General features: G+C 44.3%; 1 protein-coding gene and 2 long non-coding RNA genes across 6 annotated transcripts; all 3 read right to left on the bottom strand.

Annotated features, from left to right (window-relative positions):
* Positions 1–33,224: 33,224 nt before the first annotated feature.
* Positions 33,225–35,121, bottom strand: LOC311590053. 2 transcript variants are annotated; one of them, XR_014776742.1, is made up of 4 exons: positions 34,998–35,121; positions 34,372–34,537; positions 34,137–34,221; positions 33,225–33,648 (listed from the first exon to the last, which is right to left on the bottom strand). It is a non-coding gene; the product is annotated as an uncharacterized lncRNA (long non-coding RNA). The 2 variants fall into 2 exon arrangements; XR_014776743.1 differs by lacking the exon at positions 34,372–34,537 and having other exon boundaries at positions 33,236–33,648; positions 34,998–35,104.
* Positions 35,122–66,059: 30,938 nt separating this feature from the next.
* On the bottom strand, positions 66,060–101,284 carry RAB11FIP2 (RAB11 family interacting protein 2). 3 transcript variants are annotated; one of them, XM_084754432.1, is made up of 6 exons: positions 100,926–101,283; positions 95,419–95,861; positions 93,979–94,447; positions 75,748–75,793; positions 69,964–70,167; positions 66,060–69,374 (listed from the first exon to the last, which is right to left on the bottom strand). In XM_084754432.1, exons 1-6 carry the CDS (start codon positions 101,276–101,278, stop codon positions 69,300–69,302), a joined length of 1,590 nt encoding a protein of 529 aa, XP_084610558.1. In that variant the 5' UTR covers positions 101,279–101,283; the 3' UTR covers positions 66,060–69,299. The 3 variants fall into 3 exon arrangements, with proteins under 3 accessions (XP_084610558.1, XP_084610556.1, XP_084610557.1); XM_084754430.1 differs by having other exon boundaries at positions 66,060–70,167; positions 100,926–101,284; XM_084754431.1 differs by lacking the exon at positions 100,926–101,283 and adding an exon at positions 96,879–96,970 and having other exon boundaries at positions 66,060–70,167.
* Positions 101,285–118,182: 16,898 nt separating this feature from the next.
* Positions 118,183–237,074, bottom strand: LOC311581910. The gene is made up of 5 exons (XR_014773929.1): positions 236,710–237,074; positions 194,705–194,800; positions 120,904–120,974; positions 118,731–118,882; positions 118,183–118,444 (listed from the first exon to the last, which is right to left on the bottom strand). It is a non-coding gene; the product is annotated as an uncharacterized lncRNA (long non-coding RNA).
* Between the last annotated feature and the right edge of the window lie 51,284 nt (positions 237,075–288,358).

Genomic DNA, 288,358 nt, shown 5'->3' with positions numbered 1-288,358 from the left:
AAATGAAGCACTCAAGGAAGGGCAAAGTGCTGCCCTGTGGCCTCCACATGCAGATACATGGACACGCATGCATGCACGCACACACACACACACACACACACATACACACACACACACACAAATCATCTTAAACTGTTAGCCAAAATAAGTATTAATCTACAGTATTTAGACATTCTCTCAGAGCAAAGCAAAAGCAATTGATACAATGGCATTCAGGAAACAGTCACTCTGATGATAGCAAATGTCCTTAGTATAGAAACTCTATGTGGTGCCTCAAATTCTTTTTATTATTAATAATAAGTCAAAATCCATTTACTTTAAAATAGTATGCTGAATGGAATGTGGGTGATAAATTGTATGAAGGGACATTGAAAAGGACCTCAGTATAATATTTATTAAAATTCAAATACAATCTGCAGCTTCCTAAGCGCTGGTAAACTGGGGTTGGTTCCTCAGGTTTGGTGAATGCACCATGGCAACATGTATATTAATATTAGCAGAGCCGGGATGGGGAGGAGATGAGCATGCTGGGTACTATATTTGTAACTTCTCAGTAAGTCTAAAATAATTTCATATAAAAAGCCTCCTAAAATATATTCAGTATGGCCATTTATACTTTTCTCCATCTATTTGTGAAGAATGAAGTCTAGGTAGAATTTATTGAACTTTGACACTGGGCATTTCCTGGCTTCAAGTTGGCTTGGGACTTTTGCTTCATACACTTTTGGTACTGATTAGAGTTAAAAACCCATGATGTTATTCAGAATTTAAAAATAAAGCCAATAAAAGAGTATTGTGTAACATAAAAATGCCTATCATCTAACAGCAACAACAACAACAACAAAAACAAGCAGAGGACAAGAATAGAACAGCTGCTGCGTTTTATTTTATTATTTCACTTCAGGCTGGCCACAAGCTCCTGATTCTCTGCCCGCTGTCTCCTGAGCGCTGAGATGACAGACATGTGTTAGCACGCTTGGCTAGAGTCATCGTAATCTTATTTTTACTTTACTTTTATTTAACTACAGTTATTTATTCCTCTGTGTGTGTGTTTGCCGTGGCACAGATGTGGTGGATAGAAAACAACATGTGGAATCAGCTCCCTCGTTCCACCATGTGGTCCCAGGGCTTGAACTCAGATCCTGAAGCTTCGCAGCAGGTGCCTTTACCAGCTCAGCCGCCTCACCAGCTCCTTAACGTTATTTTTAAAGTGCGTTTATGAACTAAGTGACGATAAGAAGAGGCCTATTACGTTATGGCTTGTGCCTGTTTCGGGATTAGTAATTTTTATTTTCTTATGCATTTAAATGTTTACAGTGGATTCACGGTGAGTACTCACTTGTAATAATGGGGAATAGCCCTTAGAGTTTTACTGTTATCCGGTGATGTTGGGCTGGCAGTTGGCAGGTCCGCTGGAAAAGTTAATTAAGGCAGTGAATCATAAAATGCGATACATACATACCTTAGAGATTTAATTTTAACCTAAAACACATGGATGCTCACTCACTTGCCATGCTTTTGATGTTGTGCCAAGGCCCTTTCTTTGTGTCAGGTTCTGTTGGTCTGACTTCTGAGCTGTTTTTTTCTTCAAAACCACCCATAATGTGACATCCAGAAGGTCCAATCTGGGTTTTTTCAGGCATAATGAACCCTCTAAGACACTGATAAAACAGCTTTTCTCCACTGTCAGTCTTCAGTGTGTGTTCCGAGTACCCTGTCTGTCACACTAGTTTCCTAAGCAATTTGCTATCGTTAAATCTGTTGGTTCACATAGGACTGTATAAGTAAGAAGCATATGATATTAACACAACCAGGTGTCACTAAACTGATAGAGAACACACGTGGCTGGACACCATGGGTGGAGGGGAACAGAAGTGCTTGGCTTAATAAGGAACAGCCTCAGGTGCGAGCATTTGGTGTCGTGAGTGCCAACTGGAAGGATCCATGGAGGAAATAAAGGTCTGTACCTCATCCATCAAGTAGACAATGCTGAGGAAGGACTGATGAGCTCTGGGGCAGAAACTGAGATGGCGGACTTTGACGGGTGGGGTTGTCTGGATCATGCAGGGCCTACCTGGCATCATGGCCTCCGCTTGCTCGTCTCTGCACTGTACACTGCATCGCCAGGATGTCACCTTCCTGGCCCTGAACTGTTCTTTGTACACATGTTACAGATGAGTGGCAAACAGGTCTTTTGGTTCTTTCCTAATCAGCCCTAGAGTGATGGTTCTCAACGCGTGGGTCACGCCCACTTTAGGGCTCCCACATCCCACATCCCATAAATATCAGATATTTGCATTTTCATTCATAACAGAAGCAAAATTATGGCTGTGAAGCAGTAGCAATGAAATGGCCTTATGGTCGGGGGTCACCACAACATGAGGGACTGCATCAAAGCGTCGGGAAGGTTGAGAACCACTGGCCTAGATGGTCTTGGTCTTTCTGTTGGAAGGAACAAAAAAACCTGAGGCACCAAAAACTTCTCAGACCTTAGGCTTAATGATGGATCCAGAACTCCACCTCAAAGGGCTTTTCTTGACCCTGAGATCACTGTTTTGGTGACCTAGCCTGGTGCCTCTGCTTAGCGGTACAGGATTCATAAATCCAGAAATACCTGAAAGCTCGTGCCGAAGAATGTCTTTTGCCTTTAGGTTGGAGCACAGATTTTCTCCCACATCTTAGGGCATTTCCTTATTTCTCTGAGTCGTAAAACCACCAGCTATTCAAAGGTGTGTGTGTGTGTGTGTGTGTGTGTGTGTGTGTGTGTGTGTGTGTGTAACTATTCCCTAGATATGTAGAATGATTCTTATCCATCTTTCTGTTAGCAGGCGTGGTCACAGCATCAATAGCGTCTCTAGTACTAACCCTATTCCATAGTCTGAGATAGTCATTGATCTCAGATGTATCGCCCATGTTTCAGACTCACATGATCCGCCAGAGGATGCATGGTGGGAGAAGGTGATCTTTTGGCCACATACCTCATGAGGTGCCTCGGGCTCTTCCTGCATGTGCAGCGCTGAGCAAGTCTTTGGCATCACAAGTTTCTTTTCTCCAACACTCTTTCCTGTTCAAACTATGGCACCAGCCAAGGACAATACGTGCAGTAAATTTCAAACCCCTACCCAGATCTACCCAATGGACAGGACACTCTCCACCGTTGAGTGAAGAGTGGGGACTGACTTTCACATGAACTCTGGTGCCCCATATTTGACCCCATCCCCTGGATGGGGAGGCCTGGTGGCACTCAGAGGAAGGATAGCAGGCTACCAAGATGAGATTTGATACCCTATGAGCATATACAGGGGGAAGAGGTCCCCCTCAGTCACAGTCATAGGGGAGGGGAGTAGGGGGAAAATGGGAGGGAGGAAGAAATGGGAGGATACAAGGGATGGGATAACAGTTGAGATGTAATATGAATAAATTAATAAAATATATTTTTAGAAAAGCATTCAAGTATCTGCCCCTGTCATTCCTTCTCTTTCCTATCTGTGGATGCAATGTGACTATACGGCTCCTGACTCCATGCTGTCTCTGCAGCTATGAGATCATCACCATCTTGGGCCCAAGCTCCTCAGATATGGGCCTATGGGGACAAGCTACATCCAAAGTACAGCAGTCACCACTCAGGAGAAACCCCAGAGCCCATGCACCGTTCACTCTCTGCCCCATTACTCCACTTTCTTCTTCCTCTTAGCACGATCATATTTCATCCTATACCCATCCCACTAGGTTGCCAGGAGGAACAGTGACTCCCTAGCTCACTACTGTGTTTTCAGGCCTAGGTCCTCCTACATTGGAGGCTTGAAATACATTTTTAAATTACTGATTGTGTCTCATTTGTCACTGATGCCTGTAGTCTCAAGTGACAAGCAATCACAAGCTCAGTCAGTAAAGTGCTTTCCTTGTAACCATAAAGATCTAAAGTCTACCATGCTTTAAAAAAAAAAAAGATCTGGGTGTGGTGGTACAGCCTTGTAGTCCCAGCACTGGGGAGACAGCAACAGGCAGCTCTCAGCCTTCATAGAAGATGCTCAACCTTGCCTAATGGCTGTGCTCCTGGCCATTGATAGACAGACCTTGTCTCAAAAAGAAGCTGGACAGTGCTCAAGGATGCCCTTTGGCCTCCTCCACATGCACATTCAAGGACATGTGTCCTTGCACACACTAACACAAACAAACATGTGCATACATTTACTCTCACATACACATGCCTGCAGACACATGTACCAAACATAAAATATTTTAAGAATCATAGTAACAAAAAACCCGCCTGGGATACACTGTACATGAGACACTGCTCTCAGCTCAGCTCTCAGTCTGGGTTAGCATTTAACTCAATAGCTCTAGAGGATAGGTTCTATGATTTTGTTTGTTTGTTTACTGTGGTGTTGGAGACTGAAAGAAGAGCTGTACACATACAAGGTAAGTGCTCTACTGCTGAACCTGTGTCTGAACCTCACCATAGGTATATTATTATCTATTCACGTAGGAAAGCAATGAACAGAGAGGCTTAGGTAAAAAGGTTACCACTGTGGATAAACAGATGGTACAGGTGGCTCGAAACATTGTTTCCTTGTGACATAATTCTTAGCCCCACTGTATAGTGAGCCACCAAGACAGTAATTATCTTTATTAGCAGCTCTGTTCACTCCTACAGAAAAAGAAAAACCTACCAATATTATATAACATAAAAACTCAACTGGAAACATCGATAAATACAACGCTGGGACTTGAGAACTTTTTAAATGGAATATATAATTTAAATTGTAACCCTGTGGGAAGAAAGGATGGTTCAGTGTCAAGGAAGTTGTCACTAAACCTGGTGGCCTGAGTCTTACCCTGTGCTGGAAAAAGAGACCTGACTCTCACAAGCTGCCCTCCAGCCTCAGTAGTAAACCATGGCAAAGGTAAATGTGCACATGCATGTGCATGGGCATGCACACACACAACACAGACACACATGCACACACACATGAACACATGCACATCCACATATACACACACATGCACATCCATGCAAACACACATGCATGCACACACACACACTAAATTAGTCAATGTAATAAAAAAAAACCTTAAAAAAAATCTTAGTTGCTTACTTAACCTTCAGAAGGGTTAAAAAGCCACTGATTTTCAAAAAGGAAACTTTTGTTTCCTAATTTATGCCTCTGTATCTCTCAGCTGTCAGCAGGAATGCAGCAGGTCAGTGTAAGCTGCACCAATAGGTGTTTCATAAGCTAAATGGTGATAAAGAATTAGATCCGCCCCAAAGCCGAGGCAGAAATAGAAGTGAACGCAGGCTTCCAGCAGGCCGGTCCTCACAGGACGTAAATTACAGCCCCTCCAAGACAGAGGAGGCGTTCACTCACTTCTCTCCGTGGGTTTTCAGAGCCTTTGACTATTGTGTTTGAAGTAAAAGTTAATAAAAGTCCAGAACCAAGTTTGAAAAGGCATGGGTACCAAGAGATTAATTCAGGTTTTTTGTTTTTTGTTGTTTTTTTTTTTTTTGAGGAGGTGCCCTCCTTCGTGACGGGTTGTGGAATGAGAGGAGCCCGGCTCCACATGTGGTCACAGGAATGCCCCCGCTCTGAGTCCAGCCTCAAGCCTTGAGCCCTGTTACCCGCAACCCCCACCTCAGAGGAGGAAACCCTGAGTGGTTATTGGTTCCCAGGGGCAGGTAAAGCCAGCTTCAGCGTCCCTCATAGCACCGCAAGGCGAAGCTCTGTGGCCAGCAGTCCATCTGGAAAACCGATTTCTCAAACTCAGTCGGGCCCACAGGGGAAAGAGGCAAGAGCGACTGTTTTGACCTCCCAGACCTCAAGAATATCAGCATGTTTCATCAACAGAGACCAATTGCAGTGCGGAGTTGAAGTGATTGCCGAGACAGACCGAGCTAAAGGCAACGCATACTTCTTTCGGTTCCGACCAGCACTCCTTCCCTTCCTCCCTGCAAGGGAAGAAATGTTGGCCCAAATAACTCCCTCACCTAAGTCAATTGACCTCAGTAGAGACTCTAGGGGGAACCAGCCTCACGGAGTCAGAGTTCGGGGTCCCCGCCGATTACACGAGTTAGACGCTGAGTGCTTGAGATGAGAAGTTCCTGAGACCCCGCAGGGACCATTGCTGTGCAGAGAGTGACATTAAAATTGAATCAGCCTGCAAGAATCACATTAGGCCCTAGAGCCAAGCAGGTAAACCCTTGCTAACAAAGGAGGCTTGGATGAGAGGCAGACCTCAGCAATTTTCACCTCACTCTTTTCCAAGACAAAGCAAATATATGTCAGCATAGAATGACATTTAAACCTAATCCAATAGGAGGGCAGCACAAATGCAGAACAGCAAGTGTTTTTTCAAAGAGGGCGGCTAAAAGGTTAAGTTCAGAGCCTACACACAGCCGCAGAATGTCAAACAGAAGCCACCAAACATTGGTGCTCCTTGAGCCCCATCTTGCTAGACCCAGTTGGAGAAAACTTACCATGGGGTTCCTTATCAGTGAAGGCCCGTGTCCCACAATACAGGGAGACAAAAGACAGAACCTGGGAGGGCTCTAAGCTCAACGTTAGGCATGACATTCTGAAATTACTGCATATGAATTCACGTGCTGTGTGAACGAACTGTGAACCGCAGCGAGAAGATTCATCAGGTGGCTCCACCCATACCTGCAAGGGTACTGGAGCCCTCTGCAGGACATGAGGAGTCCAGGGCAGAGCACGACTTCGCAGGTCTTCAGGAGGCGTCTCCTCACTTTTCTACAGTCTACACATGGTGAGGACGACAGGGATGGACACTCACATGCTGATGCAGAATCTCACGCTGAATGCATCATGCAGACCCAGGCCAGCCGTGCACATCCCCGGAGCACGGAGGAGGACTTTAGTCACTCACCCTCAGCCAACAGCAGGGAGGGTTTGTGGGTAATAGTTCCAACCTTCTCCATCTACATTTCAGGAGGATTCTCTGGGGAGCCTGAATGCTTTATGCTCGGCAGAGAGCCGCCCAGAACTGAGCCTATGTTGCCCACAGCAGCTTTTAGCACTTCCTCTGGTGCACGTGGGTTTGTCTTTGTCTCTGCCCATCTCTTTCTGTGCCCTGTCTGCTTCCTAATGTCCCACAGCACCTAATAAACATTTATACACAGGTTTGTGTAAAGGTTCTAGATCAAGGGACTGAAAATAGAAAGGCATCCGAAAGAAGTAAAGAAAGGCTGATACATACACATACATGGCACATACCTGAGCCTATAAACTCAGTAGCATCAGTATCCTAACTTTATGTCATTTGAGATTCCAGTGACAATATGTGCAGTTGCTTTTTGGTTGGCAGTACCTTCTGATCCTAGAGCTTATGTGGCATGTCCTCTAACAACACAGAGAAGATACAAACAATATGCACTGAGTAAATGGATCTCGTGTTGTGTGAAAATTTTATTTTTAATTACACAGATGTACATAATTACAAGTATAAGCCCATGGGTACAGGTGCATGCACAAGCCACAAGTATCAAATTTGGAGTTACAGGTAGTTGTGAGCTTCCTGACATGGGTGGTGGGAACTGAACTCAGGTCTTGTCCTGAACTGAACTTGCTCTTGCAAATATGTGCTTTTAACGACTGAGCCACCTTTCTAGCCCAGAATCTCATTATTTATCAGAGGATGAGGGCGCTAACATTTAGATGCACATACTGGTATGGACATACTGACTTTGCTCAATCTTAGACCCTGAGTGCCCCTAACATCCTTAAACACCTAAGCACGTGCACACGACACACACACAGAGCCGCACAGACACACAGACTCACACACACACACACACACACACACACACACACACACACACACACTTTCACTGCACATGCAAGCACGCACTCCTCTCTGTAGTTAGTACCTGGCCCATCAAGGGCCTCCAGGGCAGCATCTATCCTGACTGGTCAGTTCTGACTTGACCCACTGTGTATTTGGAGCATCGCCCCTGCATCAAGCCTAGTATTTTCCCTCACGGCGCTCTTTTAAAATTAATTCCCCAAAGCTCCAAAGTAATGTGACACAAAATCCTCAACACAAAGGAAATGCTTCTTCATCCAGACCTACCATGCTGCTAAAAAATGCAGAGGAAACAGCTCTCTGCATGAATATTAACACCAGCACACCATGCCTGCAGATGTGACTAAGGGTTCTCATCTGGCCACATGATGCACCAAGAAACCAGCTGATCTGCAAAACCCTCTCCCTCCTTCCTCCACACAGCTCCTCCTGTGACTGGAAATGTGTGAGTCTTTTGAATTTTCTTTGCCCCCACATCTGGTACTGCTCAATGGATTTTGAAGGGTAGAATAAGATGGACTCCCATCTGTGTCCAAAGTCCAAAATAACCAAGAGGGTTCTGATACTATTTTTTCATGCATTTCCTCTCCTCGGTCTTATTTCTACTGTGAAATATTTCTTCACCTTTAAAAGCCAAATCTAATTATAAGCTCTCTGGAGGCTGCACGGCAGGCTGTACTGTCTTTACACACAGTCTAGAGGACATCTCACAGAAGGATTCAAGGTTGAGTGGCCCCATTCAGTCAAAACCCAGGTGGGATTCTACAACAGGGGAGTTAAAGGATGGAGAAAAACGTACACATGATTCAGGTGGGTGGCTAGAAAATCTATGGAGTGTCTAGAAATGGTAGACTGTGTCTAAACTTCCTCAGACGAGACCCAGGAAAAAGCAGACAAAGATGGCTTCCTTTTAAACATGCTGGCCAGAGAAGAAACATTGTCTGCCACCACCTGGAGATGTAGCTGTTGACAGACATGAAGGATAGTGCAAGACACTTCAAAAAATGGAGTCATGACGGGAGAATGAATTGAAATAATCCGAATAACGCACTTCAGTTTCCGACGAGATGACGTGTATACCTGCTGACCTCGCTCTCCTCTTTCTACCAACACGCTAGCCATCCTCCTTTCAGAACCCGGCTTTACTCTCCTGTGGCTACAGTGACGAGTTACTTAACACACACAAGTTAGCAAAACCAACAGCAATGTATCGTTCCTGGAGGCTACGAACCCACGTTTGTGGGTACAAGTCAGGTGTCAGCAGGGCTGCACTTCTACCTCCTCAGACACTCCAGAGACCTCTCCACCGCCTCTGCTAGCTTCTGATGGCTATAGCATTCTTTGACATCAAGTCAAACTCCACTTATGAGACTACATGGATGTTACCCTTTCTCTTTGACATCACCTCCACTGGTTACCTGCATGAAGACACCAGTGGTTGCCTTGGGCCTTACCTAGATTATTCAGGATAACATTTTTGAGATCCTTAATGACACTGGCAGAATTGTGCCATGTAAGACAGCATTCAGAGATCTTGGGGCTATATGGACGTCTTCCAGGGCACTGGTTCTCGGCCTCCCTAATGCTGTGGCCCATTAGTACAATTCCCTCATGTTGTGGTGACCCTCAACCGTAAAATTATTTCATTGCTACTTCATAACAGTAGTATTGCTACTATTATAAATTATAATATAAATAGCTGATATACAGGCTGTGTAATATGTGACCCCCAGAGGGTTTACGACCCACAGGCTAAGAACTGCTCCTGTAGAGGGCGTTATTAAGCCTAAAAGGCCCTTTGTGAGAAGAAGTGGGTTCCCTCACTTGTAGCCCCAGACTTAACATTTTTGTCCTTCTCTCCATGTCAATATGTCCTCTGTCCCTAGACTGAGCCAGAGCATGAGGTGGCTTACAGTGTGGCCTTCAGACAAAGCCAGCTGGAACGTAGGAAGAAAATGCCCTCCTCCCTTGTTCCTGGGGCGTGACTCCACTGTCTTGGGGCTCTCTACTGAGCCTGTACTGTGCAGCAGCCTGCTCTCTGCAATGTATTTCTGGGCTGTTTTTCCTTCCATGCATGGCTCTCCTCCCCAACGCTGGCCTGGCTTCGGAGAGTGGCCCACCACGTGAACTTGCCTCGGGGCCCATTCTGAAGCAACCCAAGCTCTAGAGATTTTAACACCAGGATGGACTCTGGACCCCTTGAAAAGCAAGAAGCACATTTTAATTTACATTTCCACAGCAAGGCCTGCTGAAATGAACCGTCATTTTTAGGAACTACAACTCTGAGGATCACATGATCTAAGGCTCTAAAGTCACATGACTTGGTTTCTGAAAGACATATGGGCCCCCCCCCCCAAGGCAGGGACAGAGGATCAAGTTCTTTGCCAGAAAGATCTTAAAAGGGAAATTGTCATATTAATAATTGGGGGGCACTCTCCCCAAATTTCTTTCATGTGGGAGGAATTTAGTGTTCTGTCTGAATGCAGACTATGATAGTGTTAATCTCATATAAATAGAAAACAGCCCCAAACTGTACAATAATTGCACATGCTAACTCCTTTTGTCGACTTTTTGATTTAGTGAGACTTGCTGTGGAGCTAGGCTTTACTGTATTACAATTCAACAGTAATCTTTTCTGAGGCTTTTACTTTATTTGTTACATTTATCTTGCATGCCAGATTCACACTCCCACAGTAACCATATGGGGAAACGCCACAAAAGCTGCTAAGTACATTTAATTACTGTTTTGATGAGCTCATTTTTTAATTATGTTTATTGATTCTGTGTATATTGAAATAGTTTTAGCATTTCCAGAAAAAAAGCAGAATCAATATGCAGCAATTACTGAACATTTGATGATTATGTGTGTAATTAAAACTTTCATAAACTATTTTTGAAGAATGTATCCCCCATAATCCTAGAGCAGAGATTAGCTGGGTCCCTCACCGAGCTTAGGTGAGGTTCGGCTTCCCTTCTATGTAGACAGAAAATAGAGTTCAGTAGAAAATATGTTTACAGTCAAATATTTCTTACTATAAACGTCTCCTTTCCAAGCAGCAGAGAAGCACATATTGTCCCTTACACGATTTGCTAAAACACCGCTAACAATGATTAAACACAAATTTAAACTTCCTAACAGTGCCGCGTTGCCAACTCTGAGATGACTCCAACTGTCAGCCATACATATGTTGTCGCTGACAGATTAGAGAGACACTCAACCTTTTGGCGACTGCCTGTTTCCTCAGCGTGTACCCTCAACTTCTTTTTTCTTTCTTTCTTTCTTGAAATTCTTTTTTCTTTCTTTTTCTTTTCTTTTTTTTCTTTTTTTTACTTTAAAAAGTAAAACTGCGCAAGATCTCACAGAATTAAATTATAATCACTTTCATCTTGTACTTTTCATTATACTCAATCCAGCCGTTAAAAAACAACAACAACAAAACCCACAATAACAAAGAAGCAGAGATAGGGAGTCTGGTCTTTAAAAGGTGATGCCAACGTGTCTGTTCTGGGTCCAGTACGTGTAGTCTCCACCAATGCACTATGTCCTTCAGCCACCATAGGCACCTGACACTTTTGGAAACCTGTAGACTCTTGACTGCCCAGCCCAGGCCTCTACAGAGAGAGCCTCTGGAATCTGAACTGTAAATTCCACCTGGAGGCAACAGTCAGGGTGGGACCAGTTCTCTCACTGCTCATCAGCATCTTTCCATTCTACCTGTGGGCTCCTCATCCCTGCCTCAGAAACAAAGCTAGTGCCTGCAGAAGACTGCTCACTAAGATGGCCAGGATGCGGCACTTTCACTGCGTCATCCACAGATCCGTCAACGGGCTCCCCTATGGCAAATGAATAGAGAGCACTTGTGTTCTAGAAACACGCAAGTTCCAGCATGCCCCGAAGCAGATTAATGTGAATGTATTTGTTTTCTGGGGCTGCCATAATAATGAAGACAATCTGGGTGGCTATAAACATCAGACGTTATTCTCTCATGGCTCTTAAGACAAGATGTCCAAAAACAAGGTTGGCAAGTCTGGCTCCTCCTGATGGGCTCTTAGCCCCAACGTCTCTTTCCTGGTTACTCGTAGCTGCTGACTGTTTGCTTTTCTTTTCTTTTTAATTTTATAGTCTCCACTCCTGTCTCTGCTCTTCAGATTAGCATTCCCAGTGCAACCTTCCTGTTTGCATGTGTCGGGGCCCAGCCAGCCAGAGGTAAGGGTCCACCTCAATCCACTATGATCTTGTATTGGTCAGAATCCTCTAGAGAAACAGAACTAATGTGACAGGCACACGCAGGAATTTATTGTTAGAAATTCACTCACATGGTCCTTTCAGAGGCTGGGCAGTACAAAGACAAAAGTGAAGTTCCTGGACAGAGGAGTAGGGTCAGGTGTGAGACTGGAGGTCCCTTCAGGATTTGAGGACACTCATACTCTTAAGTGCCAAGCCAACTCAACTCAAACAGCCAGACCAAGAGGAAAAACTCAGACTCCCTCTGCTGCCCTCCCAAACTGAGGTAAAGTTACTCATCTGGGCAATTCCACAGCACAAACAAGGTCAAGCTTTTGACCAGGGATATGGCCCTTCCTTCTGAAGTTTCCAGTGCTCTGTTATGTATTTTTAAATGCAGCCAGACCATAAGAAATCTCCCAGATCTTATAGATTCTGTTCCACCTAGAACGCTTTCGTGAGATACGCCTGGTCAGTTTTTATCAACCCTTGCCAAGGACCCTGATGTACAGGGGTATCACTCAATTGTGTAATTCACACATGGATGGCTGTGTTTAAACTTCCCCAAGGATAGATAGATGTGAGAGGTCATCTCCTCCAAAAAGCTGGTGGAGAAATGTGACACAAGTGTCCTGTGCACCTTACTCCCATCCCCGTGGATGGAGCTCCTGGGGCAAAATTCTATCAAGTCCTTCTCAGCTCAGGAACTGAACTGTCTGTTCCGTCCCCAACACTGATCATATCAGCCATTTCTATTTGACTTTGGAAAAACTAATTAGTGTAACAATGGCAGCCAGATAATTAAATGGCACAAGGGTTGGAATAAAGAAGGTTGGACAGGTGGGAAGTATAGTTTCTTTAAAACTAGAAAACACATAATTCATTCATCTAGCTTTTAAAAATGTGTCCATCCTGGAAATTTTGGCATGCACTTAAATATAAAGAGGTGTAATGCACCTCAGATATAAAAACTATCAGTGTTTTGCTAATCTTAATAATGGATTACACTTTGCTTTTTCCTCATTTATCTTAAAGTAAACCTCTTGTGGTTTCACTTATACATGCACATGCCCTTATAATATTTAATAATATCATGCTATCATTTAACACTTAATATAATTAATATAATCCATGTTTAAATTTTCCAAATGTAGGCTAAAGTGGGCTCTAAGGTTTGAACAAAGCAGAGCCCCTATGTTGGTAACTGTGGTTCTCAAAGTGTTTTGTTGCCTTAAACATTGATTCACGAAGCAGCTTCAAGCACTTCTTAGCTATAACATTTGCTGGGTTCATCCAGACAGCTTCCATTATATAGTTCTAGACTGGCTCTCAGCTATGACCACTCAATATTTGTCCTGGGTTTGAATTCCTGTTTTAATTTTGACGTTTTCACTGATTTCTTTAAGAAAAATGTAATTACCACTTCATTATATATATTTGTGTGTGCGTGTGTTTGCAGGTGTATTGCACATATCTGCACATGCATATGAAGGCCAGAGGACAACCTCAGGTGTCATCTTCAGGAACATCACCTACCCCCCTTGAGATAGGTCTCTCTCCTTTTGCCTGGAGCTGAATAATTAGGCTAGGCTAAATGGTTTTTCATGCCCAGCTCCGGAACTGTGAATGAGCATCACCTCACCTGTGCTTTTATGTGGGTTCTGGGGATCAAATCTGGCTCTCCTGCTTATAGGGAAGGGAGAACTCTACTAACTGAGCTGCACCATGAGCACTTGTACTTTACCATAGATGTCCAGAAATTTAATCCCATAGTCTAAGCATCAATGCAGTGTGCAGTCCACCTGGCTATGGGGTGCTGGTCAGATCTAGATGACAGTTCGCCTAGAACAGCAGCTAGCATATGGTAGGGCCGTCAGAATGCTGGCGTACCCCCATGAGGCACAGTGATGAGGTTCCTATGTTTAACATATAGGCATGAATTTACTGGTGTTTGTTTTAAAGTTTCAGTGAAACCAATGAAATTGGGGAGGTAGCCAAAAATCTCACAGAGTCTTCATGGCATTTATTGAAGGTTTTGTGTGTGTGCGTAATACTAAGCAGAAAAATACAATAACTGAAAATGGAAAATGTGATTTTTTAGAAAATCTTATTTCTTATTTGCAAGGACTGGGGAATTTCCAAGCCACCCTTAGGACACATTTGCTAAAGGATTTACACTGGTAAATGAAAACGGGGAGCCATCCTTATAAAGAGCTTTGTAAGGGCATTTTCTGTTAAGAGTTATTTTTATAAAACCATATTTCTTTCTCGTAGTTTCTCTCTTAACCCAGCTATCACACAAATAACGGAGACTCTTTTATAATTGTCCATAAGGTTTTACAACACAATCTTGAGCAGTTTAAGCCGGTTCTTAACTCTCCATGTTATCCTGAGTCCGTATTTGCCAGAATGCCCAAGTTACTTGCTTTCTAGTTCTTTCTTTGCTCCAGCTGAATCTTCTTCATCTTCCTGCACTTCTGCCTGAGGCAGAATCCCCTGCTTTCTCTTCTAACTCTTCCTCCCTTACCTGGCAGCAAGTCCAGCCCTATTCTCTCCCCTGCTCAGCGATTGGCTGTAAGCTGTTTTATTGACATACAAGGGAGCAATTGGGGAGCAGCACTTATACAACATCGAGACAGGAGACTCTCAGAACAAAGCTTGCAACTAGATATGGGCGATACAGAAACCAGCATTTGAATTACACAGTAACCTCATGCCAACAATTTCCTCTCAAGATCTATATGTAAGTCATGCATATGGCAACAGTTTAGGTTTAATTTAAAAGGAAAGAACAATTGGCCCCCTGTTATGTGTGTGACCTTCATCTAGGTTTGGAGGGAGTGTAAAACTTGAGAGGCTGTTTATCTTGTCACAACTCAGGATTCAGGATGAGGCTGCAAACTGATCCAGGACCACCTGTGCAGACACTACAGCGATCCACACATCCTTGTTTCTCTGTCAACTCACCACAATAGGCTGGTCCTAAACGAAGGGCCTCCCAGTTCAAATGAACTTTGTGTTGTTCATATGGGAAATCAGACTCTCCCACGTGGCTCCCAAGTGTTTTACCAACTGTGTCACCAATCCGATGTCCCCTCAACAGTGTTAAATTTGATTTTGCCATGTACAGACTGTGTGGTTTTGAATAACTGATTTAGACTCCTCTGTTTAATTATTTAAATAACGAGGGTAAAAACAGCCCACCCCTGTCGGTGATGAAACACCCATAGTGTATTAACTGTGTGATACTGTGTCCTCCATTCAGCAGCCAGGTAACTAACTCTGTCTGACTTTATTGACCGCCCTCCTGCTTGTACCAAGACTGAAAAGTATAACTCCAGATAAGATCACCAGGAGGAATAAAATCACAAGGAGAAATCCACCCTTGAGGAAGCAAAGCCGATGACTGAAGTGGGGACTCTGGGAAAAAAGATGGAGGCTGACATCTGGGTCAATAGCAAGGTACCAATGTGGGTGACTATGCTAAGCCCCAAGCCTGGTCCCCTACTTCTCTGGTCTATCCCTCCCTCCCTCCCTTTCTCTTCCTTCTCTTCCTCTTTGCCCTTCCCTCTCCTCCTCTTCCTTCCCACCCTCTTGCCCTCTTCTGTCCTTCTCCTCCTCCTCTTCTTCCCTGTTACAAATGAGGTTATTTAAGACTTCTCAAAGCAGCCTTGCTCAGTAAACTGTGGCCATTTAGGTCTAGGCTGGCGATAGCCACTGACTTTGCCCTGTAAGAACATGATTTCATAAGAGTTATGTGATCCCAGAGGCATTCACAAGGCATGGCTGCTTGAGTGTAATCAGGCCCAGACTAGCATGGAGCACATGGAAGCAGCCCGTGCCAGCGTTTCCACCCCGATACTGTGAGTCTTTAGGTGAGAGGCAGCAAGATGGAAGGCCTTGTGGCTTGGGCAAGGGTAAGCAAAGGCAGGAATGCCAAAACAGTGGCTGCCTGCTGAGTGGCTTCTGTGCTCAGAGGCTGTGTCCTCTTCCCTCCCTCCACATCCACCACTGGCCCAGTCACCACATAGCCCATGAACAACAATCAGGCATCAGAACATTCTGGGCAGCTTCTCTCTGTGGCCTGACTTCCCAACCCCTCTTCATGGGACTGGCTAACACACACTCAGGCTCACAGATTCTTCTTCAGATTGGTATAACAAAGGCCACAAACAACTGAACCCAGGAGAGCAGTGGTGCCTGCCTCTAGCTGGATAAAATGCCTGAATTTGGATTGATAGGATTCAGTGTGTGTGTGTGTGTGTGTGTGTGTGTGTGTGTGTGTGTGTGTGTGTGTGTTGTGTGAGTGTGTGTGTACATGTTCACATTTGTATGGATGCATCTGTGCATTGTGAGAGATCAGAGGTCAACCTCAGGTGTTCTTCAGGAACTTTCTACTTTTTGTTTGAGGCAGGGTCTTTCGTTTGCCTGAAACTTCACCAAGTAGGCTGTACTCTCTGGATAGCGGGCTCTAGAGATCCACCTGTCTCCGCCTCCATCTCACTATCTCTGGAATTGCAAGTGTTCACCACTGCTCCCAACTCTGTATGTGGGTTTCTGGGCTCAAGCTGAGGTCCTCACTCCTTCTTAAATTTATTTTTAATTTACATATTCAGTTTACATCCTGATTATAGCCCCCTTCCTCCTCTCCGCCAAGTCCCTCCCTCTCACCATCTTCTCCCTTTGTCCTTAGAAAAGAGGACCCCCCCAACTCACCCAAGCTCATCAAGGTTCATCAAGACTGAGCACATCCTCAACCACTGAGACCAGGCAAGGTAGCCTGGTTAGGGTGAAGTGATCAAAAGCAGGCAACAGAGTCCATGCCATAGTGAGCATCTACTCAACTTACTAAAGGGCCCACATGAAGATCACACTGCACATTGTTTACATATGTGGAAGGAGCCTAGGTCCAGTCCATGCGTGCTCTTTGATTGGTGCTTTCATCTCTGTGAGCCCCATGGGTCTAGGTTAGTTGACTCTTGGTCTTCTTGTAGCTTCCGGACCTTCTATCCTTCCCTCTCACTCTTCCTCATGACTCCCCAAGTTTCGCCTAATGTTTGGTTGTATGTCTCAGCACCTAATTCAATCGAGTGCTGCATGAGGCCTCTCAGAGAATAATCAAGTTGGGCACCTGTCTGTAAACATAGAAGAATATCCTTAATGGTGCCAGGGTTTGGCTCCCTTCCATGGAAAGGGTCTCAGGTTGGGCCAGGCATTGGTTGGTCATTCCCTCAGTCTCTATGCTATCTTTATCTCTGCACATCTGTAGACAGGGTAAATTTTGGTTCAAGAGTTTTGTAGGTGGATTGGTGTTCCCCTCCAACTATTATAGGTCTGGTCTGGCTAGTAGAGTCCCCACTCTTATAAGGGCAAGTACTTTACTCAATGAGCTACCTCCCAGCCACTAGAGGATTTGTGATTCAGAAAGAACCACAGACCTCTGTGGCCTCCTTTCTGAGGTTTTTTTGTCTTTGTTTTTGTTTTTTTTTTGTTTGTTTGTTTGTTTGTTTTTTTGTCTTCCTGCTCCTTTTTGAAGTTATTTTCATCTCATACAGGGTCCGGTCGCTCTGCTGAAATTACAAAAGTAGAGTAGACTTCATTCAATGGGGAGATTCCTTTATTTTCATCTAGTCTGTTTGTTTATTTATTTATTTATTTATTATGTTTACAGCGCTCCGACTGCATGTTCACCTGCGGGCCAGAAGAGGGCACCAGATCTCATTACAGATGGTTGTGAACTACAGTGTAGTTGTTGGGAATTGAACTCAGGACCTCTGGAAGAGCAGTCAGTGCTCTTAACTTCTGAGCCATCTCTCCAGCCCCCTAGTCTGTTTTTCAACAAGGACTCTAGTTTCAGAGACTGTGTTTCTCTGAATAATATGTAGTTTTCTACAGTGAACTCAATAGCTTCCATTTTTCAAGCATCTAATATGTGTCATGTGTGGAACTAAGGACTTTAAATTGTGGTAATTAAGGTCAAGGGCAGGATAATTAATTATGTTAATACAATATTAATGTTTATTATATTATATTGATACCAACATTTTACAAATGACAAAGCCAAGTTAGTATGTATAAAGAGCATGCAGATGACAAGAGTGGAGAAGTCTAATCACACTATTAGCTTGACTGAAGGATTTACTCTGAGAATATCTATTCTTTTGCAAAGCACACAAGGCTCGGTTTCCCCAACCAGGCATCTCCACAACTGTAAAGTGCTCACTGACGTGACACATGAAGGGCAGGCCACAGTTCACCAGTCCCCCAGTTCTACCTTTTGTTGTACAAGGTTGCTATGTGTCTACAGTTCTGAGGATCTTTGGAGCACACCTATAAGACTGCCATCACAGTGAGACTACACTTGTCATATACCTTCTTAAGCCAGTTTTGAAGACCAAAGGAACTCCTGAATCCCTGCATGTGTCTCTTGAATTGATGCTTATGCCTTCATGTTCCATAGACTTTCCAGTCTCACTCCATCTTAGGGATTGTGGACACACACACACACACACACACACACACACACACACACACACACACAACATAGGCATAGAGAGTATCAAGCGTAGGTCGGCTACGTGCACATCCTCCATTCTCTATACTGCTTCTCCTACTTGCCTGACACAATGGAGACAGAAACTTGGGGCTACGTCTTTCCCCATCAGCCTCTTCTCATCTTCCACTCCCAAGGGCCTTTTCAGTCTCATGGACTTGCTGTAGCATAGCTTTGGTATCAGCTTCAGGATTCATTCCTTGCATTTTTTGTTTGTTTGTTTGCAGAACCCTTCCTGGGATTCAAACTGCTCCTCAGCTCATGCCTGGATCACTGGCGACACGATCCCTCTATAAGTGTGATGTGCCTGGGCTTTTGCTTTCTGCATATGACCTCAGCTACACAGACCTGTTCCAAAGTTTATAAGATGCCTGGGAGTTTCATGATATCCAAGGGGAAGATATAAACAGGAATTGTTCATTTAAAAGCCGTCCTAGGTGTTGAAAAACGATCACCCAATAATACCAAGGTACCGTGTTAACATTTCTGCCAGAAAGGCTCTATTTCTGCTTGCAGAGTTGCAGAGCTCATGTTTTATAGGGCTGGATGGAAATCTTCATACATCCATCAACACTTATCTTTCAAAGAGCCTTCTGGGTCTGGATCAGCGGAAAATTAATTTCATAATAGAACCACCACTTTCTTCTTGGGAATCTGAGATGTTTGCCTATTGCCAAGAGCACGGGGCCATAAAAGCTACTCCTTCAATATTACAGATCCTACTTCATAAATGTGAGATTTGGGTAATCCTTTGGAATATGGGGAAGCAATAAGGCTAAGAGCCACCTGATTTTCTTTCCTCGGGTGATCACCTGGGCACCTTGGCGATGACCCACTCGGCATCTATTCACAGTTGACCCCTCTTCCCATCTATCCATCACTAGATCAAAAGTACAATGTGCTCAGTCTGATCAATCAACTGGTCAACAGTAGCTTTTGCTCCAGAACGTGACAGTGTTTCCCTCTCCAACCTCCTCCCTGGTCTTCTTGACTGGCAGCTTCAGTTTCCTTTAAGTCCAACCTTCATGCTGCCACCCGAGTCTTCTCCAGGCCTCAGGAGCTACAGTCAGCTTAAAATATGTTTTCCAAACAGCCTCTGTGATAACATCTAAACTCCTAAAATTAAGAACGAGGTACAGCACAGAGTATGGGCTTGCCGCAGTCACACAGCTTGTGTGTGACTGTGCTTGTCAGACTGAGATCAAGCATGAATGTAACCATCATGTGGCGTTACCCTCAATGCTGGTCCAAGCAATGCCTTCCTCCTCAGCCCTTGCGGTAGCTTACGGCTTTGCATAGTAGGCCATCTATCACGGTCCTCCTTTGGGTTCCCCCCAGGACAGCTTCCCTAATTTCTTTACTGCCCCAACCCCGCTATGGGCACCGGGTCTGTTCATAAATTGAAGTTGACTGAAGTAGGGACGCTGAGGCCCCATGTCTCTACCAATGAAACCATGGAAGGCCTCGAAGCTCAGTGGCACTGGGTTTCTGAGAGCCCTCGTGCATATAGAGTCGAAGAGTTGGTTTCTAATATGAACTTCATTGAAGTCACACCGGCTATTAAGTTGCGCTTGGAAAGAGAACCCTAACAACCAGAGAAAACAATGAAGTGTTTATATGGAGCGGAAGTCACTATTTAAATGCGACACTGTGTAATACACATCCCCAATTAGACGTGTTGAAAACAGACTTACTACAGACATCTAGTGAGCTGCCTTCTCAAGCACTGGCCAGTTCCATGCTGCCAACTTCTAATGCTCTCTTGCAGATCATAATTAATGTTAAGGCCGTCGTAACTTACACGAGGTGAGTCAGTGAGTAAACCCGAGTGGACTCACCACAAGCTTGAAGTTGAGCAACCTTTGTATTAGCCACTGCATAGGGTACCCACGAGGGAAAAGGGACTTGAGAGACTGGAAGCATGGTGTCCTGACATCTCCTGAGCCGCGGCGGCAGGCCAGCCTGCAGGTCGAATGGCCTGGGTCAGGACCCTGAGCTTCTTTGTGATGACACCTCATGCCTAATTGAAGGTGTCAGCTAAATCCTTCTTCTCTCAGACCAAGAAATGGCAGTGATGGTGTCAAGTACTTTTGCACAACTGTCTCTTCTAACACCTTACTGCTGTTTTGTTATTGTCTATAACAATCCTAAAACAATCGTTTTCATGAACATAGCCAATCAGAGCCCTTTGACTACATGAGCCACCTCCCACCAAGTGACTTGTCAGAAAGGGAAAGAAGGAAGGAAGGAAGGAAGGAAGGAAGGAAGGAAGGAAGAGGCAGGAATGTCTGGTGATCTGCTCAGGGTGACACAGTTCATCAGCGGCCATGACATACTCCAAGGCCACGTGCTCCCCATCAACGTCCATCATTCAGAAGTGACTTTGAAAACTTCAGCAAAGCAATGTGCCACCACACTGGCAGATCATGGTTCTAAAGGAGCTACCGGACGTGTTTGCTTACTCTTGGGTACCCACATGCACATGTGTGCAAACAGCCCATGCAAACACACAAAGCAGAGGATAACGAGGAAGTGATTATGTCACAGGGTGGCACCGTCATGGAAAGGATTAGCGCCCAGGTGGCAGGTGAGGTGGCAAACGCATTTGCTGTTAGATCTGACAACAAAACATTGATTTCAGGGACCCACATGGGAGTGTCCTGATACCCACATGTATGTGTAACATAAACAACCATACCCTTCACACACACTGACACACACTCAGAGGGAGGGAGGAAAGGGGGGGAGAGACAGACAGACAGACAGACAGACAGACAGACAGACAGAGAAACCACAGGGAGTTCTCTCATCTCTTTCAGCCATACTGGCCACCTAGAAGAGAGCCCTCACAATATCTATCTACTCCAGACCATAGTGTCAGGCTTTTGGTCTAAAGATATGTGAGAAGTTTCTGTTGTAAGCCATCAAGACTCTGGTGCTCTGGGTGCTGTGGCACACGCCTTTAATCCCAGAACTCAGGGAGGCAGAGGCAGGTGCATCTCTGTGACTTCGAGGCCAGCCTGGTCTACAAGAGTGAGTCCAGGACAGCCAAGGCTACACAGAGAAACCCTGTCTCGAAAAACCCAAAGCCAGAACCAAAGAATCAACCAACCAAACAAACAACAACAACAAAACAAACAAACAAAAACACTCTGATGCTTTGCTACAGACAGATGCTTTGCTTGTCCTTTGCTAAAAGGACAAGAACATTCCCAGGTAGGCAACAAGTGCATGGTGGAGCCTGCTGAAGACTGTAAACACCGACATTTTACGTGGATAATTATCAAGGTCAGAAGGCAGAAAAAATGGGAGGGGAGGCCCCAGAGAGAGTCTCCCCCTAATGCACAATATATGTATATGCATGCCAGTCTTTGACATCACAGGCTAGGCACCTATGACGCGTATGCAGAGTAAACCACAAGACTGGATCAGTGAAGTCATAGAGCATAAGGCAGCAGGGTGGGGGCACTTTATAGGAGCCATGGAGGTTATGAGCATGTTTGCTGGTTCTCTTGTTGCCACCTTACCCTTCTCCACAATGCCTGTGCACTGCAACTGGTCATTACACGGGCGAAAGAATAAAAGTCCTAGAAGTTTTCCTGAGCAGTAACAGGAAGGAACTTATTCCTCATCTGCCATGGGAAGAGGCACCAGCACATGGTGGAGGACGCAGACCCACAGAGAGAGGTGGGCCAGTGAGGTCCAGTACGAAGAGCAGAGAGTCGGGCCCATGTTCCTCTCTGGCCTCTGTGGTGTGAACCTCCCTTCAGACCCAGAATAAAGGACATGCTTACCTCATGTTCATGAGCCAGGGATCCCAGGAGATCCCTGGATCTTTCAGCTTCCTGCCCAACTCACTCAAGGAATAAAATACGGAATTACAGTGAAGCTGTTTCCAACCATGACTGGGTTAAGCTAAACAAGCTGGGCTACAGCTTTTACAGTTCACTGTTTAGGCCCGTGACTCTGCAGGGGAAAACATGGTCGATCAGGAAATCTTAGAGTACCGGTTCAGTGTCCAGGCAGAGGGAGGCAAGGAAGGTGAGAGGGCATCAGAAATTAAAGCAGGGGAGGACGGGGAGACACAGGAGGTGATGACGACCTTATTTTCAGTGTTCGTAAGATACTCCTGTGATGGTGAGGAGGAGGAACTGAGATTGAGTCCAATCCTAACCTTGACTCTTACTCAAGCGGTGACCTTTAACCTCAGCCTACCTGGGGAAATGATGCGGTTGGATCAGACCGGGTGAAGCCTTCCAGGTTTACTGACATCTTCCAAAGTGAAAGAGGAGACACACCACAATCTCAGTTGATAATCCCTTCCTCGGTTAGATACGCCAAGTTTTCTAGAAACTAGAAGCTAGGAATAGGAATTTTCTTTTCTTTTTCTTTTTGAGATTTTAATGTAATTACAACAGCTCTGTCTTCCCTGTCCTCCCGCCAAATCCCTCTCATACACCTCTCCCAACCCCCCTTCAAATTCACAGCATCTTTTTCCCACTGTTACATCTGTGCATATACATGTATATGCACACATATTCATAAATGTAACTTACCTGTCCATATAATGTCATGCGTGTGTATGAGTCTTGGAGCTGAACGTTTGATAACCAGACATCCTACCTGGGGAAGACCACCTCTCCTGCTCTCAGCTGCCTCGGTTGCCGGTAGTTCCTTGTGTGGGGTGGAGGCCTCGTGGGTTTTCGCTGTCCACATTGGTGTGTCCACTGGTGTCATCCTTGCTCGGCTTACGTTTGGGCAGCCACGGTGTGATACATGACAGGCACGGCTTCTGTTTTTACCAAGAGGCACACTTCACAGCCAAAGCCCTATTCCTTCACCTCCTACAGTCTTTCTGCCCCATCTTAAGAACTTTTTTTTGAAACAGGTAAACCAAAGATAGGAAACTAACTACCCAAAGGGCTTCACATTCTCTGCCTCTTTCTAAAAAGTTAAACAGTGTGTGTGTGTGTGTGTGTGTGTGTGTGTGTGTGTGTGTGTGTGTATGTGTGTGTGTGTGTGATCAGAATGTTTGTGCACATGTGCATGTGGGTGCTCAAGGAAACCAGAAGAGAGTGTCAGATCGCTTGTGAGCTGCCTAACATGGGTGCTGGGAAACAAGTTCTGGTCCTGTGCAAGAGCAGCAGCAAGTGCTCATTGCCACCGAGCAGCCCAACCACTCTAGCCTTTTCTTTTTATTTAGAATAAAATAAAGAATCAACCTGCAAACTTGGGCCCCTTGTTCAAATCATGGATTAGGAGGTTAACTCCATAAATTTTTGTTGTAGATATTTTTATTTACCAAGAACGCAACACTGAAGCCAAACAAGATACGGTTACAAAGCACGCGTCTGTGCAGGGCTCTAAGCAAGCAGAGAGTGCGCGTTGTTCAAAGTCATCTCTCCCAGCTTGGGAAGAGAATCTCTCAAGGAACTGCTCTGTGGTTTTCCTTATGAGGATGAGCAGAGGAGGACACATGAGTTTGGCTGTCTTGGACATCTGCACATGTGTATATGTGCTCAGGCAGACATGTCCCTGTGTGTGTCTGTGTGCGTGCGTGCGTGCGTGCGTGCGTGCGCGTGCGTGCGTGCGTGCGTGCGTGTGTGTGTGTGTGTGTGTGTGTGTGTGTGTGTGTGTGTATGTGCACGCACACATGTGCCTGGATGTTTGTCTTGTCTTCCACTAACATATTATGAGCAGAGTTGAGTTCATTCTGCCTGGCACTTATTTTTCCATCCCAAGAAACTTGGTGTGGCGACTGAGAGGAGGGCAGCAAGAACCATCGAGATGATGGGGTGAACAGCAGGGTAGACATGCTGCACTTCACTTCGGATTAATCTCATTTAGGTAGCCTGGCCTGAGGAGGGGTCTGAGCTTGGGGGGGGGGCAGGGGCAACCTGATCCCGAAACTAGGACCTCAGTCTATCGATGTACTAAATCGATGCCAATGAGAAGGATCCTCCGCAGACACAAAAGTACACTTGTTTCTAGATTAATGCAGCCTGAATGGAAGCTTTTCAGGCCTGCCCTGAAGGAGTTAACGTGTGCCTGCTGGGGCAGCCTCAGAGCCAGTGGTGGCATTACTTTGTGAAGTATTCCCTTGCAGGGGTGACCTGGCCACTTGCTCATGAATACACTGAAGGCTTGTTCTTTCTACCATCTCACGATGCACGCTCGCAGGCACACTAAAGGGTTTGTTTAAGTCAGTGGCGACAGAGGGACAACCCAGGATGCATGCTGGGTGGACCTTACATGCTTCCCCGGGCCAAGTCCAAGTCACGTTGACAGAGCCCATTTCCTCCTCGCCTGGCCGCAGGGCATCTCAATTACCTCCTGTTAAGCATCTTGGCCTTATCTTCATGTAACCAATGCCTGTTTCTCTTTTCAGAAACGACTTAACAGGAATTCGGGGTATTGTGTTGAATTTTAATGGCTTATTTTGTCTCTCGTGTGCTGGTTTCTAAAAGCCCCATGGTGGCTCCCCTCTCTCCCTCTCTCCTCTGCTCCTTTAAAATATAAGAGCAGGAACCTTCCTCTTTGCTGATGGTGTGAGCCAGTATCTTCTCCACAGCTAGGGAGGGCTAAAATCATATTGCAGTCCGGTACTTTGGGTTCTTTGAGGTTTTGATCTGGAGTTTACTTAAGTTAGGAGGATGGAAAAGAACCATCGGGTGCTTCTAATTAAAGCAGCCTCCGAGCTTGAGGAGGATGGAAGGTAGATAGGGCTTATAGACATGCAGGAGCCAGAGGTGCCCCCTCCGTCCCTCCCTCCCTGCCTCCCTCCCTCCCCCCACCCCCATCCCTCCACTCCTCCCCTCGTTTCTTGTTGTTTCCCCCTCTCTCCCTCCTTCCTTCCCTCTGCGTCCCATCCTTCTTATCCTTTCCTTTTCCTCTGTCTCCTCTCTGTCCCCTTTTCTCCTCTTCCTTCAATGGCATCTTTCTAATAAGATGAATATACACATCTGGCTCTACATTTCAGTAATTACTTATATTTTGTGTCATGAGAAAGATTCTGTATTTGGTGGCCTTGGCTGAGACAGAACTTCCTTTGAGCATGGCAGTGCGCCCATGTCCAGTGCCCTGCTGTCTCCTTACTCCAGGAAGGGACAGTGATGTCTATAGCACACAGCACACCCTTCCTCTCCACGGAAACTAGTCTTGTCTCAGAAATAGACTTTGTAGGTTTTAGAGGGTGCGGTGAGTCTGGCTTGGGAAGCCGGAAGCAGCAGAATTAACTCCTCACTCGCACCTCTCTGAGGTTTTGTCGTAGCTGGCAGCTATCGTGCTATGGGCTTCTGTTGGGCCCACGTCATGGGAGAACGGTGGGCTCCTCCCTTTTCTTTTGCTGTGATAGCACTGCGACCAAGAGGAACTCATGGGAGAAAGAGTGCGTTCGGGTTATGATACACGAGGCAACGTCCATAAGGGCAGGGGTGACATGGCAGCAGGTGACAGCAGAGGGAAGCTGAGACATCACATCATCAACTTATGAACAGGAAACAATGACAATTACTGGGAAAGCCTGTGAACCCGGAAAGTGGGGAGGGGCATATGAAAGGGTTGGGGGGAAACGAAAGGGAGAACCGTTGTGATTGCATTATAACCCAAGAAACTACAAAAAGGAAAGGAAAATTCCTATTCCTAGCTTCTAGGTGAGAGAGAGAGAGAGAGAGAGAGAGAGAGAGAGAGAGAGAGAGAGAGAGAGAGAGAGAGAGAGAGAGAGAGAAAGAGAGAGAGACAGACAGACAGACAGACAGACAGACAGACACGGACACAGACACAGAGACACAGAGACAAAGAGACGGAGAGACGGAGAGACGGAGAGAGACAGAGGGGGAGGGGTTGAGTGGGTACATGTATGTGTGCATATAGAGATCAAAGGTCAAAGGGCAACCTCAAGTACCATTCCCCTGCAGCCTCCCACTTCCCATTTGATACAGCATCCTCCATTGACCTGGAATACTGCTGCTGCTGCTGCCACACAGCCTATGCTAGTCTAGCTGGCCAGGAGGCTTTCAGCAATCTGCCCGTCCCTACTTCTCACACCCTCGCCATGGCTAGGATTTCAAGCATGTGCCGCCATACCTGGTTTTTTATTTAGGTGCTGGGGAACCAAACTCGGGGCCTCACACTTGGCAGTGCTGTATTGACTGAGTGTTTTCTTCATTGCTGGAAACGACTCCGTCTAACAAAGCACTGCTCCTTTGCTTGGGCCGAGACGTTCGCGTACACAGGATGAAAGCCTGCCACCTTCGTTCTGTGTCAGCATTTTCAGCTCAGACTACTGCTTGAGGCATGTTTCCTCATTAAGTGTCCGTCTACCTGACTTACCCATCGCTGATGCTGAAGCCGCAAAGACAAGAGCAATTTAGGCATCTTATGGACAGCTTTTTACAGTGCTCCCACCCCATAGGCACCTAAAGGCTCCCAACCTTTGTTCTAAGCCTGCAGAATTCTGGGAATAGTGAAGCCTTGTAGGTGAGAACACCTCCCAGGTATGGGCAATTGTCCACGACTGCAAGATAGCATGCAGATCAGAAGTAGCCATCTCTTCAGACGCAGCTTGCCTTCAATCAGTAAGGACTTCTGAGCAGCTTATACAACCAGCACAGACCAGGGCTAGCAGTGTAACCTCTTCCCTTCTCCTGATTACTTTTCTGTTGAAACCCAAAACTCACATCAGTCCCCTGATGGCAAACGTGAAGCTACTGGACCCCTTCACCTCCCCTTTTTCCTGAGGTTTTAATCACATCGTCCCTCTCTGCTTGTCATCCTTATCCAACGATTTAATCGGCATATTGGGATGAGTGGCTGAGCCTACCTGTTGGGGCTATGGAATCGAGCTGGAGCTCAAGAGATGGCTACATTACTGCATCAACTGTAAGATCTTTGAACTTTTACGTTTATTTATAATTTTTCTAAACATGCAATAATGCCATTAATTTTATGCACATTTTTCCATGCTCCAAAGCCTTGTGTGGATAAGGACTTTGGACAAATGTCTTTTAAGAAGGTCTCCTCTCTGGGTCTCTCTTTTGTTTTCTAGAACCCTCCTAGCTATCATATCTAACCCACTAGTCCTTAAAAACTTGCCAGCTCTTCAGATAGATGCCCCCACTCTCCATTTTATCTCTTCAGTGATCCCGCAATGGAATACAAATACCATATATGGGGCAAGATGTCAGAAGACTTGTATTCAGACCCTCAAGAACATTTCATCTACGAAGACAGCCCAGTTAGAAACCTAGCAATGCTTTTCTACCCAGTTACTGTGTGTGTATGTGTGTGTTTGTGTGTGTGTGTGTGCATGTATGTGTGTGTGTGAATGAGTGTATGTGTCTGTGTGTGTTTGTGTGTATGTGTGTGTATGTATGTGTGTCTGTGTGTGTCTGTGTGTGTGTCTGTGTGTGTATCTGTGTGTGTGTGTGTGTGTGTGTGTGTGTGTGTGTGTGTGTGTGTGTGTTGGGGGCTGGGGCAGGATGTGGGCAGAGAGTCTGAGAACAGTGTTGTAGAATTGGTTCTCTCCTTCCACCACTGCGTGATGTCCAGGAATGGAACTTGCTAGGCTTGTGTGACGAGCACCTTTACCCGCCAGCCCATCTCACCACAACAGGAGGAGCTGCATTAAAGTGTCACAGCATTAGGAAAGTTGAAGATCCCCGCTTTAATGCCACCGTGCGCTCGATCATCTTCAGTTATGATCTGGAAGTATGTTGTAAGGCATACACCCAAAATGACCTTGTTAAGTCGAGTACAAAATGCGGTTTCACTCACTAACTTGCAATGAAAATGAAGAATTATATGCCAACATCTAGCCTTCCAGCTGAGTGAGAACGTTAATTTTCTCTTAACCGTGGCTTGACTGAGCTAATATTTATACATTAATGCAAATGTCCACATTTTAGTTAAAATTTTCTTTTTACAATAGTTCTCTGATGAGAAAGATTGAAATTATAGTTATTAACAATGCATTCACCAAGTGGGGGATACTAGCGCATATGCAATTGATGGGCCAAAAATATATTTGCTTAAAAAGATCACGGAAACAGATGCAGACAAGACTAGAGAGGCGTCCTCTCCCCACGCCCCCCTTCCCTGCCCCTTTCTGTTTCTTTTTCTTTTCCTTATCTTCCTCTTTCCCTTTTTCTTTCTTAAGGCTCTCATTCCTACACTGACCTTCCTTCCAAGGCCATCACTATCTTTTACCTTTTCATCCTGTGTAATAAAATAATCACAAGTGCTTTGAGTGCTGGCATTGAGAGATGAGCTTAGAGCATGCCATGCTCACGATGGGTCCAGAAGTGGAGGACGCTGTTGCATGCTTCCATTTTTAACTCTCAACCAACCAAATCGTGAGTGTTTATCTTTAAGCCTCAAAGACTGGAGCGTCTGATTGATCCCACAAGGGAGACAGACTGTGAATAATGGGCCATTCTGTTTTGACTAAGGCACAATTGCCTTGAACTTGTGAGGAGTTCAGGTGTGGGGATCCAGCTACCTGGGGCAGTGGCTGGAATGCGATGGTCTGTGCCCTCCTGATCACGCATCTGCTAGGCCACAGCCCTTGTAGGACCCAGCTCCATTTCAGGGGAATAACTCACCTATTCATGAACAACGAGTGCCAGATTGTACTTTTCCTTAACACAACATTAACTCTCAAAGAGCTGGAAATTCAGCCCCGGTCCTGTGAGCTTAGACTCTAAATCAGTCACTGAGAACATTATATGAGCAGTAATCCCATTAAATATATCGTCTTGCAAATATCTAAATCCAGTTAATTAACTTGTATTGCAAAAAAGCTCAGAGATAGAGTTTTCAGAGAACAAACACACATTTTAGGACCCTAATTATACTGAAAAACAAATTCCGACCTCTACTTTTTTTTTTAAACACAAAGTAGGAGGGAAAGTGCCTTCTTGTCGAATAAATGATTCTGTGAGGCTTAGTTTATGAGACTTGAACAGAACACAAGATATTCAACCATCTCAAAAATGAACTGCTTTTTTACATAAACTTTTTAACTTGCATCGTAGGGAGTTTTTTTTTAATAAAGGGATTAAGCAAAGTCTGCTATTTTAATTAAAATTCATAGCAATACAATGTCATCTTTGCAATGGTCACAGAAATTAACCAGCTTCTGGATTTAGCTACCTTCAGAGTTTAGAGCTAAGTGACTTTAGCATGATTCACCACCACCACGGCCCCCCCCCATGTGTGGATTGTAAATTAATCATAGGATGGGTTTAAAAATAAAAATAATTACTCTACTTAATAAGAATGTCTATTAGTTGATTAGAAATGTTGCCTATCGGTTTTATTGTGGGGCGATGTATAGACCTATCTTTGTCTAAGATGTGGGCATGTGTGTATTTTGGAGAGAGGGAGACACAGAGAGAGACAGGGGCACTGGTTGGTTGGGGCCAGAGTGCAGACAGCGCTCCTGCTGTGCTTGCCCTGTACTTGAGTCATCACACAGCCACCCACAGCCACCGTGGGTCTCCATCCCTATTTGTCAGCAATATCAATCCCCTCAGTACAACCTTTCATTATGCTTCTTGGAAAATCCACATCCTGGAAGTGTGAAATCCAAGCCCGATTTATTTTACAATAGTTGAAATTGTGGTTCCTCTAGGCTATTGTTCAGCACAGACAAAAAAACCCTGAATCACCATAAAGTATAAGAATAGTTTAAATATAAATAGTGCTATTCTTTCAAATAGTTCACATTCTTCTCTTACATGTAAATCCACTTATATGTATGAAGAATATGTGAAATAAAATTTTTTTTGAAATCTCAGTGCCAGCTGAAATCTGGGGCAGATACAGTTTTTAAAAGATGTCAACAGGATTAGATTTATTCTCACTGAAATCCATGACCCCATTTGAGGCATCATGGTTCATTGTTCTGAAGAATAAAGTCCCGAAAATATTCAGAGATTTTTTTTAGTAACATTATCATTCTCGCTCCCCAAATGTCACCAGCACAAAACATACCACTCTTATTAGAAAAATGTGTCTTATTGGGCATTTATACCAAAACGGCTTCGAGGAGCTCGTACTCAGAGGCAAAGAGGCAGGGTTGGAGGATAAAGAATTCTTTTGATAGCCAGCCTTCTTCAGATACACTTTATGTAGAGTTCACAGACATTATGGATATCTAGCCCCAGACATATGGCCTTGGTCAGGAGGTTCTCCATAGCATAGGCAGGAATTGTTGAGGGTCTAGTGATTTCAGGAATATGTACGTACACTCACCTTAATAAGACTTCAGCCTGGGAGTTGGAGAGATGGTTCAGTGGGCAGATCGCTTACAATGCAAGCTTGAGGAATTCAGTTAGGAACCTCCTACACCCACGCAAAGGCCCGGCAGACACGGCAATCTGGTTATACAGGGGCTCAGAAGTGGCGACAGGGTCCTTAGGACAAGCTGGCTAGCTAGACTACTTGAGTCACCCAGCTCTGAATTGTAATGAGAGACCTTGTTCCAATGTATAAGGTGGGCTGTGGAAGAGTGAGATTCTCAGTGTCAGACCTCAGGCCTCCATATGCAAATGCCCACATATGTGTAATATGCATGTGCACACAAAGGACTTAGCAACTGCACCGTCAAATCAGCTGCTTCCCAAAGCTTGCTGCGTACTCTGTGATTTTAAACATTAAGAATGAATCAGCAAATACCTGCTTTGTCTCAATAACATCTGCATGAACACAGACACAAATCTTTTTTTTTTTCTCCTTTATTGGTGGTGGGAGAGCAATTGTTTGTTTGAGGACAGCATCCTGGCTGTCCTGGAACTCACCATGTAGACCAGGACGGCCTCAAACTCAGATAAAGCCACCTACTTCTGCCTCCCACGTGCTGGGATCAAAGGCCTGTGCCACCATGCCCAGCCGTAGGGCCTGTGCCACCACATGCTGACAATCATTTCTTCCATTTAACAGATCAAGAATCCAACCAAGGCTTAGAAATGTTCGCCCAAAGCCACACGTACGAGTTACAAGGCTAGGATTCAAATCCAGTCCCTCAGACAGCCAAGCCAGGCTCTGGTCAGGAGGCTACACTGTTTTGTGAACACGTTGCCCTATACCCAATGCCTTAGAGATCCCAATATTACTCTTAGAGGCTCACACTGGAGTTAGGGATGCTGAAGTCCTGCTGGTTGCTCACAGGTGTCCTAGGGGCTGACGTACCCCAAGGAACAGCATGCCTATTGGTGCTGAACTGGTACCCAGCTCTAAACAGGAAAGCTATAAGTGGTTCTTCTGGGTGATGGAGGGTGTCCCAACTGCTTGCCAGTAGCATGGTGCTTGAGTTAAACTCTGGGCGCTTAGGTTGGGCTGAATCTGATGAAAGGGTTAACTCATTTCCCAGGCCTCCCTTCCTTCCCATCCTGGGTCATGTCAGCGGTGAAGAGCGAGGCTCCTTGCACCACTGCTAACCCAGGACACATCCTAATGGCATATAATTAGGAGTTTCGTTGTGGTAATGATTCTTTTCATTTGAAACACAGGCTCACAAAAGGGGGCTCTCATTCAGCTAATCCACCTCCCTCCTCCCCTCCCCCCTCCCCTCCCCCCTCCTCTCAGCATCCTCCGCGGCTTTTCCCTTACTGAAGGTCAGCAGCACAGGGCTAATGCCAGGTGTTTGACAAGTCCTCAGACTCAGGGCTCATCAAACTAATTAAAGAGAAACGCATCCAAATTCGAGCGAATTATTTTACTTTTAAAGTGCTTCCCGTTCACCAGGCTTGGTGGGTTTAATCGGTGGAGACAATGGGCCCTCCTGTTCGCTCGGCCCACGGGGCCGCTTGGTTCAGGTTCAGTGGGCCCAGGGACAGGCACCAGGCCTTAATCTGGTCTTTATTTCCTAATCAAAAACCCAAAGGGTAGAGAAGTTTCTGATTTTTATCAGATCCGCCAAGGCAGGAAAGGGAAGACAAAAAACCAACGCCGTGCGCTCACTTGACATAGCCAGAACTTATTTGTTTGACTTAAATGCTCTCGGAAGACTTCCATTGTTCACCTGCCACACATAGAACAGATGTCAGGAGAGCATTAGAGACACCAATAGACTTCCCAATCCCTAAAGCCAAGAAACCCCAGGAACCTGTCCTTCAGAGAAAAAAAAACCCGCTGCAGTATCCTGAACCTCGGGGCTCTCCTAGGGTGTCCTTATCTCAGCCCCTCCCCCCTCAGCCCCCTTGGAAATGAAGGAGGCTGTTGAGAAACCTGGGGCTGGGTGAGAAAGAGAAAATGGAGTTTTGGATTTTTAACAGGAATGATTATTCATTTAAGTAAAGGGTTTTTTTTTCACTCTCATAGTCCCCAAGTATATCTCAGATAGAGTTGCTCTCTGCATGAGCAAAATAGCACCTAGGTATAATTAACTAGGTAAAGCATTTGGAGGGAAATTTGAGCATTTAGAGCAAATTTAAATTAAAATGCATGTGCCCCTGCCATGTTAAAAAAATAAAGCCGAAGGATGGCCGTACTAACAAATTTAATATATTTAACAAAGCATAGATATTTAAGATGTGACTTTTAATAATGGTAACCAAATTCATCCTGAGATTATGGTTTTAAAACTCATAAGCCATACATAAATACCACCGCCAAGACTTGAAACCTTAACATCCAAACCATTGTATGCAATATCTTCTTATTTGGTACAGAGATATTAAATGGCATCTTAGTCATACCATCAAAACAATTATCCAGCAGTTGAACACCACACCGTGGAAACATTATTGTTTATTAGAAACTAAAATTTAGATGATCTACTTTCTTTCAGCAAGTTCTCCTTAATTTTTTAAATTTATGTTTATGATCTTAAAGTGTTGTTGCTTTAAACTTTCGTGCAAAATACATTTTTTTCCTTCTCTCTGCAGGTTGATCAGGTATGGTCAATGCCATCTCACAATTCCAAATAATCGTGAATATCATTTTATGTCTGAAACTTGAATTCGCACCTGGGATAGCTCCTTGTTTCCAGATGGAAAGTTATTAGATTTCAGAAGAAAGTCCATCTTCAAATGACTCTCTTGTTTATCTGAAGAGAAGGAAAGCAGAGTCGATGGTTAAGTGGGGTCACTTCAGGTGCTGTTTCCTTTGGTGTTCTGAAACATACTAACTCTATAATACATTAACAGGGATTATGACAAAAATGGCAAGACTGTTGGCTTTAGACCATTATTATAAACATTTAAGAATCATATACTATAACTGAAAGAGTAAACAGTTTTCAACAAACTGACTTACTTCCAGGTTAATAAAGCTGTGCAGTTTTCTATGCTACAGACTTTTTCATATGTCAACCTGCCCTGTTTGTCTAAGAAAATAGAAAATGCACCCTACCTCAAACTAATTCGTGTTATTCATTTTGGGGGTCCCCTGGACATATTTATTACAAGCTTAGAGAATCTCATTTCTATGTGAATTCTGGTCCTCATCTGGACCAAACAAGAAAGATGTTCTGAATAAAAGAATCATGATTTCCAGAGTGATCAGTCCATGAAAGGCTCACAGCGTAAAACGCACCGTGTCTGGAGGCGTTTTCTTGCAGCAGTCTTACCATCCTCAAGCGATGCACAGGGGCGGCTCCGAAAGCCAGGTGAACTTGAAACTGGAAAGAAAACAATCCAAATCAATAAAGGTCTGCCTTGTCTTGCTTTCTTAGCCCTGCTACTTCCTTAGGAAGTCCACTAGAGAAGATGAAACACAGCAGGTGGACTGAGCGCTGAGGTGGAGCCGACCTGAGTGGCCCCGCATTTACCTGGAAATCACTCTGAAATCTTGGCTTATTTCTTGCTCCAAAGGATGGATCCCAGTCATGTGAAATGTCAAGTCCTGGGTGGCTTATTTTTCCTGCTTATGATTTAAGGTCAAGAACTGGATTTAATGCATGGGCTTTCACACATTAATATTGAAACCAAATTCATCTGCGAGTGGAGTTCAAGACAAGACAGAAAAACCATCATCAAAAGGCTGCCACAAAACCTTTCCTAACATGGCCTCCATCTTTTGTCTCTCTTCCCTATACTCCAAAACATGCACAAATTTTCCGCCTCCGGCCGCTCTTAAAGAATTTACTAATAAATTAAAATGTAAAGCTATCTTATCTTTCCCTCTCATTTCCATGCCAAAATAGCCCCCGCCCCCTTTTCAGGGTCTTTTTTTTTTCCCACCTAGGGAATTAAATCCCAGCTATGGATTCAAAATGACAGATTTTTGTGGGTTTCACTTCTCAACGATGATGTCATTTGCGGGGAATTGTTGGGTAAACCATACACTCTTTTCAGAAACCTGCAATTACCTCTCTGAATAAAGAGATCAATGTCATGTTTCTAGAAATAATGGCTAATGATACGTCTCCCGAAAGGAAGTGGCGTTATTAATTACCTCATTGTGAACACACAGTTTATAGACAGCTCAGAGGGCCACTCGCCCAATTAAGTATAATGGCTGGAGCTTCAGTTAGCCCAACTGCATCTAGATTAACGAGCCCGCGGCTTTACAGCCAGCGAGGCAGACATGCGCAGTTGCGCACGCTCCCGGTGTACCTGCCTGGAGAGAGGGCGAGGCAGTGAGAAGGGAAAGCTCCCAACTACTTTATAATCATCCCCTTTGTTTCTATCTCAGCCGCCTCAGTAACGGCTACACTCCCAGTGCCATTTATACGGTATAATTTACATCATATATTTAACTACACACTTATATGTGAAAATATTTTAAATGAGTTTAAAGATATTAAAATTTTAATAATGCATTTAAATTATATTTTAAGTGTATTCATTTCTGTATATGCTCATAAAATGTATAGGATTATATATAATAATTTATGTGTAAGTATATAATATACTTGTATGCAAAAATCTATGAGCAATTACAGAACTATAGAGCTATATAAAATATAGTATTTAAAGATATATTATAATAACAACACAAAAATTGACAAAGAACAATGAACCATGACCCAAAGGGCTACACATACCATCTAGAATTTACCTCTGTCAAGAATAAAGAATTACACCTGACATATGCTGTAATCCCAGTATTCCTAGGGGTGAATTCAAGGCCAGCATAGGATCAAAAACTAAAACAAAAAAGAATGAAGACAGAAAGTCTGTCTCTCCGTCTCTGTCTCTCTGTCTCTTTCTGTCTCTCTCTCTGTCTGTCTGTCTCTCTGTCTCTCTGTCTCTCTCTCTGTCTCTCTCTCTGTCTCTCTGTCTCTCTGTCTCTCTCTCTCTCTCTCACACACACACACACACACACACACACACGCACACACACACACATACACACTCCACACCTGCATTGTGATTAAATGTTAATATTCTTTTAAGTGGCACAAGAGTCTGGCTAGGGAGCTTTGCCAAAGACTCATATGCTAAGATGAGTCATCTTTCCAATGATGTCACCCTGCTTTCCACCAATGGATTACGCCCTGCTGTCCTGGCCTATTTGTTTTATTTAATTTTCTAATTGCTGTGGAGGCTACATGTTGAGCTCTGCGGAATGACATGCGACATTTATCATGTGCTCTGTTTGTCTCATTAACAAAAGTTAGTCAAAGCATTGTGGCTCAAAAAAAAGGGGACACATCCCACTCTCCAACTCTGGCAGACTGGGCTGTCCTTGGCTCCAACATGGACCAGAGGGAGCTCCTCTCTTGTATGTGAGGATGCAGCTGGTGTCACAGAGGAGGAACCAGGAATGCTGAGTGTCCATATGCCAACCCACTGTCCCCCTAACACAGATACCAGGAAACCCAAGAAAGTCTCCCTTGGCCACTTAAAAGACTCCCAGATTGCCCCTCACAGACATGTAAACATAAAGGATTTCCACATTTGAACATATGTGGCAGAAGCAAGCCTAGCTTAACTCCTAGAGACACACTGCATGCGGATACTAGGAGCACAAAAAAAAGGATGTTCACAATGGTAGTACTTGAGACTAAAAATCATAAACAATGGAATCTGAGCAGAAAACTATACAGCAAGGAAGATGAATGACGTGCACGTATTTATAAGTGGTTAAAATGTAAGCGAAGGGATGCCAGGCACAAAATCCAAGGTCAAGTCAGGAAGGTCAAGAAAAGGCAGGAGTGCTCTACAAGAGCTGACCGGCAGTGGGTTGACAAGTGCCAACCTCACACCCACTCTTTATCCACACAGATAACTTGTAAGCATGAACACGCTATATCTTATATAAAACATTTTAATGTTTTCCATTATGTCTGAGTTCCGGAAGCGGAATGTCCTGGGAGGATGATATATATAGGGTGTGCCCAGCAACGCCATTTGTAGGCGGGGAAAAGGGCAAGCAATACAGAAGGACCACATCTGTGAAGGGTAGGCTCCTTTCCTCTACCCCAGCACTGTGGAGGCAGAAACAGGAGGATCCCTGGGGCTCCCCGGCCAGCCAGGAAAAAAAAACTATTTGCAAATTCCAAGCCAGTGACAGATCCTATCTCCAAAGGAAAAGGTGGACCCTACCAGAGGAACCCTGCCCAGGGCTGTCCTGTAGCCTCCACATTCCCGTGGGCACACCTGCACACACACCTGCACTTGTAAGCCTCACGTGCATGCATACACACACACAGCCCATTAGAGGCCAGACTGTGTCTGAATCCTTCTCTTCAGCCGGGGATCAGATAACTCCAGGAAAGCTGAGCTGTGCGCAGAGGTAAATGAACGATCTGTCTGGCCCTTGGGGAAGATGGAGAAAGTAGTGGTTTTGCAGTCGCACTCAGACTGCTCAGGTCCAGCAGGCACCTGTGGTGACTTGAGGCGCAAGCTGGTATTTCTGACGACGAGATGCACATAAATGTCATTTCCATTTCATATGCACACGTATAAAATCATGCTGTGAAATAAAACGCAGGAGAAACTTAAACCAGCTGTAACTCACTACCCCAGCATAAATATTTCTTGTGTGTATAGTTACCTCTAGATTTCACCTGTGATTTTACATAATTCTTATTATGTATGTGCATAGTCACTTGTCTTTTTAAATTTTATACTGTGCACGCCTTTCCTTATTCTTCCTAGTCTACATAGCCCAATGCTTTAATCTTGATATTATTATACCAGCAACCTAGCATGCTGTAATTTATCTAGGCGGTTTTTTTACTACTGTGGAGAAACCTGGCATTGATGATGTTACACATGCCCTTTCCTTTGTTCCCTTCATGTTTCCTCGTGGTTTGGTATTAGTCACTGTATTTGTTAGCAATCTCATTGCTGTGGCAGGAAGGAAAGGTTTGTTCTAACTGCCCTTGAGGGGTGCAGTACACCATGGAAGGAATTCTGGGAGTAAAGGCAGATGTCATGTGACACCCACTACCAGAAGGAATTCTGGGAGTGAAGACAGACACCATGTGACGCCCACTACCAGAAGGCACGCTGGGAGTGAAGGTGACGCCATGTGACACCCACTACCAGGGAGCAGAGAGCTGAATGCTCAGCACAGCCTCTTCTATTTAGTCTGTGGCCCCAGCCCGTGGGATAGCACCCCACATTCAGGGAGTGTCTTTCCTAATGGGTTAGAGAATCCTGGTTACTCTCTATATGCATAGCCAGACACGCGCCTCCTGGGTGATCCTAAAGGCAGCCACTCAATAGTGGAAATCAACCAACTCAGCCATTTTAACACACTTTCTCATGGCGATGACTTCATTTGCCCTGCTCATGTATCTGTACTGTTCTTCAAGTCACTTCTGAGTGTCAGGGACGCCCTGAGCGTTCAGAGACAACGCCCTATGGCAAAGGTCCTACCCAGGCTCAGTTCTTGCAACAATCTTTCCCTCCTTCTCCCTCCCTGCCGTGTATGTGTATATATGTTTGTATGTATGTGTGTATGTGTGTGTACATGTGTGTATATGTGTATGTATGTCTATGTGTGCATGTGTATATACGTGTTCGTGTATATGTGCGTATATGTGTATGTGTATATGTGTGTATGTTTGTGTGTGTGTGTGTGTGTGTGTGTGTGTGTGTGTGTGTGTGTGTGTCCTACTTCTTTTGCATATGAAGTCTTGGAGAAGGAAAACATGAGTCAGCACTCTTTGGAGGAAGAGGTCTTTCCTTAAACAGTGCTCTGACATCTAGGCAGGGCGCAGTGAGGAGCGGTTTTGACATATACAGGCTATAAGTCCCTCCAGCAAGTCTTGTGTAGTCTTGTGTCTCAGTCCCATTTGGGTGGGTATAACAAAATACCATTAACTGGATGGCTTATAAACAAGAGACATTTGCTTCTTACAGTTTGGAGGCTCATAACTGGTAGCTTCTTGCTGTGTCTTCATATAGTGGAGGGACAAGGAAACCCATGAGACCTCTTTTTTAGACACTAATGAAGCCATCTATGAAGGAAACATAAATCTTCCTTTAACTAACCTTAGTATGAGCCAACAAGGACGTCAAAGAATCTCTTCGGGGGATCCAGATGAGAAGAATTCAAGGAGAATCTTCCCTCTTTTTTGTTTTCATTTGAAAGAAACTTTTTAGGAAGGGGATGAGATCGTGGTTAAAGGGAGAAAAGTACCACCCCTAAGAGTCTCCCCTTTGACAACGTTTCATTAAGTTCGCCTCTAACATTTTCTAGCTCTGCTAAGCACAACGCCCTAAGACTTTCCAGCCGTGGTTACTGACCAATCTGAAGAATGCCATTTCTGAGAATGACTTTTATCAATCCAGCCATCACCATCAATGGAGAATTCATGTGACTATGAAATAAGAAATGCCAAGGAATTTAATTCTTTGCTGTTGGGTTGAGATTTGATGGAAGAAACAGCCAGGCAATTAATTCTATTTAGGAACCATGCATCTCGGCTTTGAAGTGAAATGGATTTCCCTGTGGCTTTATATTGGTTACAGATTTTATTAAATTCAATTACTTTTCCCTCTGGTCTGCTCCATAAAGGTACATTCATGGGGTAGGATGGCTCTTAACAGAACTATTTCCACTGGAAAAGATGGTGACTGGGTGGATTTGGCCACTAAAAAGGTTGGTTCTTTATAAGCAAAATAACAGAGGAGAGGCTGTGTTTGTCGCTGACGGTCTTCAAGTCTTGTCACTTTCTCATCAGCTTGCAAAGCAAAGAAGAAACAAGAAGGACTCTCACTTTCCAATTTCCCCTTTCTTGCCTGTATCCTTATTGTCCCCTAACTGTCCCTAAAGAGACCAGTTAAGCCCATGGCACTGGGGGATTCTTATCAGGGGACTTCTGGAAGCTCAACTTGTTGGCATAGGGAAAGCCCAGAACAAACTATCTGGTCAACCAGGTTCTTACTCTAGCTGTAGGAAATTAATCATGTCGATTCATAAACCTTGTCTTCTTTCATGGCTGAAATCCAGTCCTGATGATGCTGGGTCGCCCTGTCATGTCCGGCTGTCACGAGACTCAGACAGGACACTGAGATAATAAACAAGTTATCACAGAAAGGCATTGAGAAGGATGTTCATTGTCACCTGTGAACTAGCAATTGCTGTTTCAATGTTATTTCATGCAAACCATGGCTTTCCCAAATGTGCTAGGATGTATCTTGCTCTGTGGAAAGAATGACCTTCTCTCCCCCTAAAATACATATTCAGAGATATTTCTAAAATCTAATATTTGGCTAGAACATGACTGCAAACCCTGACTGCATCATCAGCCAATCAGGGTGGACGCTCCCGATGAGGGCATTTTCTGACTGCAAGTCCAATGTATTTCTCTAATAAAATGGCCAATTTTACAAGTCTCGGGCATTGCTTAAAAATGGTTGTATTAGGATCAAAAGCTCTGGTGCCACCTGGGACCAATAAGTGGTCTGTTCCTTCCAGAAACATCACCTACTTCAGCCCCAATCCTGGCTTTGTGAAATTAAGAAGCATGAAAAACATCAGGCAAGCTCAAAGAGCTTGTTGAAGAATTATATAGGTAAAATTCAATATTATGAGCTGGTAATTTTCCTCCAGGTTTGTCACCGAAAGGATCCAAGTCCCAACTGCAATCAGCGTGCCTTCCACCAGTAAAACGCTTCCTCAATGAGATTCAACCTCAGCCACAAAATCGGCAAGGAGCTGCCTGTCAAGTGCAGTAGAACTTGGTTGTTTAGTATAACACTGCTTTCTCTTGGTTTTCATTTTGAAGTTTGTGGTGGACACGAGTTCCGGGCAGAGTTGATTTCAGCTGAAGCTGCCATCACAACTGACCTTAGAGAGAGCATCCATGGTACAACAAGCCTTTAGTGGGCACATCTGGACTTCATCTTGGAAGGACCCGATGCTCTGGGTATACAGTGTTTGGCAATTCGGCTGGCTTACAGTGAATGGGAATATTAGAATTCTGAGGTGCTGACACTAAACCATTGAGGTTCTGTACACTGATTTAGACAGTGGGGTTGCTGTGGGGCCGTTGAACGTGGTTCTGAGTTTAATGGGTTCTGACTGTAGTTTGGCCAACACGTAAAGACAGTGGCGTAGGTTCAATGGTATTAGCGAGCGGCACACCAATTGTCTACTATGTGGATGTGTTTGTCTAGGATCTGAGAGAAGGGCTCGACACATCTGCTCAGGGAGTGGAGCAAAGGTAAGTGCTTGTGGACAAGTTGCCGAAGTTACTAGACACCCATGTGTTTAAAACAATGTACTTATGAGTCAAAATTAAACTTATTTTGCATTAATATACAAAATTCTATACCAGTGAATTAAAAATAACCTTGTTTGTGAGTAACAGTTAAGGCCTTAAGTTAATGAGTAGATTCAATAATCTACTTTTTGTCCTGTCATCCCTATATATTTCTAGATTTCCCCTTCATTCTTTTCGACCCCTGTCTCCGTACCTAAGGAAGAAAGATAAAAGAAACAAGAGGAATCTCTGAGTCTAATTTTATCCCTTCTCAAGTCTCTGATGGGATTGAAGACCAAAGAGTTTAGTCTTACAATTAAGCTTATTTGTTCAGGGCTGGCTTTCGACCCTAGATAGAGGTTTTACGTTGGTTGAGATGAGATATGATGGACTCACCAAGATAGAAAAGATGGTCTCTTCAAAGTTGCCAGATACAAATAGACAAAACACTATGAATGTTACATTTATGTAATTCCTAGTTGTTTTGTGGTCCTTCTTGCTATATGTTGTTTATTGTATATATGTGCAATAATATAAATATATATGTAAAAGTTAAAAAAACGTACTTAACTGAGACCTACACTTTTCATAAAATTAACTTAAATGGATCATAAATTGAAATTTGCAACATAAAACTATTAACTTCTCAAACATAAAAGAGGAATAATTAGATGGCATGGCTATGCTGATGACTTACAAATCTTAGCAAAAGTGCTGTTTATGAGAGAAATAACTGATATGCTGAATTTCACTAAAATTAAATTTTTATGCTTTCCAAAAGACACTATACACAGGATATTGTGTGTTATCAAAGCAAAAGCAATGAAGACATGAAGTTGGGGGGATCTGGGGAGAATTGGAAACTGTGGAGTGGATTTGATTGTATTTCACTGCATACACAGGTTGTAATTTTCAAAGAATAAGTTTAAGGAAAAAGTTTACCAAAGATACATCTTGTAAATAAAGATGCACCCCCCCCAATTATGCAAAACACTTTTAAAACTCACCAGTAAGAAAGTTAACACCTTAATTAAAAAGTAGCTGCATGGGCTTCTGCAGCACGTGCGTGCACGCATGCGCGCGCACACACACACACCACCACCAGCACCACAATCACCAGCACCACCACACCCCTCAGCCTGGAGTTGTTGGCTCCGTTGGTCTCCTTGTGGAGCTCCTGACCCCTCCAGGTCCTTCCATCCCCCAGCTCTTCCATAAGATTCCCTGTGCTCCACCCTGAAGTTTGGCTGTGTCTCAGCATCTGCCGGGTGGAGTCTTCCAGAAGACCTCCATGGCAGGCTCCGTCCTGTTCCTTCCCTTCAACTGCTTCTGGTGCCTGTTTGCCCTTCTGAATGAGAATTAAGCATCCTCCCTAGGGGCCTCCTTGTTATTTAGCTTCTGTAAGTCTGTGTATTGTAGAGTGGTTATCCTGTATCGTGAGGCTAATATCTGCTTATACATATATACCATGCGTGTCTTTGTGGGTGCAGGTTACCTCACTCAGGATGATCGTTTCTAGTTCCATCCATTTGCCTGCAAGGACCATGCAGAGTGAGGGCCTAGACCCTTTGCTCAGGTGTAGTAGATAGGCAGCACAGTCTCCTTGTTGGTCCCATAACATGAGGAGTAGGGGTTCCCTCTGTCATGGGCACTTGTTGATCATTTCCCCCTGGTGGGTTACCCTTGCAAGGTCACAGAGAAAGAGGGTGCAAGCTGTCCAGATGAGACTTGATAGGCTAGGGTCAGATGATAGGGGAGGAGGGCTCCCCTTTTCTCAAGGCTAGGGGACTGGGAGGGGAAATGAGGGAGGGTGGGACCAGGAGGAGACGAGGGAGGGAGCTACAATTGGGAAGTAAAAGTGAACAAATTAAATTTTTTAAAAATTTTAAGTAGCCATTTAAAAATGACAAAAAAAAAAAAAAGGGCCAGGGAGATGGTTTTGATCTCCAACAGGCAAGTAAGGAGTTAGGCACGGTAGTAAGAGCTTGGGATTGAAGCACTGGGAAGGTAGAGACTCGTCAATCTACGGAACCCATTAGCCAGCTTCTCCAGGTTCCGTGGGAAACCCTATCTCAAAGAGTAAAGTGGAGAATGATTACATAGAACCTCCAAAGTCACAAACCAGATTCGGGTTACATAACATCAGTGACTGTTTATCGTGCTCAGTCACCAGTAAATTTTATGTGAGAACGTGTGATCTTTCCACAATTCTTCATTTTGGAATGTGTGCAAAATCATTAAAAAACAACTGGTCAAGCTAACATAATTGCACTTCAGAGGAATAATTTTTCAACTATTTAGAAGAAAGAGGGAGCGGTAGTGGTAAAAAAAAATCTGCTATCACAGATTTAGACAGGCAAAGGGCCAGATGATGTAATTGATCATACCCTCATGCTCCAAGAATCTGGAAGATTCTATTGTATGTGTAATGAGCCAGAACACATGAATGTCCTCCAACAAGGCCATCTACTGATGCTCGTGGATTATTACTAGTCAATCAAGATGAAATTGGGAGCCATGAGTGGATGGGTCAATGACCAAGGTAAAAGATGGTAGGTCTTCGTCAAATGGTTCTAGCTTTCTCCTTTCAGGCACATGGCAACGTTGCATTTTCCTAGCCCTCTTCCTTTGTGATAGAGCTGTTTTATTAGCACTAGTCAGTAATTTGTGATCAGAGGTAACTTGCCATTTCTCAGTGGAGGATTTAACCAGGTTCTCCTCAAAGGTCTCTTTCTTAGTACCAGGAAGATTCCTAGGAGTCCCCGCTGTTATTCCCTAGGTCTCGGAGAAGAGCCCCAAGCCAAGCTGCAGTCAACATGCAGCTTGAGAAATCAGTAAGACTTTGATATTTCAAGCTCCTGAGAGCCAGGGGAATCATCATTACAGAAGTAATGCACAGATACAGCACCCGTCTCCCTAGGGCAGAGCTCTCCAGCTTGAGGACTTCATCTGTGCTTAGGATTCTATTCGGCTAAGTGAGGACACTGGAAAATGGCTCAGTGGTTAAGAGTCCTTGCAGATCTTTTAGGGGACCAGAGTTCCTGACACTCACTTTGGGTGTTTCGCAAGTGCCTGTAACTCTAGCTCCAAAGAATGTACAGTCCTCTTGTAGGCTCCATGAGCACCTGTGCACGCACTTGCTTAAAAAGAGTAAAAGAATTTAGATAAATATCTAAACTCCATTGAACATCCAACTCATACAAATAACTCCATGGCTCTGATCTTAGATGCATCAAGTTCACTAGCATTCTGTGATTCCAACTTAATTATTTCCATCTTCCTGCCTAGTAACTGCATCCCTCATGCAGTAGTGGTGAGCACTGACAGAAGCTTACTGCATGTCACCCTCTCTTCAACACCACATACAAACTTGTCAGGGCTTCTGAGGCTGTCGAGGATGGGATAGATTTGCTCTCAGGAGTCTAAACATTAAACCTCTAAATCTAGAAGAAGCTAGATAAAGGAAGAAAAAAATGAATAAAACAACTGACTTAAATTGGTTAAAATAATAAAGGGATTTATCATTCCCAATAACTGAAGTAGTTCAGTCAAGTCAAGTTCATGATGTTCTCTAAGAGTGAACTATATGTTTTCAAAGATCTCTACCTCTGCTCTCCTGGGCAGGACAATTTCCTTCAACCTGGCTTCTCCTGGGATAGCAAATGCCTACCTCTACCAGTGCTCTAGAAGAAAAGAGAACATCTTATTCCAGAACCCCAAAGCAAAGACTTGAGGCTAACTCCTTGAGCCATCTTGGCTTACATGGTTACTTCAGAATGGAGCCCCGTTGGAAGACCAGAGATGGATGTGAAATGTTGAAGTGTCTCTAAATTGCAGCTCTACCTAGGGCTGGAAGCTAGAACCAGCTGCTCTGAAATCCAAGAAGCCCCAAAAGAAATGTGGGGCGCCAGGAAATGCCATGGAATACTACCATACTGTGGAGGGGGCAGAAATGGGGGCTCAGAGAGCCAAGCAGATCATTTGAAAACACAGAAGGAGTCAGTGTAGAATCCTGGCTTTTAACCTTGATCTTCTGATGCCAAATCCCATAACTTTAGCCACTGAGTTGAGGAAAGGCTGCCATTCAGACTCTTGGCCAGGCATCTAGGTCAACAGGAGGTCATGGCCTCTCATGTATAATCTATTTGTTGCACCATGGTAAAAGTCCCCTGGTTGTCCAACATGTCCCTAAACTAATACATCAAATACATAGTTTCTTTAGAATTCTGGTACGTGGGTGGCATATAAGTTCATATAAGTATTATACTTTAACCACTTTCAAGACCAGGTGTCAATCTCCACTCCAGTACAAATTATTGAGGTCCAAGCAAGATGGGAAGAAAAATGTTTGTTGGACTCAAGGATAATGGTGCCATTGGGAATTGACCAGTTCCGATGCCCTGAATGGCCCCGTGTACCCCATAATGCCTTCTTTTCCCTCTCCCTCAACCCTGTGGCAAGTGCTCATCTTTTTACTAACTTAAGTTCGTCTTTTCCAGCATGTGAAGGAGTGGAATCCTACAGCACTAGTCTTTCCAGATTGGCTTCTGCTGCTCATCAGCATCCAATGTTCCCTGAATCTCTTTATTGCTTGATAGCTCTTTTCTTTAAAATGACTAAATAACGTTCCGTTGTATATGTGTACCGATTTTTTTTATCTAGTCACTGGTGATAGGGCACATTTTCAAGATTAGAGGTGTTTCAGGACAGAATTCTATCCCAAGTCAAGGAGAACCTCTGTGTCAAAATCTCTATGTCCCTTTCTCAATTCAGAGAGTCCTGTATGTGCTCTTCTCTCTGCCTGACCCTGCAGACCTGGCAGAACCCTTTTCCCCAGTCTCTTCCACAGGTTCCCAGCTTCCCCACTCAATGATGCCCTCATGGGTCACTTATATATCAACCTATTAGCATATGATGAGAGCTCAGTAAATGCCTAGTATATTCTAGGAGTTCAATAAACACTGAATGAATGAATAAATAGTATGTTTTTTTTTTTATCCAAAGAGACAGCAACCCCTTTCCTTGTCCCGATTTGTTCCTAGGTAATGTGGCATGTTTTCAACTTACTGAAAAGACACTTCACAAGGCCAAAGCAGTTGCATATATAATCATAGTCCATTTAGGTGTAGTTAGACCTTAATGTAGCTGAATTCAGCAGATGGTACACTGTGGAGAGCAGGCGTTGAGCAACATTAACAATACTTTGATGTCTTTTCCAATGAGAGAACCAGTGGAAAATGAAGATAGGAGGAAAAACAAATACATGGATACTCCAGGGAGGGAAGTTCAGGTTAGTGGTTCAGAACACAGAGAATTCTGAAGTCAGTAAAACAGAGTCAGAGGGATCTAGTGGAGGCATGTCCAAAAAGAGGCCTCAAACACAGAAGTCAGAACAGATTAGACAGGTGCTTTGGAAAAGCCAAGGTGACTAAGAAAGCAGAGAGGAAGAATGAAGGTAACTGATGTCCTCGTAAATGCACCTGTCAAGATGCCATCGAGAAAGTTCAAAGAGAGATATTTTGTTTTCAGGACCTGATTCACTTTGTGCATCATAGCAACAACATTAGCTCAGAGAGTCAATGCCCTCAATGTCTCACGGTGCCAGTGAGCATAGCCAACAAGTAAGGAGGAAAAATAGGCCAGTGAGATGGCTCAGCAGGTAAAGGCACTTGCTGCCCAACCTGAGGATCCAAGCTTGGTCCATGGAACCCACAGGGTCAAAGGAGAGAACTGGTTCTCACAAATGGCCCTCTGAATACCACACTGCATTGTGTGTCTCACACACACACACACACACACACACACACACACACACACACACTCAATCACAAAATGGAGAGGGAAGAGGAGAGAGAGAGAGAGAGAGAGAGAGAGAGAGAGAGAGAGAGAGAGAGAGAGAGAGAGAGAGAATTAAGATTTATTATGGCCTTTAAGGCAGGGCAAACAAACCTCAAAGACTCAGGGAGGCTACAGTTTTTGTGGCAAATCTTCTGTGATGCATTTTGGAAATGTTATTCTTAGATTCTTAGAACTTGCTGGTGAGTGGGAGTTGTTTCTGGGATAGTGAGATGATTTGTTGAAAACTGCATAATATAGCCAATGTCTATTCGTGCCTGCTCATCTCTAAGAAAGAATTCTCCAGAACTCTTCTGGATTGGTTTTTGCACAACACAAGGCTGTCTCGTCCTTCTGTCCTTCTGCCTTCCCTGAGGATTTTGAAACCATAAATCTTTTTTTTTTTTCTTCACTAAAAGCAGGAAACAGTGCTGTGGTATTGTCTGAAGAGGGAAGGTTGTCTTCTCAAAGCACTGTGTTCCCTAAGAAGGTGTAGGGCCAGATTAGTGCAACCCACACCTGTCCGCTCTTGCTTCCTGGGGCTGTCCACCTCCCAGCTGGTTAGGATGAAGATCAGACAGGATTTTGAATGACAAAGGCAAATCCAAGGAAGAGGAGGGGTGGGGGGGGAGGCAGAGGGAATGCAGCTCACCCATTTCATTTGTTTGGTAGGCGCCTAAGTACCCACCTGATCTGTTGAGCAGAAACTTTGGGGTGTCATCTCCTCACCTTCAACGTGCTCATTTATGAGTTTTCATCAAATATTAGCATCAAGAGAAAAACATTCGCAAGTGTGTGTGTGTGTGTGTGTGTGTGTGTGTGTGTGTGTGTGTGTGTTTACTCTGTCTAGCTCTTGACATACTGTTTTGGTTCCGTTTGTGGCCCCTCCTCATATTCTTAAATTACAGGTATATTTACTCCCTGACACCCTCATTTCTGCACACTGTTGCTCACCCCCATCCTATGCAATTGCTGCGGCTAGTCTGGCTAATCTTTCAATCTGTTTGCGCTCTAGGAAAATACCGAGTTTTGTTCAATGATATTGCTCATTTACATATCCAGTGCTGTTATACAGATGTTGTCCTGTTCCATGCTGGGGAAGAGTCATGCTTATGTTTTCCCACCAGCCCACCTTACTGTACGTGTGCCTGTCCTGTGACTCTCAAGTGGAGTAAAGTATTTATGGTACCCACATTCTCTGTCTCCCCTGCCCCTGCTGCAGTGGACTCTGCTGTGGCAGTCTAATCCCCAAGGATACCTCTTGAAAGGTACTCTCACTATGCTGATCACCACCGTGTTCACCACGCCCAGGCTGAAGACGGTGCCTAGACTGTTACATCCCACAACACTGGGCATCACCTGGCTTTCACTCTACAGATGTAATCTAGTACCTGGTGGAATATCACAATAGCTTTTGTTAGAAACCTCAGACTTCAAGAATGTGTTATGTTTATCCCCAGATCTACAAAGCACTTGCCGTGTCCTCTCACTGCACACATGACTCCTTACACCAACAGGCGGGGCCAACATCTGATCCTTCTCAGGGGTGCCTGGGAGATCAAGTCTTGGATGCAAATGGCTTCCACGATGGGCTGGTGAAGGGTGGGGGGGGGGGAACCTGTTTTTCTTTTCACTGTATTCCTTTATGGATTCAACCCACTGTTCTAATGATTAGAATACACTTCCTGAGGGGTGATAGGAAGACATGCTTTTTATCTGAGTGTTTTGTCAAGTGCAAAAATGGAAGCTACATAAGGAGAAATGTAAAGCACAGTTTATAGAGTGAACATTTCCAAATGACTTCTCTCTCTGTCTCTCAGTCTCTCTCACATGTATGTGTGCACACACATGTGTATGTGTGATCTGTGTGCATTTTGTATTTTGTGTAAGCATATGTGTGTGCTTATGTTGAGGGGGTAGCTATGGAAGTCATAGGCTGCCTTTGGTTTGTCTTCTTCAATTTCCCCCGTACCTTATTTTTTGAGATAGTGTCTCTTCACTGACCTAGCCACTTCCCATTTTGGTTAAGCTGACTAGCCATTGAGTTTTAGAAAGGATCCTGTCTCTGAGTCCTCAATGCTGGGTTTCGAGGTACTCAAAGCCATACACGGCTTTCTATATGGGTATCCGGGATCTGTACTCAAGCACGTCACCTACTGAGCCATCTCTCCAACCAAGATTCTTTAAAAGGAAAACGTCACTGCTCCAATTTGAGACCAAAAAACACCAAAGACACAGACAAGTTACTCTAATTTAACAAGAGAATAAACAAGACTACCTGGACAAGAGTCTTGACAAACGTTGCCATGTCACCCCAAAAGTTTTCCCTTTCAGCACACCATAATTAATCCTCGAATACTTAGGTACTTAGAAAAAAGTCTCCCTGAAGCAGCAGGAGTGATTATCATGAATGATAAGTAAATTTGTCAGCATTAGTGCACTAAAGTAAGTCCCATCAATCTACACAGAGACATGCCTCGGGCTGGGAGGCCACAGCCGCAGCTCTGAAGAGTGGCCTGGGTGGGTGTCATCCTCTTTTCCCTGCTAACATTACAAGTATATTATGTGTAATCTAATATTTGCCAAGCATCAAAAACTGCTTTTGATAGAATGAATTTACTGAAAATCTTCATAGATGTAAATGGTCTTACGACTCATTGGTGAGAAAAGATTGACTTTTATAATAAGATCCAGCTGTAACTTGCCTTGAGCGTGGTCCAAATTCTTTAGGGGAGCCTTTGGCCCTTTTTCTTTTTCTTTTTCTTTTTTTTTTTTTTTTGCCAGCATAGTTAAAAATGATATGCTATAGGTCTATTTTTTGTGGGGAAAACAAGTTTAAACACATCCAGAATGCTGCTCCTGTTTTTATTGAAGCTAATCCTCCTGTTTTCCCTTGTTAAGCTTAAATATAAACACAATCAAATTTGTTCTGTGTGAGCTGGTAAAGCCCATTGCTTGACAATAATAGAAAGTGGACTAAAATAGCTTTCCCCAAACTTATACCAGAGAGGTAGTGCTATTTATATGTAAGGCAGAATAATGGCACTGAAGACATCAAAGGATCCTGTGCATAATTAAAATTAATAACATTAATTACAGATGCCTACACTGCACGTTCCCAGGACAGAGACCTAGCGGGACCCTTCTCCGCAGGTGGTCTCCTTCCGAAGGAGTGGAACAGGCAGGGCTTCCTGGAGGTCAGTATTGATTGCTTATTATTATGAAATTTTTGCAGCGACATTGAATACCATCCCATTTTTCTCTATCCTGGGAGGCATGTAGATTAACTAGCTTGAAGCAAAAACTATCTACGTTATTGAAAGGTAAAACTGAATTAATAGGTGTTGGTGCCTCCTGCCCTGGAAGTGGGCTTCTCCGTCCTTCCCAGTGACTCAGATGGCACCGCGCAGTTGGTCTCCACAATCATCCAATGTAATGCAAGTTTTGGTTTCCTTGTAAACTCGGTGGTGTTACGTAAATACGTTTTTGTTCTAATCCCAAGTCTGGGGATTTTAGTTTAAGCGTCAGCTTGTCCACAGCTGTTAATCGTTTCACTTGAGGGGCACTGCCAGCTTGTAATGGCCTTCCTCCTGCAGCACGGAGAGGGGCGTGGGCTGGGGCTCTGAGGATATAAATAGGAGCACAGAGAGCAAGTGGGGGTGGCCTGCGGTGTTGGCGTGTGGCCTGTAGCAGTTTGAAGGGACTAGAGATGGACGGTGTGATGCTTGAGAGCAGACAGATGGAGAGGAACCCTTTGGGATACAGCGGCTTGGAGGAGACTGCTGGCTGTGTCTGCTGTTGAGGCAGACTAGCATAGCCCAGAAGAACCCAGCTGACCCTAAACAGCTGGGAGAAGCAAAGGGGCCTCCTCTCCCCACTAACTTTCTCTCTCCTACGTAGAGTTGGGAAATTAGGAGGGAGCTTGAGGCCTAAGCACCCCAAATAAAGTAGAGTTTAAAAGAAAGAGTGCTACAATGCAAAGCTGTAGCCAACCAGTGAAGCCATCACACAAGGGTCCCTCACAGTGCCACTAAGACATCCTGGAATAGTGCGGAATGCAGAAACTCCTCTCCAGGAGGACCAGGTGCTTCAGAGGGACACTCGGTGGGCCACATCCCTTGAGGTGTCCCCAGACCTTTCTCCTCTCCTGGAAAACAAAGAGGGAACTGATGGCCTTCTATGATAATACACAGCCGTGGAGTTAAAATGTCAGAGGAGAAGGCTGTGATTTCAAAATCACGTCTCACTACTGTTTTTGTGCCTCACAAATTTATTCATGATGCGGTAACCAGAGTAAAAGCTGAGGGTAAGGACGCCTCTAACTAACATTAGTATTCATCACACAGCTTAGCGCCAGGCCTCAAGTGTGCCTTCTATGTAAACTGTTATTGTCCAAGTCATTGCTGGCTCATACTTTATATGTAAGCGCTTTCGGTCTTTTCACAGCGATCCGAGGTGCCTTCTTAGGAAATTGTTGCTGGGGAGACTCAGTCATTCTCTACTTGGGCAACTATTTAAATTGGGAAACTTCTTGAATGACCTTAATTGGCTGGAGAGAGAAATCTCTGTTGTGATGTGCCTCCTCTTCTGTGTTGGCTTCAGAATCACCCCGACCGTGTGACAAACATTAAACAAACCATCACTTTGATTTGGCGATCCGGGCTCACATCAAAGGTACCATCATCAAACACTTAGCAGAGGTGATGAAACCCACTGTGGCTCTGTAGCACAGAAGGCAGGCAGCAGGCCTTGTGTCCTGTCTGCACAAGGCTCCTCAGAGACTCGATCGTGGAAGAGAGCTGGGTGCTGCTGCACTGCAGGTGGCCTGCCAGCTGCCTCTCTTTTGATACTAGTGGACTCTTGGGTTCAGATCAGTTTCCACAGCTCAAAACTGAACTACTAGATCGCAAAGCATGGAAACACCTGTTTTTAAAATTGCTGGTTTTATGCTGAGGCAGGGTATCACCATCCTAGGACGGCTTCTGTCTCGTTAATGTAGTTGAAAGTGATCTTGAGCTTCCGGTACTCTTGCCTCTACCTCTCAAGGACCAACATTCACCACCATGATGGGAATACGCAATGCTGGGGGTTGAACCCTAGGGCAAACCCTCCGCCAACAGAGCTACACGCTCAGCCCCTGGGGCGTCTTTTGTTTGTTTGTCCAAACGCAGGTGAACGCTGTAAAACTCTAGACCACTGCACTTTGTAGTGTAGTGTTTTAGGACTATGGGAGACTTAGCACACCAAATCTAACATCCCCCCGAACTGACTTCTTCTATCAAATGAGGAAAGAGATACCAAAAAATTTTTTAGTAACTGAATCAAACTTAATATATGTAGTCCTCTCTACTTCTCAAACTCTGGAAAAGTATAGAGAACCCTTGAGATTAAAAAGTGAGGGTAGTGAGGATGTCACCTAGTGACTTGCCCTTTGCACACTGCAGAAAAGGGACCATGTTCTGTAACCAGCTGTAGACAGTCCCTCCTGGGCCACTTCTGCATCATGAATTCAGCCAGCCTTGGACAGGAAATTTTCTTCATCTGTATTAGGCAGGTCTGAATGTTTTGTTTGTTTGTTTGTTTGTTTTGTCATTACTTCCTACGCAATGTAGGACAATAATCGCAACAGCTGCAGCCGACGTGACAGGTGATCTGAGCTGGCAGTGTCTGTAGGTCGCGCATGCCAATTGCTGCAGTGCTGGTTACCATAAGCATCTGCACAGTTTGTTACACTGGGAAATCCTGGCACTGACTTCCTAGAGACATCACATCACGGGGCAACGATAGCACACTGCAGAGCAAAACTAGACTGTCGGGACACTGTCCCTATGCCTTACGGCTTTCTTTCGTATATATCTGAGGCTAAAGTCACCAGAGTCCTGTTCAACATCAGTGGGCAAGTCAGGGTTTCTATCTGAGAAAGCCAAGCAAGAGCCAACCCTGTGTCTTGTTTTGTTGTTTTATTGTTTTTGTTGTTGTTTTTGTTTCCTACTTGATTAAACAGAGAACACAAATCACATGCTCCATAGTTAAGTCTGTGTGGGTTGTGTGGCAGGCCCTGGGATGGGTCGGGTGGCAAGTGCACCCGTCCTTGGCTTTAAGGCTGTAGAAGACAGCAGCCTCAGCAGAGTGGGGCACAGAGGATCCCCAGACCTGTCAGGGCGTCTGTGCAGAGCCAGCGCCTGGAGGAGCAGACCTTCCTGTTTGCTACAAAGGGCATCAAGCCACTCCAGTGACAGGCGAGGACCGGACACACCTGGAGACCCACAGGCACCCTCAGAAAAGGGAGGGCGGGCAAAGGCGGAGATATTGACTGACACCTATGAAAGGAGACCCAGAGGCCGAAGACGGAAGGAAAAGGCCAGGTGGCACCGCTTGGGCTTAATTAGATGGAGGAGGAGGGAGGCGGGAAGCCCAAGAGCGGAGACACCTGGGGAGTGAAAGCTGTAGACCAGGGGCAAAGGGTGAGCAAAACAAGGCACCTGGGACCCCTGGTGGGCGCAATCCCTGGGGGAAGCTGTGAAGAGACATGATGGTGTGTGTGGAGGGGGCAGGGTGGAGTGTATGGCAAATGAGGGGTAGAAATGGAAATTGTGAGGGAGGGAGGTGCAGAAGCTGACAGAAGTGTCAAGGCCTAGGAAACACGGAAGGGATGAGCAAGCTGGCCAGATACAATATGGGGGTAAACGCCAAGCCAGGTGGGATGGTAGGAAGGGCCTGGCGCGCAGCCTAGCGAGTCCGTCTCCTCTTAGGGCAGGGGTCCTCAGCCTTCCCAATGCTCAGGCCCTTTAAGACAGCTCCTCATGTTGTGGTGACCCCAAGCATAAAGTTATTTTCCTTACTACTTCATAACTGGAATTTTGCTATGGTTATGAATTGTAATTTAGATAGCTGACATGTAACCCCTGTGAAAGTGTCCTTTGACCCCCAAAAGGGGGTCGAGACCCACAGGTTAAGAACCACTGTTTTAGTTTGTTTTGCCTTAAGTATCCACTGGATAACCTTGTGACTCTCTGAAGACCAAATCAGATTTTCAATTTTCTCATTTCTTTATTTTGAAAATGTTAAAATTACAGAACAAAAACAAAAACCACCCTCTATACGCATGAATTCTCTTCACTATGACTGCAAAACCCGGGGGGGGGGGTGCGTTTTGATTTTGTGTTTTAGCTCCACACTCTTGTTTTGATCCTTTGACTATCAAACATACATGCTAACGGTTTTCACTGACGGATACTCTGATACATCCTGTTTCTAGGAACAAGGCCATTACATTACATACATAGCAACATACGGAAGGAAACGTTCATCCATTCCATTTATTTAGTAGTTCATATTCAATTTTCAGCTGTCTACCAAGGTTATTACCCCTTCGAATTAAAAATCCAGATATAGGGCTGGAGAGATGGCTCAAGGGCTAAGAACACTGACTGTTCTTCCAGAGGAGCCGGGTTCAATCCCCGGAGCCTGCAGGGCAGCTCACACCTGTCTGTAACTCTAGTTCCAGAGGATCTGACACCCTCATAGCAGTGCACATGAGATATAATTTTATCCAAAAAAATCCAGATATATTTGTGCAACCCATTTATGTATGTCTCTGCGGCCTGTCTTAATTTGGAACACTTTATTAAGCATGTATTGTTCACCTCCCCTCACACGTTCCACCTCATTCTGGTTTGGTTGTAATTTAAATTTTTTCTCATGATTAGATTAAAATGAAATATCTTTGGGGAAAACAAAAACAAAAACCTAGGAGATGCTGTCTTTTTAGAGTGTGGTGCACCTCAGGGCACTGCTCCCTTTTGAGTGCATCAATCTTTTTGTTTGTTTTTTACAATTTATAGTGATGCCTTGGTTTAAATTTCCAAATTATTTTGGTTGCAAACAGGTAAGTTAAAATAGTTAGTAGACACTCAGTAACATACTGGTCATTGAATTAGATGCTATAAGATTCAAGGCAAGGCAGACAATCTGGGAAAGAAACTAAATTCTAGGATGCTACTGCCCAAGTCATAAAGAAAGTCAGAGGATAAGTACCTAGCCTGGATTCCGTGTGATGTTTGTCTGAAAATCCTAGGGGAACAGCACTCTGTCTGTGGCCCTCCAGGGAGGACATCCACATCCGTGGCCCTCCAAGGCAGACATCCGCATCCGTGGCCCTCCAGAGAGGACATTCGCATCTGTAGTCCTCCCAGAGAGGACATTCGCATCTGTAGTCCTCCCAGGGAGGACATCCGCATGAGTCTTTACTAAGAGCCTGGCATAGAGCATCCCATGCCTTAGCCAGAGGATCTAAGTTCAGGATGTCACATGACTGCAGAGAAGCCCACCCCTTGTTTTTGTTGTCCTATTTCCTGTTTGTTTATACTGAGATTGGGTCTTATGTATCCCAGGATGCCCTCAAAGTTGAGGTCCTCTACCTCCCAAGTATGGGGAAGGTGACCCAGTGCCATGAGACCTTGCTCCAGATTCTTGACTATATGTGAGTCTCCTCTGTGGGACAGTGGTTTCTACATATTATTTTCCAAATATAGACTCTTTATTATATATAGAACATACATGCATCTAGAGCCAGATAATATAGGCTCCACATTATATACATAATATGGATATATGATATATATTTCCATATATATTCAGATAATATTGAAATTAGTCAAAAGATCTACTTTATTTAATTCTGAAACTAGTGTCTGCATATGAAAAAAACTTGAAACAAATGAAACAGGTGTTGGGAAGTTAATGTCTCTCATGCAAAGGGCTAGCTTTCTTCAGAAATAACCTCCACCCATGTCGTGTCTGCTTTTAGGCATGTTCTAGCTGGTATATCTTTGCAAATCAATATATGTCATAGGCTGTCAAGACACTTTTCTGTGGCCTTTTCCCTTCCCGCATCAAAGTAGGCTAAAGATTTAAGTAATCTCATAGTGGTTTTTTTGTTGTTACAATATATTGAATTGGATAGCACTTGACTAGTTGTTGTTTTCCTGTTATTTCATTACTGTCAACTTTTGTTTTTGTTTTTGTTTTTGTTTTTCAAGACAAGGTTTCTCTGTGCATAGCACTGGCTGTCCTGGACTCACTTTGTAGACCAGGCTGGCATCAAACTCACAGGGATCCGCCTGCCTCTGCCTCCCGAGTGCTGGGATTAAAGGCATGCTCCATCACACCTGGCTACTGTCAACATTTTAAAGATAAATATTCCAGGGAATTTTTTTTACTGATTTATTTATTTATTACCTTTACATCCTAGTCTTTGCTCCCTCCCTTCTCTCCTCTCAATCCCACCCTCCCTCTCCCCAACTCCTCAGAAAAGGGGAGCGCCCCCCTCAGCTCATCAAGCAGTATTAGGACTGAGTTCATCCTCTTCCCTGGAGGCCTGGCGAACAATGCCATCAGGTAGAAGCAGGCAGCAGCTTCCACATCAGAGACAGCCCCCGCTCCCCTCACTAGGGGACTCACAGGATCTGTGTAAGGAACCTAGTTCCAGTTCCAGGAAAATTTTAAAAGAGAAATTACTAGATTTTAGTTAACGGGTCCAAACATGGTAAACACACACACACACACACACACACACACACACACACACACACACACACACACACACGTATTACTAGATATGGTGAAATTGTCCTCCAAAAAGTTTATTTTGACTTATTCTCCAGATCAAAGTGTATGTTCCTTAATCAGGACAAGGAAGTGCACTCCTGTGGCTAACTGGTGAACACGTTGCTTATGCTGATGAGCAGATGTTCCCTAAGACAATTTGTAGTTTTTCTTTTTGGGCTTCTTTTATGAATACTTCAACCATGGTTTGTCTCGATATATGTATGAACACTTTATGTAAAAGAAAAACCAGTCACTGTCTAACATGTGTTGCAATCCTCCACACATGCTTCGTTTGCCTGCTGACATTATTATTACTACTTTTTTAAGGTTCAAAACCTTTAAAAAAATGTTTGACTTGGCAGGTCTTGTCTGTTCTGAGTCTATTAAGAGACAAAACAGAGCATAAGAGCCCACTTTTTGTTTGATGTTCTATGTATTTTACTTAAAATTTGAATGTATATAGAACTACTCTGGGACAAGGAGTGAGGTGGGAATTTGAATTTGTGTACTTACATTCATGGGCCTCAAGATTCTTATTGAATCCATCTTTTTACACTAATTTGGTGTCAGTTTTTCATTTTCCAAAGGTAAATGGGCTTGTTGCAGGAAGATAGATATTTTACTGTCAATAAAATAGTAGACTAAGGCCTTGTTAGTTCATGTTTATTAAATTTTCCCATTAGTGCTATTGAATTTGGAAACAACATTTAAAGAACTCCTTTTTCTATTATATCACTTATCTTCTCAATGATTTGGTTTTTGTCTCTCTCTTTTTTTTTTTTTTTTTTTTTTTTTTTTTTTTTTTTTTTTGGTCAAAACCAAAGAACTCCTATGTCACAAAGGTTGCTATTTTCTTACACAAACTATTTTTTCTTTCATATTTCTTTCAGAAAGATCTGTATACAATTCTAACCATAGTGAGTTCTCTGCCCTACAAAGAAAAAAAAATCACAAACCAATAAACATCACTGAATTAAAAGTTCTTACAATGAAGATAATTTTGTGCCTTTAAGTCTTGTCTAGAAATACCTTCTAGGGTTCAATTGTACCTTTTTATTAAAAAATATAGACATGGATAATTAAGAGTCCTGGAAAAACTGCAAGTGAGCTCAGCGTGCTGTGGGTGTGTCCACCATGAACCCACGGTCTAGGATCAGCCCTGTAGAGGGAGCATGGAGTAACCCATGGGCTAGGATCAGCCCTGTAGAGGGAGCATGGAGTAACCCACTGTCTAGGATCAGCACTGTAGAGGGAGCATGGAGTAACCCACTGTCTAGGATCAGCACTGTAGAGGGAGCATGGAGTAACCCACTGCCTAGGATCAGCACTGTAGAGGGAGCATGGAGTAACCCATGGGCTAGGATCAGCACTGTAGAGGGAGCATGGAGTAACCCATGGGCTAGGATCAGCACTGTAGAGGGAGCATGGAGTAACCCACTGTCTAGGATCAGCACTGTAGAGGGAGCATGGAGTAACCCATGGGCTAGGATCAGCCCTGTAGAGGGAGCATGGAGTAACCCACTGCCTAGGATCAGCACTGTAGAGGGAGCATGGAGTAACCCACTGCCTAGGATCAGCATTGTAGAGGAGTCTCAGCCTCTCTTGAAGGAACAATCTCCATGGGCTGGTGCTGCTGGAAGCAAATGCCATCTGGTTGTTTTCAATGAAACCACACTTAAAAGAGTAGAATCTGTCCCGGGGGGATGGTTCAATAGGTAAAGTGTTTGCCATGAGAGAATTAGAGCACAGGTCCAGATTCCCAGAACCCACGGGAAGCCCGATGCAGCAGTGTACACCGAAACTCCCAGCACAACAGCTAACCTGGTGGATATAGTACAAAACCAAGATACTCCCTCTCAAGCAAATATAGACTCTTTATTATATACAGAACATACATGCATCTAGAGCCAGATAATATAGGCTCTACATTATATATATAATATGGATATATGATATATATATATTTTATATATATTCAGATAATATTGAAATTGGTCAAAAGATGTACTTTAATTCTGAAACTAGTGTCTGCATATGAAAAAAAACTTGAAACAAATAAAACAGGTGTTGGGAAGTTAATGTCTCCCTCTCAAGCAAGGTGGGATGCAAAGAGCGACACTCAGGGTGTCCAGTGAGCTCTGCATGGGACTTCACACTCACACACACAGAGGAGAGATGGTATTGGCACAGGTCCTTTTATTCCCTCATTCCATTCTTCATTGGTAAGTATTAGAAAAAGTGCCTTGCACAAAGCAACTTCTCAGTACAAATTGAGTGGTGGGAAAGATGGAAAAAGGAAGGACAGATGGACACTGCAAAGGAATGATGCACTGAGAAGAGCTAACTGAACGCTGACCACCTTTCATGACACAACAGGAACTCTTGTTGATTGATCATTTGCACTTAGAACACAATATATTTGCCATATCAAGCTGAGTTTTATCTGAGCACATTCTTCCTGCCTTGTCAATAAAAGACACATGTTAAATAAATAAAACACTTAAATCAGAAAGTCTAGGCTGCTTGGAGTTCTCATCAAAATGACAGGTTTACTTTGTATCATGATGTAATTTTAAAACTTTAACTTAAGTGTTTCTGTGAGGACTCGTCAAAACATGCATCTATGCTCTTCCTATTTCAATCAAGGACCCCAAGGTTTTTTTTTCTTTCTCCTTCATTACAAATATGAACCAAACTAGAGTGGGGGCTCCTCCTTTCATCAAGGACAATGAAGAATGCTTATAACCATGGCTGCAGCATTTTAAAGAGCAGATAATGAGAATCCAGCATGCCGCCATCCCAAATCACATACAAAACACAAACACTTTACATGGAGTGGCCACTCTACCTTCCGCGCCGTCCCCACCCCCACCCTCCACCCACCCCCACCCCTCCCTCCAACCCCCTCCCCTCTCAAGCAATGGCTGAGTATCAGGGAGGCAACATTCAGACTTTGAGCACTGCGGCAAAGGTGGGCAGGTATCTCCTGCTCAGGATGGCAGGGGGCACGGACACACAGACACACAGATACACAGACACATACACTCTACTGTGGGCCCCTCACCAAAACGAGGAAACCACTAAGAAAAAGGGTGCACATGCCTATCAAGGCCTGGTGCCCCGGGACAGGAGTCTGGTTAGTTCTGTTTGCAGTCCATTGTGGCCATGTTTTCACACCAACCACTTGTCTTCTTGTGTGAATCCCCACAGCCTCTTATTTTTACTCATTTCAGAGGATCTTCCATTATAACACTATTTTAAAATACTCATAGCAACCATAGGGATCTTAATCATTGTCACTCATGCAAACAAGTGCTTAAATATGCACCTCCCACTAGGGGCTTGCAGTGAGGATTTTGTAATTTTGGCTTCTTAAAGAAAAACACACACAGAAATACTATAAAGGATATGTTTTCATTTTAATCCCAGGTGTGGGGATATGGGGCTGCTTCGCAGCTGACCATGATTTGCCTTGTGGTCTAGCAGAGGCGTGGTTTTCCAGCTGCAGATCTGTGTGGTGTGTGGCACATGGAATTCTGGGAAGTCTTCAGAAGATACATAAATGCTAGCACCCTGAAGGGTGGGTTGCTGGTTGGTGGCTGGGTTGCTGTTGGTTGTGGTTTGTTCAGTAGCCATGCGCAAAGAAGAAAGAAGAGGAGGAGGAGGAGGAGGAGGAGAAGGAAAGAGGAAGAAGAGCAGAAGGAAGACAAGAAATTAATTAGATACCCTGCCAGTGAACTCAACCCCCCCAGTCAGCAGGAAGCAGTCTAACAGTGTCGATGTCCCCTTCCCGCTCTATCCTTTCTCTCCCATCTAGTGTTAGAGGTTTGAAAGGGTGGAAGAAAAAAGGAACCCACAAAGTAGCAAATGCTAGAAATCCAAGGACTGAACTCAACCCCCGCCTCTTGCCTGGGATTCTTAGTTTCAAAAGAATTATATTAAACCCAAATAAGCACATAAGATTTGACTTTGCTGGAGATGAACAAAGTGTAGGGTTCTAAATGAAAGTCCCAGGAAGCCAAAGACTCAAAACTACACACAATTTTAAATGATGAAATAAGTGACATATGGATGTGAAAAGACTAAAAGGTGGTAAATGTGCCACTTAGACATGCGCAGAGAGGGGAGCTCGTTCAGTCCCTAGGAAATGAAAACTTAAAACCTGAGCGACAACTTTTGACTTTGATTATTCATGTACCTCAACAAGCAGGATGACTTTAGGGTATGGTTGATTCAATGACCAAATGATCAATCAAATGGAGTCAGGGGAAGGGAGAACTACAAATTAACTTGGGTAGAAAATAAGAAGCATGTACGGTCTTTGATAATATTGATAAAAGAATTGGAGGGAAGGGTAAAGTAATTTGAGTAATGATAGGTCTGGAATAGCCAGTGCAAGTCACTATATGGTATATGGTGAACTACTGTAGTTTTTGTTTTTGTTTTTGGTTTTTCGAGACAGGGTTTCTCTGGGTAGCCTTGGCTATCCTCGACTCACTTTGTAGACCAGGCTGGCCTCGAACTCACAGCGATCCGCCTGCCTCTGCCTCCTGAGTGCTGGGATTAAAGGCGGGCACCACCACGCCTGGCTCAACTACTGTAGTTTTTTGACAAGGAAATGTACTTTGTGGAACACCCACAAGTAGGTCACAGTGCTACTATGAGACTAGTGGGTATTAGACACTGTAAAAAGCAAACAAAAACAAAAAGGGAGTCCGGTTTGGGCACCAAAACACAAGGATTGAAAGCAGCTCAGAGAGCTGGCTCAGGGGTTAAGAGCACCTGTTGCTCTTGCAGAGGCCCTGAATTCTGTTCACAGCATCCATATGGTGGCTCACAGTCACCCACAATTCCAGTCCCCGATTCTGTGCATTCTGCTGCTGGCCTCCATCGTATCGCATGCTTGTGGCACACACATGCACGTAGGCACACACACATGCATGTAGGCAAACCACTCACATACATAAAATAATTTGAAACATTTACAAAGGAATTCAGGAAGGCAGTGCTAAAGGTGATTCTGTGATAGAAAACTGCAGTCCTCTAGTTCTCATGGATTGGTGGAGACCAAGCATACTCCTTGAATATTCCTTGAGAAGTTGTCCTGAGAGGTTACAGCTCATCATGTTGCAGGACTGAGGCCATGTGGGTGGGGCAGGGCTTCTTAGAACTACTTCTGGCTGGAAGGGGTGAACCCAGGTGTTACTCCGTGGCTTAGGAAACTTCAGTTTTCAGGGTTGGGTAGAAAAATAAGTTGGTAATGTGCTTGCCATACAAGCATGAATTCAGTCCCCGCTAGTCATGTAAAAAGAGCTGGGTGCATGGCCCGTGTCTGTAATCCCAGCACTGGGGCAGCTGGGACAAGAAGGCCTCTGAGCCACGCCCAGCCAGGACAGCTGAACTGGTGAACTCCATGGTCGCTGAACGATCCTGTCTCAAAATATAAGGCAGGAGGGAATTTGCAAAGACTCCTCATGTCAGCCTCTGGCCTCAACCCACACACCTATGGACAGACACATGGGCACAGAGAGAGGAAGGGGAAGGAGGAGGATAAGGGAGAACGGGAAAGGAGAGAGAGAGAGAGAGAGAGAGAGAGAGAGAGAGAGAGAGAGAGAGAGAGAGAGGAGTGGGGGGAGGGAGAGAGGAGAGAAAGACAGATGGAGGGGAGGGAGGAGATCAGTTTTCACCAGGTCACTCTGTAGACACATCCCGTGTTAACTGTTCCATCTTCTCTTAATCCCAAGGAAAGACACAGCTCGTGGTGTTTATATGCAACAGGATTAATGTACACTCTGAGGCCCATAATCCCAGAGTGAGCCAGGCTACTCAGATCAGCATTTGCAGGACCAGAAGGACACTTGGTGCTTTGTCCCAAGGATGACCCCAGGACATTGAAGGTAACCCCTCCACCCAACCCTCCTCTTGGCTTCACAGCACATTGACTTCTCATGGTCCTGGAATTTCTCACAGAAGCACAAATCTTAGAAGCATAATTCTAGTTCATATTGTTGCCAACATTTTTATTTCAAATAAGCTAAAATACATGGCATTTGCACACTCCAGTACACACCTATCCCATGCGTGTGCAAGGGGCCAGAGGATGCTGGGTTCTACTGTCTCCAGTGCCCACGGCACAGGCATGTGCACGGCCACACTTACATCAGCACTGGGGATTTGAATTCAGGTCTTCATCAAGAACATTTACCCACTCAGTGTTCTCCGTGGCTCCTACAGGTCACCTTGACCCTTGCACGGAGTTAGAGAAGCTCCTCAGTGTGGAGAGCCTCACTGCTGAGTTTCAGACTTACACTGTCTCCATTAAACACATGGCCTGAATAGTTCATGTTTTGTGCCTCGTTTGCTGTACACAGCTTCGTGAGGTGCATCATGGCATTCAGACATTCCTAACAGATGGTTTCAAAGGCTACATATTATATAGCAACAAGTGGATGGCTTTGTAACATATGCATCACAGATTAAAATATTTTACGGCTTTTAAATCATGAAAGATGTTCAATAGCAGTATATCAATAAAAATTTAAATGTAAACATAGACACTAAATGCTACTATACGGTTAGCTAAGTGCTAATGAATTAGCTCTTTAAAAGTACTGCTTTCCAGCAAAGTTCCGCAGAATTCACCTTTATTAACCCAGAGCTGACAAATTTTACCTTGAGTTGGGCCCACTGTCTCTCCATTCCAGTCCTAGGACATTATCTGCCTTTTCCAGAAGGCCTCCTTCCTCACTGGGAAGGCAATAAACTGGACACAACCCATTGCGTTCCCTTAATATCATCTTGAGCAGAATTTTCTGAAAGGGGCTGCAGCTACAGGTCCAAATGGCACTTTCTGAATTACTCGCACTTTCTCCTCTAGCCTCCTAATATTAGGTTTCCATGAGAGATGAAGTGAATGAGGACACCACAGTTGTCACCTAAGGGTGGACTTGGGAGGTCTCGGTGCCATCGGCATTGCGATGAATGAAAACCACAAAGACACTCAGAGGTGGCTTCACACATCACACTACCCTGACTGAAGACAAAGCATAACAACCTTTTCTTCTGACAAGACTTAGAATGCCATTCTGTATTTCTACTGAAAGAGATTTAAGCTGAGCTTTAACTTTTCCTACTCATTCATCTGTATGGGTGTGGGCATGCACACAACACGTCTATGAGGGCCGGAGGACAACCTGCAGCAGCCAGCTCTCTCCTTCCACTTGTGTATTCTGGAGACTGAACCCATTTGTGGCAAGTGCTTTTACCTGCTAAGCCATCCCTCTGGCCCTCAACTCCGTTTTGGTTATGAAAAGGATAGATTTTTTTTTTAAATGAATGGTTTTTTTGACAAAATGATAGTGACCATCACAAAGTCAGGAAGTGGCCATTAAGCAAAACTCTCACCTGAACTTGTCAGCTGGCCTCATCGTTCATCTTAGTGCATCTTTGATTTAGGTACACACGCAACACAGCTTCCCACCGCACAGCATGTGGACTGCACCCTGCTCTCTCCCATGCTGTTGTCTCTGACTTCACTTGTGACTTTTTTAAGGCTAGGGAAGGGCCCGAGAACTCATGCTACCGGTGCCTAGACGCTGCTCCAGGGACAAGCCGTGAGCACCAATGACACAGTCCAGCCATCTCAGCTCATCCGAGTAGAATTTTAAACAACTGATGTGTAAAATCTAAACATGCTTCAAAATAGCCGGGTGGCTCAGCTCTTAGTGAAGGTCCCGAGTTGCAGCACCTAAGCAGGAGGTCTAGGTGCTAACTCCAGAGAGATCTAACCCCTCTGGCCTCTGTGGGCGGGCGCCTGTGCTCTGGAGCTGACCGGTTTCAAGTCCCTGTCCTTGGGATCTTTATATTCTTACCCTTGTCATAACTGCATGGCCCTGAGGTGTGTGGAGCTAGTCACATGCTTCAGTGAGCGCACTGGGTGAGCATGAGTCAACCTCTTGCTCAGCTACTGCAGCAAGAGTGAGGAAGACTATGAGAAATATTAGAGCAGCCAGAAGCTTTACTATGCTCATTTCTTAAAGCACAGAACAAGAACTCACCAACTTCGGTATCAATAGTACTAACCAGACATCATCCTGAGTTTGACCATCACACAGCAGAGTTGAAAACCCCTAAGAAATCTGCAATCTTATTTTCTCCCATGAATCCTAGCATGTGGTAGGACTACCAACAGATAAAAAAAATAAAACCCACTGGACATTTAGGCATGAAACTTTAGTGTGTGAAAAGCATGAAAAAAAAAAGCATTTTGGGGGTTCAAATAATCTTAAGTAACTGCATAGCTACAAAAAGGTAGACGTGTGAAAATTTGTCATGCAAGATTGTTTAAGGAAAGTATAAAATGTGAGGCATTTGGATCATAAGCCCATCTGAACAAATACATTTGTGGGACAGGAACTACCCTGAAAAGTGACAACTTCTTGATGCCACTGACTTTCGGCTCCCCAATTGCCCTTAAATGCCTTTATCTCTGCAGACTGAGAGTAAGTCTAGACTATGGCTAGCTAGCAGGAAGAGAGGGGGCAGGTTAAAGACCCTGCAAAACCAACAACCACTACAGAGCAGGAAGATAAGCCACTGTGCAGAGCAAGCTCTTGCTCTAAAGGGGCCTGACTGACACCTAGGAACACACATGAACTGCATCTCAGAATCGAGACTCCAGATTCCACAGCAGCATCAGCAATGCTGGGCACACGGCCATCTTGCCAACCCCATCTTACTCTTCCTTGACTATAATTTCCTCCAGAACCTGTGTCCTCTTTGCCTGAGTCGTGAGAAATGAAGCGACACAGAAGAAAGCTCTTACCACAGGCCTCAGCCTGAATGACAGCATTCATGAGGCAGTTTCCATGTTAAACCTCATCCCCCTGGGAGCAAGTCTCATGGTAGAACGCATGTATCTCCACATGTGCTGTTACCTTTAAGTTCTTAGAAACTTCTCTGGGGCGGGGGAGATAGCTCAGGGATAAGTGGGATTGCTAAGGAAGTCTGACGCCTGAGTTTGATCCCTAGCTTCCATTAAAAGCTAAATACAGCAGTGCAAGTGTCTGTAATCTGAACATGGCCCGTGAGAAGGGAAGGACCTGTGCACATGCGCATGTGCTCTTTCTCACCACACATAAACATAGGTACACACACACACACACACACAGAGAGAGAGAGAGAGAGAGAGAGAGAGAGAGAGAGAGAGAGAGAGAGAGAGAGAGAGAGAGACAGACAGACTGACTTTACAGAACCACACTCTCTACAAGGCAGGTCTAGAGGCCTTATGACCTTATTGAACATGTGTCCCAACACAGCCTATCTCTTGATCAAGAGACAATAAAGACACCTATGGAAATGCATGGTAGGAACAGCTTTATCTACAATAAGAAATTCTGATGACTGGATTAAGTTTAAACACTTTAATCAACTATAACAAATCAATTACCATATATAAAAATTCTGACTCATGCATCAGATTACATAAATTATACAACTGTCACATTATACAATGTTTATATACTTTTGTACCTGCAAAAATGTATATGAGCTACTAAGCATTTATTTAAGAAGGTAGGGGTAATACTTTCCAATATAAATAATGCTTACATCATTCAAACACTTGCTAACAACATACATTTCTAGATCTGCAGCATTTCTTGTACCTCACAAAACAATCTAGAAGCTTCAGAAATTAAAAGGCCCAAATGTACCATTAGGTAACAGACTTCAATTCCATTGTAAGGGTTGATATTTTTTTGACAGAGAGAAGTAAACGAAATAAAATGTCAACTTTAGTTTAATGCTTGAAGAGCTTCTACACATCTTATTAAATACATCAGGAAGCCCTTCATATGCAGATTAATTAGTGAAGGTGCTACCTATTGCATATTAAATACCTCCAAGGACAGCATCTGGATTATTAAAGTTAGAAATCTGTGAAAATGGGGGCTTTCGGTATGTGCTGACAGACCCTCTCCAATACCACCATGAGCTTACAGTGCAGTCCTTCCCTCTGCTGAAGAGAGATCAAGTGACTGGGCATGCTCACACTTCGCCCACCCAACCCAGCGACACCCATCACACCTATAGGACTGACAACAGATACACAGACAGCAAGGGGTTTTAGCCTGCTTTTCCAATCCAAAGTAAGCTGCTTTTATTTTTTCAGGGAAAACAAGGCTACCCAGGAAAACCAAAGCTTCAGTGTAACAGTCACTATAGATACTTAGAGACAGCAGGTCTTCCTTTTCATTTTTCATGTTTAAGGTTCTCCTTGTTACGGAACAGTCACTCGCACGGGGTGGGAGGGGGGAGAGGGGGGCATGAGAGAGCAGGTCTGTCACTAACCTGACTCACTTGGGTTTCCACTCCTGAAACCCTTGTAAATACAAGGCAACGTTTTCACAGTTTGAAAAGAGCAACTAGAACTGGACTTACCGCCAAAGCAACACATGTAGTTATGCATAATCTATGAAGGGCACTACATCCATGGGAGGAGGGCAAAAGCAGGGCTGGGTGCAGCGCACAGCAGCAGAAGGCGATGCCTCCAGTACTTACTCTAAGTGAGTTACACGGTGTCTTATATACAACTCTAAGCCATGACCTTGGTGTTCAAGGAATGACACTTGAAGTCCCAGTGGCAGGGTGGTGTAGCAATACTGTCAGGCTGAGTTTAGAACTGGGAAGAGACTGGTTGTAAAACACTGTTGTTGTTTTAAGAAACAGTTTAATTATGTAACAGAAGTGTGTTAGCTTAAATCAGGCTTGAGATAAGTGTTGACTCTGTGATTAAAAAAAAAAGTCTTAGTGGAAGTGTTTTTGAGCACATATTTTTAGGCTAAAAGCAGAAATAAAATATCTTTAAAAATCTATTGTGCATGCACTGTTTACTGCAACATACATTTTCCACTTCTAAGTTAATACAAAAATAAATGAGAATATTCCATGTTACATTTGGAAAATAGACGAGTTGACCTCTTGGCCTTCTTTCTACAGTACCCGGCTCCCACACGCACGCAGACACTGCTATGTGCTGTGCTCACTTGGGAGCACGTATTACTTTGTAAGTTTGTCATGCTGACTGATGACACAAACATTAAGTTCACAAGTGAAACTCTTACCACTAGATACAACACTTCCTGGAGTGTAAACGTAGATGTTTGATTTGTCTCAGACTTTTTTTTTTTTAATTTAGCAACAATGACTGTGCCTCAGACAAACCTCAGTGCCTACAAGACCGCCAATGGACAAAGCTTCATTGTAGACTCTGAAAAGGTAAGCAAGCACGCATTCAGCCAGTCACTCAGGCAGGCAGAGGAGCCCACGCACATAGGCTCTCATGGAGGCAAAAGCTGCCTATGACTGACTTCTCATAAAAGAAACGACGGCATTTAGATGAGATTTATGGGAAACTTATTCCCAGGACAAAATGGACAGCTCGGGTTCACTCTAGAAAGGACATATTTGGCCAGCGCATGTGTTGTACCTGCAGATATCTGTTATAATACTGAACACATGGATTTAGGTGCTTTAAAAGTTGTAAGGTCTCAGCAATGGCATGATGAAAATACGTAAGGATTTGGTAACATCTAATAAATGTTAACTTTAAATTGCACCATTTAAAAAATTACATTTACCAAGACCTCACATGGGAAAATCAAATCTACCTTATACTTTGAAGTTTATTTGGAATCACTTTGGTTATTAATTAAGTGGAAGGACAACTGATTGTAAAAAGCCATTTTTCCTTCTCTTTTAATTTTAGAAAAGTATTTAAGTTTGTACTTGGGAAAAAATTGACTTCAAAACCCATGTTTTCTAGAAAACCATAGAAACTCAGAAAATACAGATAACAAGGGATTTGTGACTAAGAAATATGAAAATCAGTAAAACTACAATCTTTGCATTCATTTAACTCTCAGTGAAGTCTTACTAGAGATAAACATCGGTAAAATGCACTCACTAAGGGCTATGAAGCCACTTGGCACCACTCTCTGCATGTGGCAGTCCTTTCACCCTCAATTCAGAGTGTTGAGACCTGAAAATACAAGCAGAAGATCTGCAATATTCTTATTTCACTGCTTTTCACTTTAAATTTTAGGATAATTTTATACACACACACAAAGTTAATCCACAGAGGAACTACCACTCTAGGGAGGCAGGCTTAAACAAAGACCCCATAGTTTGTGATGTCAGTTCCTCCAGGGTGCACGTGGGTCGCTGCACACTGTGATGCTGGTGAAGACCTGCTCTCGGCACTCACTGCTGCAATGGGCTTTGGCTCAGGCCTCAAAGGCAACTGAGTGTTCTTTTACTGATGAGACTGAAACCATGCCCAGCCCTCACTGCTAGAACTTGCTGCTGCCTTGGGTTATCAGGTAACAGACGGTCACCCCACCCCCTGCTCATTTTCAGACATGACTTTGCACAGCTGTCTTTGCTCACGACCCACCACAGCACGAGCAGCACCTGCCTGTCTCCTCGCACACGTCCCGTAAGCCCGGCGAGCAGCAGAGCCCGGCTGGAGACGTCACGCTAACGCTTGTCAGCCCTTGAAAGCCGACGTGAGCCCACCACGGGGCTGGGGCAAAGTTGGAAGCTGGAGCTAGATGCAGTGAATACCGTCAACCTCAGGCTTCAGACAGTCAGGACTGGATTGAACCAGCTTCTCTACAGAAGTGGGGTGGTCCTGGTGACAAGCCATCCTGGGTGTATACGGCAAACACGCACTTTAATGTTTTTTAATGTCATAAAAACGCACGTGTATATGAGGTATATGCATGTAGTTTATATACAAAGACACACAAACATACATGGTCATGTGTGAGGAACTCTTTCTCAGTAGTGTTATAATGAGCAGTGCTCCTGACTCTGAGTGTGTCTCCAGACTGACTTCTGAGACTCCAACAATAGTATCGATTCTGCTTTATGGCATCTATTCCTGAGGAACAACTCGTGGGCTGTTGGATATATTTCCAGGCCTATGGCAGACAGAGGTCAGGCACCAGCACCCAAGTGATGCCACAGAACTGCTCACTCATCAAGGCATGGCTCATTTTCAGTTTAAGAGTTTAGAGTGTTTTTATCACCTCAAAGGTTACTCTTGACAACACCTGTGAATATGTACAAGGCTTTTTTTCCCAATGGTGGAGGGTAGGAAGTGAAAACCAAGTGTGGTCTCTTCCAGTAATGCCCTCCCTCCTGTCCTCCCTTCCTCCCCCCTTCCTTACTTCCTTCTTATTCCCCCTTCTCTTCCCAACTATAAATACAGTCCTGTTGGCTCCACTAGCTATTGGTGAACTTGCCAGCCTTCCTGGATGGCTCATAGGGCACCCGCAGGATGCTGGGCGTCTCTTCCATCACCCTGACAAGGAGGTTGTCAATGTAGTCCTCGAGCTCCCGGATGTGCGTGTCCTTCCTCCGAAGCAGCTCTTGGTGCTTCCCCAGCTCCTGCAGCACCTCTTCATAGGTCAGACTCCGGTACCCAGCCGTGGCGTCGAAAGGGTTGCTGTCCTGGAAAGAAATACAGAACTGCTACAGCACGAGGACACAGGGACACACACATAAAGAGCTAGTCCGAATTCCACCTTCTGCTTCTGCTGAAGCTGATACAGTTCTCTCCAGCCACAGCTACAGTCAGGTGCCAGGAGGGAGGGCAGACAGACCGAAAGCTTGATTTGACCTCAGCACTTGAAACTGGGAACAACGTCCTAGTGCCAGAGACTGCCTGAATCTGTGAGGACAAGAGCTGAGACCGCAGCTCAGTAGCCTTGCCTAGCATGCAAAAGCCCCTCAGCTCCATCCCCAGCACACTACAGGGAACAGACAGGACATGCTTTGTAATTCTAACTACTTAGCCAATGCAATGAAAACAGGTTAAAACCAAACAACTGTAAGAATCTAGTCAAAGCACTGCCAAGAAGCTATAGAAAACTGCACACGTAGATACTGTCCTCACAGAATCCTACCTCTAAACTCAGATTCACACTTCCACCCCGGCTTTTTAATTGATGATGACTGTGAGAAACAGAAATACCAGTCTGCCTCTCTGGTTACCTGGAGGTAACCCAGTGAGCACTGCCCAAGGCTGACCAGCAGGGTGAGCTTCTTCCTGATTAGTGGATGCTTTCATTTCCCATAAGCAACATCCATTCCTTTGATGGTGTTTTCCCCTTTTGGCCCTGTTACCAGGAAGCTCAGAACTCAGCTTCTCTTGGGCAGGACCGCTGCATGTCCTCTCATCTCGCTGATTTACTTAGCTAAAGATATTCAAACCAAAGCATAAACACAACCTAGAGAGAGTCTTCTCTAACTTGTTTTATTCTAAAGTATTGTGACACCAAAATCTAAAGAAAAAAAAATTTGTGAGGATGTCTTTAATATATATCCTCTATTCAATGCCCTGGGGTTTAGATTTCTGCTGTGCAAATGTCTAGATACAGAGTAGCACATTTTATGCCTTTAAAACATAGTTCTATTCCTAAACCCAACAATTTAGGATGATTTGCACCACTTCTGGCCAAACACTTGCATTTTGTTTTTGTTTTTGTTTTTTTAAAAAGACATCATCTAACATATGAAGGAAGCCGGTTCTCTTGTTCCTAAGGCAGCAGAGGACTGGCAAGGACTAGGGAACACAGAAAGACTTGTTGCCACAGAAATCATGTCTCTCCCATCTTCAGCACCTACTTGGACTGTGTCATGCATCTGGAGCTTTCTGTTAAAGCCCAGGCCAGCACTTTCACCATATGCTCCCACTCCAAGACCCCAGGGCATAGGTTGGCAGAAGCTGTCACTCCAATGTGTCCCTCCTTCCTGTGTACAAACTGTAGGCTGAGAACCCTCTGCCATACGCCAGGCCTCAGAGTTTGGGTAGTGAGAGCTTGCGACAGGCTCCACGTGGGCAGCAGGACCAGCATGGACAATTAACAAACAGGGCTCAAGGTCCAGCGGCCTGTCCCAGGCCAGGGAGGCATGTCCAGGAAGCATGCCCAAGAGAAGAGAGGCTCTGGAGATGCCCACTGCACCATCGAGCATGGTATCGCCGCTTTTGAGGCTTTGTAGACTTCCTAGAAAAGAGGATCACTTCTTAACTGCTAGGATCAGCGTGAGCAGAGACACCTTTGAGGCGATGCTCTAGGGGACTGACATGGCAGCTCTGGGTGGTCTCACTGGGAGAGCAAGTTACTTCCAGAGCTACTGAAATACTGAAGACATTGATTTAGATGCTTCAAAAACCCTTCATAGGCTCTATAATGGCACAATAAAAAATATGTGAAGGATTTTTGAACATTTAATAAATGTTAATTTAAAATAGTACCATTTAAAAAATAATGCTTACCAAGACCACAAACAGGAAAATCAAATCCTTTACTAGATTTTGAAGTTTATTATAAGCTTACTTTAATCATAAGTCAAACACAGTATTTAAGGAAAGTGAGTCTGAATTATGTAAGACATACTTTAAACAACTCATTTTATTTTCCATTAGTAAATAGGAAAATTTGAAGCTTTATGAATTAAATTATTTATGTCCCAACTTTTCAAACGTTGCTCTTAAGCACCATATGGATAATTCTGAAGGTAATGTTGGCGTCTACCTTCCCTCCTGGGTCAGTTCAGCCTATAGCATGGTGCACTGGACACTCGTTGTTTAGAATTATGGTATAAATTTATTAATTATATTCTCATAAAACATAAATTGTATTATGCATTTTCTATAGTAAAGACAAGATAAATTATAGAGAGCTTTTAATTTGTCATGAAAAGCTAACCTCTGTACAAGTAATATTTATGGGGACGAGGCTGAAGCGGCCGTGCCTCACTTTCCTCAGCTGCTGAGACAGCTCCTCTAACCCTTTCAGGTCCAGATTTCTGTTATCTAGTCAGTGATTCTTTTTCTGAACTACATTTTAAAAAATAATAAAGCCCAGCTAATGTGATTTCATTTTCTAATAAAATATTCACTGGAAAATCTGAGAATCATGCGAGTCATGAAATTAAACTAAACGGGCTATGTTACTTACAGGTTACTTGTTTTGAGGTGTTTTTTTTTTTCAATAGAATTAACATATTATCATCTGTTAAGATTCTAATTATAATCAAATTATATAATAATTGCAATGATTTTTCAAAGTACAAGTGAGGGCATACATTTAAAAATCACTCACATGGTTACATTTAATATTGTATCAATCATGCTAATTAATGTAGCTAATATTAACATTTATTTTAAAATAATGAAGATAAATGAAATGGCACAAATTTCATTATGACATAATAAGTCTAAATGCCATGTTGGGAACCACCTTAGTCTCCCAAGGTTACCTGATATTTCACAGTACTATTCAATACTTCACAGCCAAAATGAACAACACACAAACACATTCTTTCCCGCCCTCACTGCAGCCTAATTCCTAGAAATATACTTTTGTTCTTAGTGAAGTCCTCCTGTGTTCTTTTGCAGGTGGAAATTTCACCTAAAGTTCAACATCAGGTTTCTGAACAGGAAAACATCTTAGAGACACGTGCATCAAAGGCTACACTCTGGGGAAAAAATAAAAATAACTAATACAGCTCAGGCTTGGCTACAGATATCACTTAATGTTTATAAACCATGAAAATTTTCTAACTTTAGTTATATAACTCTTAAACTGACATATTACTATACACAGAGGTTTATAATGTCAAAGGAAATAACAAAGATTAATATTAACTGATATTAACAATGTTAAAACGTTTTCTGATCTTAACAAATTAGTTTGTTTGAAGATAGAAACTCTCAAGCAAATACAAAATTGTTTTTCAAAAGGTATATTTACTAATATCCAGGAAAAACTGAAAACTTCAATGAGCAAACGCAGCCTGCAATGGGGATGCTACGAATGCAGTTTTTTGCCCCTATACTTCATGGACAGCACAAACTTGAAAGATGTTTTCCTGTTTTGAAATTTAATATAAATGCCCTTGCCTCTTTTCTTCCACAACTAACCCTTCCCTTTTCTACCTCACGTCTGCTGAGGTGAGTTCCCTTACACACACTAAGATGGAGGTTGGGGAAGAGAAGAGCAGTCCTCTATGAAGTTTGCTACCAGAATTTTAGATAATAAGGCTCATGTGGAAGATTCTCAGAATTAGCTATTTTTACCTTACATACAATCTAGCCTTTTAAAGTAGGAAATAGACACACACACACACACACACACACACACACACACACACACACACACACACACTACAATATTTAAATTCAGACAAAAGCAAATTATCAAGACTCAAAATAACTGAAGATTTAAAGAAAGGTTGCCCTGGTAACCAAATATTGGTGGGGTCCTCACTGACATCCAAGGCAACTGGAAGGAGAGGGAGGAGATGAAGCCTGGCGTTCTCAGATCATCTCATTACTGTATAATGAGGAGCTCTGCTCTGGGAACATCATCTCAGCTACGTTCACATCTTTTGTCCTCCTCTCTTCATCTCCCTTTCAGTTCTTAATTAGGCCTTAAAGAGCTCACACTGCCCTTTCAACTGGCTACTGCTCCTGCCTAAACACCGCGCCTCCATAGACAGGTGTTGGCACCAGCATAGCCGACATACAAACCTAATTACACAATACTTCGTCTAGGAGGAGAGAAAATAACTTGGTGGATGGCTATTACTGGAGAACTTCATGTAAATTACTTCAAACATCTTATAATCTTCAACATAAAAATTGTTCAAATACTTCTCCTGGAAACTCAACTGTAAGGATGCTTTCCTTTCTTAATTGTATCTTGCAGTACATTAGCAACACCTAGTAATCCTTTAACTGTCATTTAGAATAGTTAGATTCTAGAGAAAAATAATCACACATCAAGGATTCTTTTATCACCTTTAAATCCTTGAACTAAAACAATTTTCACTTTTTATTTCTTTAAAGATTTCTGAGGATGTTTTAACAGCAATAAATTATAAGATTTGGAAAAGTACATCTACAAGCACACAGAAATTGTAATTAAGGGTTACCTAATAAACAATAGCTACATATTAAATCAATTTTTGATGTTGCATTTTGCTTGAGATGAAGTAACAGCCTGGTAGAATTCATATCACTATCTGATCAAAGGCTGACTTCATATAGTCTGACATTGCTTCGAGACTGCCATATTATAAGAACAAGTATTTATGAAACATCAAAACTTAAATATCATTTACATAAAACAGCAAAAGCCTTATCTAAAATCTTGCGCATCCACAGTGCCTTCTACCATTCTTTAGACAGACCACTGCACTTAAAAAGGTTTATAAAATAGACTGTAACCCCAACTTGACTTCTTTTAGACAAACCATATACTAGAAATTGTGATGTGCAATTGCTAGAGAAAATTTAAATACATATGGATCACACATATTAAGGGCAGATGGTTGAAGCAGCAGCCACTGGCCTCTTTCTGTTACTCAGGGAAAATGTAGTTTTCTCCCAAGAGTCTCTGCCTGTATTTTTATAAAGTGATTTATTCTCCAGGTCAACATGTTTAGAAGCCTCAGAAGGAACTGAACTGTATACAATCCTGACCACCAGGCAACACTGAAACAAAGTTAAGCTATCTCAACAGCCCCTGCAAACTGCCCACATCCATTTAACTGACTGCTGCCAATCTTGGGACAGACCTGGGTCTGGTCTGACACAGAAGATAAGTACCCTGAGGTATCTCGGGTCTCTCACCATGCTGCCTTCCCGCTGTACACTGGCAAGCAGCTCTGCTCTTCAGTCAGTCCCTGTCCCAATAACAAATGTCAGTCTACTTTCACAACTATGTTGACTCAGACACACAGCTTTCACATTAAGGTCACAAGCTATAAACAAACATGTATATCCTAGATAGACATCAGTTATAACTCTATCAGCTTGAGCTATCTCTGAGCACGAACAAAAGCGACATTCACTTGTGATGTAGAGGCAAAGTCTCTACGTTCTTCTTTCTCCCCCAAACACCACACTGACCATGACATTTCTGCCACTGAGACATTCGGGGACACAGAGGTGTACAGGGAATATATTAGACAGAAGCCAGGCGTGCTCTCTGGTGATCTCGCTACCCCTTGGAAACTTACCGGGATTTTCCTGAGGTCTTCACTGCTTGTTGGATTCATATGAAAACTAAGTAATAAAGCATAAAATAAAGATTAAATGTGGCACAGTCAATATGGTAAGAAACAGAAAAACAGAAACATTTTAAGCCACACTGCAACATACATGTCTGTTAAATTTCTAGCTTAAATAAGTGAGATTCAACTCAAGACTTAGAAAGCAAAACAGTATTTACTCAGCATCCTTACAGCAGCTGCGAGTTTAAAGCCTGAAAGAAAACCCTCTGCTTATCGGAATCAGGAATGCATAGGTTCTAAATATTTTTAAGCATACTGACTTTACCAACAAGATATTTCATAAAAGTAGTTCTTATAATATACCCTTCATCTTATAAATACATGATGTAACCCTTTTGATCTATCACTATGGAAAGCTGAGACAATCTAGGTTTGGAAAAGCTTTAGAACAACAGAGATCAAGTACCTTTGTTTAAAATGTGGAGCATATTGGAAAAGTTAACTTTCAAACCTTACCCTGTTGATGAGAATGAGTCCACAGTAGCAGAAACAATTTCTGTCATCAATATGATTTCTAAGTAGCTAGCTTTCAAAATTTAGCCAGAAACAGACCAAAACAAAAAGAGATTTTGTCCATTTGGAGACATCACAGCAGAATGCCACAGCCACTTTCTCCTTTGAAATATGTCCATTAGGAAGGAGTCTACACCCCAGAGAAGCTCAACTTCAAAGGCATCTGATGAGTAAATGTTTCATCAGTACTCTTCCACTTTAAATTGTCCCCAGTATTTAAGGCACTTGTCCTCAGAACAGACACAAAGCATATTAATGTCCGGGGAGCCCTTTTATTCCACATACACACATTAAAAAGAAGACTTAACTATAAGACATATTTTCCATTATCTGCTTCCATAAAAAAAAAAACAGACTCTTCTGAAGATTTAAGGATTCCACTTTTAAAGTCTTGACTGTGATAGTGTGAACACTAGAACTCTTGTCTGAAACACATCCCTAATTACGGGCATATGTCCTGTCCCACACTGCCCACTCTAAAAGCCATGGAACATATAGGACCACATCAAGAGTGTCCTCGGTAGCCAGGGTACATTTGTTATGACTCTGGTTTTCACAGCCAGATTACAAGAACTGGCTGCGGACCTTTCCCAGGAAGAGAGCCCATGGAAGCACTTTACCACTGCTGCAGGGCTGCGTGACTACGCAGACAAGCATGAAATGCATGCTGAGTACCTGCAGCACACCACTGACAGGCTTCTGTGGCTGCCTCATCTCCCCATCCCTGTACGTCACCATCTGCACGGTGTTCTGCAAGGTCCTGTGCTAGTGTCATATAACCAGACATGCCTGAAACCCCTGACAAGAAATGAAATCCTAAGAACAAAGTCCCAAAGGCTATCATTAGAGCTCCCCTGTACCTACAGTGTTGTTCAGTATTGGAGCGGTTGCTCATGAGCTCTGCGTTCTCCAGTTCTCAATCCAAGCAAGTGGAATGACTGGGCCAGTGAGACTAGTGTCCTCTTGCCCCGTTAACTCACGGCAGGTTTTCTGATAACCAACACGCTGCACTACACCCACCTCCACTGGTGCACAGTCCCATGAGTCCCATGTGTAGCATGATTTACACTCAGGGGTGTCACAACACCAAAGTGTTCAACAGCAGAGAAGGGGTTGAGGAAGTAATGGTATCTTGATTCCTTCACTTTAAAGCCATGATGGCAAAAGTGTCTCCCAAACAAGACTGGCATGGGTAGAGAACACAAATGGAGTATTGTGGAAAGCAAAGAGCAGAAAGACCAAGTCCCATGCATGATCTCACTATCATTTGAGGTACTTCACCTGGACCTTAAACTCTTTTCAAAATTCACTGTTATTTTTAAGACAGTTAAGAGGGTCATGTGGTACCGCACTCTATTTTCCACATCACTGACCTGTTCCAAGTCCTCCCACTGCTGGCTGGTGGAATGTGGCTCCGAGGTCTGTCCTACCTGGGGCACCAGCCTTATGCTTATTTCCTGTCGACAGATCTTTGTGAGTGCAGACTGTAATGCTGAAAGCCCAACACAGGCATTTTGGATTAACTGACCAACTTCATTTCATTATGGATGAAATCATGGATGGAGGCTTAGGGCATCCCAAGACTCTTACAGCAAGTGTGAGAAAGTCATGCTCCCTCACAGAATTCACTGAAGAAGGCCTGTTTCATGGGGAGAGCAGGGTCTGGAGAAGCTGGCTGTGTAAAGGAGGCTCTGTGGACACGGGGAGAGCAGTGAGTACCAGGCAGTGGTGTCGCTACAGGACTTTGGAGCACAAACTAAGATGCCCCCAAAGGGCTCTAAGGCCAAACTTGAGCACTTTAGACCACAGCCACGGGGCAACAGGCATGTTCTCCAACAGTGTTGGTCTCCTCTCAGTAAGATATGCACACTCTACAACTGGGGGTCTGACCTACTCTGTTCATCCCCAAGAACAGAGCGTCATGACTGTGTCCGTTCAATTGTCTATCTCAGGTAAAAATCACTGAGCTGAGACACAACAGGAGCATGGGTATTATGTTATCAGGAAGATATCTAAGGAATACATTTATGTCAGAGATGTTTATCAAAATCACAAAGCCCTATGTAGTGTCGGGTAATTTTTGCTCAGAAAGCTAAAATGAGAATCTGAGAAGGTAGTGACAATTCCTAGGCCTCCCTCCACTGCAGGGCTGGGGAGGGCGGGGCATTCAGGGTGAGCCCCACCCCTAGGCCCCCCTCCACTGCAGGGCTGGGGAGGCCAAGGCATTCAGGGTGAGCCCCACCCCTAGGCCTCCCTCCACTGCAGGGCTGGGGAGGGCGGGGCATTCAGGGTGAGCCCCAGCCCTAGGCCCCCCTCCACTGCAGGGCTAGGGAGGCCAAGGCATTCAGGGTGAGCCCCACCCCTAGGCCCCCCTCCACTGCAGGGCTGGGGAGGGCGGGGCACTCAGGGTGAGCCCCACCCCTTCTCTCTGAACCTGAGCAGGCTTGAGCTCGCCTGTGAGCCTGGGCCACAAGTTCCTACCAGGCGCCACGTGCTAAGTGAGGCTTCCACACTGGTATTGTCTGAAATCCAAAGGCTGAAATCCATTGTGGTCGGCTTTGTACACACACTGACGTATCAAACACATGACCAAGTCAGCCACTCATAGCTGCCTTTCTAAAAATCTGTCCTTACACGGGGGAAAAGTTAACTGAACTGGGTTGAATTAGTGTGGTGCAAAATAAAATGTCTCTATTTATTGAAGTGTGGCACCAATTTGTGCTATCTCTTTCTTTGGACTGGTGTCCTCATGTCAGACAAGATATTGAATAATACAGCTTGACTGCTCAACTCAGCTGCTGACAAGTTAGGGGATGGCGTTTTCACTCAGGTAGAAAATAACCCTGGATATGCTCACAGTGAAGAGGGCATCTGTGTAACTGAACTCCAGAATTTTAAGTTTAATCTTAGAAAAAGACCTGAGGAAGTTTGAAGAAGCCACAAGATCCTAAAATAATTTTTAAGCAAATAGAAAGTATTTTAACTCATATACTTAAAAACATTTTAAATGGATAAAATGTCTTAATCTTAACATAATCAAGTTTTCAGGTAAAAAGATAAGTATATTTTTATTTGCAAATTCACTTAAAAATTCTCAAAACTTTTCAGTCCCACCCCATTTTGCTCAGCAGTCTTTCCAGCCTGATGGCCTACCACTCAGTGCCCAAGTACAAGCCCCCTATCTGTTCAAAATTTCATATTTTTAACTTTTAAAGTATTAACATTAGAAGAACATTAAAAGAAATGAGGAAAATACTATTTTGTACAGCAAATTGTGACTCAACGGCCACTTTCTCTGCATCTCACCTCCGTCCAGAGCTTCCCATGCCTCTTTGCTGGAAGCCATTTAAAGAAATTCTATCTCATTAACCTTCCCAGCCTTAGCCCTGCCACAGCTCTACGCACGGCGGGAGCATAAAGTGTGGATGCTGAAGTCTTGCTACTCAGTGCTTCATAATGATTTGTGAGAGCCAGGATGGTTAACTGAATAGAGCCAAGGTAAATCAATACAAGCTCCACCAACAAGACAGCAAGTCCCAGGGAGCAGAGAAAACCCTTTCCTAAATAACAAACATTACTTATGCTCATATCTGAGAAAACACCATTAGATTGGTTTCAGTTCCTTTGAAGACGGAAAGAAATATTCCAACATTTATAGCTATGTCCTGGATGGTTTTTGTCAACTTGATACAAGCTAAAGTCTTGAGAATCTCAAGTGAGAAAATGCCCCCTTGTCAGACTGGCCTGTAGGCAAGCCTGGAAGGCATCTCCTTGATTAAGGATTGTCTTGGGAGGACCCACCCACTCTAAGTGGTGCTGACCATTGGACGTCTAGAGTGTACAAGAAAGCAGGCTGAGAAGTCAGTCCGCAGTGTCTTTCCATGGCTTCTCTATCGGTTCTTGCCTCCAGGTTCCTGTTGTGAGTTCCTGCCCAGCCTTCCCTCCATGAAGGACTGTAAGCTGTAAACAAAATAAATGAACCCTTTCCTCCTCAAGTTGTTTGGTTATGGTCTCCATCACAGCAACAGAAAAGCAAACTAAGACAAACTGACAATAAGAATTGAAATAAGTTTCAAATTAATGGGCTCCAATTAAATTAACTCAACTGGTTTATAAGCATACAACCTGCCACCACTTTAGTTATTTGACCATAGTACAAATTAATTGAAGAGCCCTCTGGCAAACCCTAAAAACAGTTACTCCCAAGTGTCTTATTTCATGTTCCAAAGACATTGCACACTATGGAATTCTAAAAAGTTGTTAATCATCCTATTCCTAAACCTCAGAATTTTTACTTTAAGTAGCCAAAGAGATTTCTTCAGTAAACACAATTCATTTATAATTATGCGTGCCACACAGGCAAAATAAAGTCGAGAAGACAAGATGGAACTCAGTGTTTTTCTTTCTTTCTTTTTGTGGAAAAAGCATGTAACAGGACTTAGTCACATCAATGACGGGCAGCAGCAGGCAGCACATGCTCTCCCCTGGGACTGGGCACACTAACCCTGAGTGACAAAACAGAACTCATGTATAAGTGCCTGTGGGGAGTAACATCAACTTGCTTATTAATATTCTCATGGGTATCTTTTAGGAGACCTCAGAGGCAAGACAATTAAAAACTGTGGTCAGTGACACCAAAGGCCACAGATGGTAAATGTAGACTTGTAGGTTTTCAATCATGAATCCTAGAGCTGCTGGAGACAGACCTAGAGCACAAGGACTTCCCAAAGAAAGGCATGCTTAGAGAACTTAATAGTCAATCAAGTTTATTAACTACTTTCTCCTAAAGAAAAGTAATAGGAGCTTTTTTAGAAACAGTACAACAATTCACTGATTTCCACATATAAGCCCTATGGATGCCAAATCCCATGCCTTTAAAGTTAAGCGTCTCAGACATGTCTCTCTTAAGTATCCTCAATACACGGGAAGAATAAACCCAGCAACACGCATACAACTTCCCTGACATGTCAAGATGAACTTGAAAACTCAGGCATTTCACTCCATAATTCTATCATGCCTCTCTTGACTTAAGAAGGCTGTCACCAGGGAAACTGCATTGCTTATCTCTGTACTCTGAGAAGACCTCGCCTATCACTGTTAGTGCCACATACGCACTGTGGGCAGTGGCTGAGGGGCAGAAGGTAGTCACTGGACCAGTGCATGGTCTCTATCTGCCTCTGAGATCAAGTGTCTCACACTTCAGATCTGGGTGAGGGGATGCACTGGTGCTCCTGTGGGCTTCTAAGGCAGGGGCCCTTCTCAGTTAGCATCCTTTATCCTTTGTATGGCAGCTGGGAGGACGCTCTGCTCGGAGTGCCTCTGTCTACCTGGTTAGCACACTTGCTAGGGGTTCCGTAGACTCCATGTAGTGAGACCATAGCCAGAGCAACCACTTCCAGGTCATGTGTCCATCACTGCACTTTGTGTACCATGTTATGCTGCCCCCACCAGGTCACCCTATTTGACAGTGAAAGGCTAATGCACAAGGTCCAACAGCTTTTCTCCAAAGATGTAAAACCAAACCTAGAGGGCTGGAGTTGGCTCAGTGATTAAGAGCACTGTCTGCTCTTCCAAAGGTCCTGGGTTCAATTCCCAGCAACCATATGGCATTTCACAACTGTCTGTAACTCCAAGATCTGACACCCTCACATCAATGCACATAAAGTAAAAGTAAATAAAAATATTTAAAAAACCAAACCTAAACCATAATTCTGAACTTGTAGCTGTCCTATATTCCCTTCAAAATATTCTACTTTCATAGTACACTGTGAAATCCTTCACTGAAAAATCAAATATAACCCTGAATCAAAACAAATCATGTTCAGTTTTATTTTTATTTTTCATACCTTTAGACAATTCATTTCTTTGAAGATGAAAAATGACATGAAAACCCATGTTTGTATGTCTCGATAAACAAAATGTATGACTTGCTGGACACCTTTTTCCTATACCGAGCTCCCTAACAAAGTGTTCTCGAAGGCTAATGCTGAGCTGCTGCAGGGCACCTATTAACCGGGTCCCTGGAAGCCTACAGGAGCAGACATACACCCTCAGGAACCTACCAGGCAGAGAAGGACAGAATGGAATATAGCTCCCTTATTAACTCTAGCTAAAATATAAATAGAACTGCTCAGTTTTAAATAAACTAATACTTTAACAGTATGAAATCACTCAAAGCGCCTTCTCCCCATTTAGCTGATGTTGGTCCTGGGCTTTTTTAGGTTGGGAGACTTTTGATGACTGCTTCTATTTCCATAGGGGCTCTAGACTGTTTAAACTGTTTACCTGATCTTGATTCAACTTTGACAAGCTGGAGACCCTGAGTCAGGCTCCTGGGAGACTATGAGGGGAACTCTGGCAAAGACTTCTAGTAGCAGAGGCCATAGTGTCTAAAGAGGACACCCTCTAACTAGACAAGACTCCTAGTAAAGGGAGGGAAACACCAACCCACCCACAAAAACTTCAACCCAAAATTTACCCTTGTCTACAAGACGTGCAGAGACAAAGATAGAGCAGACAGAGCAGACACTAGGCGAGTGTCCAACCACTGCCTGGCCCAACCCATGACCCAGCTCATAGGAGAGAGCCAGCCCTGACACTATTAACAATACTGTGCTATGCTTGCAGACAGAAGCCAGCAGAGCTGTCTTCTGAGGGGCTCCACTCAGCAGCAGTTCGAAACAGATGGGGAGACTCACAGCTAAGCATTAGGTGATGCATAGGGAGCCTAGTGGAAAAGTGGAGCTAAAAGGACCTGGAAGTGACAGGAGCTCCATAAGAGGACCAGCAGAGCCAGCTTAGCCAGGGCCTAGAGGGGCTGAGACTGAAGCACCAGCCAAGGACCTAGGCGCCCTACACGGAAGTAGACAATGGGCGGCTCAGACTTCATGTGGAGCCTCTAGTAAGGGGAGCAGGCACTGTCTCTGACATGGACTCTGATGACAGCTTTTGATAGCTCCCTGGCAGGATGGCCTCGCCAGGCCACAGGGGAGGAGGACACGCTCAGTCCTGATGTGACCTGAGGAGCTGGGGTGGATGGGAAGGGGGGGCTCCCTTTTTCTGGGGAATGGGGGAGGGGAGAGAGGGAAGAGGGTGGGGCTGGGAGGAGAGGAAGGATGGGGCTGTGACCAGGATTTAAAGTGAATAAAAATAAAAATAAAATAAAGAGCATTTTGCCCCACGTGTTTTACTTGTTTTGTTAGTTTTGAGACAGGGTCTCATTCGGCAGCACAACCTGGCCTTGAACTCTTGAGTATGGGAAAACAGGCGTGTACTACCACACATGGCTCTCGAGCCACTTTCTATATGATCTTTTTAACGTTTGCTAAAATGAAGATGTCTATGAACTCATTTCCCAGCTTTCAAAGTCCATGTTCAGTGGTCAAGATCAAGGCCAGAGACACTTGCCTTGAGGAAATCTTTGCCCAGCTTTCAGTACACTGAATTGCTCCTTTCTCTACCTTTCCATAGCAAGTTTTCTATAGGGCACACTCCATTCTGTTGGTAACAAGCCATTTCTTTCACATCCCTCCCCACTGCTGGGGAGCTAGGCCCTTGGCACTGTGTAAGTCCTACCTCAAGCCTCCACTCCTGATCTTAGTGAAGCTTTATACATGCTTGAGATGCCGTACCAAAAAATCCAGTGATACCAACTTGAAGACCAAGCATGTTCAAGCAATAGCCATCTAAATGGTATTAGTTCCTTCATCAGAACAATTTCCAAGTGTAAAACAAATACATAAAACACATTAAAATATCATTCAACATATAGTAAACACCTCACTATTTATTAATAATTATATAATAACATCATATCAAGATACAGTAGGTTCAAGGATGCCTATGTCAAATGTTCAGATCCTAAAGTTTCGAGAAATGGATTAAATGAATATAGTAGCAGTTTTTAATTTCTTTTATATGTCACCATTGGATATTTATACAATCTAGCTACAGTAGTTACTACCACAAATACACAATACATAAATACATTGCCTGTATATCAAAGGGTAAAGTTTTACCATCAGTAAAGTGAAAGCAGCTGAAAACGCCCTAGGTACAAAAACCAGAGGCCTGGAAAGGAGGTGTACACAAAAGGAAATGAGGGCTATAGGCATAAGAAGCAAGGTTATTCCCACAGTGACAGACTCACAGACTCACAGGAGTTTAAGGGCTCCTTAAGGATTTAGCTGGGCGCAGTGGCATTCACCTGTAATCCCAGCACTCGGGAGGCAGAGGCAGGTGGATCTTGGTGAGTTTGAGGTCAGCCTGGTCTACAAAAGGAGTCCAGGGCAGCCAGGGCAACAGAGAGAAACCCTATCTCAAAGAAAGAGGGGGAGGGGGCGGTGCATGATTTGTAAAAGCCAGAACTACATTTCTATGTGTATAGTTATTATAACAATAAGATGAAAACATTGTAAATGCACTAAAATTTAAATTTAGTGAAATTTGCATTCTTATCCTCAAAGAAGCCAAAGATTATTCAAGTGTTGGAAAATAAACTTGCAAGAACTGTTAATGTTTTCATACTAGCTTGCTAATTTTAATTCAAAACATATAGTCCCTATTTTTGAAATAAAAACCTTAAACAGACAAGGAACCATCACCTCATGGTAAACAAAAACTAAAACCTCAAACCTCTCCATCAAGACTTGCACCCTATATCTGATTCAGAAGCCACAGACCTAACACTGTTCTACAAAACAAAACAGTTTTGAAAAGCTGCATCTTCTCAAAGCTAAGACACAGGCTGCCTGGGGGGACAGTTCAGGTGGTAAAACACTTGCCATGCAAGCATGAGGTCCTAAGTTCTGATCTCTAGCACACCCATGAAAAATCAACACAGTCCTAGTATGTGTACCTGTAACCCCAACACTAGGGAGGCAGAGATGGATCCCTGGAGCTTGATGGACAGCCAGTCTAGCCAAATTCACCAACTGAACCAAGCCCTAGGTCCAGTGAGAGACCCTGTCTCAAAAAGTAAGGTGAAGAGGCATTGAGGAAAACACGCAGTGTTGGTCTTTGGCACGCGCGTGCACATACACATACACACACGCACGCACGCACCCACATGCACGCATTAGACTGGCTCCTTTTCTCCTTTTTCCAATCCTCTGGCACCATCTCACATAAAGGCTGAAGAACGCACCCACAGAAGTATTCCTTGAGAAGCATGCCCCTCTCTCCACCCTTACCACCAAAGCACCCCAATGCTCACAGCCTCAGTCACTCACTGCTCCCCCACAGTACTTCATGTTAGCTCTGGGCTAAGACACAAGTTGCATTATATCACAGCATACCTTAAAATGCTCCGGAAGCCTAAGCACATTCACCTTATGCACGGAGACAGCACAAGCCACACAGCAGCAGAAGCAGGAGGCTGTGAGCTCACATCTCACCCACTAGCACAGAGCAGAGAAAGTGGGGTGGGACTATAGGGAGAGGCATTAAGCTTTCCAAGCCTGCCCCCACCACTGTGTTATATACTTTCTCCAATAAGGCCTCGCCACACAAGACTAAGTGTTCAAGTATCTTAGCCAATGGGATACATTCAGAAACACCTTGATGGCCTGTAGGAGCCATCCTGAGACAGGTCGTGCAGAGTTAGAAACTCATTAGATTTTAACCTTTGCAGGTACGTTTGAATTTTTGACATTGTCATCTACCAAAGTCATGCTTAAGAACCACATGGTCAGTTAAAAACAGCTCAAGAGCTGTTGCCTCTATGGTTTTGTGTCAGGCTACACTCACTACTGTCCTCAGCCTAATGTAGCCTGTGGCCACTGGTTGGACACACCTACCAGAATGCAACACATTTGTAAGAAAATACTTGCCTGGGAGTTTTCTGAATCAAAACTAGAGATGGCAATGTCAAAGTTACACAGGAAATAAGCAGATCAAGTTTTTACAACTGAGAACATCAGTCAAATGTGAAGGCAGAGGATAGCTGAATGAGGGAGCCAGGCTAGAACGTCCCTCATGTCGCCTCCCTGTGACCAAAAGCCTGACCATTCTAAAATCAACAGAGGAGCAAGAGAATCTAGAATACACCATTTTAGACAAGACAAGAAAAACATACTCAACCAATGTGTTCAAAACAAGTGAGGAACACACAATCTCTGCCCTTCTAGAGGATTTCCTCTCACTGTGCAGTGTAGTACCCATCATTAGCAAAGATCATCTGCCTACGTCTAGCAGACTCTTCTGCTTCTTGGTTTTATGAAGAAATAATTCTCTCAAATATTATCTTAAACCCAAAAGCTCATGTATTGATTATAAGAATCAGTATGCGAGATCACTGGGATGCAACCTTAATTCTTCCCTGTTGAAAAGCTCCAAAGGTCTCACAGGCTCTGTCTTGCATTTGGTCATATCTTAGCGACCTGCTCTCTCTAACTATTGGACTCACCACGTGTTAGCCTGTGTCCAGTGCCTAAGAGCTCGTTAATTACCTAAACTATATCTCCATAGGTCTTGTTAATTACCCGTCTCCTGTCTCAGAGGACCTTGTTAATAACTTGTACAGTCTCTCTAAAGAGGTCCTAACAACACATTAAAATTAAAGATGCTTTTCTTTTAGCACCTGTCAAGTGCTGTAAATTGAGAAATTTTCACATCAGTTTATTAGCCTACAGTAGTTTTGTGGCATGTTTTCTTCCTTTTCTCTCACACATAATCTCTCTGTATCTTAATCTCCCATTTAAAAAAAAAAGTAAAAAGTTAGCAAAGTTTGTCTTTTTGTTACACAGCTTTTTTTTTTGGTTCTGTTTTCAATTTTTAAGACCATAAATATCAATTTGCATTAGAGATTTAGCAAAAGGATGGCATGGTTGGTATCTGCAAATTAACCCAATGGGAGATGTGCCAATTAATGAGACCCATTATAATGAGTATTAAGATGACAAAGGGTAGAAAAGTTTCCAGTCATCTCTGGGGAGCCACACACAAGTTCTAGTCAGTGCTGTGGGAACTAATCACGCCCATACCTCTCACTCCCAGTCACTGGGACACAGAAAACCCTGCAAACCCAGGGCCACTAACGGATTAAGAGCTCTTTAAAAAAAAAAAACCACTCAAAGTTTACATTCTCAGTCTCAGTCTCATCCAAGAAGCTGCAGGTTTTCAGCTACATAAACGATGTAAGGACTACAAGGACTAAGGTAAGCCACCATCAGCTATACACCAACAAGCAGTAAATATTGCTACCAAAAATAAACCTTATGCATTGTAAGGTTTACAATGCAAAAGGCTGCTTTAAACACACACACACACACACACACACACACACACACACACACACACACACACACACATCCATAGAAGACACTATAAAGGAAGATGTAACAACTAGGAATAAGATCTTTTCTTTAGGATCATTTGTTTATTTTTTCAAATAAAAACTGTAACCTTACACATTATAAGTAACTAGTTTTTTGTAGTTCCTAAGAATAATGTGACCCAATTACAAACAGGAAGTGACCTCAAAAGGAAAAGGTGTATGGCCAGTGAAGCTGCAAAATATCAGTGATAAACAGGACCAGAAAGGCTGGGAAAACTCTTGATGACCAAAGTCAAGTGAAATATCTGCTCTCATAAAATAAAAGATCCAGAAATCAAAGAAAAGCCCACTGCCCAGTAGCTATGCAGCCCTGAGCAGGGTTCCCTGATGGTGGAGCTGCGGCAAAGCAGAGAGGAAGGGAAGGAGGAAGCAGGTGTCTGTGCCAGTCACAGACAGACCCACCCACATCTCCAGAATGACCACAAAATGCCTTGCGTTGTTTCTTTGCTCACTGACTTTATCAGTTCTTCACGTGAAGCAGGTTTTTATCACTAATGTTTGCCATCCTGGTGCCGTAAGTTCAAGGTCAGCCTGGCCTGCAGTAAGATCAAGGCCACCAGTGAGACCCGCTCTCAAAACAAAGAGTGAAAAGAGGGCTGTGATACAGCTCAGTGGTCGGACGCCTGCCTAGGAGGTGAGGTACAAAAGGTTTTTTGTTTGCTTGTTTTTCCTCTTTTAGACAAGACAGGCAGTAACTTTCTCCATGTAATTACCCCACCACTAGGTGGAGGTGTGGCATGTCTCAGCCCTCCTCAGGGACACACTTTGTGGAGTGTGCACATCACCTCTTCAATTGACTAAGCTTTTCAAGTCACTCATCACAACCGAGGCCAGGTTTCATCTGTACCCTGACAAGCAACTCACCCCATTTATCACAAATACCAGTCACAGGCTAGCCTTGTCACCAACATCCACTGCAGCTCGGTGCTTCTTACCTACTTCAAGCCAGGAATCTCCTCTAGTCTGTGGACTGCCTTAGCCGGCTGCCTTCCCTGCGGAGGTTATCTGCTTAACTCCTGAGAATGTATGACAGAAGGGATACAATTTAGATCTGCAAGTTTTAAGCCTAACTGGCCATCAGTGAGGAGTTTTGAAAACACTGATTTTCCTTCAAAGCACGCTGATGAAAAGGTCCATACTTCATCTGAAGGGAGGTCCAACGAGACAGAACAGGAGCCAATGCTGGTTAGCACTGGCTCAGGTTAGAAAAGGCAAAGGTCCGGGGGAGTTCAGCAAGACTGGCGTAGAGCTCAAGAGATCATCCTAAGAGCCAGACACAAGCATCTGACGGCAATTCCAGCTTCTCTATCAGAGTAAACCCAAAGAAGCCCTGTGCCACTGCTGCTGCCTGAGGCCAGGGAAGGAAGATGTCCTATGGCTTGCAGGACCCTTGGGAAGCACCCAGAGAAGCCCTCTAAGGAAATAAGCTTCCCACGATGTGTAGGAGGCTCAGCAAAGAGAAAAGCTGGGTAGTAAGAAGAGGCTAAATTATAATAAACCTTAACATGTGCAAAGTGTTTAGAGTTGCTGTTTGGACCCACACTTCTTTAGCATTTCTGACCTGAGCTTTCTTAAAACAAGGCATTTACCCCACAGCTCACTTATGAAATAAAAAGTGTGTGGGACCACCTTAGCCATGTAATTCTGGGAGTATCCGTTTTTCAAAGTCCAACTGGTTGCTTCGGGTCTCTTGGCCTTCTGGGATCCAGGCTGCTCTCCACTCAGCTGGCATGGAGGTGGACAAAGGCCAGGAATAAAGTCTCGTGTGGCAGTGCAGGCCTGTAACCAACAGTGAGAGGCTGAGGCTGGGCCTGAGGCTGAGGCAAGAGGACCTTGAGTTGAGGCCATGGAGAGAGCACAGAGGAAAAAGGCCGAGAATAAAGTGGCTTTGTAGGTCCTAAGTTTCTGAAAGGTGTTCAACTCATTCATGCCAAAGCCAAACATCCACACAAAGATGAGAACATTATAATCCAACAAAATGTCATCTGCAGAAACAGTCAACAAGCCGGGGTGGCCCCTAGGCCTCACTGGCAGATCCCTAGTCTCAGCATGGAGGAGGTGGCAATCAGGTCAGGCAGGGGACTGCAGAAAAGGAGGCCATGTGCCGTGCAGTTCTCAGACCACCTCTGCCCATGCTCTCTCTACCTCAGAAAACACAGCACTGGTGCTACGGCAGTGCTCAGGTGCAATCTCAATGCTTCACCACTGAAGAAAGAGGAGCTCAAGTCCAGCCTACCTTGTTAACACACAGTGAGACTGTCTGTAAAACAACGCTGATTAGGTGTTTAGATCATTTATAGTCTATTTTTAAAGAGCAACTGTTCTAAATAACCCTTTTAGAATTCCTAACCCTGAAGGCATAGCTGTGGCTTTAGCAAATGATATTTTGTTGGTACAGAAAAGCACTGCTTTACAATTAAGGAGAAGATGTAACAACACAAGTTAGTATTTGAGCTTGTTGATAATAGGCATCAATACTTCCCTGCTATTTTCGTCAATAAGAGGCAAGAGGAACAATTCAATCTGACATCTTCCTATAAATGACATGATTTGCAACTACACTTTCATGCTCATGAGCAAAGGGAGACTGGCAGATCCACGTGCTGGATGCAGCTGGAATCTCAGAAGAAACGGAACTGGTATCTTTCACTTTGCACAATGTTGTACACGGAACCGACTCATGTCCCTCTAGGCATACAGCTAAACCCAATTTTCTAATGGTTTGCAGTAAAAACGGGACCTGATTGAACTCTGGCCAAAGGGACATATGCAGGCTTACGGCTCCAGTCCTGGCACCATGTGACAACATACTGTGATGGACGGTCCCCACCTCTCTCCGTATGAAGGGAAATAACAACGGTGGCATTATAAGAATGAAGAAGCCTGGCTCCAGAGAGCTGTGAGACACCCCGTGGAGCACCTACTTACTCACTCCCCTCTCTAAGAACGCCCTGTACAAAGCCATTGCGATCTGGAGTGACTGCAGTTGATAACCTAGCCTACCAACCGTACAGACACTAGAAATGTTTGCTTATGTCATAAATCCTAAATATTAGTGTAAAACTTAGCTCTTTAAATCAGTACTGGGGACTTAACCCAGGACCTTGCACACAACAGACAAGTACTGTTACCAATGAACTACATCTTTGCTTACTTATTTAAATTTTCAATTATGAAACAGGATCTCATTAAGTTGCCCAGGCTGCCACAACCTCCTGAGTGCCAGGCTAACAGGTGTATGTTGACACACCTGTTTGCTCTCTTAGATTTTACACAGCATTTATGTAAAATTGTACATATCAACCTTCTTGGTTGCGTTTTCAATCTATTAGGAAGGTCTCCACCGTTCACACTGGGCTGGAAGTGGAAGACGGGCAGAATAAAAGGAACATTTCTGGAGCCTGTTTTGCTGCCATGTGTATGTTCAAACTTTCTAATGTGGACTGCCAAGCACACTGGAGACTAAGGCAGAAAAGACAATGAAATTCAGGTCCTGCCCTGCAAGTACTTGTGACAGTGGGAAGAAAGGTGAGTGAGCTATTCGGGCACAGCGTGTGCTCCTCCAGAAGATCAGACTGTACCAGACAGCACTGGGCTCGGGAAACCACCATTTCTCTTTAGCAGAGTGGAAAGGCATCAGGGAAACAGCAAGTCACCAGGAAGACCCCTGAGAAAGCGGACATGAGGGAGGAGGCATGCACGCTGCCGCAGACTCACCACGTCCTCATCAGTTTCCCACAAGGCTATAGGAGCAACTCCAAGATGAAAGTGAAGTGCATTTTGTGGTTTCCAATGAGGCTTTTCCTCAGGCAGATGTTACATACACAAAAACTAAAAACTTTAACTTCTAAAGTCATGTTCTCAGTGACTGAAGGTGTCACCATTTAGTCACTTAGAGCACACTGACGCAGTCTGCAAGCTTCTGCAATTGGAGGAACGCCTGTGTGCTCTGATTTAAATTGACTCAGTACTCCCCAACATATGTCACAGAGTTAAGGAACCTCTAAGTGGTTTTACTTAATATAGTGGAAAAATAACTCACAGTACATGATCTGTAGCTTCAAAGTCCCTGGTCTGGATGCTACCTGACCCAGCTGAGGATGACCCAAGGAGAGAACACCCACGCTAAAGCTGCTGGCTGACACCAGGGAGCACAGCCTTTCTATTCAGCTCTTACAGCCCACTGTTTCGTACGTTAACTGCAAGTGTTCTAATTTACCAGGAAGATGACTTGTGACACAGACACTTCCCAGAATGCTCCCTCCATCTGTCTCCATACCTGGAGCCTCATAAACACACACACAAAAGTCTTAAACTAAAAAAAAAAATCTATTCATATATGCTTGTAATCACAGAATGTGTAATACTGCCCTGATTTTGGCAAAGGTAGTGTTAATGTTACAGAGGAACAAAGCGAAGCTGAAGCCTACTGGAGGCCATCTTTCTGTTAACGCCTACAGCAGCCCAAGACATTAAAGACTTGAGGGTACTTACTTTTTCATAATTTTAAAATATTATTTTTCAACCAGTCCCATTTTCTTGCTTTTCACTGACTCTAAAATCAGCTTGTTTGTTCAATTTCTATGTTATCTTGTAAAGCTGTTTTCAATATTCTCCTGCAGATAATAAAAATGTTCAGAAAGGGATGGGCGCATGCCCATTTATGCCTGTATGTAAAATGTGATGAAATAGACACCACATGAAGAAGGGTCAGCATGTCAAAGCAGCACATCAACAACTGTGAACTCAATGAATTGCTGATGATAACACAAATAAAATGTTTCTCTGAAGTATGCTCTATAAATAAAACTGAATGAAAGTTTTCCCTGAAAATCACAGCAAATCCCCATCTAAATAATAAAAGAAAACAAAAATTGAGTGCTTCCTTCTGGAAATTTTAGGCATTTTTTAACATAGTAAAATTACACACATGCACACACACACACACACACACACACACACACACACACACACACATAGACACACACACACATGGGTAGGCCTTGTATATATGAGAGAGAAGCACAAGACCAAGGCCTACCCACGGGCTGTTGATGGTCCATCTTTTGTTTATAGTGGGACAGAACACAAAGCACTGATTTTAAGGAGAGCAGCACACAGCAGCACACCCAGCAAGAGAGAGGTCACCCTTACCCAGATCTTCTGGGACCCAACGTGCTTCAGAATTTGGTTTGGGGGGATTTTAGAGTATCTGCATCAATTTTACAAGCAAAAACCCAAAATCTGATGTGCTCCCAAGCTGAAACTCAGAGTTCCATCCATGATGAAAGCATTAATACTGATACCGTATTTCTACATAAAAGTGGGTCAGGCTTCAAATCAAGAGGCTCAGCCCAAGCAGGGCCATCTACTGTTTCCCTGTTTGGTGCCTCGCTTTGTACCATGTGCTTAGTGTGTTATTCACTCTAAGTCCTACAAGCTAACTACTATCTTCTTTGCCACACAGATGCAGATGCTGAGGTCTACAGAGGTCCCAGTACTGCACAGCCAGGATTCCCACCCAGGTCTATAGATTACACATTACAACTGGAGGAGAAGCTTCTGCCTCTGCTGCGTTCTTCCACAATTCCTTACGCTTCACAGCCATCTTTGCTCGAGGCTCCTTTCACAGGTCCTCCATCACTCACATATGCAGAAGTCCTGACTTACAGATGTCATAGAGTCAGCAGTGGTACATACAGAGGACCCAGGACGTCAAACGCGAGTTCTTCATCAGCTAATAATGTGTATGGCTACTTCTCAGCGCAGGGCTCTGGTTAGTGTACTCACGATACCCCCAAAGGTCACTGGGCTCTGGAGAGCATTCATGAAAAAAAATCTACTTCTGCTCGGCCTTTTAGCAAGGATAGTTAGCATCTATTATGACAACCTTAATACTTCAGCCAGCATCTGCTCAAGAACAGCATGTTGCCTGCTATTGGTTCACTAATGCTCTCCAGACAGCCCAGGATTTAATCCCTCAGAAGTACCTAGAAACACATTTCTGGCTTGAATTCATACCCATGGTTTATTCACTCTCACCAGGTCTCATCAAAAACCATGCTGTTTTCTCCAAGAGCTCTGGAGGCTTTCTGGCTCTTGTAGGTAGAGCAAACTAGGGTAGAGATGAAGAAGCCACTGTCTTTTCAAGGTAAAACATTCAATTCCAAGGACAAATATAAGCAGCAACATTTAAGTCTAGATGAATTGTTAAAGGAAAAGTAAAGGTAAAAAATAAAAATAACACAAGATATTCATGTATCTAAAAGGAACATATATTACTGTCCAGTACAAGGTTTCCCAATAGCACTCCTCCTTGGTGACCTTACCTTGAAGATGATATTAGAGTCGAAGCCCTGAATTTTGCTGTAAACGGATTGGTTGACTCATAATCAAAATAGTCCTGCCGATTTTCACCAAAAGCACTAGGTGACTTCAAGTCCCGCGGGCTGTCAGGGGCCCCGCTGTTGAGCCTGTCAGACCTTCTGATGTCTTTCTTCCCCGTCACTCTTTCAAAGAGGCTCACTTTCTCTCTTTTCTCTCTCTTATTTTCTTTCCTTACATCAATTGGTTTTGAAAATAGACTTGTGCTGCTGTCCCATGACTCACTGCTTTCTTCAAATGGGTTCTTCTTTCTTGGCAGTGTTGCGAATTTTTGGGGTAATGAAGCAGTCACATTTGTAAATGGGTCACTCTGCCTTCCGAAAGAGTGCTCACCTTCATCCACAATGCTGCCAGGATGGCTCAATTTAGAAGTATCAAAGCTTAGTGTTCTTCTGTGTGGAGACTTGAGACTTCCTACAAACATTTTTTTTTCCATTAGTAAGTGGCAGGTAACATATGCTATTACACTATCTGACACATTTTGCTGCTTCAGAGTGAGAGCAATTAAAGATATTAACCCTCAAAATAATCAAAAGAATCTTAAAATTAGGTAGGGGATATTATGAAGTAGATGGGCTAATAATACTGTATTGTTAGACAATCACTATCTTACTTAGGTCAGAAATCATCACATGAGAAAAGTATAAAGTTAATCCAAAGGACCTGATCTCATAATCATGCCAACAAGTCTTAAACTTTTCCATCATTGGAATCCAATTTAATTTTCTCTGATAATAGACATTTTTCTAGGAATACTTGGATGGAACAGAAAAATGAGCTGCAGGTTTTTGGGGGATTTTTTTGTTTTGTTTTGTTTGGTGTGTGTGTGCGTGTGTATGTGTGCGCACGTGCGTATGTGCGTGTGTTTTTGTGGAGGCCATATTTGAGGAGGTCATTTCTCAGGAACTAACTGCCCATCTTGTTATTTGAGACAGGATCCCTGACTGGTGTGGAATTTGCCAAGTAGTCTTGGCTGGCCGGCCAGGAAGTCCCAGGGATCCACCTGTCACGACCTCCTCAGCATGGATTATAAACCTGCACCAACTCCTATCCTGCTTTTTGAAGGTGGGTTTGGGGTATCAAACTCAGTCCTCAAGCTTTCAAGGCAAGCACTTTGCCAAACGAACCCTGTTGCAACCTTTTGAAACTGAGAGATGACAGCAAAGAGGAGGCCAGCCCATGAAAGAAGACTAGGACTCATTGCAGCATCACCTATAATAGAAATATAATAAAGCAAGCTTGCTCCAGTATCAGAGTTTGGTAGGTACTCAAGCCATATTTAGTAAATGACTGGTTTTAGAAAACATGACTTTTTATTTTCTAACTTTAGAAGTTACACTACATGAAATAAGAGGGAAGATAAAAGGAAACGAGGTACCACTTACCAATTTCTGGAACAACTCCAAAGGAATCTACCTGGCGACTTAGAAGATGTGTTGGACCTACAGTGCTGGACTTCAGTTTTTCAGAAGATAAGTGGGATCCAGTTAAATCGGACATTGAGTGGGCAGAAGAGAGTCGCTGAGGACCCAAAAGAAAAGGCTTTTTTGGTTTGGATTTCATCTGCATTTCACCACTTGAAAACTCAGTGTTGGCATCAGGTACGTGAGTGCTTGGGACGATTGCAGAAGATGTGTCAGAAAATGTCCCGTCATTTCTTCTCCCTTTCATCTTATCTTTTAATTTTGCAAAAGGCGATCTTGTTTTATCCTTCATTGACAAGTCAAACATACTTGCTGTCATATTGTTTCTCATAAATTGAATATTGACCTTTATCTCACCCCTGTTTTTTATTCTTTTTCCTTGCTTGGATTCTAATCTAAACCACCTTAAAGAGAAGAAAAACAGTTGGTTGTAACATATGACGATGGCAGCAAACTTTGTAAAACGCAGGCAGCAGCTTTCAGGTAAAGTGGCCACACATCTACACACTGAAGAGAAGCAGCCAACCACAGGTTTCTAGTTTTACTCATCGTTTAGACAAATCAAGCAAACAAACTGGTCTCGTCTCCGTTAGAGTCACACACAGCACAACGAATCTTTGGAGAGTATGTAAAGGGTTTTTTTTTTTTTTATAAACTTTCGCCTCATAATTCAAAAATCATGATAAAAATTCTTATCAACAATAGATAATTATGTTTCCATATGGGACAAGTGTTACTAATGGCCTAAGGATATGCTTAACATTCAAAGAGATTGAGCCAGAAACTTTGAAAATAATTCAACACTTCCAATTATTTCTGAGTACCATAAAATGACAAATAATGGTGACATTTAAATAAAATACTTAGGTCCTATCCCAAAATATGATTGGCATTAGTTAAAGATTTTTATTAATAATGGTGATAGTACATAGCTTGCTAATCACTTAAACTCTCCAGTACCATTACTTACATATTCACATAAAATGAATCTAAGTCTTTTCTTGAATAAAACATGCAAAATGTAAGAAGTGATAAACAATAGATCTTGTGAGGTTTCCAAAGAACAAAACACTCAAATGATTCCTGCCAGAAAGCTTTTGACTCTGAAGTAAAAAGGGCTTGACAAAGCCAGAGCCCAGCTTTTAGGCACTTCATGAATCATGCTGCCAATTTTTAAGTCGTGTACATAAGCAGCAGGGCTTGTTTTGGTTTTATTTACCATATTTTTATCCACAAGTAAGTCTCCAGTTGTTGGTGTCACTAGTGTCACTCCCCAATGCCTCCCATCACTTGGCGATAGAGTCTATGCCCCGTTAGGAGCACAGTGAGTTTCCTTCGCTACAGAGCAACTCCGACCTGACTTTACATCACTGCTTCTCTTGCTGTTTGCAACAGGACAGCTAAAAGATGGCTGGACTTACTATTCATCAGGCCAAAGACAGGTGCAGAGGAAGGACAGAGAGCACACACATGGGTTTCACCCTCCACGATGGTACCATGTGTCCTCAATAAACTGAAATGATTCAGCCCATTAGGATAGATCACACCGATGCCAAAACAAGCAGTTTGTTTTTTTACAATAGGATAATTTATCATAGAATGCATTGTTCTAAGACCCTAAACTAAGAAACAGTCACACAATGATAACATCTAACAGAATTGGGAATAAGCGATGGCAGCAATGAGGTGTGGGATGGAGGGCACCACACAGCACCAACATGGCCCTCAGGACGCCCCAAACGATGCACAGCTACAGACCCCAGAGTCATCTGAGGCTTCAGCAAACAAAGCCATTTTTAATGGCTTGAGAAATACTTCTGATGGGTGATACCTGAGAAATAATCTAAAACTTCACACTTTATTAAAAATGATGGAATGCTCTTTATAAGAATGTGCACCACACAAGAAGCAACCACAGCAGCACCCACAACCGTGTACATGGAGGTTATAACCTTGCTAAAAGCCGACTTGAGGAAAATACATCAATGGTCCCTATAATGGAAGGGGGTGAAGATGGTCAAAACTCAGTTTTTGAAATAACAGCAAATAAATGATCTACACTGACAACCTTACTTTGGTGATAAAGAAACTGAGGCAAGGAGCATGGCAAGACATCTCCCCAAGTCAGATGGAAGCTAATAAGGAAAATATCTAAAGCTGATAAAAAACATCTGCAGGAAAACACAAGAGCGTCTTGACTTGATGAAGCACATGTGCTAATAAGGTTAGCCACATGGCTGCCACACATTACAGAACAGAACGCTGTATTTAACCAGAGAGCTGGAGGTGGGGTGGGGCGGGGAGCACGCTGTGCTCCTCTCTGTGAGAAAGCAAGCTCCTTGAGGACAGTTTGCTTTACACGAAAAATCCATTCTTTTTTTTTTTTTCTAAACCATCTTTGTAAAATCAACAAGATCTAATTCCAAACGTGAATGTCTTGTACCATTTTGGTTTTAGTAGGACACTCTAAACACCTATGGAAGCTTTAAAAAATAAAGCAACAATGCATTTGAATCCAAGTATATAACAACTATGAATTTTCCTTTCTACCCCTACAAAAACAAAACAACAAATAAAGCAAAGTCCTGCAAAGAACTCTGAAACACACACTGATGTATAGGGTAGGCCTGACAAGTAACTTTAGCTGTTCTGTTTTGAAACTGATCTTAATGAGCACTTCAAGAGTCCTGACATAGTGTTTGTTTTCCCAGGCTTCAAAGGGACAAATGAAGACACAGCATTTGGGAGCTGTTGGATTGATGCCGATTCTTTTCCACCTCTGGAGTGCTGGGCTGAAATGGTATATGGCTTCTGTTCAATTTTCAGTGGGCATGGGTCCATGTCCAAAACTACCTCACATGTGGGAATGATTCCCAAGCAACCAGTGTTGTGTGGTCAGAAATGGGACAAGACTGGCTTTAAGGAGACCAGAGGCCAGGAGGCAGGTGCAACGCAGACACACACACACACACACACACACACACACACACACACACACACACACACCTTAAAATCTTCATATGTGCAAGTGTCACCTAACTCTAGGTACTCTATTATTAATTTTTGAGAGCATTGGGGGAAAAAAAAAGAACATCACCTACTTGGGTTGTTTTTTAAAAAAATCAATGGATATTACATAACAGCATCAATGATTTTCCCATTCTATGATTAAACACTGTTATTTCCTTAAATCCCATGCCAGAGCCAACCCAGACATCTATTAAAGAAGGCAAATGTGAAAGTTCTCTTTCTGCTCAAAGGATTTGGCTCAGGCCTGAACCCTCCTCCTTTAAAAAAATAATAAAATAAAATAATATATATATATATTCAAAGTAGAAAAATATGTTAAAAATCACAGCTTTAAGCATGGTATTTCTTGCCTCTCATGACACAATTGGAAGACAAGATGTAAACACTTGTCATTTTCACTGTCACAAAGTACAAAGTGTCACACCCAGCAGTTCCTTGGGATGTCTCAATCAGCTGGTAGCCTTCATCACTCATTCCACTTTTCCAAAAAGCACTTGGGAATATGCTGACAAGGGTTAGCAATGTGCAGAATATTAAATACCTTTCTTTTAATACACTGGTGGCTCAAGTCTGTCTCTTACTGTGCCACATGTGCAGCTGGGCTGGAAAAGGAAGCTATTAAATATATTAAAAATCTAGAAATATTAGCAATAAAGATACCTCATCAAATACACAGTTCCCATTTAGTCACTCTCACAAAACAGTCAGGGTTTAATAACATATGAAAATCCCTTTGTACGCAGTAATATCACACACCCTGTGCATGGAGTCTCAAAGCATCTCCCTCCAAAAGCGGGACAGACTACAGTATTTAAGAGTATTGTTCATGGTCTAGTTTACTGTAACTGCCAAGCTGCCAAAGACGGAAATAAAACAAGACATTTTTAAAAGGCTATTTCGTTCTCAGGATCTTTGGATCCACACTTGGGCCTACTTAAACTTGGGAATTTACATTTGAAAGGTCTGAAGTATATTATCATTAATATTAAAAGTACTGTTTAAAGCACCTAAGAAAATTGAAACCGTAGATACTCAAAAGCTCACAGTCAAAACACTTTAAAGGGTATATACTAAATTACCCCAAACTGACAATTTGGGACAAATTATTTGGTTATTATTCACTTTCATTTTAAATCTGATGAAAAATACTTAAAAAGAAAGTGAATGCTATTTAAGCCTCAAGAAGTTTAAAATCATTAAGTACACAACTTAAAACTTTTTCTCCTCATTAAATATTTACTTTTTCTTCCTGCATTGCTAGTATTTTATCTTACATACACTAATTCTTAGGTAAAGACTTTATTCAAAACAACAACAAAAAACCCAATGCCTATTAAGTTTGCTGGCAAGTTTTACAAGAAAAAAATGAGAAAAGATTATTTTTTTTAAAAAAAACTGATGTGAACTTACAATTATCATTAATATTTTTAAAGCATTTTAAAGCAGTCTGAAAGCCAGGTAGATAGACCTGTATCAGGAATGGTTGGGGGGGGGCTACTTGGGAAAAGCGAAATCCTCTGATAAGCTCAACTCACCAGCCTCTCATGAAGCCCTGCTGTGTCAGAGCCCTGGCCCACTGTAAGCTACCTATGTAAGGGGAAGCATGTGAGCATGTCAGGTAAAGGATGGGCAGGAGACCTACCTTTCCAAACACGCTATTGTTTCCACTTGATTTCTTAAACTAAGTATATCTAACTCAGGCTTGAAAGTTCTATTGCAAAAGCCATGTTTTCATTGATGAAGTCATTAAACCACAGCCTCACAGGACTTTAATCACTGTCTCCAATCTTGCAGCAGCTAATTCGGCCTAAACACAACAGCTCTGCTGAACTGATTCTTCAGTAAACAATAGCTCCACTATAGTGCAAATTCAAAGGGAAAAATGTCAGTGGGCTCAAGACTGAGGATGTTTGTGCAGACTTCCAAAACTTTTTTTTTTCCTTTTAACAACTTTCTACTCTATCAAGAATTACTGACCCTGAAAACTGATGGTGCAAAAATAAAGGCCAACTGTTTACAATGCTGAAATACAGAGTTCTAAAATTAGTAATTTCTCTTTTGACAGTGCTCAACAGACGTAGACCATTACATGCATAGATTTAATTTTCTGGTTTCCCAGTTCATGCTCTAGGCGTCTTATTAAAATGTATTGATTTTATTAAAACCCAGGGCAAGATATTCCAGTGTTTAAGAGCTGTTTACCTCACACAAAAATCAAGAAAAATAAATAAAAGGATCACTAACCACTCTGCTTTAAAAAAAAATTATTTCAGAGCAAAGGCTATATTTACTTCAAAATTATACAAATAGAAGTGCTTAAAATTGGGTCCTATTTCAATCCCAAAGACCAGTGCCTCAAATATACTATGTTCAAGAACAGTAAATCCATATACGATATATTTAAGCGCCCAAAATTCAAAATAAATTATATAACTTACTCTGTTTTCCTTCTTTGTTTGTCCTCAAAGATGTCATTGAGATTAATTGCCACTTGCCCTAAAAACTTATCCAGTCCCACCAGGGACCTGTGCATCACTATAAGAAAAAGAATGTATTTCTCCGGGTTGCCCTGCATGAGCAACCCAGGCAGCTCAAAGGAGGCCTCCTCCTTCCAGACAGGCTCCAGGGTCTTCTCCGCTACAGACGTAGAGTACTTCTCTTTGCCCAACTGAATTATGGTGTATGTGTCATTGGTGCCACTTTTGCCTTTGGGCTTCAGGTCTTTGGCTTCAAGCACTGTGACCTGCACGTGGGTTGGAAACCACTTTTGGGCTTGCTCGGACAGCATCATTCTGGGCTTTCTGTTTTGTTTCTTTTGTTTTGTTTTGTGTATGTGTTTGTTTTTGTTTTTCCCCTTCTCTCTGCGCAGCTCAGACGCGCAGGCAGTGCCCCTCCCGCAGGGAGAGCCCCGACACCCCCCACCCCCCAGGTATCACAGCATCCTTAAGGGCGACTCCAGCGAGCTGAGGAGTCAGGGCTGCTGCCCCAGGTCCCTACGCGGGGCTGATGTCAAAATGACCGGCGGGGACGGGCGGGGGTCCCTTTCTTCCGCAGGAGCACCGGGGCCCACATCACCTGGCCGCGCCGTCCAGGCCTCCGCGCGCAGCCGGGAGCCTCCAGCCGCCGTCCCGGGCCCAGCGGCCTCCGCCCCGCGCGGCCCGGCTCCTCCTCCTCCTCCTCCTCCTCCTCCGACCCGGCTGTAACGAACCGTCGGCCGCCCGCGGGGCCCGCCCGGCTCTCCCTCCGCCCGCGCAGCCCGGCCTCCGCGGCTCCTCCTCCCCCGCCCCCCGAGAACGGCGGGAGCGGCCGTGCCCGGACCGGCGCCGGAGGGAGACGAGGCGGAGGGGACGGGGCCCGGGCGGCACGGAGGCGCGGGCGAGGCCTGGCCCGGGGACGCGCGGCTCCCTAGCGCCCGGCGCGCGGCGGCCGCGCCACTTCCGGGTTGGCCGCCGCCTCCATGTTGAGCGGCGCTGCGCGAGGGGCGGGGCCGGGCGGGGTCGGGGGTCAGCGCCGCCCTCCCGGTTGCCGTGACGACGCGGTGGCGGGGCCGGCGGGACGCGGAACCCGGGACGCGTGCGCGCGGGGCGCGTGGGACCAGGGCTGAGGGTCGAGCCTGGCAGCTGCTTGGAGGGCTCCGGGAGGGAGGCGGCGCTGGGCCCTGTGCTCCGCCTGCGCTTGGGAGAGAACCAGTTTCCATCTCGGAAGGCGGTAATCTGTCCCAGCCCAGGGTATGTTCAGCCCTGGCTGGGCGCTGGTGTCCTTAAATGGTGGTGGAGCACATTGGCTCTTCTTCGTTGGCAGCTGACTAAAGGGACCTCCTCCTGAGCACAAAACAAACACACAAAAAAAAAACCCACCCAAACAAACAAAAAACCCAAGGACAGCAAAACAGGACAAGCAGATAGACCCCAAAGCTACCATTGCTTCACAAAACAAATCGTAGACGCTTTGGGATGCGTCAGGAGACCTGATTCTGGCCCCCGTCATTCGATGGAACTATTTAGTCATTTTCCCTTCCTAAAAGTCCCAGTTTGTTTGCTGATGAAATAGGTCTCCAACCTAAGTTGTGAATATGGCGTCCAAGCCAAAAGCATTTCTTGAGCACTCACAGTCAAGTGCTCCTGTAGACCAAGCCCCAATTTCATCAATAGGACATCTGCTCCCTTTACCACGCTTTTTTTTTTCCAGTTTCAGGAGACACTTACTACCTCCGATGACTTCATTTCCATCCTGTCTTCCTAGGAAAATTCTGAGTTCTTCGGACTACCTGGCAGCATGTCCAACCTGCTGCCATCAACAGCTATGATTATAAACATACCTGTTACTTGTTTAACTGCACTGTGCTGTTCTCCAGGGAGACCTTTGTAGACAGCCCACAGCTCTTGCAGCAATGTCAAGAGGTTGAGCGGCCCTAAAGGACTTCCGAGAACTAAGCAGTAACCAACATACTAACCAATCTGTTGGCTGACTAAATGCCTTTTCTCCCTTTACGGGGCTAATTTTTAGAGTAAATATAATAGATAGGAATGTGCTTTTTCCAACTTAAAATGGCCATAAACTATAAAGTATTGTGTTTCTTATTTTCAGGCAAGTTTTAAAACTTGTATTATACAGGCAGAGTTTCATCCCTGCGAGACAGTGTTTGCAAAGCCCATGTGTGCAAAGCAGAGCAAAGCCATCACGCTGCACATAGCATCTGGATCCCAGAGTAGGCAGTTGTCAACTTTAAAGGAAAATACTTTCAGGGATCTGTAAAGAGTACAACACTGCAGCAGTCAGTGGTGGAATCTCACCAGCATCTCTAGAGAGAAATAATTTGACACCTGAAACTTGCAGAAAAATGAAATAAGCATTATGAAATCCAATTTAAGAATAGAAGTTTTATAAACTGCATTTTAAAGGCTTTGCATTTCTATTATAGGTTGTACTTAAGTAAGCAATAGCCAATTAATTATAATGGATGTGTGTTTTTATAGCACTTAAACGTTGTTTGGTAAGTTTTATTTTAATGATTATAAACTGGCTTACATGTATCAAGTCATTCATCCTCCACTTACGGCCGTTTCTAGGGTGGAAGTTGGCTGCAGCAGCTCACAGCAACACAACGCAGTAACAGACTCCAGCCCAGCCCAGAGGGTGCACTAAAGGAAGAGCTGAACCACTGAGATTGTTGTCCTCTCTCCTAGCACAGCTAAATTTGAGTTTTCTCAAAACCTAGCTAGAGCCAAAATTATTTAGTATTACTATGTGGCAAGACCAGAAATTATGACATAATAGTTTTAAGTCAGAATAAGAAAATAACATCTTTTTGCTCACAGGGAGATCAAATAAACAGACAGACTGTAAGAGCCAAATAAAGTCTAGAATTGCATTGTAAAAGATAAGTAATTTCCTAGAGTGATTCTTTTTTATTGCATCACTACATTCAGAATATAAAAATATGTCAGCTGAGCCAAGTATATGGTTGACTCATATGGGAAAAATATAGTATTTATATTAGACCTGAGATCAAAGTGCACTACTAAAGTGTTCGGGTTGTGTACATTTCTAATTTTTTTTTTTACTGCTTTTAAGATGTATGTGTAGTTATGTTTAAAGGTAGATCATATGAGTGAGTAAGAGCAACCTCAAATTGAAGACAGCTACTTGTTGTTGTTGTTGTTGTCGTCAGTAAAGATATGTCCAGAAATCCTTAGTACAACTCCTAAAACAAGGGCTTGGGGTAAAGGACATATTTTATAGGAGAAAGATGTTGAGAACTCTAATTTTATACTGTAAGTACCTGCTGCCATGAGAAAATTATGAGCAGAAATTTAAATTGGTCACCATTATCCAACACACACACACACACACACACACACACACACACACACACACACCATCCCCACCACCACCAGAGGAAGATTTCACAGATACAGACAGCAAGTCCTGCGCCTTCCAGGCCAGTCCCACAAGGGAGTTCATTCCTAGCACTATGGATGGTTTTCCCATTGAGCATCAGCATCTCTCACCACCTACCTTGTGGACCTCCTGTAGGACAGGTTTGAGCCCTCAGTATTTAAACAGCCCACTGAGTCCAGCGTGCTAACGCTCTGGCGTGTGCTGCAATGGGTGTGTTAATTGTTTTCTAGACAGAGATGGAGAAACCAAAGAGAAGCAAAAATCTCTTCCAGGGTATTATTAAAACCTTCAGACTTCACACACACACACACACACACACACACACACACACACACACACACACGGAGAGGGAGAGAGACAGAGAGACAGAGACAGAGAGAGAAGCCTGGGTCAAATCCCATGCTTGCCTGTTGCTGGCTATGTAAGTTTTGAAAGAAAACCTCCTTCTTTGAGCCATCTGTAAAATCAGAGTCTGTCCTCATAAACACCAGGGCATCCCCTTGCAGTCATAATTCCAAGTAGGCCGACTGTGGCACAAAGAAGCTAATTGCGTTTTAATTACCTAATTGGGTACAGAAGATAAACTGAAGCAGGTTTTAGTTTTCTGTAATTTATTAATGATGGATCCCCTACTTTAGAAGGGATAGATATCTGTATATGTATGTATACATTCAAGATGTGCTGTGCATTCTCTTCCCCCAAGTGAAAGCAATTAATGATCAGAGAAAGGAAGCAAATGTAGCACTAATTAATTGTCCCTGCATGAGGAAATTGACACTAACAGCTCAAGATTTGGAAGAAATTACATATAGGGAAAGTAGTCTTTAAAAGCCTTGAACTTTTCTCTTGTAGTCATCAACATAACTTCTATTATTGGCAGCTACTTTGAACTGTGAAGACATTCTGGGTGTAGGGGTTAAAATTTGTGCAGCAGAGTACACATTTACACAAAAGGATGTTTCATGTAAAAATTTTCCATTTCTTGTTTATAGTCTCATTATATTATGTTGGACAACCTTTGTTCCCTCAACCAAACAGACGCATATGAATTCACAGAACAGGAATGCATTTATGACAACTGCTATACGGTATTGGATAAGATGAATAAACCCCATTTGATCTTTTGTCCTCCCAAAGAACATTTAAATTGTTTCCAATTTTCAGCTATCATAAACAACGGTTTGTAGATAAACAAATTGTCTCCTTATGAACATGCACAGAGAGTTTTTTTTAAAATAATACTTCTTATAAAAATATATTTAGTTAGCTAGTTATTGGGCAGGGAACATGCCACAACACATGTGTGGAGGTCAGAGGTCAGCTTGCAGGTGTTGATTTCCTTCTACCATGTGGGTCCCAGGGAATGAGCCAGATCGTCCGTCTTGGTGGTACACACCTTTTCTACTGTGCCGTCACTTTCCCCTAACGCCTCTCTCGTAATAACAATTCTGTGAGTGACAATGAGGAAAGAGCCCATAGGCCTACACACCAGAAGAGTTGTTATCTTGGCTCTATGAACCCACAGGCTGTAGACCTGCTAACTCTTCATCCGCCTGAGCCTCATGAGCACCTTCTAATTGCAGGGTTCTCAAAGTACCACTTGCTGAAAACTAAGGCTTGTTCTTGAAGAACAGAGGACTCTCAGTGATTTCTCCTCCAGTGTCAGCTGTCCCATCATGAATCATCTTGAGAATTCAGTCTTCGGAATGCCACCACTTACATGATTTAGAGAGACGTTTGGAAGCTTGATAATTCCTGAGCCCAATTGTTATCAGAGTAACTGCACTCATTGTCCTTGCTGGCAAGATGGCGCAGGGAGTGGAAGCAGTTTCTGTGCAAACCTGATGGCCTGAGTTCACTCCCTGGGACCTACTAAAGGTTACAGGAGAGAGTAGACTCCATAAAGTTGTACTTTGACCTCTACATGTACCCTGAATAAGTGTATGTACACACACACACACACACACACACACACACACACACACATTGAAAAAACTGGCTCACTGTCATTGTACTTTGTAAAACAAGAAGGAGGAGGCGGCAGCCAGGCGTAGTGGCGCACACCTGTAATCCCAGCACTCTGGAGGCAGAAGCAAGCAGATCTCCTGAGTATGAGGCCAGCCTGGTCTACAAATCAAGCTCAGGATAGCGAAGGCTATACAAAGAAACCCTGTTTTGAAAAGACAAAACAACAAAAACAGGAGGAGGAGAAGAATTTCTTAAGAGTTTTAATGATCTGCATAGAATGTATAGATTTCTAGAATGTGGATTGATTTGAAGAGTATATAACTGTCTAACTGGCAAGCTACTCTCAAAAAATATGATGACGTCGTTCTTCACCCTACAGGTCCTGTCTGCATTTCTACTAACTGAATCTTTAAAGGTATTTGTTAAATTTTGTCTTATTTCTTATATTTTATGACTTTATGTAAAGCTGGGGTAGGGAAGAGATGTTATTTTGAGTGATACAGGTCAAGCTTTTCTTGTCTCAAGGTCTGATTTCAAACTGTCTTGCCTGAAGTAATTTTCAACTGAACTGAACAATTACTTAGTCCATCTGAGTATTTGGGAAGCATATTTTGGCTTAGGAGCTAGTGCATCTTTTCTTACACATTGTGAGTCAGGTTGTCTTTGGAGTCCCTACTGGTTGTCCTAAGAGAAGGACCATTGACAGCTACAGCTACAACCACTGTGCAGCTGCCACAAGGATCCTAGACTGTCTCAAAAGCCAAAACAAGATTAAGCACAAGATTGTCTTCAGCGTCATTCTTTTCAAGATACCATGGGACACTTGGAGCAAGCTCTCCATGTCCTTTCAACAACTCTTGTACTTCAATTGCCCATAAACATTGCCTAAGCATCCTTAAGGAGATGCCAGGGCCTAACTCTGCTTTAGTGTGAACACAGCGACGAAGCTAAGTGACCTATTTGCAGCCCACGGCATTCTCCAGAAAGCAGCAATCTGTACTGCGCTGTTCAGGATCAATAAATGGCAGAGGGACTGGAAGGTATTAGTGGACATTATGCACAGAGAAGGAGCCATCCTGGCCTCTATGAACCATCTCTGCATCCGTGACAAGAAGAGGAGATGCTAACCAACTGTCTGTTGTAGAAAAACGCTGTTGTCATCCAGGAGATCAAAGCAGATCCACCATCTCAATCAACATTAGACATTTGTTACAGGACAGAGAACACTCCAGATGGGAGAGTCTTTTATAAACAAAAAAAATGTATTAACTAAGAAAATTTACCATGGTTCAGGTTTGTATCTATTAACTACATATGCATTAGTATTCCCACATTTTCCCCAAGCATCAGTGTTTGCTTAAAATGATACGAGTTGAACAGATTTAAAAGCAAGAAAATTCTTGTTTGCCATCATTCAAACTATATCAGAGCCTACTCAATATTATAAGGAAGGGCACTTGCAGGAGAAAAAAATAACTCATTAGCAATATAGATGAACCCTTGTGAAGAGCTAAAACTGATGGCTGTTGCAAAACCAAAGAAAACACTATAAAATGGAGGCTAAATTTAAACTTATTCTGGGAGGGCAACCCCAGTGCCGCCTTAGAAACACACGCCTTAACAAGCTCCTGTGCTTATAAGGTTGATAATGACTTGATAACAGCTTATGCCATTTATACCTTTCCCATTCCGAGTAATTGGCAGTCTCCTCGTGACCTTCTAGTTTCAGACAAGTGCGAGGTGAGCTATACTTAGAGAGCCTCAGAAAAGAAAGGGGTAAGGAAAGCCAATGTGGACAAAAAAGTCAGTTCCCACTCTCCCGTTTCAGAGTAGACAACAGGACAAGATGTAACAGCCAAAGCCTATGAAGTAACTAATGTGAAGACTAAGGGTGATGAGTTCAAGGCCAGTCTGGACTTCAGTGTAGGATCCTGGAGTGCAGCGTAGAATGCATTCCATAAAGGAGGCAGGTTGGACAAAGATTCCCTCTTGTAGGCCAAAGATCAGGCTGGCAAAGCAGATCAACACAGCTAGATGAATGAAGTGAGCCTGCAGAAAGGGCACACTGATGATGAGACTCCAGGTGAATATACTTGTTAAAATGAAGGTGTACGTCGCAACTTGCTTTTCAGATGGGACCTTGACAGTGAGTCTAATCTGGCACTCTTCAATCCCAAGCACCATATTTACTTGAGGCAGCCACAGAAGTGATGGAGTGGTTAAAGGCAAGAGGGTCCTGAGCAGAGGTCTGAGGCATCCTGCTGAACCTCCTACCCAAAAAGCACCAGAGATGCTCTGAATGGTTCATCTCCCTCAAAAGCTGTGAAGGTGTTGGAGAGGGAGAGCTGACGGGAGTTGGGAGCACAAAGGTCCTTGTACCCAGAGATGATGAGGAAAACCAGGAGCATTAAGCATGCAATATTGTCCTTCAGAGGAAAGGATGGATAATCTGTTTTCCATTCAGAAGGCTGGGAATTGGAGGCAATTAGCAACAAGGTGATCTGTGTTATCTGTATGGCCAGGACATACCCAGCTCCCACAACCAGGACAGTAGGTGGCTAGTAGTACTCTAAATGACCCTTACATTATCTATATAGCCAGGGCCTCCCCCAACCTCTCACAACCAGGACCAGAGGTGGCCAATAGCCTAAAAGACCTCTTTGCTACTGCATGACAAAGACCATGGCAAATCCCTTCCTTAGGTCCCTGGTGGCCTGTCTCTAGAACCCATCTTCTTGGATAAAACGAAGTGTACTTTGACTTGAGTTTCAATGTCATCATGCCTCTTTATGCACCGGAGAGTGTACGGCACGTTTTTGTGGGTTATACTGTATTTAAACATGCTGGCAATCAACCTTCTGGCATCAGACTCCCAGAGTTTGACCTAGCACTGACTAAGTCAGGCTGAACTGAGTTTTTCTTCTTGCCTTTTTGTGGGTTGTTTCTCTGCTGGCCATAACACTTGCAGGGACACCACGGGTGGGCATAAAAGATCCTCCAAGGTAGGATCAGAAAGATTTACAAGATACAAATCAGGATCAGAGACTGACTGTGACAGATTCCTTGTACCTACCACTTCCTTTTATTGGGATAAACAGTGGGGATGGACACCGACAGATACTGCTCGGACTTTTATCTGGGCCTCAGTTTCAGCCTTAGTTTTTTGTTCCAGAGAGGATTAAAAAGGAGGAAACTGAAACTACATTTGTATTATTATTTATGCTTTAAATCCTGAAGGATTGGATGCTTCCTAAAATAGCATTTTCTGGACTGATTTTGATAAGAAAAGACACAAGGGAGCCAAGATAGAAATTATGTTGGAACGTGTGTAGGGCAGCAGCTACGTATTTCCTAACTTAGCCCCTGAATGCATCATCTGCGCTCACACCCCTGACATAAGAGATATCGCATTATAAGCAAAGGGGAGTGCTGGCCAGAGCTGAGGGACTTGAGGGGTTTTCTGTTTGTCATGAGGTGGTCTCCTGTTCTGTCTGTTCTTCAGTGGTGACTAGTGAACGTTGTCCTGGGAACTAACTGCACAGAGTTGAGTGGAATTCTAACAGCATAACAGAAAGATATCTAGGCTCTTGTTGGATTGCAACCATAGTGAGAAGTCATGTTTTGATGAGGACTCTGACAAAATTAATACAACTTCTGGGTTCTAATCACAGCAATATATTTCATGAAGGAACCCAGCTCTCTCTTTGTCTCTCCTTTTGTGTTCTGCTGGGCCACCTGTCTGTTCCCATCTGAGGGCAGTTTATGCACACAGTCTGCCGGCCTCACCCCTCCATCTCCAGCTGTTGGCAACTGCAGTTACCGCTTCTCTCTCCCACATCTTCAGAGTTTACTTCTCTGCTGTATCAACCTCATCAATACAAATAGAGCTCCAATACTTAGAAGTTTTTTTATTTATTTAAGAAAGAGGCCACAGAGAGTGCTTTGTCAATAAAATGCTTGCCTTGCAAACATGAAGATCTGACTTCAATCCAAGAGCCCACATTAAGGAAACTAAAGAAGCAAGGCGTGGTGGCAGCCACCTTCCTTCCGGTACTACAGAGGCAGAGACAGGCCCAGGTGGGTCCCCAGGGATTGCTGCTGGCCAGCCTGTCTTCCTTGGCAAGTTCCAGAACAGTGTGAAAAGATAAGAGAGTGTGGAACATCAGTTGGAAAACCACACTCAGCTTTGTTTTCTGACCTATTCATATGTGCACATGCACAGACACACACATGCGAACACATGCACACACATACAGACAGACACACATGCACACGTGCACATGCACACATACAGCAGACACACATATACAGACAGATACACACATACAGACAGACACACATGCACACGTGCACATGCACACATACAACAGACACACACACGTGCACACACACACACACACATACACTTGCTCACACATGTCCCTTCTGCATTCTTGGTAGCTACTTCTCTTAAGAGCAAACCTTTTTGGCAGACTTGCCCATGCTTGCTGATTCCTCCATTCTCTCTTAAACATGCCCCAATCAGATTTTTGTCTTCATCCTACATCTATACATCACCAACACCAGCATTCAGTCCTCATCTTATTTGAGCCAATCATCCCCACTTGATACTTTTCATCAAACAAAATTGATGTTTACTTGTGCAGCACAATGACACCATAGAAGAAGCTGGAGGTTCAGTGTCGGTCTTCTCTGGTGTGGTGTCAGGCATGGTGCTCTACTGTGTTGTTGTGACAGATGGTGCAAACTAATGAAGACAGAAACCAAAGCTGCTTCGCTCCACTCATTTCTATACTTTTTCAATTACGCTTTAAATATGTTCCACATTCATCCAGCGCACCCGCCGCCGAGCTTATCGGGCATCTAGAATTTGTTACATCTCTAAGGAAGCACAAGGGCAAAAGAGAACTCTAAAGCGACAGCTTCTACAAAAGACGCTCATTGTGCCTTGCAGTCAGAAAAGTTTGAGTCCTGGGACCTCTCTCTGATCTACTGGCTTATCCAAGAACCTCTACTTTTATAAACACAGTGTATAATATAAAACATACATACTATCTGTAATTTCATGTTTACTATATCATTACAATTCTATAAATATTCCATAGTATGCTACTATGTTATAATTCATGAACGTATTATATATAATTACATAATCTATTGTTATGTTTTGTATAGGCTACATATAATTAACACATATGTATATAATTAGAAGTTCTTTAGCTGCAGGAACCAGATAATTATGGCAACTAATTTGTTTAGAATGGTTTTATTATATTGATATAAGTGGAGCAAAATCAGACACAAGAAATTTCATGGTTGCTTAAGCCAAATTGGAGTTCTGGGCTGGAGGGTGGTGATCTCAGCAGCAAGATCCTGTGGCTGGTGTGGGTGATCCACCATCGATGTGGCTCCTCTCCCTCCTGTCGCCTGGAACCTCCACTTTGCCTCACAGAACTCCAGTGTTCCCGACCTGTGCCTCCTCTTGATAGTCCTTAGCTCTGCCAGGAGCCCTGCAGCAGTGACTATGGGCTTTCAGCTTTTCCCCATGCCTGAGAGATGGCTGGGGAAGGGGTGGGGGAGGGGGGGGAGGAAGGAGGGAGGGGAAGAGAGAGAGAGGGAGGGAGGGAGGGAGAGAGTCTCATGAACCCAGCTCTTTTTCCTGGGGTGGGCCGTCCTGATAGCTCTGATTCTGTGACCCGTGGCTGTGTCTGGGTAGAGGGGGAGAACTGGGGTTCTGAGTTAGCAAAGGCACTGCTTTCCCTAGCCTACTTGGGATGGAATGAGAGGCCAGTCCCTTTGCACTGCACTGTTGGCAGGCAGATGCTTTGATTGATAAATATATAAAACACATTAAAACACAGACATCTAAGGCTTCTGGTGTGGTTCAAATTTCAGGGTCAAGCTTCATTTAGGAACAAAAATGCATTCTCCTTAAGTGAAATAGAGTTCCACCTAACGGACCGTTTTCAACGTCGTTGAAGTTTACAACAGGAACAGGCTTTACTCTGAGTATTTAAACTCCTTCTAGTAGATGTTCTTCTTTCAACTGCCAGACAAATGATAACTTCGCAAATTCTAAATGCTAATGTTCTCTAGTGAAGTGGGCTTTTTAGATCACCTTCCGCCTTAGTATCCATTTAATTTTTTTTTTAAGCCAAGTTGCATTTGGAATTTCTGGATTCTTCCATTTGTCATGCAAATATTCAGTTCTGTTCTTTTTATGATAATACAAAATAAAGTAGTTTCTCACAGTAACCTTGTAAATCATTTACTTTCTATTACATGCAGCTGGCTTTGTTACTGTAATGATTTTCTGTGAGTGCACACAGTTGAACATGTAAGAGGCAGCGTGATCATTCTCTACTTGGAATTTCTATGCAATTACTGTTTGCCCAGAAATAATAAGATAATTCAGGAATATAGGAATTTATTGTAATACATTTCTTTTTAATATGTAGCTATATTGAAGGGGAATCTAAATTTCTAAAAAGGACATGCCATCTCTTTTTGTTATATAGCCTAGAGTTTTCATCTTGCTGGGAACTCTGAATCAAAATCAAAACCAGCTGAGGTAGTTACTCGGGTGCCTTCCTTCAGCTTATTCAAAAGAATATAGGATGAACGGTAAGAATTAAGTAAACCACAAATTATTTTGGAGTATCTGGTTTGTATTATAAATAAATTTTTTACTGCTGGTTGTTTTTTTTTTCAAAAATATCGCCTATATTTTTGATATTTATTCTTATGATCTAACGTAAACTGCGTCCTACCAGTTTAGTGTGCTGTTGGTTCATGATTACATTTTTTTCATTACACTCATATGCTATAAATATTTTTCACTCTGTTCTTTGGATCCCACCCAATATGGCAATGGTCTTTAAGATGTGTCATAGAACATATTAGGAGACATAACCCTGTTTGTGCTGGCATATATAAGCTTCACACCTTACCTCACACTAGCCAGATCGGTGGCTACACATCTGCTTTTAAGGCACTGGACTAAAAATGATTTGGAGACAACAGCAAGAAAAAAAAAACACACAGAGATGTCTGGTTGCAACATTTTATTCCTTAATGGTCCTGACTGGAACGTGGTGATAAATTATGTTAGTCTGTTGGTTAATAGGTTTACAATTGGTTAGTTCTCTGTTTTGACTTATAAATGTAGGCTTGGTGTAACTTTGAGGTAAAGCATTTCCCTACCATGTATACGATCCTGGGCTCGATCCCTAGCACTGCAAAAATAAAGATTTAAAGTGCATATCTTTGATGGGCTTGCTTGCTTTTTTCTTTTTCTTTCTTTCTTTCTTTCTTTCTTTTTTCTTTTCTTTTTTGTTTATGTTTTTGTTTTTCGAGACAAGGGTGCTCTGTGTAGCCTTGGCTGTCCTGGAACTCACTCTGTAGGTACCAGGCTGGCCTCAAACTCACAGAGATCCGCCTGCCTCTGCCTCCCAAGATCTGGGATTAAAGGCGTGCGCCACCACCACCCAACTGGGCTTATCTTATACATTTAAAAACAGTGCACTATACAACATTCTTATTACAAAGGTCTATTATCCACACAGCGTATTACACTAAGGGGCAAGAACGAAAATAAGCAGTTCCTTCACATGTTTGTATATTGGCAGCTGTGACACCCTCCTCAGTGGTCCCCGAGGCTCCATGAGGAAGCGAGCGCAGTTTACAAGAGGAAGCAGTTTACAAGAGAACATTGATGCTATTACACCACGGAAGGGTTTAGAACTCAAACACTAATGGGGAAGCTGAGTCTCTAGGAGTCAGGCATCACTGACTGCTGAGAGTTATAGCCACCAGGGCAGGAGATAAGAACACAGCCAGCCAGAGCAACAGCAGCATGAAAGACCCCTCGCACTGTTACCAAAGAGGATCCTTTTGTTTTTCTCTACTGAACACTAATAAGTCTTCCAAAGAGATAGGGGTGTCTCAAACAACAGGTCTATTTAAGAAAACTCCCATGCCCATGACGAGCTACGGTTGATGAGGGCTTTGAGCAGGTTATTAAAAGACTTCAGTCACAAAGACATACATGCTGTAATTTCAGCGTCCAGAATACTACCACGCATGCTGAAGACCGAGGGATGCACTGGGTGTTAATTCTCTTCACACTCTCAGAATCGGACTGGTCTAAGCCAAGAGGTTTCTCTTAGATCTACTATGGCCAGAGAGAGAGCCGCCGTAGCAGAGTCTCAGCGGGGTCTCAAAGTGGAAAGGGAGTCGGTGCAAGGCTGGTGACTTCAGAGTGGGGGTGGCAGGGTGGGGGTGGAGTGGGTCAGTGAGACTAGGCTGTAGTGTGATGGCGTGGGACGAGCATGAGTCAAGGCCAAGGTCTTCAAGCACAAGTCAATCCATTAGTAGTTTGGTAGGTCAGCTTACCTTCTAGGAACAAATCTTTTCTAGTTATCTCAAAAGCCAAATCTTTTCTGAACTAAACTTCCCGGTTACTTGGCTTGTTCTGGACTCACTGTATTTGAACACACAGGGAAAACAGTATTCCTAGTCCCTGACTTCTTCACACCCAGAGACAAAACATCATGAAGGCTTCAGCTGTTTTTCCCTCTAAATATTTCTAGCAGTAACAACCAGACAAAAGCAAAAGCCATTCCCTGTCCGTATTCCCAGCTGACGGAAGCTCTGAGGGACGTGAGTTGCATCCTGTCCTGGTCTTCATGTGGAATGGGTTAATCCCAAGGTCACAAAATCAGTGAGTAGAGGAACTGGGGTTCAAACAGAGGGCTGAGTAAAGACGAGGTATTTGCAGTCCTCTGACTGCTGGTTTGTTGGTGCGCAGTTATTACCCCCACTGCAGCGAAGAACACTGTAAACAAGCTAAAGGAAAGTGACTTTTCTAGCAAAGCCTAAAGCAAGAGCTTCTATTGGCATGATGCGTGGTTGCGTTTAATTACACACCGTGCAGATGATTGCATGTTTCCATCTCTTCTCTCGGAAGCACTGGGGTGGTGGTGGGGGTGGGGGAAGTGTTTCCTACACTTTCAGTACAGTTCCAAGCTCAAGCTGCACTGCACTGAAACGCGCTGTTTACAGTCTGCCTCTCCGATACCTCCATGCTGGTTTTAGCTACTATTTTAGACTTAGTGGCTGTGCCAAATATTTGTTGTGAGGAATAAGCAAATATTTCCCAAAATGTTCACGCAAGCACATTACCACTGCAAACACACTTCACTGGCAAGCTTTTCTGTGTAAGTCTTCGCCAAGGGGGGTGGGGGGATTATGGTTTTTCATCTGTATCGGAGCTAGAGAGGCCTCCGGAGCCGTTATTAAAACAAGGACCAACTAGCATTTCAATCCCCAAACCTAGGACACGTCTTTTGTTCACTTGTTAATCAAGACCCTTAATGGTTTGAGCTCCTTGCCCCATGGTACTAAAGAGGTATCATAGGGTGGTGGGTGTGGCTCACCTATATATTTAAAAGATACAATCTCATTTCACAGGCAGTAGATTTGGGTGAGAGTAGCTTGAGAACAGTCTCGTTAAGCCCAGCCTGTCACCGTTTCCTTGCCTCCCATCCCTCCTCCCCTCCATGGGCCACCTCCCATCCCTCCTCCCCTCCATGGACCACCTCCCATCCCTCCTCCCCTCCATGGACCACTTCCCATCCCTCCTCCCCTCCATGGACCACCTCCCATCCCTCCTCCCCTCCATGGACCACCTCCCATCCCTCCTCCCCTCCATGGACCACCTCCCATCCCTCCTCCCCTCCATGGACCACCTCCCATCCCTCCTCCCCTCCATGGACCACCTCCCATCCCTCCTCCCCTCCATGGACCACCTCCCATCCCTCCTCCCCTCCATGGACCACCTCCCATCCCTCCTTCCTTCCATGGACCACCTTTTTTTTTTTTTACTCATTTTCTTCACACCTTTAGGGTGTCTACAAAGAACCACAATCCTCGATGTTTCGCCTGGATTAAAATGTTGGTAATGGGGTCCCTATGCCGTGTGGTCTGTGAGGGTCACACTCACTTTGAGATACCACTGCTACCATTTTGAGTAGCATGGCTTCCTCTCTATAAGCGGCCGAGTTGTTGGGAAATGGGAGAAATGAACCTAAGGTCACTGGGAGTTACTGAGTGAATCCCATGGCTTATTTTTGAAAATGGGAAAAACGAAGATAGACCCTGACTGCCAGCAAGGCTGCTAGTGAGCTGTGTCCTCGAGACATAGAAGCTGATGTGATTAGACCCTAGCCGTTCATATTTTATCATCAGAACCCAAGAAACCTCTTGAGTTGTTCAGCAAACAGCTTTAATTATTTTATCATTTTTTTTACTAAATGGATACCATATCCGGATAATTTAGAAAATATCCCACTTTATATCAGGATACTCTGCAAACCTCCGAGATAGAGACAGAGGTCGTCAGTTGTGTGCCTGCTGAGTGAGGCACGTGCCCCGTCCCACCCTGTTTCTGAGATGAAGGCTTCAGATTCCTCCCTCCCTCCACCTCCCATTGCCCTTCCTTGTCATCCCTCCCTGTTTGGAGACAATGCCTCCTTCATTTGTGAAGTCCATATGCAGTTAAGGATGATTCTCGAGCCTTCCAAGTGCTGGGATTTACAGGTGAGCACCAAGATGTTACACTTCACGCTGGGGAACAAACTGAGCACCCTGCCAACTAGGCACATACCCGGCCCTCTTTGGCTTCTTTTTTTTTTTTTCTTTCTTCATTTATTATTGTTGTATACATGCATGCACATGATGTCTGAGTATGGGCACCTGAGCCATGGCACACAAGGGAACAGCTTTGTAGAGTCTGTTCTTTCCTCCCACCCTTACCTGGGCTCTGGGAATTGTCTGCAGGTTCTGAAACATGTGAAGCAAGCATTGTTATCCACTGAGTCATATTAAAGGCCATTGCCTGATTTTCCTTTTCTCTCCTTACCCTGTACCTCCCATGTGAGCTTCCTGTATTGCTGTCTCCAGTTCAGAATGACCTGAACTATGCAGCCAGAATATATCATTGATCTAAAACAATATTTTTTTTTACCCAAAGTCACTTTCGAGTTGTTACATTTAAGATTATGATTCTTCATTAGGTGTTTAACTCTTTGGGAGTTTGTTTCCAAGCTATGCTTTTTTTTTAAACCACTGAACTAAATTTATTAGTCCTAGGTGGGTCTTGAGAAGTAGAATCTTGTCAAACTTGTTACTGTGATGTGTCCTGGGGCTGTGTGAAGTGTCACAACCCTCTCCAGGTAAGACGGGCCCAAAACAAGAAGCTCAAGCTCTGCAGAGAAAGCAACGCCCCTGCCCCCCACCCACCCACACAAGGAACAATGCCACCTATGCCCACATCCCTCAGCGTCTATCTCTGTTTGGTGTTCAGGCAGGCTTGGACTCCAGCTGGATAAGAGTCTTTGCCCTTGCCTAGTGCCCAGCCTCCTGGTATCACACCCTTGGGGCATGCCTTCTCAGTTCCCTCTCTCTCTCTGTCTCTCTCTCTCCTCTCTCTCTCTCTCCTCTCTCTCTCTCTGTCTCTCTCTCTCTGTCTCTCTCTCTCTCTGTTTCTCTCTCTCTCTGTCTGTCTCTGTCTCTCTCTCTCTGTCTCTCTCTCTCTGTCTCTCTCTCTCTGTCTCTCTCTCTCTCTGTCTCTCTCTCTCTGTCTCTCTCTCTCTCTGTCTTCTTGCTATGACCTTGAAGTATTAATTGGCTACACAGACCTTCAGGCAGGAGGCTGCCTCTCCTGATTCAGGAGACTACTGCTGGCCTGTTCTAGCTAACCGGGAACAGACACCTTCTCCTGCTAGCATCTTCCCTCAGGGAGCCAATGTGGAGTTCAAGTAGGTTAAAGCATTACATTTGTAAATTTGTGAAGGATCAAGTTGTGAAAAGAAGGGCAACTCTTGTTCTCTGAGACTTTATTAGGCAGTAAATGCAATGTGATACATTTATAGCAGGGAAGACCCAGCTCTTCTGGGTTTCACTGAGCCTGGAAGATGGGTCTTATTTCATAGAGTCTGTGGAATAAGTGGCTGCTGCACGGATATGCATTTACAAGGCTCTGTGCCGATTTGAGGTAATCATAAACTAAAAAACGAGCGATCAGTACCTGCAAGTCAAAGGTATAATTTATATACACATTTTCCCAATCAAATGTGAGGCCCGGACTGAGCCATATGCTTTTAATTTTTAGTTTAATTTTTAAGTTTTTTCTGTTGCTTTTTTTTAATATAAAAGAACTACAATTACATTTTTAGAAAATGTTGCTTGTTCCTGCCCACAAAGCTGGTATCACTGTAAGACACACCAGTTACACCAATCAATCCTGGCACACAAAGTGACATGGGGCAGCATTAACTAAGTTAGGACTGGAGGGTAGACTCCTTACAGCTTACCGTTTCGCTAAGAACACAGAGCCACTGCAAGTTTTCCCAGAAGGAAACTGCACGTGAGCAGGACAAGCTTCCCATGTGCTGCCAAGGCCCGAGCGCGATCTCACGTGGTTCCCCCGTTTCTTGTTATACAGTAGACTTCGAAAAGAAACACTCTGAGAGGAAAAAGGTAGAGAGTTAGGTCCAGAATGAGAAATAGTACGAACACCTGAGGACAGATAGAAAGTATAGCTAGCAGAAATGGAGAAATGCTAAAGAAAGAAAGACCATAGATACTTTTGACTATTTTATTTACATTTATCACCAGCCAGATAACTGACTCAGAAAGCAATTTGCAAGAAAAGACATTACATTTACAGTGTTTGGTTTTTAAAATATTATCCTTTTTAAAAAAGTATGTGTGCACAGACAGGAGCCTAATATTAACTGTCTTTTGAGAGGATTCATCCAGCAGCTGATGGAAACAGATGGACAGACCCCCAGCCAAACAAGAGGCTGAGCTTGGGAAGCATGTGGAAGAGTGGGAGGAAGGACCGAGCGACCCTGAGGGCTCCAAGACACCAGAAGAGGCCTACAGAGTGAACAAACCTGGGCCCACGGGGGAGCACAGAGACTGAACCACCAACCTAGACCTGGGCCTGGACCCCCTGCACATATGTAGCAGATGTGGTCGTGCTGTGGGTCCCCTCTAATATCTGGGTCCTCCTGATATTAGAGGGCAGAGCTTCAAATGGTGACGTTTCCTCTTCCCACTTCGTTTAAGCCCGGGCTCTCTGATGCTTACGCTGGGCTGGCTGGCTGTCCAGCTTCCCAGCATGCTCCTGTGTCTACTGCCCACCTCACCATAGGAATGCTGGGACTGCAGACATGCTACCACATCCAGCTTCGTGTGTATTCTGGGGATTGGAACTGAGGTCCTTTATGCACTGAGCCATCTCTCTTTGCCCCTGGTTTTTACTGTTGTTGTTGTTGTTGTTGTTCAAATAACAAGAAAAAGCGATGCTACTTCATCCATGCCTATGTGTCCTGTGGATCTTCCAGGTATGGGAGCCGGATTGTCACGTGATACATAGCAGGACCAACTCTCACACCTCCCCTTTCTCCTCCTCCTCTCCCTCTCCTGTTGACAAAGCTGAGTAACGGACGGTCTCAGGTCCGTCTTTTCCACAGATCTGTGTCTGTCTCCACAGACCTAATTTACATAAAGATCACAATTCATCTGCTGCTTATCTTCTACTCAGTTTGCCACCAAGATTTTTAGGCAAGTACACACAAGACAACTCCGTGTGTTCTACTGGCCCACAGAGTTTCATGTCATATCCAACTTCTCCATTCTAGTTCGCTGGAGCATTTCTTTTCAGCACTACACTGCTACAAAAATGCTACTCTCTGCTTGTATGCTACTTTGTGGGGAGCGGGGAGGCGGGCAGTTCCTAGAAATGCAATTGCTGGGCCAAACAGTAAGTATTTAACAGTCATTTTAGGTTTTGTGAAGTGGACTTCCATGAAGCTTTGTTTTCTTTTTTTTTTTCTAATATAAAAGTTTTTTTAAACTAGGTAGAATTTATCTTTTTATTTAATTAATTTATTCAAATTACATCTCAATTGATATCCCACCTCTTGTATCCACCCACTCCTCCCTCCCTCTGCTTTCACCCTATTCCCCTCCCCTATGTCTGTGACTGAAGTGGGGACCTCCTCTCCCTCTATATGATCATAGGGTACCAAGTCTCATCTTGGTAGCCTGCTATCCTTTGAGTGCCATCGGGCCTCCCCATCAAGGGGACGTGGTCAAATATAAAAGGTTTTTTTTTTAAATATAAACCATGGAAAATTAGAGGTAGTTGTATTTTCTCAAAAAGAAAATATTCTTTCCCCCACACAGGACCATGGGTCCTTTTATCACAGTTATGGTGATTACTTAGTTCCTGGGACATTTGTTCATCTTCAGCTGTGTTGAACTCAGAAGACATCACTGCAATTGTCCCACCTCGGCTCAAGCCAGAGTCAAGATTATTTTTATTCCCTGTGAACAGTTTGACTTTATTGATTGGTTGTAGTTATGGCATCAGAAAAATTAAGAATAGTGACACTCCTCCACAGGGCCCTCTGAGCTCTGAGGGGAGGGATTTGATGGAGATATCGTATTTATTGCTGAGTGTTCCAGGTTTCTCACCTTCTGGATGCTTCTCTGACTGTGCATCTCTGGACGAAGCTCCTCTGATGATGGCTGAGCAAGGCACTGATCTATGAGTACAGCCATTAGGAGCCATTTTATTGCTGTTTTTGTTGGGCTGTTTGTTGTTTGTTTGTTTAGGAAAGTAGTATCTGGTTTTGCCCTAGGGCCCTGGGCTACCTAGTCTCAGGTACCTGGTCATCCAAGCAGTGTTGGGTATGTGTTCCACCTCACAGAGTGAGCCTTGAGTCAAATCAGACGCTGGTTGGTTACTCCCACAAGCTCTGTGCCACCACTGCCCTAGCACATCTCACGGGCGGGAGGCCATTGTAGATGAAAGGGTTTGTGTCTGGGTTGGTGTTTACATTCCTTCTTTGGTAACATGCAGAGTACGGAAGACTCTAGAACATAGATGTGAAGGCTCTGTGTAGGCGCCGGCTTTATTTCTCGTGTTGTCTTCAGCAAGGGGGACTCACTGTCATATGTATAGTCATGGCAACAGCCTGGGTTGTTTGGAGGTTCCCAAGGGAACCATTTAGTGAGCAATTTAATTGTGTGTAACCTAATCCCACAATGGAAGCTTCATCTGGCGACAAGAGAGGTCCAGCTGGGGCTGTGTCTCACCCACTGTTTGAGGACTTTATTTAGATCACCTTCACATATGATACACTTTAGGAAGCTCCGGCTGCGTGAGGCGTCCATGTTAACCCTCAAATGGCCCTTAGTCACAGCTGCCCCTCCCTGTGTCCCTCCCTTGCCCCCTCTTTCTTTCCCCTCCCCACTCGATCCTGATCATCCCCGTTCCAGTTCTCTGCATCAGTTCATAACAATTCATAATCTATCTGTTCTATTAATCTCTAAGAGACCACAGATGCCAACCTAGGCTATAAACCAGCAAAGTTCTCAGTCATCATAGGTGGAGAAAACAAGATATTCCATGGCCAATCCAAATTTAATATGTATCCACAAATACAGCCCTACAGAAAATACTAGAAGGAAAACTCCATCCCAACAAGGTTGACTACATCGAAGAAAGCACAGGAGATAATTCCAGATCAGCAAAAGAAAAGGAAACACACACACACACACACACACACACACACACACACACACACACACACACTGCCAACATCAAAATAGCATGAATTAGCAATCATTGGCCATTAATAGCTCTCAACATCAATGGACTCAATTCCTCAATGAAAAGAAACAGACTAACAGAATGGATGTAAAAATAGGACACATCATTCTGATGCATAAAAGAAACATACTTCAGCAACAAAGATAGACAGTACTTCAGAATTTTTGAAGCAAACAGACTCAAGAATCAAGCTGGAATAACCATTCTATTATCTAATAAAATAGACTTTCAACCAAAATTAACCAAAAGATATGGGGAAAGACACTTCATACTCATCAAGGGAAAAATCCACCAAGATAACAGCTCACTTCTGAACATCTATGCCCTAAATGCAAGGGCACCCACATTCACATAAGAAATATTACTAAAGCTTAAATCTCACATCAAACCCCACACATTAATAGTAAGAGACTTCAACACGCCGTTCCCACTGATAAACAGGTCATCAAGACAGAAACTAAACAGAGAGATAATGAAACTAACTGACGTTATGGATCAAATGGACCTATTAGATATCTACAGAACATTTCAACCAAACACAAAAGAACACAACTTCACCAGACGTGATGGCACACACCTTTAATCCTAGCACTCAGGAGGCAGAGGCAGGAAGATCTCTGTGAGTTCGAGGCCAGCCTGGTCTACAAAGTAAGTCCACAACAGCCAGGACTACAGGAGAAACCATGTCTCAAAAAACAAAAACAAAAACAAAACAAAACAAAAACAACAAAAAAGAAACTTCTTCAGCACCTTCTCTGCTTTTCTCTCTTAGGCTTTTCTTTAATATATTTTATTAATTTATTCATATTACATCTCAATTCTCTCCTAGGTTTGCAGTGACTTGTGTGTTTATCTTTTCTCTTACATTCACCTTCTCATCCTTTTAAAAACTGTATGCATCATTTATATATCCTATACATGGATATCTATCCATATATCAATATGATATATTTTTATTATTTACTTATGAGTATGTGTATAGGTGTGTGTGTGTATAAGCGTATGTGTTTGTGCATGTGTGTGTATGTGTGTGTGTGTGCGTGTGTGTGTGTGTGTGTGTGTGTGTGTGTGTGTGTGTGTGTGTGTGTGTGCAAGTGAGTGAAGGTACCTGTGGAGGTCAGATCTGGAGCTACCAACCAAATGTGGTGCTAGGATCTAAACTCAGGCCTTCTGGCAACAAACCCTGTTAACCATGAAGCTATTTTACCAGCTCCTTGCCTTAAGGATACAACTTATAATAATCTATTATCATCAAATTCTGTATTCAACTCAAAATATTTTGTATTCAGATTCAGTTGAAAAAAAAAAACCTCTTTCTTTATTAAGCGCTCAAGACTAGACAAATGCCGGTTTTGGTATGCTAGCAAGAGCCCCTCGGACGAGTGTTCTGCTCCGTGGCGTGCCCCTGTGCACTTGATTAAGACTAGGGCAGGTTATTTCAAACTTAGCCAACTTCGGCTTTCTCAGGCTTTCACTCTTGTCAGTCTTGACAAACAGCTCCTTTTTGATGGAAAAGCCCAGCGATGCCTTTCCAGCCACTTGTCATCTCAATTCTCACCTTTTCCAGCCTTGCCCGTGTTTATAGGTGTCAGAATAAATTCCCAGTTCATCTTCCCAGCTTCACAGAGCACTTTTCACCTTCCATGCTACACTATTATTTCTGTACCTAGGATTCAGAATACCAGGATGGTGCTTTGAAAACAGGGGGTTTTCAGGAGATGAGTAGTTGGTGGACAGTTGTTCGGACGTGAACGGCTTGAGGACATGTGACCTGGCTCTTCTAGAATTGATGAAGTCAGGAGGAAAACTGAAAAGAGTAGTTCCAAATGGCTAGTTTTTCACCTGCCTAAGAAGCTTAGACAGTTATCTATCAATATTATGACATGGGTACACATATTATATGCAAATATACATATAATAAAACACGTAATAAAATAATGTTAAAACAGGCTTTATAAAGTTTAGCCTATGTAGACAGAATTCACAATCTATCAGAAGGAAAGATCTGTCCTTTCTGCAAAGGGGATAGACAATATTAAAATGGCTCATGATCTTTGCTTGTCTCCCCAGCAGCCATCATCGTACTGGGCCAGCGTCACGCATATGTCTTAGAACCACAGAGCTACTCTGACCTTCCAGTTAAGGACAGTGTCCCCTTAAAAATGCCCTAGGCAAGGTCTGCCCACTTCACATCCAGCCTTGGGAAGCACCCTGACTTGTGGATAGGATCAGTAATAGATGAGGGCATAAACAGGACTGGAACAGGATATCACCTTTGAAAGTCTGTCTTCTATCCTTCTTGTGAAAGGTAGAAAAAAGGAAACGTGTGGAATTTTAGGGGAATTTTTATTCTGCTGTATACATAGGAGTGGCAACATACACATGATGTGTTAAGATGAGTTGCCGTTGGAGGCTGGGACTATACCACACTTTTCCTTGTTTCAGCTTCTGTTTGTGGAAGAGGATAGTCACTTTAAAGAGGAGGAGGAGGAGAGAGAGAGAGAGAGAGAGAGAGAGAGAGAGAGAGAGAGAGAGAGAGAATGTGTGCACGTGTGGTGTGCAGAGTAGAGTCAGGAGGATTTCTAGGGCCTGGTGGCTGCCAGCTTAGCTCCAGGTTCAGTGAGAAAGCCTATCTCAGTGAAATAATGTGAAGAATGAGACAGCAGGACACCTGCCAGCTTCCTCTGGCCTTTGCACCTGTGGGCATAGGTGTGCCCCCCCCCCGTGTCTCTCTCCATGTCTCTCTCTCTCTCTCTGTCTGTCTGTCTCTGTCTCTGTCTCTGTCTCTCTCTGTCTCTGTCTCTCTGTGTCTCTGTCTCTCTGTCTGTCTGTCTGTCTGTCTGTCTGTCTCTCTCTCTCTTTCTCTCTCTCTCTCTCATACACACACACACTTTTTTAAGAAACAATTCAAGAGTCCTAATAACTTGCAAATATTTAGTGTGTTGCTCACCATTCTCAAAGCTTCCTTCATTGATAATAACCTGTAAATGATGGGATCTTATGGAAGTGACATTGACACAATAGTATTAACTATATCTCCTAGCCTTCTTCAGATTTGACCTGCATTCTGTGCAGCCCTGTGACTACCCTCACAGTCCTGTGCAGAATCCTTCTACCGTATAAACTCCTGATGTGAGAAACTGCCTTCTGAGCTGTCGGTCAGGGAAGTCCAAGAGACCACCAAAACAGTAGAAACTATTGCCACTACCCTTGGCTGCCTCTTAGAAATTGAGGGTAAATCCCTATTGCTGAAGAAGCGGCACACTTCTGAAAGGTCTGAGCTGCAGTTGACCCCGAGGACTAGCTTTAACCATACCAGGAGGTGCTTTGCAAGCTGACAAGGGAGGAGAACAGCTAATAATCCTACCCAGATGTGATGTCTGTTAACCAAACAGTGACCAGCACGCACGATATTCCTAAGGGTGCAATAGTGACCCTCGTATCTTGTCAGTTAGTAACAGCTTCCTAATTGGGCTTAAGGCCCGCTAAACATGAGGGAACTCATGCCCCGGGGCTGGTGAGGTCGTTGATCTAAGAGGAGAACCTCCTCCCATCACTTTCCTAACCACATCATACATACTTATCCTTACTGAGCCACAGATAAGAGTATGCTTCATCCTTCATCAAAGATTCTTATCTGTGAAGCAGACAGACACCTTTACAGAAAACCACAGCTGCTCAAAATGTAGGGAACAAATAATCACAGGGCGCCCAGCACCAATAGGTACACTTACCGCACAACTCCTACACCTAAGACTTAGAACATGGTGGGTGGGGGCGCGGAGGAGAGGACAAAGTGGTTTTCTGTGAGAGTGCATCTTCTAGTAATAGCAGAGAGGCTACCCGCACGAAACTTCACCGGGGTAGCTGCGGAAACAAGACAGGAACAGTGCTAACACCAACAGAGGTGCAGACACGGAAGAGGACTAAGGGTAGTTGAGGAAGGGAGAATCAGTTTTCCCCAGGGTAAGCCTCCTAACTGTGCCCCCAGCACCAAGTGATCAGTCCTGAAACCGCATTTATACAAACAACACTAAACACAGCAGGTTGTATTCATATCAACCATGATTATAGAAAAAGAAGTTGCAAAGATGTCATGAATTTGAAAAGGAACAAGGGGGTTGAGGGAACGAAAGGAGAAGAGGGTAGGAGAAAGTAGTGTAATTATATATTAATTTCTAAAAGTGATATTAAGAATTTATCAGAAAACCAAAACAAAAGAAAAATTTTGCAATATATTAACAGGCCGCTCTGTGTATCAAAAGCTATGAATATCATCAGTTAATATCAGAAAAACCAATGGCACAATATTCCCCACTGAGCTGTAATTCATTTACTTAATGATCTCACCAACATATCTGAAAAATATATTGGTTTGTGACTTTCTTTTGTTCTGTGACTGTGAGAAAAATCTCCTAAAGCCACTTTCATGTTGAAATATATTACTTGGGCCAATTTGAATCTGTTTCCATACGATGGTCACTCACACATGGCTCAGGGTAAATTATCTCATTTCCTCTGAGGTTAGAGCTGTGTTTCCCAATGACGTTGCCCTCACTTACGTCATCATGGTTTACCAGCTAGCTTTTACCTGTGCATAAAGACCTCTCCATCCGAGGTCCTGTGTGTTCTTTTCTGTACTGTGATTAAGTGACAGCTTATGGGAGAAGGAAGACACAAATAGACCGACTGCCTTTGAGACTGGCCTCTATCTTCTAAGTGGATCTAGAGAGATATTCTTCCCTGCCTCAGGGCATGGCAGTCCTTCCCTTCTTCAATGTCCGTTTGTCCTTAAGGAGTTATCCAGTCTCCAAGGTGATGCACCTTTCTCTCAAGAAAAACCTCACTCATCCCTGGAGTGTGTACTTTCATTTTGGGTTAAACTTTCTTCATTTTTCTTACTTTATGCTCTCTCTTGAGTTCTTGCTTGCATGGGAATTGGAGCCTGGAAGCACTGATAAATTTGGCATCTTTGAGACCTCTCCAGCCCCTGCCACTGACAACACCTTGGCTCCTTAAGACTTCCCTTTAGCCTTAGCTTGGTGTATGCAAGAAAGGTGTACCAACTCCTCCCCCAGTCACCTCTTTCCCTTTGATATCCTTTCTACAGAATTTTGCCCAATAAACCATTAGTTGTCACAATTTTTCTACTATACGCTTACGTGGTGGGAATAAAAAGATAGGAAAATAGGTCCCTGCTTCCCAGCTTCCAACTGTAGCAAAACTGACCTTTGTACAGGTAGCCACATTTAAGGGAAAGGATCCAATGGCACGGGAGCACCCAGAAAGCAATTGAGAGGGTAGTTTGTCCACTTGAAAGTGACTTGAGAGCGTATCTTAAAAGACAGGAGAAAGCGGGAAACGATACGAACTAGCAGAAACAGAGAGCCCCCAGCATGGGCGGTCACCCCTCTGCAGGACCAACCGTGAACACTTGGAGGAATTTATATGTTTCCAGAACAAAAGAACTGGACACTGAAGATGGATCAGACCTGACAGAATTCATTCCTCTCAGCGTGCTGGATCCTCCATCCTTCATGTTCCAGCCCCAAGAGTTTCAGTTGCTGTTCCCAGTTCCTAAGACAGCTTCAAAGAGAGCTTCTGATCCTAATTGGCCCAGCAGCTCAGACTGTCACACACAGGACTTCTATTAAGCCTGGAATTTCTCAACGTTTAGAAACTGGACCACAAATGCTATTCCTGGCTTGATTAACCAGGTTCCTCTATTTTATTCAGGCTCCTATGAAGATACTATTTGCCCCAAATCAGCCAGAAGAAATCTTAAGAGAGCGACGCCCCACTTCCCATAAAGGGGGTTGGGTAGGGTTTTGATTGCTCTCTTGGGCTACAGATGCTTATTTTCATTGGGAGTTGGTTATAAGTTATTATTGGTTTTATTCAGAGAGAAAACAAGGTTGGACTCAGGAATGTCTCTCTTTTCCTTTATCTTTCTTTTGTAGATATGGAGATGGGGTTGAAAATAAAGAAGAGGATATAGAAATATATAGGGATGATAGGATAAAAAGTAGATTATTGAATCTACACCTCAACCTAAGGCCTTATTTGTTACTAACAAATAAGATTATTTTTAATTCATTGATATAGAATTGTATATATTGATACAAGATAAGTTTAATTTTGATACATTGGTATAGAATTTAAATTTAAAATTATTCTACACACACACACACACATATACATATATGTGTGTGTATATCTATATATACTCTAATATGAGGTATTGAACCCATACAACTCAATTATAATACAAAATTTACTTCCAATACCTTGGAAGTGCTATTTCAGGCTGTTTAGGATAATTAAGTAATACAAGCTAGTTGTTAGTTGATCAAATCATGGCCATGTCAATTACTAATTTATTTTTATCATGAGAATATACATCCTATGTTTAACAGATAGATATGATCCTATAGATGGATAAGATAAAATAGATCAAATCTTCAAAAGCCTCAGAGACCTACAGAATATGGCATTTAAAGATGCTTTTAATATTTTAAATATTCTTTGACAACAAGACAAGTTAGCTCCTAGAAATACCCAGTGTACTTCAAGAAGATGATGAGCATCAAAGAACCTCCTTATGGAAATGGCTTCAAATGTAGCAAACACGTCACTGGGCAAAATATCCTCATTTCTGCCACAGACAGAGTTCTGCTTTAAAATGAGCAAGCTTGGATGCAGGCAGAGTCAACAGCCAAACTCTGCCAAGACAGGGTAAGCAGGTCCTCAATAGTTCCTGCCTCACAAATATGTCTCTCAGATATATTGGGCCAGAAGGCTGAAGATGATGCTCCAACATTATAGAGAGTTTTGGGTGACTGTTCAGGCAGCAAACTGTTTCTGTCGTGGGATTTTTTTTTTTTTTTTGAAGCTGCTAACCTGCACTTCTGGTTCATTCAGGTAATTGAGTTTTTTCCTTCTCAAGTTTCTGATGGGATTGAAGACAAGATAGTTTAGTCTTACAATTAAACTTAGTTGTTTAGGGGTTAAGATGTTTTTAGGTCTAGATAGATGTTTTAAGTTGACAGAGATGAGCTATGATAGATATTGATTTCCATCAGAATTTTAGACTCACCAAGCTAGGAAAAATGTTTACTTCAAGGTTGCCAAATATAAATAGCCAAAACACTATGAATGTAACATTCATATAATCCCTGATTGTTTCTTGGTTCTTCTTGCTATATGTAATTTTTATTTATGTATAATAATATCAATATGTATGCAAAAATAAAGTAAAATCTTTAGAATAAAAAGAAAGCAGAGAAGGAATAGGCTCACCATCAAAGGGTTGGAAGCATAACTACTTTCTCCCTAAAAATAAAACCATCCTGGTGTCACTGTGGAAAACAGATTTTAGAGGGGCAAGAGGCAGGAAACTGGAGGGTCACTTGGGAGGCAGACTCTTACAATAGCATCTTCCCTCCAGGAACTAAACCCATATACCTCCCGGTGACGTTCAAATTAAGAATAAAAGGGTGAATCCTTTTTTTCTGATGACAAACTAAAGATGAAAGTGGAGATGCTGTCCTACAACCAGGCCTTCGATTGGAATTTCTTGCAGAAAAGAGCATTCGAAAACCTTCACAGTGCCTAAATTTGGATAACTTTTTTTTCTGGGACTTGTAATACACAGACGTCTTCATGATCACTTTAGGAATGTATTCAACAAATGCTGTGTGAGAATCAAATAAAATTAATCTTTCCTTTTTGCAACATAAATAGCACTTCACTGGTGTGCTGAAAGAGTGATTATGTTTAAGTAGAAGGGGAAAAGGTTATAGAATTTAAGTTTAAAATCTTCAGTTTCCAGCGGGAGGCCTGACAGTTGCTTTTCTGCTAGCTGGTACATTGAGGTTTTTTTCCAGTTTATTTGTTTCTGTCTTTCTGGCTGAGTCACAAAAAGAAGAAAAAGAAGGAAAAAAGAAAGAAAAAACACTGCCTCAAATAGCTAGGACTAATGGCTTAATTTGACAATTTGTAGACGGTATTTTTATATTACCCTTTAGGACCTTAATAATTAGTTTTTCTTTAGTGTGGTATTAAAGCATTAAAGTTCATAAATTCCACAGTCACCTGTATCCATTTATTGCTAATTTATTATACTATGTATCATAAAACTTTCCTTGACGTGGAGGCCTCTTCATAACTATAAATCTCTTTTCAACTGTTTGGATAGCTTACACTTGAGTTGAAGAAGAGACCTCTAGGATCAAGTATTTAAAACATCTATTTCTTACGCTTCAGGGTACAGGGCAGATAACCGCACGGAGTCACCGTGAGGTGTTCATTAACATTCTGTGTGTTTATCACTCCAAACCCCGATAAAGATAAATCTGTTTCCAAGAGGGAGAAATGTTAAATGTCAAGTGGCTGTTTTACTAAGTACTTTAGACTGTCCAGCTGAATAAAACCATCTTCCTAGTTAGTATATTATGCAAAAAAAAAAAAAAAAAGAAAAAAAGGAAAAGAGATTCTGCTGAAATGCAAAAATTAAATCTGTAACCTCTGTGAAACTTAAAAAACTCTTTAAACTTGGAAGTCTTCTCTTCAGATGTAAATGTGTCCTCCAATCAGATGGTATGGGGTGTGGTCCTCTGCTTCAGTGAGGAAGAGAACGTGACATAAAACACTCAAGGACTGAGAGCCTTTGTCACCTTCCTAAACGCCGCCGTTGCACGCTTGCTGCCTACGTATTCACAAAAGGAGAGAAGTCAGCAAGCTAGAGCACCATGTGCTCAGTGAACAAATTGTCGAAATTCAAATTGTTCCCATTCATTTCGTCTCAGATTCTCAGTAACCACGTTGCAGGAGACGGGTGACGGCTGCGATAGTGGCAGGGAGGTGTTTTCAAATCCTCCCTTTAACTTCCCTATTTCTGCAGCCTCCGCGAGCAGCCCGAAGGGCCAGCACGTGTCCTGGCAGCCTCTGTGTTGTGGTTTAAAGGTGAGAAGCCTTCAACAAACCCATGTACTTGGATACTTGGTCCCCAGATATGGGAGGCTGTGAGCTTCGTCTGGAGGAGGTGGGTCACTGGCAGCTGCAGATGGGCATTTAAGGATTATAGCCCTGGCTCCTTCTAGCCTCTGATTCTTGGCTTGACAGGACAGGAAGAACAGTGCAGACTCCTGCCCACACTGTCTGAGTCTCTCCAGCCTTCCAACTGCGATGCCTTCCCCATCATGGTGAGTTGATGTCTCCTGAACTGTGGGCCTCAATCAATGTTCCTTTTTAAAGCCATTTTCTTCACACAGTTCATAACAGCCATCTAAAAATAGTGAACACACTATGCCTTTGAGGAGCGGTAACATATTTGTATTTCAAATTACAAACATAATGTTCTCAAATGTTTTATGATTTATATACAAATGGATAAACTTTTCAACAGATTTTTCAGTCAGCCAACCCAGGGCAACATGAATGAGCATTCTACACTCCCTCCAAGCATTGAGAAACACTTCAGGTTTCAAATGTTAAATGCACAGAAACTTAACATTGAATTTCATATACAGAAACATGCACATCAATGTCTGGAGAGAGAAAAAATGCACAGTGAATCAAAAAGGAATTAAAGTCAAACCCTGCAGCTATTGGAATAACTGAGCTGGGGTGGGGCATACGCTTTTTACAGCGGCCTCTTTGCAACAGTAAAATAAAATGCAAAGAAGAGGGTACTGTGTTTGTAAAGGGCAAACCTTCAGAGATGAAATAAATCTGCCCCCAACAATCATACAAGAAAAACAGAACAATGACAAATCCCCAAAGACTGTAAAAAGAAGCAAAGAGCAACTCGTGGAAAATAGTGAGGACGGTTTCAGTGCCTGCCAAATAATGGATAAAAATGACAAGGTGAAGTTGTTTCCGACTTGAGACACCATTTAAAACATTCAAAAATGTTAGATTTTAAAATTTATAAAATTTATAAATCATTGCTATGAGCAAACCATTGCTCTGGGCTATTTTGACGACTTTCTTTTGTCATCTCAGAAAGAACTCCTGTACCTTATACTATATAGCTATCAGCCCTCTGCTTTCCCATGTCCCACTACCCAACCCTGTAGTGGAAGTTTTGATGTCTTTGTAAGCTCAGTTATATTATGTAAATATGTTTTTGTTGTAATCCCAAGCATAAGGTTTTAGTTTGGGCTTTAGTTTGTCCACAGGTGGTGATTGTGTCATGAGGGTCTTTGCCAGCTGATAAAGGCCTGCCCTTTGCAGCACAGAGAGGGGCGTGGTCTAGGGCTCTGAGGAAGATAAATAGAATCACTAAAACAATCCTGTACAACAAAAGATCTTCCGGAGGAATCATCATGGCTGATCTCAAACTGGACTATAGAGCAACAGCAATAAAAACTGCATGGTTCAGGCATAGAAACAGACTGGTGGATCAATGGAATCGAATCGAAGACCCAGAAATAAACCCACACACCTATGAACACTTGATTTTTGACAAAGAAGCCAAATCCACACGGTGGAAAAAAAAAAGATAGCATCTCCAACAAATGATGCTGGTCTAACTGGATGTCTACATGTAGAAAAATTCAAGTATTTCTGTATTTATCATCCTACACAAAACTAAAGTCCAAGACCTAAAAATAAAACCAGACACAGTAAATCTGTTAGAAGAGAAAGTGGGGAAGAGCGTTAGCTCACTGGTGCAGGAGACAACTTCCTGAACAGAACACCAACAGCTCAGGCCCTAAGATCAAAACTAATAAATGGGACCTCATGAAACTGAAAAGCTTCTGTAAGGCAAAGGACACTGCCAACAGAACAAAGCGACAGCCTACAGACTGGGAGATCTTCACCAACCCTACATCTGACAAAGGGCTAAAAGCACTCAAGAAATTAAACACCACCAAAGCAAATAACCCAATTAAGAAATGGGGTACAGAGCTAAACAGAGAATTCTCAACAGAGGAATACTGAATGGCTGAGAAACACTCAAAGAAATGCCCAACATGTCCCTAGTCATCAGGGAAATGCAAATCAAAATGACTCTGAGATTCCATCTTAAACCTATCAGAATGGCTAAGATCAAAAACTCAAGTGACAGCACATGCTGGCAAGGATGTGGGGAAAGGGGGACATGCCTTCATTGCTGGTGGGAGAGCATGGAGAGAGAAAGTGTGGCGTGTGGTGGTGAAGTGAGGCATGTAGCAGCTTGGAGAGACCAATGTGGGGAGGCAGGGAAAGGTTTCAAAGCAGCGGTTCAGAGGAGGCTGCTTGCTGCGTTTGCTGATGACGGAGATTGGTACTGCCCCAAAAGAACCCAATTGGCCCTAAGCAGCGGCCCCTCTCCCCAATAACATTCTCTCTCATACCCAGGGCTAAGAGGTTGGTGAAAGGGAGGTAGAAGTGTCAATACCCCAAATAAAACGGAATTTTAAAAACAAGCATCAATACCACCCCAGGCCTAAGTGAGCAGCTTTGTGATTCTCCCATTCTGGACAGACTTGCGTATACATAGAATCATAGTGTGATCTTTTGTCACTCACTCTTTTCAGTACATTTCTTAAGGTTCATCCATGTTGGCATGTGAATCAATAGTTCATGTTTCTGGCTTCATTCGAGATTTTTTTTTAATCTTTATTTTCATGCAATTTGAATATGCTGTGACTCCACATAGCCTGTTGTTTTTGTTGTTGTTCTTTGTTTTGTTGTGTAGTGGTAGTATTTTTCAGATATTAATGAATTAATTAATTTTAAATTAATTTTTGCAGTTTTCTGAGCTCCTGATTCAGTGGCTTGGTCTCTGACCTTGACGTGCAGCAGGTGGACGGCCACTATGGTGCTCTCTGCTTTGTTCTCTTTCCTCTTTCCCAGAGTCTGATCGACGTCTCCTGTCACTGCCCCATCATTGTCTGCATATTCCACTTCAGTTTTGTTTCTTTCTCCTTTCTCTTTGTTTTTCACTTTTGGGGGTCTCTATCGGCATGTCTCAAGCTCAGAGACTATTTCCTCAGCTGTGAGCAGTGTGTTTGCAGACTGCCCTCACTTCTGCACAGTGTTTTCATGTCCAGCATTTCTTTATGTTCCTATATGCCGAGGAGGGTGTCCGCTCTCTGATGCACACCATCTGCTCTTTGCATCAGAGGCCTTGGCATCTTAATGCCAATGGTCTTAAATTCCTAGGTGGAAGACTGGATGGATTAGTGGTTTCAGATACCAGCAGCCATGTACAGGTGTCCCCACAAACTCCTGCGTCCTCAATCCTGAGAAAGGAAGAGACAGGATCCTTCCTTGAGGCTTCTTGGTTTCCAGCCTAGCTGAGAAAACACAAGGAGAGAGAGAGAGAGAGAGAGAGAGAGAGAGAGAGAGAGAGAGAGAGAGAAGAGAGAGAGAGGTGCACATACACAGAGAGGCAGTTAATTAATTATAAATCTTTCATTTGAGCTGGTAAGTCCATTATCTGAACTTGGCTGTGAACCGTGTCCTGGTGTGTGTGCATGCATGTGTATCCTTTGCAGTGTGCTGTTGTTGTTGAAAGACAGGAACGGGACGTTGGTTAAAATAAATGCAGCAGCAATGATACTCTCATCAAGTTTCTGTCATCTCACTAGCCTGTACCTTTGGACTGCGAACTGAATGGTGGAGTTTTAGTACCTGCCCCTGACTCCCACCTGGTCCCTCCATTGGGGTGACTGCAGTTGCTTACTCAGGGCAGGCCTTGCTGAGAGCTGAGGACCCCCACTTCACCATCACTCTTCCCATATGCTGGGATTATCTGGGCGCTTCTTTTTTCTTTGATCTTTATGGCTAAAACAAAACTCCTCCTGGAAGTAGAGCCCACAGAGAGACGTGTGAGGCATCCCCTCAAGACTGCGTCCCTGGAGGATTTAGCCATTGTGCTCCCTACCTGACAAACCCTAACAACGTATCAACCACGGCTCCAGTTTTTATGGCCCCAATGCAGGTTCCTATATGCACGTTTCTGCTCCGATAAGCTTTGATTCTCCACATCTGCCTGTCTCTCTTAAGGGTGATGGTTTGTCCTGACACCCAGTTACCTCACAGATCTCCATGCTTGGTTTAACTTCTTAGGGTAATGTGATGATTTACTTCTTGCCTGCTGAGCAGAGCCTGCAAGCGCCTTCATTTACAGAGCTGGGTAATACTAAACTCTGTTGCGTGGATTACCTATTACATTTTTTTAGCCTTTTGAGTTGATAACTATTGAGCTATACCTTTCAGAGATTCTGAATAAATGACCATGTGATTTTGTGTGTAAATTCCTCTATGGACATATGTTTTTATTTTTTTTAAAGATATATAGCAGAATAGAATTGTTAGCCTATACATTAGCCATATATTCATTCAAGAAACTATTGAACTATTTTCCAACGTGGTGGCACCATTTACCTTCCTCTACAAAGATTTTTCTGTTTTTTTCCACATCCCATCTGTGTGATAAAAGTTTGCTGTTGCTGTTGTTTGAATTTTATTATAATTTTAAGAATATTTTAAATTTCAGTAAGATAAATATACCTCTTATTGTATTTATAACTTGAAAGCTCTGTGCTAATGTAATAATAATTCTATATTTTCCTTGTTCTCAGCCCCTGCAAACCTCCATTGTACTTTATGTCTCTTTGGACACATTTAAGGTGGTTTTTAGTTTTTTGAGGTGTTTTTATTTTTTGGTGTATGTGTAACTGGCTTCTCTTATTTGATAAAAATGTCTTTTTCACTCACTCTCATTGTAGTATTGCTAGAATTCCTTCATGGCTAAGGTAAAGAGAATTTCCCATTTTGTGTCTCCGTCCACCCATCAGTTGGTGACTGGGCTCCTGGCACCTTGTGCCTGTTGTGAACAGTGATTCTGTGGATGTGGCGGAGCAGAGACTGCTTTAAGGCCCTGCTTCCCGTTCATTTGAATGTATATCCAGAAGTGAAGTTGCTTAATTAAATAATAACCTACATTTAAGTTTTTAAGGGATTGCCGTACTGTTTTCTGGAGCAGCTGTGCCATTTTATACTACCACAAAGAGTGCACGGAGAGTCTGGCTTTTCCGAGTCCTTACGCAGGCTGTTCTCTGTTAGTTTGTTCGTTTGATAACCATAATCCCAGTGGCCGTGAGACAGTAAGTCACTGTGATTTCTGTTGTATTTCCCTAATGAAAGTAAATCACTCTCAGTTTTGGGTTTTGAAGCACAGGAAATTTGAGGCACAAAACAAGGTTCAGGGAGATACGTCAAGATATTTAGCAAATATTAGCGCCATCACATCTGAACTCTCTCAGCACAAGTGACTAAATCAACTAGGAAGACAACAGGCTGCCTCTTGTGCGTAAGACTTAAAATATAAAATTATCGTGATAATTAAAATTTTAGTATTATTTGAGGCCTAAGAAATATATGTTATGCTATGAACTTGATTTGTTAGAGCAACACTCTTAGAATTTCTTCAAAAGGCTCTAATTTTATGACTTTCAAATCAGTGGAACCAACATGTCCTGATGTGCTCAGGACAATTTTTATTCTAAATTAAAATTCCTTCATCCATGACAATCTTCTGTTTGGGAAGGCTTGTTATAATTTTACATATACTTCAGATTTTAAATATGAAATGTTACTGAACTCGTAGAACATCAGACCATTTAAAATAACTTCAGTGTCACTGTGGATTTAAGTTCAATGAATATACCAAAAGCTCCTTAAATATATACTTGGATTTTTACAATTCAGTCAGCCAAAGAACTTAAAAACAAAAATATTCCAAATTCATAGACAAAGATGTTTAAAGGGTATTTAGCTATAAAACCAAATATTAATCACAACTTTTTATGAAAACAATTTGCATTTACCATCCCAAGACTGAAAAGATTCATGAGCAAGACATAAAGATGGACAATCTGAGAGGGGAAAAAATCCTATTTAATTTTTTTTTTTACACATAACCCACTTTACAGAATCAGCATTGCAAACGTCTAACCCTAAAAGGAGAAGCCATCTTTTGAGTACGTGGAAGCTTCCGGAAAGAACACTGTACATTGTTATAACTTGTAGCGGAAGCTGACAGTTCAATCATATATCCTAAATTAATTAGATTTTAAAGAGGAAGCGTCCTCTTTAAGACGCACACTGATTTTTTTTTTTTTTTTTTTTTTTTTTTTTTTTGGTTTTTCGAGACAGGGTTTCTCTGTGTAGCCTTAGCTGTCCTGGACTCACTTTGTAGACCAGGCTGGCCTTGAACTCACAGCGATCCGCCTGCCTCTGCCTCCCGAGTGCTGGGATTAAAGGCGTGCGCCACCACCGCCCGGCTTGATTTTTACTGTATTTTATTTCTGTGACAAGAATAGTCTTACGTGGTGAAGTTCATCCTGCAAGCCTGACCAAATCAGAGCTGGGAGCAGAAGGGCTACAGAACCACTGAGTTTCAGACTGCAGTGATGACTGGCACCCAGAGTCGCACGAGCCCGCTCATGCTTGGGAAGGCTGCAGTCCCACGGTGCAGCCAGGCACCCGCGCCTAGGGACAGAAAGCCACCCCTGAGTGTGCAGAAGGAACACCATGGCCAGAAGACCGGTAAGAGCTGCCTCCAGCCATTCTTCTCCTTACATGTTTATCCCCGAGGTGTTTATAGGCACTGGTTTGTTGGTTTGGGAACTGTGTGTTTACTTGCAACCTTGGACTCGTGTTATTTCCCATTTGTGGAGCTGCAGGGTACACTACAAAAGTCACAGGTTTCAACATAACTGCCACTCGCTTCCCACCAGAGGAGACTCACTGATGACACCAAGACAAAATATCTTGTTTTATATTGTGTTGTCCAAACCTAATCCTAAGTGTGAGATGCCGAGAAAGAGCATCATATTCTATGACGTGTTTACTATTGTTGTAATGGGCACACTACATCACCTCGAAGCAACTGTGGTCTTCTAATTCACCCTTAGGCTGTTTAAACCTGTAGTGGTTAAAACAAAAAGACCAAATCGATAATATGAAGACATTTTGTCATCACGAATCTGAAATGTTTTCAAAACCTTTGCTATGTCGCTTATTGCCAAGGACAGATTTTTCTCAGAGATTAGTATTTATTTTTAAAAGGAGTGATTTCCTAAATTATAGTTTTGAAGCATTAATAGCTGCCAGTGGTCTCCAACAGCCTTCCTTCTATTGAAGAGCTGGCAACTTTGGGCGCACTAGACTTCCTTGATCTTAGCCCATATGAATTATTTAGTTTTATTTGGTGCCACGGGGACTCATACATACTTATCAGAAGCTTCAGTTTAATGCAGAAAAAAGGGAGGCTCCGACATGTCAATATAATACTGTTAATGTTTTCCACGTTTACAATTCCAGGGTCAAAGTCAAACCTCTTATTGTATTAATAATAGCAAAGCAAAAATAGGCTTTGTAGTTATGAATTCATGGTTTTAAGGAATAATTTCCCTATGATTTTATTAATTCAAGCCATCCATTGGCCCACTCGGGGTCCCGTTTCGTTTTCAGTTGTTGTACCTTGTGTTGTACCTCTACACATGCACGGACATGTGTACGCCGCAGTATGGTCACTAGCATGGACTAGTTACTTTGTTCAGAAGTCGTGTCCACTTATAGCATTAAACTTATATTTAGAGAATGTTGGAGCTTAGCAGTGAAATGGTGACGTCTGTTTTGCTCTCTGCATCCAGAGGAGCAGAGTTGGCGCTTCATTCCACATGCTGGGAATTACAAAGCACGGCTACACAGTTCTGGATTCTGTTACTCTCTGATTCGTAGGCTAACAATAGTCAGAATTTTAATAAAACATTCCCCCGAAGAAACTCCACAGCCCTAGCTCAGCAGGTCTTCTTTCTGTGAGCCTGTTTGGAGCCCATGTCTCACTCAGCACTGTCTAGCAGTAAAGTTAAACCAAAGCCATCAGGATGCTCCAGGGGCCTTTGCTCAGCCCATGCTCTTGCTTAGGACGAAGGTGGCCGTGACAAGAAATGCAAATAGAAGCCTTGACTGCTTCCTTTTCTACCTGTGGGCCTTGCTGCTCTACCATTCCACCCACCTTTCCTTTGCAGTGCAGCTAAAGATTGTCTGAGCTACATGTTCTGTAGGAAAGACTGGGACTAAGCAGGTGCCTCCCAGAAGAACAAGGTTATCTTCTCTACTCTCCTTTGTGTACAGCTGGGGGTGTGACTCTGTTGGCATAGACTTGCCTGACATGCACAAAGCCCTGGGTTCAACCCCCAGCACCACCTACACTAGCCATGGTGATGTACTCCTGTAATTACAGCCCTCGGGAGACACAGGCAGTAGGATCAGAAACTTAGGGTCATCCCTGGATTTGTAGGCATATACACTGAGCCTGGGGCCAGCCTGGTCTAAATGAGACCCTGCTTCAATAGGAAAGAAAAGAGAGCGAAGTATGGAGGAAGGAAGGAGGGAAGGAAGGAAGGAAGGAAGGAGGGAGGGAAGGAAGGAGTGAAGGAAGGAAGGAAGGAAGGAGGGAGGGAAGGAAGGAAGGAGGGAGGGAAGGAGTGAAGGAAGGAGGGAGGGAAGGAGTGAAGGAAGGAAGGAAGGAGGGAGGGAGAGAAGGAAGGAGGGAGGGAAGGAAGGAAGAAGGGAGGGAGGGAGGGAAGGAAGGAAGGAGGAAAGGAAAGAAGGAGGGAGGGAAGGAAGGAAGAAGGGAGGGAGGGAGGGAAAGAAGGAAGGAGGGAAGGAAAGAAGGAAGGAGGGAGAGAAGGAAGGAAGAAAGGAGGGAAAGACAGAGGAAAGGAAGGAAGGAAAGAAAGAGGGAAGGAAGGAAGGAGGGAAGAAGGGAAGAAAGGAAGGATGGAAGGAAAGAAGGAAGGGAGGAAGGAGGGAAGGAAGGAAGGAGGGAGGGAGGGAGGGAAGGAGGGAGAAAAGGAAGGAAGGAAGGAAGGAAGGTGGGAAGGAAGGAAGGAAGGAATTTCCTGTACTGGAAGCCTGTCGCAGACCGGCACAGCAGAGTGGCATCATACATTTGATTTTTGTACTAGGTCCGTGTAAACCTAGATAGCGGTTTGTGTTAGTTAGGACACGCCTGGAGGATCTTCCCTCCTCCCCATTTGATAATGAGTTATACGACGCACAGAGACTGAGAACACACACTCCCCTCATGTCAACTTTGTGCTAACAGTCAGAGAAGCTCTCTGATTGTCATTCATTTTCCGGTTTACAAGGTCATGCTCCTGATGGGAAGAAACCAACGAAGCAACGTGAGCTGGCACTGGCGTGAGCGCATTCCATCGCTCTCTGTCTTCTCTGTGTTGTGCGTGTGACTCATTTCTTCAGGTTCTGGCCATCCTGAGCTTTTGGCCGTGACGGACAGTGACTTGGAACCGTCAGTGCAGTAAGCCCCTTCTCCTTTACGTCTCTTCTGTCTGGATATTTTATCACAGTAACAGTGCAACAAACAAACCTCAGAGACACATAGTCTAATCTTTAAGATTTTTATTTTTTTAGTTTAAGGAACATGTACAATAGTGTAGCAACATTAAAGCTTTACATTAAATCAGAAATTGCACTTGCTACAGTGGTTTTACCTTCAGCCACATTACTTTCTCTCGGACTGGGCCACACACAGAACAGGACACAGGAGATGGCAGAACTTATCATCATGGAATGCCACTTTGGCACAGGATAAAAAGTAAAAACTTACTTGGGAGGATCACTGGACTTCGAATCCATTTCAAGATAGGAAAATTGTGAACATACAAATACTTTGTATAAAATCTATAATTGAATAAACCAGGAAGTACATAGTTTTCTCAACATCCCAAGTTATGCTTGCTTCCTTATACTAGTGTGTAGTATTTGATAGTTTTGGGAAATGCAGGGTCTCAGTACTATAAAGTTTTATGGCTAAGGGGGTTTCAGACACTCTTTTCATAGGTGTACTACAAACTGAGCATGACAGTGGCTGAGTCAGTTGTCTCTGGGTTGAAAACTTTATAAGTTTGATATTTGTGTCTAATATCAAAAGGAGCTGTCATCCTGCCAAAACCTGTACTTTTTAATTGAATCATTGGTGAGCGGGCAAAGTATAAAACAATATGTTTGAATTTATTTAGTTCTTACAAGTCTACATTACTAGGCTTTGAAATATCTTTCAACTCCAATCTTCATTTTAAAAACATTAAAATCTAAACAAAAGAAGATTTTATGATGCAGCTGATTTTTAATAAGAACTTTTTAATGAAAGGACACAGTGGTGCACATTTTTAATTATTCCACGTGAACATCTAAATATAGCAGCAGTTTTATGTGCACTGGAGTTAGCTAACATGGGCATGGCCACGAGTGTCTTTGTTAATAGCTGTAGCCCCCTTCATAATAGAATAAAATTTTTGCCTCAATTCATTATTTCAGTGAAAATGTTAAATTGTAATTTTGAAATAGGATATTATGCCTTCAGGATTTGGGTAAGCCCCAGATATTACCATGAAATTTCCAAGAGGAAGGTGAACAGGAGAGGGGACCACTTTCACCAGGTAAAATAAGACTTTTTTTAAAAAAATAAACTGTTTTCTTTCTCTTGGATATGTGACTGTGTTATAACTGTATTGTTATGGATTGTTATCTTTGAGACAGGGTCTCACTGTGCAGTCTTAGCTTCCCTGGAGCTTCCGATGTAGATCATAGTGGCCTTCAGTTCATGGAGATCCACCTGCTTGCCTTTCTACTGCTGGGATTAAAGGTGTGCCGCAGCACACCCGGCTTGATGCTGTTTTCAAAGCAAGAGCTTGCTGCGTCAGCCTGGCTGACCTGTTATGCTACATGTGGTCCAGACTACACTGTGTCTCTTGTCCTGCCTCTTCCTCTTGGGTGCTGGGGTTATATGTATAAAGGCACCATGCCTGGTTTCATTTTTGTTTTTAAGATTTATTTCAGAGTGTGTGCGTGCGGCGTGTGTGTGTGTGTGTGTGTGTGTGTGTGTGTGTGTGTGTGTAGGCACGCACCAGAGTACCCATGGTGGCCAGAAAAGGACATTAGATTCCCTAGAGCTTGAGTCACAGTAAGCCACTGCAAATGGGTGCTGGCAACTGAACTCAGGTCCTCTGGAGATAGACCATTGAAGGTGGGAAATGTGTCTATGCGAAGAAAGACAGGACTGAATCAGGCCACAGGGGAGCAGAGGAGTGGAGAGGGAGGAGCCCCGAGAAGCAAGGCAGCATCTGTGAGAAGCGCTGCTGGGCAAGCCGGCTGTGCGGCCCACGATGCTGGGCCTCCTGCATTGCTTCTAAAACCATCCTACACTGGGATACAGTCTCTCCAGCGGAATCTCACGGGGCATATCCACCACACGAGTGTAAGCCCCATGCCCAGCAACGGATGGGTAAAACCGGACAAACTCACTGGCATTTGTGGGAACTTTTGTCTCACAGTGCTTTGTTTGATTTTTTTTTTTTTTTTTTTTTTTTTTTACTAACTGGTCTTTTGCTTGTGTATTATGGCTTTCTGTTGTTGTTGTTTTTTTAATGAGCTGTATGTGTATGTTTCTTATACTTTTCTTCTTTTTTGTTTGTTTGTTGTTGTTTGCCTGTTTCTTTTCTAAAATGAGAGAGAAAGAAAGGGCATGCAGTTAGGTGAGGACAACCTGAGAGGAAATACAGGATAGAAACCAGTGATAAAAATACGTTGTATGACCGTTTTCTTCAATAAAAATAGTGCTTTGTTTTTAGATAGAAAACTTACATATGTGTGTATACTTAAGATGATTTTTAGACATAATGTTTTGTGTATAAATACAATAAAACACATAAATATTTTATGTCCACATGTTGTAATTATGGATTTATAAACATATGTTACAGTTTGAATGTAAAATGCCTCTGAGGGTTCATGTGTTTTTCTGCTTGGTCCTCAGCCGGTGGCGCTGTTTTGGGGGAGTTAGAGATGCTCTGGGAGGTGGGACATAGATAGAGGAAATGAATCTCCAGGGGGCCAGCTAGAAGGTTATACCCCAGCCCACTTGCTATCCCCTGTTTGCTCTGGTGTCCAGTTCTGTGGAGGAACACCAACGTGGAGTCACCTGCTGTCGTCTCTTCCTGCTATACTAGACCCCACCCCCTCCTTTAACTTGCTTCTTGTCAGGTGTTTGGTTGGGATGACCAGAAAAGTAAGTAAATGTATCTTTAAAATAAATAAAATATATACTTGACATCCTTATCATTGGGTCCAAGAGTTCAACCAAATATGGATTTAAAATATTTAGGTAAAAATGTGTCTTCCAGAATATGGTCCAACTTTCTTTCCTTGTCATTATTCCCCAAACAGCACACCATACCCATCACGCTACATTAGGTAATACAAACTGTCACCAGAATATTCTTCCGGAGCGGGACTACACAGACTCTGTCTCACTGCGCTCTCTTTTTAAGGTCCCAAAGGCAAACCAAAGTTTGAGTTTACCCGAGTTTCTCATGGGAACCAGTGAGTTTCCCTGGCTTACTGACGAGAGAGTGGGTAAGGGCTTACAGAAAGGAACAGAGGTGACCTTAAAGCAGCCACACGAGAAGCTAGACACCCAGAGTGGATGATGGCTGAGCAGGTAGAGCACTCTAAACTACCAGCCTCTCCCCCTCTCCCCTCCCCCTCTGCTAGTCCCTCCCTTCGTCAAGAAGACCTCACGCAATTTTAGCAGAACTGCGTACAGCTGGGTGGGAGAAATGGCTGTGTTATCAAGTGAAAGTGAAACGGCCCTGAGCACCCCTCCTTACCTAAGGGAGTGTAACCAGTCAGTGAGCCCACCTGTGAGGATCTTCTGCACGCAGACACAGCCGGGGCTGTGAAGATGGTGACTGTGCTGTTAAGAGGGTGGACCTGTACAACAAAGGTGTAAAGGAACATTGCCACTTGCAAGGACTAGGCCATTTTATATGGGTGCTTAAGCATCCTTGGGATTTGTGTTTTTTTATCCACGGCATATTGGAGTGACCTGGAATCAATTCTTTGTGGATAGCAATGGATAAGTGCTTACACAAGCACACACATGCATGCTCATGCGCATGGGGACACACACCCACACATCCACACACACTTTTATCACAACCACTTTGTCGGTGATTCTCAGCCTGTGAGTCACAACCCCTTTGAGGGGGTCAAGCTATCCTTTCCCAGGGGTCACATATCAGATATCCTGCATACCTGGTATTTACACTATGAGTCATGACAGTAGCAAAATTATAGTTATGAAGTAGCAACAAAATAATTTATGGTTGGGGGTCATCACAACATGAGAGACGACATTAAAGGGTCACAGCATTAGGAAGATGGGGAATCACTCCATTATAATATGTCTTTTCAGATGACATAGGAAGTATTAACTCGAGAGCGTCACGCCTCCAAAGAGACACTTGTGAGTGCACTGCCACCCAACAGGGAGACTGTAAGGACTGAGCATCTCCTGGAGCTAGAGGAAAAGTGTCTGAGTGGGCTCACCACAAAGACATAGTATTTGAATCTGATGCTGAGCATACTGTACAAACGACACAACATGTTCACGTATCACATGCTGTTCCATTAATATGTACATTTTCATCTCTTTATAAGTGTATCCAAAGCCTCAAATAAAAACATTTCATTCAGCTGATTGATCCTTAAGCCTGTCGCCCTACACGTTTGAGCAGCAGACCTCAAAGTATGGAATATAGGTGCATTTTCTTTCAGGAACACTTCATTTCTTTCAGGAACACTTCATTCAGGAAGGTAAGTGGCTTTGAAGAAGTGTCCCCAGAATGAAACAGAGCCTCACGAGCATTTGTAATGTTCTAGTTAAGGCTGGTGAGCCCAAGAGCAGCTTGTAGGCCACACTGTCCTGGCTCCCAGGAACTGGATATTGAAAGTTCTTCCCCTTTATGCTCTGTCCCTGTCTCCGAATCCCCAAAGCATTTGTTTTGCAAAATCCTAAATGGAAACACATTTTGATGCCATAATTTCAAACAAACCATCCCTTTTGAACTCTGCAGCCTTGAAGCATTAACACAATAGCATATCAAGTTCACAAAATTTCAGATAAACCATGTTCGAGTTATATATATTTGTTTTTATAGGCTGGGGAAAAAAGCCTTAATTTTCTCCACATCTCATCTCCTTTCTCACTGGCCTCTAGAGAGCCGTGCTTTCGTCTTCTCTTCCTCTTCTTCCCTCTTCCCCCTTCCCCAAATTCTGTCTGGCACTGGTGACAGATCTAAACTGTTTGCAGGTCCCCTTGTCATTTTGGCATGTTTGACTGGCCGTGAGGCTTGGATAATGCCAGCGAGTGACTGTTCTACCTTCCCAGATGAAAACAGGTGCACTTCATTAAAATCATCCCTCAGAACTGTCCTGTCAACCTGATGGAGGATTTTGTTTTTATTTTTTGTTTTGTTTTGTTTTGTTTTGTTTTGCTTTTTGCATATGTTGCCTCAAGTTAGAAAGAACAAGAGTAAAGGTGTGGACGTATCGGTTCTGAGCACTGTGCTTTTCCTAAATGAGGGTACTTAAAACAGTCTCAGGACATCACCACATTGCTTTTCAAAGATGATGAAAAAGATCCAAGTTCCAGAAAGTTGTCTCCTGTGATTCCACTCTGATTTATTCAGATGAAGAAGTGTCCTTGTTTATGTTTTAAGATCACACAAAATAAGCTAAGCTCAACGGAAAAAAAAAAAAAGCCAAAATAAACAAAAAGCTGCCAAACGGCCGGATAATCATATGAGAGGATGAAAGAATCCGTGATAATTTCTCTTCCGACATAGACTGGACATTCCATAAGCACGTGTATGATTTATAGTTACATTATAGTGGTCTAAACTTTAACATGCACACAATGGTTAGGGGTGAGAGGTGCAAATCTTGAGGAGGTAGAAAAGTAAAGCGTGATTTATTCTGTTTTCCTGGCCCTGCTCGCTGCTTGCTGCCAGGTGTTCGCCCTTTGATCCAGCCCACTGGCAGTGATTTTCTGAAGTGGTTTCCGACTTTGTCTGACATCATTTATAGTGCTCTTGAACAATCTTGTAATGTGCTAAACTACACCAAATTAAGTGAGTTAGTGTCCCCCCCCAAAAAAAGTCTAGTGGGCCCAGGGGTGTTGTGAGGTTTTTTGCTACTTGCTACATGTTGTATTTGCAGCTCAGAGGCAAGAAATGGAATGTTTATATTCTCTGAGACCTAGAGCCACAGCAAAGCTGGGATAAGAAGCATTGGATCCCACAGCCCTGGGCACATGGAAGTTTCCACGTTCTTCTTGTAAAGCCGTTCAATAACATATTCAGTCATTCCACCACTCACCAAATAGCCACCGACTCCCTGTAACAGGTGGCTAAACATGTCGCATGGGAAATAAAGAGGAGAGAGAATCCTAACCTTGTGCTGGAAGAGATTATTACGGCCATGGCCAGAGATGATATGCTGAAATGAACAAGCTCGAAGACAGAATAATGTGTTGACTAGAAAATGACGCTGTATTTAAGTTCGGAGGAAAGAGAGATTCCTGCCAGCTGGCATGACCAGGAATGTATTCAAAACCCATACATCGGCTTAACACACAGAAATGGGGACTTGGTCAGCCCCAAGTATTTGAAAAGAGATAGGTAAAATACCCTCATCCAATCAGCACATCGAGAGTACACTGTTTGCCCAGATATCGTCTGGACTCTGCGTTGTTGGTGAAATTGAACATTTTCATGGAGGTTATATTTTATTAGGAGAGGGCATCCATAAATAACGATTAACTGATGTCATTTTAGATAATTCGTGCTGTGGAGGAAAAAAAAAGACACGTTTCCCACAGTAGATGATGATTGCATAAAAGATTGTGTTAGATGATGCGGCTGGGCAAGTTTCTGAGGAGAGAATTATAAAACAGGACTGCTGTTAGCAGCAAGAGACCTTGCCTGAGATGGCAGAGTTTGCTGATTTTCAAGGCTAGAGGGTCCACCTGAATGGCTGAGGCAGGATGGAGGGTGGTGGCGGATAAAGTTGGCCAACGGCAGTAACCAGGGTGTTCTGGCTCATTTGTCCATTGCAGCACTGAGCCTTGGGCAGACTCTGGAAGATTTTGGTCTGCTAGGAGGTACAATATGAATTTAAGAAGAAATTGGGAAATAAGTTACGTAGGAAAAGATAACTCCTGTGGTAATGGCGGGTCCAATGGAGTGACTCAATAGAATCTTCCGATAGCAGGAAGACCTGGGGGAAGAAGTTCGGGAAAGGGATGATAAGAAATCTTATTCGAGTATCATGTGACATTTCTAGACCCATCAATAACAAGTTACATAAGCTTGGTGATTTAAAATAATAGATACTTACATCGGTCCTGGAAGTCAGACCAGAATTAAGATGGCAACATGGCCTCATACTATGTTGGTGCCAACATGGCCATGCACGTGTCTCTGGGAGAAGATCCCATCCATTTTTCCTCCAAGTTCTAGTGAGCTGTAAACATCCTCTGTTTTGAAACTGCATCACCTTGACCTCTGCCTCCACTTTCTCCTCTGTGCCTGTCTTTGCTTCTGTTTCTTACAGGGGCATGGTGCCATTGGAGATTCCCCCTGAATAAACTTAGATGATTATACTTTGGGATCCTTTACTTAATTACTTCTGCCAAGACCCTTGGGTTATTTTCCCCAAATAACATGGGAGCACACCCAACATACCACAGGCATGTTCACTGAACATGCATTTGAACTGAAGCAGTCTCACAGAGGAGCAGAGCAGGCTAAGAAAGAGCTGCCTGGCAAGCAGGAAGAAAACTGGACAACACTCGTGTCCAGCAAGGCATGAGAACACAGTGTCTTGTAGCAGGTGGCTAAAATCTACCGAGGTAAGAGTGGTAGGTGCTGCACTGAGCAGAACCTCGAGGTGACCCTCGCGTGTGCTGTGTCACTATAGTGGTGCAGTGCTCTGGGAAAGGATGTGGGGGAGAGACAGCGGAGGCTTGGCTGTGGAGGAGGCTGAAAGAAGGACCTCAGCCTAAAAGCTAAGGAGTTTCAGGTAGCTTCCTGAGGGTGGCTGGGACAGGTAGAGGGTTGTCAGGACAGGTAGGGGAAGGGAAGAGAGTGTCTAGTCAGACAGAAGGAAAAGCAGCCAACAGGCTTTCCTGAGGACAGAGATATAAACACAGGTGCGAGCATAACTAGGGTAGTGGGGATATGGGTTTGGAACTCACCAGCCAATAGAAAGGATACGAACAGTCAGGAGAGTAGATGAGCAACAAAGGGAAAGGAGAGCCAGGTGGGGAGGCTCGAGGTGGATGGAACACCTGAGGCAAGTAGAGGAAATAGGCTGCAACCAAGTGGCAAAGGCTGAACATGGCGGCACCCTCTCAGAACCCCAGCATTCAGGTGGCAGAGGCAGGAGGACTGCAGGTCTGAAACCAGCCTGAGATACTTAGTGAGTACAAAGCCAGACTGGGCTACATTGCGTTGGATTATGCCTTTAAAAAAAATAGGAAACAGTTGAGTGGAGAGCGGGGACTGACTCGGACACGAACTCTGGTGCCCCATATTTGACCACTTCCCCGTGGTAGGGAGGCCTGGTGGCACTCAGAGAAAGCGTGAGCAGGCTACCAAGATGAGACCTGATAGCCTATGACCATTTAATCAGGGAGGAGGTCTCCCTTGGTCACAGATATAGGGCAGGGGAATAGGGTGAAAGCAGGAGGGAGGGAGGAACAGGAAGATACAAGGGCTAGAATAACAACTGAGATGTAATCTGAATAAATTAATTTTTAAAAAAGAGTGAAAAAATAGGAAAAAGTGAGAAGACAGGAAGGATAAATTCTAGAAGCATATGGAAGAAGGTATGTCATGAATGAGGAAGTGGTCATAAGTGGGAGCATTCCTAAAGTGAGCAACAGCGAGGCCACCAGGGAGCTTGGCCAGAGGAGCTTGTAGGTGCAAGTAGACGTCACACAGCAAGAAAGTGACCAAGAGGCACAGGGTATGTGAAGGCAGGAGCTTTCAAAGGAAACGAGGGCGGGATGAAAAAGAAAGTTATACTTGCAAGGACACCTGGGACTGTTGGAGCACTAAACCAAAGAGCAGCTTCCTATGCGTCTGTTGCCTTCCATACTTAGACTGGAAAAGCATCCTGTGCCAGGCTCCTTGGTGGCTTCGAGAGAGGAAAGAGATATACCAAATACCCGAGAAGACGGGAGAATGATGAATAGACAAAGACCCAGAGAAACTGGAAGAGGGCAGGATAACCCTAGACAGGAAGACATCCTCTTTTGCAACTGCAGAGAGTCTAGGGAAGTTGCCAGCTGAATGTGCAGGTTCCCTGGCCGCGGTTGAGGAGATTGCTGCCTTCATGTCTGTGTTTTCACAGCCACGTGGAGGATGCATAAGTCTAGGCAGATGAATCACTCCACTAGAGCAGGGCTTGTCAAGGTCACCATGACCTTCAGCATTACTAATAGTCAACCCTTCAGCCTTCTTCTTACTAATTAACACTGTTGTCCTCCAAAATAGCCTTTTCTAGCTAAATTAGTATTCATATATACCTAACATAGCTAGGATTACACACATGTATATGTATTATAATGCTCCTTCAAATAATCTGAGCCCTATTTCTGATTTTAGCTGCTGCAATGGAAACCATTTACATGAAGGCTTGCCAACTTTGAGCTTTGTTGGCCATGACTTGATTCTCTTGCGTCCAATCCTAGGGCATGATGAAACTAGATAGCTGCAGAAACAGGTCACGGCAACTCATACAAAAATCCAGAAACGAAGGGGAGGTCACATTTCTTGGAGAAATCTTTTGTTATCCAGAATAGGATCCAATGGCTGTATGTTTTCCCCATTTTTTCCCCAAGGTAGATCTTTGGAGACTTGTTTCAAACAGCGTTTGTAAAGGTCCTTCAGGACTGACTCACCTTTATAGCTTTTTTTCCCTATTGCAGTTTTAGTCTCCTTATCCCTTTCTGGAACACATTCTAAAATAAACTGCCACATATGTGGACCTCTATTTCAATCTTTCCTTATGGAAAGGCCAGGCTAGAAGTCCTGGTTTGAGGCAGAGCTGTGTGTGTACATACAGCTTTAACAGGCCCCTATATAGCTCTGTTATTTCACAGATAGATCCTAGGTCTGATTTTTAGCAGTGTCTGTGGTTGTAGATGTTCCAGAGTCCTTTAGGCTCTCAGTTGATAGTTGGTGGCTTGAGATAATATTGTTTCCCTGTACCTTAACATATGTTGCTATTTCTACCCTTATAAAGTTCAAGTAGCAAAGACACATTTTGTTTGTATCTACATGCCAGAGATTAGCACCACCCCACTCACCACTAGAAATGAGATTTATGCTAACCTATGGCTGAGGAACTCCTACCCCAGGGTCTACTTCCTGGAGTCAGTGGTGATGCCAAGAGTTTTAATCTTAATTCCTCAAAAAGAAGAGCCCTAGGCAAAGGTCCATACATAGGTAGTTTGGTTTTAGGTGCAGTTCTCCAAGGGGAGTAGTAGTAAGACACAAGGACAGCAGACAAGGAAAGGGAAACCAGGGTGGCTGGCCCAAGTCAGTGAGATCTTTCTACATCTTATGAAGGGTATCTCCTAACTTGTACTAAGGGAATGCATTTAACCGGGTGATATTACTGGTTCAAAATCAAGGTGGAAAGGACTGCTGATGTGAGCTCTAAGCTGTGGTAGCACCGAGAATGCCCTGACTTCACAAGAACCTATGGAAGTGACCAAAAGCAGAGGACCTTAAAGTAATAGCAGTAACTGGAGATAGTGAGCTGGTGGACAGAAAGATGACACGTTCTCCTGGTGGGAAACTGTGGTCCCTCACTCAGTGTCCAGATCAGTGTCAGCCAAAGTACAGAACCTAACGTTGGGGGGAAAAAAGGCTGGGTCCTCTAGGGTGCTGGTTCTCAACTTGGGAATGTGTTTCAATGTTGAAAGACACTTTTGGTTATCTTGGTTTGGGGAGGCAGGCTTCAGATGTTATTGGCACCCTGTAAAAGACCTTATTACAATGATAACAAACCTTCAGAATAGACATGAACCCATCTGAGAGTGTCAACAGTGCTATGACTGAGAAGCCCTGTTTTAGAAGGTCCCTGATTACAATACATATGATAAGTCCTCATTTCCTTTTTCAGAAGGACTTGCAGTCAGGAAACCTAGGGGATGGGAGGTAGTGCTCTCTCTGCCGTGTTTAATTCAGTGAGCAAATTAGGCCCAAAAGGAAGACTTACCACTTCTCCCTCCCACCCGCCTTCTCTTGCGGGAGGAAGTACAGATGCATGTAGGTGGACTTGACAAATCCTCAGGTTCCAATTGAAGTATCAGAGTGAAGGCTTCCAGGGATCTTAACAGCCAAGAAGATTCTCACTAATTATGTCCACCTAGTTGATGAGTGCTTTATCTGGGATTTTGGCTACTTTATTTGGGTTCCTATATCTACCACCTTTCTCTACCCCAATCCTTTCCAACGCCCCTATGCTAGGTAGGCGAGAAAGGAGGTTAGAGGAGAAAGGGAGTGTAGACATCTTTAGACTACTTTCTCTTGATTAAGGGAGTTGACTTCATTGGGGAAAGTCCAGTCTTTGTCATCAGAACAGCAGCTACCAGAAATCCAGCAAACAGCAACCCAGCAATGGCAAAAGCAGCAGCAGAGGCGGCAGCAGCAGCAGCAGCAGGGACAGCAGCAGCAGGGGCAGCAGCAAGGATGGCAGCAGGGGCGGCAGCAGCTGCCATTGGCCCTCTCAGGGCTCCCGAATTTATACCCAATCAAGAGACCCCAGAACTCCAAATGTAAGCTGTCTGCAGTTGGCAAAAATTACACCCCTCCTAGAGCACAAGACAAATCATAATTAGTGACTATGGGCCATCCAAAGCATCCCTATATCCCACACCTGGGATTAAGACACAAACACACTCACATAGCACTACTGTGCTTTAGGTACAGGAATTGTGTTCTTGATGAATCAGTTGGGCCTAGATACCACAGGGCATTTTATTCTCTGCATTTTGATTGGTTGTGCTTTTGTAAGAAACATTAATGAGTTTTAATAGTATCTGTGAATACAACTATCTCCACTAGAGTTGCTTCTGCTTAACCATATTATCCAGCCATTGATTTGCACCAATAAAGTAGATTTGGATCCATTTAGGCCATATAAAAGCCTATTAGTTTAAGAGCATGCTCAATGTTGGCCACTCTTTAGTGGCAGAGAAATGACAGAGGAGGAAGAGAGGAGAGAACCCTTCCTTACACTGATGTTTATCCCCCAAGGGTGTGCGGGGGTGGGTGGGGGTGTAGGAGAGCTTCCAGAAACAAAACCGTCTTTTGAGAACACTCAGTTCACCATCTGTGACCAAGCAGAAGTTGGGTTTACTTAACAGAGGTAGAGGGAGGGGCCACTGGGATGGAAGGAGTCCAATCCTCAGAAAGCAAGCGTTGACTGCAGTGACTGTGACCTTCACCATGGCCGTGCTCTCTGATGGTATTGGCTTTGCTCAGCCTGGGATATCCTTGTGAACCCTGGGAACTTTCTGGACATGTGGCATTCAGGAAATTCAACAGGCCTTCTCTGTATTCTTATGAAAGAGAGATTATAGTTATTCCCTCAGGCATACATGTAACATCCTTCTGAAAATAAACCAGAGAATTCCCTGTTATGTAAAGCATAGATATTAAAAAGAGGGAAGAGATGTCTCTGAATGTTTCTGCATTCGTGTTTTCATATTATTTCAGCCATTTATTCCATTCTTTATATACTGACTAGTTCTCCCAGAATAGCTTATCATAAAACATGTGCTACTTTTTAATTAAAAAAAAATGTTCACTTTACATCCTAATTGTAGCTTCCTCCCTCATTGCCTCCTGGTCCCACCCTCCCTCTCTCATACCCTCTCCCTCCCTCCGCTAGTCCTTAGGAAGGAAGAGCCCTCCTCCCCTAACATCTGACCTCAGCCTATCAAGTCTCATCTGGACTGCCTGCATCCTCTTCCTCTGTGGCCTGGCCAGGCTGCCCAGCCAGGGGAAAGTGATCAATGTGTGGGCACCAGAGTCCATGTCAGAAGTAGCCCTTACTCCCGGTGTTGTAGGACCCACAGGAGACTGTGTTGCCTATCTACTGCATCTGAGTAGAGGGTCTAGGCCCTCGCCATGCATGGTCCTTGGCTGGTGCATCAGTCTCTGTAGCACCCTCTTCCTCTACCTAGATTTGTTGGCTCCGTTGGTCTCCTTGTGGAGCTCCTGACCCTCCAGGTCCTTCCATCCCCCAGCTCTTCCATAAGACTTCCTGTGCTCCACACCAAAGTTTGGCTGTGTCTCAGCATCTGCCGATGGAGTCTTTCAGAAGACCTCCATGGCAGGCTCCGTCCTGTTCCTTCCCTTCAACTGCTTCTGGTGTCTGTTTGCCCTTCTGAATGAGAATTAAGCCAACTCCCCAACACCAGGTAGGAGAGAAAGAAATTTAGAGGGGAAAAGGTGACGTTGTAGATCCCTTTAGACTACTTCCTGCTGGTTAGGGGTGTAGGGTTCCTAGGGACAAGTCCAGTCATCCTTAATCCAGCAACAGTAAATGCAGGGGCAGGGACCAGCGGCCGCTGTCATAGGCTGTCTCGGCGCTCTCCCATTTATAACCTCTCTATGATCCCCAGAATTAAACTATCTTCAGCCACCAAAAACCCCCACCCCTCTTAGAGCACAGGACAAGCACAGTTAACAGGTGTGACAAACTGAAGCAGCCTCATATCCCACACCTGGGACTAAAACAAAAACATATTCACATAACAAAACTGGGCTTTTAAAAGAAATTAAAACTCTCACTACAGAGATAATCTATGTATCACGGGGTTTGCATTCCTTTCCACTCTTTATATTATGCTTTGAGTAGCTTGAATCTGCCTGAATTCTCACCGCAACTTGTGGCGTGATTTTTGAAAGCTGCATAGGCTTCTGGAGGAAGGGCTGGGGTGGTACAAGTGTGTGATTGGTCATGGGCCTTTGAATGCTACATCGAGCTCTGCTTTCAGCCTGCTGTGCCAGCTCCCTGTTCATTAGCCCTGTGGACAGTTTACTCTGTGTCACACCCTGACCCGCTGACTGAGCTGCACTGCTCTGCCTTTCCCAGAACTATAGTCTGAAATCCCTTCTTTGTTTGTTTGGTTGGTTTTTGTGTGTGGGAAAGGCTGTTTTGTTTTTGTTTTTATGACATAGAAAAGAGAAAAAAACAACTAATACATTTCCCCACTTTCTCACATTCAAAGATGCTGACACATTCAGGATGTTGGCCCTAGAAACCTGCATTTTAAAACAAGTGCCATGAAGCTTCCTGGTGTCAGCTAATGTTTGTTTTCTGGTTTGTTTGTTTGTTTGTTTGTTTGTTTTGAGACAGGGTCTCTCTGTGTGGCCTTGGCTGCCCTGGACTCGCTTTGTAGACCAGGCTGGCCTTGAACTCACTATGATCCACCTTCCTCTGCCTCCCGAGTGATGGGATTAAAGACGTGCACCACCACACCTGGCTCCGGCTAATGTTAAATGGGAAATACCAATTATTTTTTTAACATGTAGGTGTGTGAGTGTGTGCACATCTGTGCAGGTACCCACAGAGGCCGGAAGGGGGTGCAGGATCTCCTGGATCTGGAGTCTCAGGGGCTTGTGAGCTGCTGGACACTGGAGCTAGGAACCCAGCTCCAGTCCTCAGCAACAACAGTCCATAGTCTTTTTTTTTTAATTGTCATACCACTTTTATTCTATTGTAGCCCAAACTGGGTGAAACCATATAACTGTCCTCAGGGAAACGGGACAACTGATGCACCGAGCAATGAAAAACCATGAGCTACACACGACATGGATGAATATAAAATTGATAAAACATGACCCCTAAAGAGTATATCATATACTCCAGTTTTGCCTTGGAGGAAGTAGGAAATGACTGGAAAGGAACTTGAAGAGACTTTAGAGGGCAACGGAACTGGTCTCCTTCTAGCTAGAGAATTATATACCTGGGTAAATGCCATTTATCAAAATAAAATATACAGTCCACAATCTTAACCACAAAGCCATCTCTCAGGCCCTATGCTAAGATTTAAATTATATGCTCCAAGAAGAAGAAGAGGAGGAGGAGGAGGAGGAAAAGAAGAAGAAGAAGAAGAAGAAGAAGAAGAAGAAGAAGAAGAAGAAGAAGAAGAAGAAGAAGAAGAAGGAAGTTTACGTCCAAGCCTAGGAAAGTCATATTCTGTGTCTGCACAGAAGAGGGACACAATTTCAGATTGTTTACAAAGTAGTCAAGGTGCTGCGTTGGTTCACTGCTGTCATCAGTGATCCCGCTTCCTTTTTCTCACAATGCAACAATTTAAATAAGTAGGGACAGATGCAATCATTTTTTTTTCAACTGAAAGACTCTCTCTTGAGTTGGGCACTGTAAGTTTGATGAGACAGTCCGCTGGTGGGCCAAAGGACTGACCTCATCTGAGAAGGTGGCTTGTACGTGCACCTAACGTGAGCACTATTTTCCAAATTTGAGTTTCTTTGACACTTTAGAGGGCTGCTTTATAATGTTTTCACTACTGTGTATTTTGTGATACTATACAGACCAGGCTTTAAAATTCTGAAGAAAATGGTAAACTTATGGGATGTCCTGACACTGCATCATTACTGTCACTCTGAGGTCCTCAGGATTGCCCTCCCCTGGACAGAAGTGTCAAGAACAGAACACACTGCCCTGGACTCTATTGCTCCACCAAATGCCAGCCTCTACTTTGCTACATGGCCCTCCCTGTTCCAGGCTTTTTGGATTCTGTAGTTAGGCCAGTCTCTATTTCTTCACCTTCAGCTTAGAGTAAAGGGGTTGGGATTGGCTTCATATGGTCTCCTGTACATAACCTCGCTTACTTGAGCTGCTGCAGCCAATCTCCAGAAGGGCTAGCTACAAAGGAAGTACAATACCACCATTTCTGCCATCACCACCATGACCGACCATGTAGTCACAACACACAAGTGGACATAGCATGTCTCATGCTTTCTGTATGTGAGGTGCTAAGTGTTTATATACACAAACACATTTCTTCTTTGCAGCAACCGTATGAGGCAGGTATGCTTTTACAGATAGAAAACCTGGGGCGCAGGGGTCTTGGAAAACTGAAAAGTAACCAGAACTAGAAACCAAGAACAGGGTACTGGCTCGTGCTAATACCCACTTCCCTCCGACACCACAACCAAACGCGAACCTGAGTGACAGACCCTCTCAGAAGCTAGCCCCTTTTGAAGGAAAAAAAATCTAAAACTGCAAAATGTTATAAAGATTTTCTTTCTGCAGCTCTGCCATGAATGAACCAATAAACATTTACTTGATTAGGTTGACATTCCTTCTCTATCTGAGAAAGTTTGGGTTCCGAGCCCTGAGATGTTAACAACGATTTCCCACCTTGTCTTGTTGATCTTCATTTTATCCCAGCACCTCAAGTTGAGTCGTAAAAATCTCCCACAAATAATTCAGTATGAAGAACAAGTCTACTCACCCAGGAAGGCAGAATGCTATTCAGTCCCTTCAAAGAAATTTGGGACAGATGTGTTTTTCCTTCTTCTTCAGCGAATCCAGAAGACAAAATATATATGTATATTTTATTTCTTGTGAAATGCATTTTCGCGTTCATCTCAGTATGTGGGGCTGTCAAAGCCTATAAGTTTGGCAGTGTTCTAATGTGGCCATTCTGTTCTCTGTTAGAAACTTATTAAATCTATATTTTTATGAGAAACAGAATGTGGTAGAAGGGTTTTTTTTTCATCTTTGACATTTACTTGTTGGCTAGTGTTTTTAAGTCACTCGGGTTCTCAAACCAGAATGGCAGAGCCTCCAGGACTTAAGAGTTTCCAAGGGTTATTGGGAGAGTGGGGAGGAGGAAAAGAGTTGTTGCCCACTACTTCTGAACCACAACTGAGGAATCAAGGAGGCTGTCAGAACCGTCAAGTAACCCTTGTGAGGTAGATGTCGGCTTCTCAGGCAACACTAGATGCCCTTTCTTTCCCTGGCTCCTTGAGGTATCTCATACAATAACGCTACCAAAGTGGGTTGTGCAAGCTCAGTGGGGCTTTTCAAAGTCTTGGTGTGGCTTTGCCAAGAAGTAGGTGGGCTGATTGCACAGTGTTTATGGATCTAGGATGCTGAGAGTTTTCCAAATAGTTCCTGGAACTTAATAAAGTTTCTCCTGACACCACCAGTACTAAAACCACGAGGCTCCTCGGACTTAGCCTGTCTATCCAGGTTCAGATTTAATCCCCCAACTGTGCCTGAGATACCAGGTATTGGAGTCTGATCAGACTTAGAGCCTGTGCCTCTGAGAAGCTGGTCAGTTATCTTCAAAGTACTGCACTGGTTGACTAGATCTATTGTTAAGGTTTTTGTTTCATTCCCCTGTCATCACTGATAACAGTTCATATTTTCATCGGCTAGGAAACTTTATCAGAGAAAATGACTAATGAAATCATCTCCATATTTGGATCATTTTAAATTTCCTTTTTGTTCAGTGTATGTATGTATGTATGTATGTATGTATGTATGTATGTATATATATATGTATGTATGTATGTTTGTTTGTGTTTAGACAGGGTGTGTGTGCTGGTGCCCTCAGCAGCTAGAAGACAGTGTCAGATGCTGAGTTACATGTGATTGTGCACTGCCTGATACAGACACTGGGAACCTGGGTCCTCAGTAGGAACAGCAAATGCCTTTAACTACTGAACCATATGTCCAGCCTTTGATGCCCACATTTAAATATTATGATTGGGGGATTGTAATTATTTCTGTGAAATGTACTAGCCAAATCAGGGAACGGTATGTGTGGTTTAGTTTATGTTCTACATCATCACAGGAGATTCAGCCTTGGACAGCTCTGCCTTGCCATTCACCTCCATGGTGACTAGGCCAGCAAGACGTCAGCTGAAGAGGTCCACAGGGAGAGAAGAGAAGCACTCCAGACTCTGCAGACTAGGAACACTCACACGACGGAGCTCGAGGCACTTTGCTGTACTTTCTATACTTTAATAGGCTGAATTTATTTCTACACCCCACTATTTCCCTGTTGGTGCAGGAGAAAAATAACTATTCTACAGAGTTCACAAAAGAGTGGCCAACATCTACAGTCGCATAGAGTGCCCTTATAGAGAAATTTCCAGGACCCATAACTTGAATGAAAAGCTCTTTCTCTCTCATTCCTTTCTCTCTCTCTCTTTGCTCCACTTATGACGAGAAAGTTTGCTTGACTCATACCAAACCAAATCAAGCATTTCTGTGGGCACAAAGAGGAATGTGAAGTAAAGAAAGATTTTTCTTCCTAGGGGAGAAAAAAAAATGTGTGCATGGAAAACAAAATTGCCTCAAATTTCACAACACCCTTACCATTAAACACTGAAGGCGGGTTTGGGTCAGTCCAATTTCCTTTGCAGATATTTGGCTTTGTGTGAAATGATATATAAAACGTCTGGTGGTATATAAGTCATGATGAGTTTTAGCTTATGCTTAACCTCCGTCTCTTCATCTTTAAAAGATGCAAATTGACTTCGGGCAATAGCAGAGATGCCTTGTGTGTCTCGTCCTACTTCCTCAGAATCAAGCTCAAGACTTTCACATCAGGGGCTCAGAGTGGTGCTGGGATAAATGAGCTTCCCGCAAGGCTGGTTGCCCCCTGTCTAGGAAATTAAAAGTCACTGGGGAATTTCTTTTTCAAAGAACCATCAGATAAATATGAAGTTCTTGGTTTCTCAGCCCAAACCTATTAGTATATCCTCAGACCTCAAATGGCTGATCTGGTTAAGCGAGTGGCTAATTTCAAGGGGGAAAGCAAAGCTTTGTCTAATTGGCCCAAGTATCACACACTTTCTGTGGCTTTAAGATGTCAGATGGTGTGACTGCACTTTTCAAAGAATGTTGTGTGTTTGCTTTTCTCTTCAAGAATGTAGCATTCCAAATGTATTTTCAGTGTGGCTTAGTGTGAGCTGCAGCAATTCTTTGCATGCATGTGAGAAGCAGATATTGTGGCAGCATAGATGGAAGAGAATCCACAAACCCTGACAAGGCACTGTAGTGCCGACCCTACGCTCTGACCCTAGCTACCTTCTCGTGAGGCCGCCATAAAGCCTGGCATTGTGGAAATCTAGGTTCCCAAGCAGGGAGCGAATCCTCAGACGGTCTCTCAGGCAACTACGCAACCTTCACGAAGGTGAGAAAGGCAGACTCTGCCGACAGAGTCTGGATGGCCCCCCCATTTGTACTTGTTGCTGGCTATTCCATGTGAGTACATTGACATTTTCTCCTTTCCGTGTCCAAACACCCGACAAGAAGGAAATGAAGGGAGGAAGGGTTTGCTGTGGGTCTGTTGGACACAATAGCCAATCGTGGCAGAGGGAGCTTTAAGATAGCTGGTGACACTGCATCCACAGTCAAGAAAGTAGAGACAAACGCTGCTCCTCTGTCCCCAGCCCATGAATGGCACCACCCACATTTAGAGTGGTTTCCTTACATCAGCGACCTGACCTAGTTTCTCGCAGACTCGACCAGGAATCTGTTTCCATGGTTATTCTAAATCCGCCAAACTGGCCGTCCATACAAACCACCGCAACGATGCCGAGGGGAGGCGATGAGAACCAGAGAAGGCGAAGGCTTCAGGTGACTGGAGGCATGCCCTCAAGGGGGGTTGTGGGACTCCAGGCTCTTCTCTCCTGATCCAAATGGGTAAAACAGAGTGGGCCTGCTCTGCTACGTGCTCCTGCATGGTGTCTGGCCGCGGGCTCACAGCATAGCACCAGCTGACCAGGGGCTAGGGAAAACCTTACATGTTTGCTACAGTCATGAAAAGCTAAAGACCACTGCAGGGATCACAATGGCTGTTCCTGTTTTACCAAAAGAGAAAACAACAAAGCGCCCTCAGCAAAGCGGGGGCACGTGCTCTGCCCGGTATCGCTGGGCCAAGGACCAAGTAGTCAGCGCCAAGCTCTCCACTCCAACCCCCGAGCCCTGTCCAGAAGGTGCCATGAAATTCCTCTAAGAACTTAAAGCGCCTTACAGATGGGAGGCATTACGTGATCAGAGCCTTCTGAAATGTCTCCTGACATCCCAAGGCCATTGCCAGGAAGAAACAGGAGAAAGACTGGAAAACGAAACCGCTGGGCTTTCACTACAGCAGCTCAAGAGGGTCCAAACACACACAGTAGCAATGTGCAGACACTTGGTGGAAATATATCAGCCGTGGGACAGAGGCTCAGAGCAAGAGTGATGAGCAGGCAACAGAAGATTGGGTTCAGAAGAAGGTGTCCAAAGGGGTTAAAGGGTCTGGAAGAGGAAGCTCAAGTGGGCTCTTTTGGAAGTGATTACAATTCTTCAAGTTCTGGAGTCTCCACAGTGGGAGAAGGCATGTACTGTGATGTCCCTACATGTCTTTGTCTCTCCAGGGACAGTCCTGGCACCTCTCCCTCTGGGGGGGTCTCTGGTGCACAAAACCCACCCTGCTAAGCACGGGTAGGAGAAAGGAAGCACCTGAAAGTTAAGTCACTGGGTGCCAATGGGAGCCTCTTCTCACCCAGGCCTGTCACTCAGTGTTGCCCTATTGGCCTGCACAGTTAGTTCCTCCTGGTTTTGAGGTCCAGGCATCTACTGGTTATTTGCTTTATTGTCCATTTTTTTTTGTTGTTAAATTACCTCTGTGTTTCTTTTTCCCACTTCCTTATCTCCCAAACAAACTGCTTGCATTCCCTTGTTTCTGAATCCCATGGCAAACACCTTGCTGAGGAAGACAAACAGTTAGGAACTTTATTGTGGTTACGATGGTGTTTTCTGATTGACAGCTCTCACCAGGCTCAGGAAACACTGACAACAGAAAATAGTGTAGCCATTGCCCAGGGTCAGAAACCACAAGGCAGGCAAAGTGAGGGAGACAAAGACATGAGAACTGAAGCTCTGAGATTCGTTTTCTTTTGTTTTGCTGAGGCAGGGTCTCAGCTAGCCCAGGTTGGCTTAAAACTCACCATGTAACCAAAGCTAACCTGCAACTCCTGATCCTCCTCCTGCCTCTAGCTCCCAGCTGCTGACAGTACAGGTGTGTGCAACCACAGGGCGGGGCACTCAGAAACTCTCTATTTACTGAGCCATATATGCTCTTAGGCAGTATGGCGCCTTCCCTCTCCAGCAGATGAGGAGTCAAGGGTCAGCAAGCAGAGATATCTTATCCCAGGATAATTACACCATCACTTAAAATCCCCAGACACAGAATTTGCCACTGATATTTTCCTACTATGCTTTTCTACTTTGGAGTTCTTAAGCTCAGCAGATATTTTGAAGAATACCTAGACTCTTAGACACAGACAAATTAGAACCGAGCTGCAGTTTCCTCTGAGAGCTGACAAGGGCAGATTATGTTGTCAAAGGCCATCTGTTTTAGGAAGTGCATTCAATGGTCCTGCAGCGCCCGGAGGGTTTTAATTGCTATTCGTTAAGAGCATGGATGCTCATTGAATGTTCTAGATGAGTTTCCTGATAGTTTTATCAGGCTACAAAGAATTGTCAGACACCAAAGGGCCCTACCATTTTAGTCTACACTAATCCGGCTTTGTTGTTTACATTATATATAATATGGACTCTTGTGGTGTGATAATAATAAATGTTATATTGTATATTTGGTTGACCTTTAAATTAAAAAAAACACCCAAAACATTTACCTTTGAGGAAAAACATGCATCTTCTCCAAGCCCTAAGGCTCCCCTTAGAGTGAGGGCTGCTTTCAGGGACTCCGGAAACAGAGAGGCCCATCGGTTTCCTTCCTCCTCATAAATTACTGCAAATGCTTAGGGGAACACAGCACTTTTCTAGTCCTTGAATCCTTCTTGCATGCTATTTATAAACCTCTAACTAAGGCTGGTTCTAGAAAGGAAGTGAGGTAGAACTATTTTTAAGTTAGCCATTAAGGGAGATGCCCTAAAAACGAGACTGTTTTAGTTGAAGACATTGTTTGCAAGCATGCAATCAGCACTTTGAGGCAGAGGGGTCACAGATTCGAGCCTGGCCTGGAATGTACAATGAGTCTGAAGATAACCTGGACTAACAGTGAGAACCTGTCTCTAGCCAAACAACAGTGAAACCCGTTAACTATTGAAAATGGAAGGAACTGTGAAAATCCCTTGCATCAGCCATCTATGGCTAAGTAGACTCAGGGCAGGAGAAAGGGCTTGCCCACAGTCACTCTCCTCATCATTTGGGGCCAGATCTTTAGTCCAGGACTCCTCTAAGACCATCAGGATGGTCCACTTGCCGGCAGGAAGTGTGCCACCAGCTCCATTACAACCATTCTCCCATGGTCAGTTTCTTTCTGGAACTAAGGAGCTAGCACATTACTCACAAGAGCATTATCGTGTGTTCTGAGAAGTGCAAGTCCTCCTGCCTTGTTTATACAGCCCTGAATATACTTAAGAACAAAAGAAAGGCTTGTCATACATAAAGCTAAAACATCATAGACTTGCCAGGATGAAATACAAGGGAAGGCATTTTTCAAGATCTGAACATCGAACTGAATCTTTTAAGCCAGTAGGAAGAAGGGAGAACAAGGAAATTTGGTCACCATGACTGATGCCAAAGCACTGAACAGTCAGAAACTCTATTTACTGAGCCATACATGCTCCTCAAACTATCTTAGAAGGTCCCTAATTGCAGAAACAAAGCACAATAACAAAATCTAGTGACATTCTTCACAGGAAACACACACACACACACACACACACACACACACACACACACACACACACAACAAAAACCCAAAGAGCAGAAAACATTCCCAAGCCAAAAAGAGCAATGTTGGAGGTATCGTAATACCTGATTTTAAATTATACTTCAGGGCCATGGCAGCAGAACAATCTTTTCCTTAATTAATTTATTTATTTATTCACTTACATCCTGGCCATAACCCCACCCCACCCCCACCTCCCAGCCCCACCCTCTCTCCAACTCTCCCATCCCTTCTCCTGTTCCTCAGGGAAGGGGAGCCCCACTTCTAATCCACCCCGGCTCATCCAGTTGGATCAGGACTGACTGTGTCCTCTTGCCCTGTGGCCTGACAAGGCAGTCCCACCAGAAGGAAGTGATGAAAAAGCTGACAACAGAATCCATGTCAGAGACAGCCCCGACTCCCCTTGCTGGAGAACCCACAGGAAGCCTGAGCTGTTCGTCAGCTGCAGCTTTGTAGGGGGCCTAGTTCCTGTCCATGCATGGTCCTTGAGCGATGCTTAAGTCTCAGCAAGCCCTCTGGGCCCTGGTTAGCTGGCTCTGTTGGTCTTCTTCTGGCGCTACTGTCTTCTCCGGGTTATTCTTTCCTTCTCCCTACTTTTTCACAAGACTCCCTAGCCTAACCCTAACCCAATGTTTGACTGTGAGTCTCTGCATCTGTTTCCAGGTGCTGCTGGGTGGAGCCTTTCAGAGGACAACTCTGCTAGGCTCCTGACTGCAAGGATAGCAGATGATTATTAATAGCGTCAGGGGTTGGCTCTCTCCCATAGGGTGGCTCTTGGGTTGGGCCAGGCATCGGTTGACTTTCCCTCAGTCTCTGCTCTGTCTGTTCTATCTTTATCCCTGCACATCTTGTAGGCAGGGTAAATTTTGGACTGAGGTTTTTGTGGGTGAGTTGGTGCTTCCCTCCCTCTACTAGGAGATTTGTCTAGTGAGAGGGTGTCCTCTTCAGCTACTATGAGTCTCTGCTAGAGTGCCCCTCATCTCCTCCTAGGAGCCTATCCTGACTTACATCTCCAGCTTGTCACAGAGATGCTCCTGCCCTTCTCTTTTCTCTGCAGGTCATCTGTCCTCCCGCGCCTGCTCTCCCCAGGTCTTATCTCCGCCACCACATCTTTCTTCGCTTCTTCTCTTACCTCATTGCCGCTTTTCTCCCACTACCTCTGTCTATTCTGTTTCCCCTTCTGGGTGAGATTTAAGCATCCTCCTGTGGATCCTCCCTGTTACCTATCTTCTTTGGGTGTCCTATACATTTATCCCGTGCTATATGGCTAAAGTCCACTTATAAGTGAGTACATACCGTGTGTGTCTTTCTGGGTTTGGGTTACATCACTGCCTACATGTCCCTCAGATGAAGAATGGATAAAGAAACTGTGGCACATTTACACAATGGAATGCTACCCGGCTGTTAAAAACAGGGAAATCGTGGGATTTTGCAGGCAAATGGATGGGGCTAGAAAAGATCATCCTGAGTGAGTAGAACAATCTTATACCCAGCCAGACACCCAGTTTTCACCAAAGGCACTAATGTAGACAGCCTCTTCAGCAAAGGGTGCTGGGAAAGCTGCAACTCCACAGGTAGGATAATGAAAGTAGATCCCTCTACAACAGTGCTCTCCAGCCTTCCTAACGCAGAGACCCCTTAACACAGCTCGTCATGCTGTGGGGACACCCAGCTATACATTATTTTTGTTGCTACTTCATAACCGTAATATTGCTAGTGTTGTGGATTGTAATGTAGATATCTAATATGCAGGAGATCCGATACGCCGCCCCAAAGGGGTTTTGACCCCTAGGTTAAGAACCGCTGCTGTAGAAAAATCCATTCAAAGTGGATCTAAGACCCGAAGCTTTGAAATATCTAGAGGAAAATATGTGGAGATACTTCAGGCATGGGCATTCTGAAAAAAGATCCCAATAGCCTAGGAGATAAGAATTGGCAAATATGATTGCAAACAGTTAAAAAAAAGACGTGAACAGCACAGGAAACAATTCCAGTAAAGAGAGAGACCGGAGAACTGAACAAAAACCTCCATCAATTACATCAGTTTTACAAAGAACACAAAAAATAAAAACCAAAAAAGCAAACCATGAAATAAATAAATGAACAAGTTAACTTCTCTTAAGAGAAGTACACATGGGGGCTGGGGATTTAGCTCAGTGGTAGAGTGCTTGCCTAGCAAGCACAAGGCCCTGGGTTCGGTCCTCAGCTCTAGAAGAAGAAAAAAAAAAAGACAAAATAACAAAAAGACAAAAAAAAACAAAAACAAACAAAAAAAAAAACAAGGTAACTGGCACATACAATGGGGCTGGAGAAATGGCTCAGCGGTTAAGAGCATTGACTGCTCTTCCAAAGGACCCGGGTTCAATTCCCTGCACCCACACGGCAGCTCACAAATGACCAATAAATGTATGAAAAACGTTCAACATCCTTAGGCCATCAAGGTAATGCAAATCAAACTTACATTGAGATTTCTCACTCATGCCAGAATGGCTATCATCAAAGAAACAACAACAAAACAAAACAAAACAAAACAAAGTCAAATGGCAACCAATGCTGGTGGAGATGTAGAGAAAGGGGAATCCTGTCTATCGCTGGCAGCCACTGCGGAAATTAGCACGGAGGTTTATTTCTCAAAAAGCTAGCAGTGGAACTACCACAGGTCCCAGCTAAACCCCTGGGTATATACCCAAATAAATATAAGCTAACACAAAGTAGCCATGTTATCAGACCAGCTGTCAGTTACAAATGAATAGATTGAAAAAAAATACATAGTGTGTGCACACAATGGAGCTCTAGTCATTCATAAAAACAGAATGAGATCATGTTGCCTTGGGGAAAATCAGTGGAAAGGAGAGCACCACGTTAAGCGAAGTAAGCCAGACCCAGAGGACGAATATTTCATGTGTGTTCTCAGATCGGGCATCTGGACCCTCGTATCTGTAAGGAGGCTGTGTAGGGGGAGGAAGGAGACCAGGGGATGGGGGAGTGGGGGGCAGAGAGGATCATGGGAGGCGCATTCAAGCAAACACATGATATGCATGGACAAAAACAATGAAGCCGCTATTTGCAGAGTAACTTAAAAGCTAAAAATAAGGTTAAAATTCAAAGGGCTTCAGCGAGATCATGCCATAGCTGAGTGTCTGTTTTCTACATGGCGTGTCCTACAGTCAGGTTGTCCCACACTGACAGGAGTTGCCCAGGACTGCACGCCTTCAGGGCCACAAGGAACTCTGTTCTAAATCTCTCTTGAAATAAACCTCTTCCCATCTATGAGGCGATTGTCAATGCTTCTTCCACTGCTTTTTAAGTGCCTGGTTAGGGCAGCTGTGGATGACATCACTTCCTCCCTTGTGCTGCACAGAAGTTTGGAACATGAATCTGAGGAAGAGAAAGGAAAGGAAGGGGGTATACACCCGAGCGAGATCCTGGGGCCTTCTAGAGGGGGACGAACGGCCACCTGGGGAGAGGAAGGGATGGCCATTCCTGGGAGGGGTGAGCAAGCAATAGGTGCTGAGTTTTGACTGAAATCTGGACTTCTGGAATCATCTTGGCATGTCCGCGAACTGTCATCTCCAGGGTCAGTTCACGTGGTGCTTCTTCTGGTGAGGAGGAGACCATGACAGTAAGCTCCCTGGGATAGCACATTGGAGGCAGACAGGCAGAATGAGTTGCCCACGGTTACCTAGCTGATAAATTGCACATTTTCAGTCCAAGCATCCCAGCTCAGCAGTCTGAGCCCCGAGCAACTGTAATGACCATTTTTATATGTCACACTCTTGTCACTGCAATGGTCTGGCTTGTTTACTTTGTTTTCCTCATCACTGAAGTGGCTCTAAGCCTCTTGCTGATCCCCTATCTGTCTGATGGGATATGTTTGGTATTTAAAAACCCCAAAGCTACATTGCCCTATTGACTCTCACAGCATCCTTATGCCCCAGAGGGCTCCTCTGTGAGCCTTCACAGGAGAAGACTGAGCACTGAGAGCTGCTTTGCAAATGGATCTCCCAACAAAGAGCTGAGAAAGTGAGAGACGGGCAAGGTGGTGGGCTGAGCAGAACCAAGAAGGCTACGTATTTATAATAGATGCCCCGGAAGGCTGGGCTATTCCTGTCTGTTAAATGCTCAGCCCTAGACTTATAACAAGATTTTTTTGTCTCTGTGGGTGAGTAAGCAGTACCCTGTTTCTGAGGGAATGAGGTAATGGCCTTTACGTTAGAAGCACATGAATAATACAGATGCTGGGATGGGCAGCGCCCCAATCCAGCAGTCTCCACATACAAACAGAAGGCTGGGGATTCTGGGCCGCTCGAGGTAGCATTTTCACAAATATCACACATAAATAATGTAATAGGCAATGTTTAAGAATAAGAAATACAAAATCCCAGGTGTCCCAGCCAGTTGCCTGTCTCTGTGAGCCTGAGTCTCTCGTGGATCTCTGCGGGCAAATGGTGGGAGGCAGCAGGCTTCGAAGCTCTCTGTCCTGGTGACAGCTCTTTAAACTCTCTTAACTATGTGTGTTCTGGGGCCAGTGTTTTGAAGAGGGTTAAATAATAGAAAGTGAGTTTCAAAGGTTATTTTTTTTTCTTAAGTGTCTTACTTTAACAAAAAGATGAAAACCGAAACGTTCAGAGTTTAGAAGAAGAGCCATTGCTGCTGCGTTGTGGTAAAAATGTACTTTAATCTTTCCTTTCCTAGGCCCCCACAACAGGAGAGAGTGGTCTAGGCCATGCATGGTGGAGAAGCGAATCATTGCACAAGTCACTTGTTTTCACAGGGGTGGTATTTATTAAAGCCTCTTGACTTTAACCTCGCTCACAAAACTATTTTCACATGTAGATGTAATTATGAAGTTGAGAGGCCTTTCAATTTTGCTAAGAACTCTCAAGTTTGAAGGCAGCGATAACCTTCTTAAGCCCCCCGGTCTGGCCAAGGTGTACAGCTGACTGATAAAATTGGAAGCAGGAGCTCAGCCTTCGAGTTTGCCATTCAGTAGGTCAGATCTGCTGATAGCAGAGACGGCCGGGCTGGGTCAGGTTCCTGAAGAGCGGTTTAAACCTAAGGTGACACGCATGTGTTTATACAATTCATTAGTTATCTGATATTCAAGATAAGAAACTCCAAGACGTAACAATGATGCCATACCTGCTAAAACAGGAAAGGTACCCAACATGGTGATGCCTCCTCAGCGCCAGAGTGGAAAGAAAATACAGCTAAGTCAGGCCAGTGAGTCTGATTATTTACCTCAACCAACCAGTTACACCTTTGATCCTCTTATATCCAATGTGACTGAAAAATAGGATCTTCCTGTAAAGTCTTCCGGAGAATACAGTCACAGAAACTGCCATGGTGTAGAATTTACTAGATGAATCCCTTTGCCAAATAAACAGGAAATGAAGACCACAGAGCTGCCTGATGGGATTTTTAGGGAAAAGGTAAAGACAGTATGGTGAGACTTCTCAGTGTTTTCTAAACTTTTTTTTTTTTTTTTTTTTTGTAAAGAAAGACAAACTGGAGTGTGTCAAAGTGAAGTGTAACTGGGCTGTACACTGTGTTCGGCGAACAGGTTAGCTCTGTCACCTGTTTGGGCCAGCGTGAGTTTATTAGACCTTTGTAAAGCAACCCTGATGTGGGTCACGGGACGGTCAGCTGCTCATCTTTGCTGTTGTCCCAACTGGCCCATCCAGCCGCTCTGGGAATAAGGGAATGGCTTCTTGAAGGAATCAGGCTATTTATAAAAATAAATATAAAATCTAATATCTATTATGCACGAATGATATTGTGGGAGAGCTCCAGTGGCTGTATATTTGCGGAGCATCAGTCTCCCCTGAGTATAAATTGCCCCGTACTGAGGAGAAACACAATACGTTTCGCCAGAGACTCGGCTGCAAGGTGTAACTGCTTGTCTATGGGCAAGTAATGACTTGCGTTTTCAGCTGCTTCTTGGTAAGAGCCTTAGTAATTGGAATCAGTTATTCAAAACATCGCTAAATGTGATTTAAATGGCAAGGATTTAATAACAGAGAAAGAAGCCATTAAGGGGGTTCAAGCAGGGGAGAAGGGAATTCCGTTTTTTAGAGCAGAGGGAGAAAAATAAAGCAATTACTTGATGTAAAGGCCAGAAACAGGACTCCTGCTGTCAGGGAGAAATCAAATCTGTCAGCAATTAGTGAGGTCTTAGGAGGTAAAGAACTCTCCAGTGCTGAGCAGTGAATAAGGGTTAGCAATTATATGAACTGATAAAAGTGTTCTGGTTTCCAAACAGCGGGTTAACAAGCCTTCCTTTTTCATAACTCGAAGCAGATGTGATGGTCACACTTCAGGGTGTTTCTCCAGCAAAGTTCTGGAAGAAGCCCATCCCAAGCCTCTTTCCGTCTTAAAACCCCCTTCCCCGTACAAGCCTCCGACTATGGGCAGTAGATTTGGATAGCAAAGGTTTTCCTTTGTTTAAAAAAAAAAAAACATGTTGACTCCCATGAACACACAATTAGAAACAGGGAGTCAGATGTGTCCTTTCTCCAAGGAGGGTGGTAGTTAGGTAACAGCATCATCTGGTACAAACTCATCACCGAATAAGCAGGGAGCTTCATTTTTTTAATATTCTTAGGGAATACATTTACTCACTCTCAGCCTGCGGATGCCTCCTGCAGGCAGGAACTCTTTAAAAGTCCTTGGAATTGATGGACACCAGGTCAAAATTCACTGTAAGTGAGGTCTTATTGGGAAGAAAGATAATTATTTGGTCATAAAAAGTTACAGGCCTTCAATTTGAGAAGCCATTCAATAAATGAGTATTTGGACAGGGGCCATTTGAAAAGCCGCTGTTAGAAATGAGCTGCTTTCACTGTGAGGGCGACCTGTTTGTTTTCTGTGGCTTGTATCCTGTTTGAAAGACATACACCACTAGACCTAGGTTAACGCTCACAGAATCGATCTCCCAGAGCGTGACACTGATCTCTCAATCAGGGACAGTCAATCAGGTCTTTTCCCTCTCTGTGTCCACACAAAGAACTCCAGTCCTCATATACTAAGGCACTGAGGACTTCTGCTTTTGGAGTGTAAACTAATTATGATAAATAATATCATTTATATTTTCCAATTAGTGTATCTTGAGGGAATTTTTTTTCTATTCTGAGCAAAACTCCCTTGACCAGGAGACTCTCACCTGCCACTCTTTTCTTGCAGGTGGAGTCTGCAGGGCTCCTGTTACTGAAATAACTTTGTACCTTTAAGGGCTAAAGATTGTGCTCATGCAGGCAAGCCTAAGTCATCAGAGAGTTAAAAAAAAAAAAAAGGACGTGACAGTAGGAGGAGGGATCTAGAGGAGGAGGGGAAGGGGGTCCACAGCAGTGGGAGAGGGACAACAGTGTGAGGAGACAGGAGCACAGTGTGTTATATCCACATTTGTGTGGGCAAGCTTTGCATACGTGCATGAGATTAACAGAAATATTTCATGTTACATTACTGGCTAAACAAAGATCTTCAAGTGACGCCTATGAAAAACTCGGTTTTCCTCAACGTAGCATGAAAAAGCCTAGTAAGCATGGTACAGCTGTGCACACCTGTCCATAATTACAGCACTGTGGTTCAGAGGTAGGATTCTCAAAGTTCAAGGCCATCCTGGTCTGTGTCGCTAAGTAGTTTAAGTAAGTAGCTAATAACGCTCCAAGAAATACTGTATGCAACTAACGTCGAGTATCTCTACCAGCGGTTGGATCATAGAAGGCTTTGCTGGCTGGGGGTGACTGTGCACAGAAGTTACTCAGGAGTAGAGCAGGTACCTATATTCCTTCAGCGTGCCCCGGCCTCAGATGCAGCTTCCTGAGAAAGAGAAGCCCAGAGGCTTTTGCGGCCAGATCAGTGGCCACCATGTGGGTACCAGTGAGGCTGCAGCCTAGGGCCCTGGGTCAAGACGAAGGACAGTGCTGGGTCTTGGTGATTATTTAATTTAGCTGGGGGTGAAATTCAGGATGGGCCCAGGAGAAATCCTAAGAAGATAGTTGCTCTTCATTTTCCCTAGGCTTGGGTCTGTTCCTGGACCAGTGCTGCTGTCACAAATTCAGCTAGTGAGTGCTCAAACAAGAGCCCACCCTATCACCTAATAAAAGCCCTAACTGTCCATGCTGGGACACACCTAGCTGAACCCTAGGGGCATTCTGTCACAGTGGCCTTTCTCAACAGCACATGGGAAAACTTGGTGAAGTGTCTTTTCTCTGGAGGATGGGGTTAGGGTGTGATGTCATATCAGGCTGTGATATGAAATGGCTTCCTAAGTCACTCCCAGAGTTGAGGAAGATGGCCTTCCATACTCAGTCATAGCCTATGTTGGGCACTTAGCAGTCAAGACATTCCTTTGGTCAAAGGGTGTGATTGAACTCTGAATTTCATGATTTTCATCTACTCAAATGACTAATTAACCAACCTTCCAAGTAGGCCAGTTTCTGTGGAGCAAGAGGAAAGGGTCCTGGAGCTTCCAGGCGGCACAGCTGGGCTGGTTTTTCCAGTTGGACCTTCAGGCCAGGACGGGAGGAGGAGCAACCAGACCATATGAGTTTTCCAACCTTCGCAGCAGCCACATCACAGGGAGAACTCTGTTCCCTTGAGGCGGTTTCAACCTTCATAGAACTCATGAGGAGCTAGCGAAGTATATGCACTGAAAAGTGGCTGCACTTTGAACTGTCACCAGCAGGCCAAAGGTAAACACTCAAAAGTCATCAGTAGCAGGACCTTTTCTGAGTTTTAAGAAAAGTGGGATATCTTGATTCCATATAAGGACTTTGAACACACTGTTCGTTGCTCTTATTAAAACAACAACAACAATTCAGCGTGTGGAGCTCTTAAGTGCAATGTAGAGTGTCCATGTGTAAGTTTTTTTATCTTCCCCTAAAACAAACACTGGTCTGTGTGAAAATGGAGAAAATATATGAGATTAAACAAAGAGAGACTCAAATATCATTGGTTTCAGCTACTTTTAAAGACAGGAAACCTGGATTCTTAGCCCGTCTTTCTTCTTGGGCTGGTTTCCTTTTGGTGTGGCCCTTACTGTGTTTTTGCCAGTAACATATCCCTCCACTAACCCCAGACCTGACTGCTAGCAGAGCAAATCATCAGAACGACTTCATCTCTACAACTAATAGGGAAACCTCTGGAAAATAAACAAAAAATTTTGGTGAAAAGGAGCTTGTTGAGAGCAACAGCAAGCAGAAGTGAAGTCATTAGCACGCCCAGTGAGACAAGGGCTCACGATGTCTAAGCAGTTCTGCAAGTCAGGGTCCCCTGTCATATCTGACTCCTTGCTGGGGGTTTTCTCTGTAACGAGGCTACTCTACATTTCATGAGATCTTTAGGTGCAGCGTGTAGTCACTGTGTCCCTCTGCTTTTCTTTTCCTGTGGTAAAAGCTTGTAGAGAACTGAGTAGAGACAAATGCATATTGTTCCAACCCAAGGTCAGGCCATGGCAGCAACTTGTGACAGAGACCACAGGATGGCTGAGCATGGCTTGTTAGTAATAGCCCTTGGATGTATGTTCAGAAATACCTTACCTCATATTATAAGGATTGGTTCTCAAACTTCCTAAAGCTGCAACCCTTTAGTACAGTCCCTCATGTTGTGGTGACCCCCCCCCACACAACCATAAAAGTATTTTGTTGCTACTTCATAACTGTAATCTTTATGACTATTACACATTATAACATAAATACCTGATATGCAGGATATCTTATGTGTGACCCCTGTGGGTACCACTTCCCACAGGTTGAGAACCACTGTTACAGGAAGTAAGTCTAGGAATCCCTCTGACCAAAATGTTGAAAAGAAGCTTCCTGTTCTTAAGAGAATTTTCAAAAGGAAGGAAGTGCAATCCAGTGCCGTTGGTCAACACGCTGAAGAGCCAGCAGGGGACAGATGAGTGTCATGCAGGCTAGGCATACACGGAGGCTCACCATGATACCAGGGTGCTAGGCCATAGGTCCATGGAGCTGTTTAAACCCTCACATGGACAAAGTCTATGCCTTTTTGGGTGGGAGAAAAGAGAAGTTTTTCTTATGTGAATTCTGTCTCAGGTGTTAAAACTGCAAAGAACTAGGCTGAATGTAAGGCAAACGCCTAGAATAGAAGTCTGGGCAGAAGCAGGTGCTGGTGACACTCTTGACATGGTTTTCTCTCATTCAAGTCCGTTATAATCTGCTCCCTTGTGATGATGTGGAGGATTTTATTATAAACGTTCACTGCTAGTCTGTCAACGAGACAAATTAATTTTTTTTCCCCTTTCCTTCATTTACAGTATGAAGTTTCTTCTGGTCTTGCTTATAAAAACCGTTGTGTGAGCGTTTGTGCGGTGTACCTGTTTGTATGTGAGTATGGCTTTGCATGTGCCACAGTGCATATGAGAAGGTCAGAGGGTAAACTTGGAGGTTGGGTCTGTCCTTCCACTTTGTTTGAGGCAAAGCCTCTTGTTGTTCACCGCCGTGTCCGCCAGGCTGGATCACAAGCTTCCAGAGAGAGATCCCCCTGCCTCCACATCCCATAGGAGTGCTGGGATTATAGACCTGCACTACCATGTCAAGCTTTAGGTGGATGCTGGGAATCTGGACTCAGGTCTACATGCCTGCACGGTAAGAGCTCTACTCACTGAGCCAGCTCCCCAGCCCTCTTACTGTGAGGAGCACATTTATAAAGTACTTCAAAAGAGTAGGGATGTGACCTGCAGACGTGCCCTGGGGCAAGACTGCTTATTCATTTTTACAGTTCAGCGCACAGCCACACTGTCCCCTGCGGAGTGTGCTCTGTGTTCTAAATGGCCCAGTGATGCCAGAACTCCACTTGGAGACTTTGTTCTCCACGTTTCATTTTCCAATGGCATAATGATCGCTCAGGTAGAAACTGGAAAGCATAGGTTGGTTCCCGCCGCATCACACTTTACTGCAGTCAACCACAGACTGGGAACAAGTGCTTGTCTGCTCCCCAAGTTTTCCATGGTGAGCAGTCACTGAGACAATGGTATTCAACATAATGCAAACTGTGAGCTGTCTCTTATATAACAGTTCAGACCATGCAATTGACACCTCATGTCTTCTAAGAGAAGGTTTATAAAGCCCTGCAGTATAATGTCATCGTCCTGTGGCGCTGGTGGTGGAGATGTTGGTGTAGGTATATGTCCACATATGTGAAGGTACAGGGCACTGCGTGTGTTGAGGCCAGAGGTCAGTGTCAGGCATCTTTTCTATTACTCTCCCCCTTTTTTTATTCTTTTGATAGCCACTTTATTCATTACCCTGAAGCGCATCTGTGTTCAGATTACTTGACTAGCCAGCGAGTTTCAGGAATCGGTACTCCCCCACTCGAGCACGTACCACAAGACAAGTTAGTTTACATGGGTTCTGGGAACCAGAACTCGGGTCCTCAGGATTCTGTCTTAGGTGACGGTCAAATAAAGGACCGGTGTGTTTTAGTCCTGGGAGCCTTTCGAACGTGCTAGACCATTCCACTCCCAGTTGGTGTCCTTCTCTCCCCTTTCATTAAGCCCATATTAAATTTTTTATTGTTAATGTAAAAAAATTGTTTTTTAGGGTTTATTTCCCAGCACAGTGGGCTCTTGTCTGCCGGCAAGCACCAGCTCTGGTCTGTGGTGGTAAGCTTGTGCCTTTCTCAGTTACTTCCCGTACCCTGGCCATGTGACTGTTCAACAGACTGGGCATCAAGTAAGGCTCAGCTCTTGAGATTTGAAAAGCAACCACTTGCAGTTTATTACACACTATTCCTCCACACTCCTCTTTTGACAACAGGTTGCACATGCATCCAAACTTCATCATGGCTGTGTGGCAAGGCCTATTTTCTGTCTGGATGCCCAGGTCTCTCTTTCTTTCCATTGTCTCTTGCTGGCACCAAGGAATAAAGAATACTTCATGTACTAAAAGGCAGACTCTGAAGGCATGCACTGAAGACGCTTCCTGCTCACCGGAGAGCACAGGAACTTTCTTTGGAAAGTTATTCATTCATAACCCTTCCTAAAAAAATAAGTTACTTTCAAGGGACTGGGAATCGATGCTACGACTTTCCTATTTTATTCTTATGATCCATGAGAACTTCGAGGAAAAGGGTGAGTTTCTTCACGCAAAGTAGCTGTGAATAAACAACTGCATTAATGCTGCTGCATGTTGTTGGCTCAATTTATATATAAAAACAGACCTTTCCCTTCAGCTTTTCTAAGCTCTTTCCCCAAGCATGTAAGTAAATTTTGCTGAAACATTCATGTTGTAAAATATTCCCTGGTATTTTTTCATCGATAAAAAGAATTCAAACAAGAGCTAATTAATTTAGTTTATTAGGTATTGGTGAGCAACAGTGTTGTCTCAGTCAGCCCCACATGTCTTGGCTTTTTATGTGTGGCCTATCTAGAGAGCATTTGAAGACTGTGCCTGTCAGTCATCAAAAAAAGAAAAGCCATTTAACTGCCTTAAGAAGGTAAATAAAAGCAGTGAGTTCAGAGAGGACGAAGGCAAAAGCATTCGTGTTCCTGTGTGTGTTGATGTGTGTGTGTGTGTGTGTGTGTGTGTGTGTGTGTGTGTGTGTGTGTGTTATTTTCCACAGAGAGTAGCTAATCTCTTGGCTTAGATCCACCTTAGTATTAGCCTCAATGCTTTCTCTCTCTCTCTCCCCTTGCTCTAAATCATTATTGAGTTTATTACTTCTTTTTTTCTCTTGCTGGAAGAGATTAATAGCCTTCCCTGGGCAGAGGAAACTCTGCAGAGGCAGTGGCTCTATAAATAGCACCTGCTGTTAATTCTCCAGTGCCCAGTATCTCCCCAACACATCTTGGTCTTTAAACAATTTGTTCAGAAGAAGAAAGCTATGGGTCACTGTGCACTTTGGTGCTACTCAAAGTGTGTTTTATGGATAGTGAATTTTTCTCCAGGAAGTTTGGCCTGGCAGAGCCTTTAGAGAACCCAGCCCTCTCGCCCCACTCTGGGGAGGCATACTTCACTAACCAGACTTGAAGGCTATCACAGGGCTGCCTGGACCCACCAAGCATGCCAGGTAAATCTTTTGCCCGAGAACATGTTTATTTCTTCTCTCAGTATATTGTGGGCTCAGCCACACTGTTCCAATAGCCGGGAGCAGAAGTGACCCCAGTGAGTTATAAAACAAAAACAAAGACTGGGTATTGTGGAATGCAGAAGCTTGGTGACTTGTGGGCAATTGGATGTTATCTGGAGAGCAGAGATGAAAGAGATAACCAATGATTGACACTAAAGAGCTAAATTCAGTTTTCTGAGTGGTAGTGGAAACAAAAGAGCACCTACCTGTGTGACCCATTGTGGGTGTTGAGCAGGATACATGTTGGCTGAGTGTTTGGAGGAATGGGTAGAGTGGATGTGAAGATAGTATATGGATGGATGGATGGATGGATGGATGGATGGATGGATGGATGGATAGGTGAGTGGATGGATGGATGGATGGATGGATCTATGGATGGATAGGTGAGTGGATGGATGGACGGATGGATCGATGGATGGATAGGTGAGTGGATGGATGGATGGATCTATGGATGGATAGGTGAGTGGATGGATGAATGGATGGATCGATGGATGGATGGATGGATGGATGGATGAATGGATGGATGGATCTATGGATGGATAGGTGAGTGGACGGATGGGTGGTGTAGGGATAGACAGATGAACAGATGGGTGCGTAGATGGGTAGATGGATGGACAGATGAATGAAAACTTTTCAGCTGTTTAATACAAGACAGCGTTTCTCAACCACAGCACAAGTGACAGCACTGGGTTGGTGACTCTGTGCACAGAGCCAAGCTTACCATAGAGGGGTGTCTAGAAGCATCCTTGCCTCTGCCCTTAGGCACCAACAGCACGCACTCCTCAAATATGGCACCAAAATGTCCCGATAAACTGCACCTGAGTGGGAGCCATGGAGCTGAGAGAGCTGTAGTTTCAGAGAGCTATTCGCAGATGACCTCACTCAAAATGCACTGTAAAAACAGCCATTTATGGCTTGAATATAGGAAGTTAATAATTCCACACTGACAACCACTAATGCACTTTATTTCATCATATGCTTAATTTTAGCCACTGGCCCACGGTGTGTTAGAGTGGGAAGATTGTGATCATTACATCAAGGACCCAGGGTCTTCATTCTCTTCAGCTGCGGGTGCAGCTCCGGGGCAGAACAAAATGGAGACTTTATTGTGTCACCATCTAAAAGCTGGGCGGATGAATTTGTTGTCTGTGTGATACTTGCGACAAGTAACGCCTGAGAAAAACAGTATTTGAGTTGCTTTGAGAGGTGAAGGAGATTGTTCTCAGCTCACAGTTTCAGGCACAGGCCTTGTAGCTCTGTGACTCTGGGTTCCGTAATGACGCACAGCACAGCTGCCGCAGAACATGGAGGGCAGAGCATTCCACTTCACAGATGATAAAAAAGAAAGAGATGGAGGGGGCGGAGCTCAGATGCACGCATAACTTTGCAGGTTTGTCTCCAGTGACTTACTTTCTCTAACGAGGCCCCACCTTCTAACATCTTCCCAAAATCGTACCACCCAGAAAGGACTAATCAGCCAACGCCTGAGCCTGGGACATTTCACATTCAGCCCACAATACCCTCAGTGGCTAAGTCGACGCCATTGTGTTCTGGTTTAGACACAGGCTTGCGCATTTGAGCACATGCCCCCCCCCCCCCAAGCTGGTAGTGCTTTGTAGAAAGTTCCGGAATCAGGGCCTGAGACGTGGCTCTGCCTTTAAGAGCCCACACTGTTTTTACTCAGGATCGCAGTTTGGTTCTCAGCATCCAAGTCAGGCAGCTCACAGCCGCCTGTACTTCCAGCTCCGGGGGGTAGGGGGGTTGGGGGTGGGGGGAGCCCACACTTTCTTCTGGCCTCTGTGGACAACAACGTCCCTTACACAGATACAAATGCGTAACATAATTAAAAGCAAAAATAAATGCTTATTTTTTTAAATATAGGTGCAGAGCCATGAGAAGGTGGAGTCCCACGAGAAGTAGGTCACCAGTAGAAGACCTCAAAGTTTATAACCTGGAGCCATTTCCTGTCCCCTGGCTGCTTCCGGGTCAAGCACAATATGACCATTGTAGCACAGACCTACCATTCTCCCTGACACCGTGTCTTTCCCAACATGGTAGACTGTACCCTCAAATTCAGAGACAAAACAAACCCTGCTTTCCTTCCTTCCTTAAAGTGCACTCAGGCATTTAGTCACAGTAACCAGGACAATAACTAAAGCCTTTGTGAGTTTAAATGAATGGCCTGACCAATTATTAATACACCTGTGAGACTTAGTGAGTCCTGTCTACACCATCTTAGGTGTCACGTGATAGCGTTTTTGCATCTGAGGAGAATTAAAGGCTATTAGATGCTTTTGCTCACTTATCAAACCATATCTGTTTCAAATGTGGTTGAGAGTGTAAAGATCCAAGTAAGATGGGGCTTAGGTGTTTCTCCTACTCAAACTCAGAAGTATGAAGCATAGTTTTCTAGGACAGCCACCCTCAGCCTCTCATCCCAGCCTCATTCTTAGCCTCATGTTAGAGGTTTGGAAGCTTCTAGGTCTTAACAAGTTATAGACTAGATATCTTTTCAAGTTTCTGCAGGAACTGTCTTAGTGACTCAACACCCTCCCCACCACACCACAAGCTCTTGGGAGCTAAGTGCTTCCCCTGCCGCAGTCCCAGCATCGGCTCAGTCACTCATCCAAACGCTCGCTCAGACTCCCGTGCGTCTAGGCAAGCACGGCCCACTCTTCTCTTTCCCTAGATCTAAGAAATCCACTTTCCCAGAGCGTCTCTCCTTCCTAGTTTCTGAGTGCCATCCCTTCATTCTTTATGATGTCACCTGGGCCTGGTGTGTCAATCATCTTCTTCTAAAGTGTGAACAGCAGCCCTGGCCTTTCACTAGCTCGCCCTTTTGGTCCATTCATATTCTTAGACAGGGTTCTTGGTCAACCTGCCAGCCTCCGTAGGTAGGAGAAAGGCAACCAGCAATTTCAGTTTCATGCAGAGCAGAGGAGACTTAGAATTTCAATTCCCATTACACTGCTACTGCTGGCTTCTTTCTTCTTCTCTCTGACCAAACAAACAAACTCCTGATAACGCTCATCGGTTCCAATTATACAAAGGAAGCACCTGTGCTAGGCCACCTGGGTTTGTCCTTTTGAGTAACTTTAATAAAAATCTTTCATGGAAACTGTATTTCAGGGAAAGATCAGAACGGACTGTGTTGACTCTCTCATTCTATTCCCACCAGGGACGATGGGGAAGCGTAGATTAGCTCACTCTGTGAAATATAGTCCTGACAGGAAAACAAGTAAACAAAACCAGCCAAGGCCGTTGTGTTGAGCATCTGGGCAATCCTTTATAAAGCCTGGGCTCTGTGTTTTTCTCCATGCTGACGGCCTTATCAGGGTTGACAGTGAACGGCACACGTAGATTACTTTTGGGTGTAAAATTAAAGGATGTTAGACCAGAAGTATCCTTGATTGAAAGCTTACCATCAAGACGAGTTGGTTTCGGTGTTAATTGTCCATTTGACAGAATCTAAAAGGGCTTAGGAAGCAATCCTCCCAGTGCCCCACTGAGGGGTATCTACCTTAGGTCCCAGTGCCCCAGTGAGGGGTTATCTACCTTAGGTCGCAGTGCCCCAGTGAGGGGTTATCTATCTTAGGTCCCAGTGCCCCAGTCAGGGGTTATCTACCTTTGGTGCCAGTGCCCCAGTGAGGGGTTATCTACCTTAGGTCGCAGTGCCCCAGTGAGGGGTTATCTACCTTAGGTCCCAGTGCCCCAGTGAGGGGTTATCTACCTTAGGTCCCAGTGCCCCAGTGAAGGGTTATCTACCTTAGGTGCCAGTGCCCCAGTGAGGGGTTATCTACCTTAGGTCCCAGTGCCCCAGTGAGGGGTTATCTACCTTAGGTCCCAGTGCCCCAGTGAAGGGTTATCTACCTTAGGTCCCAGTGCCCCAGTGAGGGGTTATCTACCTTAGGTCCCAGTGCCCCAGTGAGGGGTTATCTACCTGAAGTCCCAGTGCCCCAGTGAGGGGTTATCTACCTTAGTTCCCAGTGCCCCAGTGAGGGGTTATCTACCTTAGGTCCCAGTGCCCCAGTGAGGGGTTATCTACCTTAGGTCCCAGTGCCCCAGTGAGGGGTTATCTACCTTAGGTCCCAGTGCCCCAGTGAGAGGTTATTTACCTTAGGTCCCAGTGCCCCAGTGAAGGGTTATCTACCTTAGGTCCCAGTGCCCCAGTGAAGGGTTATCTACCTTAGGTCCCAGTGCCCCAGTGAGGGGTTATCTACCTTAGGTCCCAGTGCCCCAGTGAGGGGTTATCTACCTTAGGTCCCAGTGCCCCAGTGAGGGGTTATCTACCTTAGGTCCCAGTGCCCCAGTGAAGGGTTATCTACCTTAGGTCGCAGTGCCCCAGTGAGGGGTTATCTACCTTAGGTCCCAGTGCCCCAGTGAGGGGTTATCTACCTAAGGTCCCAGTGCCCCAGTGAGGGGTTATTTACCTTAGGTCGCAGTGCCCCAGTGAGGGGTTATCTACCTTAGGTCCCAGTGCCCCAGTGAAGGGTTATCTACCTTAGGTCCCAGTGCCCCAGTGAGGGGTTATCTACCTTAGGTCCCAGTGCCCCAGTGAGGGGTTATCTACCTTAGGTCCCAGTGCCACAGTGAGGGGTTATCTACCTTAGGTCCCAGTGCCCCAGTGAGGGGTTATCTACCTTAGGTCCCAGTGCCCCAGTGAAGGGTTATCTACCTTAGGTCGCAGTGCCCCAGTGAGGGGTTATCTACCTTAGGTCCCAGTGCCCCAGTGAGGGGTTATCTACCTTAGGTCCCAGTGCCCCAGTGAGGGGTTATCTACCTTAGTTCCCAGTGCCCCAGTGAGGGGTTATCTACCTTAGTTCCCAGTGCCCCAGTGAGGGGTTATCTACCTTAGGTCCCAGTGCCCCAGTGAGGGGTTATCTACCTTTGGTGCCAGTGCCCCAGTGAGGGGTTATCTACCTTAGGTCCCAGTGCCCCAGTGAGGGGTTATCTACCTTAGGTCCCAGTGCCCCAGTGAGGGGTTATCTACCTGAAGTCCCAGTGCCCCAGTGAGGGGTTATCTACCTTAGGTCCCAGTGCCCCAGTGAGGGGTTATCTACCTTTGGTGCCAGTGCCCCAGTGAGGGGTTATCTACCTTAGGTCCCAGTGCCCCAGTGAGGGGTTATCTACCTTAGGTCCCAGTGCCCCAGTGAACGGTTATCTACCTTAGGTCGCAGTGCCCCAGTGAGGGGTTATCTACCTTAGGTCCCAGTGCCCCAGTGAGGGGTTATCTACCTTAGGTCCCAGTGCCCCAGTGAAGGGTTATCTACCTTAGGTCCCAGTGCCCCAGTGAGGGGTTATCTACCTTAGGTCCCAGTGCCCCAGTGAGGGGTTATCTACCTGAAGTCCCAGTGCCCCAGTGAGGGGTTATCTACCTTAGTTCCCAGTGCCCCAGTGAGGGGTTATCTACCTTAGGTCCCAGTGCCCCAGTGAGGGGTTATCTACCTTAGGTCCCAGTGCCCCAGTGAGGGGTTATCTACCTTAGGTCCCAGTGCCCCAGTGAGAGGTTATCTACCTTAGGTCCCAGTGCCCCAGTGAAGGGTTATCTACCTTAGGTCCCAGTGCCCCAGTGAAGGGTTATCTACCTTAGGTCCCAGTGCCCCAGTGAGGGGTTATCTACCTTAGGTCCCAGTGCCCCAGTGAGGGGTTATCTACCTTAGGTCCCAGTGCCCCAGTGAGGGGTTATCTACCTTAGGTCCCAGTGCCCCAGTGAAGGGTTATCTACCTTAGGTCGCAGTGCCCCAGTGAGGGGTTATCTACCTTAGGTCCCAGTGCCCCAGTGAGGGGTTATCTACCTAAGGTCCCAGTGCCCCAGTGAGGGGTTATCTACCTTAGGTCGCAGTGCCCCAGTGAGGGGTTATCTACCTTAGGTCCCAGTGCCCCAGTGAAGGGTTATCTACCTTAGGTCCCAGTGCCCCAGTGAGGGGTTATCTACCTTAGGTCCCAGTGCCCCAGTGAGGGGTTATCTACCTTAGGTCCCAGTGCCCCAGTGAGGGGTTATCTACCTTAGGTCGCAGTGCCCCAGTGAGGGGTTATCTACCTTAGGTCGCAGTGCCCCAGTGAAGGGTTATCTACCTTAGGTCCCAGTGCCCCAGTGAGGGGTTATCTACCTTAGGTCCCAGTGCCCCAGTGAAGGGTTATCTACCTTAGGTCGCAGTGCCCCAGTGAGGGGTTATCTACCTTAGGTCCCAGTGCCCCAGTGAGGGGTTATCTACCTTAGGTCCCAGTGCCCCAGTGAGGGGTTATCTACCTTAGGTCGCAGTGCCCCAGTGAGGGGTTATCTACCTTAGGTCGCAGTGCCCCAGTGAGGGGTTATCTACCTTAGGTCCCAGTGCCCCAGTGAGGGGTTATCTACCTTAGGTCCCAGTGCCCCAGTGAAGGGTTATCTACCTTAGGTCGCAGTGCCCCAGTGAGGGGTTACCTACCTTAGGTCCCAGTGCCCCAGTGAGGGGTTATCTACCTAAGGTCCCAGTGCCCCAGTGAGGGGTTATCTACCTTAGGTCGCAGTGCCCCAGTGAGGGGTTATCTACCTTAGGTCCCAGTGCCCCAGTGAAGGGTTATCTACCTTAGGTCCCAGTGCCCCAGTGAGGGGTTATCTACCTTAGGTCCCAGTGCCCCAGTGAGGGGTTATCTACCTTAGGTCCCAGTGCCCCAGTGAGGGGTTATCTACCTTAGGTCGCAGTGCCCCAGTGAGGGGTTATCTACCTTAGGTCGTAGTGCCCCAGTGAGGGGTTATCTACCTTAGGTCCCAGTGCCCCAGTGAGGGGTTATCTACCTTAGGTCCCAGTGCCCCAGTGAAGGGTTATCTACCTTAGGTCGCAGTGCCCCAGTGAGGGGTTATCTACCTTAGGTCCCAGTGCCTCAGTGAGGGGTTATCTACCTTAGGTCCCAGTGCCCCAGTGAGGGGTTATCTACCTTAGGTACCAGTGCCCCAGTGAGGGGTTATCTACCTTTGGTGCCAGTGCCCCAATGAGGGGTTATCTACCTTAGGTCCCAGTGCCCCAGTGAGGGGTTATCTACCTTTGGTGCCAGTGCCCCAGTGAGGGGTTATCTACCTTAGGTCCCAGTGCCCCAGTGAGGGGTTATCTACCTTAGGTCCCAGTGCCCCAGTGAGGGGTTATCTACCTTAGGTCCCAGTGCCCCAGTGAAGGGTTATCTACCTTAGGTCCCAGTGCCCCAGTGAGGGGTTATCTACCTTAGGTCCCAGTGCCCCAGTGAAGGGTTATCTACCTGAGGTCCCAGTGCCCCAGTCAGGGGTTATCTACCTTAGGTGCCAGTGCCCCAGTGAGGGGTTATCTACCTTAAGTCCCAGTGCCCCAGTGAGGGGTTATCTACCTTAGGTGCCAGTGCCCCAGTGAGGGGTTATCTACCTTAGGTCCCAGTGCCCCAGTGAGGGGTTATCTACCTAAGGTCCCAGTGCCCCAGTGAGGGGTTATCTACCTTAGGTCCCAGTGCCCCAGTGAGGGGTTATCTACCTTAGGTCGCAGTGCCCCAGTGAGGGGTTATCTACCTTAGGTCCCAGTGCCCCAGTGAAGGGTTATCTACCTTAGGTCGCAGTGCCCCAGTGAGGGGTTAACTACCTTAGGTCCCAGTGCCCCAGTGAGGGGTTATCTACCTTAGGTCCCAGTGCCCCAGTGAGGGGTTATCTACCTTAGGTCCCAGTGCCCCAGTGAGGGGTTATCTACCTGAAGTCCCAGTGCCCCAGTGAGGGGTTATCTACCTTAGGTCCCAGTGCCCCAGTGAGGGGTTGTCTACCTTTGGTGCCAGTGCCCCAGTGAGGGGTTATCTACCTTAGGTCCCAGTGCCCCAGTGAGGGGTTATCTACCTTAGGTCCCAGTGCCCCAGTGAGGGGTTATCTACCTGAAGTCCCAGTGCCCCAGTGAGGGGTTATCTACCTTAGGTCCCAGTGCCCCAGTGAGGGGTTATCTACCTTTGGTGCCAGTGCCCCAGTGAGGGGTTATCTACCTTAGGTCCCAGTGCCCCAGTGAGGGGTTATCTACCTTAGGTCCCAGTGCCCCAGTGAGGGGTTATCTACCTTAGGTCCCAGTGCCCCAGTGAAGGGTTATCTACCTTAGGTCGCAGTGCCCCAGTGAGGGGTTATCTACCTTAGGTCCCAGTGCCCCAGTGAGGGGTTATCTACCTTAGGTCCCAGTGCCCCAGTGAAGGGTTATCTACCTTAGGTCCCAGTGCCCCAGTGAGGGGTTATCTACCTTAGGTCCCAGTGCCCCAGTGAGGGGTTATCTACCTGAAGTCCCAGTGCCCCAGTGAGGGGTTATATACCTTAGTTCCCAGTGCCCCAGTGAGGGGTTATCTACCTTAGGTCCCAGTGCCCCAGTGAGGGGTTATCTACCTTAGGTCCCAGTGCCCCAGTGAGGGGTTATCTACCTTAGGTCCCAGTGCCCCAGTGAGAGGTTATTTACCTTAGGTCCCAGTGCCCCAGTGAGGGGTTATCTACCTTAGGTCCCAGTGCCCCAGTGAAGGGTTATCTACCTTAGGTCCCAGTGCCCCAGTGAGGGGTTATCTACCTTAGGTCCCAGTGCCCCAGTGAAGGGTTATCTACCTTAGGTCGCAGTGCCCCAGTGAGGGGTTATCTACCTTAGGTCCCAGTGCCCCAGTGAGGGGTTATCTACCTTAGGTCCCAGTGCCCCAGTGAGGGGTTATCTACCTGAAGTCCCAGTGCCCCAGTGAAGGGGTTATCTACCTTAGGTCCCAGTGCCCCAGTGAGGGGTTATCTACCTTAGGTCCCAGTGCCCCAGTGAGGGGTTATCTACCTGAAGTCCCAGTGCCCCAGTGAAGGGGTTATCTACCTTAGGTCGCAGTGCCCCAGTGAGGGGTTATCTACCTTAGGTCCCAGTGCCCCAGTGAGGGGTTATCTACCTGAGGTCCCAGTGCCCCAGTCAGGGGTTATCTACCTTAGGTCCCAGTGCCCCAGTCAGGGGTTATCTACCTGAGGTCCCAGTGCCCCAGTGAGGGGTTATCTACCTTAGGTCAGGCTCTGGGCAGGCCTGTGGCAGATGATTTTCATCTGGGCTGAGATCTGTATAAAAAGTTAGATGAGTGTGCGTTTATCACTCAAATGTGAGGCGAGCAGCTTGTTTTAAGGCCCTGCTTGCGTGACTTCTCTGCCACAGAGGACCGGCTGTACCACTGAACTGTGAGGCAAAATAAGCCCTTTCTCCTTTAAGTTGCGTTTGTCCGAATGTCTCACCACTGAAACAAGAAAAGAAACAGACACGTAGCATATTCTTCACTGTGTTAAGTTACATGGTCGTCTTCAACCCAAAATTCTGACATGATGCTATGGCGAGTGTGTGTGTGTGTGTGTGTGTGTGTGTGTGTGTGTGTGTGTGTGTGAACTGCATGGCAACCCCCGCCTGACACCATTGCAAACAGAAGCGGGGATGATGGTGAGTGATACACATCTGTGCTGGGTCCTTAAACGGAACATCTGGGCACATTCAGAACCCACACTTATTTGGTCAAACAGTTCTTTGTCACGAATACAACTTTAAAATAGGCACTTGGGAGTCGCAGCGGAATATTTTGCACATGCTAGTCGGTGCTTTTAAATAAAGTTTTTGCTGAAATAAACAAGCGCATTATAACTTCTGAAGCATAAATGTGGCACAGGAGTCTTCGAGACCTGTGAAGTTTGAAAACAATTCAGTTCCTGAAATAGCCAGCTTTTTTTTTTTTTAATGACTTGGTGAAAAGTAGAATGATGAAATGGGATTCCAGGAATTTTTCTCCCCAAATCTCATCTTGTCTTTTTCAGAGACACACTCAGTGTTCGGGGACAGAACAGGGATGGGGGGGAGGTTGGGGGAGGGGTGGGAGAGGGGGTCGGGGGAAGGGGAAGGGGGTTGGAGGTGCGGGGAGGGAAGTTCAGCACTTCTCTCACACAGTGATCTAAAGACAATGCTGATGTGGTCACCATGTCCCTCATGCCAGTCCCTGTGTTGGTACTTTTTTGTGGGAACCTGCTGCAATAAGCATGCCCCCACCCCACCCCCAGCAGATGACACAGATCCCTAGAGTGTTCGCGTGGAAACAGAGGGCCCAAGCCTCTGCACCGTATTTCTACACCACTACCACCACCACCATGGTCCTCACTGTAGAAATGATAAGCATCCTTTCTTTAGGGAAATATTGAAAAGAACATGTTTGTAACATACCACATACCACAGAGTGGGACACTTAGGCATTTACATTTTATTCCTCACTGATGATGCAGAAAGGATTGCAACTGAAATGACTTCAGACTTCCTTTATCCTGGGGAGCTTCCTGTCCACAGTGTCACACTGTTGCCACTGTAAATGTAAGGCGCAAAGTACGGGTTTAAACTAACTTTACACTGGCGTATTGTTTCTCCTGGGATCATGACAGGACGAAGTAACCTTTGTATGGTGTGCCAAATGCAGGTCCCCAAAGGTGTGCCCTTTGAAACCAATAAAATATGTACCAAAGCAATGAATATTAATATGTACGTCAAAAAAGTATGTTTAAATTAAGGATTTTGAGAGGAATGCTATGTTCCGCCTTATCTGGTTCAAGCCTAAATGCAACCAAATACAAGGAAGGTAGAATGAGTTAAGGACAGACGAGGGACAACAGCGACGGGAGTGATGCGCCCACAAGCCACAGACTGTCTGAAGCCACTAGAAGCTTACAGATAAGGAACAGATTCTCCTCTACAGTCTTCAAGAGATGCTTAGCCCAGCCAACGCTGGATGCATGCCTGGTGTTTTAGTGCACTGATCAATCATTTCCTTATGGCAGCCACAGGACACCAGTACCTGTTCATGCCACAAAATGTCACTCCATCCTACAGCGCTTGCACAGGACGTTGGTAAGGATGCGCTGACTTGGCTTCAAGGCAAAGCAACGAAGCATTCCCAGTGCAGCACACACGTGGATGCAGTTCTCCGAGACTGCCACATGAGATGTGTTCCTAGATCTAGAGACCCTGGGCTCCTGCGTGGGGTCCAAACATTAAGATGAGGCTTACAGGAGAGAGGCGTGGTGAGTGGGGAATAGAGAGGGGAGGAGACGAGGAAGAGACAGAAAGAACACAAAGTGTGGGACAGAGAAAAACAAACAAACCAACAAAAAGGTACCTCCTCATTTGAAAAAGAAGGACTTCTCTGATGCCAATTGAAAACTAATCTTAACATTAAAGCATGACAAAGGGTCGGAGGGTGAGGCTTGGGCTCTGGAAGGTTAACAAAACTCCAAGTGGCAGTGGGTCAGAGGAGAGGACATCCTATTGAGACTTTAGGCGAGAGTAGCATGGAATAATGGGGAAATAGTAGGACCTACAGGGTCCTAGAAACCTACAAGAAGAACTTTATGACAGGCAGATCTGGGTCCTGGGGTCCTCCTCAAACTAAGGCACCAGCCAAGGAGAATATAGGCAGTAAACTTTGAACCCCTACCAAGACCTAGCCAACGAACATGACATTCTCCACCGTTGAGTGGAGAGTGAGATCTGACTCTCACACGAACTCTGGTGCCCCTTTTCTGACCACTTCCCCTGGATGGGGAGACCAGGCAGCACTCAGAGGAAGGATAGCAAGTTACCAAGAAGAGACTCGATATTCTAAGAGCATATATAGGGGGAGGAGGTCTCCCTCAATCACAGACATAGGCGAGGGGAGAAGGGGGGAAGTGGGAGGGAGGGAGGAATGGGAGGAAACAGGGGAAGGGCTAACAATCGAGATGTAATATGAATAAATTAATAAAAAATGTAAAAAAAAAAAAAAACTCCAAGGGCCTTATTCTGAGATCATCAGGACACAGGGTTTCAGCATCAGATCAAGTTGATGGCCCAATGAGGTGATTCAGCAAGTAAGTTTGAGGATCTGAGCTCAAACCTCCACCACCTTCATAAAAACAACAAAACAAAACAAAAACCTTGATGGCCAGGCGCACCTACAACCTCACCCGTACGGGAGGCGTAGACTAGATCTCTGAGGCTTACTTGTCACCAGCCCAGCTCTAGGTCCAGTGAGAACTACGTCTCAAAGGAATAAGGTAGTGTGAGAGAGCTGCGTCCATACCGGAACTCAGATGGGCACACGCATGCACACATGTACACATGCAGATACACTCTCACACAGACAAGAAAGAGTTTCCCCATAGCTTAGAAGGGAGCCCACTTCTGTAGAGGGGCTCTTAGGAGCCACATAATCCAACCCCTTGCATACCACTGAAATCTCCTCACATCACAGCCAACTAACCCAGCACCATCCGTTCATCTATCCATCCATTTACTTCTGCATCCAGCATCTGAGTGTTTTCAATATGCCAGGCTGTGATAGTGAGAAAAGCGGACATTCACAGTGCTTTGGCGTAAGCTGGAGTAAGAGGAGATGCCTACACAGTGAGGGCGGAACCTCAGAAGTGACATTTGAACTGACCTCAAAGAGGTAAAGAGCACTTGTCTCCAAGGCAGCTCATTTCCTTCGCTCCCTTGCAAGGACCCACATTCTCTGCTTCATTAATTTTTACCAAGACTCTAAATGGTCATTATAACCCAAGCCAGTGGCTCTTGGGAACTTTGATCTCCATAGGTGGAAAGGCACCAGGAATGCGTAAAGATCATACTTGGTGGGTCTGACTAATGAAGGAGTCCCTTGAGAAAGAACAGAATAGTCTCATTTCTTGCATAATAAATCCCTGAATAATAATTGTTTAGGGTTTGTATTGATTGCTTTTCAAGTTGTTGTGACCAAGCAGCCGACTAGACGTGACTTTTGAAAGAAGGGCTGATTTGGGCTCACAGTTTGAGGATATAATCTGTCATGCTGGGGGAGCTGTGGTGATAGGCAGTTAGTTATATTTGCAACCAAGGCCAGAGAGGTCTATGTCGACGCTCAACTTTCTATTATGAAAAGTCCTGCCCACTTTCAAGGTGATCTTCTCTCATCAGTTGGGCTTTTCTGAAAATGCCTTTATGGACACAGAAACACTTCTAAGCGAGTCCAAGTCCTATCAAGTTGACGATGACGATTAGCCATGACGATGACGATCACAGGGCACTGGCATGGTGGGGACTCTTACAATACATTCTCAAACAGTGACCCGGTTTCCTGCTTCATGTGTGTGCTGTGTGACCTGTTTCCAAGAGTGGTAGGAAGCCAAAGAGACAGCCTAATGAGCAAAGTGTGCAGAGCATGGAGATGTGTCTCGGCCAGAAGCAAGGGTGGCATCGGAGACCCTATCATATGCCATACGTCATCATTTGTTGACATAGTCCCCTTGTCCCCAGGATGTCTTCCGTGCATGGCTGTGGCATGCTCTTGCCTGCTCTCCATGTCTCTGTTCACCACATTGTTCCCCAGGCCACTCTGTCTTCTGTAGTTGGTGAGGTTACAAAATACAATTTTGATCACACTGTCCCACCCACAGCCCTTCAGGACTTCCTGTTTCCTGAGAAGCCACTCCACGCTCTTCCACGGGTTCATAACGTGTGTGGGCCCTGGCCCCACTGCAGACTCTCACGCTTCTCAAACCAGGGCACTTTGTTCCGCGTGCTGCCCCAGTGCTGGGCTTCTTGCAGCACACGAGCACCGTGGCCTCTGCCTAGGGGTCCGAACAGAGTTTTCCTCTTCATCTCAAACGTCTTCCTCTGTTGCCCCATCCCTATCCACCATCTCCCGACCAGATCTCCTTCATGTGTTCCTCCTCTGAACACTCATTTTCTCATGTTGAAATTCCTTAAGGGAAAGGTTGGGTCTGGGTTTCACGTGTGCCTTCCACGTATATCAATGTAGATATACGTGTGTGTGTGTGTGTGTGTGTGTGTGTGTGTGTGTGTGTGTGTGAGAGAGAGAGAGCATTATGTGTGTGTGTTTGAGAGCATTATGTGTGTGTGTTTGAGAGCATTATGTGTGTGTGTGTATGTGTGTGTTTGAGAGTGTATGTGTGTATATGTGTGTGTATGTGTGTGTTTGAGAGTGTATGTGTGTATGTGTGTGTGTGCGTATGCATGTGTTCACATGAGTGCAAGTACCCGGGGAGCAGAGAAGAGGGTCCTGGATGTGCTGGAGCTGGTTGTAGGCAGTTGTGAGAGGTGACCGTGGGCTCCAGGCGCCAGTGTGGAGCTCCTGAGTTAGGCGCGTGGTGAGTATCTCGTAGCAGGTGGGTCTAGAGTAGTTTTATAAGACAACATAAACCTTACAGCCACTTCTGCAAGGAATTAAATCATTTAGGCACCTAAGACTGTAGCTTCCAGCAAGTTGTCAATTAGGTTATTTAAATTAATTTTTTTTACAGCAGCTAATTGGAGCCTGGAGCCTTTTGTCTTTAAACAGCTAATCCAAAACAACAAAATAAAATGATTAAGTATTCCTTAAACAATATGATTCAGACTTAAAAATATAAGATTTAATTAAATTTGAGTTGTTAATCTTTGTGTAGAAATTAATTTCAAGTTCACTCAGAAGAAAAAGAGCACACACACCTTGCGACTCTGACCAGAGGCATCACTCAGGTGGCCATTGCTTGGGGCAGGAGCAGACACTTACAAAAAGGAGGGTTGGGTCTTCGGCTTCACTGTTGTTTCAGTTTATCAGATGTAAAAAAACCTGGTCTCTTTCCCTAGGTTGTCCAGTGAGTCTAAAATCTGTAGATGTTGAATGCCTTAGAGGAAAACTATCAGTATAACCGCTCGCTTCCTAGATAAAATGGAACTCGGAATTCAGGGCTGTGCATGAACAGAAACAAAACCCAGCCCAAGAGAGGCCAGCAGGCTTGCTAAGCTCCTCTGTTTGCTTGCGTGTCTGGAGAACTTCTTGGGTTTCCCTGTACACGCTGCTTTCAAACACTTTTTATTCTTATTTCATTATTCATCTGACTTTTCAAGTTTCTTGGCATAAAATTGCTCATATTATCTTTATGTCATTTTAAATATCTATCGTAAGTGGATATTGTTTCTAAAACATTTTTCTTGTCATGTATGCTTTCTTTATTTCCTTGAGCAATTTTGATAGTGATTAACCCATTTCATTCATATCTTAAAAATTTATTTCATTAACAATCTTAATTCTTTTTCGTATGCATTTCATTAATTCTGTTCTTGCTTTAAAATGAACAGTCCCTCCACACACAATTTCTTGTTGTTTTTCAAGTAAGAATATTTTTCAGTACTTTAAACTGCATTCCACGTATTTTGATATAATGAGTTTTGCTATTATTTCAATATAAAGATTTCTTCATTTCCACTGTGGTTTCTTCTTTAATCTTGGGTGATTTAAGTCTGGGATTTTCATTTCATTTCATTTCTAATTTCTAAAGCCATATTTTCATACTTGATTTATGACAATTGCTTTGTGATCAGATAACTGTTTTTGTGCTGTTGATTTTTTTTGGCTTTGGGTCTTGAGGAATCTGTATCTAATATACTCTTTATCCTCTGAGTACCCTGGTTTTCATTTTGAATTTTCTCCCTTGCTTAGTTTTCAATCTCACTCTCTTGCTCATGTTAAAATTCTGCTTTATGCTTTGCGACCCTTCTTAAGCATCTTGAACATTCTAAAGCTATCCTAGATTGTTCTCACACCCAGTGTATGGCGGGCAGTTAGATTCCTTGTCTGATTTGGAATATTCTATGTGAGCTCAGCTGAAGCAATTGTTTTGCTTGCACATTCCACTCCTGGTTGCTACACTCGACTTACACAGCGCTTTCCTTTTATTTCCGGGAGATTCTGCCATCCTGGTGGAAGGGTTTCTGCTTCCCCGGGATCACCCCTGCAGTTTGTCCTGACCAACGTGCTGAAGATGTCTGTCCCTCCTAGTGGCCCAGCGCAGACAGCAGCCTTTCTGGCTGTGCCCGTGAAGCTGGGACTCACGATGACGTGGTATGTATGTCTGTGAATGTGTGTGTGTGTGTGTGTGTGTGTGTGTGTGTGTGTGTGTGTGTGCAAGAGAGAGAGAGAGAGGGTATTTGTAATGAGTGTATGAGTGTGTAAGCAAGTGTGTATATGTGTATGTTTGTATGTGTATGAGTGTGTGTGTGAGAAAGTATGTGCATGTGTTTGTCTGTGTAGGAGTGTGTAGGTGAGAAAATGTGGATATGTGTACATTTGTATGTGTATGAGTGTGTGTGTGAGAAAGTGTGTATATGTGTATGTCTGCTGTGTATGAGTGTGTGTGAGAAAGTATATGTGTTTGTTTGTGTAGGAGTGTATGAGAGAAAGTGTGTGTATGTGTATGTTTGTATGTGTGTGAGTGTGTGTCTGTGTGTCTGTGCGTGTGTGTGTGTGTGTATACTGTGTATGTACATATGTTTGCAGGTTCTCCTTTGTGCCTCAGAGACTAGAGGAGTATGTCAGGTGCCCTACTCTGTCACTCTCTGACTTATTTCCTTGAGACAAGCCATCGCCAACCTACATTTAGGCTGGCGGCCAACAAGGCCCTGGAATGGGTCTATCTTTGCCCCTCGCAGCACCAGGTTGCAGGCATATGTGTGGCCTTGTCTGCCTACTTACATGGGTGCTGAGGATTTGAAGCCAGGTTCTCATGCCTGCACAGAAGTGCACTTACACATCCTCTCAGCCCCTTGCTGCTGTGGTCTTGAGAATTTGGAAGCTAGGTGTTTTATTTTTCCCATTAATTTTTGTCTCAACTATGTATTATTAATTTTGTTTTGTTTTATTTTATCAGACTTTAAATAAATGTCCTTGAAGAGAGTGAGTTTTTCCTTATGTCGACTTGGATGTTGTAGCTCTAGTTTTTAACTCTGTTTTACTTGGGGCTCTTAGGCCTCTGTCTTCCTCCCAAGCCCCCAATACTAGGTAGGCAGAAAGGTTAGAAGGGTAAAAGGGATGGATGTAGGTTTCTTAGCTACTTCCTGGTGATTAGCGTCATCAGGTTCTTTGGGAAAATACCAGTCTCTGTCATCAGGAACAGCAAACGGCAAGTAAAGAAACATGAAGAACCAGCAGCCTTCTTCCTCCTCTGTCCATCTCCTCAAAGCCCTTGAACAACCGCCCACCTCTCTCTCTCTCGGCTCTCATATTTATACCCTCTCTGAGTCCCAGAATTAAACTATCTAGAGCTGGCAAGGACTGCACACGGCACAAGGATATCATCGCCTGTGGGTATACTAAGGCAGTCACATATCTTAAAACAAAAACATATTTGCATAACATATAACTAAGTTGGTAACAAAGCCAAAACTTCCACTATAGGATATTTTAAAGCCATCTAATGACATTACATTGGTATGGATTAGAGAAAGAAAATTCTCATTGTAGCCAATTATTCATTGACAGAATATTTTCATATACACATTGAGGAATGTAAACTGTAGTATAATTTGATGATACATATTAAAAGCTGTGAAAGAACATGCATACTTTAAGATAGGTAACTCCATCTTTTAAATTCATCCATAATTATTTAAACAAATAATTGAATGCCAAGGCAAAGATACAGTGCCTATCACTCTGACATTTCTGAAGATTGGTAAATTGTAGTAGTGAAAAATTCAAGTACACCAAATATAGGGTTTTAGATTACTGAGGTATCTAGTATTCACTTTTCCCAACAAAAACATATTTATGTCTCCTGATTATTGAAACTTATTTAGAGCAATTTAAATTCGCTTATTTGTCTAATAATATAAGACAGTCATGATATTCATATATTAAAATTGTTAGTCCTTGTCAATATACCTTAACCATGATAGTAAGAGTACATTTCTCAATAAAATATGTAGTATATAATAATTATGTATTGAGTATTTAAACATTAAAGATAACCGAGAAAATGAGAAAGTAAGATCAAAGAGAAGATGCAAAAGAGTATTGATGTAAGATTGTCAAATCAAAGGCAGAAACGTTGATGAGTCCAGGGAGCCGTGTAATCACAAACTTCAGGTTTCTTACTTCTGTTGAGTAGAAATCATTTCTTTCACGAGCAGGAAAAATGACTTCCAATTTATGAAAGCCAAAAAGCTCACAGGACTTTTCCTGCCCAAGACTCTAATTGAGAGCAAAGTAGAAAGTCAAATAAAGTTACGTTTCCTGGAGAGATGAAGGTTATCTGCCAGGACTCCAACAGGACATTGAAAAGGCAAAAAGCCATTTGCTTTTGCTTTGAAGCAGAGTCTCTCACACTACAGCCCAGGCTAACCCTGAAGACCTGGCAATCCTCCTGCCTCACCCTACCCAGTGCTGGGATTCCAGGGGAATGAGCCACCATGTCTAGCTTATGCTTTCTGTGTGTGTGTACATGTGTGTGTGTGTGTGTGTGTGTGTGAGAGAGAGAGAGAGAGAGAGAGAGAGAGAGAGAGAGAGAGAGAGAGAGAGAGAGAGAGGCGGGGCATTTAGTTAGGATTTCTTGAAAGACCATGGATGAGGGGTGATGAACTAAGCAAAGACAACTCACGACTGGTTGAATCAAGAAGTATGTCCCCCTCCTCCCCCAGAAACCATTAACTGCACTTCAACCCTTCAGTGTCCATCTTCCTCCACTATCTAAAGTAAACTTCAAGCGCCATCCTGTTATCCATATCTCTTCACCATCTTTCAAACTTCATCTCTCACCCCAACTCTCCCACACTCTCCTCCGCCGCTAGCTCGCGGGCTTCTCATTCCTGTGTATGACGTCGGCCATCTTATCTCCCTCCTCGCTTTGGTCCTCTTTGCTAATTACACTCTTCAGTTTGGAAAGCACCTCCCTGCCAGCCACCCTTCAACCCCCAGCCCTGACATCTTCTCCCTTTCACCCCTCCCTCAAGGTTAGAGCCGCTTTCTTGAGCAACACTCATTTTTCTTTTGCGGTCTTATCAGTCACTTGCTGTATATTGCCTTTATTAGGTGTGTTAAGTATATCTCTGTCTCTCTTAGTAAATTACAGGCCCCTGATGGCTTACCTATGGCTCGCTTTCGCTCCTACAGACCCCGGGACAGCATCGCACCCGTACTGGATGCTTGCATGTGATGGTTGAAGAGGCTGTCCTCCGCAGAATCTGGAGGGGTAAAAGAAACATTTAAGAAGGCACAAAGGGAGGAGACAGAACTCTCTGAAGCTCTGAACAAGTCTCCTTTTCTCCATCTGTCATCAAAGAAGAGAGAAGTTTTTATAGACACAAAGAATGACCTCCCCAGAGCATATGGCCCCAAAGCCTGGGGAAGAATGCAGTGTGACAGGACACAGTTGTCAATTTGTATTTTATAAAATGATTCATTTATTCAGTGTATTATGATTTTTTTATTTTCTCAAATGCAAAGGATGGTCAAACGAAAAAGATGTTGAGGTTTTTTTTTTTAATCTAAACATTGTACAGAAGGTATTTTAACTAGTCAAATTAAAAGCAGATGTCTTAAATTAAAACACATAAATTATGTGAGCTTAAAAATTTCATACATCTGTGATGAAAATCTATCATTCAGGACTTAATAAGATAGATTTTGAAAGCTTACATATTTGTGTGTTTAGCTAATTGATGACATTTAATTAAATGTCTCTTTAAAAGTACATTTAAATTTATATACCACAATAATTATCTTGTAATTACATTATCTCCATTTGTGTGTTTGCTAATACTTGTTTAACTTTGGGAAATTTAGGAGTTACAGAAAGGCACACAGGAAAGAAATGTCAACTTTCTATAATTCCAATAATTAAATTATTACCAGTAAAAGTAACAGATTTAGTATAAAGAATTTGCATCATTTAGAGATATGCAAAGAGAAAGAGTTGCTTTCCTCCAAATGTTAATGGCTTCTCAAACTCTTGTATTGTTCTTGTTAAGAACTAAGGGCCCCTTTGGGATATCAGTCTCAGTGGACGTGTTTATGCTGCTCAAAAGAATATGTGTATTATTCTCCAGGGAAAATATAAATTTATGATTTAAGCTTAATGGATAATATGAGATACAGTTTTAAAAGTTTATGTGACTTTTTACTCTGAGGGAACAAAGTCTTCCTACAGGTAAAAGACAGATGCTGCAATTCAAGCTGAGGAAGACTATGGGATAATTACTTCCTTTGTTGCTCTGACCAAACGCCTGAGAAGATGCAGCATTAAAGGGGGAAACTATTTATTCCGACTCACAGCTTGAAGGGGCAGCCCGTTGCCTTATCCGCAAGAAAAAGCATCTCTAGTTGGCAGCAGAAGTACGAGGCTGATCATTCATGCTGCAGCAGACCAGAAGGCAGAGAGCGTGGGGCTGGAAGCCAGCCTGATCCACAACCCTCATGGCTCACCTCCATGGCTCACCTCCCTCCCCGAGATAGGCGACATCTTCCAAAATGTCTACCACCTCCGTGCCATCAACTGGGGACCAAGCATTCAAACACATGAACCTATGGGGGCAATATTTCACGTTCAAGCCATAACAGACTACCAGCCTTAAATTTCAGCAATGACTCCTATGTGCCTGGAATGTCCAGCCAGGAAATCATTAATATGATAACTCCCCTAATGTGTGTCATTTTACTTTTTTTTTTTTTCAGATGTAAAGATTCTTAAGAACTTGCGGTGGTTTTGATGAGAAATGTTCCTCACAGGCTCACGTATCTGGACACTTGCTGCCCAGTTGGTAGCAGTGTTTGGGAGGTAATGGGACTTTCAGGACAAGGAGCCTGGCTGGAAGACACATATCACTCATCACTCAGGGGATGGGCTCTGAGGGTGTGTGGCCTGGCCCCTCTTCCAGTTTGCTTTGTCTGTTTTCGGAATATGCTCCAGTTGCCTGCTGCCATGTCTCCCTGCCGGGATGGACTCTCCTTCTGGAACCTTAAACCCAAATAGAAAAGTAACTGCTAGGTAAGGCGCCGGAAGGCTTTATTCCCTTGGGACAAACTCTTCGTGTACGAAGGGATTTTCTGCTAGGTTCCATCTAAGCGAAGCAAACACAATGGAGACAGGAAGACCTTCCTGCCTTGTCCTTCACTGTACGCGAGTGGAGGCAAGCCCCTGCCTGGTGTCCCCAGCTCCCACTGCAGGCTGAGCCTCAGATGAATTATGTTTCTGTCTTTATTAACCTGAGCAATCTCTTTAACACTAAATGCCTCTGCCTCCAAAGTGGGGCAACAAAGCAATGCTAAAAAACAAACAAATAAACAAAACGAAACAACAACAACAACAAAAAACCCCACTCATCTCTGGCTATAAATCCATGGTGGAAAACATACCAGGCAGAAATTAGCTATGTAGCATAGGCATGCATGTATGTCTAGCTGGAACTGGGGCTCCACAGAAACTCTTTTGAGAGCCCTGTGTGCCTCTTGAGTCTGCAACGAGCACAGAAAAAATCAGTCAGTGTTCCCCTCATAAGAGCTACCAGCTGAGCGTTACTTTATCGTGCCCCACTTGTTCGTCACGGGACGGCCTGCCTTTGTCAGTAGCAATACTGCTCACATAGCAGAGAGAAGCAGCATGGTATGAAGTCACGAAAGCCCAGCTGAGGGGCTAGGCAGGGGTAGTAACTCCCCTCTGAGTGATGAATCCGTGGCCGTGATGTAGGGGTTCCATTTCTGGGCCGGCTGGAGACTCACCTTCCATTACAAGCCCCCAGAAACGAGAGACAAATGCAAACAGAGTAAAACAAACAAACAAAAGCAAGGAGCTACAACCGAGTCCACATGCCTGATCTTGAGATCAAGAACAAGTGCAGAGAGTCGACGGCTGCTGAGGAGTCAGATGGCCCTGTGGCCCTGACAGAGGCCCCAGCAGCCCTGGACTTGGGCTTTGGAGCATGAACAGGATTCGGAGCAGAGAGCTATGAAAATGGAAGCTCTGGGTCTTAGACAAACACCCGCAAAGTGTCTGCCTGCCGGGGGCTGTGGATAGGGGCTGAGGGAGCTCCCCAGGAGCAGTCCCGAGGAGGCTGTCACATGTACACAGAGAGCTGCATTTAACAGCCGTAGTTGTAGGCTTTCCACTCCAAGGTGCACAAACAAGATGGCCTTGCAGCAGAGCCCGTCAAGGGCAGGGAACAGGGAAAGCCAACTTCCCTGAAGGGACTTTCCTTCTTCACTGTGGCACTAGGAACTGGAGCAGCTACAGAGGTTTCACTGAAGAAATACAGAACTACAATCCCAAATCAAATGGTTAACCATTTGGGAGGTTCTTCTTGCATGCTGAAGTAACTGAGTTGCTAGTTTAATTTTTATCCTTCTAATAGATCCTTTCTGATACTAATTTATAATATTAAATCAAGAAGGAAACAAGATTAAGTTGAAGGAAGGAAGGAAGGAAGGAAGGAAGGAAGGAAGGAAGGAAGGAAGGAAACACCAAAGTGTGAAAACTTTAGTACCTTCATTGTTGGTGGCATTATAATGCTGGCAGCTCTTTTGATAATCTGTAGAGCAATGCCCCTGTGATTTACGTACCGTTTAATTGTTTTCCTACAAAACTTTATTGAGGAGAAAAGTGTCAGCTGGGACGGTCCGGGAGCTTAGAAAGAGTTTACTGATCCTGCAAAGCAACTAGACTCTAGGCCTGAGGGTGCCTTGTTTACTTTCACTGCAGCCCCCACCCCCGCAATCCTCCTGAACCTGCGCTGACCTCCGTTGACCAAGCCCCTTCATCCACAAGGCAGCCGAGTGCATCTTGTGGCCAGATGTGCGCCCCACACCCAGCGATCCTGGGCTCAGTTCATAAATCCCCTGCTACCTGCGCTGACGGCCCCACCGCTAACACATGCCTCTCCGGATCACTGCTCTCTGACCCAATTCCAAGGCAGGGAGGTGACTGGCCATCTTTTAAATGGCACAAGATCGATGAAGTGTCATCATCCCCGAGCCAAAGAGGTTGACCGGCCTCCTGCCCAAGGCCTCTTCCTCTTTTCTAGGCAGCTCCAGGCTGATGAAACCATCTTGGTTCAACACTAGACACAAGGCAGCACGTGAGGAGATGCATTCCCACTGCCCATCCACACAGGTCAAACACCACTGGGGATTGTCTAAGCCTTTTTCTCTTGGCCAGGACTGTTATTTTTGTTTAGTGTCCCTTGTCCATTGGTGTACTTAAGTAGCTCCTGGCAACGAGAAAATGCTGGGATGCAGCGCGACAGCTCGGGGGCCATCAGGACCAAACAGGACTATTTCAGGACAGCATCTCTGCTATAGAGAGCTTTGTGGTCCACAGAATTTACATTACTACAGCATGCTCGGTCTCTACTCTTCCCGTCTGAAGCCAAACATAAGTTACTTTCCCTCTTAACTCTAGGACACCACCCTCTCTTCAGGCCTGTGAAATCGCCACGGCTGGCCCATCTTAGGAAAGCAGGACAATCAAAGTGAAGAGGTGTGGGTTATCCCAGAACCACAAATGAGAGGGGTGGCCCTCCACCCCTCGGCCATGTATGGCCGAGTCGCAGGAAATGCTTAGTGCACCACCAGAAAGCCTTCAGAAGGCGTTTGGTTGGTGCTGGGTTTTGCTTTTGTGTGACAGAGCTGAGCCCAAGATGTCCTGACACCCATCTTACACACAGGTAATGACAGAACCAGACACTGAGTCCCCTCTGCTCCTTCCTCCGTGCACCTCTCCGTGAGCTCCCTTCCACTCCTCTGCTCCGTGGATTTGAGTTCGAGCCCAGGATTCTTGTGCCCACAACATAGCGATGCTGAGTCGTGAGAGGAAACGCCCTCCCTCTGTCTCTCAGCTCCTCCAGGGCTGCGGCTTCACTCTTTCTCTTTCCTAGGTGCTTTTGCCAAATAAAGGAACAAGTTCTAAACACTGAGTTGTCGGCTGTAATAATCAGGACTCTGTGTAGTGGGCACATAAGAAACTATTATTACAACCATCCGTGTCTTATTTCACCTTTTCTTACGAGCCGTGTTCTTCGTGATCTTTGTCCTAGAAGGTGCAGGCATACCTGTCAGCGTACCATTAGCTCTGAGACAGGCTTTATCTGCCAGCCATAACATGCATCACTTTGCAAACAAAAGTTCCCTACAAGTCTTTACGCTAGCCCAGCATGGTGACGCACGCGTGTGATCCCCGCAGAGGTCGACGGACCTCAGTACACTCAAGGCCATCATCGCCTGCGTCGGCCAGCCAGGGCTGCGTTGTGAGATCCTGCCTCAGGAAAACAAAGAAGTCTTGTTGTGAAGCGATCCTTTTTTCTATTACCAAGATTCCTTCACCACAATTCCAGGGGAACCTAGGACCCAAGATTGATTAAAGAAAACAGTAGTCGCCGCCTCCCCCACTTCTGTAGTTTTTTAGTTAACAAAGTTCCTTCAGGTCATAAAACTGAACCATAGAAAAAGTAAAAACTGTGTAATATGAAACCACAGCTATCAGAGCCTACAGCAGTGCCTGGTCACCACTGCGGCTTGTGATACAGCTAAATGCCACCAACACCACCCCAAAGATGCTATACACCACGTAGAATCTCACAGACATTGAAAAGGGTTAAAAGTGTTTAAGAACCACCTATATTTTCTAGGAGGCACCAAAGGGTATTTGAAAAACTGACTAGATGTGGCCTTTCAGTGAAATTGAGATGTCACAGGGGATGATTGATTTCAGTTACTCAGTGTCACAGCCTTGAAGGGCTCTAAGAAGCACCGTCCAACTGATGTGTTGGGGCAAGGAAGAGGCTCTTTCTGATATAGCATGAAAGAAATGTTCATAGTGACTTTTTATCCAAATGATAAAACTCATAGTTTTAGAACACACATAAAACCACGCCATCTAGCAAGTGTCGGAGCCGGAACCAGCTTTTAAATACCCTGTTTTGTGCAACCAATGCCCACAGCTAGTGGTTTTCCAAACAGTCATGGAGCAGAATAAATGAAGGAAAGAGACACCTCAGGGATTTCATCAGAAGTCAGTATGCTCAGCTCCCGCTTACTAGTCAATAAGCCTTCATTCCCATCCGGGAGGAGCACACAGGCGAGGCATCCAGCATGAGGCACGCCTGGCACCAAGGCTGGATTGTCTGTCTACCTGCCTAGCTCTCTGCTCTCTCTAGACCAACTCCGGACATGATGCTCAGACATGCAGCCTGAGCGCGACGCTTGAGAAACTCTAGGCGAACACTGCTGTGAACCACACATTCTGAACTTGTATCACACTTTACAGTAGTTACTTATTTAATGTTTGCTTTTTGAAAAATTCAGGGCCATTTTCTGGCGTGTAAATATTTATCTCCAAAACAAATAAAAACTTAAACTGTAGTTCTGCCGCCTTCAGGACTTCTATCTCATGGCTCCCTCCTATAGAATGTGCCACGTCCGCCTTTAGCGGCCGCACAAACTTACCCTGGGTGACTGACTTCTATTCTTTAGATATCAAAGTTTCCCGTGGCCAATTTAGCCATCCACACCCGTGAGGCGAGGGGAATAGTGGCCCTGTTTGAACCTCACTCTTCTTGCTCCTGGGGTTCACTGTCAAAATGTTCAAGTAGACAGAGTCTGAGGAGGGCATATTGAAATGCAAATGTTTCCTGGCACAGGCTGAGGGATTGGCAAGCCGCTCCCAAGCAGTCTTCCTCCCGTCCGACCCAAGGAGAGAAGGTGGTGAGGTTGCAGCTTGAAGCAGGAGTTTCTTTCTTTAGGTCAGGTGTTTTTTGAAGTTTGCAGATGGCAATTTCATTTGCATTTAATGCCCTTCAGATTATTTCCTTTCTGTTGTGCTAAACACCTCTCTCAGTTGGGTCTAATTTGATGAGGTCATGCTGTCACCCTTGACCCTTTGGATCTTAAATGAAACCATCTGACCAGAAGGGAGAGAGGGAGCTCACTTTCCTTCTCACTCACAGACATTTGATATTTGCAGATGTGTGACCAGCTTCCCCAACTATACACTTGGCACATTAGCTCTTGATTAGAAGTGCAATCGCTGAACTGCCGAGAGTCCAGCATTTGAAGAATAAATGGGCCCAATTAATCCTTTGTCACATTCCTGTCAAAATAAAAAGCACCATGCCAAAGAAAGAAAAACAGCTGCTTGTGCCTACACTGAGTAATTTGGGATATTAGCAAACAATTAATTTGAGAAAACACCTAAATAGCATAGTGTACAAAACACCTGCAGAGCATTCCACAGCAAAGTGAGTCACAGTATAAAAGCAGACGCCAGAGCTGGGGGGGGGGGGGCAGGGCCGGGGGGCGGGGGGGGAGGAGGGGAAGCAGGACGCATGAAAGCTTGCTGCACAGCATGAGGACCTGAGTCTGAGCGACAGACTTGGCTGTGCATGCTGGGAACCCTAGCACTGAGGAGCAGAGAGACTCAGGCAAAACCTGGGGGCTCATGGGCCAGCCAGCCTAGGTAGAACAGCAAGGGAAAGAGAAGGAAGCCATGCACTGCATACAATAACTAAGCAAACAAGCAAACAAAACATCAGCTGAAGACTCTCCTGACTTACAAAAACTGCTGCCCATCCCTGCAGGCCCCGGATGTCCACACGTAGGGAGAAAAGGACCAACTCTACCTTCCTAGCTAAAACTCAAAACAAAGAGAGAGAAGGCAGGTGTACAAACAGAGATGTTCTCAGAAGGCTGGTAGTTGTATGTGAATGTGTGTGGTCTACGTTTATTGTGCGCGGTTCAAACCCACGTGTATACAGGCGCCTGTGTCTGAGTGTGCACAGCAAGGCCAGGGAAAGACTCCGGGTGCCCTGCTCTGTCCCTCTCCACTTCTCTCTTTGAGACTTGTTTTCTCATTGAATCTGGAGCTAGGCTGGGGGCCAACAAGTCTCAGGGAGCATCCTGTCTCCTCTGCCCGTAACCATAGGGTTCTAGGAGTGCGAGCGGCCAGACCCAGCTCCTTTGTGGGTACTAGAGACTTGAACTCAGGTCCTCACGCCAAGGCAGCAAGTGCTCTTACCCACCGAGCTGTGTCCCCAGCCCTGAAATGTAACACTTTCTGTGTTTGTGTAGGTATTTCAACTGTAGCTGTACGCACGGTTACGCAAGCAAGTTTTCGTGTCTTTCTAGATACACAGAGCCTTACCCTGTTTCATCTCTGTCTGATAAAGCAGATTTCTGGCTGCTCCTGAAATGCTAGCACATGCTGCATTTTAGGCTCTCTCTGCTCCTCCCAGGGCAGAGATGGTCCAGCAGAGGATCACCATCGGTTACCTGGGGGGAACCTGGGGGTTCTGTCTCCCTGACTCCTTGACTTGCTGGCCTTACCTGAAAGAACCTAGCACAGTGGTTCTCAGCCTTCCTAATTGATGCAGCTCCTCACGGTGTGCTGACCCCCAACCATAAAACTATTTTGTTGCTACTTCATAATGGTAATTTTGCTACTGTTCTGAAATGCAAGGTAAATACCTTATATGTGAGCCCCATAGGTCTTGAACCACACAGCTTCAGGCTGTGTGACGTCTGCTGGTCCTGACTTAACTTTGGTTACTCCTCAATGTGTGTGCTACTCGAAACAAGATCAATATCACCTTTTTAAAATAAAAACGTGTGTACTTTAATTTTAGAATGAGCAAAGGGAAAGAAGTACATAGGTAGAAAAGGAAATCCCCATTGAGTGCTACGGGGCCACAGAGAGCATCCGCCTTCTCCTCCTGACTTTAATACGATGGCAGCTATATCGTATGCATTGTTTTGTGACGTCTTCTACTTAATGCCGCTGTAACAGAACTCATGCTCTGACAAATTATATATTTAATAGTTGTATAACAATACATTTTGTGTATTAAATTTAAGCATTGATCTTGCTTTGCTACTGGTGATTTGTATTATGTTTTCAGTGTTTGATTATTATAAATAGCAGTGTGATGAGCATCTTTTTATATAAAATTTTACTTACATTTAGGTTGCACATGTTTACACATGATTAAGCAGATGCTGTAGCCATACTAGAACCCAGCCTCAGAGTCCCGTCTCAGAGTGGAATTTGATGTGTTCCTACTCTGCACCAAGAAGTTAACAAGGGTCTCAAGTCCATGCAGTACCCTGCCCGCTCTCCCTCCACAGAGTCGTGCCACGTTAGTGCGCTGCCATCACTGGGCTCTCACTGCATTCCAGCTACAGGAGTTTAAAAAAGGAAGACATTTTTTATTTTTATCTTTGAGAGTATAATACAATTACATTATTTCTCCTCCCTTTCCTCCCTCTAAATCCTCCCATAAACCCACCTTAGTCTCTTTCAATTCTTTTTTTTTTAATTTTTGAAAGAATATTCTTTTATTTATTCTATAGCTATCCTGTGCATACATACAATGTATCTTTCCCATACACACATACAATGTATCTTTCCCATATACACATACAATGTATCTTTCCCATACACACATACAGTGTATCTTTCCCATATACACATACAGTGTATCTTTCCCATACACACATACAGTGTATCTTTCCCATATACACATACAGTGTATCTTTCCCATATACACATACAGTGTATCTTTCCCATACACACATACAGTGTATCTTTCCCATATACACATACAGTGTATCTTTCCCATATACACACAGTGTATCTTTCCCATATACACATACAGTGTTCCTTTCCCATATACACATACAGTGTATCTTTCCATATATATATACAGTGTATCTTTCCGTATATATATACAGTGTATCTTTCCCATATACACATACAATGTATCTTTCCCATATACACATAGTGTATCTTTCCCATATACACATACAGTGTATCTTTCCATATATATATATATATACAGTGTATCTTTCCCATATACACATACACTGTATCTTTCCATATACACATACAGTGTATCTTTCCATATACACATACAGTGTTCCTTTCCCATATACACATACAGTGTATCTTTCCATATATATATACAGTGTATCTTTCCGTATATATATACAGTGTATCTTTCCCATATATACATACAGTGTATCTTGATTATATCAACCTCTAAATCCCCACTCTCCCTCCCATTGGACACCCCCCACACATACCTCTCCCACCATCATGTTCTCTCCTTTTCACCCCCTGTAACCCACTGAGTCCAGAGCCTGGTGTAGTGGCACACACCTTTTTTTCCCATTATGTTTCTTTTTTAAACATATATATTTATATTATTACACATGAATCAGGAGGAACCATGAGACAATCAGAAGTTATATAAATATTACATTCATAGTGATTTGGTTCTTTGTATTTGTCAAACTTGAAGAAAGCATTTTTCCTATCTTGCTGGGTCTAAATTTCTGAATGAAAATCAGTATCTATTATATCTCATCTTTATTAACTTAAAATTTCTATCTTGGTCTAAAAACATCTTAACCCCTAACCAACTAAGCTTAATTATAGGACTAAACTATCTGGTCTTCAACTCTATCAGAGACTAGAGAAGGGATAAAACTTAAATACCTGAGTGAACTGGAAGTGCAGGTTAGCAGCTTCCAAAATGAAAACAATGACTGCTTGACCAGTCACCCAACACTCTCTGTAACATTGGAGCATCATCTTCAGCCTTCTGGCCCAATATATCTGACAGTCATATTTGTGAAGCAGGAACTATTGAGGACTTGCTTACCCTGTGTTGGCAGAGTTTGGCATTCAACTCTGCCTGCATCTAAGCTTGCCCATTTTTAGGCAGAAATCTGTCTGTGGCAGAAATGAGGACATTTTTCCCAGTGGCTGATTTGCCACATTTGAAGCCAACTCCATAAGGAGTTTCTTCGATGTTGATCATCTTTTTTGAGGTAGGCTTGGTGTTGCCAGGAGCTAACTTGTCTTGTTGTCAAAGAAATTTATTAGAAAAATAAAAACATCTTTAAATGCCATATTCTGTAGATCTCTGAGGCTTTTGAAGACCTTATTTAACAATTTTACCTTCTGTACCTATAGAATCGTATCTATCTGTTAGACCTAGGATGTATATTCTTGTGATAAAATTGGACTAGTTTTTGACATGATCATGATTTGTACAAACACATTTTACACATACCACAGATACACAAACACACTAATATTCATGCCACAGACACACACATTCCAAACACACAAACATACTATACACACACCACAGACACATGAACATACTATACACACACCACAGACACACACACTATACACATGCCACAGACACACACACACCAGACACACAAACACACTATATACACGCCACAGATACAAACACACTATACACATATCACAGACACAAACACATTATATACATATCACAGACACAAACACACTGTACACACACAAAAGATACACAAAGACACTATACACACACCACAGACACACATACAATACACACACAGAGACACACACTATTTAAAAGGATATATCGTATTTAAAATAATAACTTGGAAATGAACATATAGCTCTGATAATGTCTACCTCACTAGCAGTAACAGAGCCCTAGTTGGGATAAGGCCCTGCTCAGGTAGCCACCTGTGCAAGAAACCTTAAATACATTTCCTTTCATTCTTTATCCAAGTGAAATTGTAAACTGAGTGCAAACTGTGGCCCCAGAATGGATTTAATTTTGGTTTTTGTTTTACTCAATTAATATTATATCATAAGAATTTCTGCCCTGCACAGTCACCATAAGCACAGGGTTACATTCTGCCAAGTGACTCATCCATAATTTATATCCATAATTGACATTATTTCAAGTTTTCTTCCCAGAGTGAGCCCATTTAATCATGTAGCATTTTCTTCTTTACTGGGATTGTCATATGAAAATTATTTTAAATCTAATTAATTACAACTGAAACTTCTGAAGGTGGCTGTTTTAGCTTGAAAGAATAACTCTACAACATTTAGAGTTTCAAAACTAATTTGTTTTTTTAAAAGTAATTTGGCTATGGATGCTGATGGATTGAGAAATGATAGAGAAATAAATAAAATACCAGCTAGGCAGAGCGTTCAACAGCTAAATTTGTGAAATGACATGCAGATGACGTTTGATTGCCATCCCTTTCAAAGTGCCATCTCTTAATTACGATTTTAAAAACAACAACAAACAGAGGGCACTCTGTAACTGCTATTTATTTTGTACTGTGCTAATTTCTCTATGAGCTAACGGTCTGTGCTCTTCTTAGTCCAGCTGAGAGATCCCATGTTTCATGACATCAGACCTAGGTGTTTCCCTAGAGATGTGAGAAATGCCCAGGGCATTGAAGAAAACATGTGTATTTAACCTGGGAAAGAAAACATGGAGAGGGGGACATAGTCCCAAACAGCTCCACTTGCCTGCTACTGAGGAGGTTTCTAGAGTGTCGAACTTAGAGAGTCATTGTTGGGATGTTCCTGGACAAACCAGTAACGTACTCATCACAGCGGGAGCTGCTACTTACTTCCTGTAATGTCTCCAGGAACAGAAGCTGGGACAAGAACCCTACCATTATCCGGAGACGGTGTCTCCAAATTAACATCCAGTGGCATTTGTCACTGCAGTGGAGAGGGCAGGCTGGCCAGTCTGAATATAGCCAAGGAAAAGCATGGCGGCAACCACACACTGAATGTGAGGGAGAAGGAGCCTTCCACATGCTGGCTGCTGCCGGAGAAGCTCCCTAGGAACATTTAAAACCCCTTTGCTTCAGCACACGGAATCAGGATTCGGCTAGGATGGCTCAAGGTGAGCGTAGCCTGGAGCCCTCCAGTCAATGAAAGCGTGCGATGCAGACTGCAGTCAGACAGCTCTTGCGCCTCACACAGTGTGTATTACTTGAGGGTTGCAGATTCTCAGGATCTCCTCCAGTAGATATGCTTTGGATTCCGAGATTCCCCGCTTCTAAAAACTTCGAACGGTGATGATGCCGCTGTGCAGCGGAAGTCTAGGTTGTGTTACGTAAATGTGGTATTGTTTTGATCCCACGTGTGGGATGTGAAGCTGCCTTTTAGAGCCTGGTGAGCGGGTGCATGATCCTTGTCAGCTGGAAACTGCCTCATGAAGGGGGCGTGGTCTTTGCCAGCTGAAAAACATCCTTGTGTGGAGTCTGAGAGGGTATAAATAGGAGCCAATAGAGAAAGAGGGACATGGACATCGCTTCGATAGGCTCCTGGAGAGAAGCACTTCAGAGAACAACGCTTCTAAGAGGCGGCTGCTGATTCGCCCCACTGCTGCTGTTTGCTGTTTAACTGGACTTCTGGAGTTCTGATGACGGAGAGCGGACCTGCCCCCAAGGAACTGAGTCTAAAAAGGTCTAGACTAACCATCTTTCTCTCCTGCCTAGGATCAGTGGGTTGGAAGGGAGGTAGAGGCATTAAGGAATCCCAAATAAAGTAGGTTTTAAAAATATTGAAGCCTACACTGCTATTTTACTCATTCACTCTACCAGCCCCTCAGTGTGGGGGAGAGACACGGGCACGCCAAAAGCCGCAGAGATAGGTCATCGTCAGCGCTCCAGCCCCTGAGTGTTGGGGAGAGACACGGGCACGCCAAAAGCCGCAGAGATAGGTAATTGTGAGCGCTCCAGGAGCCTTCCCAACTGTGAAGATTCTCCCGTTACCTCAACTACATCTTTAAAGATGTTCTGAAATGAAGACTTCGCTTTGAAAATGAAACACCAAGTCTAAAAATTTTGGGCATATCGTCTCTTTTATACTGAGGTGCATTATGGTCAGTATGTGTTTGGGATCACTGCTAAGAATTTCTTTAACTATTTCAAACCCCAACCTCTTTATTTTTCAAATCAAATGAGAAGAATTGCTGCCAAAGGTTGTTGCAATTGGTTATGTACAAAACCGAGCTTCCCTTCTAACCTGCAGCCAGAGCTCTCTGCTGGGACATGTTGCTTCTGCAGATGGATTCACATGAAGGCTGTGCCCTTCATGACATATCTGCCCCAACAAGAGGAAGACTTGGCTACAGTGGGTACTCTTTTCTTGGGCACCAGGCTCCATTAAAAAGGAAAGAGTAGATATTACTGGTGACACCATCAAAACCGTAAAGTGTCTCCCTTAATAGCCTCACAGCGTGGCCTGGTGAACCCCAGAACCATCTTTTTTTTTTCCACTGTGACCAGAGTACTGAGAAAATAAGGGTTTGTTTGACTCAAAATACTGGAGACTGGGAAACCCCGGAGCATGGCGCCAGCATCTGCCTGGCACCTGGTGAAGGCACCTGGTTAGGGCACCTGGTGAGGGCATCCTTCCTGTATTAGAATCTGGCATCTCACGGTAAGACAAAGTGAACTGTTTTATCTCAGGTCTCTGTCCCTTTTCTAACGAAGCCACTCATGCCACCGGTTGGCTACCACACTGTTCTCTAAGTGGGAGGCATGCTTTATCCACAGGAAGGCCAGGGTCAGAGAGACGAGCTAAGTATCCAAGATGCACAACTGACAGGCAAAGTTGACTACAGAATTTGTTTTGAGGTTTATGTTTCTTCTACTGGCTCCATGTGTCACGCTTGCTAGAAGCACAAGTGCAGTAACATTTTTATCTTCTGAAGACATATATGAAGACAGAAATTAATACAGAAATCTGTTCCACAGAAAGAGCCTCCTGTGGGATTTTGAGGCATTTTTTTTTCAAAGCACTGGCAGGCTTAACCCCTTTAAAGCATGCCTCTCCCTGAGAGACTTTTCCCAGGGCTTTTGAGTCCTCTAAGAGCACCAATGGTGGGTGTACACTAGGGTCCTGTCCCTGAAGTCAGGGTGGATGTCCATGAACACACTTCTTTGCCACAGTTTCTAGGGTTCTGGGATGGCTGAGCCTGTGGTCACAAAGTGTAAGCAGCTGGACTTCTCCCAGTGCTCCATCCAGCCTTTCTATCCTACTTAGCTGCCCACTTCTAAGGTGAACAACACTTATTGATCAATCTATGAGCAGGAGAGACTTGGCTGGGCATCCAAAGCATGACAGCAGAGGGACATGAATGCTGTCCTCAAGGCACTCACAGGACATGGGGATGACAGCAGGCAGACAGGATCTTCCAAATACAGGTGGTCGTTTAGAGGGTGTGCCGCAAGGAAGCTGGAGAGCAGCCCATCCCACAGAGAGCTCTGGGCGTCACAAGGCGTGAGCAGGTGGGCATTTGTCATTACTTTTAGCCACGCCGTGCTTAAATTCCTTCATGTCTCGGGAAACATCATGCATTTACACAGACACATCTCAAATCTTCTCTCCTACAAAAGCTCCAAATGCCGGGTCCCTGCACTTCAGGCTGAACCTATGGCTTGTCTCCATGATGAGGTGGCAGGGACCCTCAGCCTCCATCAAAATAAGCTACCAGGAGGACTCGGGAGCTTAACAGCAGTGGCAACTGCATCTAACTCCCAGAGGTGCCGTGGCGAGGTTTCAGAGGACCATCTTATGTCCAGCTACAATGGGGATCACCTTGAAATTCCAACTTCAGTGCCCACCTTTGTGAAGGCCTCCATGCTACCTAGCAGCTGGGCTCTGTGTCACCACAGGAGTCTTGCTGTCATTTCTTGACCTCGAGGACCATCGTCTAAGCCTTCCAAAGATGCCAGGGAGTTGCCCAATAAAGTTTTAGTGTAAAAGACCCAATGTCCATCCATCCCTGTGGATGGAGTTGTGCAATGATTTCCTGTGCCCAACACAATGCAGACAAGTGAAGGCTGTCAACGCAGCTGAACTCTACGTTCCATACACACGATGGCCCTTGTGATAACTCACACCCACTGTGTGTGTCAGACGATGGCCAGAAGTTGTTGGCCACCAGGTGAGGTTATTTGTTTATGTAAGATCATTTGTTACGCATATTCTTTCCTGAACATCTGTTCTTCGTGTGCATGTGAGTTTATAAGTGTTCATATGTGAACATGTATGTACAGATGCGTGCATGTGTGTGTGTCCATGTGCAGAGAGACCAGAGGTCAATGTCATGTGTCTCTCCCTCAGTCACTCTTCACCTGATTTCTTGAGGCCGGTTCCCTCACTGAATGTGTCACTTAGTAAAATCGGGCAACGAAGGAAACATAAGACAGAGAACCTGCAAGATTTTTTTTTTGAGATGCTCAGACATGTGCACATGTCAAGATAAAAAAAATCCAGCTCCCAAAATACAACAGCTACTTATGTGATATCACCAGATGGATGAAACTTGTGTGTTCTAAGTGCCCTCACATACTCTCTGACAGTGACCCAACTCACAAATTAGCAGCTAAACTTTTGACAGTAAAGTGTGCCATTGCCAGCCCATCGTCCTTCACAAAGAGTCACAGTCACACGCTAAGATTGCGTCTGCCCCTGAGTCATAGGCGCTGTTCCATAAAATGCTGGGTGGTGGGACCCACAGGACTTAGGGCCCAGAGAGAACAGCCTGGTGTTCCCACTCTGATATTCGAAGGTCTCGCTTTGACCCATACCTGAATTATCAGCTGACCAACCATGCTGGCTGCTCTGTGGTGTCGCCACCTTTGCTTCCCTGAGGAACTGAGGCTGAGGAAGGGCTGAGAAGCCAGGCTGGAGTAGAAATGCTGTCAGGGTGTTCTCAGAGAAGGTAGAGCAAGCATGTCCCTGGATGGTGCTGTTAGCGAGTTTTCTTTTTTCCCTTTTTTCTTTCTTTCTTTCTTTCTTCCCCCTCTTCTTAGCACCAAATTTTAAAATAAACATTTACAAAAACACAAGTGGAAATAGGCGATGTGAGCCTTCCATTCTGAGGTGCCATCTGTTCAGGTTTGCACCCTCGTGGTCGGAGTGTTAATGTCTCCCGTGCAGAGATACCATTCGTCAGCATTTTAGTTCTTTTTTATTTATTTATTTATTTATTTATTTATTTATTTATTTATTGGCCTAAGTCAGCTGAAATTCTCCGAGTGCAGGTGTCTTGAGGTTTTCAGTCTCCTTAGTCACCCCCACACACATTGGAGAGAGTTTCTTCCCCTCATAGCCTTTCAAGAGAAGAGACCTATAACTGCCTATGGTTATCCAAAAACACTTTGAGGGGGATGGCGGAAATACAAGGGATCCAGCCCCTCCAGGGTCATCGGTCTCTATCTTTCTGATTAACTTTGCTGTGGTGCAACTTAAATGAGTTTTAAAGGCCCTCATAAGAGAGCGAGGGAGAGCCATTGTGGGGAGGAAGGACACAGTATTTCTACCGCAGCTGCCAGCGCTCTGTGCAAGCCCTAATGAAGCCCTGATGGGGTATAAAATATCCGGACGTTTACAAATGACTCTGTCAGCTAGACAGTATGCAATGCTTAAATTCCCACTAGGTTCATACTCATTTTCAATAGCGTTTTAGTGAAAGGAAACATATAAATACTCCCTTTGACCAGTACTTCACTGAAAGAAGAAAATAACCTATGACTTATTTCTGTACCGGCACAAGCACTCCTCTCTTCCTAAAGTCTGGCTCTGGCTCTTGGATTTGCAAAGGAAAGTCACAAGCTATTGCTGCTGATGTAGTCACTCCTGTTATTTTTAAACCAGCTGTTCTTTATCGTGTCCCTCTCACCATCAAGCAAGCGTGCGCCATGTTTATTCTTGCCTGTGTATGTGTGGGTGTGTGTGGGCACACCGTGTCTGTGTGTGTGTGTGTGTGTGTGTGTGTGTGTGTGTGTGTGTGTGTGTGTGTAGCATGCCTGTGGAGGCCAGGCACTGTCATTGGGAATATTCCTCCATCATATCTCCGTCTCTGTCTTTGAGATAGAGTCTCTCACTGAGCAGCCAGCAAGCCATGGAGACCCTCTTGTCTCCTCTTCCGCTGTGCTGAGGTGAGAGGTACATGAGACTGTGCTTTGCTTTTATGTGGGCGTTGAGTATCAAGTCCAAGTGCTTGCACTTACATGGCCAGTACTTTACCCACTGAGTGACCTCTTCAGCCACAAGGTGCACAGCTTTTCAAATTAACAAAACCATTGCTTTCCTCTTGCCCAGTACATGACTTACTTAAAAGTGTTTGAAAGGTGTTTTTTTTCCAAACACCAATTATAGGCATTTATAGATTTCCTTTCAATGATGATCCAGTTCAGGACCTTGGCACACTTTTTAACAGTTTGCTTTGACAAGGCATTTCATCACCAGTTCATTGCCAATCATAATTTTGGTATCTCCAAAAATAAAAATAATATAAAGCATCTACAGCAACAGCGCATAGAGGACAGCATGCAGAGACACAGTGGCGTAAAAACCAGAGGCAAGGTTTGTCTACTGATATAAAATGCACAAAAGTGAAATTATGCTCCGCCTTTAAAAAACAACCGTCTTCCACACTGGAGAAGAGACAGCAGTCTCACTATGATGTGCCTGGGAAGGTACCATATGAGCCTCACGCTGACGAATCTCTGCAGGGAAGGGGCACTGGATCCCACTAAGGCTGTGAACCGTCCTGTGCTTAACCTGCAGCTGAGGTAAGAAAAGCAAGTTGAATCCTCGTGCTGCAGAACACTCCTCAGGCCCTTGTTCATGGACTGGAGTCCTGGGAACAGGGAGATTGCTCAAGTGAGACACTAGGATGCCATCTCCTGTGGTTTGAAATCCATCCGTGCTCAACAGTTACCTTTCTAATTACAATTCTGGATGTGGCTTTCCATGGAGGCGCCTCAAGAGACCTCCCATCACTGACTTCATGCCTTTCAGGCTCTGTTTTCCCCCTATCATGGTGGATCCTGAGAGGGGTAACCAAGGCTGGAAGGGCCAGGAGCTGAAGAGAGACCTCAGGCAACAGAACAGACTCTCTGGGGGGGGGGGGGGGGGAGCTGCCCTGAGACAGCTCCTTTAATGGGGGAACAAAGGCACTTAAACCTTGGGGCAGGGTAGCTGAGTAGGGGCTTTCAGGGTGGGGCCAGGGCTCGGGGGATGACTCATTTACATAACAGAGAATTCCAGGTGCTTCAGGAGACAACCTTAAGGGGGAGAAGTTTAACCTGCTTACCAGACTATGTGACCTTCTCTGCAGGGCAAAGGTGGGGCACAAGGCTATGTGTGCCAGGACATTTGGGCCCAGGGTGGGGCTTAGGGGCAGCCGTCCTACTCCTGCTGGTCTCAAGATGAGTTTTCTGAGAGTTGGACACACCTCACCCCTGCTCTTACTCCAGGCTGGGTTCCCCCCAGCTCCCTGGCCCCACACCTTACAGGCCCTCTCTGCAGCAAATCTACCGATGGCTCAGCACTTCCTCTATTCTCAGCCCTGGACTCAGACCCTCAAGTGCCACCTCCCAAACCCTTAGAGGAGCCACTAAGAAAAGAGGAAGGAAGCAGGCACAACAAATGAAGTCAGTACCCAAAGTCACATCAGGTCGACAGCAGAAGACTCTTAACCAGATCAGGCCCTCACGTGCTGCTCTCAACCGTCTTGCTACACTGATGGTGTGCCAGAAATAGCTCCAGAGACCATCAAGCACCCATTTGAGAATGTCTATGATTACTTCTTCATCTCAGTGTTTTATTCATGTTTTGTTTTATGGTGCTGAGGATTGAACCCACAGCTTTTCACATGCTAGACAAATGCTGCACCTCAGTGTTTTAAAATTATAACAATCTCCAGGCCCAATAAACTTAAGTTAGGCAAGATCATAAATTATGTAAGGCATGAAACAGTGGTGTCAGAAACCTACTGAGATGCTTACTTTGAACAGTCAACCTACTTCTGAGCTTCCTGGTAGCTAAGGAGAAAAGTGAAAACGAGCTAGGCATGTCCTTTTCGGTGTCTGAGAGCTAACAGTAGTGCACACTTCTTCAGGAACACCAAACTTCCCAGCATGGAAATCTTAACCCTGATGGGGTGATAAAGCTCCCCAATGGGAAATGTCTAGATTTAGATACAGAACTTGTAGTGAGGTCTCTGACTCCAGACCACACTTCTGGAAGCCCTGGCACTGCTGATAAGGAGGCCTGCTCTGAAAGGCACGTCTGTCTTGCTGGCCGATACTCCACCTTGTCATCAGGATACAGCATAACGACCTACCGGAGCATCCCCTGGGCACCTCCATCAGTCATCTGACCCCCCAAGCATGCCTCTGACAGGCCAAACAGAGCAGCCTTTCGGAATTGAGCTGTCTGCTGAAAACGGATTGAAATAGTTTTGCGTGCTGATGAAAAGGAGATGTGTGTCTCGTGGCTGTCGGTTTGGAATCCCATGGAAAGATTGATTTTTCTTGTGTTTATTAAGAAGACCAACATGAAATTTTAGCCCAGTAGACATCAGCGTTTGCTATGCTTGTAATGAATATCTGTGAGGAGGGCACACTGCATTGACGTGTCTCTACACCCTACGTGGCTATCAGTCCAAGAGTACAAACTCTTCTCCATAACATTAAAATACTTTTTCTACTTAGAAACCCAAAGAGATAAGTATGTAAAATCCATTGTATGTGAATGTGCACGCACATTAAATATATACGGTCACCATAATGTGTGTGTACATGTTTTGTTTGTGCATAGATTTAAAAAATATCTTCCTGCTAAAGAAGTTTGTAAGCTATTGTTTCATAATTCATTTTTATTTTCCCTACAGCTATATCCTCAAGGTTTACTCAATTTAATGACACTTTAATTATTATCTACTTGAAAGGCATTTACACTCATTTATTATGCTACAGTGGATTTATGTGTGTGGTTTATGAGTGTGTGTTCATGTGGGTGGGTACGTGCATGTGCCAAAGGTTGATTTGCATATCCTCCTCAGTTCATCCCCATCTCATTTTCTTGAGGCAGGGTCTCTCTCTGAACCAGAAGGTCACTGGTTAACTAGAAGTTGGCCAGTGGACCCTAGGCATGTACTCATATACTCAGAACGGGATTTTGCCTGTTTCTACCACCTTTTGGCTTTGATGGACAGACCTCAGAATTGTAAGGCGAAAGACACTGCATTGTTTTTCTTTCAGGCAGCTAGTATGAGGCCTGGCTTCTGAATGTGCCGCCAGAACAAGTTTTCTGAGTTGTCCCTGCAACCTGGGGCTAGAAGAGCCTACCACAATGAGGGAAGAGGGAATGTGAGTGGCAGTCGTGGCATTAACGAAAACCAAACCCTAACTTCCCTCTGCTCTCATATTCGGTGATAAGTCACTTAGTGGAATTAGTTCTTTCTTACATAGAGCAATGCTCTTAGCTCATGGGTGTTTCCTCGAGCCAGATTTTATGGTCTGTGTCAGAACTCTCTCTAAATCCTTCTGAGTTGTATTTGGTTCTGTGCAGTGCATTTTTGAACGCCCTTGGGGCTTATCCATAAAACTCTCTGAGATGCCTGAGTTTCTTCTTCCGCCTCTGGATTTAAAGAACACAGATCACTTTCCTTGCTGGGCTAAATCCAAAGCCTTTAGTGCAGACCATAGAGTTCGTGTGAACGCGAGCTCTCCTGGCAGGCAGCAGCTCACTGTGGCCACTGGCTCCACCTTCTCTGAGGGAGCTTCTTAGCCTCTTCTGACATTTCCAGCCCAACCCTGACCTTAAGCACCCTGGTCCTTGATGGGCCATGGAGCTCTTCTCTTCTGGCCCTTGACTGAGAGAACAACTGCCCTCTGAAGTCAGTCCCAGTCACCCACTTTCCCCTCATCTCTAACTGCTCTGTAACCTATTGTATCTGCTTCCTCGAGAGTATTTCTATTATTCATCTCTGCTAGTTGGATCTCCTGCCTAATCTTTCTAAATTGTCTGTCCATCTGTCTGTCTGTCTATCATCTATTTATCTCTTTCTTTTTAGGCATGCTCTCATGAGCCTAAACTGACTTCAAATGTATACAGCCAAGGATGACAAACTCCTGATCCTCTTGCTAAGGACTCCCAAGACACGGAGTGGCTGCCACCATGCTGCCTGTATGCTATGGAATCCAGTGCTTATGCTACTAAGCATGCACTCTGCCCACTGAATCCCGGCTCCAGCCCCAGCAAGAACTCTTGAAGGTCCACCTGTCCTCTTATGGTTCAAGTGGCCCAGTTCACACCTTCCTGGCAGGACTAAAACAGACTGAAGATGCAAAGCCCTGGTCTTCTGTATGAGCCAGCCTAGTAACAAGACATTCACCCAGACTAAGGTTCTCACAACAAGATGGCCACCAGTGTCCCCTAGGCTCATAGTACTTGCATTTTAGAAGTAACACATCCTAGCAAATTCCTAAAAGAAACCACAAGCTAAACACCTAATCATCATGAAGTTAGTTTACAATCTTCTTTGTCCTCATACAATGCACAACCAAATTCCAAATAAGAGATTTAACTGTAGTATGGAAGAATGAACGCATTCTGGGAGAGGAGAGAACTAGGGATGAGTTTCTCGTGTAGCTTGGATATGTAAAGTTTTCCAGCTGTGACTCAAAATGAAAATATAATGAAGGAAAACATTCAATTAAAAAGTTGTGGAAAGGGCAGGGTGAGGTGTCACAGGCCTGTAGTCCGAGCACTTGGGGTTCAGAGGCAAGAGGATCGAGAATTTGAGGTCAGCCTAGTATAATACATGTTACCATGTGACTCTATATCCAAAAATAAAAATTAATTGTGGAAAAAGATAAAAATAACATGATTTTTTAGCCTGAAATGTAAAGGCTATAACTCAAATTTCATAGCGTTAAAGTTCATTATTTCTTTTAAATAATATATGGAAGAAAGAATTTCAGGAAAACAAACAGAAGAGATAATCAGAGAATTCACACTCAAAATTGGATGTATATACGCCCATATGATTCATAAATACACATACAAATGGCCTTTATAAATTAAAGAAGAGGCTTACACTTGCAATCTCAGTACTGAGGAGACAAAAGCAGGATTAGAGGTCAGTTTTGTCTACACAGTAAGGTCTAAGACAGGCAGTGATAGACAGTGAGACATTATTTTATAAACAAATTACACACACACACACACACACACACACACACTTAAAAGCTGTTTTGCTTCCATTGTTACAAAAAGGATGCAAAAGCAATGTGATTCCTTGTGAATCTGGTAAGCAGAATGTAAGAAACTTGGTCATGCGCTTGAGACGTCAAGGAAACGAAGCCTCACATGTCCCTCACGGGCAACGCACATTCACAGAGTGTGCTTGCCTGCTGTCTCAGAATTCCAACTTCAAGCCATTTGCTATGAAAACATGCTGGGATGCATTCTTTGATTTTAAAAAGTATGGAGGCTGACCTTAATGTGCATAAGAAATAATTGAGTAAATGACCATGCAGCCACGCAGGGCAGCAGTACAGCCAGAAAACTTAAGAGGAGGAGCTGTGCGTGGACTGGTGGGTGGGGGGCAGAGTCGGGGTGCATCCTGCCAGTGAAAAGGGGGCAAAGTAAGAAAGCAGAACCTTATACACATAAACGCAGACGTAAAGTGTTACTTATAAGTAGGACAGAAGGAGAAATAAATTTTTCTCTCACATACACACAAAAAAAGGCCTAGACAATACTGGGTAAAAATGGCTATTTATGAGAACCAAGTGACAAAATCTAGACGGAGAAAAAGAAGATTTCTATTTGTCATAGTTTTTAGTTTTGAATAATGTTTATGCCTTATGTGTTTAAACATCAAGTTAGGTAAGGAAGGACGAAGAAGGGACTAAATTTAAGTCTATTTGGAAACAAATTGACCATAATGTGAATAAATGCAGAAGTAAAGAAAAATCTAAGTTTTGAGTGTCTCCCCTCAGTGGTAGGAAGGCTAAGAACATAAAAAACAGCAAGGAATTCTACATGATGCCACGTTGTTGACAGGCATGTTGATATATTGGCATCAGGATATTTATTCTATGCTAAGTACAGAACTAAACATAGATGCTTTGAAGAACTGAAGTCTTTCCTAAGATAATGGCTACGGAAGAGACAGAAACATACAATTTTGGACGAGACTCAGAGGTATAAGATGTGTGGGTGCATCCATGGACAAAACGTGCAGTCATCATCAAACCCCTACCCAGATCTAGCCAAGGGACAGAACATTCTCCACAGCTAAGTGGAGACTGGGGACTGACTTTCACAGGTTCACTGGTGCCCCATATTTGGCCATGTCCCTTTGTTGGGGAGGCCCAATGGCACTCGGAGGAAGGATAGCGGTCTACCAAGAAAGACTTGATACCTTAGCACCATATTCAGGGGGAGGAGGTCCCCCACAGCCACCGTCATAGGGAAGGGGGATTGGGGTGAAAGTGGGAGGAAGGGAGGGTTGGGAGGATGCATGGGATGGGATAGGAAATGAGATGTAATAGGAATTATTTTTAATTTTCAATAAAAATGTGTTATTATTTAAAAAAAAAAAGATGTGTGGGTGCACGTGTATGTGCTCCCAGGGAGTGAAAATGCGTGCGTGTGTGTGTGTGTGTGTGTGTGTGTGTGTGTGTGTGTGTGTGTGTGCACTGTGGGGTTAGAGAGGCAGGGTTGGACCCAGCCAAACTTTATGGGAAACGGGATCCAAGCAGGATGAGAGAGCAGGTGACTCCCTCCCCTGTGTAAAAGGAAGATTGTCATTTGTGAAACCTAAACGTGGAGACACACCAAGTCACAGGAAATGAGGCCCCATTTCCAGTACCCCGTGGGAGTGCCGACTCAAGAGGAGAGTGGGCTCCAGAGACTGAAGGAGATGACTTTACATTCCAGCACTTTGCTCCCCACTGTTACTCCAAATGACTGGGTCCCTTGGAGCCTTGGGTCCCTTGTTTGTATGAAAAAATACTAGCAGTACTGGAAAGCTGCCGAGAGGACGAAGGGGAGATGTGTCTCTGAGCAGTGGGCCATGGTGCAGGGGCCCAGTGGACACCAATTACCGTAATGGCTACTATGACTCAGTCACTGAGTCATACACACTTACTGCAGAGGGAGGTGTCGGCACGTCATTTCTGGGAAATCTTCACTAAAGCTGAAAAATGGATACTAAAACTGTCTTTTGAATTAGGCATTCTGTTTCTCAATATTTATCCAGAGGAAGGAAACAAAGTACAACCAGGGAGATATGAATAATTCATTGCAGCACAAAATATACTTTAAAATTGCAACAGTTGAGGAATAATTAAACCACCATCTTGATAAATTGATATAACATCCACCCACCTGCCTTCTAAATTCTTAGCCTTCCCCCCACAGACCGGCACAATCCTCAGCCCTAGTTGGAGGCACTTCTTTCTGCAAAGCATTGAGGTTATTGCAGAAATCCACAACGGGTCAAAGTGCAAATAGGGGACTATGGAGTATCCACCCCCAGATGGGACACAGGCCACATAGGCCCTTCCCTCAGCCTCAGGGATCATGGTGGGAGAGGGGTTAACAGAGCCTGAGATCCCGCCAGGGGGTTGCTGTGAACGAAGAGCACAGATAGGCAGTGCATGGGGTCAGGCCCACACCCGTGTGCGTATGGGCAACATTACATGGACTCAGCGGGGTACGTACTTATAAGACTAGAAGGAGGGGGCAGGGGCGTGATAGGAGGGTGAGGGGCCAGAGGAGTTGGCAATGACGAGTGGATATGACCAAGACGTATTGTACTCGCATAGGAAATTCTCAAAGAATAAGGAAAAATTAAATACAGTTAAACTGCTCACACCTGCACACCACTAGACACGGAGGCATAGGTGGACATAAACAAAGATATGTGCAATTAAGGTGCTTAATGAACCTTCAAGTCTCCTAAGAATTCTCATAAAATCCTATTCTATGTATGGTTTATGTCCTTAGTGTGTGTGATGCTACAACCTAACTCAGGGTCTCGCCCAGGCTGTTCAAGTGTCCTTGCACTGAGCTGCCATCCATGTACTCCAAACAAAGACACCAAACGTCTACCTATCCTCTCCTTGGTGATGAAAGGAACTGCTCAAGCCAGTTCACACAGGCGAGCTGTAGACTACGTCCTCAGTCCCCCACCCCACCCCAACACCTCCAGGGCTCTCGTTGTCCTTCTGTTGTTTGTGACACTATGGACTTGTGAATTCACATCCTTTTGGTCACTCACGTTGTCTCAAATTTGGCCATGGGACTGTCTTTAACCAGCCCCAGTATCTTTTTGACATGCGTGCTTGACCTCTGAACCCTTCCAGGGCTCTCTTCTAACTCACAGGGAGACATCTCTAAAGCCTTCGTCAGTTTCACTGGGGACTTGGTATTTAGAAAACAAGAACCGGGTGCTTATCGCTCATTGGTGCTGGATTGTTGCTGCCAGAATCTTTCCATAGCAACCCTGCGGTGTTGGGTTGCTAAGTCAAAATTTCATCTGACTTCGCATCTCCAAAGAAAAAATTATTTACACGTTAGGGTAAAAGATATAAAAATGGAATGACTCCATGCTAGCCTTTTCTGTCTCCTCTGGAACTCTGCTCTGCTACAGATGCAAAGATAAAGAACTAGAAAAATTATAGCGAGGCAAGTCTGACGCACGTTAAGATGTCGTGCCCTCACCTAAGGGGAGCTTTGCTCTGGCTCCTGTGAGGAAACCCTCAGTTTGGGGGCTTTCAGTGAAGATGTTTATCGCTCTTCAAGGCCTTTGGATTCTTATCTGTGTTTCTTTTAATAACGACACCAAGCACAAGGGTCTGAAGACCTGAGATTGTTAAAGTATTGCATTGTGTAAGAAACAAAACACCGCCAGCTCTGTTTCCATAGAGGTGGATGAAGGGACATGTGTGTTCTGGGGTTGGGAATTGTTTTGAAATCAATTCTGCCATCTCAGAAAGGTTCAGTCTTAGCCAAAGCACTGAGCTTCCTTGAATTCCTTTCCACCTGAGGAGACTGTAGAGGACTTGAAGATGAGCAGGATTGTTGCTGTGTCTTCAGCTGAGCATTGTTTGAACCCAAATCTCTCTCTGGTGGTTTGCCACTATCAAAAAGTTGCCTAGCACAAAGCAAGATTGAGAAAACGTGATTCAAACAGATCCTCGCCAGGGGCAGGAACAACAGAATGAAAACCCACTATAAATTGGTATTCTCTAAGGTGGGTTACACGTTATGGGGTAGGTGGTCCGATAACGGCCATGTATGTGCATGCTGGAGAGGCCGCCAAGCCCATGGCTGCTCACCCCATGAATCTGCTTGTCCCAAGCTGGGGCTGGAGGTCTGCAGGATTCTCAGAGACACCTGGATAGACTTCTCCGCATGGCTGTTGTGCACCCAGACTATGAAGGTGGACTCCATTTCCTCAGCAGGGTTCCTACTCCACCTGATCTGGTAACCCCAGAATTTGTAAGGAGTGTCACATAGCCTGCAAAGAGGATTACAGGCCCGACCCTTTCCTGATAAGGGACTTGTTCAGCCACCACAGGGAATTCCTGGAGTTACTCCACCCTATGCTGAGGAGATCTAGCCTCCAGCAAATGGCCTGCAATCATGCTTAGAAGCTATTCCCTCACACAAAGGATAATTAAGGACTGTTTTCTCCTTCTTGTGATAGGAGCCCGTTTTACTGCACGTAAATGAGGTACTGTGACACTGTATATAGATTAAGTATCTTGGCACCCTTAGCCCCAGCAAATCAGATATATTCACCCTCAAAACCCCTCCCCACTACACAAGGTTTGTAAGTAAAGGATGGCTGGCATGCTGGGGTGTGTGTGTGTCGGGGGGTGATCTCTTGCTCACCATTCCTCCACCATGACCGCCTGAGACTCCATTTATTCTTGGGGGAAGACCGCCTCTGGACATCCAATGGACAGGCTGTAATGGCGGAACTGCCTTCCTCCTCTGTCACCAGCACTTAGCTTGGTGCTGACTGCTGGTAAAGCACTGCTAGGTCTGCGCTTCACAGGGCCTTCCAGTGAGTTTTGAACATCCACTTGCTTCCTCTGCTGTGTTGTGCACAGCAGCTCAAACAAGGAGCTGTCACTTTCCACTTCCCTAGAGAGACTGGGAACCCGGCCTACCACCCCAGCCCGGGCTTTGGGCCTTGCCCTCCATGCTCTATGCTGCCCCTGAGAGAGAAACCGGACCTTGGGACCTTTGATTTCGAGGTCTGTCCATTCTTGTCCAGAGGCAAGCAGTGCCCTGACCAACCCACTGGCAGTGGGATCAGCCACCCTGTCAGATGCTGAACAACAACTTTTCCCTCAGACCTTTCTAAGTCTGGGCTGTCATGAGGAGCTAATGTTTACTGAGAGGTAAGGCCTTCCCTCCCCCCACAGGAAATGCCCTCACAAACCTCCCAAAGGCGTGTATATTAGTTGATTCCAGGCTCAACCAAATTGACAAGATTAATATCACAGGGGTATCTGGTGTGGAGTCTCCACTCTCTCTGTTCTTGAATAACTTTCAACTCTGCAAATTGCAGAAATGTTACAGTGATTCTTACGGCTCTCATCGGTGCAGACAGAAATGAGCATCAAACTGGTAGAGGCATAACTGGTCATGGCTGTAACAAGCCCCAAGCCCTCCTCAATGGGCCCCCAGTCCTTAGCACGACTGATTCCATGAGGGAAGTACCACTCAGGCCGTTAAACTTTGTACACAGACAGTACTATTTGCCAAGACTAGGACTAATACACCAAAGTACACAGTTCTGAAAAAAGTCTTTACATGTACTAACCTTGCTTTTTGGCTACTGTAGTTCCACTTCTGGTTAACTTATCTTATTAACTAAAGTATTTCAACCCAGAATGTGGTGTGTGTGTGTGTGTGTGTGTGTGTGTGTGTGTGTGTGTGTGTGTGTGTGTGTGTACACGCGCATGCTTAAAAACTCCCTCTGAGAAAGGTCCAGTGCTATAGTGGGATCCAGAACACCCAGTGCAGTCACCTGCCAGCTAATAAAGACTTTCTATTGGCTTACACCTGTGTCTGAGTAGTCTTCTCCACTGGGTACCCCACAACAATGGCCATACAGATATTGGTAAGTTTGTATGCATCAGGAGATACATTTCTGCATTTTCAACTATGTGCATGTGTCTGTGTGGGGATATGTGCACATGAGTGCAAGTTTCCAGAGAAACCAGGAAAGGGAGTCAGATCACCCAGAACTGGAGTTACAAGTTATTCTGAGCCACTTGACTTGGGTGCTGAAAATATAACTCAGGCCTTCTGCAAGATTAGTAGACACTCTAAATGGCTGAGCCATCTCTGCAGCCCAGACACTTCTGCATTCTTGATCACTTTTCCACACCCTGCTCTAACCAACTCAGCTAAGTACTCTCATGTTTCTATCCCATAGATGGTCTGAATACATATCACATTTTACTGGTTCTGTCATTTAAAAAAAAAATCCTTGACAAGTGTGGATTTGTGTAAGGCATGGTTTTATCCACATAAGAAATCTATGGTTTAGTTCCACATCTATGGGAAAGCAAAAGCAGCCTCTATATTACAAATCCAGTAAACAGTGCTCTGTGTGTGACGCTGCTGGCCCTGTGTTCAGTGGTACTAAGCCACTCCTTTCCTCATATTTTTCCCTAAGCCTCTGGAAAAGTGACACCCAAAGTCTCCTTTCCTGACACTTAACCCTTTCCCCACAATCTCTCTCTTTTTGGTCTTCTCTCCTCTTCTTTTCTCTTCTCTTCTCTTCCCTTTTCCTCTCCTCTCCTCTCCTCATCTCTTCTCTTCTCTCTCCTTTCTTTGTTGTTGTTCTACAAACTCCCTGAAGTACCAGATCTCCGTACCTATCCAGGAAAGACTTAGCTCAGAAAGAAATCTAGGAAAATCCATGCACTAGTTGGAATAAACTTGATGCAGGAAGCCTAGGTTCAGAGAGGGCTGGAGACTTGGACTGGCCACCGAGAGTGCTTCAGCACTTCAACAAGACTAGAGTGTGGCTCCCAGCACCCACATCAGGCGGTCACAGCTGCCTGTAACTCCAGCTCCAGGAGATCCAACATGGCCTCCTTCTTTGCAGGCACCCGCACACATATGCATACACACATGCACATAGAATGTAAGAATACTAAAACTTTTTTAAAAGGAGATTTCAGAGGCTGGGAAGGTGGTTCTGACTCAAAGGTGCTTGTCTCACAATCACAATCATAAAAGAAGGCTTGATCCCTAAGCACCCGTTGTTTCCAGGCACGTGCTTGTAATCCCAGAGTCCGGGAGGCAGAGGCAAGTGGATGCCTGAGGCTCCTACCTGGATCAGTAAGTTCCAGGTCCCAGTGAGAGAGCCTGTCTCACAAATCAGATGCTACTGATGAGCAGAATCAAAGTTGTCCTCTTAGCTCCACGTGAACATGTGCCTGTACACACACACACACACACACACACACACACACACACACCCCTCCACACATGGAAATACACACATTTGCACATTCTGGAAGTAATTTTTCCAGGAAGAAGGCTTCCCAAATAACCCAGACACTGGCCCTCAAAGGAGTCTTTGAGCCAGCACTGGGTCTCAGTTTTCTCTGGCAACTGTTGGGATCGACAAGGGATGATGACAAGTAATGGATGAGGCTAAAGGATCCATGAAGCCTAAATTAGAAGGTTTAACAGAACAAAGTCTGTGCATCACATTTTTAGAGATCACAGTCATTGACAGGAGAGCTGAAGATGAACGGGTGGGGAGAGGGTTAGCTTTCAGGAATTCCACGGCCTTTTGAAAACACTTGAAAATGTAATATTTTCTAAAGGATTTCTTAATCATTCCTGTCTTGTCCACCATGGGGAGAAGAATGTAATGTTTGCATTTTTTTTCTAGATTTCTGAATCTCTGCCATTTGGACTTATTTAGCAAACTCTCTAGAGATGCCCTGTGCTGTGAAGAGAACGCAGGCAGACCCATAGCAAATACAAATCGTATTCATTTGTCCTTCGGAGCACAAACTTCAACCGTAACTAAATACAATATGCTGGCTCTTTCTGTGCTTTTTATGAGCTTTTGAAGCAGGTTTGTGATGAATAGATTTTACAGGATTACTCAGCTATACTTTGCTTTTAAATATTTCAGAAAGAAATCATAAACATGACCTCATATGTTAATAAATCAATTATGGAATGCTGCTCTCTACATATGTTCAAAATATGACCCTATCCAAAACTCCTTAAACAAGTACTAAGAAATAACTTTAAAATCTTATTTAGGCAGTTCTGGTTTTCAAAATACTGGATAGAAATCTGCTGTTCCATAAAAGGGGGGAGGAGGAGGAGGAAAATGGTTTCTTTGACCTAAATTTATTTTGTTTCTAATACAGTAAATATTAAAGGCGTGTTGAGGGTATGGCATTTGCTCTGTGTTAGACCTCTTTTCTCTTTCCTTTCTCATTCCAAGTTGAAGCTAAGAAATCAAAGCAGGAAGACAAGGAACCGACTTGCTAATGACAAACCAGTCGCTGGCAGGTTTCGGGAGAAGAACACACTCAGCACTGAGCTATTTGTTTTGAACATTAATTACTATTGATGTGAAAGCTCATGAGCTAGGGACAAAAGGACAGCCCTGTGACTGGCCTAAATGTTTGATGCTTATTTTATAAGTCTGTTTTCTGCCTTTGTGCCAACTAAATTTTGAGAACCATTATTCACCCATTGCTCAGTGGGGTATTCAAATGTCTATAATACATCTCTGTATGTGAAAACTCAAGGATTGCATCATTATCTAGATAGGTGCGTGTGCGTGTGTATGTGTGTGTGTGCGCATGTGTGTGTCCGTCCCTGAGCTGGAGTTATAGGCAGATTGTGGGTGCTGGGAATGGGGTCCTCTGTGAGAGGAACATGCTCTGAACCACTGAGTCAGCTCTCCAAGTCTAGAAATGAAATTTTAAAGAGACATTTTGGGACTAGATAGATGGCTTAGCAGTTAAGAGCACTGACTTCCTGCGGAAGAGTTTTAACCTGCAGTAGGTGCCCACGCCTCCTATAACTCCACTTCCAGGGGTTCTTCTGCTCTTCTCAGGATCCTGCATATGTGGTGCACATGTATACACCCTCAGGCCAGCGTGTGCACACGCACACACACACACACACACACACACACACACACACACACACGAGAGAGAGAGAGAGAGAGAGAGAGAGAGAGAGAGAGAGAGAGAGACTCACAAATTGTTTTGTAAGTATATGCTAAGACTACGTACCTTAATATTTTTCTTTACTTGTTATTTGAGCTTTGTTATCTGCTATGTCATTGCATAACCTAGTGCAAAATTGTTTTTCAGCAAACTCATCGTTGAGGGTGTGATGCTGCCCCTTCCCCTGATGGCAGAAACGCGGGATAACTTACATTTTTGTACATTTATCTTATGTACACATGGATGCCAGGGGACAACCCGTGGGAGTCAGTTCTCTCCTTCTACCATGTGGGTCCCAAAGACTGAGCTGAGGTTGTCAGACTTGGCAGCAAGCACCCTTACCCACTAAGCCATCTCTCAGTCCAGCACCAGATTTCTCAAGGCTGCAGCTTCAAACATTTCAGGCAAGCGAAAGAAGTGAGATTGACAGCCTCTGGGAGAGAGAGCCAGCCGTCAAGAGTAGACAGAGAGTGGAGGTTAGAGAGCACAGTTTCCAGCGGGGACACACTGGTGCTATTTTGTTTGCAAATGCTGTTAGTAGGTGAATAAATGACCCGTGCTGCCTATCTGACACAAACTTTGATTCATTTCTTGTATCCTCTGCAAACATTGACTCAATATATTGATCACAGAAGCAAATTTGAAATCAACTCATAAAACCTCTGGAGGAAATAACAAAACACTTGCGGTCTTTGGTTAAGCTGCGATCTTAGATACGATAGCAACAGCATGACTGAGGGAGAAAAATGAACTTTATTGAAAATGAAATTTTTTTTTACCATTTGAAAGGCACTGATGGGCTGGAAATGCAGCCCAGATAGAGGAGTGCTTGGCTAGCATGCTGGAAACCCTGGATCTGGTCCTCAGCACTGCATACAAATAGGTGTGGTGTGAGTGCTTTGCACACATGGCACTTGGGATGTAGAATCAGGGAGATCTTTCTGCTTTAGAAAGGAGAGAAGGGAGAACAGAAAGAAGAAGGGGGAAGTAAAGAAGAAAGGAAGTAACTACTAGAGAATAAAATCCCCAATCATAGATGGGAGACTATCTTTGCACACTATATATGCATATATAGTTGTTGTTGTTGTTGTTGTTGTTGTTGTTGTTGTTGTTGGAAAAGCTGTGTCCCTGGGGGTAGGCTTTGAGACACAATGGAGGCCTTAGCTTGGGATGTTAACAGCAGAATACCACAAATGGGGGTGTTTGTTTCTCATAGATCTGAGGGCGGGGAGTCTAAGATCAAGGCACTACAAGGAAGATTCGGTGTCCTGTAGGGCTCTTGCATGGGTAACCATCTTCCTTATGAGCCAACACAGGTGTAGGGAGAGAGAAGAGCTGCCTGGGATCCATGTTATGAGGGTGCTAAGAGGGGGTGGGGTGCTCTAGCCTCAGGATCTCAGCCACTAAAGACTCTGCCTCCTGATGCTGTCACACTCAGATCCCGCTTCTCAACTTTTGAGTCTGAAGGGGGCACAAACAGTCCAATCTGCTGTAGAGTGCAATGTGTAAGTTAAGAAAGTGCAACTAATCTATTAGCAAATACACCAGGAGATGGGGGCTTTGGGGGTGGGTGGGAGGTGTTAAGGAGACTATAAAGGCAGTCACATTGTCTGGCTATCTTAACTGTGGCAATGACATGGCTTATATATGTCTGGCTGTCGCAATGAATGCTTTAAATGTACACAATGTATGTAGGCCAATTATATTTCTACAAAGTTGCTAATTTAAAGATATTACTGGCTTGGATGTGGTTTAGTAGTAGAGAACGTTCCTAGCATTAACTCAGGGCCTGGGGTCAACCCCCAGTTCCTCACAAACAAGCACAAAACGAAATGAAATAAGATGAATGTCACTTAACAAACAAACAAACAAAAATGAAGAAAGTTCTCCAAATCAATTAGACACACGATTGCTAGCAAGTGTCATAGAACTGAGTCAGTTAGACTCAATGCTGCCACTCCTCAGTGTGCCTGCAACCACCACAGTGAGAACCCACACTGTGCGTCACTGACTCCTTTCAGAGAGAGTTTTCTGTGGTCCCTTCAACTCACAAGTTGAAAAGTCTAGGATGGTTGAGGCTGACTTATGAGGCCTGGGTGAGTCTCAGCTTAGCTCTTTTCAATGGAGGCTGGGAAACGTTTCTGGCATTTTTCACATATATCATGGGAGACAGACCATCATATACCAAGACTCATATGCTGCCATTTGTAGTGAATGTATCCCAGTCAGATTTGGTATCTAAGCAGACATGAACAGGTGTGAGGACGGTATCGTGGAGATTCACCTGTTTTGTGGTCATATGCATTCTGACCAGGAGGGCACGGAGTAAGATGTGAACCAACCCATGGTGCTGTGGCTATAACCTAGTAGCAATGCCTTCTAATGGGTAAGATGCCCCTTTACAGATGAATATCCTTGAAGCTGCAGTGTCTCCTTTGGCATCAGAAATTAAGACACAAAAGCGTTTCCCCATGGCCACACATGCCATCAGGCAACATCCTGGTATGCAAGGGAGGGAAAGAAGCCAAGGACACCCTGAGCTGAGCATAGTAAAGTAAGGTAAAATGAAGGTGGCGCCCAAGGCGAAGAACGACATCAGGCCAGTCCAATCTCTCTCTCTGGAATATACTACCCTTTCTTAAATAGGGCTCTGCCTGCGCTGTGTCTCTCAGCTGAATTCTTTCCTTCAAGAACATAAAAACACAGGAAAAACCCTCTCATCCCCAACACTCCATTCTGCTAGGCAGTGGGAGCCATGACCTCATCCATATGCCCTCTCCACTCAGTCAGGATTCAGGCAGGTACCGTACTCCTCAGCAGGAACGAAATGGGAGGGAGCAGGCAGGAGAGGAAGAGAAAGATGGGGTGGTCTGAGAGGGAAAGGGGGAGGGGTGTGACGAGGGAGGAGGAGGTGGGGTGGGAAAATGAAATAGTGCGAGATGGAACGGGTAAGGCTAGGAGGGGACCGTGGCGGGGAGGGGCTGGCATGGGACAACCAGGATCAGATGGGAGGAAGGGATGAAGAGTAGAAGAGGAGGGAAGAGAGAGAACAGAACGAGTTTGGGTATGATGGGCCAGAGGGAACTCTGGGTAACTTTCTCCCTATTTCTTTTGCTCCTTTTAGATGTGCCAAGGGCCCTTTCAGCCTGGGGACCTGGCTACGTTCTGAGTCCATGCTTGAGCTGGGTAAAACCATGCGTGCTTAATCTTCGCTTGGATATGAGAAGAGACAACAGGGACATCAAATACTTTGCTCATTCCAGGCTCCTGAAGGTGCTGTTCTTCACTACATGAGCTTAAACAACTGCTTTGCCCCAATGGAGGCCTGTTTTCCCTGCTTCCCAGTTTCTGCCTGTCACACCTCTGCTGGCCATACCTGCCTCCCCTTGTGCCATCACATGCAGCATCTCTATCCTCGGCTCCGTAGGAATCACTTGGCCTAGGACTGAGGGAGCCACTTGGCTTATCACATTCTCACAGACTTGATTGCTGCTCTGGGCTGGGCACACACAGTAAAGCCACTGCCTCTGTCAACAGGTTCCCAAGTTCTCTCCTGCCTCTTCCAGCCCAGCCCACCCCCATGTGACCCTAGATGTGGCTGTAGCTTACGGTATTGCCCAAGTCCCGGTGGGATTTCTAGCATGGCTCTGGACTGACTTGGGGCTCTGCAGGGACCTGAGCCCTTCTCCCAGGTGAGAGAGAGCGATGCTCTTGCTGTGTGCTGTGGAGCGGTGCTCTGGTTTCAGTGTTCTCATACCTAAGTGGGTGATGGGTGCCCTAAGCCCAAATCCTAGCACAGAGCTTTGGCACAAGGTCGCCTTCAAGTGATTGATTGATGAGTGATCAGGTAACTTGTGATCCTGATTTGCCCCCTCTGAGCTCCACTGCCTCCTTTCACCGAAGAGGCTGCCTTAGTTCTGACCACATTAGTGGCAATATCTACAAAGACATGGCTAGTAACACTGGCTCCCTTTACAGGATAATTATACCTTAATATGCCCATTTGGGTTGCCTCTCCCTATTCTCAATCATGTCTAGAAAGTTAATTTCCTCTAGTGTAATTCTGAAGCCTTCTGGGGTGAATAAAGCATAGAGTTCTAAGAGAAAAAGCCCAGGCCTTTATCTGAGAATAACCCCTATGAAGTATGTTTTCATTTGATTATTTGTTGACTAAAACCTCAGCCTTGTCTATATACTGTTGGAAGAGCCCACAAAATGGGATATGCAACTAAACCACTATTTGCTTTTGGCTGTACATGGCAAAATTTGATTTGCAGTGATAGGATTGTCAGTCTGATAACACAACTGCAATTTCTCTAGTTATTTACCTTTAAATCTCAGTATTACACTTGCTACAGATGATATATGAAAGTAAAATATTTGCACAGTGGTGTGATTCAGTCCAGAACAGACGTGGTTGTGCACCTAAGAGAGAGGCGAGGGGGGGGCGGGGGGGGTGGAGGGGGAGCGCTTAGATGTACATCGTCTGGACCAACATTTTTGTAGGTGAGAAGCAAGATTTAGTATTGTGTGTACTCTGTGAATGTGTCTGTGGTGAGGTCACTGCCCTGGTGGCAGCTACTGACAAGTCCTGTGAGTCTGTGACATAATCAAAATCTCAGCTTTGGTTTGCTCAGGGTGGGGAGGCAGTTAATGAGCTGGTGTTTCAATTCATTCAAGTTCCTTACATGTGCTTCAGGTTGACAGTTACCAACTCCAACCTGAAGTCTCCCAGAGTCGTTGGAGTCTTCCGGTAAATTGGAAATGTTGACAAATCTGCCTTCCCTCGCAAAGATGGCCAGTGTGCTTTATAGAGCTGCAAGCCTGCGCTCTGCCCCTCTCCTCCTCCTTTCTCTCCTTCCCCTCCCCGTTTTTTCCCTCTCCTCTCCCATCGTTTCTCTTTTCTCACTCTACATCCTCTCCCTCTCTCTCTCTCTTCTCTTTGGAGTACGGGCCCTGCTGCTCTGTGTGATGGGGTGGAGATGTCTGTGTGCCCGCAGGAAGACTCTGCCTATCAGATTGTGATAGTTTTAAACAGCTTGTTAAGGAAAACCAACTTTAATTTACTCTAAGAAAAGCTCATTTCATTGCTAATTTAATTTGAGTGAAAGGCCTTATGTAGAACGTGCCCCAGGAATTTCTATAAGATCTATTTATCCAACCCAGGAGGATTATCTCACTCTCACAAGCTAATCCTTGAAAAGTACGTCTTCGCGAGGGAGCATGTGATGTTCTGTACATTATGACTGTTTGACTTGATGTAGAATACAGGAGGCGCAGTTCACTCTTGGTCACCTGTGACTCAGCCTTTGGAGCAAGCGGATACAGGGTGGGGCACACCTACTGAGATTTCTTTTCCGGGTTAGGAAGTCAAGCGATGACTGCCAGGGTGACGTATAGAAAGTTGCAATAAATTTAATCAATAAATATTTGAGTTGCTTCTGTGTGCCAGAGAGAGCTATACATGCAAAGTGAGGATACCTTTCCCCCCCTTCTCCTCAGAAAAGGGGAGCCCCCTCCCCTATGCCAGCCCACCCCAGCACGTCAAGTTGCATCAGGACAAAGCGTATCCACTTCCACTGAGGCTAGACAAGGCAGCCCAGCTAGGAGAACGTGATTCCAAAGCAGACGACAGAGTCCATGTTGGAGACATCTCCTGCTCCACTTGACAGGGGACTCACATGAAAACCAAGAGGCCTATCAGATATATATGTGTCAGGGGCCTAGGTCCAGCCCGTGCATGCTGTTTGGTTGGTGCTTAAGTCTCTGTAAGCAAACAGGGGTGTAAGTTGGTTACCTCTGTTGGTGTTCTTGTGGCACTCTTGTTCCTTCTGGGTCCTTCTATCCTTCCTCCTCATTATTCTACAAAACTCACCTAATGTTTGGCTGTGGGTCTCAGAATCTGTTTTGATTTGCTGCTTAATGGAGCCTCTCAGGGACAGCTATGCTAGGCTCCTGTCTGCAAGCACAGCAGAGTATCAATAGTGTCAGGGGTTGGCTCTCTCCTATGGGTAGGGTCTCGGGTTGGGCCAGTCATTACCTCCATCTCTGCTCCATCTTTATCTCTGCACACACCTTGTAGGTAGGGTAAATTTGGGGTCAAAGGTTTTGGTGTCCCCCTCCCTCTACTGGAAGTCCTGTCTGGCTATGAGGTGGCCACTTCAGTCTTCATGTCCCCCGCTGCTACTAGCAGTCTCAGCTAGAGTCACCCCCATATCCTCCCAGAAGCCTACCCTGTGGTGGTCTGCAGCTTGCCCCAGAGAGGCTCTCCCCCCTCCATTTCCCTTCTCTCTCCCAGCTCTCTCACCTCCCGCCCTGGGTCTGGGTTGCCTCCCTCAGGATGATCTTTTCTAGTTCCATCCTGTGTCTGACTGCTGAGTTCTGGGATCAAGGTGTGCACCACCAGGCCACGCTTGAGAGTGGTTTCTTTTAGGTGGTAATTGTGCACTTAAGGTGATGTGTACATCCTGTTGTCTAGGTGTACTATGGATTATTTATTCACCTGAGGTGCCCTCGTCGGCTTCTCCTGTTATCCTGACATAGCCTAGATCCATCTGGCAGAGTCTCATTACAAGGGCTGCACATTTCAGATTATCCTGTGGCCATGTCTATAAGGGATTTTCTTGATTAATGGATGGCATGGGAATGGCTACCCACTGTGGGTTAGCGCCATCCCTATGCAGGTAGTCATGGGCAATAACCCTGCATGTAAGTCAGGAAACAGCACTTCTGCACGGTGCCTTCCTTGATTTCCTGACCTGACTTCCCTCGATGGTGGTCTGTGTTTTGGAACTGTCAGCAAAGTACACCCTTTCCTCCCTCCCTCCCCAAGTTGCTTTTGCCCAGAGTGCTTTGTCACAGCAACAGAGTAGAAGTAGGATGCCAGGATGTGATAGTTTTCCCCATATTTTGGCAGCCATGAATGTGGGTAAATATCAAGGGGCCATAATGCCAGATTACAGGGTGAGAGCATGTTTAGCTTCATAAGGAACTGCCAACCTCCCTTCCCCACCAGGGCCATCCCCATCAGCCACAATGGATAGTTCTTGTGCCTCCACACGCTCACCAGCGCCTGATGTTGCCAGCATCTTGGTGACACAGCCTCTCGGTGACATCGCCACGTATAATTCCCAAGTGACCTAAGACACTGAGCATCTCCCCAGGTGCTTATTTGCCATCTGCGTGGTTTTAGAGAGGCACCAGAAGCCTTTTTCCACACAAGAAACCTATTGTAAAAGCGGTCTTAGCAGAGCTACCCTTCTTCATGGTGCCTTGGACTGTGGTCAGCAGGGGCTCTCTAGGGCTACATGGACAGCTCAGGGTGGAGTACTTAGCCAGCATGAGCGAGGCCCTGGGCTCTGTTCTCAGCAATGGAAAAAAAAATAAAAGCAGAAAAACACTCCATTTTGGTTGCTTACTAATGAGCAACAGTACCATTTTTTCCCGACTACTGGTTGCTTTTGTCCAGCCTTGATGGGATGGGATGTGCTTGGTCTTATTGTAGCTTCTTGGGTTATGTTTGGTTGATATTCCTGGGAGTCCTGCTCTTTTCTGAGGGGAGGGAAGAGGGATCTGGGGGAGAGGTGAGGTAAGGGAAGAGAGGCTGGGGGAGGGAGGGGAAGAAGGGGAAACTGTGGTCTGGATGTACATATGAGAGAAGGATTTTTTAAAAAAGACTAATAAACATGTGGGCGTGGATGATGTATCCACAGCACAGTTGTTTCCCCTTGCTTTCTCAGCGTTGGCTTTGCTTTGGGGCTTTGCATGGTGCCAAGATACACGATACACATAGCTGCTCTGCGTTCCTTACTCAGTTGAATTATTGTCTTTGACTGAAAAGGCCCCTCCCCCATTGCTCAAGCTAAAGACACTGGAGGTGTGGTCTGACTGGGGGAATGGTGTGGCTTGAGTCGCTGTTGCATTTTTGACTATTGTCCCTGAAGGGTGCTGCAAAGCAGGTTTGTTTCCTATCACCATGGACAAGAAATCTCAGGTGCAAAGAACCATGCAGATGGACTGATTAGTAGCTCATGATTACCAAAATTATACCACAAAAAGACAGGATGCTCTAGGGCTTCACACTGACTAAAACACAGCTCATGGACTCAGTACGGCCCACTAACTCTTCTACTAAAGAAACACACATTCCGTGTTCCGTGTATACATGTTATATATGGTTGCCTTCTGCTGCAGCTGTAGAGCCATGAAAAGTCAACAGTAGTCTTTCTGAGCCTCTGTAGAAAAATGTTACTATTCAAATGTTGAGAAAGCAATCTCAAGTATTTAGGGTGAGACAGAAGACTAGAATGGGGAAGCCAGATGACTCTGTGGAAGGCCGAGGCAAAGCAGAAGGTCTCTGTGGTCCCAGAATGGAATGTGTGTTTTGCCTTACTAGGGTCTCAACACATTTGGAAGGCAAGAGGAAATAAGGAGGGCAATAGGAATCTTTGGCCCCAGACTAAAGGCTGAAGAAAAAAAAATTAGAGGAAATTAAGTGAAGTCTTGGGGTTGACCAGGTGAAAGTTGAGTGAGAGGTGGGTGTGGCGGGGTGCAGGCAAGGCATTCACTGATCTGGGGACACCAGAAGATGAACAGACTCTAGAATGACTAACATCTAGGCATGAGGGATATCACCTGTAGTCCTAAGACTCAGAAGGAGGATTGTCATGAGTTTGGGGCTAGCCTGGGATAATGAAACAATATTTCAAAAAAATATAATGACATGAAACAAAAGAGTGACAGAGATGTGAGTACAGATTAGAGGGTGTGGCTGTCCCTCCTTGACCCAAAGTTCCATCAGCTCAACCCAAATTTATAATTGGCCCAGTAAGTAAGGTGAGTGCTCATTTAAGACTGTGTTAGTGGTAGACGGTGTAAGGTGAAGGGTCTCAATGCCATCTTAAGCCTGAGTTTTTGTGGGGAGTTGAACCTGTAGCCTTGAGGTCAAGTATCTTTGTATCAGTCGAGTGTCTGAGCATCTCTGTGTCGCATCACATTCTTCCATAAGTGATAGAAAGATGGCTATGCTGCTCTTTACCACACAGGTTTTTCTTACCACACACAGACAAGCAGAGCTAGCCCCACACTGGGGTGCCCGTGAAAGGAAATGACGTTTGCAATTTTTCATAAAGGCATCTGCCCATGAAAATAGTTTCTGACACTTTTAAGAATTTTTTTAAGGTTTCTTTCCAAATACAGTATTCTGTGACAGACAGGGCACAGTGCGGAATGAGAGTGTTCGAGATTCCTAACCTGTCCCCAAAGCTGCCAAACATTCTACTCTCTGTTAGCAGTCATGTCAAAGAGGTAGACAACGCATTTCAGCAATCAGTATAAGTAGAAAGAGTTTCAACAGCCTGGAAGACCCTAAATTAGATACTATTAGTCTCTTCCTTGGGACATGGGACACTTTGAAGATGCCATAGATGCTAGGACATCCTATAAGAATGGAGATGATGCCCAGTTTGACTCATCAGCCTGCCACATCTATATTCACATGGCAAGCAGGGAACGCTCTCTTGGTCACCAGCCCCACAGCGTCCCTGTGTTCACACTGACTCACCCTGCTCAGGAGGCAGATAGGGTAGTAGCATCTGGGGGTCCCTGGGCCTTCTCTTGTTCCTCTGAGTGTGCGGTCGGTGCACTAGGAGACCGCCTGGGTTTGGCCGCCACTGAGGAATTACATTTTACTCAAGTAGCTTCGCACCAGAGGCCACAGTCAAGGCACACACCTGATGCCATAATGATTTAACCTACTTTTTAAAAATATCAAAGCAGAGGACAAGAAGATGGCTCAGTTGATAAACTGATAAACTCAGTTGCTGAAAGAAGTGCAGATCCCCAGTGTCCGTCTACATAAAAGGCTGGGAACAGTGGCACACCCCTAGGATCCCGGCACAGGGAGACAAAGACAGGCATAGCCCTTGGGCTTGCTTTTCAACCAATCATACTGAATTGTCGGATTCTGAGTTCACCGAGATGCAGTAAATAAATAAATAAATAAATAAATAATAAAAAGTGGAAAGCTATAGAAGAAAACATCTGATGTTGGCCTCTGGCCGCAACATATGCATATATGAATGCATACACATATGAACAAAACATAGGCAGTAAAGTGTCACACACCCATAACTTAAGCACTTAGGAGTCCGAGGCAGAAGGATAACGAGTTTAAGACAACTTGGCCTTGTAGAGTGAGTTCAAAGTCAGCCATGTCTGTAGAGTGAAATCCTACCTCAAGGAAAGTAGTCCAAGCAGGTCAGAGTACTGCTGCTAAGGTGAGCTTTCTGACGCATCCAGCCTCCAGGAAATGCTCCGTCGTCCTCACAGTAGAGAAGACGTGACGGAACCATCACACAGATGCGGTTAGCAAAGAGGCCAAGGGCATGAAATGCTGGCTTATGTGCTCAGCTCACTCATCAGTTCCTCCCTGGTGGGCCTCCCAGAAAACCTGCCGTGGGGAAGACAACGTGCAGAGTTTATTGAGGTCCCGAGATTTCCAAAGAGCTTGTTGCTACTCTCAAGGACTCAGAGTCAACACCCCAAACACTGGCCAGACACAATGAAAAGGAGAGCTGGTTGATCACAGGCGGTGGAAAGGAAGAGGTAGGACAAGGGTTGCTTTTGGAGCACAGGAATTGTGGAGGAATGTCTTGAGTGGATGTAGCTACTGTCAATAAAGTGCGGTTTAGCCAATAAGCTGGGCAGAAGGACAGGAAGTGGAAGGCGGGACTTCCTGGAGAGGGGGTGGAGCCAAAATTGAGAGTTGAGAGGGGAGGAAGATAGGGCGAGAAATGCCCGGAGGCTCACCATAGCGGCAAGTGCTTAGAGTGTATGTATGTTATGAGGTTTAGAGTAGTTTGTTTATGTTAGTTTAGGAGTAGATTTGTATCAGTTTAGATTCTGCCCGGCGTAGTGCTAGCAGCATTAAAGTACATTTCAGACTCTGTCAGTTATTAGCCATCTTAGGCTGAATCGATACATTTTACTGTAACAGCGAATTCTGGAAATCCTGTGTAGGAAAGAGGGTTAGTTCAGGGACTGGGCAATATGAGAAGCGAGGAGGCGTGGCTGGGAGATGCCCAGTCTGTAAATTGCTTACTATGTAAACACGAGAACCCGAATTTGGTCCCAGAACCCACATCAAATAAATAAATAAATAAAAATAAAATAAAAGCCATGAGTGGCGACACAGATTCATAATCCCAGCAGAGAGAGGTGGATCCCTCGGGCTCACTGGCCGAGTAGCTAGCCCTAATCAGTGCCACTGAGAGATGCTATCTCAGAAACAAGGTGCATGGCTCCTGAGGAGTTACGTTTGAGAATGACCCCTGACCTCCACAAACATGCGCATACACACACACACACACACACACACGTATGAAACTGGCATGTACGCAAACACACACACACACACAAAAGTAGAACGAGTGTGTCAGTGAACATGCTTTGGCAGTTACCAGGGCCATGCGTGTGCTGTGAAACCGCCACTAAAGGGAACTTACCGGGAGGCTGTTGGAAAGGAGCCTGTGATTTGGAGTCTGGATGTCAGGTCCTCTCCCAGTCCTGTGGTCAGATTTAGGCAGTTTTTGTGAGGACGGGATTATAGCCAGCTGCAGCTGTTTGTCTCTCTTCTCAAAGTTCAAATTCCTGGGGGGGTGGGGGTGGAATACTGGAAGCAGCTAGTGGTCTGTGGTCCAGGAGAGCAGGACTCCCATGACAGCTCCAACATCAGGCCTCTTGACAGGGGACAATACAGGGATATGGTGTTTTTACTTTCATATTCTGTAGCACTGGGTGCCACCGTGACCAACTCTGCCCTCTGAATGGAAATGCCACTCTTGGCTAGTGTGGAAAATGTCCTGTGTGATGGCTCCATCCTGGGTAGAGATGAGCCCAGATGCCCTCTGTGACCCTCAGCTGTGTCATCCTCCTCTAATGTGCCTAGTCCCATTTTCAGAGCCCTCAGGGCAATGCCAGTTAGTGCTAATGTCCCCAGAACCCAAGCCAGTGATGCGTAGGCCCTTAGCCTGGAGCAGAGCTCTGTAGTGTTATTTGTTTATACAATATAGAAACCCCTCCAACAGCTTCAGAGCAAAACAGCAGAGCCAAAAGCATTCCACTGTACTTCCACTGTAACCCTGCATCTCTTGGACTCGGAAAATAGGCCAGTTTTCCTGAAGAGGTGACAAGCTCAAGTGTGGCATCTTATTAACCCCTTCCCCAGAACCGGGGGTGGGGTGGGGGAGGGGACCTTCCAAATGGAGCAAGTCCCTCTTGAAACTGCCCATCAAAGCCCTTGTCGGAGCAGCAGCCAGGATAGCCACAAACAGCCTCTCCTTCAGATGCACACTCAGTAAGTACTGCCAACTATGACACTCCATGGCAGAACTCACTTGCACATCCACAGACGCCATTTGCTACACATTTCTGGAGACGAAAATGTGAATGAGTTGGCATTACCCCTTCAGAGGAATCACACATGTCAACATGATCACCTCCATCAAACCTGGTAGATATGCGATCATGGAAACAAACACATAATTCCCAGGAATATGCTGCTGAGACATCACACATCTCTATGGAAACTGTCGTCACAAGTTGGTACTTGCCTACACGTGTTCGATAATTTTCTTTTATATTGTACAAAGAGCCATCGGCGCATGATCGTGTTTTAACTGAGTGCCTCCAAATAGATGTTCCTTTCCAGGCCTCCACGGAATGCAAAGTGTTGGCTCAAAGCTAAAAGCACCTAAGACACTTTTCCCATGAGAATCTGGGGCGGTCCACTTCCCCTAGAGCCAGCAGTATTAAAAGGACAGGATGGAGATGCCAGGAAGTGCAGACATCAAACGTTTGTGTCCTGAGGGCACAGTGTACCTAGCATTAGTGCCACACACACCCCAGGAGAGCAGATCTGTGCACCTATCTGGGCCTGTCTTCCCAAGCATCTAGAAACTCTGCAGCCTTCAGAGCTAAAAACCAGGTTATGCACCATGTAATCTCCGGACACCTCCAGAGGAGCCTTGCATCTTCCCACCAGCCATGCCTACTCTCTTGGGGTCTTCACCCTAACCTAGGCCCGTGTAGCATCCCTGTGTCTGGAGAACCAGGCATATCACTGGGACTCTAAGAAATGCTAGACTTTATTTTTATCTGAGTTATGATATTTCCTCTAAGTTTATTTGTCCCTTGAATTGGAAATGGGTGAGACCCTGGGACACTCTTATTATTGAAGGGTCCTTACGGCTACATCCCAGGGCCTGGTGCATGCGGAACAAGCAGGGCACTCTGTTTTTATTTTAACGTTACATTATCTTACACAAGCTGTGAAGACTGAATTTATATGACCATATGTAATTTTCTAGAAATTAATATAATAATAGAATTCCTACCGATTCCGTTTTAGATTGTTCCTTGTGAGTTCATATTATAAATGTTATCACAGTGCTCTCTGTGTGTGAAGTGGAGGCTCACATTCCTAGAATGTTGGTCCTCAGCATGTAGCAGATTTTTGTAGGATCAAGAGACAAGGGACGGAGCTCAATGACAGAGCACGTGCCTAGCACACGCAAGGCCTGGGTTCCATTCCCAGAGCAAGAAATGAAGCAAAAGATGACCAGAATATAAAGTAGTTCTCAGCTAATTTTCCTGGCCTAGGTTGTAGATCTACAATCCATAGAGCCTAATGTCATCCAAAGAATGATATAAATTTACAAGGAACTGTAAGCAAAGTTTCCATTTGCTTGTCACATATCTTCATCATATACCTTGATAAGCATTGTGGGGTTTGTTTTTTTGAGTTTTGGGGGGTTTTGTCCTTTAAAAACACTTCCTAAATTGTAAAAGAAAACTTGATGCCCCTGGCTCAATGAGGTGGCACCAGCTCCTCAAAAGACAGTGACAAGATCATCTATGCCAGAGTTCAACATCAGCCTGGGCAGCCCCGGCAACAGAGTGGGACCCAGACACATGTCACAAAAAACAATAACTTCATTTTCATTTTCATTTCTTAATTTTTGGTAAAATAGGACATTTTTCTATTTTTAAAAAATAATTAGCACTTTGAGAATGTCATACAAGGCATTTTGATTGCATTCACCTCTTCCTCCAACTCCTCCCGGATCCGCCCACTTTCTCATTTAAAACACTATCTCTATTTTAAATTTTTCTTTGTGTGTGTCTGCAGTGATTTATCTGTTAAACTTTTAATGTTTTTATATCTATTTAAATGAATGTTGTGTGATCACCATATAGTTGTAATACAAAACATTATAGATCATATTACTGTATTTATCCCAAATATATTCCCCCAGCTGTTGCTTCATTTCTTTTAGAAAATCCTGCCCTGGCCATGGTGGTTTGAATGAAACATTGCCTGAACAGGCACAATAGGTTTCCAGCTGGTGACACTTTCAGAGAAGATCATGGCACTTTAATGGAGGCACTTGATGGAGGAAGTGCATCACGGAGGGTGGACTTTCAGGGTTCACAGCCTTGCCCCATTTCCACTTTGCTCTCTCCTTCCTGTGTGTGGTTGAGATGTGCTCTCTCGGCTTCTGTCCCAGCCGTCTGCTACCATGCTTCCCGCATCATCATGGACTCTCCCTCTGGAACCAGAAGCCAAAATAAACTCTTTCCTCTGGATTTTGGCCAAGCAGTTTTTATCACAGAAATAGGAAGGCAGCTAGTACAATGCACTGTACTCATTCCAGGCCCACAATCAAGATACATTTGACCTACAGGATCAACACAGTCAAACTGATAAAACAATTCACCTCCCCCAAAGTATTTCTCCGAGTTGTTCACTTCTCATCCTCAAGGGGCCCAAGGATTCATGGCTGTCTAGGGTACTGCTTTGGAGAGTTCATTTTAGCAGACTCACAGAGTTCAGTACTTGGCTTTATTGTTTTTATTGTAAGATGCCACCATCTTCATCAGGTCAGTTCTTATAAAGCATTGACACAGCTACGGTTATTGACTGTAGACATTCCCTCATAGGAGAGGGCAGGACAGTCACTGGATGCTCACCTGCAGTTCCAGCCACTCCTCTGCCTCATCATCTTAGGGAGGAACTAGGGCATACGTGCTAGGGAAAGGGGGTTCCTCCTATGCAGCTATGAGGAAGCCATCATTCATGCTGTGAATAAACTTTCCAGTGTGTTCCTTTAGGGGTACCCGTACTCACCCATGCTGGGTAAGTAATCCCAATATACTGATTCATTCCCCAGGATGAACTCAGTGGAATCATTTTGGTTGGGACCTTAAGAGGAAGGAGTTAAATGTCTCCATCTCCCCCAGGGAAGGAATTTTAGTGACAGTCTTCCTTCCCTCAGCTGTGTCTGTGGTTCACTCCCTTTGTAGTAAATACTCCATGGCATAGAGGTGCCACAATTACATTGATGGAGGTTTGAGTTGTTTCTAAGTCTTTACTTTTTATAAATACATATGCTCAGAATGTGCCACGTACACCTTTCATTTTCCTTATGTACCTAGTGGTGAAATGGCTAAATCATAGAGTAAGTAGATACATGACAGTTCCAAGGACCGGTGGACTTCAAAGTCTCTCTACTGTTTTGTATTCACAGCAGTTCCTCCACTTCCACACCAGCGCTTGGTAGAGTCAGCCTTTTAATGTAGTCACTCTCAAAGGTGTATACTAGTGTCTCATGCCCAAGTTAATGTGCACTTCCCTGATGGCTGATGATGTCAGCCTCTTGTTGTATGCCTATTTACCAACATACTTTTCAACATTTCATCTTTTTTACAACATCTTTTCTAATCCTTTGCTTATTTTTTGTTTTCTTATTACTGGTATTTGAAATTTCCTCATATATCTTACCCATAGCATGTGAGCAGATATGGAATATGAAATTACTCTTTGTTGGGGCTATGGAAGTCTGTTCACTTTTGGAGAGTGTCTTTTGAATGGCAGAAGCTTTAAACGCTGATGATATGAGGTATATCTCCTGGCTCTGTTATGGACTATGGGTTCGAACCATATTTAAGTACTGTTTGCCTAACCCAAAGTTACAAAGTTTTTTCTTATATTTTTTTTATTCTCAAAGATCTGTTGTTTGTGACAAGGAGACGCTGTGTAGGCTAGCCTTCCCAAAGCCCAAGGTCCTCCTGCCACAGCATCCCAAGTGCTAGAATCCCAGGTGTGTACCACAATACCAGGCTTCTCAAAGACTCGCAGCTTTAGATTTTATTTATGCATGCCTGAAAATGCGTGTCCAGTTTGTTGTGTAAAGAGTGGTTTTCTGTGTGTCATCGAGCTGCTGATCAGTTGTCCGTCTATGCATGGACTCCATGCTGTTCCACTGACTACTTTGTCTACCAGTGGGAACTATTTAATACAGAAATTCATAGCAGGCCAGAGTGCTGGGAATAAGGGACAGTGAGTGCTCAGTCCGACATGGGATGCCTATAACAATCCCCAAACCAAGGCAGGGAAGGGACAGCCAGAATGTAAGAGCCAGAGGATGCAGAGGGATGCTGTGAAGAGCTGTTGTCAGGGTGTGGCATGGGGGTTCCACTCATAAATCCATGGCAGCTGTGGCTACCTGAACAGGACCTCACAAGCTTCCACATGACTGAGGAGGAGCTCACAAGGCCCCACCCCTGCCGAATTTATAATTAGTATTTGCTTTGAATGCATAGACCAACCAACAAAACAAGTAATATATAATTAGTTATTGACAACTGATTAATGAACAAGAGATGCCTGTCTACTTAAGCTTGCTTAAATACTTGTAAGCAATATTTTTGTAGTTTTCAGTGTCCATACGTAGTCAAGGTTCTCTCTCAGGATAGATTTTCAGTTATATCTACCTCTAAGTAGTTCATGCTATATACTGCTATTATATACATTTTGATAATTCCTACCCTGCCTGCTTGATGGCTACTCTGTGTATATAGTGATTTTCACCTACTGAGCTTTTAATCTGAAAACTTACTAGGTTCAGTTTGTTGGGTCTAGTAGCATTTTGGTAGATTTCCTCAGATTCTCCCTGGATGACTTTTATTAAGACTGACAACTGTTAGAATTCCTGGTAGAAGCTGAATAGAAGTGAGGAATAGATGTTCTGTCTTCAAAAGCTCTCAGCATTTGCCCAGTGTATTTATTAGCTTCTGGAAACTCCTGTGTTTCTAGATTCCTGAGAGTTTTTAGTAGGAGTGTGTGGGCGCAGGGTTGCCACATGGTTTTTCTTCCTAGGCTGTGATCATTCTGTAGGCTTTCTTGACCACAGAGTGGTCATCTCTGCCAAGCCCCATGATGAAGGGTGTTTGTCACTCTACTGTTAGATACATTACGCAGAACGGTCTGGACTGTGTTTGCTCATGAAGCATCTGGTTCCATTGGCTGAAACTTGGTTTAAAACATGCACTTCTCGGTTCACAAGGCAATGTTGTTCTACAGTTCTCCTTTATTTGATATCTTTACTTTGCTTTGTCTCTTAAAGTGATGCAAGAGGAGCAGTCCTTCATTTTTAATTTTGGGGGAAGTTCTGTGTGGAATGGTCTTTTCTTCTTAGTATATAACTCACAGTAAAGCCATTTAGACTTAAGAGTTTTCTCTAGAGTGAGATTTTTAAACTGAAAATCACGTTTCTTTCCTAGGCATGGCATCACGCACCTGCAATTCTAGGTTTGGGGATGGTGTGGCAGGGTAGTAAGTTTCAGCCCATCCTAGACTTCATAACAAAATTGTGTTTCCTATTTGTGGCACTGCTATATGAGCACGGAGTATGGGTAACCTACCTAGGGCTGAGTCCCTGAAGACACCGAATACAAACCCCAGCGTCTTCACTCTCCCAAGATCTCAGTTCTATCCTGACAGTCTACTATGGTCTAGTAGATTATATCCGCATACCCCCTCCCCAGGACAGAGGAGATGCTATCCTTTCAGCTGGGGCTACTGTGAGACTCATCTTACTCTTCGCAAGTTCCAAGGTTTGCTCTCTCCTGCCCACTACTGTAGCTTCCGTATACTGACAAGCCCACAGAGAGCATTTCAATATGTGTTGTGTGAGTGAATGAAGCTGTGAATGTAGTTTGCTCACAAGTGGATGAAATAAGGTCTTCTGGTTGACCAGTCACTCAGATGTTCTCAAATTTGTATCTTCGTTAGCAACGTGAAGTAAGAAAATGCTGTGACTCCCAGATCGTAGAAAAGAGGGCGGTTTACCCACAGAGAGAAATTCCTTGAGTCTAACACCTCTATGGAAAAAGAGCATTTCTCTAGAAAAAGAGACACAGCATCTACATGAGTCAAACTTAGGTAGAAAGTTTGGAAATCAACAATTTCACTCCTTTTGTTGACAGACCTAGACGAAACAAGGACAAGACCTACTTAAGTAACTTGACAGTTTGGTAGTGAATCCTCACTCTCTAGGCTGTGCCCTCATCCTTCAACCAGTTGGAAGTATAGCCTGGGAAAACTAGCAAGTTTCCATTCATGAGAGCCTTTCCGACAAACTCATGCAACAGGGACTCAGAAACATTCCAAGTATGCTAAACACTACTAATAGTGATGGCCGTGATCAAGTCTCTACATACAGCTATGGGCAGGCACAAAGCAAACTACTTTTAAAATATCAGTAACACAGTAACACACATTATACATGCATATACATTACATACATATAGACAGATTATAGAGAGATATATTATATATGGATGTGTATATATACAAATGTGTGTGTGTGTGTGTGTGTGTGTGTGTGTGTGTGTGTGTGTGTGTGTATTGGCCAGAACCTGGAAACACCCCACATGCCCCTCAGTTGATGAATGGATAAAGAAACTGTGGTACATTTACACTATAGAATACTACTCAGCTATAAAAACAAGGAAATCCTGAAATTTTTGGACAAATGGATGGAATTAGAAATGATCATACTGAGTGAGTTAACCCAGAAGCAGAAAGACTCACATGGTTGTTACAATACATTAAAAATTGTTTCATTTTATTAAAGACATAAGATGAAGCATTGTCAGTTTTAATTTGTTTAGGTATCCCCATAATAACTTTCTACAGGAATTCTTATGCAAAGGGAAGATTGTATCTTAGATTGGCTATTTTTAACACACAAAGTAAGAAATAAAAAACCTACATAGAAAATGTTTCTGAATTGATTTTAAAAGGCTAAATAATGACAAGAGGTCTGAAGAGTACTTTTAAACAGTTGGTACTACATGCTGGGCAGAAACTAACTAAAACAAATCTACCTGTAAAATAAATAACTACTCAAAATCTCTTAACATACATATACCCCAAGCACTTGCCACTATGGAGGTACTAGGCAACTTCTCTCCTTGTCCTCCTCCACACTCCTTTTTCTTCCACCAACTTCACACCTTTCTCTCCTCCCTCCCCGGAAGTCCTGCCTTCCACTTCCTGTCCTTCTGCCCAGCTGATTGGCTAAACAGCGCTTTACTGACAATTGTTACATCCACTCAGCATTCCTCCACACATAGAATATACTCACTTATAATTGGGCACTAGCCCCAAAAGCATGCCCCATGAAAGTCTTCACTTACCAGGAGATTGGGATAGATGTGAGGACATCCTACTGGGACACTAGGTAAGAAAAAAATATAGGAGAATGGGGAAATAGAAGGATGCAGAGAGTGGGTCCTAGAAAGCTACAAGAAGAACATCATGACAGGTGGATCAGGGCCCGGGGAGTCTGCTCAAACTATGGCACTAACCAAGTACAATACAAGTAGCAAACATCAAACCCCTACTCTGATCTAGCCAATGGACAGGACATTCTCCACAGGTATGTGGAGAGTGGAGACTGACTCTGACATGAACTCTGGTGCCCCATATTTGACCACTTCCCCTTGGTGGGGAGGCCTGATGGCACTCAAAAAAGAATAAACAGGCTTCCAAGATGAGACTTAATAGCCTATGACCACATAATGGGGGAGGAGGCCCCCCTTGGTCATAGACCACCCTGAGGGGAACAGGGTGAAAGCAGAAGGGAGGGAGGAACAGGAGGATACAAGTGATGGGATAACAATTGAGATGTAATCTGAATAAATTACTTTTAAAAAAGAACTATCATACTCAAAAAAAAACACGGTAGGCTCAATTTTCTTAACAAGTATATTTTATTACAAACTAATTAACCAAGAGTACCTCACTTATAACCCAACTAACCTAAACAATAGGAAAAGGAGATTAAAGAATACAATAATGAAACTGTAAGGACATCAGTTCCAAGGAACAATTCTCCTGGCGTAATCAGTAGGATTTCTTCTGCTGGAACTTGGAGTAACCAGAACCCGGAACCTCAGCAGGAGCCCGGAGCCTTGAAGCCTTCCCTCAAGCGGTTCTCTCTAGAAGTGTCTCAAAGTGGAGTGATGAACAGCCAAAACTATCCCAAGTCTCCAAAGGCCCCGACTCTTGGTTTTGGCTCACATTTATACCTCCTCTCAACATTTGTTCAAGGATGTTTTTCAGCTGCTTAATAACCAATCTCTCCCACATGGTGGTTCAACTTCTAAGGAGATAAACATCACCTGCTTTCTCACAGTCTTTTTCTCATCCCCCACTTGTGATCTAAACAAAGAGCATGTTTACCTCTCCTTCAAAACATAGTGTGTCACATGGCTTCTGTGACTCTGAAATTTGATTCTCTGGATTAATTTCAACTGATTATCCAAATTGTCACCAACACATGGAAAAAAAATAAGTTATCCCAGTATGGTGCCCCACCAACACAACTTCCTGTGTTGAACTCACTCTTCCTGGCATGGTTTCTGCTAGCCATAATGTTGTTATTGTTATTTCTTAATAAAATCCTGAGCAACTGTTCTATGTTAGATGTAGTGACTATGTGAGAAGTCATCCTCCTGATTCTTCTGTGACTCCGCTTCTCTGGCTCTCCCTGCTCCTCCAGTTAGTTAGTCATCCGTGTGTTATCCAGAATGCTAGTCCACCAAAGACTACTGCAAAAAAGGAAAGATAAACTAACGTCCGCAAAAAGGAGGACAAACTAACATCTTCCCCTTGTTGCTACTCTCTAAGCATGATTTAGACCTTCCTTATTGGGGAAGGGTCAAGTGGTGCAGACCGCACGCTGACCTTAAAGTATTTGGTCATCTCTCTCAGCAGATATGTACGTATCCAGTTTCTTACCAGTAAGGCTGTGCTTCTGAAGATGACACGTGGCCAGGACCTGATGTTAGTCAAGGCTTCCGGGCTCCAGGTCTTCCCAGGTAAATCTTAGGTTGGTTAAACCTCCCTCAAGGTGGCTCTGCCCATTGTATTAATGTATGAAACAGCGGGTTTTGTTTTGACAGCATGTTCAGATTGCCCAGTGAAAGGCAGAGAGAAGGGAGGCAAACTGAGCCGTCTTCCTGGCCTGCGCTAGCGTCAACCTGCAGAGTCCGTGAGATGACAGATGCTGGAGACAGATGCCCACATATCCAGCCGAGAGTCAGGCTTAATGAACTAACACAGGAAGAGCAATTAGAGAATTCATTAATTATACTCAGGGTTCACTTCCATTGTTAACTCTAATCCTTTATTTGGCTAATGACTTCAGCTTTCTTATAATTTGTGCCTATCAGTGAACGATAACATCTCCAAATTTCCATGACTGTATAAAATTCACACTATATGTGCAACTCTTTCTAGTTCTAGAAACGAATGTAAGGATGCCTGAGATACTTTAAAGAACAAAAACTGTGCAGGGGGGACTAAGAATATAACATGAAACAAGGAATGAGGAGGATGTTAAATTATAAACTACAAAATCTCACAAACTCACTTCAGACTATTTCATAAGCAGCTCAACCAAGATCTTCACTTACTAACACTTTACAGGTATTTGTTAGACTTACAGGTGACATTTGTCATATCATCCACTCACAATCCATAGTTTGCCATTTGTCTTTGTTTTCTTGCATAATAAAATATTATACACTGCCCTACATTTCTTAATAGTTTAGTACAGACACCAAGACAGATACTGCTCCAGTGAAGGAATCACAAAGAAAAGAATGCATTCGGGATGGCTTTTTCTACCTTTTGAGTCAGCTTCTGAGAGAAGGGTAATGAGTTTCTGCTCCGCTGACCTCTAAGGTGGTCAGCACCAGTGTCTGTCCCACGTGCGCGCTCGCCTCCCCTCACTCTCCGGCAAGCCACACTCTGACACCAGAGCCTCCGAGTTGCTCGGCATGGAAACTGTTTCAAGATGTCTGGAGAAACAGCCACCTGCACACATTCCCTTGAAGGCCTGAGCTCTCACACCGCCCAGGTCTTCCCCGGGAAAGTTCAAAAGGTGTTTGTCTGAATCATTCATGCTTTTGTTATCCCTGACCTCTGGCAATCTGGCGGACTTGGGGGGGTAGGGGGGGTGAAGAAAGTCAGGCTTCAAAAATATATAGTGTTTGAGCTGTTTTGTTTTACAAACGATATTCCATGTCCTTTATGTTACATATAGGCTAAATTCTAACAAATATAACATATAAAAAACATTGTTTATAGGGATTGCAAAGGGGCCTATGTATGGTTTCACATAAGACATAGTTTTTACCCCATTAGATGTATTTCCTTTTGTTCACAGAAGCTAAAGTCACAAACAATACTACTGAACTCACTTCTAACATGCTTAAATTGTCTATTTTAGAAAGCAATAATGGTAGTGGAACTCTATTTTTACTTATTAGCAAGGAAACTTTGCTAATAAATTTCAGGACCAGAAAATACATGACATATGAGATGAAATAACCTACAACTGTATGGAAAGAAATAAGCAAAAGAACATGAAATCTGGACTGTAAGGGGTGTATGCGTGTGTGTGTGTGTGTGTGTGTGTGTGCGCGCATGTGTGTGTGTGTGCGTGTGTGCACATGTAAGAGAGAAAGAGAGAGAGAGAGAGAGAGAGAGAGAGAGAGAGAGAGAGTGTGTGTGCACGTATAAGAGAGAGAGAGAGAGAGAGAGAGAGAGAGAGAGAGAGAGAGAGAGGGAGGCAGGCATAGTGTGGGGTCATTTCACCTTTGCGAGCTGGGAACGATTAAGTAACGGCTCCTTCCACTCCCCCAACTGCCGTTCGTCAGACACATCCTGAACACTAGGCCTATATTTCCGAGAACAATGTGCTCTACTGCCCCTGGGAAACCCCGTTTCATTCCGTTGGCTTGGCCAGTTAATGATGGTGCATTTTCACTCCAACATCCCATTCCCGCTCATCAATCATGTCTTTCTAGACTGTCAGTTTTTGGAGCTGTGATCACAAAGCTCCCTCATGTGAACAGCCTTAGAGAAAGGCCAGACCAAACACAGATCTACTACTCAGCATTCTTAGGAACTCCGTCTTCAACACTCTCAAATGAACGGAGGAGTTCCATAAAAGGAGAAATCCTTCAGAAAATGGATGCTGGTGACTGAAGTGTTAATGTGGAAAGTCTTGTTGCTCGGTGCAGGAATGGGGCACGGTGGTTCCTTATATAAAGGACGGAATGGGCCAGGATGGTTCTTTATATAAAGCAAACCTGAGGAATACAAAGCACTGTCAACCATGAAAATAAGATTTAATTTAGAGTCACAGCACACAGTAGTTTTTCCCCCACTTTAAATTCTCCTTATTCAATCATATTTGTTATAAATATTCAATAGAAGCACACTTTTCCAGGACTGAAATGGTCTTTAATAAAGCAAGCCATGTGTGGCTTTGCAGTCGAGCATTTTCATGCTTGCTTAGCTGTCAGATTGTTCGTGTTTCTTTCCCCAAAATTATTATTTGTGATTCTGCTTAGGTCCCTGAAAAGCATCTTATTCTCTGGAGATTCCAGGAACCAGCTACACATCCCAGTTCCAGCCACATCAAATGCATGAAGCATTTCGAATGTGCTTTACAAGGAAGGCAGAGCTTGGAGCCAACCATCCACACGTCATTATAATTAATTCACCCCAGGATGAATGTTTGCCTGGATGTTGGAAGGGCCAGATTCAACTGCAGCTCAGCTGCTTACATTTGAACTTGATGTCTATCTAACCCTGGGCAAGTATGTGGTCTTCCTAAAAGAGGCCTAAGGTGGCTGATCCTTAATGTGTGAAATGTGGATTTCACCAAGGATCATTAGGGCACTGTTAATGTGACAAACCCACTACCTTGTGAACATAAAGACTTACCAGAGCACAGGCATATCCACTATGGCTACAGGTCATAAATTCAGTAGTTGTGACAGAGATCATTAGTACACATCATCTAAGGTGTGTACGATGTGCCCGTGGGCGGAATAAGAACAGGAAGGTAGTATTTCTTTACTTGACAATTCTTGGGTTCCTTTGGTTATAGAATTCTTTTCTGTGTAAGTTAATCTAGCCAGTCCTTCTTTTTTACCATGTTCCTTCTCTAAGGCAAATTTCAAGAGATAGCAGAGAATATGTTAACAAAACTTCATGATAGTTTCTTTTCCTTTCTTGATAGGATTTAAATGATATTAACAGCTCTTGGAAATAACAAAGGTAAAAACTGGGGGCAAACGTCTTATGATTTGATTATCATTGATAAATAGAGACAATCTTTTTTTTTCCCCAATAAGAATGTTTAAGGAGTTTAAAAGCAGCATGAGAGACTTATTGCATTAAGATGTCATTTTAACAGATTGTTTAGTTTTTGGTAATATAATTTGACATCTAAACATAAGCTGAGAAGGATCTCCCTCAAAACCTTTGATAATCTAGCTCATTGTCAAATGTTTGTTTTGCCTATCTGGCACTCATTAATTAATTCTTTTTAATATAGCTTGGATTTACTGATTTGGAAAAAGAGAATTATTCTTATTGATGTTGCTAAAATATCCAGGTGGCTTGAATTTCACCAACTAGATAGTTTAATCTGGCACATTTGTGTAGCCCTAATCAAATCTTTACTAACAGATGTGAGAAGCCCTGCACTGAAGCTAATGTTTGTGTCTCAATGATAATTAAATTAACTCAATAAGAAAAATAAATGAACAAATAATGACCAAAAGTTCCCCCTAAACTTTTTCCCTCATGGAATCTTTGGGTAATTAATAACTTTTTACTTAAGGTTATATTTATTTTTCCCAAGAATGGGTCATGTATAGAACTGCTTAGAATCTTAAACCATCAGAACTTCATTTACCAACAGGGCAAACTGTGTAACTAAGCCAAAATTCAAATTTGATCCATTTCTCTCAACATAGGCATAATACATCTTGGTTTTCATTTCTTTTGACTAATAGTACAGGAAGCTTTTAAAAAGATGTCATCTCTGCAAAATCTTTTAATTTGTAGAAACTTTTTTTTTTTTTTTGCATTGGATAAATATGTCCACACGTCCGCTTAGAACGGTGCTGGAGTGATGCGCTGGCTCCACACGCCGACTTTCCTGGATTGTCATTAATCATGACTCTCACTGAGCCTTTGGTTACAGGCAACATTCTCACCACAGGCCAAGTAACTCCTCACTTAAAGGCAATTTGTACAAAGAAGAAATTTAGCACTCCCATACTCTCAGGATTTTTACAAAACCCAAATAAGACATTGAATAAAAGTCAGGTTCATGGGAGAAAGAGTGCTAATGGGTGAGGGCCGATGGCTGCCCGAGGAGGCCCGAGGAGGCCCGAGGAGGCCCGAGGAGGCCCTGTACTACCACCATGGGAGGCCGAGTCACAGCTGCAGATCAGAGTCTGCTGGCCAGTGCCTGCGTGAAAACGTGGAGACAATGTCCCTCTGTTCCCGTTCCCGGTGCTCTGACCTTGCTTGAGGCAAAATGGTGTCAGCTACACTTGAAGGATGGTCAGTGTTGGGGGACAGGGCCAGGCAGCATGCATGACGTCCCTCTCACCCAAGCATGTGCTTGCAGGCGTGGCCACCTGTTTCTGTATTCTGCTGCTTTTATTTATTTGCCTGGCTAATCAACTCAGGATGGAATTCCCAAGCTAGCAATGTCATCTTGTGAAAGAGAGACGGGAAGAACGGAGGAAGGGGTGGGGTGGGGGGGGGGAGAAAGGAGGGAGGGAGTATTGAGAGGGGAATCAGAGAGAGAACAAAAGAAGAGGAAGAAGACTTCTTAGTTGTTTAATTTTGCCAACACACTTTCATTATCATAAGAGCTGGTAAAAAAGGATTCGATGTAGTTCTATCGCACTATAAAAAATGTCTACTTCTGTATACAAATAGGATATATCTTCCTCCCATTCTATCTTCTTATTCAGTATATACCCTAATTTTAAACAATCAAAGATAATGTTGTGATTATTTTTCCATTCCTAAAGGACACATAATGTTTAGTTTGATTAGAAAAGCAGCAGGGAGCCAGGCACAATCCCTGCACTTGGGGAGGCGGAGGCAGGTAGATCTCTGTGAGTTCGAGGCCAGCCTGGTCTACAAAGTGAGTCCAGGACAGCCAAGGCTACCCAGAGAAACCTTGTCTCAAAAATATAAAAAATAAAAAATAAAAGAAAGGAAGGAAGGAAGGAAGGAAGGAAGGAAGAAAAGCAGTAGGAAAGAGGAAAGTTTATCTGAAACCAGATCTAATCCTTATACTTCCCTAGTAGTTGACTCCAAATGCATGATGTCTGGAGAAGATTTCCCCCTCCCCTAAACATTGTACTGTCTTCCAGAATTCACATAATGAGGACATGAAAGTTCTCGCCCCTGTGACCAGAGGAGGAAACCAAGGCTGCCATTAAATATGTGTTGCAGGAAGGATCTCTCCTGGCACTTGGAGTTTGGGTATGGCGGCTAATTCTCCCATCTTAGAGAACAAGTGGTCAGGCAAGTTCCAAGTTGAGGGCAGACACAGGAAATGGGCCTCTCAGGGAAGACACTCTGACAGGTGTGATTCAGAGACGAGCCCTTCAGCACTCTGAGTACCTCACTGCGGCTTTTTTATTTCTTTTGGTTTTTTGAGACAGGGTTTCTCTGTGTGGCTCTGGCTGTCCTGGAACACACTCTGTAGACCAGGCTGGCCTCGAACTCATAGAGATGCACCCTCCTTAAAGGTGTGCACCACCACATCCCAGCTCAATGCAGCTAGTTTATTTAAAACACCTAAACTTACTTTGTATAGCGGTTGTTCTCACCCTGTGGGTCACAACCCCTTCGGGGGTGTAATGAACTTTTCGCAGGGGTCACCTTAGACCATCAGAAAACATGGATACTTACCTTACAGTTCACAACAGTAGCAAAATTAGAGTCATGAAGTAGCAATGAAATAATTTTATGGTTGGAGGCCACCACAATGTAAGGAGCTGCATTAAAGCGTTGCGGAGTTAGCTGAGACACACTGCTATGGGGAGAGGAGACTCTGTGCCACAGAAGAGCTGACACACCAGCAGGGTAAGGCATCAAAAAGCTAACATGAGGTTTCAAAGATAACTGCAAAGTAAATTCATGGGGCAACTGGGGGAAGGTGCAGAGTGTCTCTAGACTAGAAGATCACACAAACAGATGCTCAATCCCCGATTATGATGACTGGGCTATGGGAATGGGAGAAATAAACACTAAAGTTTCCAGAGGGTAAGGGGATAATGTATTATGCCCTCAATGTATTCTCAAATGGCTTAAGAAAAATCTATCTGTCTGTCTGTCTGTCTATCTGTGTATCTTTGTATATATCTACCATCTATCTATGAGAGAAAAGTAACTGTGGTAAATGTACACATTCTGACAATCTAGGTGGAATCTAGATTGACTTTTTTGCATTTTTGTACCTTTTCCAAATGCCTGAAGTTATTGCAAGACTGAAAATTCATCCAGGCACAGTGGTTCACGTCTGGGTCTCGGCACTCAGGAAAGCTTGGGCAAGAGTATCATAATTTGGAAGACAGCCTGGGATACAGTGAAAATCTATCTGAAAAAAACAAAATCAATCCTTGTTTTTTGTAGGGCTGTGGTTCAGATAGTAGAGTGCTTGCCTGAAAGCCTGGGTTCTGTGCCTATGTAACTCAAACCCAAGCGTGGTGTGCAATGCAAGCATCTTGGAGGTGGAGGCAGGAGGATCAAAATTTCAAGATCAACTTCAGCTGCATAGAGAGTTCAAGAACAGCTGGGATTTCACAAGAGCCTGTCTCAAAAATAAAAATGGGGATTAAACGAAAAAAACTTTAATGTTCTAGGATGGACTTTAGATCCTGGGAGGTGTTCTGAGGGTGGCCATGGCTAGGATGTTTCTCTCTACATTTCTGCAGCCTGGTTTCTAAAAGCCAAAGTAATCTCAGATTCCTGTGGTTTAAAATACAATTCCTTCCTCAGGAATATAATTGACTGCCAACTGGAAATAAATGCTGTCTAAAACAATGGTGACCGATATTTTAAAAGGAAGCCTGCCTTCAGGTTAACTACTCTAAGGTAGTGTGTGTCAACATGGATGTTATTGTTTTCCTGACAAACACATGTTTTTGTGGGCTGGGCTTACAGTTATCAATGCACAGTATTAAAATATCCTGACAAATATAGACTTTATCCCCCTGAGGAAGGCTAAGCAGCACTCATAAGTAGCTATTATATCCAAGGAAAGTGCATGAGTACACAAGGTCATCTCAGAACTCAGCTCTGTGGAGAATCACAGAATTTAATTAAGTGAAAACAGGAGGCTGAAAGCAGAGAACACTCAGCCTGTATCTCATTCTTGTCCTGAAAACTCTATGCTTTCCGTGGTTACCAGCTATGTTTTATTCAAGATTCCCACTAGCACCAGTACATTTTAAAACCTGAATAAAGGGGGGTTAACTATAAGCAATGCCACGTGACTCAGAGTGGACATGAGCACTTTTGTTAGGGACTAGGAAATGTCTTGAACTTGGACACTGGAGTAAAAGGCAATCCAGTCCTGCATCTGGGTTTCCAGGCACCAATTGCTAACCTTCTCTGCTCCTGTTTCACATATAAGATGAGGACATAGCATCATAACATCTGTGGGGCTTTGTGGCAATCTGAGCCTCTAAAGCACTACCCAGGCACCACCTTGGTGGCTCACCCTTCACCTACAGAGCACATCGGTCCAGAGGGAGCATCCTGGAAAGGATTGAGCTGCATTTTTTGTTGTTGTTGTTTTTGTTGTTTCAACACACCAAGTCCTTCCTGCTAGAACTCAGAGATCTGGATTGGGAGATAAGCGTCGCTCCAGTGAAAATTTTCTTTATCATGGGATGCAAGCAAGTCTTCTACGTACCTTCATTTTAGGTTCAATGTTGGAATTAATGAAATAAAAACAATTCGTTTCCCTACGATTTACTATGCTAGACACCGATTTATAGACTATCTGTTTTAAGGCTCAGGGGCGTGACTCAGTTGGTGGAGTGTCTAGCATGCACAAAGCCCTCGGTTTGATCCTCATCACCTCATCACACACACAGTAGCGGTGGCGCACACCTGTAGTCTCAGCAGTTAGGAAGTGGAGGCAGGAGAGCCAGAATTTCAAGGTATTCCTCAACAACATATCAAGTTCTATCCTAGCTTGGCTAGGCAAAGACCTGTCTCAAAATGCATACCTACAGATGGATTGATGATAAATAGGTGATAGCTTAGATAGAAAGATAGATAGATAGATAGATAGATAGATAGTCATATATGAAAGAAAGAGAGAGAGAGAGAGAGAGAGAGAGAGAGAGAGAGAGAGAGAGAGAGAAGAGAGAGAGATTTGGTAAATTCTACATTAAAAAAATGTTTTCATGTATAGGAAATACCAATGTGGAATTTTGTGTTTCCATTTTTTTCTCCCTTTTCTCCCAAGAAGAGTTTAAATATGGAGCGATTACCCCAAGCGATTAAGGAAGTGTTTTCCATGATACCTCTATCTTTTTTTCCATACATACCATGATTCACTTAACACTTTTCTTCAAGTTACCTCAATTTTTTTGGAACCATAAACACCTGTAAAGCCTCAAGCACAGAGAGGGGCACAGAATATCCTATAGCACAATCCATCTTTTGGTTAATACTGATAATTTGTATTTACAAGTGTCAGGTGCATATCTACAGACATATGTGCTTATGCGCTCATTTAATCCCTTACAATAAACCTCCAGTTTTCAGGTGAGAAACAGGAAGCCTTAAAACGATTTAACAGTTTGCTTTAACTACAAGATGACTGATAGCTAGAATTTAAATTCAAATCTTCTAACTTTTTCATCACCTTGTGCTCCTTGCTGTATTGGCCGTCTGACTCCAATGCCTCTGTTTGTTTTCCTTGTCCTGTAAGTGTTTCCTACCCACTGTGTCCTAAATCCATAGGGCCACAGAAGTGAGGGACTCACAGCTTTACAGTAAAATACCCAGGACGTACTGTGTGTTCATAGTATAGGAAGCCATGATGTATACTGGATACTGTGTGTTAAGCAGCACATAGCATCTGTTTGATATTTTAGGCAGGGTGTTAGGGATGAATCTGATGCTTCACACACTCAAGTTGAGTCCTCCACCACTGAGTCATCAACCCTATGTGTGATTTTTTTTTTTCTTAAGATGTGAAGTTCCAGCATCTTGGTTTGATTTTTGCCTCAATCACTAATGAGCAGAACTGCTCTCTTACTCTGATAAATTGAGCTTATTTCCTTGTGAATTCAGGCAAACACAAAATCCCCCCTTTTATTTAAAGAAATCAGATAAGTTGCTGATGAGAGTGAGAGATTGTGATTCTCATTTATTTATTTTTGGTGTTAATCGTCTCAGCTGGCAAGTGCATCTTAGTGGTGGAGGAGTTAAAAATACAGTCAGAAGGATTTTCTTTCCTCCTTTCTTCCTGTGGCTCGTGACCTTTGCTTTTTTCAACTTCCTCAATTTGGATCCAGTAAATTGTCATAGAGTGCCACAGCACCGGCTTCAGCACTTGAGAAATTGACTTTTCCTGCAAATTACCCTGATCAGTGACCTTGTCTTGACTACCAAAGGTTCTGGAGAATGAGAGAGGGCTGTATGTGTGGCCCAACCCCAGCCCACAGTTGGTACTTTAGCTCTTTGAAGTTAACAGTTATCTGTTTCACATTCAGACATCCTACAACAAATACATTACAACCACCAACCAGAAAAGTCAACTAACATCTGATCTGGCCGGGGATGGGCTGGAATGTAATTTAAGGCCCCCAATTGAAGCTCGCCCAAGGATGACATTTGGTACCCAAGATGTTTACGCTGTGAGTCACTCTCTCTGTTCAGTCCCAGGGTGAGCAGCTACACCAAAAAAGTAGCACCACTGGGGGTGGGTACCGCCAGCTCTTCCTTGTCCGTCTCTCACAAAGATGCTTCTCTGTGGAGAATATTAAAGATCTGTGCCTCCCGTCCCAAGGGCACCGGGGAAGATCAAAGGCCACTTCTGGAAGCTAAAGAGGTAAAATTATATTTTTTATCCTTTTAGCTTTGATTGCTGGCGGCTTACCACAGCTTTTTTTTTTTTAAGAAATTAATTGCTCTGTCCAGCCAACAGGTGTTAGCCCTCAAGTGCAGGGCAAGGGCCGGCTGCTGGACAGGCAGCTTAAGGGTTCCATAACTCACTGCAACCTTGAGCTCCCTCACATGGGCCCAGGAGAAAGTTCTGAAAGTACTCAAGGCCAGATGACATGGGAACCTGTGTCCCTGTCAAATATCAAAGAAAAACAGTTAGACTGTAAAAATGTAAACTTATAAAGCATGCACTTAATTTTGACAAGCTTTTAGTATCAAGTTACAAGCCTTAGCAATAAGGCAGCTTAGGCTAAAACCGGCTGTAGGAAGCAGGCTGAGAGCACATTTAGAGTCAAACAGGGACACGCAGTTCATGGTTTTTTCCACATCTTTTCACTTTAATTCAGAGGAAGAGTTTGATGCACAGTTTAGAAAGGAAAATTTACTTTTTAACTTGTTGTTCTTAGAACTTCCAAGAACCAAAACTGATATATTTTTTCTCTTTTTTTTTTTTAATTTTATTTTATTTAAGTTTCACAGGGGGTTTGATGGTAACAGACCAAAACACTTTTTTCAAATGCTGTTTCAAGCACTGTCATGCTATAAATGAAAACACAAGTTCTTTTTCTCTTCTTAAACAACTAAAAGAGCAGGGCTTAATAAAATGTCTGACCTTGTACTGAGTCAGCTCTGAGTGGCTCCTCAGCACATCTGCTCTGTGTCCTTGCACCCACAGATCACTGGAGCTACGGCACAAAGAACGCCCACCTGTCATTTTGTGATGAGCAGGCTGGCACTGAGGAGGGACCGAAGCCGAGTCTCCCTGGGGATGTGGTACAGGGAGATGCGGCCTGATGGGTGAACCCTGGGTACCAATTTAGCTTTGAGATGGGTTGTTTGCCTTTATTCATCCCAACACCTCACTCTTATTTCAGCATTGACTTGAGGGTGGGGAGTAGCACACATGTCGTGTGGAGAGTAGCACACGTGTCGTGTAGAGGTAGGAAGACGACTTGAGGAAGTTGGTTCTAGCCCCTTCCACCATGTGGACTCTGAGGACTGAACTCAGCTTGTCAGATCTGATGGCAAGCATCCTTCCCTTGCCAGCCCAAGCACCAACACTTCTTCCCTGTCGCAGATGACCACGTTCGTCCACACGCAGGAGACTTGTAATATTGTAGCCACCTCCCTGGTTATGAGGAAGGGGAGGGAACCTGTGAGCAAAAATGACAACCTGAACAAAGAAACGCTGACAGGAGATACACTTGTCACAGAAGGATCCCGAGGTGGCTTGTCATAAGCTTGCACACAAAAACCAAACCAAACCACTGCCTGCGTGGCTGTGAGAAGATGATATTTCAGATCCTAAGAGTAATTCTTCTAAGTGCCCGAAGTTCCTAATTCTCAGCTCCAGGTCGACTACTCAACCTGGGAAACCACCCACCATTGTCCGTCCTCATCCCAAGGCCAGCGTGGCCATGGCAAGCTTGGTGGGTGGTTACACAAGAAAACTAACTCCCCAAAGACTTCTGGGTTAGAGGGTAAACACACTGCCCAGGAGGTGACGAGGAATGGGGACATGAAGGGCTATGCTGAGCTCCTGTGTCAATTAGAGGTCAAGCCCGCCACCGATGAGGACCTTATATAATTCCTTCTGGTCAGGTGACCACAGGCAACTTGAATGACTTCTTCCCATAAAACCAATTAGACAAGAAGAAAACTGGCCTCAGCGGTCCATGGAGAACTGGTAAGTGAGGAACCAGCAGGATATGCTAACCTATACATTACACGCTCTGGGCATTAGCAAATAAAAATAACTACGTAACTTAAAATATTCTGGTTGCAGGGTGGCTTCCACTTCCTCTCTCTTCACACCTCCACTGTCCCGAAACATTGGCTGGGCTGGCGAGCTGCGGAATCTCAATATGCTCTCTCACACGGGAGGAAGGCAAAGCTTAGCATGTGAATTGTACCCCCCCACACACCCCAACATATGGCAGAGGCCACAGACAGTGGGAAGGGAAGTGATTTGTGACTGCTCACCCGACATGCGTTCTATTGTGTTGCCAAAAATGATAGACTTAAACAAATTGCTCTTTTTGGAATTTATACTCGTGCCTTATTCTCATTTTTAAAGAAAAAAAGAAAAACGAAGAAAAGCCTGATGTCTACATGGAAATTCCCATTTATTTATGTGGTTCCCAGTCTGCCCCTGCCTCCCCTGACTTCCTTATCCCAGCAGAGCCCAGAGCATCTCGGATATGGAAACTGCATGTTCCTGGAGAAAGGGAAGGGGGCGAGGTAAAGGGAGAGTACGCATAATTAGTGTGGAACCCTCAGCGCCAGATTGTTCTCAGAAAATTTTATGGCTTTTCTGAGACAGCCAAGGAGTGGCTGGATTTACTTAGAGAAACTATTAAGCCTGGTGCAAATTAATTTTTTGTTGGTCTACATTTTCTGTTTTAATTTTGTCAATTGCAGTGCCTATTGTTGAGGAAAAAATTAGTACCTTAATGCTGTCTAAACATAAATCTCATCTTCAATCTGTTAACATTCAGCTGTGGTAAAAATAATTAGATGAAGCGTTTTTTAAGTATTATTTACAAATACATTTGCAAAAATGAATGATTTAAACAGGCATTTTAGTCAATGGATTTAAAGTCATTCGAATGAAATTAATCAAAAGAGCCTTGCCATTCTTAATTTTATGGTTTGTAGCTGAGGAGGGCGAGCAGCCTGCTACATCCCTGATACACAGCAGTGCCAGAGCCCATCAGGATGCCCTGCTGAGAAGGAAGACACAAATTAGGACTGCACAAGATTTAGAATGCCTGTGGACCCCAGACACAGGCTGGAAATAATCCAGAGGTCAGAGTGTACCAGACGTAGAGTCACATACATAACCCTGCTTACAGATAAAGAAGTGCGGGGGCAGAGACATGTATGATACAAGGTTGTAAAACTCAGCGTTTGGCATGAAACATCTGAGGTAAGTGTATAACCTGGCAGTGGGCAGCTCTGCTTCCACCAAATGGAATGAGGAAATGGCTGAGACACATCAAAGCAAACCAGAATTTACAATGGGGGCTGGAAACCAACAGGCAGGAGAGGCAAACACAGAGCAATGCCCAGGTCGGCTTTTATAGAGACCAAGGAATGCCTCCCTCTCGCGGTACCTGAGCTCTTAGGGCCCACACATGAGCAGGAACTTTGGTCCCAAGTGAACCACTCTTCACCCCAATGCCCACGGTTTGCTCCAACTATCTTTCAGTTATCACACACACACACACACACACACACACACACACACACACACACACTTGTTTTTTAGCTTCATATAAATTCTACTGATACTGTTTGCTCAACGCCAGACCTGCTGGATAAACTGTGTTAATAATTGTCCCAATGGTCCCTGAAGCTTTCACCACACTCTAACCAGACCCTCCCATGCCTTTGGAAGTTCCTCGCACAACTCGGTAGCGACCTTGACCATCTGTGCCCTTGACCTCACCCAGTCTGCAATGCAGGGCTAGATCTCACTAAGAACACGCCTTGAACCAAGTGTTCTCAAACATTTTCGTTCCATGCCCCGAGCAAGCTGCCATTACATCTTACAGAGGGGGGGGGGGCGGGAAATGGAGCCACATTCACTCACTCCACACTCTGATCCCATTAACTATGGTGGATCTCGGTGTTCCTATGTAAGGAGGGGAATTGCAGGTGGACCCTCTTGTTTACAAACCATGGAGGTTTTGTGACTGTGGGTGTAAAGCCTGAGGTCAAAGTACAAGACTCCTCCATATCTGTCACTGCAAATATAATGACAAGGTCACACTAGGTTAGGCTATACCCTAAGTCCAACTATTTTGTCCACAGAAGAAAAGAAGAAAGGGCTGAGGAGATGGCTCAGTTGGTCAAGCACTGCTGTTCAGACATGAGGCCCTGAGTTTGGTCCCCAGCATTCGTGTGGAAAGGTTAGGGCTTAGGGCAAGTCTGTAACCCCAGCATTGGGCAGGCAGAGACAAGAGGATGCCTGGGCTCACTGGCTAGCCATCGAGCTCAAGCAGCAAACTCCTGGTTCCATGAGAGACTCTGGTTCAAAACATAAGTTGGAGAGTGGTTGCCCGTCACAAGCACCCATTCCTGTACAAGCTGCTCCAGAGTTACTTTGTTATTTGTAATAGAACACTGGCCAAAACTAAGTTGGGTTACAGTGCATAGGTTACAGTATATACCATAGTCCATATGCTACATAGTATATCCTTATAGGCTATACAGGATACAGTCCCATCATCAAAGAAGTCCAAGTCAGGGACTCAAGGCAGGAGCTTGGGAAAAAAACCACAGATGAACACTGCTGGCTTGCGGTCTAGCTCCCTCACAGGCTCATGCTCAGGTAGCTTTCCTTCAGAGCCCAGGCCCACCTGCCCAGAGATGGCACCCCCCACACACAGTGTTGGCCCCCTCCTCCATCAACTGATAATCAAGAAGATGCCTCATAACATAGCCACATGTCACTCATAGCCAGGAAATTCTTCACTTCAGATTTCCTCTTCCCAAGTGTGCAAAGTTGACAACAAAACTAGCCAGGACACACACACACACACACACACACACACACACACACACACACACACGAGGAGGAGGCAGAGAGGAGGGATGAGGCAGAGAGACTCAGGGAGAGGGCCATACCATAATTGAGGCTGATATCAAAGTGTGCATTAACTTGCCAAGGCACACAACCTGCCAGGAATTTGATAAAATAGGAAGAGACAAGCAAGGAGGCATCTGATTGCACGCTGAGGAAAATACCAAAAAGAATTTCCTTGTCTTACACCACTAGTTTCTGCCATGTTGCTGAGGGAGACCTAGGAAGATAATACGCTCACTTTTTACTTTATTTCACCAGATCATTGTGAGGTGTCTTCATCCTTGCCTTCACTTTTGCCAAACAAATGAAATAACAGTTGTAATAGGTTAAAATCTATGAAAGCATCCAAAGAAACTGGCCATAGAGGTTTGCCACTCAGTGCAGAAAGGCCGAACAGGCCGATGGGCTGCCCGAAGTAGATGTGACCAGTGGGTAGATTGATAATCACCTTTATTTTTTAGAACAGAGAGAAGTTGTTACTAAGGAAGCCAGTGTGATTGCTGAGGAAGGGAGGTGTTGCATGTACTTCCGGGACAAACAGATAGCAGTTTCAAATAGCTACAGCCCAAAAGTTGCCATCACAGCAGGTCGCTGTCCCAGGCTCATCCTTCTGTGAACCACCTTCCTCAGAACAGCTTTATGTAGCGCTCCTATGTGCTCCAGCCCAGTTAGTGCTGGACCCTTGCCTGGCATGTTATTAATAACTGGCCTTGTCTTCTTCTCCTTTGGGATCGTGGGCATTTCCTGCGAAGCGGTCTTTCTCTTACCTCTTCAGCACTTAGCATGGCTCTCCCCACAGAGAGAATTCCCAGTGTCCATGCTCCAAACTGTAGAATTGGTAGAGAAGATCTCAATCCACACTTAGAAGAAACAGGTGTGGGCAGGAAAACCTGAGCAGACTTGGGATGGGTGTTGGGAATAGACTCATCAAAGAGCTGTGCCCTGGAGGGACCTTAGGGGATTTCAGTCAACTAAACTGCGGAGCTGATGCAAACGCATCACTGAACAGAAGGGGCCGAGCAGGGAGTGACATGGACACACACCTCTAGAAGGGTCATTGGAAAGCCGGATTGTGGGGTGTATCACATGCAATCTTGTCTGACCACAAAACCAGCAAGCTCTGAGACCCTCTGTCTTCTACAGCCTGCCCTGTATGGTAAGATGCAGTCTTCAAGGCACCTATAGTTGTGAATGCTGCAAATCCCAGCCAAGCACTTGCTAACATTATTTAAACTTCTCGGTTGCCTCTCTGTGGAATTTCTCATCTTTCCCCTACAGGGTTAGCAGCTAAGACACAAAAACACGATGCAAAAATTGAACAATGTTTGAGCAAAAATAGCATTTCAACATTGTGAACTATTTTTTTCTTTTTTGAGAAGAGTTGCAGGTCTGCACATGGTTTAGGCCACATCTGAGTGTAATCCGGTGGAGGGCTTGGAAGATGCTTGCAGGATGTTGACTAATGACTTTGGGATTCCATTAGGGAAATCCCAAGGGTTGACAGACTTTGGACTTGGCTAAATTTGGATGTTGGACATTTATTTATCCATATTAATTGTAAACAGCTCAAGAGGATTCAAACTAATTATTCCCCCTTGGAGGCGTGCTGTTGAAACACGAAGGGCACATTTCTTTCAAAATAAACGACCTGTCACCACTCGAAGCAGGTCTCTTCTTTGCAATCCATCTTATGCTCCAGTGCTGGGTCGTGTTCCAAGTCCCTCTTCCCTCGCGTCACTCCCTTCCCCACTGACCACCGCAAGCCAAGTGGTCTTAGTCTCACATACCCTTCCTCCTTGGCTTCCTTCCCCACATTCTAGAAACCTCTCTTTGGCACTGGTCGCCTTTATGTTTTGTCTGTCAACATGAAGTAGAGACCACCCTTGTGCCCATATTCCTTGTTTTTTGGCAGGAACCTCTTTCCTCTTAGGAGTCTCAGGGCCAGCCTAGGCCCAAATTCACGGAAGCGAGGGCTAGTGTGTGCAGCCCACTTGGTGGTTCCCCTCATTACTGGGTGTGGGACCCTCAGCTGGATCAGAAGTTCTTTGAGGGTGAAGATGGGTGTCCTTTCCCCCAAGAAGTGGCCTTGGACAAAGCCATTGAACATCAGAAGAATAAATGGAGAATCTGAGTTTGCTTAGTTAGGGAAACAGATTTTCTAGAACATTCCTGGATCCGTAGTGAGCCACTAATGAGTCCCTCAGTTAACTCAGTGTTGCACTCTGCTGGCCTTTAATTCCTTACTCTCAAATACATCCTTAACTGGCAGGGCTTTTGTTTGTTGTTGTTGTTGTGTGTTTTTGAGGGAGGAACCCTGGGCCATGCACATGCTAGGCAAGCATATTCTGCCACTGAGTAAACCACAGCCTTTTTCTTACTTGAGTTGAAGATGTCGTCTCCCTAAATTGGTCAGCCTAGCCTCAAGCTCACTCCACAGTCCAGGCTGGCCTTGAGTTGCAATCTCTTAGCCTTAGCCTCTTGAGTAACTAAAATTACAGGCATGTACCAAATGTCTCATATTTAAACATATGTATTATTTTGTTTAAAACATGCTCTTTACTAGTTTCTACATTTGAGTCTCTTAAATTTTCACTCAGCAACTAGCCAAAGAGGGACTCTCCATTCTGTGTCTTCTAGAAAATTCCCGTCCTAGTTCTCTGTATGTCTTTTGTGGATGATAAAACAAATGAGAGAGAGACTCAGGTCCCAGGAATTTTCTCATCCTGTGAGATTATTTTGTACCCAAGAAAGATTCTACTACAACACACTCCTGTCTTTAATTCGGGGTCAGAATCCTGCCATCTCTTTGCATCATAACATACTCCTCAGAATGGCTCCCAAGTCCTTGTGTGCCACACGCTCACAGGCAGGTGGGCCTTGGCCTCAGTTGCAAGGAAAGAATCCAAAACTAAAAAGAGAGGCTATTTCTCCAGCTTGGGTCCAGATGAGGCTTCAAAATATAACTCAAGACTTTGAAAGCGTGATTCATGAGCTGGAGGAGTTATGGAGCAGTGTGTTTGAAAGGGGCAGAAAAACAGTAAATCCCGATCACCTCTGGTTGATTCCAAACAAGTGTTCTCATGGTTGCAACCTGCGAGCATACAGCAGGCAAAACAGTCTGGTTTTAGACGACAGGGAAGAAAGTTCTGGTCACATTAGGTTTTATGTTTTTCTATAAAAGAGAACTGCTCATTTCACAGGAAGAAACCAAGCATTCCAGTTTTTAAAGGTAAATATTTGATAGAACCTCTGTTTTTGTCCCAGTTTACACAGAACTGTTCCCTTTCCTGTAAAATTAGCACTGCGTGTGCCCTTCCTCCATCACAGGCCTTCTAGAAGGATCCACTAAAATGAGGATGAGAAATGCTTAAAGAACACAGTTGTCTACACTCAAAGAAGCAGCCTTTCTGTTTACTGGGGCTTGAAGTTCAAATGAAGGAAATGTTTTCATAAAGGACTCTACCAACCATTAGCACCTGTGGTTACATCTATGTTTGTTTTGGTTTTTTGTTTTTGTTTTTGTTTGTTTATTTGGTTGGTTGGTTTTGCTTTGCTTCATCTTCTTCTGTGCAGTTTGTGCCTTCAAATTTGTTTTTAAAGAAAATTCTTCATTTCTCAAAAAGCAAAGATTAGTGAAGATGGGAGGCAAAGCAGAGGCGTCTCCTCCGAGTAAGACTTAAACCTCTGGAACTTGTGTGGGAAACAAAAGACCCTGCAAGGGTGAGGAAAGAAGGCTGGGCTGGGCACTGCAACACCCCAAGCACAGCTCAACTGATGATGAGCCTTTGGTTTTCCTTCAGACTCCACACTGAGACTGAGTGCTGGAAGAACCAGCAACCTTGTAAAGCCAACAAGTACACTCAAAACATGCCCAAAGAAAAAGCTCGCTCTCTCAGGAGACAGGACAAGGGGAGGAGCAACCGAGCAAGAAAGGAAATTTCTGGCAATCACTCTGATGCAGCTGTGCATCACAGAGTGGGAACCAAGACTTTGCTGCTCACAGACCATAAAGAGGAAGCTCAAGGCCCATCCTAACCTCTGGTGGGACGTCACATGCGATGTCATGGAGCTGGGCCTTGAGCCCCGCCAGGTGGTAATGAGCTTCCCCCACCACCAAACCCCCAAGTATTTGTGCTATCAGTGGAGACAATCCAGGAAGCCTTCACACTACAGCAACAAAGGACTCCGCTCCACTGCAGAGATGTCAGAAGGCAACTGAAAAGTCAGGAGGATTGCAACCTGGGGTGAGTGACAAGTGAGAACTCTCATCCACCCCTCCCCCAGCATTAGCAAGGGGCCTTTCCCTCAAAGTGGTATCAGTAGAGTGCAAGGGGCAGTTAGAGATACACTCCTGCCCGCCCATAGTGAGGTGATGTCCCTGGCTCTTGCCCTCCTACCCATGCTGTGCAAAGGAAAATTAAGCAGGTAAAAGGTAAGGTTCAGGAGAGAGACAAGGATCTAGTGTCATGTCCTACACAGCCACATCCAGGTTTCCCAAGATCATTTGTTGGAGATATCTTTTCTCCAGTGCCTATTCTTGGTATCTTAGTCAAAAATCAGGTGGCTCTCTATTCTGTCCCATTGATCTTTGTGTCTATTTTTGTGCAAGTATCATGCTGTTTTTATTACAATAACTCTGTTGTGTAAATTGAGAACAGGTATGGTAATCCCTTTAGCTCAAGATGGCTTTGGCTATCTGGAATATTTTGTGCTTCCATAAGAACTTTAGGGTTTTTTTTTTCTACTTGTGCAGAGAAGGTGATAAGGATTCTTACAGGGATTGTATCGACTCTGTAAATTACTTTTGGTAGAATAGTCATTTTCACAATATTAATTCTACCTATGTATGAATATGGGAAATCATTTGATCTTTTAGTGCCTTCTTCAATCTCTTTCTTTAGAGATTTTTAAACTTTTCATTCTAGAGATCTTTAACCTCTTTGCTTACATTTGTTCCTGGATACTTCGAGGCTATTGCGAGCGTAGTGTATTTTTTTGTTGTTATTGGTACATAGAAAGTCTACTGATTTTCATGTTTTAGTTTGTCTCCTGCAACTTTGCTGGAAGCATTAAATGGCTCGAAGAGTTTTCTTGTAGAGTAGCTTTGTATTGGAAACCATTCAGATTCCAACTCTAATCGCTCAGGATGCCAAGAATCAGGCTGATCAAACTGAAGGAGAAAGACAGTCAACAGACGCCCATGCTGGGTGACAGCGGCATTCAAAAATTATCTAAGGCCGGGCGTGGTGGCGCACACCTTTAATCCCAGCACTTAGGAGGCAGAGGCAGGCAGATCGCTATGAATTCGAGGCCAGCCTGGTCTACAAAGTGAGTCCAGGACAGCCAGGGCTACACAGAGAAACCCTGTCTCGAAAAACAATAACAACAACAAAAAATTATCTAAGATTTTAAAGCAGCCATCACAAAAAGAGTGTTGCTGGGCAATAGTAGAAAAACTTGAAACTATTAAAAATGTATGGTCCAGGCAATAGAAGATATGAGGAAATTTCTGAAACTGAAATATAAGATAAATTAGGACTTTCTCTTAGAGAAACCCACATCTATGCTCTTTCTGAACAATTTTGTCTCCCTATTAACTCTAGAATATTTCTAATTATAATTGCTGTGATGGTACACACATTATATCTGAGTGTTATAGAAGCAGAGGCAGGGATTTTGATGAGTTTGAGCCATCTTGATCTTCATAGTGAGTTTCCAGGCCAGCCAAGGCCACATAGTGAGGCCCTGTCTCAAATGTAAATAATATAATAGATATCTTTATTCAACCAAGTATACAGTAATATACATATATAATTACACCCACACCCACACAATATTTTCTGTTGTATAAGAAGACCTCCAACTTTAACTTTTCGAGTTGAAATATAGGGTTTGGAATATACTCACCCTATCAGACTACCCTTCTTCCAACACACACCCTGTGCAGCAGACTCAGGCTGCGAACTCTATATGTTACACACACACACACACACACACACACACACACACACACACACACACACACGCATCAATAGCCAAATGAATGAAATATAGGGGGGAAAATCACTGGCTATGAGGAATAGAATATTACCAGAATTGAATTTGCCGAACAGAAAGGACCTATTCTAAACAATAGAGAAGAAAGCACACAGGTCAGCCCCAGGTGTTGCTCATTAGGCGTCTCCCATCTTGTTTACTGATACAAAGTCTCTCATTAGGCTAGGTGGGTTATCTAGCAAGCCTGGGTATCCACCTTCGCCTGCCTCCCCACTGAAATTAGAAGGGTATGCCAACACACTCCTGGATTTTTTACATGGATTCTGGGATCTAACTCAGGTCTTTATGCTGCCTCTGTAAACTGGGACATTTCCTAGGCCCCATAGTCAGACTTCTTAAGATTAAGGACAAAGAAACCTGGCATGGTGATGCCTATATTCCCCAGCACACAGGAGATATCAAAGCAGGACGGTTTCTGTGTATCTGAAGTAAGCCTGTGCTGTAAGGAGAGTTCCAGACCAGCCAGAGAAATATGGCAAAAATTTTTTTAATTTAAAAAGAAATAAAATCTAGGCTTTTGGGTTTTTTGACTAATAGGAGGAACTGAACCCATGATGTCATGAATTTCCAATGGGATTCTTCTCTTAAGCTGTACCCCCACACCCCCTTTTAACTTTGAGACTGAATCTTCCTAAATTGACCACAGTGGCCTTGAATTCACTCCGTGACTCAGGCAGGCCTTGAATTTGAAACCCTCCTGCGTGAGTCTTCTGCGTCACAGGGGTGACAGGCCTGTGTCACCAGGCCCAGCTAGAGAAAAGAATATTGAAATCAATGAGCAAGGAAAAAACATCACTATAAAAGGGAGGAAATTCTATAAACAACAGTGGAGACGCCGTGGAGTCCATAGTCGGTGACATGTCATTGTCATGTTGAAAATAAATAACATCCAGGAAAAATGTCCTCTGGGGATAAAGGGAAATTGATAAAATTTCAAGTGAAATAAAAGGAAGAGCACATGTGTGGTGGAAGAATAGGTAGCAATGAACAATGACAGAAGAAGAAATCTTTGAATAACAGAGAAAAGGGAAAAATATGGTAATCAAAAAATGTATATAAAGTCAATGCCTTCTCCTCTTGGGTTCTTTGTTAAAGCAAATAAAAGAAATAAGAGAGAGAGAAGGAGGGAGGGAGGGAGAGAATTGTAATGCTAACATGTCTCAGAATATATTAAATAAAATATTTAATAAATGTTCACTACTTGAAGAAGGATAAGTGAACAAAGGGGGAAATAATATTTCCAGATTTCACTGAAATTGGTAGAAGAAGGCTCTGGCAGACTGGGAATTATTCAAATACCTTGTAATGCTCAAGACAGTCAGGGAAACGCTATAGGAAGAAACAGGTGATTCCAAAGCACTAAAGAAAAATCAAAATGCAACGCCCAGGTGGAACTTAGGAAGTGAGTTTAAGGCAACTGAAGAAACAAAAACAGAAACCAAGCAGAAAATAATAAAATTAAATTAATACTAAATGATGGGCTTAAGACCTAACACGGCAATAATCATTCAAATAAATGTAAATGATCAAAATGCACCAACTAAAGGATAGAGACTTGCGTGTTCTCTGTCCACAAGAATCTCATCAAAACTATAAGATAGGCAAGTAGTCAGGCATATGGAGACATAATTAATGAAATCCAGGATTTCACAGTGAAAAAAATTACCATCACATTATATAGTGATGAAAAGGGCAGTTCAGCAAGGATATCGACATCATCTGTGTGCACACAGACATATGCACACAGACCTAAATGTAATTTTTAATTTTAAGTTAAATAGCACTGTCAAACATAACAAAGTGTAAAGAAAAATATAGAGAACATAAACTTAAAAACAGAGTGTGAAATATAACATACAGCCTTAAGATATCAAAAAACAATAAAATAAAATATTATGTATAAAATTTGAGAGTTCAGATGTAAATAGACCAATTGCTTGAAAAATGTCATAACGCAGTGTGAAACAGATACTTTGACTACCAAGGAAGTAGAATTCATAACTTGGAAACTCATTAAGAAAAAGAAAGAAATCTGCAGACACAGAAGTTTAACTGAGGTCTCTACTCAGTGTCTTAAGAATCAACAGGGTCTACACAGTGTAAGGAACAGCCCAGGGCTGTTTGTGAGGTTAGCATTAAAATGATAGCAAATGCTGACAAAAGCTGCACAAAAAAGGAGAAAAATTCATAGACAAATGCTCTCCATGATTAGGGATGAAAAAAAAAATCTCTTGACAAAATATTGGCAAATAAAATTGAGCAAAGTTTAAAGAGAATTCTGTGCCATTGTGAAGGGTTGGTTCAACATTTTAAAATCAGTCAATGTGGGCTGGAGAGATGGCTCAGAGGTTAAGAGCACTGGCTGCTCTTCCAGAGGTCCTGAGTTCAATTCCCAGCAACCACATGGTGGCTCACAACCATCTATTACGTGATCTGATGCCCTCTTCTGGCCTGCAGATGTACATGCAGACAGAACACTGTATACATAAAAAAAAAAAAAGTAAATACATTTTTTTAAAAAAACTCAATGTAATAAACCATAATCACAGGGAAAAAATCACATGATAATATAATCACAATTTGATACTTCTGACAAAATTTGGCGCTCATTCATGATCCAAAGTAATACACTTAGAGAACTAGGAATCAATGATTGCCTCCACTTGGTTCAGAGGCCCAGTCACAAACTGGCAGTTAACTGCAGACAGCACGCTATCCAAACTGGACACAGCGATGTCAACTGCTGAGCTTTGCCAAGACAAGGTAAGCAGCCCTTTATAATTTCTGTTTCACAAAAAAAGTCTGCCATATACTGGGCCAGAAAGCTGAAGATGGTGCTCCAACATTGCTGAGGAATATTGGGTGACTGTCCAGGCAGCCAGGCGTCTCTGTCACTTCTGTAATTTTGGAAGCTGCTTGCTCGGCTCTTTTTGCATTCTCAGGCAATAGTTACTCCTTCTCAAGTCGCTGATGGGGTTGAAGACTAGATAGTTACAATCTTACAATTAAGCTTGGATTGTTTAGGATTTTAAAATTGTTTTAAATATATTTTAGGTCTAAATAGATTTTTTTGAGGTCGATAAATGCAAGCTGTGATAGAAATGATTTAAGTACAAAACTCTGAAGACACCAAGACAGAATAGAAAGTGGAGTCCTTTCTCCTAAATTACCAAATACAAATGGACTGGACACTGTGAACGCAATTATTACATTATAGTTTCATGATGGTTTCATATTCGTTCTTACTGTGTATGTTTTATTTTTTGTTATAAGAGAAAGAACCTTTGTTGTTGTTGGTTTTTGTTTTTGTTTTTGTTTTTTAACTAAAACTGGAAGATGTTGGGGATTGATCTTGTGCACTATGTATTCAGATCCTGACTTCTGTGCCTCAGATAGGCTGCAGTATGGACATGGGCATTGTCATGATTATTGAAGAATTTCCTGCACCAATGTCATGTAAAGAATGTTCCACAATTGTCTCTGATTAGTTAATAAAAAGCTAAATAGCCAAAAAAAATTTTTTGACAGTTAACACCACATTTAATAGTCAAAGGCTGCGATCTAAATTACCTCTGATCCCTGTTCATGCCAACCGAGTGCTAGAATCCCTGTTTAGTATAATACTGAAAAAAGACAGTACAGACTGGAAAAGAAAATTTAAATCCATCCCTATTTGTGAAGGACTTAAGTGTCTACAATCTAAAATAAAAACTTCTACAACTAGTAATTCACCAAAGCTTCAGGATGAATGAGCAAACAAAACATTATATTGGCAACAAACATACCAACACAATTTAAAATTAAAATTCATCTATTGATTTGTTGATACCCACCTCAAAACAAATGAAAACATGTCATTGTAAATCTAGCAAAGCGTACGTGAGACTTCTATGTTGAAATCAACACATAAAAAATAAAGAGAAGCAGGCACACTCTGCAGGCACTACTTTTTATTATCTATTTTATTTGAGCTATCTTTATGCCTCTACCTCCCTTCCACCAACCCCCCAACACTAGGTAGGAGAGAAAGAAGTTTACAGGGAAGGGGGGTTGTAGGCTTCTTAGGCTCCTTCCGGCTCGCTAGGGATATCAGGTTCTTTTGGAAAACACCATCTCAGTCATCAGGACATCCAGCAGTCCAGAAGAAGTCAAAGCCTTGTTCTCTCTCAGTCTAGCTCCTTGAAGTATCTCCTATCTGCAGCCAGCAAACACCATGCTCCTCTCAGAGTCACAGGAGGCTGTTATCAGCTGGGTAGCATGTAGATAGGATTCCTGCTGGCACATGAAAGGCTCTGGGTTCCAAACTCAGCATGGAAAATTATTAATAACAAAAATATTTCACACAAGAATACTTGTGAGATCTTCTGTAAAGATAGCCAATATTATTCTAAATTTTTATACGAAAAAGCAAATGAACTACCATAGTTAAAACAAGCTTGAAAAATAAAAAGTAAGCCGGGCTGGCTGCTCTACTTGATTTCAAGATACAGTCAATAAATGTAGTAATCAAGACTGTGTGGGTGGGCAAAGGATAGATCCATAAGTCAATGCAATGGAGTAGAAAAGGCAGAAATATTCTCATATGGGCTCATCCAACTGATCTTTGGCAAAGGTGGAAAATAAACTCAACACATGTGCATCCTTTCTATCAAATTATGCTGGAGCAAGTGGGTAACCATGGGGGAGAGGGAACTCATACCTTATCCAAAAGTTAACTCAGATTAGATCGCTTACTTAAATGTAGAAGGTAAGATTTCTAGGGGGGAAAAAATAAAGATTTTTCAGAATTTAGAGCCAGACAGAGCTGTTAAGCTTCACACCAAATTCACCGACCATAAAAGAAAACAGATAAGTGTTCTTCATCAATGTTTAAAACTCTTAGGTTATCTTCTCTTGAAGCTAAGATTACCTCTATGAGTTTCTGACCAATAAAGAAATGTCTTTGGTTAGAGTCTAGCCCAGGCCTCAAGAAACTGCCAATCCCTGCTTCCTGTCCTTTGCACACTCTGAAGGGAGCTTACACACTCCTGTGAGATCACTGCTTATGGGAGCCCAAGTTAGCCACAGAAAGGACACCTGCATTGTCTCGCATGACTGACCTAGAGAAGACAGAGAGTCCAGCCATGAGCCAGAACCAAGATCCTGGTGTATGGTCCCCACTGAGTCACCTGTAGCTACGTGAGCTGATCTGAGCCAAAGACATTTTACCTAGTAATCACGGGCATTTAAAAAATGGTGCTGCTTTACTTCTCTAATGTTGGAAGGGTTTGCTATGCAACAGTAGATAAATGCTACTGAAACTTTTAGGTGGGTTCAGTAACTCAAGTCTCCTAGGATGACTAGATGAGCCACTGTGTTAAATCCCATCGTCTATGGAGAAGCACAAATGGAGTCCTGTCTGACCGCTGCCCACCCCCCACCCCCCGCCCCCGCCCCCGCAGTGGACAGTGAAAGAGGCTTCCATGCAGCCCTGTAGGACAAGTGCCTGTGTCTGCATACCAGGTGACACAAAAGAGTGTCCTAGAAGACTATTAGAGCCTCAGAGTGAGCCTATAACAGGGCAGTGGCTGCCGTCCCCTTCTGTAAGAAAGGTTGCTGGGGGCTGGCAGGCCTGGCACCTCCCCACAGTGACAGTAGGATGGTTGGCCACCAGAGAGCCAGTGTAGACTCCCCATTGGCCCAAGGCTGTATAAAAATGCCTGTGGCATTATACAGTCCTAACATTCGCTCTTGGGTGGAGCCTATCAGAGGACAGCTGTGCTGAGCTCCTGTCTGCAAGCATAATAGTGTCAAGGGTTGGCTCTCTCTCGTGGGGTGGGTCTCAGGCTGGGCCAGGCATTATTTCTGTTCTAAAAGCCACCATGATGATAAAACACGGCAAAAACAGGGTCTGTGTATGAGTCAGAATAATTGCACATTTGTAGCTGGGAGCCGTGCAGGGGCTACAGTTCTTGGACGAAGATGCCATTCACCAGTTAGAGAGGCCACACACAGAGCTATATGGAGGGCACCCCCTACTGTGTCCCTTCCTCCCAGGGGCCACAGACCTGTTCAGCTGGCCCTAAGCAAATGGGAATCACATTTTGCTGGGGAGGATTGAGCTCCGAGGATCTTCCAAGATGAAGTTGCTGAGGGGGGAACCACCCTACTCGATACTCGGCTCAACAACCAAGACTTGAAAACGCTCCAGTCAGTGACAAAGCACTGTTGGCAACAGACTGTGTATAAATGGGTTGAAAACGGACTCCTCTTCCTCTGAGACCACCCCCACTGGCCACCTGGGTCAATAATTAGAGAATTGTTTGGACTGGAGCTCTTCTCCTGGGTCAGCAAGCCCATTCCCAGGCACAGAGGTGGGATCAGGTTCATTACTCTAAGCAACCCAAGAAGAAGAAGAAGACGGCCCTGCACTCTCAGGATGGCCCCAGGCCTGGAAATTCCGTGCTCTTTGGCAGTCCATCCTCTCATTCGGCCTCTTCTGCTCAGTCCTGTTTTAATTTTATTTTATTTTTTAACTCAAAGCTCAGAGAAGCATGTTTTCCTTCTTGTAACTTAAGCCAGCATCCCATTCCATAAGGTCTCCTTACCTATTGTAAAGCCGCTGGGCGTCCGGGTACTCTCTTGTCTTCCTGAGACAGCAAGGTCCTGGCTCTGAAGAGCTCTAAATCCTAAGTGGCTGGGTTGTTTTGGTTTGTTTTTTGTTTTGTTTTGTTTTGGTTTGGTTTGGTTTTTGTTTTTTGTTTTTTGTTTTTTGTTTTTTTTAGTTTGGGGTTTTCTCCGTCCCTTAGTCAAACTCCTCACGTTCACTTTACCTTAAGAGACGGTTAAAAAAAAAACAACTCACAAAAGTATCTGCGGGGAGGAAATGACACAGTGGATAGCCAGCTTCCCCTTCCGGCTCCCCTCTGACGTAGGATATTTGGGTTGCTTCGAGGGAAGTGAAGGCAACGAAGAGATGAGGTGGTGCAGATAGGCGCTTCCGGAGCCCCGCAGTGACCGGTGGCAGCTCAGGTGGCTCGAGCCGCACGGCTGTTGATGGGTCCGTGTTCAGCCGGAGTCCAGCTTCGTACCACACATGACTGCCGTAAAAAACCTCCTATACTCGGCACACAGGGTGTGAGACTTTGCGAGAATTGTTATCAGATGACAAGCTTTTGCTTCAGCTAAGGACTGGAATGGCACTTTCTGGGAATAATACCATCTGTTTGCATCATGGTGCACGCCTTTAATCCCAGCACTCAGGAGGCAGAGGCAGGCGGATCTCTGTGAGTTCTAGGCCAGCCTGGTCTACAAAGGGAGTCCAGGACAGCCAAGGCTACACAGAGAAACCCTGTCTCGAAAAACCAAAAAAAAAAAAAAAAAAGATTTACATTGACAGATTTGAGGAGTTACAGAAATCCTGCTGTGACCCGTTTAACACCCACGGAAAGCCAGCCAAAAAGAACCTGCACATCGCTGGTTGGAAGCTTTGCCCAAAAATTTACCCAGATCATCATCGGAAGTGTGGATGTTGATTCAGATGACCGCCAGAGACGGAAACCCAAGTCGGGTGGAAGGGCTGCTAAAACTCTGAGGTCTCTGCAGTTTACAAACCCAGGAAAGCAACTGAGTTTGCTCCAGAAAGTGAAGGAGGAAAAAAGAGAAGCCATAGTAAGCACGCTGGCAAAGCATACGGTCCACTACCTCCCTAATGCCCATGTGATAGTTTACAAACGTGGTCACCCAAATAATTGACCAGCAAAGACAAAAACGCAGCAAAAAAAAAAAAATGAGCATGGACGGTTCTGGAAGTGACGTTAGGATCAGTCGTAAATGGAGCTGTAGATGTCATCGCTGGTCATGGGAGTGTTGGTACCATTGCTGCTCTGGAGACAGATGTGCGTCTCGGGAACCTGGTGATGGAAACTTACCCACGTTGGTCACTGAGAAGTGTGGCTGTAATGAACAAGAGGACTGTCCTAGAGGAAGTTATGGGAAACACTTTACATTTAAAAAGCTATTTATTGTAGATAGATATTTCGCAACAGTGGAAAGGTCAGAACGGTTCCTATTTCATATGTTACTAACAAAACAGGAAAACACTGTTCAGGCTACTTTGGGGCAATAAAATAAAACTCCAATTCTCAATACAAAAAAAGAAAGGAAGGAAGGAAGGAAAAAGAAAAAAGAAAGAAAGAAAGAAAAGAAAGAAGAAAGAAAGGAAAAGAAAAGAGATCTGGTGTACGGACCATGTAAGCGCACACTCTCTGTGGAGACCCAAGGGATTTTCAGGACAGCTTGACCACTGAATGTTGTTGAAAAAACAAAAGTGGAGCCAAAGAAATGATTCAGCCAGTAAAGTGTTTGCTTTGCAAGCACAAGGACCTGGCGATGCCTGCTTGTAAGCCAGGTGCTGGGATCCCCCGAGGAGCACTGGCTGGCCAATCAGACTGAACTGGTGAGTTCTGAGACAACGAGAAAATTAAAAAGCCCAGGTTGATGTCTGACATCCATACCCACATGAATACATGTATACATGTGTGGGCGCACATACACACACACACACACACACACACACACACACACACACACACACACACACACCCCTCATAAATAAGGTCCAAACCCATCCGTTCATCTCCCTGAATCTCCTGCCAGCTCTTTCCTGCTTCCCGGCTCTTTCCTCAGTTGCTCCCCGACTACCCAGAGATCCGCAGCTGCTCTTGAGTAAACCCTAGGCTTTGTTTGAAGCTGTTTCCATCCAGGCAACTGGACCCTAAGCAGACTGAGTCGCCCCTGAGCCTCCTCCTGGTTGGGGAGGATCCTGGCTGCTTGCTGAAGGCCTCAGAGCTGACCAGAACTTCCTGGCACCTTCCCAGGCACCCGTTCCAGAGGCAGGAGTCTTGGCCTAGATTGGCTGCTGCCTCTTCTCAAGGGCACTCAGACCTGAGGAACAAGGTTTGTTTCTGGAAAGTATGATGTACTTAATGCCTCCCCTCCTCAGGGAGTACCCCTAAGTCACCCAGTCCACTCTGAACTCTGCCTCCTTTGGCCTTTGTGTCTCAGTAGAGGTCCACGGGGTCCCAGCATCAGGAATGCCTGGAAACTTAGTGACGGGGCCAATTCCCTGGCCGCGCCTGGTCAGGATGGAGCTCAGAACACTGCGACTTTCATCCTCCACTGCACAGGCAAGGGAAGCACTCTTGGAGCTGAAAGTAAGAAGTGTACGTCCTGGGTCTGTGCTGCGTACTCTTCTTCTGTGCCTCTTGCCACTGGGTGTCCTCTGCTCACCCTTAAAGACAGATTTTCCAGAGCCAGGGACAGCCTGCCCATGATGCAACCCTCCCACGAGAATCAGCAGACCTTGACAGGTCCAGCGTTACATACCAGGTTGGGTGGAACTGCAAAATCCACAGCCCTAGCATTTCCCCCACCAAAAACAAGGAAGGTTATGAAATCTTTAGGAGATGGAGTCTCACTAAAGGAAGTTGATCATTGGAGGCGGGGCTTAAGACTGTATAGCCCAGCTCTACTTCCTATTCATTCTGTTTCCTGAGTGCGTATGCAATGTGACCCACCAGCTTCTTGTTCCCCCTACCAGGCATTCCCAACCATCAAGGAGTGTATTCTGCTGGTCCCATAAATCAAAATAAACCCTTTCTCCTTTAAGTTGTTCTTGTCAGGGTATTTTATCACAGCAACTGAAAACAACTAAGACAATGACTGAAAAAAAAATCAACTGAGACATAGAAATCACAGCCCCAGGTCTGCACTAAGGTGGATGAATCCAGACACTCAGATGAGAGCGTGAGTCCTCCATCTCTGTCTGCAGGGCCAGCAGTGTCCCTTTGAGCCTGGACCGAGAAGAAGTATGGGCCTCATCCTTGCAGGTTGATGTGGTGACTCCATTAACACGCCGGTGGCTCCTTCCCAGACCTAACCACAGTGGTCTCATACCTGTCCCATAGTGGTCACTTCTGTCCCATAGTGGTCACTTCTGACTCTCATTTCTTCTTCAGTACACCGTGGCTGGCTTTGATAGGCTTTGATCAGCTGCCGCAGGCTCCCCACCCTGGGTGTAGCCCCAGGATTCCATCTTCTGTCTGAAGCCAGAGATGTTCACCACCTCAAGGACAGTCATCTCCCACAGAGGACTGTCAACATTGTCAAGTCACCACCACGGATTCTTCTCTGGAGATAGATTCTCAGTGGGCGTCATTCTTAGATTCCAAGCATAAGCGTTAGACGTATGTATCTTGGAACTGCCTTTTCCCCAAGGACTGAAGGAGGCCTGCTATAGGACACATTCAGCAGCTTCAAAAATTAATGAGAAAAAGATGGGCTTAGTCAGTAAAGTGCTTGCTCTGTAAATATGAGGAAGGCCTGAGTTCAGTCCCCAGAATCCACTTACCCAACGCTGGTCACAGGATGGCACTTGCCACCAACTGAGTTCTACGCCTAGAATGCATGTGCTGGAAAAAGAAAACCAACTCTCACATGTTGCGTTCTGACCTCTGCACCTAGGCCATGCAGGACACATCCCCTCCCCCAATCAATAAATCACTCGCCAGCCAGCCTCAACAGTGATCTATCTATCAGGGTGAACTATGGTTGACAAATGGCCTCCACACAAATACACACCAAAAAAATTAACAAAAAAAAATGACTAAGATTTCATAGTGGTCTAAGGAGAAAGTTTAGAGGGACAAGCCCTGCTTCCTAGTTAGCCAACACCACTGAACCTGACCTCCCTGGTAAGTGCAGCCTGGGGAAGTAGGACACTGATCCTAAACATTTATTTAATGTCTCCTGGTAGGTTTGGGGCTGCACACTCTGATTTGGCACATGGCGGTATAAGTTCCTCAAATCTTCCCTTGGTGGCTGATTCTGAAAGGCGTGATTCTGCAGCGGTTGGTGGGCTTTGCGGGACAGTGCTTCCCACTGTGAGGTACAGGTGTGAAAATTCAGTAGTCACTGTGTGGGGCAGGTAGGGGGAGGGGGCAGACAGTGCAGAAGCCCTTCTGTGTGTGTGTGCATGTGTGTATGTGTGTGTGTGTGTGTGTGTGTAACAATTTGTATTCCTCCTGCTATTAAAGCAAGCACCCACCTTAGCACTGGAAGTGGCCTTTCCACTCATGAAGAGTCCAGCTAGCCCTTGGTACAAGCTGCAGTCTCGACTACTACGCTGTTCTCCCCTCTCAGGAGTCCAAGACAAAGAGGAAACACAACATAGGAAGATGAGAAGCCTTTCTAAAACTACACAACATCTTAGAGGTTGTGTTATTTTTTTTATCTCCAGACCAACATCCATTGACGCACACCCAGAGTCAGTGCTGCTGTCCAGGAAGACAGCTCCCGTGTTGGGAATTGCTTTTTGTATATCCAGGAAGGATGGAGGCATGGCATATGTTTAATATTTTTTTAAGTTGGCTTCCAAGGAACCAGTGGATAGAAATTTGAGATTAAACTGATGGGCTATGTCAAACTACAGAGTACCACTAGCTAGTTGTCCACAGTCTGGAAATCACGCCTCTTCCTTTCACAGAGTTTCTTTTTCGGTTGCTGTCAACTGTCCCACCAAGCCCCTGCCTGCCAAGCGTTCAGAGCAGCACGTTAAGTGGCAGGTTTCGGGAGAGCAGGTACTTCACAATAACCAGAGCCAGGCAACAGCTACAGAAATGGCTTCTTTCTTCTAAAGATGAAGATCAGAATCCCAGACCATGACTTTCGTGCCTCCTGCCTGCACCTGAGTGGGACTTGTCGCTACTGCTGTGTGTACTCCCAACGCAGCTTCTGGGTCCTTCAGGAGTCAGTTCTCTTTCAATAATGGTCATCCTTTCAGAGGTTTGGCTGCTTTGCTATCTGGACCAGCAGCACCACCACACCGAGAGAGACAGAGAGAGACAGAGACAGAGACACACAGAGAGAGAGAGAGACAGAGAGAGAGAGAGAGACAGACAGAGACAGAGACAGAGACAGAGACGGAGACAGAGAGACCGAGAGGGAGAGATTTGTCTTCAAGAGGTAGTTTTCCTGCCCTGTGTTGCTTAAGCAGCTGCCTACTATATCCCCGAGGAAAGCCCAAAGGGGTCCCCAGCAAGGCCACCTCCCCCCACCCACCTCCCCACTTCTCTCCCATCTGCTTACAATTTAATGCTCTGTGTGTTTTAATCATTTCATTAGGCATGTCCTTATTTTGAAATGCAACTAATTCTTCAGTTCAAACAAACAACTGTGATCTAAGAACAAGGCCGTTCTTTCCTTTGGGCTCCAGGCTGGCTCAGAAGAAATCTCACACCTATTCTGAGGAGGGTGAAAAAGAACAACTGCTCCTGATTTTTTTAAGCCACTGACTTTTAGTAAACATATTTCAGAGACTTTCCAGTCCTCTTTAGAAGTTTGAAATCAATGTCAAGATGTTTTCTTGTAGGAGTTTCCCCCTGACTATTTATATATAAGGCCTATTATTATTAATGCTTATCAGAGGATAGGTTTAGAAATAATGTCATAGTTTTATTTTTTTTATGACAACAAACACAAGAGAGAAAACTGATTCGACCATAACTTTGTTTCTTTCAGTATCTTCTTTACAGATGTTCACATCTACTAAGGCAAAGAGAGTTATCTCTGCTAAGAGGGAAAAATTATAAGCTGTTTCCCGAGATTTTTAAAAAAGATTTATTTATTTATTTAGCTTCTTTTTTAATTAAATATTTTTATTTTTACACATACATTTATATTATTACACATATCCTGAGATTTCCCCCCCCCCACATTCAGATTTGCTCTACATCAAGATATGAGGGCCTGGCAAGATTGCTCAGTGGGTAAACACACCACTAAACTCATGACATGATTTCAATCTCTAAGACTTACACGGTAGAAAGAGAGAACTGAGTCCTTCAAGCTGCCCTCTGATCTCCACATGTGTACAGTAGGACACGGGCTCACACACATTCAAATAAATAAATAGAAAAATTTTAAATTCAGCTACTGAAATTCCAGAGCTATGTGCAGGTTTGGCATATCTGTGACATAACTGTACAACTGTGAAATTGATGGTGTCTTTCCTTTCTGGTGCTTGTATTTGTTTCAGATAACAGGGTGTTCTTTTCGCATTTAAGAAGCATAAGCAAATTTCCCACACAATAGACACTTTTAAAACTTTTGTTGAAGCCTTACTGCTAAACAGGTAGACACACATGGCCCCTTCCTGTCTCAATTCTGTTTCCTTACAATTCAAATTCAAACGCCACATTCAACTAATGGCCACCTTGCAATCTGATACAGGATATTCCGTGGAGGAGTCTCCCACAGTCAGCAAGCAAACCAGGCACATTTAGGTTTCGTGTAAACACTGGGACGATGAGATAATAACAGATGAGAAAAGTTGTTTGGGAGGAGGAATTGTTTTCGGACTCTGCGGTTCTCTGGGAACCGACTTGACCATTTGCGTGGGTGCCTGGCACAAATGGGTCTCACGCGCCATCTAGTGGCTGCCGTGAGACTGTGCCGTGTCAGGGGAAAAGGCTCCAGACAAGCCTTAGGGCTGCGACTCCCTGTCCCCGACCGAGCAGCCACTGGACACTTGCCCATCTTTCAGCCTTTAAATTGAAAGGAGCCGCTGAAGAAAGCATGCACGGTGCTTTCCCGAAAGTCCCGTGTCCTCGGTAACAACCAGGACGTATCTGGTCAGAGAAACGGTTTCTTCCCGGATCCACGTGAATCAAACTGTTGTGTGGTTGGAGATACCCGTGCCTGCAGAGTTGTGGTTACAGCAAGGTAAGCCGGGTGGGTGACATTGTAGCCGGTGTCCCCAGCAGGGATCACCACTCCTGTGTGTAGAAACCACGGCCTGACGGTGACTACTACAACTCAGACAGCTTGCTCTGACAAGCAGGAAGAAAAGCCTCGCTCGACCCAATGTCCTGTGCAGACGCCTGCCTGCTACATTTCTTACCCAGCTGCGGGAGGACTGCCCGGCTGTGGGCCGTGATGTGGATTTCACAATAATCAATAGTCAGACTTTCAGCTTTCTAATTTGGGGATGTTCCAGTAAAGTATTGATTTCGTCAGGAAGGAGTGATAGAAAATAAAGATCTGCAGGTTTATTCTTGTTAAGAAGTCCAAAATAGAGTGCAGACTTTGAGAGTTCTTGCAGAAAGCATCCGGCGAAAAGTAATATCCAGGCAGCTCCAAGTGACTTAGCTCTGAATTTCGCAGAAATCATGAAATGTGCATGGGTGTAGTGCAGTGCTGGCATGAGAGGAAAATAACTAAAGTTAAGATAAATTGCTTAGGAACTCACAGACAGGAGAATCCTTACTTGGCCCCAGTTTTTCTAAGCTGTTGTGCTTATTTGCCTTAAGCGACAGGAAACGCTGCTTCCAAAGTTGTGTGTTTGCCGCCCTTGAAAAGCATCAGGTACAAATTGGTTTACTCTCTTTATTTCCAGAATTTAAAACTCTACAATAGAACATGCCCTCCCTCTTAAAGTTACTCGCCACTAACAATGCAGGCTTTCAACAGCCAACACTCACCCTGCAGAAACTCACATTTGTCTTCTGAAACCTGGTCCTGCTCCTGCTCCTGCGTTTGGGGCTGAGGTTCACAACGTCCCGAACATTGTTTCTCCTGCCTTATCGAAGAGTTATCTATTTTCATGGAAACACTGATCAACTCGAGACGTCTCCACTGCTCATATTCCGCAAAGGCTGTGCAGAGTCACTGTGAGGAATGTGAATATTACTCAAGTGAAGGGCTGTACCAAAATAGCCTAAAGATCTTCACCTCTTTTTGCAAACTGTTCCCATTTTTTTTAAAATCCACTATATGGAAACTAGAATAATAATTTTTTAAAATGCTGGTTCATAAAAAAATAGATAAAAGCTGTGGACTTGGGTTTCTACTGTGGCATATTAAAATGTCTAACAAAGTAAAGTTCAAAGATGTCTGCTTTTCTCAATGTTAAATGTTCAAAGTGACTGTAATTTACCAAATATTGATCGGTGTTTAAATTGAAAGGGAAATTTTACTAGGTTTTGGTTTTTGTTTTTTGTTTTTTGGCAGACCCATGATTCATCAAAAATCTTGTTTGTACCATGAGAGGAAAGAAAACAGAACCTTGCAAAAATCCTAGTGTCTGGCCCACGCTATTTTCCTAAGCTTTCTCACGTGTTGTATATCAAGTCCTATGGGTACGTGCCACAGCTCAGCTTATGCAAACCCATTTTCCCATAAACCAACAAGACACCTTAAAATATAGATCTAAAACTAAAAATAAGTAACATTAAAAAAAAAATCCTGTTCCTTGCTGGTCCAAGTAGGAATGAACTGTTCTGCTACATCTGTCTTTAGTCGCCGCGAGGTTCACCCCAGGCCGGAGGAGACCACGCAATTCTTTCACGTGCGTCAGGCCTTCCCTCCGCCCATGTTGTAGAGATGTTGCCGGGATAGCACAAGGCAATCTCAGGAAGGCTCTGTGCTCAGGAGGACGGAAAGGGAACGCATTGTCTCTCACAGTCTGGCTGGAAGGGTGTAGCACATGGTAAAATTAAGGTCTCCTCCTTCATTGTGCAGCGCAGTTGGGCTGTTTGATCTCGGGTAATTGGAGTCTACACAGCATGTGGAATCTGGGCCTGAGCATCTCTCCCCCTCCGTGCCGAAAGCCCCGCCTGAGGCACCAATCACCCCCTCCCCCTTAGCCGGATTCTGCTTATGTTTGGGGTTCTCCTTTGACATGGGCATTGTTTGCAAGCTGAGAAAAACGAGGGTGTGGTGGATGCTAGAAGTGGAAGGTAGGTGCACCGTTTGTTATCAGCCCCACAGCAGGGAATAGAAACCCAGCTTGGGAATGGCGGTCCTCCTGCGTGAGTGGAGTGCCGGCTCACATTCCACAACCTCGCCGCTGATGGTAGGCTTCTGATCCAACCCCCCCCCCCAACACACACACACACACACACACACACACACACACACACACACACACACACACACACATTCATGTTTCACACCAGACTTCATGGACTGCTCCCATCCTGTCCGAGTCCTGTCATGGTGACTTCTCCCGTTCTCCCGCCTTTAAGCTCAAAGGTGCCAGCACTCGGTTTAGGTTTATACTTCATTCGTCCAACAAATAACCCAAGCTGTGAACTAGTAGTCCCCTGCAGTGAATCATGGGAGCATACTTCTGTCCTCATCAAGTAAAATAACAGATGGATCCAGATGCCCAGGACTGAGGCGGGCATTCTTAAGGTACTGTAATTTCCCGTCTTAAAGACCCGCAAGCTTTAAAGAGAATCCCCACACACGAGCTCTATACCAGAAATTAGAAACTTCCCCTTTGAGCCAGGCCAGGCTGCAGCAGTTTGCTCAAGGCGACCCTGAGCGGACCCAGGTTCGAGGGACCCCGAAGGCTGTGCCATCTAGAGACCTGTTTTAAGAATCAGAGGGCAAACTTACCAGAGCTAAACACAGGCCCACAAAGGAGGGCCTGCAGGGTGAGAGACTTCAGCAGTAAGCTTTGTTGGCTTCCCTAGCAAATCCTTTTTAGAGAAAATAACAGTAATTAGCAGTGCAAAGCCATTCACTTCTTTAACTCTGTTGCCTCAGAAACAAGTGGGGTCATTTTCCCCAATTTACAGATAAGAAAGTTGAATTGTAAAGAGTTTGGGGTGCTTGGCTATGGTTGCCCCATAAGATCTTCTGCTTAGCTTCTCTATGCCTATGCCCAAAACAGTAACAAATGACCCTGCCTGCTGTGGAGAGTAAAATCAGCAAAGCACAGTCAACTGGCTAGGGCTTCTACACACTCTGGTGGCTTAAAAGTTAAAGCCCTAAGTGGCCTTTGACTTAGGTTGAATTCTATGGACTCAGATTCTGGGTTGGAGGAATCTCAGAAGCTGTGTGTGTGTGTGTGTGTGTGTGTGTGTGTGTGTGTGTGTGTGTGTGTGTGTTTTCATGTGTCGGGGAAAGGGATGTCTTAGCAAAGGGGTTCCTCCGGTTTCCTCCATGCACTTTTTTGAGTAATAACATAAAAAGAATTCTGACCTGTGTTTTGTGCCTGTGAGGGTCATACCTTGTGTCTACATTTCCTCTGTCAGTGGAAAACAACGACTTCTCCCAAGCCCTTGGCAAGTCTGTGAGAACCCACTTTCCCCCTAGGTTCTTAGCACAGTCTTTGTGATGGTCCCTTCGGCCACAGCCTTGTGTGGAGCTCACTAAACAGGAACAATCACAGGTTCAGTGTGTACATTTGGCACTGGCTTGGAAACCTGGCTCTGTGGCCTTGGATGAGCCACTTAACTTCTCCATGGCTCCATTTCTACATCTGTAAAGTGGGCTGATAGAAGGATCTCCTCACAGGGATGTTGTGATGAACATTACAAGCGTTAAGAGCATTGCTCCTGTAATTGTATACTTCTGTGCAGGAATCCCAGATTGGGGACTGGTACCAGGAAGCCGGTGAGCATTCCAATGGTAACTTCCCTTCAGAACCAACAGTGCGTTCTTTTTCAAACCCATTTCTTCAACTGTCTCTCTTCGGAGTGGTCTGTCTGTGGGACCCCGGGTTAGCCTAGAAATGGCCCATTAATTCACTCTCTTAGGCTTCCGGGCAACTGCTAATTAAAGTGACATTAGCCCTAATGGGCTGGAAAGCAGGACTCCTGTTTCCCACTGTGGTTCCCAAAGGCTGAGCCTTGGCACCCGCATCCCCATCCTGGGCCACTCAGATCACCCAGGCATGGACCCACTTTGGCGGGGTGGGGGTGGGGGGCTGCGCAGAGGCACTAGTGAGGCGAGAGAAGGGGTCAGGTCGAGAAGTGCCACAACTCCCAAACCTGTCCGTGTGTCCGTTTCCTGAGGAACAATGGCAGCCAGGCAGAAGTGCCCTACCAGTGAGTCACAGTTGCCGATGATAGTTCACCTAATTACTTCATTATTTTTTGCCACTCCACAGAACAGTTTGTATTTACAATCCTGTGTATGGTTCTATTACGGCCACTTATTGTGACGACTCCAGCAATTCCGGGGAGTCTCCAAGGGCTTGGACAAGTAGAATCTTGTTTTTCTTGATTTCCCCTGAGGGTGGGAGGTGGCTGGAGTCGGGGAGAGGGGAGGGGAAAGCATCCAGCCTCCGTAGACCCACAATCGCTCAGATGAGTGATAAATGCTGGGTGATTTTTGAAACACTAGGATTCTGAGACAAAAACAAACAAATCCTAGCCTGGGCGTTCCGAGGCCAGCCTGCGAGACGCTGAGAGGAAAAGGAAGACATGATTGAAGGGCCTGCAATCGGCGTCCACCTGTGCTGGAAAAACACTCCCTCGGACCCCAGCACAGCAATTGGAAGTGGAGCTGGAGGCCACCCCTGGGGACATGTCGCCCTAATCACTACCAGGTTGCAAATTAACAAAGCGAGTTTAGGGAAGGGGGAAAAAAACCAACACAACACTGTGAGTCTCAGTTACTCAGGCATTCGTAAATCTGCTAGAAGTCAGGACTGGTGTTTTATAGCTTGTTAAGATGTTGACTGTTTACAAATTATACTTTTCCCTTTGAAAGAGCTGGGTACCTCTCAAGTTTCCTGTTCCTCTTCAATGGCTTGGGTTACTCTGGCCAGGATCAAGGCTGCCTGTTGCTAGCTAACCTAATTGGTGCAATGCTCCGTTTGGGGGGCCCTATGCCACCCTCTGCCACTTCTCCCCCTTCCTCCTGCATTTTCAATGGCCTTCGGCCTCTACATCCCAGATTCCCACGACCTTGTATTTTGTATCTGAAGATACTTGGAGGAACAGATGTTAAGCATCTCCAGGCCCCTCTATTTAGGGTCCGCGCCCCCTTCCCTTCCATGAGGCTTCCAACCTTCTGCTCACTTACAGGGATATGACCCAAAAGCCAGCAAAGACAAAAGGAAGGAAAACTAAAGCCAGGTAACAAGCCACACACCTGTAACCTGGGCTCTCAGTAGACAGAGGCAGGAAAAGAGTGAGTTCAAAGCTAGCCTGAGTGGCCTCAAAAGCCAGCAGAGCAACAAAAGCTGGCCATGTCTCGAGAGTGTATCCTGAGTTCCAGCTCTGCAGGAGACCCTGCTGCAAGGCACCATTGTGGCTGGAAACAGAAAGGAGAAAGACCAAGCCACCAGCTTCCTGCTTGCACAGTGCCTCACAACAGCTGTGTTGAAATCACACATCCCTGTCTAGGCGCCAACCTCCAGGTAGCTGGAGGACCTTGTCTGTGCCTTAGTGGTCCTAGAGCTCCAAAGATGCTTCCAGAGGCAGTGAACACAGCCCTGGCGTAGCCACACAAGCCATTAGGCACCATTGATCGGAAGCATCTGCTAGTGGCGTCTCCAGCATTCAAGGACCAAGAAAATGGCTCCCATAGTGAATTCCCATCCTACACTCCAACTCCCTCAGGAAAGATAAAGAAGCTAGCACCCAACATGCCCCACCCCGACCCCCATCCTCTGCAGAGAACCCAGGGCTGGGCTTCCATCCCCTCCTGCTTCTCCCAAGACTTTCATTTCCTTGTTGCAAATTAACATAATTAATGACTTGGGTCCATCCTGTTGATCTGCCTTTTAATGAGGTTCTGCAGGCTTTTTTTTTTTTAACCTGGTGTTTCCTGACCCAAGTGCCTGATTTTATTCATATTTGGAAACGTGCTGCTACCTGCTCACTGTTTGGAAGTCTAAGCTAATTGGCTTCACACAGAGAGAGTCCGGTCCCCTGACACCACACATGCGGAGCCCCGGCTACTCTTCATCATTGTGCATTGTCACCGAGACACTCAGGTGACAACAGGGACCTGGCTTCCAGCAAGACC

This window comes from Acomys minous (assembly GCF_964271855.1).
Source record: "Acomys minous genome assembly, chromosome: 2".
NCBI lineage: Eukaryota > Metazoa > Chordata > Mammalia > Rodentia > Muridae > Acomys > Acomys minous.
Note: the sequence above shows the minus strand (reverse complement) of the source record. Positions and strands in the feature narration are given on the sequence as shown.

Coding starts and splice junctions, on each gene's coding strand:
- RAB11FIP2 (XM_084754432.1), bottom strand. CDS start 101,278: ATGATGCTGTCCGAGCAAGCCCAAAAGTGGTTTCCAACCCACGTGCAG. Junction 95,862..100,925: donor AAACAAAGAAGGAAAACAGA/GTAAGTTATATA, acceptor CTTCTCTTTAAG/GTGGTTTAGATTAGAATCCA. Junction 69,375..69,963: donor CCTATGAGCCATCCAGGAAG/GCTGGCAAGTTC, acceptor AAGTGCGTGTTT/GCCGTATACACCCAGGATGG.